The 288,358-nt window shown below is 36.5% G+C and overlaps 9 protein-coding genes and 1 long non-coding RNA gene across 12 annotated transcripts; 3 read left to right on the top strand and 7 right to left on the bottom strand.

Annotated features, from left to right (window-relative positions):
• Positions 1-2,495: 2,495 nt before the first annotated feature.
• agmat (agmatinase (putative)) lies at positions 2,496-16,623 on the bottom strand. Its single transcript, NM_001077551.1, is given in 7 exon segments — positions 2,496-2,774; positions 3,171-3,255; positions 11,140-11,319; positions 13,255-13,450; positions 13,527-13,575; positions 13,663-13,865; positions 16,179-16,623. Coding segments are annotated over 7 exon segments (1,101 nt in total). The 5' UTR covers positions 16,493-16,623; the 3' UTR covers positions 2,496-2,700.
• A 3,482-nt stretch (positions 16,624-20,105) lies between these two features.
• pink1 (PTEN induced kinase 1) lies at positions 20,106-32,547 on the bottom strand. The gene is given in 8 exon segments (NM_001008628.1): positions 20,106-20,616; positions 22,116-22,337; positions 27,136-27,260; positions 27,338-27,501; positions 29,417-29,599; positions 29,676-29,779; positions 30,905-31,183; positions 32,079-32,547. Coding segments are annotated over 8 exon segments (1,725 nt in total). The 5' UTR covers positions 32,436-32,547; the 3' UTR covers positions 20,106-20,325.
• Positions 32,548-32,959: 412 nt separating this feature from the next.
• cdaa (cytidine deaminase a) lies at positions 32,960-41,282 on the bottom strand. The gene is given in 4 exon segments (NM_001351715.1): positions 32,960-34,887; positions 37,865-37,922; positions 38,005-38,116; positions 41,086-41,282. Coding segments are annotated over 4 exon segments (420 nt in total). The 5' UTR covers positions 41,213-41,282; the 3' UTR covers positions 32,960-34,764.
• A 4,213-nt stretch (positions 41,283-45,495) lies between these two features.
• Positions 45,496-59,606, bottom strand: LOC560023 (trypsin I-P1-like). Of its 2 annotated transcripts, none has more exons than XM_021470027.3 (6): positions 58,037-58,247; positions 56,910-56,968; positions 56,307-56,457; positions 53,910-54,051; positions 52,508-52,765; positions 45,496-46,992 (listed from the first exon to the last, which is right to left on the bottom strand). In XM_021470027.3, the coding sequence occupies exons 1-6, from the start codon at positions 58,087-58,089 to the stop codon at positions 46,840-46,842; spliced, it is 816 nt and encodes a 271-aa protein (XP_021325702.2). In that variant the 5' UTR covers positions 58,090-58,247; the 3' UTR covers positions 45,496-46,839.
• A 6,498-nt stretch (positions 59,607-66,104) lies between these two features.
• Positions 66,105-243,727, bottom strand: LOC101884801 (uncharacterized). Its single transcript, XR_223757.5, has 7 exons — positions 243,641-243,727; positions 242,438-242,500; positions 105,713-105,898; positions 90,897-91,203; positions 80,584-80,815; positions 67,306-68,159; positions 66,105-66,764 (listed from the first exon to the last, which is right to left on the bottom strand). It is a non-coding gene; the product is annotated as an uncharacterized lncRNA (long non-coding RNA).
• Positions 68,083-84,089, top strand: zmp:0000001088. 2 transcript variants are annotated; one of them, XM_683481.7, is made up of 5 exons: positions 68,083-68,161; positions 75,259-75,418; positions 77,320-77,461; positions 80,592-80,855; positions 83,797-84,089. In XM_683481.7, exons 1-5 carry the CDS (start codon positions 68,107-68,109, stop codon positions 83,965-83,967), a joined length of 792 nt encoding a protein of 263 aa, XP_688573.1. In that variant the 5' UTR covers positions 68,083-68,106; the 3' UTR covers positions 83,968-84,089. The 2 variants fall into 2 exon arrangements, with proteins under 2 accessions (XP_688573.1, XP_073795406.1); XM_073939305.1 differs by lacking the exon at positions 83,797-84,089 and adding an exon at positions 82,078-82,807 and having other exon boundaries at positions 80,592-80,880.
• LOC137489104 (uncharacterized) lies at positions 119,793-127,651 on the bottom strand. Its single transcript, XM_068216881.2, has one exon. The coding sequence runs from the start codon at positions 126,239-126,241 to the stop codon at positions 120,275-120,277; it is 5,967 nt and encodes a 1,988-aa protein (XP_068072982.2). The 5' UTR covers positions 126,242-127,651; the 3' UTR covers positions 119,793-120,274.
• On the bottom strand, positions 181,396-183,389 carry fam43b (family with sequence similarity 43 member B). The gene has a single exon (NM_001004547.1). The coding sequence runs from the start codon at positions 183,294-183,296 to the stop codon at positions 182,385-182,387; it is 912 nt and encodes a 303-aa protein (NP_001004547.1). The 5' UTR covers positions 183,297-183,389; the 3' UTR covers positions 181,396-182,384.
• A 1,669-nt stretch (positions 243,728-245,396) lies between the features above and the next one.
• On the top strand, positions 245,397-249,679 carry mul1 (mitochondrial E3 ubiquitin protein ligase 1). Its single transcript, NM_001098760.1, is given in 5 exon segments — positions 245,397-245,424; positions 245,879-246,017; positions 246,089-246,176; positions 246,297-246,417; positions 248,498-249,679. Coding segments are annotated over 4 exon segments (1,059 nt in total). The 5' UTR covers positions 245,397-245,424; positions 245,879-245,897; the 3' UTR covers positions 249,228-249,679.
• Positions 249,680-256,286: 6,607 nt separating this feature from the next.
• On the top strand, positions 256,287-260,380 carry camk2n1b (calcium/calmodulin-dependent protein kinase II inhibitor 1b). Its single transcript, NM_001302502.1, is given in 2 exon segments — positions 256,287-256,700; positions 259,999-260,380. Coding segments are annotated over 2 exon segments (240 nt in total). The 5' UTR covers positions 256,287-256,531; the 3' UTR covers positions 260,070-260,380.
• The last annotated feature ends 27,978 nt before the right edge of the window (positions 260,381-288,358 follow it).

Below are 288,358 nucleotides of genomic sequence, written 5' to 3'. Positions count from 1 at the left end.
TAAAACATTTAACAAGGCTCAATTTATAACTAATATCATAATAGCAATTTTTTTTAGCTTTTTAACCAATATACCATACAGTTTGAGTTCACTAGTTTGTGTTATGTATGTGTATATATATATATATATATATATATATATATATATATATATATATATATATATATATATATATATATATATATATATATATATACATATATATATATACATACACAAAGTTGAAGTCAGAATTATTAGCCCCCCTGAATTATTAGCCCCTTGTTTGTTTGTTTTTCCCCCAATTTCTGTTTAACGGAGAGAAGATTTTTCACAACACATTTCTAAACATAATAGTTTTAATAACTCATTTCTAATGACTGATTTATTTTATCTTTGCCATGATGACAGTAAATAATATTTGACTACATATTTTTCAAGACACTTCTATACAGCTTAAAGTGACATTTAAAGGCTTAACTAGGTTGGTTAGGGTAATTTGGCAAGTTACTGTATAACAATGGTTTGTTCTGTAGACTATCAGAAAAAAATATAGCTTAAAGATGCTAATTATTTTGTCCCTGAAAATGGGATTCAAAAATTGAATCCCAACAAAACAATTAAGACTTTCCCCAGAAACAAAAATATTATCAGACATACTAAGACAATGTCCTTGCTCTGTTAAGCATTGTTTGGGAAATATTTTAAAAAGAAAAGAAAATTCAAAGGGTGGGGGCAAATAATTATGACTTTAACTGTATTCTGTATATGTTGAAAAAATGACTATGTATACAACTAGGGGTTGTTTGCTTTGACACATTATTTAAAATATGTGGCTAAGTAATAACTAATTTGATTGTTTTTTTGACGGGCAAGTAAAAAATTTTTCCTCTAGACCAGGGGTGTCAAACTCAATTCCTGGAGGGCTGAAGCCCTGCATAGTTTAGTTCCGACCCTGCTCCAACACACTTACCTGTAGGGTTTAAACAAGCCTGAAGGACTCAATTAGTTTGATCAGGTGTGTTTAATTAGGGTTGGAACTAAACTGTACAGAGCTTTTGGAACTGAGTTTGACACCTGTGCTCTAGACCAACCAGGCCATTTGAAATCAAAGAATCCTTAGCGTTTAGCCCTCTGATACTGTGTTCATAATGGTCTTAAAAGGATCTTGAAATGTCTTAAATTTGACTTGGTCAAACCTGCAGAAGCCCTGGTAATCCGTGTCGTTTGCACTGCGGGACAGAGTGGACAGTAATCCACCTCTGTTCTCATGTTTGCATTGACTTGTATGCAATTTACTTGTGAAAATACTTTTTTTCCCCAGCAGTGGACCCAGCATAAAAGTGTCATTATTATACCGCCTTTTGGTTTAGTGTGCCCTTAACTGTGCACTTTGCCATTTTCATGTGGACAGAAATTTATTTATTTATTCTTAAACAAAGAGGGGAAAACTTTTATTAACAAGAATACCCATGTACATGTGCACAGCCTTAGCATTGCTAATTCTTGTGGTGGAAACACTAGCACAACATTACAGCAATACCTGTACAATATGAGCCAAATGCTTCAGTCACAAGCTGTAAATAGTTACATGATTATATTAAATGTATATGTGACAACATCACATTGGTCTGATAAATGTGTAAGTGAAGATCTTCATCAGTCACAGTCACGTTCAGCTTTATAGTGCAGCTACTTTATAAAAGAGCAGGACAAGCCTTAAAGAATGACAAATAGTGCCAGAATTATACATCGTTTGCCGTTGGAGTTTTCATTCAAGATGTGCTGTGTGACATGCAAAACTTAATCGTAAAAAAACAAACAATTGATTGGACGCATTTTCTACTATGCATTTGATTTGTTTACCTTGTTCTGTTTTATTTAGTGCATTTATTACATGTGCACGGTGTGGGTGAGTTTAATCCACTCTAGTATCAAGTCTTCCATTATCAATAATACTTATTTATTCCAATGGTGTTCAATGAACATTCATTACACTTGATGCAGTATTGATATTGTACTATATTAGCATATTTATTTGTTTGTTGATCATTGAAGATAGTCAGCATTAATAACTCATGCCAGATTTTCATGGCTTGATTATGAACAGTCATTACCTTAATGAACATTCATTACGCTTGATGCAGTGTTGATATTGTACTATATTAGCATTTTTAGTTTGTTTTAGCAATGGAGAATATCTTAAATTTAAGATAGTCAGCACAAATAACTCATGCCAGATTTTCATGGCTTATTTATGAAAAGTCATTACACTTGATGCAGTATTGATATTGTACTATATTAGCTTTCCATCATTTGTTTCATTTAGCAATGCACTGGAGAATATCTTAAATATAAGATAGTCAGCATTAATAAATCATGCCAGATTTTCATGGCTTATTTATGATTAAATGTATTTCATGCGTATGTAACATTAACACTGTACCCATGTGTCAATGTAACCGATTTATGAAAATTGTTCTAAAACTAAATGATTGAATAAATGTGATACTTTATTTCCATAATATTGTGCGGTACGTTTTATTTCATTTCCAACCCTATTTTTTGCAACCCTATTTAAAAAGAAACCTTTTATTTAAAGGTACTGGTTTTTAAAAAAACGTTAATAGTGATTTGTGACCATGAATCATGTACAGATTATAAATTCCACTGTGTATTTACCTGGAATATTTCATGATCATCTTAGAAAAAATAAAGCAATCAATAGTATTTGACTTTGGGAAGGACGCACATCATCTCAAAGAGGAGGTTGGCACCGAGCAAAGCAGTGTTTCCTATGAAGAAACAAAATAAGGCTCAAATTTAGACTAAAAATTAAAGGTATAATCAAATATTCTGCTTGCATGTATTATTTTAAGTGAAGTTTATTTATAAACTAATTTCGAGAGGATCACATGCTTATGATTGCTTGCAGCCGGCCCCGCATTATTCAATTTATGATTCAGCAATCAGACGATTCCTATGCCACTATAAATACTCTACGTTCCATATAACAGTCATCTTCGTTTTCAAGAATCCCCTCTTCCACCTCTACACCTCCTCCTTTTCTATATAGATGGCACGGTAGCCCAGTGGTAAGCACTGTTGTCATAAACTTTTTTTATCAGAGTGTTTATACTGAGGTCTGAATAACCCTTTAACTGGATTATTTACCGAAGAGAATGCATTACCTGTGGTGTCGTAAGGTGGAGAAACTTCAACTAAATCGCAGCCCACAAGATTAAGACCTCGACAGCCTCGGATGATTTCCAGACCCTGGACGCAGATTTCAAAAGACATTATTCTTTAAACAAAACTTGCAAAAGAGCTGAGATGGCGCAAATCAGACACATCTCTAGTTTAAGCATTTTTAAACCAAAGTCAATATTAAACTTTCATTTGCAAAGTCTAAGGGCTGCTCAAACATGAGCCTGAAATCTTGGCTGTTTCCCAATTTTTAAACTTCCTATAGCAGGTGTTTTAACAACAAGCAAGAGAGTGCTTGGGGGCCTGTGAACGTTCGAGGTTACAGAAGTAACCCTTCGTTCCCCGAGGAGGGGAACGGAAGTGCCATGAATGGGAGGATTCGGATCAGAAGCCGCTTATCTGGAGAGTATTGAACGGGCCAATGAATGAAATTAATTGGCAGCGTAAGCTTGCGCAGGTGTGCGACATCTGCAATTATCTCAGCATATAAGCACACCTGAAGCCAGCAGACGCCATCCTTTTAAGCTGAAGAGACTTTCAAACAGCTAAGGGACAGTCATTATGGCGACGGAATATGGCACTTCCGTTCCCCTCCTCGGGGAACGAAGGGTTACTTCTGTAACCTCGAACGTTCCCCTTCGGTTGGGGAACTTCAGTGCCATGAATGGGAGAATATGGAAAGCGCCATAATGACTGCACCTTACCAACACCCCCGATGAGGAGATAGTCAAGCAAGCGTGACGCACCCACATCATGGGGGGCGCGGTCCTCCAACGTGTCCCTGGCCCTAATTTATCCTACTTCAACAGAAGTTTTACGGATTTAGATATATTTTTTGGGAAGTCGTGAGCATCTAGATAATTCTAGGAATACGACAGTACGTTGGGAAGCGTGCAATCCCGATAGGGAGGACGCTGCGGAGGCCATCCGTTACCCAAGGGGGGGATAGATGGCAGAATTTACCTATGGACTAGCCCTAAAAAGGGGGAGTACGCATAGCAAAGAGTGGTTAGCGGAGAGGGAAGACACGGGTCCGCCCAGGGGGGGGACTTAACCGTGGCGGAATAAGCATATGGGATCGCCTAGTGGGGATCACGCATAGCAGGCACCTATACCCAAAACGCGGGCTGACCAGCGGGCAGACCTACAACGTAGTGGGCCAGCAAGTGACTCCTCCGCTGAGTCAGTGCTGGGGGCCACGGAGGAATCTGCAGGGCTCACCTGACGGGGAACTTTACTGACAGATAAAAAAGGCGCACGTACCTCCGTGTTAGGGAGAATGGCGCAGCAAGCGTGTTTCAACACCCTACCGAGTTGTCTCCTCAATCACCAAAGGGTTACCTAATACCCTTGAGGAAACCGGCTCCACTCGCAGATTGTAAAACCTTGCAAATGTGTTGGGTGTCGCCCAGCCCGCAGCTCTACAGATGTCTGTTAGAGAGGCGCCGCGTGCACGCGCCCAAGAGGATGCAACGCTCCGAGTGGAGTGTGCACGTACTCCCGGGGGACACGGCTGACCTCGACTCGAATAAGCGAGTGAAATGGCATCCACAATCCAGTGGGATAATCTTTGTTTCGATACGGCACTTCCCTGCTGCCGACCGCCATAACAGACAAAGAGCTGCTCAGATGATCTAAAATTCTGAGTACGGTCCACATAAATGCGCAGAGCGCGAACTGGACAAAGTAAAGAAAGGGCTGGGTCTGCCTCCTCCGGGGGCAGCGCTTGCAGGTTCACTACCTGAACTCTAAAGGGGGTGGTAGGAACCTTGGGCACATAACCGGGGCGGGGTCTCAGGATAACGTGAGAGTAATCCGGCCCGAATTCCAGGCACGAGTCACTGACCGAAAATGCCTCCAGGTCCCCGACCCTCTTGATGGAGGCCAACGCAACCAGCAGAGCTGTCTTCAGGGACAGAAATCTTAGAGATACTGATTCGAGTGGCTCAAAGGGATCGGATCGCAGACTCGTGAGAACGAGGGCGAGATCCCAAGAGGGCATGAGAGGGGGGCGAGATGGATTAATTCGCCTAGCACCCCTAAGGAACTGGATGACCAGGTTATGCTTTCCCACGGTGCCGCCAGCTACCGCGCTATGATAAGCGGAGATGGCGGCCACGTAAACCTTGAGAGTGGAGGGCGACAGCCTGCTGTCCAACTTCTCTTGAAGGAATGAGAGCACAACACTAATCTGGCAATTTCGGGGGTCTTCTCTGCGAGAGACGCACCATTCAGTGAATAGACTCCACTTCAGGGCGTAGGCGCGCCTCGTGGAGGGGGCTCTAGCCTGAGTGATGGTATTAACCACCGCAGTCGGTAGGTTACCTAAGTCTTCCTCGCGTCTAGGGACCACACGTGGAGGTTCCAAAGATCGGGGCGAGGGTGCCAGATGGTGCCCTGTCCCTGAGAGAGTAGGTCCTCTCTCAAAGGGATCCGCCAGGGGAGGGCCGTCGCGAGGAGTGAGAGCTCTGATATCCAGGTCCGGTTGGGCCAAAGGGGCGCAACTAGCAGAACCTGTTCCTCGTCCTCCCTGACCTTGCACAGAAACTGCGCGAGCAGGCTCACTGGGGGAAACGCATACTTGCGCATGCCCCGAGGCCAGCTGTGGGCCAGTGCATCCGTGCCGAGAGAGCCCTCGGTCAGGGAAAAAAACAACTGGCAGTGAGCGTTCTCGGGGGAAGCAAACAGATCGATCTGGGCCTCCCCGAATCGCGCCCATATCAGCTGAACAGACTCGGGGTGGAGTCTCCATTCTCCAGGGCGTAACAGCTGTCGTGAGAGCGCATCGGCTGCACGATTGAACGTGCCTGGGACGTGAATGGCGCGCAGCGATTTCAGCCGTGGGTGACTCCAGAGGAGCAGACGGCGGGCGAGCTGAGACATGCGGCGAGAGCGCATACCCCCCATGCGGTTGATATACGCCGCCGCCGCCGTACTGTCCGTCCTGACCAGCACGTGTTGCCGCTCCAGCACCGGTAAAAAGCGGTGGAGAGCGAGGAACACTGCCAACAGCTCTAGGCGATTGATATGCCAATGCAGCTGGGCACCCTTCCAGAGGCCCGCAGCCGCATGCCCGCGACACACGGCCCCCCAACCCGTGTTGGAAGCGTCTGTTGAAACAACAACATGGCTGGACGCCTGTCCTAGAGGCACACCGGCCTGTAGGAACGAGGGGTCGTTCCAAGGGCTGAGGGCGCGGCGACACAGCGCAGTAACCGAGACCCGGTGTGTGCCCGCGTGCCATGCGCGTCTGGGGACCCGATCGTGAAGCCAGTGCTGAAGTGGTCTCATATGGAGCAACCCTAGCGGCGTGACGGCGGCTGCGGATGCCATATGCCCCAGGAGCCTCTGAAAGAACTTCAGTGGGACCACTAGTTTGCTGTCGAGCTCCCTCAGACAGTTCAGCAACAGGCGAGCGCGTTCCTCGGAGAGGTGCGCTACCATGGTGATCGAGTCCAGCTCCATCCCGAGAAAAGAAATCCTCTGCACGGGGGCGAGTTTGCTCTTTTCTCGGTTGACCTGAAGCCCCAGTAGGCGGAGATGCCGAAGCACCTCGTCCCTGTGCATAATCAATTGCTCCCGCGAGTGGGCTAAAATCAGCCAGTCGTCGAGATAATTGAGTATGCGAATGCCCGCGAGCCGAAGGGGCGCTAGGGCACCCTCCGCGAGTTTGGTGAAGACCCGCGGAGACAGAGAGAGCCCGAAGGGGAGGACCTTGTACTGCCACGCTCGACCCTCGAACGCAAACCGCAGAAATTGGCGGTGGCGTGGAAGAATGGAGACATGGAAATACGCGTCCTTCAGGTCTATGGCTGCAAACCAATCCCGAGGACGAACGCATTGGAGAATGCGCCTCTGCGTGAGCATTCTGAACGGCAGCTTGTGCAGACAGCGGTTCAAAACGCGCAGATCTAGGATTGGCCGTGACCCACCGCTCTTTTTGGGTACGATGAAGTATGGGCTGTAAAACCCACTCTCCATCTCGGCTGGAGGAACCGGCTCGATTGCACCCTTCACCAGGAGGGCAGCAATCTCCTCTCGCAAGACAGGGGCGGACAGGGGGTTGACCCTGGAGAAATACACGCCCGTAAACTTGGGGGGCCGTTTCGCGAACTGAATCGCGTAACCGAGTCTGATTGTGCGTATGAGCCACCGCGAGGGGCTGGCCCGCGCTAACCAGGCAGGCAGAGCCCTCGCTAATGGAGTCATCGCTACAATCGCTGACGTACCAGCGGTGGGGCAGCGCGGAGTGGGTGTGCTGATCCGGGAAGCACGAGGGTCCCGCGGAAAAGCTGGAGGAGAGCGATTCGCTCTGGCTCCGCACCCTGACTCCGGAGAGGGGGCTGGAGGGCTGAGGGAAGGGAGACCGTCCCCCCAGCGCTCGTGAGCCACTGGCGAAGCACGTAGAGTCTGCGAGCCGGAAGGCAGCGCGTCCCGGACTGGCAGAACTCGTGCAGTCACATCCGGGGAAGGGAAAAAGTGCTCTTTTACTGATGTTTTGGTGGCACTGAAAAGTACCGTTGTTATCGGGGCCCCGCCCTCCAGCGGGGAAAGAGCAAGTTTCCTCTTCTCCGGATGGCCTGTCTCAGGGACGCTTCGCGGTCCGTTTACCGGACTTAACGGCGCCCTGGGCAGGAGGGGCTGCCTGCTTTCGAGGTGAACGCCGCGCCCGCTTGGCCGGAGGCGCAGGCGGGGGCGGGGCAGCACTCGTTGGCGGGCGCCCTCGGCGAGGAACAGCGGAGGTGGATGGCTCGGCGGGCGGAGCGGGCTTACGGCCACGCCGATAGATGACATTGCCCATCGCATCCGACTGCTCTTTCACCGCCTTGAATTCCTGGGTGAATTCACCGACGGTGTCGCCGAACAGGCCAGCCTGGGATATGGGCGAGTCAAGAAAGCGAACTGTCAACGTCGCGCATATCGGCCAGGTTTAGCCAGAGGTGGCGTTCCTGAACCACAAGTGTGGACATCGTCCTCCCCAGCGCACACGCGGCGGACTTAGTAGTCCGAAGAGCATAGTCGGTCGCGGTGCGCAGCTCATGTAATAAGCTTGGGTTGGACCCGCCCTCGTGCAGCTCGGCCAGCGCCTGCGCTTGGTAGCGCTGGTAGGTGGCCATCGCGTGCAAAGCAGAAGCAGCCTGGCCCGCAGCCTTATAAGCTCTGGCTCCGAGGGAGGCAGACAACCTACAGGCTTTGGACGGGAGGCGGGGCAAACCCCGCCACGTAGAGGCGCCGCGCGGACAAAGATTGACCGCGATAGCGCGCTCCACTGACGGGATCGCCTCATACCCCCTGGCAGCTCCGCCGTCAAGGGCGGTGAGGGCGGAGGCACTCGCAGCACGGGCAGAGAAAGGTGCCCTCCAGGACTGCGTGAGCCTACTGTGCACTTCCGGGAAGAAGGGGACGAGAGGCTTCGAAGGCTTCGCCTTCTGGTCCTCTACGTAGCACCCATCTAGTCGGTCCGGCCGCGGAGCTGGGGGATAAACCATCTCCAACCCCACGGCCGAAGCAGCCCGGGAAAGCACGGCTAACATGTCCGCTTCAGGATCCGATTTGACAGCGCTCACCTGCCCGGAGGGGGCGAGCGGGTCCGGATCTTCGTCGGACAGTGAAAGCCCACCCTCCGATGCCGCGGAGGACATCTGATCTCCGGTGTCAGCGAGTGTGAGAGCTACCATCTGGTTAGACGGATCACTCTCACCACCCGAAGCTTGGATGGAGCGCCGTGAGGAGCGAGAGGTCCGCGAGCCCGTGGGCGGCGGATTAGCTCCCGCTGAAACCCTCAGATCTGCCCGAGCGCCCGCTGCTTTTTTAGAACAGGAGGCAACTGGGGTGGCTCGCTCTCTTGCGAAAGTTAGCCGCGATCTTAGCTGTGCAACGGTCATGGCATCGCAATGACGACATGAACCGCCCGCGAGCACCGCATTAACATGCTGGACCCCCAAACATGCAATGCAGTGATCGTGTCCATCATCCGGAGACAGGAAACCCCCGCATCCAGAAACGCACAGTCGGAGCGCCATCCTGAAAAGGACGTGCTGCACGACTGTGTTGCTCTTTTAGGAAAGTTGCAACTATACGCACCGCTCTGGAGGACCGGACCCAAAGAACCGCAGGCAAGGGAGTAACCCAGCTCGACCGTCTGCCACCGCGAAGACCCACTCTGGACCGGGAGACACGCTCGTTCGCTCTGAAGTGCTGATCAGCAAGAGGAACCCTCATCGACTCACTCAGAAAGGATCTGAAGCGAAAAGGATGGCGTCTGCTGGCTTCAGGTGTGCTTATATGCTGAGATAATTGCAGATGTCGCACACCTGCGCAAGCTTACGCTGCCAATTAATTTCATTCATTGGCCCGTTCAATACTCTCCAGATAAGCGGCTTCTGATCCGAATCCTCCCATTCATGGCACTGAAGTTCCCCAACCGAAGGGGAACTAAAAATATATTGTGTATTATTATTATTATTATTTATTTATTAATAAAAAAAGAAATATATTAAAATTATATATTACAATTATACAATTACATTAGTATAAAAATGTACATTAGTAAAAATTATCATACAAATAACTGTATTAATGTAATAGAATAATTATATACAACTGGTACAAAATAGTTAAAGAATTAAATACAAAAATTATTACATAAAATTCTAATGAATATCCAAATTGTGACTACAAAAAATCAACTTTATTCAAAAACTTAATAAATAAATGGAAAATGGATTAAAATGAAAAATAAAAGGTTAATATAATAATACATTTTTAAAAAATAAGTTGATGTGTGAATGAATAATGAACAAACAAACAAAATAGTAAATAATAAATAACAGAAATATAGACCTTTTTCTTGGAACGCAAAATTACCCATTATGCTTTGCGTGTATGCGCAAGGAGAATGCGAAGAACTTCCGGTCGGCAGCTGATGCGTGTAAACAGTCACATTTGGACAGCTTTGAAACGATAGTTTTAATCTATTTTACCAGCTTTTATCCTCTTTGAACTAATACTGTTGTCCATCAGCACCATCTCCTGGACTGATCATTTAAAGAAATGCGATCTAATAGGAAGGAAAACAGCTGCTGTGAGGCATTTTCCCCTCGTTGTCAGACGGCATCTTCTGCAGTTAAAATGAAGCCTTGTCATCGCTAAAGTCAACATTTTCTCTTTATTTCAAATATATAACCAGCCCAAACAAATGTAGTTCACCAAAATGTTTGACACACACACGTAGCCTGTACTGTGCCACTGACACACTGATTTAATAACTGTGACAGTGAAAATATAGGCTAGTGTCATTTTGGAATGACAGAATAACACAAACCGTGGTGAATACAACACACGAAATAAAACACAAACGGCTCGCGATTAGAATGAACAGCAAATCAGCCAGCAGAGGATCAATAACAGACTTTTATTGGTAATTTTTGTAAATTGCACGACTTTCATACCTGTTAAGTTTCATGCCAGTACTCTGGTTTGCTCTCTCTCTCTCTCTCTCTCTCTCTCTTTCTCTGTGTGTGTGTGTGTGCGTGTGTGTCTTAAAGAGCCACTGAGCTAACAGCTGACAGGCCGGGAACGCACACACACACTGTATTCTGTATTTCTGATGGCAGACATGTGAACTAGGAGAACGTTTTTCTCGTATTTCTGACGCGCTTGAACCACATGTGACAGATTATAACGGCTTTAACAGACACACTTCTAAGTTGTGTGTCACAAAAACACTCTGTTATCCATTAAAAACGTCATAGAAACCCATTTTCGGAGCGCAAATTATTAGTTGTACACGCTGTAAACGGAAGTTTTTAGCATTCTACCGGAAGACGCTGGTCGCTATGGCGCCCTCCATGCAGCAGCCATGAAAAAGGTCTATAATTTGAAAATAAAGTAAATAATGCAAATTAATTGATCCTGCATTATAATCCTAAATTATAACTTGGTTAATCCTACCTGAATGGGTGTGAGACCAGCAATCTCAGGTGTTCCTGTGCCCGGAGCAAACGCAGGGTCCAGACTGTCAATGTCAAAGCTCAGATAGACTGGACCGCTTCCCATCTGAGAGCGAACCTCCTCCATCAGCGGGACCAGAGATTTGTGCCAACACTCCACAGCTTCCACCACACGGAAACCCTGAAAACATCAACAATTATTTAAGAGGTGTGGTGAAAAATCTTTCTTAAAATGCATCGCTATCTTGAAGAGTTTCTAAACTTAGTTTTTAAGCTGACATTTAGCTTTTAGCTGTTAAAACTAGCCTAGAGTACCATATGCTGTTAAAAACTAACCTAGAGCATTGTCTGCTCTTAAAAACTAGCCTAGAGCGTCATCTGCTATTAAAAACTAGCCTAGATAGAAAACAAACTTTATTGTTTCTTGTGCCTGAATGCAATAAACTCACCTTACACAGTAACAAATGTTTAAAATGTTTTTCACCTGATAAACTGTAAAAATAATGGGAAAAATATGCGGTAAAATACCGGCAGCTGTGGTTGCAAGAACTTCACCGTAAAATGTAAGGTTACAATGTGCAGCACAGAATACTTTTTGATAAACTGTAAATTTTATAATTGAAAACTTTGTTTGTTTACAGCAAAGTTCTGTTAAATAAAACAGATGTATTGTGATTTCCTTTAAAAATAGCAGCTGTGAATGTAAATTCCTTTACAGTAAACTACTATTCATAAAAAATATACCGTAAACCTATCTACATTCTATTTCTGTAATAAACATAATACAACTGTATGAAATATAACAGTATTTTATTGTAATGTTCAGTTTTACGAAAAATCACCGACAGCTGTAGTTGCCAGAACTTTATAGTAAAAAATATGGTAAAAAAAACAAAAGACATTACAGCGGTTTGCCACAGATTTTACAACAGTTAAGTTACGAAAATTGCTAAACTAATAAATACAATCTACAGTAAATCAAGCAAAAACTATCAATATTAATAAAGCACATTGAATTGCCACGGTGTATGAAATGTGCTATATAAATAAACTTGCCTTGCCTAAAAAAAATTCACCACTAAATACACACCATGACTGACTAGACTCAGAATGTTAAAGGGCACCTAGGGTGAAAAATCTACTTTTCAAGCTGTTTGGACATACATGTGTGTAAGTATAGTGTATATACTGTCATATTGGGGTGAAATAAACACACCCAGTCCTTTTTTTTTTAATTTAACAACAAAAAAACGGTGGACCAATTGGAGCGGTTTTCAGATCGACCGCAACTTTACGTAGGAGTGCGGTCCCCCCGCCCACCAATATTGATTGACAGCTGCACGCATTAACATGTCTCCGTACTATTGCATATACTCATATCGACAAGACAGGACGAGCGCAAAGCAACCAGGAATAAAAGGTTTGTTTCAGTTTGCTAGAATCATCAATCATCATCAGACGTGATCAAGAGTGAGTTTTACAAGTTTAACATGTTTTAAAACGTGTGCACGTGTGTAATGAAGTACAGCCATTCACTTCAGATTCACTTTATCAGCACAGCAGCTTGTCTCTCTCACTGTCTCTGTGTGTGTGTCTGCGCTATGTATGTGTGTGTCTGTTTGTCTACGCTATGTATGTGTGTGTGTGTGTGTGTCGCGCTACGTGTCTGTGCTATGTGTTTGTGTGAGTGTGTCTCTGTGTCTACGCTATGTATTTGCGTGTGTGTGTGCGTGAACTCATTGTTGTTGGTAAAGTTCTTACTGTAGTATTTCTCAAAAACGTTAAAATCTGCTTCCTGAGGCAGACAAGGGCGTGTTGAGGCTTGTTGCTGACAGGCACGTGGGATTGGTGGGCGGGGATGACTCGCCTTAAAGGCCCAGTGCAAAAAAAACAGCAACAACCTTTTCCCAGCTATAATACAGACATTTCAAACAGCTATAATACTCTGATGGGTGTTTTGAGCTGAAACTTTACAGACACATTCTGGGGACACAAAAGACTTATAATAAATATGAAAGAAGGGGTAACCTATGTGCCCTTTAAGACTGACCAATCAAAGTCAAGTATGTCAGAAAGATGCGTATGAGTGTGTTTATTGGTGAAAGCATGATGATACCTGTCCTCGGCTCCACTCATAATTATCTGGAGAATAACCGGATCCTCTGAGCCCGATCTGGGCAACCCTCTTGCAGTCCAGAAGACCCTCATCCACACAGCGTCTGAAAGGCGTCCCGTGACCAATCTTCTCCCCCAGAATCATGTCACTAGTGTCCGCATGGGCATCCACATGAATCAGGCCTACCGGACCATGTCTGAACAGCAGAAACAACAGCATTTCAGACTGAATACAAGTTAATAAAGCAAACAAAAGGCCTTTCGTGAAAAAACCTCTCAGCAACAGCTTGAAGGATCGGGTATGCAATGGTATGATCTCCTCCTAGAAATCCAAGATGAGTGGAAAAGGAGATTCAGCGTATGCATATTAAGAAAAGACGGAAACCTTTAATATCTGTGCAGTTCTCACCCAGGGTTAGTGGGATGCAGCCGGTGGCCACGATTTTACGGTAAGCCTCCTGTATTTTTTTGCAGGTGTCCTTCAGGTCAAAGAGGTTGACGTTAATGTCACCGATATCTGCCACTTTGATTGATTCATATGGAGCTGCTCTCGTCCAGCCACAGTATGCCCTGATCATAGCAGATTCTGCCCTGATGTGTCTCGGTCCAAACCTAATAAAGGTATTAGAATTCATTAATGCTCCATACAGAATATTTATTTATTCATTTATTTATGAATGAGAGAGAGAGAGAGAGAGAGAGAGAGAGAGAGAGGTCATGAACATTTAATCACAAACGATTTATATGATTAATAACATTCTGTGGTGAACATTTTAAACATTTCTGGAAGAAAATAGCCGACTAATTTTATAACCAGCATTTTATGAATTCTTCTTAGTCAGTTTTATTTTACACTTCTATAATGCACAAATGTTCAGGTTTATTGGAAAATCTAAATAAAATACATGAAATAAAACTAATGGCTTTTCTTTCATTGATAAATATAATAAATGTATTTAAATTAACTATATTTAGTAAATACAGCATATTACACAACATCAACATACGCACACACATATATACACATCCATTAAATATGACATTGTGTAACAACAACCATATAGAAAAACATTATTATTATTATATATTATTATAAAATATAATTAATCATATATGTATATGTAATATACATATTGCAATGTTATTCATTCATTAATTTTCTTTTCGGCTTAGTCCCTTTATTAATCTGGGGTCGCCACAGCGGAATGAACCGCCAACTTATCCAGCATATGTTTTACACAGCGGATGCCCTTCCAGCTGCAACCCATCACTGGGACAATTGCAATATTATATTACTCATATATTCATTATTTTGAATATATTTTTTCATTATAATTTGTGGTTTAAAAAGACTTTATTGCACTTGAAGGCAAGAGCGGATTTAACCAATAAGCAAGGTAAGCTGTCGCTGTCACACTGCAAATAATGCTTTTCTTACTTAGAATTTTTGTCTTGTTTATAGTCCAAATATCTAAAAATTCTTATATCAAGAAACATTTTCTAGGCAAACAAAACATAATGACTTGCCTTGCCCTGCCAAAATACAAGCAAAATAATCTGCCAATGGGGTAAGCAAAATAATCTTGTTTTTCTTTTTGACGTAAGATTAGATTTCTTACCCCATTGGCAGATTATTTTCTTGTTTTAAGAAAAAAAAACTCACTTCAATTTGGCATATTATTTCTTAAAACAAGACAATATGTTTTGCTTGTCTAGAAAATTCTTCTGGATTTAAGAATTTTTAGATATTTTTTACTAGAAACAAGACAAACAAATCTAAGTAAGAAAAGTCTTTTTTTGCAGTGCAGGACATCTGGGGGCCCCCAATAAATATTAATTATACATATAAACTATTTATAACACAAGTTTCTATCATATTTTGTATAGTGAGAGTCAAATAAATATTTTTTTAAACAATTAAATGTTATTTAATATACAATAAAATATATTATTATAATAATAACATAATATTATGTAATAATAATATTCGGAAAAAACACCACCCTCAATCATGAAGCAGTCGTGCAGTTAAACAAAAAAAAATTTTTTTTAATTATTTTTAGTTATACATTAATTTTAAGACATCTAATTATTTAAAATGTGAAGTTTACATTGAGATAAAATGACGCAGAAAAGATTAAGTGATTTAAAACAGCAAAATAACTAAAAATTTTTAAAAAGTAAGGGTGCATTTCAGGACTTGGGGCCCCATGCTGGAGTTGCTTATATCACTAAATCCCCCCCTGTTTGAAGGACATTCTCATTTCAGAACTTATTCAAATTAATCTAGTTTATGGGCCTCAAACTGGATTCCTGGAGGACCGGAGCTTGACTCAGTTTTGCTCCAACCCTAATCAAGCACAGCTGATGCAACTAAATCAAGGTGTTCAAGACTCTTGAACACTCATTATTGAAATCAGCTGTTTGATTGGAGAAAAACGATGCAGAGCAGCGGCCCTCCAGGAATCTAATTAAAGTCCAATAGTTGAATCATTTTATAACTAACATTTTGTAATCTACATAGTTTAAAATAATGTTTCAAGAGTTCAGATGCAAAAAAAATTACATAAGTAAAAAATGTGAAAAAAATTAACAAAGAAATGCTAAAAAAAGAAGCTAATTTTAGAAGAAAATTTCAGATGGCACTTGGTTTTTGCATCTGAACTCTTCTGCATAATTATAGGCTATTGGTTTATCACAAAATTATACATAACTCATAATTGTAATAATTCTATTAAAACTACAGTAGTCAACACTTTAAGTAAATCAAAAAGTAGTTTCTTGTCTTGGGACTAGAGTAGGTGTTGTTTAATAGATTTAGGATAACTTTGATGAAAAGTGAGTATCTACTATTTCCAATGTTGACTATTGTAGTCTAATTTCGTCTAATTGTAGTCAGCATTCTTTTGCTCTGTGCGGTGTTACCGTGCACCGGGCCGGTTGGACGTTCCGGTGTCAATAGGAACCCCGACAAACGCCGCGTCCAGTCCGTCCGCGGTTTCCTGAAATGGCAGTTTGCACATAGTCGCGATTCCGCTGACCCGAGCCACAAACTCCGCGCTCGGCGGAACATTGAAGCCTTTCCCGGACATCGGCCGTCTGAAAGACACATTTACACTGCTCTGATCTCCGTCAAGCTTTGCACATTTTCCCAGTCTCTGCGAAGCGCATGCTTTCAAACCCTGAGATCCAGCAAACAGCGCACGACTTTTATTAGCGATTCTGATCGAGGAAAACATGTTAAAGCAAACTCTTGCAGCAACTGGAGAAAACAAGAACGCAGAAAACAAGTTTGACAAACGTGTTAAACGCAAAGTTTTATCTGCAAGTGCCAGTCTTGGAAGTGAACTTTAGCCACAGGCGTGAAGAGAGGCTGGACTTTATGTGCTGTTTGCAGTCACTCTGCATTAGTAGCCTACAGAAGAGCAAGTATGTACTCTGCATCTCTTGTAGCCTAATAGTATAGTGTTTGGGGTGATTAGTTAAAGGGACAGTTCACCACAAAAAAATAAATAAATAAAAATTAATTAAATAAATAAATAATAATAATAATAATATTTTAATTTACTCTCTTTTTCAGACATCCAAGATATAGGCACCTTTTTTCCTCAGCAGTTTAAAGAAATATTTTGCTGACACCATGGTCTTTCCATTTTTGCAAGTCAATATTTATACAGTGGGGAAAATAAACATTGAACACGTCATGCTTTTCCGATAATATTTCTAAAGGAGCTTTTGACATGGAATTGAACCAGATTTTGATATTGCTCAGGTGTGAGTTTTTTACAGACTTCAACAGTGTAAAAATCTTGATGGTTCTTTGGGTCTCGTCTATCAAATCTGATCTTTATATTGTGTTTTCTATTGGGTTCAAGTCAGGTGATTGGCTGAGCCTTTCTACAGCTTGACTTTCTTTCTCTGAAAGCATTTGAGTGTTATTGGCTGTGTTTTGGATCATTGTCTTGCTGAAATGTCCACCCTGGTTTATTTTTCTTCATCCTAATAATGTAGATGTTGGATTGAAGCAGATAATGTTAATTTACAATGGCGAAGGGCAGAGGGTTGCTGAAGAACTACTGAGATTTCAGCTGCTGTCTGGTCTTTCACTGAATTTCTACACCTTCCTTTCTTCATGTGTTCAATACTTTTTCCCTGTGTCATTTGATTTAATTACACATAACTCCATTTGTAAACGAATTAGATTAGTTTTCTTTGCATATATGGATTTCTTTGGCTGTTACCAACATTTTGGGAAAATTTCATCAATGGCACCTTCAGAAATATGCTTTCTGAGAAAAATTATGACGTGATCAATAATTATTTTCCCTGCTGCAGTGCTCAGCATAAATCCATTTTGAAAATGTATAATTTTTTTTCCATTTCACAGTACATAGGTAATATATTTTGCAGCATTTCAACAAAAGATTTTTTAACAGATATATTTATTTAAATAATATTTTAGTCACCAAACATCTTTAGAAATAGAATATATATTGCAATAAAAAAAACTACATGGTAATAATAATAAATAGCTAAAAATACCAAATTTCAACACCATTTTACACATTTTATTTTTTGTATCTCTTGATTTTTCCTCTTTTCCAAATTATTATTTAATTTAATTTTTATTTTTTATTTGAGGTGGAGTTAATATTCGATCAATTAGCTCCAGATTTGGCTTCAGTACTGACTAAACTAATGTATATGCCCAAATATAATATTGCATAGCTTCCTGTAGAAAAAACTAATTTAAATGAGAGATTTGAGGGGTGTACCCATGTTTAAAAGCAAAACAAGACTCCAGACCATCAAGAATGCACTACGGACCATTTTCCTGACTGTATGTAGATTAGAGGTAATAAGTAAATAATGATCAAATTCTTGCACAGAACAATTTTGCATCATAAGACCTCAATACATTATCAGAAGCCACGTGTTCAGCGCAATTTTCCTTTTTTAAAAAATCTAACCACATAGAAAATTACCTGCTTGAAATAATATTAACTTAACCAAAATAGAAAGGAATATAAACTATGAAGGCAAATTTAAAATGCATTTATTAAAATGAACCATTATTAAAAACTAAAATATACTACCCTGCTGGGGCAACATCAAATATAGCCAATCAATAACAAACTTATTTTAACACAATATGCAATATGACAAGAAAACATTAGTTCTTTACAATATCAATTCTTTATTGTTTTTAGCATCATCTGCTTTCCATATTATACACAATAAAATCAACATGCATTCAAAACTCACTTTACATTAACTACACATTGCCTGTTTGCACTGTACAATTCATCTAAACATTTTTTTCCAAAGATTGTCAGTAGGGATCTTATCAAAACACACCTATAATATCATTCCCTTCAAATTTTTTATCAAACTAATTCCTTTTCAATCACCCAAATTATCACAAATCTGGTAAACGACGCCTGCATTTCTTGCCGCAATCAAAAATGCATTGAATATACCAACAGAAACGTAACTTGCCTATTTGAATCCCCTTTTCAAAAGCAATATTGTGCTTACTGTTATATAATGTGTGTCTAATGCATTACATTATGCTTCAGCTTGTACTGCTTTGTTTTGAAATAAATATCACCTCTTAATATAAATATGCTGGTATTGTTATGTTAAAGAGTTTAAAGTGATCTTAGATAACATGAAAAGTGCAAATGCGTAAATTTTCACACAATTAATTCAGCGATAAAGAGATAGTTCACCCCCCAAAAATGAACATTTGCCACTAATATACTCAGCTTCACACCATGCAAGATTGTAGGTGACTTTTTTATCTTCAGCAGAACATTAAAGATGCTTTTAAGCTAAAAACATGGAATCATTAATGATTAGCATCATTTTAAAAGTCAAAACAACACATACAGGCAACATCAAATGAACACTGGAGGAATCTGAGATAAACTGAGCCAAGAAACTGAACATTATTACGCCACATGCTAATCCCCAGCCTGGTCCAGAGTGCATTCAGAATAATCCGGAGCATGAACTTCCGGAGTGTTCATTTTGTTTTGCCTGTATCTGTATGCATTTTGGCCTCTCAAAGTGCAAAATGTTGATACAAGACATTGATTTGCACTTCCTGAATTGCCAGGGACTACATTATGATAGAAAAAATCTTCTTTAATGTTCTACTGAAAATGATTGAATGAATTATAAGGACGCACTGAAATCAAAAAACGTTGGACACACTGAAACAAATCATTGTAATAATTCAATATAATATACATGCATGTGTGTATTTATACATACACAAAATATACACAGCACACACATATATGATATCAAAAAAAACTTAGTTTTTGCATGCGATTAATTTATGCCCGGCACTAATTATTTCATTAAACAATATAATAAGTTATTTTAGGCAAAGCAGTGGAGCAGTAGGTAATGCTGTCGCCTCACAGCAAAAAAGACGCTGGTTCGAGCCTCAGCTCAGTTGGCGTTTCTGTGTGGAGTTTGCATGTTAACCCGTTCGCGTGGGTTTCCTCCGGGTGCTCCGGTTTCCCCCACAGTCCAAAGACATGCGGTACAGGTGAATTGGGTAGGCTAAACTGTCCTTAGTGTATGAGTGTATGTGTGTGTGGATGTTTCCCAGAGTTGGGTTTTGGCTGGAAGGACATCTGCTGCGTGAAAACTTGCTGGATAAGTTGGCGGTTCATTCCGCTGTGGCGACCCCAGATTAATAAAAGGACTAAGCCGAAAATAAAATAAATGAATAATTAATTTTATAGGACTTTTTTTTTAATATAACACAACTTAAATGATACCTATAAAAATTTCAGCATAGCCTTTTTGTTTAGTTTATATTTTTGACCATTTTTCTTTTTTTTATCCAAAAACTGAAAATGCCATTTTAAGCAGATAATTTAAGGAGACCCAAAATTCAGTGCATCCCAATAAAATTAACAGTGGAATCTCACTTTTAGTGGTCTTTAAAAACTAAAGTGCTTAGTCTGTCTAAGAAAAGAACTGAAAAAAAAAAACATTTAAAAAACAGACTCTTGGCAATTACAGGTGCTTGTTTCTACAGTAAACACACACACTATGGCTGAGAGTTAGACATCAGCAGGTATCTCCACTGCTTGCGCTTGTAGGTCAAGAAGCTGACAGCGGTCCTCAGGTCCTCCAGCTCGATGTTGGCGAGGAAAGATCTCTGGAGTTCAGCCTCCACTGAGCTTTGGTCTCGCCCACGGCCCTTCAGGAGGACAACAGCAGACTGACACTGCAGCCAAGCCATCATTTCTGCCATCTGGACCTTGTCCAGACCCGCCAGCACCCGCCGGCCCCACAGACTGATGTGCAGGATATTAGCAGCCACTCGTGCACTGGGCCGCTGCAGTCATTGAATAAATGAGTCACATGAAATCAGTTAATAGGCAGGTTTATTTTCTCAGTCGGGGTTGACAGGTCTTAGTACTAAGTACTATTTATATGACTGATTATTATGACTTATTTATTTTCTCTATTTTTTAATCTATTTATTTATTTATTTTTTGGTCTCAAATAAGTCATCAATGCAATTATTTTAATGTTGACGTAATTTCTTATTAAATTAAAAACTTCATAAACTACAACAAATATTATTATGAAATATGACGGGTCTTATTTTAAAAACAATTTAAAACAAATTAACATTGGAATGCGAGCAAAGCTTTCCAAATATTCATAGAAATAAGAATTCATCGCCTTATAATACACTTAAAATATTTCAATTATATTGATTATATTTAATTAAAATGATATTAGTTGACGTAATTCAAACACATGGTTGTGAAATTCTCCTGAGCTTTGTAAATGCAAAAACTATATAAAAAAATATAAAAAAATGTAAATAATTAAATGATTATATAAATAATTAAATAAACTATATATAAAAAATAAAGATAATTAATTTCATACAAATGTTTAAAATAAATTCATAAAAAATAAAACAAAAAATGTATAGATTTATACCGCAAATAATATTGTAAGCTTATTTATATAATACTCACCAATGTTTTGAATAAAAATAGTTAAAGAACTACAAGTAATCCCCAATTAAATCAAACGAAGATAAAACTATTTCTAGCCCATTTGGTTTTTTGCCACCATAATTTCACGTAAATTTCAAGTAAAACAGCTGCATTTATTATTAAATTAAAAACTTCATAAACTACAACAAATATTTTATTTTTTTATCATTTAATGTATTCCAATTCTTTGAATGAAAATATGACAGGTCTTATTTTAGGCCCTGGTCTTACAGATCTTATTTTAAAAACATTTTAAAAAACTAATTAACATTAGAAAGTGAGCAAGCCTTTCCAAATATTCATAGAAATCAGAATTCACTGCCTTAAAATAAACTTGAAATATTTCAATTATATTGATTTTATTTATTTACAATGATATTAGTTAATGTTAAACAAATGGTTGTGAAATTCAGCTTTGTAAATGCAAAAACTATATAAAAATATTAAAAAATGTAAATAATTAAATGATTATATAAATAATTAAATAAACTATATAAAAAATTAAAGGATAAATAATTTAATAAAAAATTATGTTTAAAATAAATTAATAAAAATACATAAATGAATTATACCGCAATTATAATAAATTTATACCGCAAATATTGTCGAGAGCCTATTTATATAACACCTATGTTTTGAATAAAAATAGTTAAAGAACTACAAGTAATCCCCAATTAAATAAAACGAAAATAAAACTATTTCTAGGCCAATTAGCTATTTTCCCAGCAAAACATTATCACCTTAATATCACAAAGTAAAACAGCTGCTATAAACACATTGGCTAAATGAACATGGTGGTGTTTGCAGGTGAATGCTGTACCTTATGAGGGTTTTTGCGCAGCAGCAGCTTCACCACCAGCTGAACGTCATCAGGCGCAGCAGCAGGAAGTGCAGGCAGTTGTTTTTCCTGGTAACTCCGACTCTCCAGTGTGTAGAAGGGGTTTGGCTGACCGAAGAGCTCATAAGCGATCGCTCCCACAGCCCACACATCTGCTTTACTGTAATCAATCACCACCCCTGGACCAGGCACTGCCGTGGACACCTATAGGAGATCATCAGTCATCAATGCACTTCATCTCTGAATAAATTACATTTTCAAATTTGCATAAAGGATGTTTCATCAGAGCAAGACTATTATATTTTTCTTATGGATATATATAAGGTTGCTAAATGCTAAGGTTGTTAACTGCTAAGGTCGATATTATTCATTTTTATCCACTTTTCAAGGGCCGGGTTGTGGGGAGGTAGTCTCAGGAGAGAACCCCAGACTTCCCTCTTCCCTTTTTTTAACCTAACTTGCCTAGTTAACATGATTAACCAAGTTAAGCCTTTTAATTGCACTTAAGCTTAAGTATCTTGTAAAATAACTAAATATTATGTATGTAAATATTAGTTATTAGAAATTAGTTAAACTACTACTGTGTGTTTAAAGTGTGTTTTGAGAAATATTTTTTAAAAATACAATTTTTACAGGAGACCAAATAATAGTCTTAAACAAAATTATCATAAATACAGCTTTCAAGAGTTCACAATTAGCTCATGATTGATAATGAAGCTTGTTTGGATGCTGTCCCGGGATAGAGCCCTGAGCTCATAAGATCCTCGAGCCGGGGCTCCCTCCCGTTTGTAAGGTGAGAGGGGAGTTTGAGCTAAGGTAGATCTCGAGAGCCATCCCTGTCATGATGGCTGAAGAGCAGATAGTAGCTGTTTTTAAAGAGATAGGTACTAGGTAGGGGCAAGACTATGGTGTTGATTTGGATTAGTCAATAAACTTAGGTTGCATGTTTTTGATCGGTGGGAGGAAATCGGGAAACCCACGTGAGCACGGGGAATTGTGCATACTCCACACAGAAACGTCTGCTGGTTTGGTACAGCCTGGAACCACAGACGTTCTTGCTGTGAGGCTACAGTGCTAAGCACTGGGTCACCGTGTCACCCATCTAGGAAGGAGAAGGAGTAGGGGTGGAAGGGGGATTCTTCAAAGCGAAGATGGTGGTGATACGTCACCCAGGGTATTTGTAGTGGCTTAGGAGTCATCTGATTGGTGCATTGAGAATTGGGTAATGCGGGTCCAGCCACTAGCAATAATAGATCCTCTGGAAATTAGTTTATAAATAAACTTCACTTAGTGAGCATTAGAGACTCTTAAAAACACAAAAAAGTGTAATGCATGAACATTTATTGCACAATTGATATTTTTAAATATAAAAAGTTTAATAATTTTAAACTGATGAATACAAAATCTAAGAATATCTCTATCCATGCATCCATCCATTTATTTACATTTACATTTACATTTAGTCATTTAGCAGACGCTTTTATCCAAAGCGACTTACAAATGAGGACAAGGAAGCAATTTACACAACTAAGAGCAACAATGAATAAGTACTAAAGGCAAGTTTCAGGTCTGTAAAGTCTAAGGGAAGTATTAGTAGTTTTTTTTTTTTTTTGTACAGTTAGTGTGATATTCAAAGAGGCAATTGCAGATTAGGAAGTGAAGTGGAGACTAAATAGTTGAGTTTTTAGTCGTTTCTTGAAAATAGCGAGTGACTCCGCTGTTCTGATGCAGTTAGGGAGTTCATTCCACCAACTGGGCAGATTGAGCGTGAGCGTTCGCGAAAGTGATTTTTTCCCTCTTTGGGATGGAACCACGAGGCGACGTTGATTCACAGAACGCAAGTTTCTGGAGGGCACATAGATCTGCAGAAGTGAGTGCAGATAAGAAGGTGCTAGGCCAGAAGTCACTTTGTAGGCAAACATCAGAGTTTTGAATTTGATGCGAGCAGCAACTGGCAGCCAGTGCAAACGGACTAGCAGCGGAGTGACATGTGCTCGTTTAGGTTCATTGAAGACAACTCGTGCTGCTGCATTCTGGAGCAGCTGAAGAGGTTTGATAGAGTTAGCTGGAAGCCCAGCTAGTAGAGAGTTGCAGTAATCCAGTTTGGAGAGAACAAGAGCTTGAACAAGGAGTTGAGCTGCATGTTCAGATAAGAAGGGTCGGATCTTTCTGATGTTATAGAGTGCAAATCTGCACGATCGAGCAGTTCTAGAAATGTGGTCAGAGAAGTTTAGTTGGTCATCAATCGTTACTCCAAGTCACTCCATTTATTTTAAATGTACAGATTTGGAAAAATTGTAAATTTTGCAAATTCAAAATCCATTTTAATTAAGAAAAACAGAATAAACTAAACTAAACTCTTAGAACAACACTAAAGTTGAAAAGTTCCAACATAAAACTTTTCTGCTTATTAAGACCCCGCTCTGATCCACTTTAGTTGATCTACAATAAAATCATTAATATTGTGAAATATCATAATAATCTAATGTCTAATTTAGTAATAATAAAATATAGTAAATGCTGATATATTTTAAATTCACAATGCTCCTTAAAGCAGAAAAAACAATTTGGTTATGACGCATTAAATGGTCATCAACAACTTAGATCCTTGAAAATGTAATATTTAGATAAAAAATATATACACATTTATATGCATTATATTATCTTTGCATCAAATTACAAAAAAAAAAAAAATTACCTCTTATGCAAGGTGTTAGTAAAGTTGTGTTTATGGGAGCATGACAGTAAATTTGACGTTATTCTCTCTTCTGGCTGCCGTTATCAGTCTCACACTTTTTTTCTGAAAGTCTTGATAACACCATTGTGGAGTTTTTCTTTCTTTATTTTAGTAAATTTTATTGTAAAAAAGTCATTGTTAATTTTTTTGTTCTCTCCCATTCACTGCACTCTAAGGCCCAATCCCAATTCTATTTTTGTACCCCTTCCCCTTGGCCCTTAAAAATGAGTGTTAAGGGGAAGGGCTTCAAAATTTACCCCTAAGAATTGGGAAAGCACTACAGCACCTGCACACGTCATCATATGTCATCGCGATCTCTTGCTTCATATGAGATCAGATGATCCCGACTGCTGTAGTTATTCCAGTTGTGCTATTTTTAGGTATTTATCTTCAGGAAATCACTGAAGGCATACATCATGTTATCATAATGTTATAATGTGGCAATAAGATCATAACTGTACTGTGCATTTAGATAGTGGCCATATTCATTTATGTACTGTAAACACAACAAAACAACATTAACATTATAACAGACACTGTAAAAAGCTCATTCCCAGCCACTAGACTTTTCTGACAGGGCATTGGAGTGTCATCGAGTGTCAGAATTTTGTGGTACTGCTGTACAAGAGTTATGATTAGGGATTATAGATCGCGAAATTTAGTGTTTTTATTTTTAAGTATGATGGTAAAACACAAACGCGGTTATGAATATATTAAAACATGTGCTTGTTTGTAGTAAAAATTCGTAATAATGATAAAAATACTTATTTGTGGATCTCCTTACTTTTGGGTGCAGGTGTGGCTGGTGTATTTTGAGAAATTTTCTTACCTCTTGGTTTCAAGTGTGGTCCTGAAAAATCTTTGATCTTCCCCTTGCCCTTAGCCATACGCCTTAAAGTTAAAGGGTCATGAAACCCCCTCGTTTCAGCAGGGTGTTTTCACACCTCTACTTTGGAAAAAGTCAGAAAAGTGGGCGTGTCCAGCTCTGCTTAGGGGGGAGTGTCGGAGGAAGAAAAGAGGCATAATGTGGGAGTGTCTATTTGGGCGCGCTGAGTTTCAGAGTCAAAACACACACACAGAGGAGAAAGTGACTGTTTACATGGACATCTGTAGTCAAATTATTTGCCAAATTATTAAATGTTGGACTTTAACTGCAGTTTGGCTCTTTGATTCAGGGAATTCATTCATGCCCCTTGCGACAAACAAGATATTTGATTCGAGGAACTGCTCTAAGTGTGTATTTTTCATGCAATGTTTGATACCGCACGGCGAATGAGAGAAAAAAACCCTCCGCATTTCCCGGAAACTTAGATGCACACGGCAGGTAGCGTCAGAAAGCCGCGTGTGTTATTCCGGTCACAAAATGCGGTAAAAACCCTACACGAGGTTAAAGTTTGGTTGTGGTGCTAACATGTTTACACTCGGTGCAATAGTTAACTTAGTTCGATACGAACAAACTGAATAAACAAAGAGCACTGGTCGCTCACTTACCAAATCTGTAGAGACAGGACAATCACCAGCAACTAGAGCCGCGTCTTTATGAAGAGAAGACTACAAGCGAATCCGGATCTCAGCGTTTGCAGATGAGAACAGCTCTCAGGTAAACAATAATCCGCCTTAGACACGTAAGTTATTGTTGTCGAGCGTCGCGTACACTGTTAATCCACGCGTGACTCCAGCTGCGCTCTCACAAAGAGAAAATGAAAACAAAACTTAACGGCAGCAAACTATAAAAGCAACACTTCACGCTTGTTTTGCCAACGCAACGTGGCGTCTCTGTCGTCTAAACACTGTGACAGTAATGAATATTAATGAAGTTGCACAATGGAGCGTGCTGATTGGTTTGAACCAAGCCTTACTCATGCATTAATGCATCACACTGTAAGACGTAATAAGACACACTCTGGCACAGACGTCCAGTCTGCACGCTGGAATACACGCTATTATGTCATCACCGTGACGCAGCTTCAAAAATTCGTTTCAAACCGGAAGTACAAATTTGCTTGAAATAATGCAAAAACAACCAATTTACACTTTTTAGTGAAATATAGGTGTCCTAATAGTGTTTTTAGCAGTGTGGGACACATATACGACTGTCAACAGCTCAAAAAATGTGTTTTGGTGTTTCATGACCCTTTAAAGAGAATTGGAACACTCCTAACCCCTTCACGGGAACGCACAAAACGAGGGGTAGAACTGGGATTGGGCCTATGCTGCTGAAAAGAAACACGGAAAGGTGAAGCGTCCATCCCAGCAATTTCTCACCTCAGGTGCCATCAGACAGGAGTTTCCCCCTCTGTTCACCCACCAGCTGCTGAAAGGCAGTTTGAGGCCTGAATCCTCTGCTAGACAGCAGCCAAAGTCAGTGATCACCAGCCTAGGACACCCAGCTTTAAAACAAAAACACAGTGTTTACATCTAGCTGTGTGAAAAGTGCATGGCAAACACAGAGTCTCTGAGCTCTTACTGTTGTCGAACTCCAGGAGGATGTTGTCTGATTTGAGGTCTCTGTGAGCGATGTTTTGTCTGCACAGATGATCCACTCCCTCCAGCAGCTGCAGGAACATGAGCGAGGCCTGCGTGCGCTTTGGCACACACACCTCCAGGTACTGCCGCAGGGTGCAGGGGTAACTGCAACATCAATCAGGGTTTATAGGATAAAAAGTGTTTATAAATATACCACAAGCATTATCCATCAAAAAATGAGTGCAATGGCTTAATCGCATTCAATATGACAGAACTACTAAAGTTTTCTTTGGGGTCAAGTAAACAATTTATATTCTGTTTAGGAGAAATGTATATAAATAAATAACATGACAATAATTAGTAGTAGTACTAATTAATGATCTTTTTGTTTGTTTAAATGCACTATAAGTAGCATTTAAATTACTTATTATGACTTATTACATTTTAAAGGTAAATCAATCATAAAAATTATCATTCATTATTAAGCATTATTGTTTTTATTAATTTATTAGTAAATAGCAATAATTCTCATCATCTTTTATTGATATTATTTGTTATCATTTTACAATAAAATGCTTTAAATAAATAAATACATACATAGAAATACACATATATACAAATACACAAACACGTATATATACATGTCTGTGTGTTAAATAAAAAAGCAGTTGATTTGATGTCATTTCTAGCAATCACAAAAAAATACAAACAAATTATTACTTATTTTAATTAATAATCATGTACTTACTTTACGTATTTAAATTTTATTTAGTTTTTATAATAATTTATTAAGTAAACAAATAATTATAATAATTTAATAATTTATTTATATTATTCAATTTATTTATTAAATATTTGTTAACTAAATTACTATTGTTAATAATAATAATAATAATAATAATTAAATAATAGAAAATATAGTAATAAATAATTTACTGTTAAACTAAGGCCCAATCACAATTCTACCCGTTAGTCCTGTACCTTACCCCTCGTTTTGCGTATTCATATGAAGGGGTGTCCCAATTCTCTTTAGCTTGAGGACATAGAGCTAAGCGGAAGGACTAGATACCCCTTCAAACTGAGATTTTTCAGGACCACACTCGAAACCAAGGGGTACGAAAATTTCAGAAAAGTCAGGAGAAGCACAAATTAGTATTTTTTGTCATTATTTCAAATTTTTACAACAAAGAAGCAAATGTTTTATTATATTCATAACCGCGTTAGTGTTTCCTAATAACTCCTGTACAGCAGTCCCACAACATTCTGACACTCAATGACACTGGAATACCCTGTCAGAAAAGTCTAGTGGTTAGGAATGACCTTTTTACAGTGTCTGCCATAATGTTAGTGTTGTCTTCGTGTGTTTACATAGATGAATGTGGCCAATGTGTAAATGAACAGTACAGTTACGAGCTTATTGCCACATTGTATGGTTATGATAACATGATATATGTCTTCAGCGATTTTCCTGTAGATAAATACCAAAAAATTATGAAACAGGAATAGCTACAGCAATCGTGATTGTCTGATCTCATATGAAGCAAAAGATCGCGATGGCATATGATGACGTGTGCAGGTGCTGTAGTGCTGTCCCATTTCTTAGGGGTAAATTTTCTAATTCTGTTTCAAGGACCAAGGGAAAGGGGAAGGGGTAGGGTTATGAAAACAGAACTGGGATTAGGCCTAAATGTATATTTATCATACATTGTTATTTTAGTAATCTTTCAACTAATTAATTTTTTTATTCTAAATATATAATATCATAGTGTTTTCATGTTTTCTCACTTTTTTATTACCAGGAACAGTGAAAAAAAGCTCATCAGGCTCCGCAGTGCATTTGAAGCTCATCAGGTTGTGTACTGCATTTGAAACTCATTTTAATTATAAATTTAAACAATTAATTTTATAATTTTATTATAATTATTTTTTTAAGTTTTAAATTGTATAAATTGTGCAACGTTAAAATAGTTTCCTAAAAAATCCAAAATAAGTAAAAGATGTTCATTATGTGCTTGGCCCCGTAATCGCTGCTTGCAGCTAGATTTACTATTATCATCAGTGTGTTTTCATGTTTCCTCACTTCTTCATGACCAGGAACAGTGTACGGTTACTGCCTAAACCATGTGGATTGAGTCGGGTCGGCAGGACATCAGGATACTCCTCGCGAGCTCCAGGCAGCAGCGGCACCTCCGCAGTGAAGGCCCGGTACACTGTGATCACGTTGGGATGAGCGCTCAGTCGTTTGGGCACCGCTCCAAAGTGCCTGCAAAAATAGCAAAGCCACTGCAATCATTCAGTCTATTTCAGGACCGTGTGGCTCCACTAAAGTCACAACCTACCCGTTCAAAGTCAGCTCTCCTTGCTCTTTTCTTAAAGCTTGTGGGCATGAAGGAACTAACTCCATGGACATCGAGCGGAGGATGGCATCACTTGATGAACCAGCCTACGGGACGGTATCACATTATGAAAATCAGAGTTCCCGCTCTTTCATGGACACCAAATTTAGGACTTGTTAAATTCAAGGTTACAAAATCAGATAGATTTAAGATGATTTTAAGACCATTTTAAGACCATCATGAATATGAATTTTCAAACTTATATGGGGTTAAAAATTAAGCATTTTTTTCTAACAGCCAGTAGAAAAGATTTTTATGGTCCCCTCCAAAAAAAATCTAATGTTGTTATTTCTTAGCCACAATTTTTAAATAATGTGTCAAAATAAGTAAACTCTAGTTGTATAAAAAGAGTAAAAAAAAATTGAGTTAATAAATTTGACTTGTTAAAGGTTTTATTGTTGCTGATTGGATGACTGGAAAAATAAGACCTGATTAAAATGATTTAAGACCTACAAGACAATATTTCAGTGATTTTAAGACTTTTTAGGACCTTGCAGGCACCCTGGATATCAGTAATAATTTGAAATAGAGCAAATTTGTGATTCACACACCAGCATATATAGCGTGATAAAAGTCCTTTCTGTACTTGACATTTCACTTACACTTAATATTTACATTAAAATGTCATCATAATCTTTTTAACATCATAAACATTATCACAAATATTGAAAAAGTATTAATAAAATATATTGTTTGTCATAATTCTTGTATAAGATTTAAATTTAGATTTTTTAAAAGACAAATTTCTTTTTTTTTTCTTTTTTTTGTTCAGTTTTTGAAAGCAGCACAGTACAATTGTCAACTATAAATTCAAGCACTTTCAAGCACCTATGTTTGTTTTTAAGAACTTTCCAGGCCTTGACTTCATGTCTCTGAAATTTAAGTAACCTGATTTGGAAGAAGTTTAATTATGATTATATTTATTTATTATTATTTTTTTCTTTGACACACAAAGGTGCTCTTGGAGCTTTGTATGAGTTTCTCAGGATCATTGCTGTCTATGGAGGATGAGGGAGGTGTCAAATTTAATCTAAAATATCTTAATTTGTGTTCAGAAGATGAATGAAGGTCTTGGGTCATTGGAACAAAATGAGGATGAGTAATTAATAACAATATTTTCATTTTTAGCTGAACTAACTCTTTAATAATGCTAAAATGTTCTAAATTCTTACCCCAATGTTCCACATCATCTTCATTGCCAAAGGAAAGCTTGGTGAAGCAGAAAGTCGAAGCGGTTCTTCTTTCTTATTATCATCTTCAGCTTCTTTCGGGTTCAGTTCCACCAATGAACACTTCTTACTCTCTACAGGAGGAGCAAATGGAGCCGCAGCCTCATAAACAGCTGCGTTACAACCTTTCCCGATCTGTTTCCCAATCACATAATCTTCCAGCCTGTAGCCGGATGTAAAGGGCTTCGGAAGGCTCTGAAACTTCTTCTTTCTGAATACAGCCTACAATGAAAAACAGTGTGAAAAGGTTTTTTTCACAGCAGGGGAATTTTTCATTAGTTTACTGAAATATTTATAAGAATGGAGAAATTGTATTCTGCATACAGTTGCTTGCACTCACTTTATAAATGCACTATAAATGTAATTTGCAAAATATTTTTAAACCATCACCATTCTATTTGCATTGGTACTTGTGGTAAAGATGATTTCCACTGCAAACCTGATCGTGTTTATTGACATTCAGAAGTACATTTGCATGTATTTGCATGCGTGCACTTAGAACATGGTTTTATCTAAAGCAAAAAAAAAAAAAGAAGTCTATTTAACAGGTAATATTATAACAAAATGTGAATGTAATAAATTTAATAAATTTGTCAATCATTATTATTATTATTATCTATTTACAATTGTACAAATATTTTCATAGATTTTATCAAAAATATCACTATTTTTATGCATTTATAAATTTTATAATTAATAAAGAAGATAATTAGAATTATTGTTATTATTATTACTAATGATATTTATTATTGCAATATTTCTATTGATAATAAATGTACGTTAAAAATAACAATTATTATTTTTAATACCAATATCAATAGTAATGCACTATAATTATAATGCATAATAAAGTAATTATTCATTAAAATATAATTAAGAATTTTATCATTAGTTGTTTTTACGTAACGTTGATGTTATACCCAAATAACTTTTTTTTTTTTATTTACCATTAGTTTAAAATGAATGCTTTTGACAATTTTTTTTATAATTCTAAGAACACGTTTTTATTTACACTAATATATTTATTTATTTACAGCTCGTACATTCCTTAGGAATTAACTGCATAATTAATGTACAGTTCATCATCATCATTATTTCATATACAGCAGTTTGTCACCTGTATCTCCTGACACAGAGCAGCACTGGTTCTGTCCTCCTCCTGCTCCTGTTCAATCAGACCCAAACCCACCCCAAACGCCAGGAAAACCGCCCTGTTTCTGGCAGACCCTCCTCCAATCACTCTCCTGAAAGCTCCGGACTGGAGCTGCGCGGCCAGCCCGCTGACAGACAACCTGAAGAAGCGGTACCGGCCGGGCAGAAAAGTCTGCGGCTGGGCGGTGTGGGTCGGCCGGGACACACGCAGCCTCTCACCGCGGAACTTCGCTGCGATCCGACCGGCAGGTTTGAGAAGTCCCAGCTGGAAAACCGACCTGCCCAGCTCCAGCCCTCGGCTGAGAACATGCTTTACTGACATTTTGAGCCAAATAGAGAATTAATATTGACTATGAGAGGAAATCTGAAGGCTTTTACGGACCTAACTTCTCCTTACATTCTTCAAGGGTAGTGTTGTTTATGTAACGCTGATTGGTCGTTGAAATGCTTTTCGGAGGTTTCAAAATAAAAGCTGAAAGGAAATTATTTCACAATAAAAGTCAATAAGGTTTACAAAAATATATTTTGTAAAAATATTACAAAATCAGTTTTATGATGCACTGTGACATTTAGTAAATTTCATACTGTAAATATATAAAAACTTTATTTTGATTAGTTATATGCATAGCTAAAACAAAACACATTACGTTATACATGTAAAACTAAGTGTATTTGTTCAACTTTCAGATTATGTACAAATCCATAATACTGGTTTTCTGGTCCAGGTTCACAACATGAGTTACTCAAAAACTTCAAATTTATTTATTTATTTATTTATTTATTTATTTATTTATTTATTTATTTATTTATTTATTGTGTGAAATAATGCAACCATACTTATATTTCGTGCATTACATTTTTTTTAATTCTACAAACTTCATTCATTACGTGGCCATCTTTTATGAGACACAATACATGTTGATTATTAATACATTAAAAAAGACATAACGAAATGTATTTCACAATAAAAGTCAAGACAGGTGACGTTTAAAATACATTTTCGATTTAAAAAGAAAATGACACTAAGTCTAACTAACCTCACAACAGTTCAGTATAAAATTACTGTTTTTAGATGACCCATTTCCCTTTTTAAATAGTAAAATATATGCAAAAATATCAAATATTTAAATCATTTCAAATCTAACTTTCCTACACATTTGCTTCATATGCTTATGTACTCATATTTAATGGGTTTCTTTTGTTTGTCCTGATTGGTAATCCAGAAATTTCAAGAGAAAGCCTTCAAAATAAAAGCTGAAAGAAACCTATTTCACATTAAAGTCGAGATTGTTTATATTCCATATAAGCTCAATAAATAATGGCATTATTTATTGAGTCAGCTAAGTCAATTGTTAATCCCCAATTCTTCAGATTAAAATTATTCTTATTAGACAACACATATTTTAATTGTGGAATAATGGTATACAATTCAAAGGTTCAATACAATAAAAATATCTATTTTGCACATTCGCTTTAAAACATTAAATAGTTTCCTTTTTTTTTTGTTTAAGGTCTTTAAGAGCCTGAATTTTTATGGTGATTGTTAATTGAGCGATTTACAGAGATAATTTACCTGATATTTTAATATAAATATTCAATAAAAAAAACTATTACATTAAAGGTGCAGCTTTCAAGTTTGACACCCAGTGGTTGAACTAAGCATTTTAGTCCCTGTTTTAAACACACGCAAGCCCATGTTGCCAGATTTCACGACACCAACAGAAGTGTGCCTAACTGTTGAGCCTGAAGGCTGATTTAAACCATGCTCTAAATAAAAGCTTCTATTTCTTGCAGCTGAACAACAGGATAAACTGACAATAGTTATATCAGCTTTATTCGGTGTTAAATGCTAACAATGTGATTTTAAATGCCTTTATACTAGATATTTATTGCTATACTACTAAAAGCAGCAGCGGCAGTTCACCTCAGATCCTGAAAATAAAATTAACTGTTTGAAATTGAACTTTATAACTATGACTCAGTGCAAACCAACACATATAAGTGATTTAGCATGTACATTTAATTATTATTTAATTAGATTTTAACCTTATCATTTCGCTGGAGTGCAGTAAGTGCACTATTTTGTGCTTCTGAATGGCTGCATTTAAATTTCTGTCGTATCTGTGTTACTGCTTATCTCATCACACAGCGTGTTGTTGGGAAGCGATCACAATGTAACCTGCTACACCTAATGTTTACGTCTGTAAAATTTATATTATTTGCTATATAATAAACTCATGTGGAACTCTGAATCTGCATCCCATTTTGGAGTCTGCTATTGTCCACCGGAGGTCGCAATTCCTTCATGGATGTACACTTTGAGAATCTTCCTGACTGAATGACTGAGATGCATCATTGACTAAGATACGTCATACATCAGTGGGCGGGATAAAAGAACCAAAACAATGACAGCGTTCTGGCATGTAATGCACATTTTCAAGCAGAATATCTGACTTCAGCATTGTTTTTCAGATAAACAAGAATGTTCACTTAGCATATTTCTTAAATATATACAAACATGGTATTTTTATGCTTCAGAAGAGTCAAAAACCTACATACAGCACCTTTAAGTCAATTATTAACCTGACTACACTTCAGAAGATGGTAATTATTTATTAGTTTATGCATTCATTAAATATTATTGTAACATTTTAAGGGTTTTCTCTTGCTCTCAGGTCATCTGGGCCAAATGAACATGGCAGAAGCTCCTCCACTGTCATCTGTTTGAACGATCCATCAGTTTTTGACAAGTAAACATCCCACTGTGAGCCAAACTGGAAAAGACAGATGCAGAGAGATCAACGTAAGGTGAACAATAATTTGCGCATGAATTACTCTTTAGTAATTCTGTGCTTTTTGTTCAGTCACACCCACATTTCACAAACACATATTACCTAACGCAAGTTGACTCATCATTTGGCTCTGACTGATGAGCGACTGCAGATTTGAAAAGGATAGCAAATACTGTATGACCACAAAACAGTCTTATGTTGCACATGTATATTTGTAAGAATAGACAACAATACATTGCCAAAAACCACAGTAAAGATCATGTTCCATGAAATACATTTTTACATTTACATTTTACATTTAGTCATTTAGTCATTTAGCAGACGCTTTTATCCAAAGTGACTTACAAATGAGGACAAGGAAGCAATTTTCACAACTAAGAGCAACAAAGAATAAGTGCTATAGGCAAGTTTCAGGTCTGTAAAGTCTAAGAAGGGAGTATTAGTAGTATTAGTATTTTTTTTTTCTTTTTTTTCTTTTTTTTTTGGTACAGTTAGTGTGATATTCAAATATTTCATAATGTTTCTTGTGTAAATATATCAAAGCTTTTTATGCAATGCTAAGAGCGTAATCTGACAACTTTGTGTATTTAAAATAATGATTTTTAGATGCAAGCATCAGTATGTTAGTCTTAAAGGTCCCGTGAAGTGCTGAAATGTGCACTGTTTTTTGATGTTTGATATAATCTTAACCGAAAACCAACGAAGAACGGGTGGGACATAGTGTAGCTCCTCCCCTTTTTATAAAGCAGCCAATAGCGTTTTGTTTTATGACCGCTCTGCCAGTGAGAGTGGTTGAGCTAAAGCAGGTCAAATGCGATACTTCTTGAAGGGGGCGGGGCACTTCAGATACTAGAGAGCATTTGATTGGTCACGACTTGATGAGAAACTGAAAAATTTAATTGACATGTTAAATTAAAATTTAATTAAATGTTGATTCATTTAGGCGGAGGTGACAAACTACAAGCTTTACATGCTTATATCCCTTTTATATCTTCTAAACACAAATGTTCTCACCATTTTGGTCTGTACTATAGATATCCTAAAAACAAACAATACTGATTTTAACGTCTAAAAAACTGTACTTTAATTGTAACGGGACCTTTATGGATATCTTTAAGCTAGTGTGCTCCAAAACAGTGACAAAATTCTCATTAGGAAGAATATTCTCATTAGATGTAAACATTTAAAGCTTGTAGATTGTCACTTCCGCCTAAATGGATCAACAATGTTTTTTGACATCACACTTCAGTTTCTAATCAAATTTTCAGTCGAAAAACGAAACGCTACTGGCTGTTTACAAGGGGGGAGGAGCTACTCTATGCTCCGTTCTGTCTATATATTTCAGTTAGTGTTGCCAACTTAGCGACTATATTTAGTGACATTTCAGACCTCTGTAGTGACAGATTTTCAAAAATGCGACTAGCAAAAAAATCTAGCTACAAATGTAACTTTTTTTGCTGTTACTAAAGACTTTATTGTGTCCGTATGATACTGTTTCTGCTCTTCTTAATATGTTGCTAGTGATGCATATGATTTAGCAGCAAGTGTGAGGTATTTCCCTGGTAAAGTCAAACCTTTGCTTCTCCTTTCACTCAAAAAAAGGTAAAGATTTTTGCTGCTTGTACAAACTACTTATTTTAAATAATCTGAAACAACCGAATTCTTGAGTTTTTTTTTGTGACAATTTAATTGTTGTTTTTTGGAACTTAATCGATTTGTGTTGAGACAAAACAAAGGAAAGAGTGGAACCCAGCTATTTTTACAGTGTTGTTTTTAATTTAACAATACAATTTTATCATTTACTCTTCTCTTACGCTTATATTGTTCACAAATCACAGACTTTATTAGCACCAGTTTCTGCCCTTATCTGAGTTTATTAGATTTGAGAGATTACTGTAAATACACTACACTAATATACAATATTAAAACAATAATAAATTTGATTAAATTTACATACATACCCAATCAATTTGTGTTGGGACAACAAGAAGGAATTAAGTTAACATTCGTTTTTACAAAGCAAAGTGGATTGAACATAAAACAATAGAGTATTGTGTTGTTTTAACTCAATTTTATGTAGTAGTTTGCTCAAAAGTAGTTCTTGAGTCATTTTTTGAATATATATATATATATATATATATATATATATATATATATATATATATATATATATATATATATATATATATATATATATATATATAAAGCGTATCAAACATAAATAACAAATAAATTAATAATAAAAGAGAAATAGTTGAATGTGATGACATCAGGAATATGCAAAATAATGCATGATGTCATCTAGTGACATTTAATGACTTCGAGCAGAGCTTAGCGAATTTCTACATATGGTTTTAGTTCAAGTTGTGTCACACATCACACGTCATCACATGCACTGTTAATGATTTTTGTATGTGCAGTATGTTGCTGTATTTTAAAGTTACATTGTGAAAGTTAGTGTATATTTTACAGTAGTGTAAATACATAAACAGCAAGATAAATGGTGCTGTAAAAGTAAAGACAGTATTTTTGCTGTAACTGACTTACAGTAAGTTACTGGCAAACTGCTGCGAGTTAGCAGATTCTGCAGAAAAAAGGTTAACCTTGCATATTAATTAGCTTGCCAGGGGACCTTACAAAGTCATTTTCTTAATATTTTGATTTTTTTGAACCCTCAGATTCCAGATTTATATTATGCTAATATATCAATAATGCTAAAGGGACTAAGCGGAAGGAAAATGAATGAATTTATAATATTAATAAGATACTAATATCTCTCAGTCAAACATGATCCTATCCAGACAAATCAAATAAATCAAGGGAAAACCTATTTATTCAGCTGCTAGGTGATGCATAAACCTCAATTTCCCAAAAATGACCCTTATGATTGGTTTTGTGGGCCATGGTCACATATTTCTAAATGTCATAAATGCATAATTGTATTTTCAGAAGAACCGACCTCTCTCATGAATTGCCTGCAGGCTCCGCATGGAGAAATAAAGCGATCTTCAAGGTCACTATACACAGAAGAGCAGACAGGAATAATATTAAAGACTGAATGAACAGATTGTATTTATACCACATGTGCTCTTGAAATACCTGGCGATTGCGATGGCTTTGAAGGTGGTGTGTCCCTCTGACACAGCTTTTGAGATGGCAGTCCTTTCAGCACACAATCCAGCGGTGTAACATGCATTCTCTACATTACAACCTGTTAAGAGCAAATCAGATCTTTATACCAATTGATATGGCTTGTATTATCTGTTTGCCTTCCTGCTTGTAAACTTTTATTGGATAGTGGGGGGTCAAAAATGATGGAATTTTAAAGCATCAAAAGAATTAATATAATTATTATTTTAAAAAAATGATTTTATACTTAACTCTGTTTTTTCTCTTCTGGAACTAAAATAAGGAGCATCATACAACCTTGATTTAAATGTCTAATCAATAAAATGTCAACAATAATAATGTAACAAAAATGATTTGATGACATACAAAATACTGATTTATTGTCAATACTTTTCACTTAGCTATTATCCTTTAAAGGAGGGATGTCAAACCCAATTCCTGGAGGGCCTCAGCCCTGCACAGTTTAGTTTCAACCCTAATTAAACACACCGGATCAAACTAATTGAGTCCTTCAGGCTTTTTAGAAACCTACAGGTAAGTGCGTTGAAGCAGGGTTGGAACTAAACTGTTCAGAGTTGCGGCCCTCCAGGAATTGAGTTTGACTCCCTGCTTTAAACCATAAAGGTTTTTACCCATTTTTCTTCAAAATGTTTTTCAATACACTGTAAAAATGAATCTTGAGGCTTGTAATTTTCATAAAAAACTGATGTGGTCATTAAAAATTATGTGCATATTTTCTTTAAAAAAATATATTCTGGATTTGTTATAAAATATTGAGTACATTTTGCTAATAAAATCAAGATATAACTTTCACCTATTTTTTAAGCAAACCAGTGCAATTATTAGGCTTAATTTGTGGAATGAATTGTATTTCTATATTTATTTATATAATTTTATATTTACATAATTATTAGCTAATACAATCGAGGAAAGATGGCTTCATGTTTATTTTAAGAGAATTGACTCTAAGCATCTCAACAAAGCCATTGATTAAATTATATTTTGATGGAGCAGACCAACAGTGAGCATGTTAAGAGGTAAGCAATAACTAATAAATAAATAATAAACCAAATTATTTTTGATTTTATTGTTGTTCTTTCTTGAAAGATGTACTATGTAGCTTGGTAGCTCAATAGCTAGCTCATGTAACTCGATAGCTTGTTAAGGAGCACATCAGCCAGATCACTGATACTTGTATATAAATATTACGTATGTTGTTTTATTTTTACATTAATACATGTTGTGTTGTGTGGATGATGATGAAAAATGTTTTACCTATATTTTGACATTTTATTTTCACACAGGAGTTTCTGAAATATAAAATTCAACACTTTGCTGACACTGGTAAAATGTAAATATATGCTTTCTATATACATAAAGTCACTTCAGTAAGTATCAGTTCATGAATAGTTTTCACACTATATTTATAGTTTTTATAATGTTTCACTATATTTATTTAATTTAGCAAATAACTGCAATTTTTTTACTCTTCTAAACACAAATTCACCATATTGGACTGGTTTCTTGAGGATCATGAATACTCTATCTATCCATCCATCCATCCGTCTGTCCGTCCGTCCGTCCGTCCATCCATCCATCCATCCATCCATCCATCCATCCATCCATCCATCCATCCATATATCTTTTCATCCATTCATCTCTTTCCATCCATCCATCCATCCATCCATATATCTTTTCATCCATTCATCTCTTTCCATCCATCCATCCATCCATCCATCTATCTATCTATCTATCTATCTATCTATCTATCTATCTATCTATCTATCTATCTATCTATCTATCTATCTATCTATCTATCTATCTATCTATCTATCTATCTATCTATCTATCTATCTCCGTCCGTCCGTCTGTCTATTTTTCCACTCATCCATCCATCCATCAATCCATCCATCCATCCATCCATCCATCCATCCATCCATCCATCCATCCATCCATCCATCCATTTTTCCATCCATCCATCCATCCATCCGTTTGTCTATTTTTTCCATCCATCCATCCATCCGTCTGTCTATTTTTTCCATCCATTCATCCGTCTGTCTATTTTTTCCATCCATCCATCCATCCAATTATCCTTTTTTCATAAATAAACAATTATTTGTAATGAAATAACTCCGGCCTTGGTGAGCATGAGTCTTCTTTTAACCCTCCTGTTGACTTACAGGATAAAAAATGACCCAGGCACCATTTTAACTACAGAAATAAACCCTTGACATTGTTTTTTCAACATGAAATTTGGTGACTTTTTCTAAAATGTCGCCAACATTAGCAAAATTTAATTAGCATTAACAAAATCACTTTCTAATTACGTTCTTTCGTGAAGGCTGTGCTCAATAGGGTACAACTGTTGTCCTTAGGATCAATTTGACCTGCCAGCTGTAAAACTATTTATGCATCACAAAAACTATTGGCACGCACACTCCAACACACACACTTGTACAGCTATCTTTATCGTGACTTCCTATAGATGTAATGTAACGATGTTTGTACTGTACAGACTGTATATTATGTCCCCCTAACCCAACCCTCATAGGAAACATCTGCTTTTTTTACATTTTCAAATGACTTATTTCTGTGTGATTCATGATCCGTTTTTTCCGAAAATGGTCTTCATGGGGTCAAAATTTACTGGTATAGCTACACTGGGACATTTGGTCTCCACACTGTAACGAATACAAAGGTAAAGAATACGCACACACACGCGCACATACACACACACACACACACACACACACACACACACACACACACACACACACACACACACACACACACACCTAAACATTCACAGGGTTAATGAGGTTGTTTCTTCATGATAAATAGCTAAATAAGTAAATAGTTTTAAGGATTTAAATTTAATGTTGACGCTTTATTTTAGAGGTTTAGTGAAAGCGGGTCATTTATGTACGAATTTCAAAGTCAACAGGCTCCTTTTAAAAACATTTCCTAACGGTTAAACATGCACAGTATTTGTAGATTGTGACATTTATGCAGTAAGAACACTTAATTGTATAATAAAAAGAGTTTCCTCACCTGTGAATACAGTTCCATCGCTTGTTAAAACAGCTGCTCCCACCCTGAACTTGCTGTAAGGACAATACGCCAGCTTTCTGGCTTCCTGAGATCTCTGAACAAGCACTTGTGGGTTACAGCTACTCATAATGCCGCTGACTGGAGACTCTGTTCCTGCTGCCAGGCACTACACGGCTTCAAGTCACAAGTTAATGTGTGTGTGTGCGTGTGTGCGTGTGTGTGTGTGCGTGTGTGTGTAAGAGAGAGACTATTGAAGGAGGAAATTAGTGATGCATTGAGTCTTTGTTGCAATGTCAACAACACTCAATGTCAACGATAGAATTTCACAATTACTTAAAAGGAAATTACACCCAAAAGTGAAAAGTTTTAAGAGTTATTTAAGAGTTATTTGACTTTTTTTTTGTCTCCAGCAGATAATAATAAATTTTTTTTAGCTGAAATTGTGGATTTATGAAATACAACTCAACATCTACTGGCTTTTTAAGAGTTAACAAAAATATGAAGGTGAAATCAAAATTATTTGCCCTCCTGTGAATTTAATTTAATTTTTTCCAAATGTGGCCTAACAGAGCAAGGAATTTTTCACAGTAATTCCTATTGTATTTTTCTCTTATTTCGGCTAGAATAAAAGCAGTTTTAAATTATTTTAAAACCATTTAAGGTTTTAAAGTCAAGGGTAAATATTATTAGCCTCCTTAACCCTCTACCGCACGCATTATGATAAATCTATTATATATTTGACTGTTTTTCTTTTCTTAAAATGGCTTAACTTGAAGTGCTGTAAAAAATCTTTTTGAAAAATTTATTTTGTTAACGTGCTTTATGAAATGTTGCCATACGGCAACTATGTCCAACAGTGGATCTAACTTAGATATTTCAAATGGAGAACTTTCCTTATAAATAATAATTTTGTTGTTTGAAATGATTTAATTGGTGTTGCAGTATTATATGCTTGAACACAGAACTCATAAATGACATCTTACACATACTTTTCAACAACTCATATTCCAACAGCTTTCATTTATTCATTCTTTTTTTGCTGAATATTATTAAAAACAAACAATATTGTAAGAATTTGATAAACATTTTTTTTTTGTTGTGAATGTCATCATAACTTACTGGAGGTGATGTTTCAGATTTTTTTGTGGATCTGACAAAATTTGATCCTTTGTTTTTATTGACGTTTACATCTGCATTTGGCAATTACTTACAATAAACGCCAGTCTGTCAGAAATCATGCTACAGAAAAACACAGCATGTCATGTGACTTAACCAAAGCACATCATTGGGTACACTAAGGTCTTCTCTTTCCAACAACAAAAAAATGATGTTGGTCTTTAAGAAACAGTGGCAGGGAAATGAACATGAGTATCATGTTGTCATATGGTTACACCGTGCAGTAGAGGGTTAGGAAATATTGTTTTCAATTGTCTACAGAACAAACCTATTTGCCTAATTACCATAACTTGCTAATTAACCTAGTTAAGCCTTTAAATGTCACTTTAAGCTGAATATAAGTGTCTTGAAAAATATTATTAAAATATTATTTACTGTCATCATGTCAAAGATAAAAGAAATCAGCTATTAGAGATTAGCTATTAAACTATTATGTTTAAAATGTGTTGAAAAAAAATCTTTCTGTTAAACAGAAATTGGGAACAGAATACACAGGAGGGCTAATAATTCAGCAGGGCTAATGACTCTGACTTCATCTGTATAAGCTGTAGGCACTTCAGATTGTCATGAATGCCATGATTGTGGATTAAAGGTTATACATTGTAAGTAATATTCAGTTTCTTGCACAAATTGCACGCTTCGCTTCATAAGACCAGTATATGTTGGCATTTTTTAAATCACTGAATTTTCACAGAATTTTCTGCAAAAAAAAAAATCATCTTTAATGTTCTACTGAACGTAAAAGTCACCTATGTTTTAGATAGCCCGAGGCTGAAATTAACAGCAAACTTTCACCTTTTTTTCTATGAACAGGATTGTACATTACATCGTTCTGACAATCATTGATGAAAACATTTTACTTACCTAAATGTGGTTTAAAGATTTATTCTCACTACTACTAGAAAATGTTTAGGTGCAGTAATGCACAGATGGATGATTATCCCGTTTGCTCAGTCCAGAGTTCAAAGGACTGCAATAAAGACACGTAAGAGCTGGTTGTAAACTTGATGTATTTATAACAAACAAAACTGTGACAATTGCATCAATTGCAGTGACAGCTATTGACATTCCCTTAAACGACTTCATGAGTTTGAAATCGTACTAGTTTTGTAAGAAACATCATATATAATAACTGTCTACATAACTGGCTTCAAGCATTCCAATATTCATGCAAAAACCTATCCCACATAGCAAAATTTCTCTGGCCCAGCTCTGGCCCACAAAATCAGCTTTGCTTGACCTAGATGCCGCCGTGAATTACGGTACATGACTGGAGTCTGGCTTCCAGACAATGGCTAAACATGGACCAAATCTGGGTCAAGTCTCAGCCAAGTTGATTCTCGAAGTGACCAGGGGTGCGTTTCTGAAAATCATCAGCCATATAAGGTCGCGGGTTAAGTTGTTACAATTATAGCTTATTGATTTGGCGTTCCCCAAATCCATCTTTCCAATGAACATTCGCAAACTGCATTACAAATTGTATGCTTGCAACTACACCTCTGGAGCTGTAGTTAGAAACATAGTTCCTGGCTGTGTTCTATTCCCAGTTATCCCTCCTATGCCCTATTCATTTCGAACATTCTAACATTTACACTTGAAATTATTAAAAAAAGCATTAAAGTCATCTCTCTTAGGTGTAATTTGCTTTCAAAGCATTTTTACAGTTCAGTTTTAGCAATTTTCATTCGTTCCTTAATTTTCTTTTCGGCTTAGTCCCTTTATTAATCCGGGGTCGCCACAGCGGAATAAACCGCCAACTTATCCAGCACATGTTTCACGCAGCAGATGCCCTTCCAGCTGCAACCCATCTCTGGGAAACATCCATAAACACTCATTCAAACTCATACACTAAGGACAATTTAGCGTACCCAATTCACCACATTTATGGATTGTGAGGGAGCACCCAGGGGAAACCCACGCGAACACGGAGAGAACATGCAAACTCCACACAGAAATGCCAACTGACCCAGCCGAGGCTCGAACCAGCGACCTTGCTGTGAGGCGACAGCACTACCCACTGCGCCACTGTGTCGCCACAGTGCACTTTGAAAACTTTAATGTCATTTTAAACACAGCCGTGTCTCATGATAAAACCTGTAGATGACCTATTATTTAAAAGTGAAAATTATGTTACGTCTCCAAAGCTTGTTGAAACAAAAAACACAGCTTACGTTAATGCTTTTAATTTACAGTAGGTTAATTATTAAGTATCTGTACTGTAAACGACATGGGCCTGTTGGTTAGAACATCTCTGCAGTGGTTTACATGTGCCAAATTGTAAAAGTAGACTTCAAAAATAAATAAATAAATATCCTACTTAATAATAATAATCATCAACATCATTAATATTATTGTTATTATTAAAGTGGAATTTTTTTTATTTCCAAATAAATAATAAATATTAAATTTTATTTCTTAATAAATCACCTCAATATTTATTTATTTAAATGATTTATACATGACATTAATGTTAGCTTTTGTAAGTGATTTTATGTCTTAGAATAGAATGTGTAATGTTCATAATGATATTGGTAAAGGAAACTCTATGAGCCGTTTACATATATTTCAATTAATATGGAAAAGAAGTGCATGTTTTTACCAAGCGGCAACCTCCCGCTCTCTCTCAGGAAGCCAATACTCAGGAATATTTTTTTTTAGAACTCATCCGTTTCCTTTATATTAAGTTTGCATAATTAAGGGCGTGGCCACTTGATTGACAGCTAGGTCTCGTTGGTCGCCGTCACGTCACCTCAGCTGAATCCTGCAGATTAGCCACTGAACTCGGCATATTTATCGTATTTCTGTGTTGTTTTATGTGGCTTTACACAGTTTGTTGTCTTTTGGACTTGTTTCCTACAATTATTAAATGGCATGGGATGCTGAGTGCATTTAATTGTGCTCACAAACCATTCACGTGGCCTCCGTTTCCCATGTGAGTAAAGTTATATACTTATATACCATCTCTATACATGTATTTGTTTTATTTAAGATCATTTATCGTTTATATTTATATTTAGAGCTGTAAGGCACTCCAGAATCTGACGAATTGATTAGCTGTAGGCTCTCGAACAGTCATCTGAAGAGTTGTCATGCAGTGTTATGCTGGATTTCATCAATAGTCTTACATTAACTAACACAGACTATATCTGAAGTGTTTGGAAGTAATTCACGTTTTCCTCCTGTTGAAAAACGTCATAAGAACAATGTTTAGTGGCTCAGTGTATTACAGCAGTGTTTTTAAAAGTCTAAACACTTTATTGATATAGTGTACAACCAAGCACAAGTGGTCAGAATACAAACGAGTCACAGGTGATAAAGTATTAAGCGTTCTCCCAAAGTAAAGTGTGTCTGAACCAGGTCCAAGCAAAATGCCAGCAGGTGTCTGTAGCTCCGCTCACTCTCCGCCTTTTTGCCCTTGTTTGGTATCCCGCCGTGGGTGTGATGACGCTCGAACAAAATGGCGACAGTTGGCCACGCCTACTTGTGGCTTCTTTTGCGTTCTTTAGAAACCTATGGGTGACGTCACGGATACTACGTCCATGTATTTTACAGTCTATGGTTTTTACCAAAACTAATATTGGACTTTTTTTTTTCTACATCATTCTATTCCTAAATGATGCATTGTACTATGATCTTTTTGGATCACCGTCTTTCGAACGAGACATTAAACCGAGGTCACGACTCTCTGTGGTCGTTAAAATCCCAGGATGTCCTTCAAAATAGTTGGGGTTTAACCTCTACATCCTCGCCAAATTTTCCCACTGGCCTCTGTCCATCATGGCCTCCTAACCCTCCCCATATCATAATTGGCTTCATCACTGTCTCCTCTCCACCAATCAGCTGGTGTGCGGTCTGGTGCAAAATAACTGCCGTCGCATCATCCAGGTGGATGCTGCGCACTGGTGGTGGATGAGGAGATTCCCTCTTATGTGTAAAGCGCTTTGAGTGCCCAGAAAAGCGCTATATAAGATTTAAAGAATAATTGTTAGTATTATTTTGATAGTTCAGCTGGGAGTTATGTTGTTGTTGTTTGGGAAACGCACCCCGGATTGGTGGAATTTACTCAAAAATAATTAAAATGTATTTGAAATGTGGGTCCAGATAGGCCAAACTTACGTGGCCCACATATCAGTTTTTTAACATCCGTGCCAAAAACTACATTTGAATTGAGTCCCATGTCTTGTAGTTCGCCTTAAAGACCATGTCATCTCTGCCAAACCCACATGCTGTATGCCAGTGCCAAATGAATGCCTGCTGTGCCAGCTTTATGCCAAATCTGGGCCAGAATTCTTTGCTAAATGGGTGATTCAGATCGAATGAGAAATAAGAAAGAAATCCGGTCATCTGTTTTTAAATCAGCAACAACAACAGCAAAACTCATCTTGATCATTACATATTAAACACAAATAAAAATTTATTCCATTTTTAAAAGTTTGGACTTTGAAAAGCAATCGTGTGAATGGATCAGTTCTTGAAGTAGGATCTATTTTTAAAGACAAACATGGTTTGAAAGATGGATTCAGCAAAAAAAAAAAAAAAAAAAGGGGAATCTTTCCTTCATTCAGTTGAACCTGTTTTTCAGCTTTCAGTGCTGATGATCCAGTCGATCCAGCGGTTGTAGTTTCTCACTTTTGTGTAGACGCCAGGATAGTACGGAAGAGCGCAGCCAATTCCCCACGACACAATGCCTTCAAGATAGCCATCACAAATGAGTGGGCCACCTGAATCTCCCTGAGAAAACAGAGTGCCACAAGATTAGATAATTAAAAATGACAATTTAGTTGAATGACTCACAATGGCTGCGTCCAAAATCGCCTACAACTCAAGTATGTACTACATTTGAATTCGATCTTACGTCCATTAGATGCACACTTTAGAATCTCATTGGAATTAGTAGGTCATCCGGGTACTTTTCGCCTATAGTTTTTCGAATACTATGAATTTGGACATACTAATCTGCTCACATAATGTTTTTCCTATACTGTACACTAGGGAAGTATGCGATTTCAGACATTGCCAATGCTAAAGTCAGTTCTTCTTCTTCGGAAAATAGTCATTTCGTGTTAGAATGTCTGTTTTTGGTCTGTGTAACTCCACCCACTCCCAGTTTACCCAATTATATTTTAGTACCCCAGATTGCCTTGGCTGAAAACAGCATATTTATTTTCAGTCTTGAAATGTAAATATTTGAGGACGGTAGCAGACTCCAAAATGAGAGACACATTCATAAGGTGTGTTTTTTATTTGCAAACAATTCAAATAATTTAAACGTAAATGTACAGCGTAAAGCTTGATCATCAGACACATTTGCTGCAGTTGATGTCATCAATCTGGCAACCTGCGTGTGCATCAAATCAGTCAAGGAGGTGCTGGGTAAAAAAAAAAAAAAACTCTCTTCAATATTTTGAATTTGGACTGAAATACTTAGTCCTACCACTAGGTTGTCAATCCTATCCTGCACTTTATAGTGTCTGCGCTAATACTGCATTCATTCAATCATTTTCCTTTAGCTTTTTCACTTTATTTATCAGGGTTCGCCACAACGGAATGAACAACTTATCCAGCATATGTTTTACACAGCGGTTGCCCTTCCAGCTACAATCCAGTACTGGGAAACACCCATATACTCTCAAATGCACACATAGACTACCGCCAGTTTAGATTATTCAATTCATCTACAGCGCATGTGGGGGAAACTGGAGCACCTGGAGGGAAGCCCATGGCAGCATGAGAACATGCAAACTCAACACAGAAATGCCAACTGACCCAGCCTGGGACTCAAACCAGCGTCCTTCTTGCTATGAGGCGACACCTCTAACCAATGAGCCACCATGTTGCTTGTTAATACAACATACTTAATTTAAAATGATAGTTTTTTTCTGTGCTTTCCATTCTTTACAGTAAAAATTCTTTAAAGTGTCCTCAAGAGAAGTTACAATTCGTTTAAACTAATGTTCGAACAAAATATTAAAGACTGTGTGGTCGTACACTGTTGAATGCCAGTTTTTAACGGTTTAGTTTTACATTAGAATTTTTCCAAAGTTAAATTGTTTAAAACACTTTCATAACACTCCAAAATACAGTAATATATTTATATTATATATATATTTGTTATTCTAAAGTTTGACCCATCTTTTATTTTTGGAATGAAAGCCGAATATTTTTAATTTATTGTATACAATGTAACTTTACTTATTTTTCAAAGTTACCTTATAATAATTTAACTGAAACTGAATTTAACTTTTTATCCTTTTTTTATACATTTATATTGGCGCTCTCTATTCTTCAGACTACAATTGTTTAAAACAATTTAAACCAATCTTATATAGTGTTAGATAAAGTTTAAATAATTTATCAAATAAATATATTAAAGAGCGGCTCAGTGGTTAGCACAGTCACCTCACAGCAAGAAGGTCACTGGTTTGAGTCCCAGCTGGGTCAGTTGGCATGGGTTTGCATATTCTCCCAGTGTTGGTGTGGGTTTCCTCCAGGTGCTCTGGTTTCACCCCCAGTCCAAACACATGAAGTATAGCTAAACTGGATAGACTAAATTGGCCGTAGTGTGTGAGTGTGTGTGAGAATGAGAGTATATGGATGTTTCCGAGTGTTGGGTTGCAGCTGACAGGGTATCCACTGTGTAAAACATATGTTGGATAAGTTGGCAGTTCATTCCGCTGTGGCGATAAAGGTTAAAATATTTTTGGATTTTTCATTAGTTTTAGTTTCCATTTCGTTTTGACCTTTTGTTTTTAAATTCAGTTAGTTTTAATTAGTTTCAGAGGTAGATTTCTTAGTTTTTATTAGTTTCTATATTTTAAAAATGTCTTAGTTTTAGTTTAGTTTTTATTAGTTTCAGTATTAGTTTTAGTTTTTTTCTAAATGAGGATATTTGTTAGGTGCAAGATTCAAAATTAACAGGATAAATATTGTATTACAAAAACTCAGTCATGAAACATGCATTCTGAGGACACATGAACACTATCATCTACCACAACCATCTACCCATCCTCAAATTCAAATACAACAGCCCACAAGATTGCAGTCTTAAGTACAATATGTGTGCAAGGCTGCTCCTGAGGTTAGACACACAGTAGTGATGGGCAGGGCCAGATTAACCAATGGGCATTATGGGCACAGCCCCAGGGGCCAGTCCGCACTTAGATTTTGCCTACTCTTCATCACGAGAAAGACAAGTGGGAAAGATTAAGGTAATAGTTTTAAGTCTTTGTATTTAATGCTGTCACCGTGCTGCTGTCATGTCCACTCGTTGTTTTTGTCGCGGGAGCAACAGCGAGGATGACTGGAGGAGAGCCGGCTCGATCTGGCCAGTGACAGCAGGAGAGGTGCGAAAGGGTCAAACACAAACACCTGCAGCGCGGATTATATTTACTTCTCAAAGGATTATTTATTAAATACATTTACAAATACGAAAACAAAGCAGGTTTTTGCTACAATTTTAGTTAGTTTTGGTTAGTTTTGTATGTACACAATAGTTTCAGTTAGTTCTAGTTTTTTAAAAAAACTCTTGTTTTTATTTTTATTTCAGTAAACGACAATTATTTTACATTTTAGTTTTCGTTTTTTCGTTAGTTTTCGCTAACTGTAATAACCTTGGTGGCGACCCCTGATAAATAAGGGTCTAAGCCGAAAGAAAAAGACAGTTCAGCCAAAAATGATAATTGTCATTATAAACTGTCAAGTCCTAAAATTTGTAGCCACCATTTTAAATAGTATTTTATTTCTAATATTATTATTATTATTATTATTTTTTACTATGGATGTCAATAGGTTCCAGTTTCAAACCCTCTTAAAAAAGTATTATTTTGTGTTAGAAAACCAATTAAAAAAAAACTTAACAAAGATTTGGTGCCACTTGAGGATCAGGTTTTTGTTGTGAGCTGTCCCTTTAAAAGGTTCAGATGTAACAAAAGTGTCCAGATAACAAAACTTTAGTATCTATTATGTGCCTAAATGACACCTAAATTTGAACCAAACCCACAGGCTGAAGACTGAAGTCCTGAAAAGCTGTGCCATATCAGAGCTCATCTAACATTTGTCTGAATTGTCTGACCACACCTGTGTTCCCTCTGGTGGGACCTCTGGGAGGGTTTATACGGCATCATAAACAAAGGAAATTGCCCATTGTTTTGACAAAGCAAGTGTTTTTGAGGGGTCAAACGAAGTACTCAGTCAGAGCTCATACAGAAAAGGTCTAAGGGGTCAGTAAATAAGATGAATAGTGTTTATTCCAAATATAACTGACAAAAAAAAAAGAATAGTATATTATCAATGTTTAATAGCCTCTTTATAAAGTCTTTCCAAAGATTGATTCTGATAAAGTTATTGAGAAAACAAATGATGTTTTTTTTCAGTGTATAATAGTCCATAGCTGATATTATTTTTACAACAGGAGTTTTTGCCATTCATCGAATCATTATAAGCCATGAACCACACAAATAAAAGGAGAAACAAAACATAACAGATTTTGTAGACAAATAGACAAATGTTCTAATATTTAAGTATTTTGAAAATGCACGAAGACCAACTTAAAGTGTCACGAAACACCAAAACACATTTTTTGAGCTGTTGACAGTTGTGTATGTGTCCCACAATGCTAAAAACATAATCAGGACACATGTTTCATTAAAAGGTAAAATTGGCTGTTTTTGCGTTATTTCAAGCAAATTTGTACCTCTGGTTTGGAACTAATTTTTGAAGCTGCGTAACGACCATGAGATCTTAACGTGTATTCCAGCATATGGACTGGCTGTCTCTACCTGGGAGTACCTTGTGACGTATCTGAGTGTGCTGTATTCATTCATAAGAAAGACTTGGTTCAAACCAATCAGAGTGCTTTATTGTGTATGTATGAGCGCTTCGAAGACAGTTTTTACCTGTTACAGTGTTCTGACGCTGTATTGTGTTGCCAAGCGGGAGAACAAGAATAGTTTGGCGAAACGAGTCATCAGTGTCGCTTTTATAATTTGCTGCAGTGAAGGTTTTGTTTTCATTTTCCCTCTATGAGAGCGCAGCTGGACTCACGTGTGGATTACAGTGCACGCAACGCGCCATAGAAAAAATTGTCTAAGGAACATTGTTTACCCGAGAGCTTTTCTCATCTGGAAATGGTGAAATTCGGATTTGCTGCTCGTCTGCTTTTAATAAAGACGCGGCTCCAGTTGGTGTTGATTGTCCTGTCTCTACAGATTTGGTAAGTGATGGATCAGTGGTCTTTGTTTGTTTATTCAGAGGCAAGGTTAGTTCGTATGGTCAGCAGTACTCTTTCAGTGTTTAAAGACGGACCTTAGTCAGATGATTTCTAAGTTAATAAAGTTTACCGTACGTTAATATCACTACAATATTATGGACTGGAAAATCTGCTGTAAATGCTGCTCTCCGAGTATAAAGTACCACAATCAAACTTATCGTCGTGTAGGATTTTTGCCGCATTTTATGACAGGAATAACACACACGGCTCTCTGACGCTACCTACACGCTTTCATCAATTCCTCAAATCAAATATCTCTTTTGTCACGAGGGGCATGAATGAAATTCCTGAATGAAAGAGCCAAACTACCCGAAAAGTTCACCATTTAATAATTTAGCAAATAATTGGCTTATTGATGTCCGTGTAAACACAGTCACTGTCTTTCTCCCCTGCGTCTGTGTGTTTGTTTTGCTTCTGTGAAAATCAGCATGTGCCCAAACCGACACTCCCATTTTTATGCAAATTTTTACAGACCTTCCCTCTTTCCCTCCTCCAACACTTGCCCCTAAACAGAGCTGGACACACCCACTTTCCTGACTTTTTCCAAAGTAGAAGTGCGAAAAAACCCTGCTGAAACTAGGGGGTTTCATGGCCCTTTAACTATATCATCTGTGGCACTTTATAGAAGTGGGTGGAGCTAAAAACTCAGTTTTGATGTGCTTTCCTTGCTGTACCTCTCTTATTGGTGGAATTTCTGAGCAACCGGAGGGAACCCATGCCAACACGAGGAGAACATGCAAACTCCACACAGAAATGCCAACTGGTCCAGCTGGGACTCAAACCAGCAACCTTCTTGCTGTGAGGCGATAGCGCCATCCACTGTGCCACCGTGCTGCCACTTTAATATTTTAATATAATTTTTTTTTTTTTTTAGAAAATGCTTCTTTATTTAAGAATGTTCAGATATTTGGACTAAAAACAAGATAAAAAGAATAGCTTTTTTTCCCTCTCTGTTGCATTTAAACCCCATCTGATTACCTGGCATGAATCTTTTCCACCGAAACGTGAGCCAGCACAGATCATGTTGTCGTTGACTCTGTAGTAGTAGTATAACTGGCAGCTGCTGAAGATTTCCACATCCACCGCGCGCAGAATAGGTGACAGATAGAAGTTGTAAAGCCGCGTCACTCCCCATCCGCTCACAGTGCAGCTGCTTCCTCCAGCCAACTCTGGTGTGTCTGCGGTGGGCAACAGCGCTGGCTGAACATACGCATTTATCTGTGCTGGAGCAGTGAGCTGAGGAAAAATAAATATTCAGTCTTCATTAGGCATGGGACGATAATCAGTTTCAAGGTTTACTGTGGTTTAATTTTGTGTTTTTTTTTATCTATTTGTCATTGATTTGTTTTATTTTTTACTATTTTATTTAGTTTTTTAGAAGAACAGTATATCCAGCAGATAAGGACACTTTATATCAAAAGCTAGTCAGCACACAATTCTGCAAACATTAAATAAACAACTCGCTTATAAGCCAACATCAAAACATGCTCTGGACCTGACCAGTGTTGTGCCTTACTTAATTTCCAAAGAAAATAAAGATATCCAAAGAACAAGGTGGTAAAGAAATCTGTGTTTTTGAAAGTAACGTAGAAAGCTGAAGTCTGTGATTTGTTTTATGTGGAATTTTTACAGACATAAGCAGTGCTTAAAAGCTAAAATAAAAAGTATTTTTTGAATATAAAACCAAATATATCTGTACTACTGATTCAAATTTTGAGATCTTTTTGTTTTTTTATCCTAAATAAATTGAATATAAAAGAAATGTTATGTAAATAGCATAAAACAAATAAAAAAGCAAGATGAATAATAATTATACATTTTCATAAAAATGCATTTTCCATGTGAACATATATTAAATTGTCATTGAATTTGTCATTGAATTTTAAGGTTTATATATACAGTCAAGCCCAAAATGATTCATAACACTGGAAAATTCTGACTTAAAGTTTTTGTTCGAGTGTAAATAAAAGCTGAAAAAATATTTATTTTTTCCACAATGATGCCTCTTATTATTATTGTTATTATTATTATTATTAATAATATTAATTAATAACAACAACAACAAAAATAATGATGATGATGATAATAATAATAATAATAATAATAATAATAATAATAATAATAATAATAAACAAATTGCTGGTTGAATAAAAGTAACTAAGTCTTTAAGTAACTTCACTTTAAGTAACCTTGAGCAACCTGAAGTAACTTCAAATAATTTCAGCCTTTACTCTGTATAGGTGTGTGCATGTGCTTCAATCCATATGCATTACAGTACAAATTGTTTTAATATCAAACAGATATCAAATAGAAAGTTTCATCAGGCATCAAATAGAAGGATTCATCTGTAGTTTTGAGCATTTGTTAGTGGATTTCTTACCTTAATAATCATGATGTCATTGTTAAAAGTTTTCGGATTGTAGGCAACATGACTGAACACTTTGGCCACAGTACACACTTGCTCAAATCCCTCTTCTACAGCGAGATTGTGCTCACTCAGCACCACCTGAATCACACTGGCCCTGTTCTCCCGAATACAACACAACATTCAGATTTATTTTGTGTGAGTGAAAGAAATACATTCAATTAAAGTAAAATGCCTATGTTGTTTTACTGAGCAAATCTACAGTGGTGGTCAGCATAAATGAGTACGACTAAATACTGTAGACCTATCTGAAAATAATTACTGTATTTATTATTTAAATTTACTTATTTTATTGTATTCTTTATTATTACTTAATACTGTCTAGATCACAGGTGTCCAACTCAGTTCCTGGAGAGTCACGGCTTTGCACAGTTTAGTTCCAACCCTAATTAAACACACTTGATCTAATTAACCAAACTAATTAAGTTCTTCAGGTTTGTTTGAAACCTACAGGAACCTACTGGTCATACAGCAATTTTCGCCCCATAGACTTTCATTCATAAGCATGTGATTGTGACAGACTGGAATTGCAAGCTTGTGCGACAAATTTCGAAGTTAGTTGTGTTGTAAAGTTGTGTTCAAAAATAAAAATAGCATCACATGATTGAGTGAAACCGAAGATCAAAACACGACCTCTCTGTACAGAATAGTGTGTTGGAGCAGGGTTGGAACTAAACTGTGCAGGCCTGCGGCTCTCCAGGAAATGAGTTTGACACCCCTGGTCTATGGGATCTTATGCAAGTTATTGTGCACATCCTGCTTATTTGCTTTTCATTAGATTAGGCAGTACCAAAAACAAAAGCTTTTCTAACAAAATAATTGTAAAAGATCATATTGCATAAATATGTCCATTTACCTGAATAAAATATTATGAAATTATGAACAGGAAAAAAAGGAAACTATATTAAATAACTCTTTTAAAGATATTTTTCCTAGGTTGTAATTTCTTTTAAATGCATTGTTTGAATTTAAATGTATTATTTATGTTTATCCTAAAATTCTACACAATGCTAAGTTAATAAATCAGTTATTAAAATGCAGTGATATATACAGTTGGAGTCAGAAGTATTATAATACCCCTGGAGATGAACCCTTGCAGCCTTCCACTTATCATTTCTCCATTGCAAAACTAGGTAAGTACATATATTTTGTTATTATTTTAAATTTCTTTTAGTGTCTGGAATTTAAAATGTAATGGAAACAAAAAAAAAAATCAATATTATTTAAAACTGTATGTTATTTATTATTAATAGTGATTAATAGTAGAGCTATAATAGTAGCAATAGTATACTACCAGAATGGAAACATTAAAATGACATTTAGTCAAAATAACCCAATGCATTGGGTTAAAATAACCCATAGTTGGCAAGGTGCTATAATAACCTATAGCTGGGTTATATGTTGGGGTATTTTTAATCCAACTATTTTACCTGCGTAGAATGTCAAATTTATATTAGAAAGTCGGAAAAAAATGACCGTAAAATAGTTTATTTATTTATTTATTTATTTATTTATTTATTTATTTATTTATTTTTATTAAAACAGCTTTAATTTCAGCCCAAATAAAATAAATTTGACATTCTACGCAGTTAAAATAGTTGGGTTATATGTTGGGGCATTTTTAACACAACTATTTTAACTGCCTAGAATGTCAATTTTATAATAGACAATCAGGAAAAAAATTAACATATATATACAAATATTTTATTTATTCATTATTATTAATTTTAATTAAAACAGCTTTTATTTCAACCAAAAATACATTTGACATTATACACAGTGAAAATACTTGGGTTATATGCATTTTTAACCCATATTTTAACTGTGCTGAATGTCCATTTTATATTAGTTTGGCTGGAATAAAAGCTGTTTTAATTAAAAAACAAAACTATTTAATGGTCAAGATTCTTAGGCCCTTTACGATTTGCTTTCAGATTGTCTACAGGAACAAATCACTGTTATCCAATGACATGTTATATTATCCTAAGCTACAGTTAACCTAGTTAGGGCTTTAAATTGCACTTTAATCTGAATACTGGAATCTTGCAAAATAACTGGTAAAACATTATGTACTGTCATCAAGGCAAAGACCAAATATAATAGTTTTAATAACTAATTTCTAATAACTAATTTGTTTAAAAATGCTTTGAAAACTGTCTCCATTAAACAACACATGTGAAATATATTTTTAATGAATTAACAATTTCACTGGGGGCTAATAATTTAGACTTTATCTTTATAAATCGTACAAATTCACAAAAAAATGAAAGCAATATTTATTTAAAGGCAGTGTATTCATTTACGATGGCCACTGTAGACTGATGAAGTGTGTATTCAGGCTGCAGTACATACGGTCTCCAGCAGTGGGCAGCAGTCAACACCCACTGCGGCTGAATCAGTGTTCCTCCACAAAAATGCTTTCTGTCCACCTGAAGAGACACCTGGTACTTGATGGAGTAAGGCACGACCTCCTGACCCCCGATAATCCTTTGTGAGAATGCATCTAGTCAAAAAAAAAATAAAACAAAAAAACAAAAGTACAGCAATAAATTTAGTGTTGTTAAATGCATTTAAAACGTGATTAAAACTTGACTTTTTAAAATCCTGATATATAACTTATTGATGAATCAGGAACTTTTTACATGCAAATTCTTCCTTAATAATATGCATATTAAACACACACACACACACACACACACACACACACACACACACACACACACATACGAAAAGATTCATTGAATTTACTCAATTTATTAAGGTAATTGGTTGCAAACAATTTATATAGGCTAAATTTAATCAAACAAATTAAGTTGAACATTACTAAATTTAATTTGTTTGTTTAAATTCAGCCCATATACATTTGCAAGCAATTATTTTTTAAAAATGAAGTAAATCCAATGAATCATTTTATCTTTTTATTTTACATATCTAATATAAAAATCCATCGCTTACCTCTGACCATTACAGCAAGCACAAGAAATACCCACAATAACTGAGCCATTCCAGCAGCGCTGAAATAAAATAAAATAAGTACAAATTATTGCAAAAAAAAGTTTTTATATCTGCTTGAATCCTTTAATAGAATCCCATTACAGTTTTTACAAGAGTGTATAAATATCTGGCAATCATAAAAATCTCACTGGTGGATTTATTAATGCTTTTTAACTGATTTGTTTCATTTGTTTTCGGGTGATATGTCCAGATTTGCATACAAACTGCACTGAAACAACGTTATACTACAGAGTCTACAAATGAAATAGAGATCAGATCATTTGAGATGAGCTCAAATGGCTGAAAACACATGAAAAAACTAAACAAAATGCAGTTTTTCATCAACAAACTGTCTAACTTTACCCTTCCTTCATTTTATACTTCCGCAATCTCCTTATATTTTCAACATTAAAGGGATAGTTCACCAAAAACTGAAAAATCTGTCATCATTTACTTGCTTTAAACCATTTTTAGTTTCTTTTTTTCTGTTGAACACGAGGATATTGTGAAAAATGTTAAAAATCTGCAACCATTGACTCCCAGAGTATTTAGTCTGATGGAAGTCAATGGTCACATACAGTGCTTAGCATAATTGAGTACACCCCATTTTGAAAATGAATATTTTTATCCATTTCTCAGTGAACAATGTATTGTGGTGCATTTACAGTGCATCCGGAAAGTATTCATATTCACTATTTCCACATTTATTTTATGTTACAGCCTTGTTTCAAAATGGATTAAATTAATTTATTTCCTCAAAATTCTACACTCAATACCCCATAATGACAATGTGAAAAAAGAGTTTTTTTTAATTGTTGCAAATTTATTAACAATTAAAAACCTGAAAAATCACATGTACATAAAGATTCACAGTCTTTGCCTTGAAGCTCTAAATTGAGCTCAGGTACATTCTGTTTCCACTAATCATCTTGAGATGTTTCAGCAGCTTAATTGGAGTTCACCTGCAGTAAATTCAGTTGATTGAACATGATTTGAAAAGGCATACACCTGTCTATATAAGGGCCCAGGGCTGACAGTGCATGTCAAAGCACAAACCAAGCATGAAGACAAAGGAATTGTCTGTAGACCTCCGAGACAGGATTGTTGCTCTGAAAGTGCCAATGAGCACAGCCTCCATCATCCGTAAGTGGAAGATGTTTGGAACCACCAGGACTCTTCCTAGAGCTGGCCGGCCATCTAAGCTGAGTGATCGGGGGAGAAGGGCCTTAGTCAGGGAGGTGATCAATAACCTGATGGTCACTCTGTCTGAGCTCCAGCGTTCTTCTGTGGAGAGAGGAGAACCTTACAGAAGGACAACCATCTGTGCAGCAATCCACCAATCAGGCCTGTATGGTAGAGTGGCCAGACTGAAGCCACTCCCGCCTGGAATTTGCCAAAAGGCATCTGAAGGACTCTCAGACCATAAGAAACTAAATTCTCTGGTCTGATGAGACTCAAATTGAACTCTCTGGAGTGAATGCCAGGCGTTACGTTTGGAGAAAACCAGGCACCGCTCATCACCAAGCTCATACCATCCCTACAGTAAAGCATGGTGGTGGCAGCATCATGCTGTGGGGATGTTTTTCAGCAGCAGGAACTGGAAGACTAGTCAGGATAGAGGGAAAGATGAATGCAGCAGAGTATGTACAGAGACATCCTGAATGAAAACCTGCTTCAGAGTGCTCTCGATCTCAGACTGGGGCGACGGTACCTCTTCCAGCAAGACAATGACCAAAAGCACACCGCCAAAATATCAATGGAGTGGCTTCACAACACTGTGAATGTACTTGAGTGGCCCAGCCAGAGCCCAGACCTAAATCCTATTGAACATTGAGAAATCTGAAAATGGGTGTACACCGTCGCTTCCCATCCAACCTGAAAGAGCTTGAGAGGTATACTGCAAAGAGGAATGGGCAAAAATTCCCAAAGACAAGTGTGCCAAACTTGAGGCATCATATTCAAAAAGACTTGAGGCTGTAATTGCTGCCAAAGGAGCGTCAACGAAGCATTGAGCAAAGGCTGTGAACACTTATGTACATGTGATTTTTCAGGTTGTTCAGGTTCAGGTTGTCACTCCTAACCTTATTTAAAAAAAAATTTAAATGTATTTTCCAATTTTATTATTGTTTTTGTGTGTGTGATAGTAATTTCACTTTGTTTATGGAAGAAGAGATAGAAAAAATTATTTGTTTACATTTTTCTATAAAAATATCTTGCTATTTCTGTAAAAGTGTAATAAACAGATCAACAACAACAACAACATCACTGAAAATTCAGCATGTGAAGAAGCAAATGCACATTTTCTTAACATGCTCATTTTTTCCCTGGATTTTAGTCAATTGAAATAGGAAATCAGTATCCAATCGACCAATTTTGCAGATAAAAATATCCGAATCAGCCTTTAAAAAATCAAACCGGTGCATCACTACTCTCAGTTGTATATTTCACAATTCACTTTCTCTTTCTCTCTCTTTTCTTTTTGCCAAATGGGATCTTAAGCTTTGCTGTATATAATTCTAAATCCACAATGTTCAATCAATTAAGAATAATAAAAGATATGTGCTAATGCATTTGTACTGCGCATACAGTAAGATGAGAAGGAAAAGGGAAATAAAACTTACCAGTAATGATTCCTCGCCTCCCGAGCCTTGAATGACCTCCAACTGTTGATGTCTGTTCTTCCTGAAGAGCTTTTATATTGACACAATATCCATGTCAGATTGCTTTTGTGGGCTTGCTGTATAATAATCCCACAGTATAACAAGCGGTGACCTAGTCTTTAACCAAGGCGAAGCCCAACAGTGTCATGTTTATCTGATTTTCGGCTCTTTATTTTGGCTTTATTGTGTGCTGGTGTTTTCGAACAACACCCTGTTCAGTTATTTCAATGGTAGCATTAAATTCAAGAACTCTGGGTATTGTTGATTAAAAAGCGGAGTAAAATAGTTACGTGGTTGGAACAGGTAGTGTTCACCCAAAACTGAAATTTCTGTTCTCATTTACACACCCTTTACTTGTCGCATGCCTGCTTGAGTTTCTTTCTTCTGTTTAACACAAAAGAAGAGATTTTGAAAAAACCCAGGCTCCATCTAATAATGTACCCCATATACATTTCTGGAGATGTTTTTTTTTTTTTTTTTTTTTTTGCAGTTTTTGCAGTTTTTGCTTTGCAAGTCCAACAGAGACCGCTGTGTACGCTTGAGATCTCAAATTTAATACATTTATGCCGTTCCCGGCTGCTCTTCTCTTGTAAATCCACCAGAGTCCGCTGTCAACTGACTGACCAGACATGTGCACAGATAGGGCTCAACCTTTCTCTTGGATGAAAAGTGCCTGTCAACCCCCCCACACCCTCCCCCTCCAAAAGTTCTCGATCTTCATTCCCCTCTCCTGATTTTCACCACATTTTCACCCTGATATTTAATTGTTTATTTATTTATTGTTGATTTAGATTTTAGTTTTTGTCTTATCTGTTTTCTGGAACCGTTCTTCACCAGACTCATCAACTACTATCTGTAGCTCAAGTCCACCAACATATGCGGCGAGCCACGGGACTAACTGGTATCAGTGGGAAAGCCGTCTATATGGAGATAAACAGTCAGCTGCTGGCACCATGCCTCGTATCTCAACTGCCTCGTATCATTCGCTTTAAAGACGAAATGCAGCCATAAGTAGCTCTGGCTACATAATTTGCGATCACCAGAAATGTATATAGGGCTACGTTTTACGAATAAGCCTATGTTGTATTTTGAAGGAAGCTGGAAACCTGTAACTAGAGGTCTGCATTTCTGCCACTGTTCCGCGGGAGCCGCGGGACCCAACCAGATTTCTTGCGGTGCATGAATAAATTTCCGAGTGAAGTGCGGAAGCGGTCGGTAACTGGTGTACTTTAAACAGGAGCAGGCGGTCTAACCATATAGCTCCCGACTCCCGAGTGAGCGAGCATGCGTATGTATGTGTGTGAATGAGAGAGCTTGATGCTGTGTGTCGCTCGTTTGTTGCTGTCTATGTGTGTGTGTGTGGATGTGTATGAATGAGAGCGTGATGCTGTGTGTCGCTCGCTTGGTGCTGTGTGTCTTTGTGTGTGTGTGTGTGTTTTATACAGACAGCTTGTTATAGGCTGTCTGGACCCTGTATCATGTAGCTGGGTGGTTCTTGTAGCTGGGTGGTTTTTGTTTGGTGGTTGGTATCAACAACACCCCCCCCCCCCACCCCCCGGCTCTTGCGGGGCAAGAGCGGGATCGAAAATTTTGTGTCGCACAGATCTCTACCTGTAACCATTGACTTTCACAGTATTTGTTTTTCCTTATGTAATGTGTGTATTCATGTAGGGCATTTATCGTGTGTGGCCATACACACAAAGTGCTTCGCAGTCTTGGGAGGGGGGTCTCTACACACCACCACCAAAGTGTGCAGCATCCACTTAAAGGATGCAGTGGCAGCCACAGGACAACATCGCCAGTGCGCTTACCACACACCAGCCATTGGTGGAGTGGAGAGACAGTGATAGATCCAATTCAGTGGATGAGGATGATTTGGAGGCCATGATGGGTAAAGGCCAATAGAGAGAATTTGGCCAGGATGCCTGGGTTACTCCCCTACACATTACGAGAAGTGCCGTGGGGTTGTTAATGACTACAGAGAGTCAGGATTTATCGTCTCACCCAAGACACGGTGTTTACTGACACTATAGAGCCCCCTTCACTATACTAGGGCTTTGGGACGCAGGTTGAGCGCATCCTGCTAGCCTCACTAACACCCCTTTGAACAGCAACCTAGTTTTCTCATGTGGTCTCCTGGTGGTCTCGTGGACAGCAGAGTGATATGGAAGTGGCATTTCTACTATGAAAGTCAGTGGTAACAGGTTTCTAACATTTCTCAAAATATCTTCTTTTGTGTTCAACAGAAAAACAAACATATAAATGTTTTAAACCACTTTAAGGAGAGTAAATAGTAAATAAATTGTAATTGTTGAGTGAACTATCCCTTTATGAAGTCAATTAAATTGTTATTGCCAGCTATCTGAAGTTCTTGATTCTGATTGGTCAGTCACAACCATTGATCATTTTAAGGTATGTTATTCCAAAATAACGACAACTAAATAACATGCATGTTTGGCACCATCTTGTGGGTGATGAATGCACAGGTTAGTGTATACGGCATCAGTTTTTGTCAACTTTGCGTTTAATTAAATAATTAACAAACTATAACGTCCCAGAACAATGTTTTGAGCGTGATTTTTACATTTTAAGGCAAGTAGCCATGTAAAAAGCGTGATAATGTACATTCAATAAGTTGTTTTTGCAGAATAAAACCCTTTAGTCTCATACAACATAAGATGTTGGGCTGCCGACAAGCATGTTGGGCTTTATTCTGCAAAAACAACCTCCCGTATTTATCCCTATCTTATTACACTCTCTCTATCTCTATTAAACTCTCTTACGTACATAAAATAATGTTCCGAGCATAACAGTTTATTAATTGTGTAACTAAACACAAAACTGACAAAAAAAAACAAAAAACAAAACAGCAGAACGGAGAGTGTGCTGACCTACTTATTATTCAACCACAAGATGGCACCAAAACAATTCAAAACAGTAATCTGCAATTATTACAGTCCACGACTCTCTGGAATACTTGATTCTAATTGGTCAATGTTGACATTTCAATGTATGCTATAAGAAAAAACGACAACCTTTCTGAATAAAGCCTGACATTCTTATCGGCAGCCAGACACAAAACAGAGGGTGAACTTTGTTTTTTTTTTTTCTGACAACACTTTTTTTTTTTCTGCATGCACATCCCACTTCACACATCTTCTTGTGTTCAGTGTTTGTCCTCCAGCTCTTTCTCTCCCACTCAGACTGTGGGAGTTTCAACAAAAAAACACATCAACGCTTACAAAACTGCTTAAAAGGCATCTCCTGGGGAACGTCTGACATTACAGGAGCTTTACTGATCATGCAGATAAAATCAGGCCATTTTGGGAGTGACCTGAAAATGTCTGACTTGGTTCAATTGTTTCAGCTGAAACTTTGTTTACACATAAGAAGCAGTTTTAGTTTTTTTTTTCAAATATTGTTAGTAGGTACGTTTTACTGCTTTTATTTTTCTTAAAGTTGTTTTAATGTTTTGTATTGTAAATTAGCAGTAGCACACACCTAATGTTTTGCAGAACAACATAAAAAGTACAATTAATGTATTATTTATTAAACTAATTATTTAAATTACTTCAGTTTAACTCATATTTTAAAAAGGTGAAAAGATTAGTCTAGAACAGGGGTGCCCAAACTTTTTCTAATAAAGGGCCAACAACGAAACTTGATTGAGGGCTGTGGGCCGAAGTTAAATATACCAAGCGGTATTACATTAAATGTGCCATAGATAATTTCCTACTTTTTTTGCTAATATTTAAAAATAACTAAAAATGTGGCTTTAAAACATATTAATTAATGATGCAGTATCATTTTTACCCTTTTATAATTGAGTTATTATAGTAAAAATATTTACAATCCCATTTATACACAATGTAGTTCAATGCTGAACACACTAGTTGAACTGCTCTTGCCTTTGCCTTGATATGTTCTATGTTGTGTGCATTGTCGTCTATCAGTATTTACACTTTAATTAGGAAAAAGTCAAGAACCGAAGCTGATAATTATTGTAAAGCTAATTTAAAACGTTCTGCATTATTTAAATAATAAATATAAATAATTTAAGTATATATATATATATATATATATATATATATATATATATATATATATATATATATACATAAACATAACATAAATAATGAAAATAAATAAATACACTTAAAAATAAAATAAAATAAATGTATTTACATACAAGTATTATAATTAATAATATAATATACATAATATAAATAAATAACAATTAATAATATTAAATTATTAAGTAAACACAATTAAAAACAAAATAAAACAAATTTTATATAAATACAATTAAAAATAAACTAAAAATAAAATAAATGTATATACATATAAATAAATAAATAAATAAACAAAAAAAATAATAAAAATAAATAAAACACTTAAAATGAAATAAAATAAAATTAACATACAAAATATATATATATAGCAAATAATATAAAATAATATAAAATTAAATTAAAAAATAAATACATTTTAACACACACACACACACACACACACACACACACACACACACACACACACACACACACACACACATATATATATATATATATATATATATATATATATATATATATATATATAAATTGCAAACAATGAAAATAAACAATAATGAAACAATAAAATAAAACAAAATAAATATACATAAATAAATAACTAAACTAAACTAATTCATAAATAAATAAATAAATACAATTAAAATAAAGGCTGCAGTGGGTAGCATGATCGCCTCACAGCAATCGAGCCTCGGCTGTGCCAGTTGGCATTTCTGTGCAGAGTTTGCATGTTCTCCCTGTGTTTGTGCGGGATTCCTCCGGGTGCTCTGGTTTCCTCCACAATCCAAAGACATGGGGTATAGGTAAATTGGGTAAGATAAAATTGTCCGTAGTGTATGTGTGTGATTGAGTGTGTATGCGTGTTTTCCAGTGATGGGTTGTAGCTGGAAGGGAATCCTATGCACAAAACATATGCTAGGTATAAGTTGGCTCATTGGTTCATTCCGCTGTGGCGACCCCAGACTTATTAAATTAAATTGGCAAACTAAACAAAAAACCTGAATCTTTATTATCCGGTGACATTTTTGAAATCTCTTTTAAATAAAAGCTACATAATTTATCAATTCATGCTAAAACCTCAACCATGTGGAAACATCACTGACACCCTAATGACCATGACAACTACACAGATGGATGCTCTCAATTAAAGAGGTCAGATATTAATGGAGGCCAAATGGATGATTAATAGTCCTTTGACACACAACAGTCCCGAACTCTCCATTAAATACGTCAGAAGCTTATGAGGACGAGGACAGGGTTAATCACAGAACAACAGATGAGGCAGAAAAACAGCAGCGTTCAGCACACACACATCCAGCCATGAGGAAAATAATGCTGCGTCAGATTCACAGGAGATCATTAGAAGACATGCGACAGCATCTTCATTTTTAATGATCCGTCTGAGAGATCTGGGCCAATCCCACAATTGCCTGCGGCCACCGCTAATAGGGTTTGATCTGAATATGTGAATATTTTTACTAGCTCCCAACATTGCATGTAAAAAAATATATAGTATATTAAAATATAAACACATACAGTTGAAGTCAGAATTATTAGCCCCCCCTGGATTATTAACCACCCTGTTTATTTTTTCCTCAATTTCTGTTTAACGGAGAGAAGATTTTTTTAAACACATTTCTAAACATAATAACTCATTTCTAAGAAATGATTTCTTTTATCTTTGCCATGACGACAGTAAATATTATTTTACTAGATATTTTTCAAGACACCTCTATACAGCTTAAAGTGACATTTGAAGGCTTAACTAGGTTTTAGGCAGGTTAGGGTAATTAGTCAAGTTATTGTATAACGATGGTTTGTTCTGTAGACTATCGAAAAAATATATAGCTTAAAAGGGGCTAATAATTTTATTATTTATAAAAATAATAAAAAAATACTTAATTCTAGGCAAAATAAAACAAATAAGACTTTCTCCAGAAGAAAAAATATTATCAGACATACTGTGAAAATTTCACGGTATGTTTCTTTTCACCTGATTTCTTTTGCTTACAGTAAATTTTTGTTAATATAGTTTAAATATATTTTTTTACAATAACATTGCTTTAATATGAGATCAACTTATATAATATGTGATAATAATAATTTTTAAATGTAATTTTTTAAGATCAGCTGTTAAATTAAAAAAAGTGCATGTATACAGCTACATTTTGCTTGTTTTGACACATTTAAAATTTGTGGCTAAGAAAAAATGAATTATTTATTTTTGGTGTGGTCAGAGATCAATTTGGCAAGTCCTTTTGATCCCTGAAAAGTCATGTGAAATAAAAACTAATTGCAATGTGACACAACCTATTTGCTTATGCACATTGAGCAGCTCATACACAACATACAAAAAAGTGAAATGAATAAGGGGCACATGGACAACACAACATCTAAATCAAGTAATTTTAGCATGTCAAAATCAAATTCATGCATATAAATTTTATTTTCCCAACAACAAAAGTGTGACTAGTGAAAATGTTGAGTGGCTAGTAATGTTGGAAATCGACTAGCCACAGTGGTTGGTGATCAGAAAAGTTAATATCAAGCCCTGGCGATAATGAATACAGAATGTATTTGTATTCACATATGAATACAACAGAAACACATGCAATTTTACTAATTATGTGTCCACTTTTGAGGGCTCAACACAATTTTAAAAATATAAACAAAATAGCCTGAGCTATAATCATTTAAAAATATAAAAAAATCTCGGATATAATCAAAACATTAAATAAACCAATATAAAACAAATAAAAGCTATAACGATTTAGGAATAAACAGTGTAATATACAGTAAATGAATCAACCGCTTTAAGCCATTTTGAACTTTATTTTTACAAAGGCCTATCTGAAAAAAAAAGATTTTAGATATTTTCTAAAAAACAATAAACAACCGAGTTTATTATAATTTTATTATTTTATAATAGTATTTGGATGCGAGAATATTATCATCAAATTAATATCAAATTGTGTGAACAGCTTTTTTTTTTTTTCAAACGAATTGGGAAAAACTGCAGGTAAAAATGTGATTATGACATCAAATGTTTTTATATACAGTTGAAGTCAGAATTATTAGCCCCCCTGAATTATTAGACCTCTTATTTATTTTTTCCCCAATTTCTGTTTAATGGAGAGAAGATTTCTTTCAGCACATTTCTAAACATAATATTTTTAGTAACTCATTTCTAATAACTGATTTATTTTATCTTTGCCATGATGACAGTAAATAATATTTTACTAGATATTTTTCAAGACACTTCTATACAGCTTAAAGTGACATTTAAAGGCTTAACTGGGTTAATTTGGTTAACAGGTTAGGGTAATTAGGCAAGTTATTGTATAACTTATTATTGTATAATTTTGTCCCTAAAATAGTGTTTAAAAAAATCAAAAACTGCTTTTATTCTAGCCGAAATGAAACAAGTAAGATTTTCTCCAGAAAAAAAAAATATAATCAGACACGCTGTGAAAATTTCCTTGCTCTGTTAAACATAATTTGGAAAATATTTTAAAAAGAAGAAAAAAATTCGAAGGGGGCTAATAATTCTGACTTCAACTGTAACGTGGTAAAATTAAAAAATGAAATTAATCATCGCGAGAAAGTAATCACATTATTTGCTACAAAACATATTCCTGCAAAGGTGAAACAAATGATGTCTTAGAAGTCAAAAAGAGTGAATTTGCGGAGTGGAAGTCATGGAAAATGGAGTGGATGTTCTTGGCTGGTGGAAGATGAGCAAACAATCCCACCCAAAATATGTTAAAGCGCTAAAGCTACAGTGGATTCAAATAAATGTTCCTCCACAAAAACACGTTAACAAAGCCTAATTTCATTCGCTGCTTTCATCATTCATTCATCAAGTTTAAATGTGACTAACAAAAAGCATCACTGCAGAAGGACCAACCCAAACCAAAAGACACGTAATATCCAAGAGTATTTTAACTTTTAGAATTAAACTTGAAAAACGACACCAATGCCATGCCGTACTCGGTTCTATTTGATGTTCGTTCAAACTACTTATATAAAATGAGCCGAAACAACATGACTCTTCAGTTTTTATTCACAGAAACTTGTTTTATGTGCAATCCACTTAAATTTGTAAAAACTTATCAAATCAATTGTGTGGACCCCAGCTTTTTTTTTTAAAGTGTACTGATACTACTGATCCAGTGATTTTACATTGTACTCATCCTCCCAAAATCAGACCCAAGACAAAAGATCACAGGGTTTTCGGTTAAGCGAGTCTCAATTATATATTGTCCGTGTTCTCAGACGACATTGGGGACTTGGAGACTGAAATAGAAACTAGGAAACCTGATAATGCGGAGGTGAAGCTTTCTTCCGCAGGTGAGGAATCCGAGCAGCAGAAGCAGAGCCGTCGTCAGTGTGTTTCTGTTCGTCTGTGAGTCTCCATCATCAGTCATGAATCTGCTGCTGCTGCTGCTCTGTGTCCTGCTGGAGATCCTGGCCGTCAGCTGTGAGTAAAGAGCAAACATTACTATGCACACATATATATAAACGCACATTTAAAAATTCCCATTGGCATCTTAATATTTTAATCAATATATTTCACATCAAAATGTAGAAGACGATGTTGTTAAAGTTAATGCAAAAAAAAAAAAAAAGTAAAAATGTAGTTTGTTAAATGGTGTATTGTAATTTTAGAACAAAATATAGAAAGAGAAAACATTTTGATTCAATGTGTAAAAAAAAGTCACACGGTTGAAATTTTTATTTATACCATAGCAACAATACTAATATACAAAGCTAATAATGTGTAATGTGAAATATAATATATGTTTTAACAGAAAAATATGAGCCTTTTCTGTGCCTAAAATTAAGTTCTGCTTTGATAGGATGTCAACAGATTGTGTCTTAGAAATTCCTTGAAATATATTTAGCAATATTTAGTAAAATTGTAAGAATAAACATGTATTAATTAAAATAAATCTATTACATTTTTCATTTAAATAGTTTGTTACATTATTTAAAAAAATCGATTGAAAAGAGCTAGTTGAATCTTTTGCTTGAGAAAAAAAGTTAGCAAAAATAAATAAAAATAAACATGAATAAATGAACGAAAGAAAGAAAGAAAGCAAGAAAGAAAGAAAGAAAGAAAGAAAGAACAACTGAATAAATAAATAAATAAATTATTTTATTTATTAATTTTCCTTCAGCTTAGTCATTCATTCATTCATTCATTTTTTTGTCAGCTTAGTCCCTTTATTAATCTGGGGTCGCCACAGCGGAATGAACTGCCAACTTATCCAGCACGTTTTTACGCAGCGGATGCCCTTCCAGCCACAACCCATCTCTGGGAAACATCCACACTAACATTCACACACACACACACACACACACACACACACACACACACACACACACACACACACACACACACACACTACGGACAATTTAGCCAACCCAATTCATCTGTACCTCATGTCTTTGAACTGTGGGGGAAACTGGAGAACCTAGAGAAAACCCACGTGAACACAGGGAGAACATGCAAACTCCACACAGAAACGCCAACTGAGCCGAGGATCGAACCAGCGACCAAGCGACCTTCTTGCTGTGAGGCAACAGCACTGCCTACTGCTCCACTGGTTCCTGATTTAAAATAAATAAATAAATAAACAAATGAATGAATAAATGAAGAAAAATAATAAGGTAAATAAATGAATTAACTTTCCTTCAGCTAAGCCCTAATAATAAATAAATAAATAAATAAATAAATAAATAAATAAATAAATAAATAAATAAATAAATACTTGTATTTATTTATTAAATTTCCTTTGGCTTAGCCCCAGACTTTAAACATACAAACAAACGAACGAACGATCGATTGAACGAACAAACAAACGAACGAACGAACAAATGAATAAATAAATACTTTCATTCATTCATTTTCCTTAGTACTTAATTTTAAATAAATAAATAAACAAATAAAAGAATGAACAAATAATGAAGTAATTTAATTTATTAATTCATTAATTCATTCATTTACCTTTGGCTGATCCCTGATTTTAAATAAATGAATAAATGAATGAACAAATAAAATAAATAAATAAACAAATAAAAAAACTAACTAAATAAATATTTTTATATATTCCTTATATTTTCCTTCAGCTTAGTCCCTGATTTTAAACAAAAAAAAATAAACATAATAATAATAATAATAAATTAATTAATGCTCCAGGGACAGACGAGTTTTCGCTGAGGCCAGCTTTTAGCCTCCACTGCTGAGACTGCAGCTCTGCACAAGACTTTTAGCCAGCGGAGAAATTAAAATGGTCTTGCCCAACTGAGTCTGGTTCTCTCAAGGTTTTTTTTCTTCACTCCCATCAGGTGAAGTTTTTTTCCCTCTCCTCTGTTGCCACTGGCTTGCATGGTTCAGGATCGGTAGAGCTACGCATCGATGAATTTGCTCTTCAGTGTTTGGACTCTAAGTAATGATTTTAAATCACACTGAACTGAGCTAAACTGAACTGAACTTAAACACTAAAAACTGAACCCTGATCCAGTCACTATGACCATTGTGAAGCTGCTTTGACACAATCTACACTGTAAAAGCGCTATACAAATAAAGCTGGATTGAATTGAATTAATAAAGTAAATGAATAAAGCAAATAAATAAACAAAAAAAATAAAGATTTCCTTTGGCTAAATTTATTAATTTATTAATTAATGAATTCATTCCTGATTTTAAATAAATAAATAAATACTTTTTTTAATAAAAAAATTAGTTAAGTTATGTAAATAAAGTAAATTAATAGGATTAATAAATAAAGTAACTAACTAAATAAATAAATACATTTATTTTCATTCGGCTGATCCCTGATTTAAACAAATAAATAAATAATTTAATTACTTAGGTAAATAAAGTTAATAATAAATTAATAAATTGATAAAGTAAATTAAATAAGTAAAATTTATTTTCCTTCAGGTAATCCCTGATTTTAAATAAATAAATAAACAAATAAATACATTTTATTTATTCATTCATCTTCAGCTCTGTCCCTGATTTTAAATTAATAAATAATTAAATAAATATTTTTTTTATTTAAAAAAATTATAAATTTGTTAATTAAAAAAAGTAAATTAATAAATAAAGTAACTAACTAAATAAATAAATACATTTATTTTCATTCAGCTGATGCATGATTTAAACAAATAAATAAATAATTTAATTAATTAAGTAAATAAAGTTAATAATAAATTAATAAATTGATGAAATAAATAAATAAATAAAATTTATTTTCCTTCAGGTGATCCCTGATTTTAAATAAATAAATAAATAAATAAATAAATAAATAAATAAATACATTTTATTTATTCATTCATTTTCAGCTCTGTCCCTGATTTTAAATAAATATATAAATAAATATTTTTTTATTTTAAAAAAATTGTTAATTTGTTAAGTAAATAAAGTAAATTAATAAATAAAGTAACTAACTAACTAAATAAATACATTCATTTTCATTCAGCTGATCCCTGATTTAAACAAACAAATAAATAAATAATTTAATTAAGTAAATAAAGTTAATAATAAATTAATAAATTGATAAAGTAAATAAATAAATAAATAAAATTTGTTTTCCTTCAGGTGATCCCTGATTTAAAAATAAATAAATAAATAAATGTAATTTATTCATTCATCTTCAGCTCTGTCCCTGATTTTAAATAAATAAGTAAATTAAATTAATTAAAAAAAAGACTTACTTCAAGATTTGCTTGTCAGATTTGTATCTTGAGAATAAGACCCAAAACTCCACATTTTATTACATTTACTCAGTGTTACACAATTAACACTAAAACCTAATACAAACACAAATAAACTCCAGATCTCAATAATTAAAATGAAAATGCTTGACCAATTTTTTTCTACGTGTGGCTGAAGTTTTGTCAGTGGTATGATTTATTGCATAATACAAATACGTGAACAAACCACCGTTTTGTTTCACTGATGGATGAGTCCTTCATCCTGACAGCCCTGATCTGAATGCATCTTCACTGAAGGAAATCAGGATCGTTTTTCATTTTCAACAAAACCCCCGCCGAAACGCTTGAACATGCGTGCGAGATCAATTAATCCATCTGACACTAAAGTTCAACACTGTTTACTCTTTTTTTCCGCTAAAGTCAATGACTCAGCAGCAAACAAAAGATGAACATAACCTGTTCATTTATGGGAATTCAAAATATAATATTTCCTCATGTTGAAAACTTTAGCTCGCTGCTAATCCTCGTGAGGTGCTCATTCAATCAAGGTTATATAATCTGCTCAATGCAGCGCGTATACATTTCACAACGTTTCACACGGGCTATTATTGTATAGGATTACTTGAACGGTAGTATGTACAACTGGCTAATTGTTAGACGACAATCAATATACCCAAGGGCCGCTTGTATGCCGGAGTTAACACTAACATCATCGTTTAAGCCAAGACACAGCAGGAGAAAAAGGTAAAGATTTACTGTAACTAATACTTATTATATTAACATAATTCCTTAGCTGATTGATTACACTAAAGATAGCAAAAAAGAAATATTATTATGATTAAATGTTTTGTGCTTTGTTGTATTACAAATGGTACACAGCAAAATCCTCTGAGTAAAATTTACAGTTTAGAGAGTATTTGGTCCCTCTTTGAATAAGTGCAAACAGGTCGGTAATAAGTAAAGCTGCTGTTTGCTGAGCTGCTTATTGTTTGATTTGATCCTTTGCTGAGATTTTGAGAGATTTAATGTATTATATTTTAGCCGATTTCATCCAAGGCTGTGACTAAAGTCAGTTGTAGTTTCTCTTCTGTTTCTGCTTATTAACAGCAGGTGTTCATCATCCGTGCTCAATCATTACCTAATTAATCCTTTCATTATCTGATTAACTTGAGTAACTTTAACTCAATTTAGAGAGGGACCAAATACCATCTAAACAGGGGTGTCCAAACTTGGTCCTGGAGAGTTTATCTCAAACTTGCTTCAACACACCTGCCAGGAAGTTTCTAGTAGATCTAGTAAGAGCTTGATTTGCTGGTTCAGGTGTGTTTGATGACAGTTAGAGCTAAACTCTCCAGGACACCGGCCCTCCAGGACCAAGTTTGGACACCCCTGGTCTAAACTGAGTAACGTTTACTCAGAGGATTTTGCAGTGTATATGCAAATCAATTGCAGCACAGTGGCTTAGTGTTTTTTTTCCTGGTGCTCTGGGTTCCCTCACAGTCCAAAGACATGCCATAGGTGAATCAAATGAACAAAATTGTTCGTAGGAATAGTTGGCAGTTTATTCCGCTATGACGACCACTGATAAATAAGGGACTAAGCTAGGACTAAGAAAAATGAATGAATGAATAAATGAATTAATATAAAAATTGGGCATTAACTCTGTAATTAGCATATCTAAACATAATATTTAATACACAAGTCAATTGTTCAAAATGATTTTTTATGAAAGATTTTTTTTGTTTTATGTATTTCTTTTGTTTAATGTTACAATAATTTTTGGGGGGGGATTTAGTGAATCTACTTTTATCGAATATTGGAAACAGTAATAAAAAGCTTTTTTAAAGTGTAGAAAATATAAATTCATTCATTCATTTTATTTTCAACTTAGTCCCTTTGATTTAGTAAATATTTAAAATGAAAACTGCAAACATTTTATGACTTGATAGAAATTTATTTGAATGATTGTTATGATCTTTTATGAAGAATTGTTTTATGTGATGACAAAAAATTCACACAGATTCATCCAGAATAAAAAAGATTTTGGAATTTAGGAAATCCTTTTATCAAGTATTGTAAACAGCAAGAAAAAAGTGTTTTCAAATATTGTGACCAGTGAGAGAAATTTTTTTTTTTTGATTTAGGGAATCTATTTTCATCGAATTTTGTGAACAGTAAGGGAAAAAATGTTTCAGGATTTAGGAAATATTTGAAATGAATATTGGAAACATTTTATGACTTGTTAGAACTTTTTTTTAATGATTTTTATGATCTTTTATAAAAGTTTTTAAGACTTTTGTTGAAATTGCAAGAAATACATTATTAGCAACAACAACAACAACAACAACAACAACAACAACAACAAGAACAACAACAACAACAACAACAAAGGAACACAGAAGTCAGGGTCATGGGCAAAAACAAAACAAAATAAACATTTAGGGGATTTAGGGAATCTCTTTATCAAGGATTTTGTACAGCAAGAAAAAATGTTTTGGGATTTAGAGAAAAAAAGTTTTTTTTTTTTTTTAATTTAGGGAATCTTGAATCTTGAATATTGTGAACACTAGGTAAAACAAAGTTTTTTTGAAAGTTAAGGAATATTTTATTTGAATATTGCAAACATTTTATGACTTGACAGAAAGTTTTTTTTAAACAATTTTTGTGATCGTTTATAAAAGATTTAATCCTTTTTTATATGATAGAAATATGCCATTAGCAACAACAAAAAATGTAAGGATCATCTAGAAAAAAAAAGATTTTGGGATTTAGGGAACCTCATTATCAAGTATTGTGAACAGCAAGAAAACATGGTTTTGCGATTTAGAGAATCAGATATTGCAAACATTTATGACTTGTTCAAAAGTTTTTTTTTTTTTTAATGATTTTTATGATCTTTTATGAAAGATTTTGCAGCTTTTGTTGAATTTACTGGATGGTGCTTCATTCCACTGTGGCGACCCCTGATAAACAGAGAATAAGCCGAAGGAAAAGGAATGAATGATGAATGAATTTTCTGGAAACTGGAAATCCTTGCATAATGGATATTGAGAACAGCGAGGAAAAAATTGATTTAGGGATTATTTGTTTTATCGAAATTGCATGGAACATTTTTTCTTCTTTGAACGTTTTTAAAATGATTTTATTATCTTTTTAAAAAGATTTTATGAGTTTTTGAGTTTATGAGTAGAATTTGGAAATCAGAAAAGGTATTTTTATTGTGATCAACAAGAAAAAAAAATGTTTTTTTGTGATCTAGGGAATTCCTTTTAACCAAAGGTTGCATACAACGATTTTTGGGATTTAGGGAATTTCTTATTATTGAACACTGCAAAAACCAAAATGAAATAATTTTTTACATTTATTTATAAAGTAAAAAGATGAAGTAAATTTTCTGAGAAAAAAAAAGTTGTTCACTGTTGTTAAAGTGATGATTTTAATCCCAGTACATATGAACAGAAACTTATTTTGTGGAAATAGCCTTTATAAATATGCTTTGTAATTAAAATCTAGGCACAAACTGATAAACATGAGCTAAAAAGAAACACTTAAATGTGTATTTTGGGATATTTCTTGACATTAGATAAAAACATTAGGAAAACTGTTTTTGACTTTCATGTGTCATCTTAAATCAAATGTCACATCCATTTGTGACGTGCATTGGAAATTCTAGGAGTGCGTTCACAATTTTAGACATGCAAAAAACCCATTTACTATGCATTGTTTAGGATTGACTTACAGTTAAACATATTTAGTTACGCTCAACCCTTTCAAGACAAAGGCATGCATTGAGAGTGTCCTCCACGTGTGCTGTGACTAACTTTGCTGTTTTTTTTTTTTTTTTTTTGGCAGGTCAGGATGTGATACAGGCCCGTATCGTGGGTGGATACGTTCCTGCACCATACTCCATCAAGTACATCGTGTCAATTCAGAGTGCCACGGGCCAGCACTTCTGTGGCGGGACTTTAATTAACAAATACTGGGTGCTGACCGCAGCACACTGCAACATAGGGTAAGAGGAGCTCTCATGTAGAGGTTCATACAAATACCCAAATTGCTTTCTCTAGCTTAAATAGCAAAGCATGGGGCTCGCAAATTCAAGGTTGTGGGTTTGAGTCCCAAAGAAAGCAAGAACTAACAACTCCAAGGTTGTGGGTTTGACTCCCAGGGAAAGCAGGAACTAACAACACCAAGGTTAAGGGTTTGATTCCCAGGGAAAGCAAGAATTAACAACACCAAGGTTGCGGGTTTAATTCCTAATGAAAGCAGGAACTAACAACACCAAGGTTGAGGGTTTGATTCCCAGGGAAGGCAGGAACTAACAACACCAAGGTTGAGGGTTTGATTCCCAGGGAAAGCAGGAACTAACAACACCAAAGTTGAGGATTTGATTCCCAGGGAAAGCAGGAACTAACAACACCAAGGTTGTGGGTTTGATTCCCAGGGAAGGCAGGAACTAACAACACCAAGGTTGAGGGTTTGATTCCCAGGGAAAGCAGGAACTAACAACACCAAGGTTGAGGGTTTGACTCCCAGGGAAAGCAAGAACTAGCAATAAAAAGTGTGTCTTTGTTAAATTGCGCTAAATGAAAAATTGCTAAAATGCTCTAAATGGAAAATGCTATTTTGCTTCCTGTAACTCTAATGCAATGCTAAACAGTAGCTTAAACAATAAAGCATTGTGCCAGTAACAAAAGGGTTATGGGTTTGATTCCCAGGAAAGCAAGAATTAACAACAAAAAGTGTACTTTTGCTAAATTGCACTAAATGAAAATCGCTAAATTGTTTCTTGCACTAAATGGAAGTTGCTATTTTGCTTCCTGTAACTCAAATCCAATGCCAATGTTGTAGGTTCAATTCCCAGGCAAACCAAAATCTACCAAAAAAGTACCTTCCCTAAATTGAGCTAAATGGACGTCCCATAACTCAAAAAAAAATATGGTGCTAGTAGGGTTATGGGTTCTATTCCCAATGAAACTAATAGAAAAAAACTAACAAGGACTAATAGAAAAGGGTGCCTTTATTGCAATGTGTGTCGCCAAATTGGTTCATTTAGCTCAAATTGTAGAGCATTGTACTAGCAACAAAAAGGTTGTGGGCTCGATTCCCAGAAAAAGCAAGAACTAACAAAAAAATAAATAAATAAATAGTACCTTTACTAAATTACATTAAAGTTAATCTCTAAATTGCTTCCTCTAATGCAAATGCAGTAATGGTGCTAGCAATGCTAATATTGTGGGTTCTGTTCCCAACAAAAGCAAGATCTGATAAAAAAAGTGTATCTTTAATGCAATGCAATATGGATGATTGGAACAGCATATTTGCGCTTGTATGTTTTATATATATCATTTAATTATTAAAAGTAGAGAGCAGCATGGTGCTTCAGTGGTTAGCACTATTGCCTCACAGCAAGAGGGTCGCTGGTTCGAGTCCCGGCTGGGCCAGTTGGCATTTCTGTGTGGAGTTTGCATGTTCTGTCTGTGTTTCCTCTGGGTGCACAGTCCAAAGACAAGTGCTATAAGTGAATTGGGTACAGTTAATCAATTTGAAAGCCACTTAATGAATAGGAGTTTATAACAATAAGCGGCCTGTCCAAAACAATGGTCAATACTTGTAATACAGATTAAAAAAACTAAGAAAAATGTTTATCATAATCATGTTATGTGCCATACAGACACTTCAGAGAATACATCCTTACCTTTTATTAATGACAATAATATTATATAGTATAGTACATCCTACAATACCCATAATAGAATTATTTTACCTTTACATTTTTTGCACATTCAGGACTCAACAGTGTACTCTAAAGATGAATAATGGTGAAACATAACAAAAGCACATTTACACAGTTACAGTAGGTGCATCTGGAGTCATTCATTGGGACAATAATCACTGTTTATGTGTCTCCAGGGAAGCCAACATGAGGATCGTGGCTGGAGATTATTCAGTGGGATTATATGAGGGGATGGAGCAGTTTCGCAGGCCTCATATGTTGATACCTCACCCACAATACGACAGAAGCACCAATAACGCAGACATCATGCTCATTAAGGTGAGACGTTTCAATCAATGCTCCTATGTTACACCAACTGACCGTCAGAGCCGTGAATCATTAATTCCTTTCATGCATACCAAATGAACACAATGATCCAGCATCAAGTCACATTACAGGAAGTGACAAACACTTGTCTTGGTGCATGAATTTTTTATTTAGTTTGCTTTTTATACTATAGCATTTTGGCCATTTTTATTAGCTAATTATATATCATTAATATGCATGAGTTGAAATCAACGAACAATTAAAATAATTAATCAACTTCTGACTAAATTATATTGTAACATGTATTTTGCTACCTTTTTAAGATAACTGTAGTGCAAAATGCTTCAATTTTATTACACATGTAAAAAAAACTGATTTACACATCAAAAATTTGATATAAAACATTATTTGCTACGCTAAATAGGATCAATATGGCATTAGAACGTGTGTTAATTTACAATTTAAAATAAAATAAGTTAAAATAACTTAAAATAAGACTATTGATGTTAAGCGAGTTTAATGTAAGTTGAAATTACTTTTAAAGTTAAGTTTGATGAAATAATAAAATAAGAAACAACTCATTCTTAGATAAGCAAAGCCAAACAAAAATATGTGTAATGGCATTTATATTGTATGTATTTAATATACAATGCAATAAATAAATAAATCAAACTATTAATCAAATCTACAGTGGTTACTTATTGGCACTGAAATAAAATTGGCAAGATGAAGGTCTCAAATGTATCAAAATATTATTTTATTCAAAGAATGCTATTAAACAATATGTTGCAAATGATACTGGTGTATTACTTGACTCAAAATGAAAATTCTGTTAATTAATTACTCTCTCTCAAGCCAATCGAGAACACAAATGAAGATTTTTTAGATGAAATCTGAGATCTCTCTAATCCTCCGTAGACAAAAACAAAAAGATTGTGACTACAGTGCTAACTGTAATCATGCAAAGCTCCAAGAACAATTTTGTGCACCCAAAACCCCATAAAACAACTTTGTTTTCCTATGTTTTGTGTATCAGATCAGGATGTGCGTTTACTTTGGGAAATATGAGGCATGCATGTTGCGTTGCTGATTCTAATGACATTTTGTCATACTGCCCATAGTAAATGAACAAATGTGTTCTTAGAGCTTCATATCATTACAACTGATCCATGGAATGTTTTAACAATTATTCTGGCTTCTTTTGTGGTTGTTTTAAAACCTTTAGGGCTCTATTTTGACGGTGCGTTCGCAAAACGGAAAGCGCAGGGCGCAAACGCTTTCAGGGCGTGTCAGAATCCATATTTGCTAATTTAAGGATGGGAAAATCCGCTTTGCGCCGTGGCGCATTGTCTAAAAGGGTTGAGTTTATTTTCTTAATGAGTTATAGGTGTGTTTTGAGACCAAACTAATCAGAGTCTCATCTCCCATTCCCTTTAAGAGCCGCAGCTGCGTCGCGCCATAAGCATTTGCTATTTACAGGATGTAAAGTAAGTGTAGGTGGAAAAACTGAGCATTTCACAAGCAAACAGTTAACAGCTTATTATTATTATTTTTTTTACAGAAAACATTTAAACAGAGCATCCGCTCAAGAATGAGAGATCAAAGATCTACTTTCACTTTTGCTCTCGTGGATAGGGAAGTCTTTGCACAGACATTAATTAGTCTATAAATAATTAATTTTGTTTGTTAAGCACAAATATTTGTTTGAAAACTATTTCTAAATTCAGTTCTAATTTCCAGCAAACGAATAAATGAACAACAATAACAAAGTGTGCTCAAAAACCTGAGTTATATCCTAAAACACATGCTGTGCCCCATATGGTCTAAAACCTGCAGGTGGGCAAATCTAAGCTTGTTTTTAATAAAACAAATATAAATATGGATATAATAAATAATACTGCTAATAATAATAACATTATACAAAAGCGAATTGTTATGAATGAACTGAAAAAGCCTTTCGAGATAAAGAAGACATAAAAGCAGTGATTTTTCATATATATGTAGGCTAGAAAATAATTTGTTTTGTAATATTTTAATCCTTTATATTTATATCCTATATCTATTCTTATTATATCCTATAATATTAAGCAGTGTGTAAGCCAGGCGCAACTCTGCGCCGGAGTTTAGACCGGGTTCGTTTTGGTCTAATGAAAAATCTATTATAGTTTCTCAAATTAGTTTCTTTTTAGACCAGAACGCCTATGGGCGCACAAATGAGCGCAAATGCATTTGCTATTTAAAGAGCTTGGCGCAATGCCTTAAAATGACTCTTGCGCCAAGCTGAAAGTAGCAAACAGGTATTGCGCCGCGCCTTGCGCCAGTTGTATGATAGGGCCCTTAGTGTCTATGGAGTATGAGAGGGGTCTGAGATTTCATCTAAAAAGTCTTCATTTGTGTTCTGAAGATGAAACAAAGACATTGTCAAAACATTCCATGTGACTGCAGTGGTTCGACTGTTATCATCTGAAGCTCCAAGAACAATTTTGTGCACCCAAAAAAACATAAAACTTTGTTCCCCTATGTTTTATGTATAAGATCAGGATGTGTATTTACTTCGGGAAATATGACGCATACATGTTGCGTTACTGATTCTAATGACATTTTGTGGTACTGTCTATAGTAAATGTGCACCTTGAACTGTCCCAATAGAGAAGATTTAGCCGAAGTTGTTTTTACTGTTTGGTTGTTTGGTGCACAAATGTGTTGTTGGGCTTCATGTCATTACAATTGATCCATGGAATGTTTTGACAATGTTTTTGGTTCCTTTTGTGGTTATTTTGAGGCCGTTACTGTCTATGGAGGATGAGAGAGCTCTGGGATTTCATATAAAATATCTTCATTTGTGTTCTCAAGATAAAAAAAAATCATTGTCAAACCATTCCATCTGACTGCAGTGGTTTGTGCTTGTGGTTTGACTGCAAGGTGCTTTATAAATAAATATTGTATTGCATTGTATTGTTTTGAGGCCAGTGCGGTGTATGGAGGATGAGAGAGCTCTAGGATTTCATCTTAAAGCATCTTAAGTTGTGTTCTGAAGATGGAAAAAGGTCTTAGGGATTTGTAACAACATGAGTATTTAATAACAGATTTTTTTATTTCTGGTTGAACAAGCCCTTAAATTGTTTCTTGCTCACCTGCGCAGCTGCAGTCTCCAGTCTATCTGAACAGCTACGTGTCTCTGGTGCCGCTGCCACGTCAGGACGCAATGGTGGCCGTGGGTCGCCTATGCAGCGTCTCCGGCTGGGGCTTTACCACTTCAACCGGAGGCATCTCTTCAATCCTGCGCACAGTAAAGCTGCCCATCGTGTCCACCGCTGTGTGTAACGGCACAGACTCATTCAATGGAAACATCACCGAGAACATGATCTGTGCAGGATACAGTACAGGAGGAAAAGACGCATGCAAGGTGAGACAACTGATACACTTATAATGTGCTGTAATACTATTAAAAAGCATGATTGTAACGTGTAAACCTGAATCCTGATATCAGATGGTCACAGTCTACATCATGATTTGATAAAGATTTGGTATACTGTGGGATATTGTGGTCATTAATTGCATTTTTCTAATGAACAGAGGCTTGAACTAAGAAACAGTGACCCATACAATACAACTTCACCTGAATAAGGAATAAATTAATAAAAAGCGAAACATTTACACAGAATAAACCACTGGGGACTATTACCACTACAGAATTAAAGGGATTTACTTGACTGTGACCTTTTTCAGCCATTATGTGGGTGTCACATTGGTTTAGCAAGCTGTTTAATTCCTTGTGCTATTTGCTGTTGTAAATGACTGGTTTTGATTAAAATAAAAAATGTATTGCCCTATATTTGCAAAATATATTTCCAAATATATCCAGTTAAGGGAACAACTCTTGTTTAATAGTAGAGAGCATCTTTTTAATAAGCTAGCACTTGTAGTCTTTTGCAGTTTAGTTAAATGATAAAGAAATTAAAAAGGCTTGACATTTTATCTGATAAGGTTTTTTTCATTTTTTACTTAATCAGGTCAGAAATAACTTGCAGAAATTAAGGAGTTGTCTAAATGAATGAATAAATAAGATACAAATACCTATATATATATATATATATATATATTGATATATATGGTTGGCTATTGCATGTTGACCCCTGTTTGTAGTCAAATTACAATTGGACTAGTGAAATAAAGAACTACAACACCATGAAAACCTAGCACCAACAACAAAAATTAATGTAAATGAGTAGTAGATGCAGCGTTACATGGACATCGGAAAAATAAGACCCGTGAAAAAATATTTAAGACCTAGAACAGCGAATTTAAGATTTTTTAAGGCCTTAAATTTCGATTTTCAAATTTTAGGCTTTTTAAGACCCTGTGGAAACCCTGTGTGTGTATATATATATATATATATATATATATATATATATATATATATATATATATATATATATATGGCTGTATATCGGCACTGATGAGAGGCGTGTGTTGACTCAAGGCTGCAGGCTGAGTGCCTTAGTGCCCCACCTGTGACGATGTATACGGCCATATCTCTCAGCTATGAGTGTGATATTGTGTTTATACAACTGTTTCTTTAATTGTGTATATAAAAATGAAAATCACAACAATTAACCCCAAAAAAGTCAAATTAAAGCAAACACTACCAGATTACTATGATAAAAATACAGCACTACAACATACAAAAGAGAGAGATCGATTTAGAATGTCACTTACCTGTTTTATAATGTTTTAATCAGCTGTGATTTGAAATTACACTGATTTTTTCTCCACTAAGCACTTATTATGTAGTCTCTGTCGCCATCTTGTGGCGGAACGCCAACCATCTTTGTTCTGCTCAAAGACAGGCAAATGGCCACTGATGCACTGAATCTCCGAAATGATAACTATTTTAATAGGCACTATCCTTACAAATGAACTGCATAATTCCAATCTAAACAACGAAATTCTCACCTGAAAAGTACATTATGTTGTCCAACAGCTGCAATATTTGTCAGACTGTAATGAATTAATTGATCTGCTGTTACTCTATGTGGGCAGAGTAATGGACAAGGGTGAAAAGGCTGCAAGAGTGCTGATATTGCAGAATATCCAACAGCTATCAGCCAATCAGATTCGAGAACCACACAGAACCGTTGTATAAATATATAGAGATTTTTTAGAAAGCTATTAGCTATTTAGACAGCAAAACAGTACTATTATAAAATGATCCATGAGAAATTATTTAAATATTCTAATTTGTTTGATAATTTCCTTTACTGATGAATAGAATGTAAAAAAAACATAATTTCTTACGTAAAGTCACAAAGTCTTTTGTAATATTTTAAATGTCCTTGATGATAAACATGTAATTTTATTAAAAAAATAAAGAAATGATAAAAATCAACAACTTTTGAATCATAATTTAAATAAATAACCTTTCTTTTATTTGATGTCATAACCCCAATGTTTTTAGTGTATTTACAGTGTCTGCCTGGTTCCCATTTGCTATGCAATGATCAAATATGTGTTGAAAGCCAAATCATTTTCTTAGTTTCTTTGCACATTCCCACTGATTTGGTGACATTTTAATATGTCAAGTTCATCTCAATTTATACTAAATGCAATATCCTCTGCAATATCCTCGATTAAACGATTCCATTGTTAAGACAGTGAGTAAGTGTAAATACCCGGGCACCATCCCGGATGACAAACTAAAATTTGAGGCAAACACAAATTTTATTTGTAAAAAGACGAATCAACGTTTGTTCTATCAGAACTTGAAAGGATTTAATGTGGATAGGCCTCTTCTTAGGCCTTCTAATTAGAGGCCTCTCAAGGAGAAATAGCCCTCTTCTCCTCTTCTGTTATTCTTTTTTAATTGAGTCTCTTTTAACTTTTGCAGTAATATGCTGGTGTGGTAATTTAAGGGTGACAAGTAAAAACAGACTTACAAAAATTGTTCACTGTCTCAAAACATTATGGGCACAAATCTTAACAGCACTGGGCATGTGTATGAGGTAAGAGCCATACAGAGGGCTATGTCCATTTTAGCAAATGAGAACCACCCACTTTGTTCCAAGTTTTGCCTCCTGCAATCAGGCAGGGGCCATGCTTATTTCAGACGAACTAGGTTCAAAAGATATTTAAATTCCTTTGGTCCAACTGCAGTTGGGTTACCTAACAAGCTTTAAGCTTTATTTGCTCATGCATATTATTTTTATTGCTTACGGTTATTTCTATGTTGTTTATGTGTTGATCTGTGTCAGCTATGCCCTTCAAGGACAATAAATAAATTCTAATCCAATTTAGCTCCAGTTTAACCTCCTGTCCAAAATCATCTCAATATTCTTCTGTTTCTGCAGGGGGATTCTGGAGGGCCTCTGGTGTGCGAGGGCCGCGTCTATGGCATTGTGTCCTGGGGCAATGGCTGCGCTGATGCCCAGTATCCCGGCGTCTACACTGCAGTCTCACAGTTTCGCCAATGGATTGATGCCACTATATTTGGCTTCTATGGAAGATGCCTTACGGACTAAACCTCAGTGTTACCTCAGCACTCCCCCTAAACAAACTTGAAACATGCCAACTTTTACAAGATTACATCTATTTGGAAAAGTTAGGACCTCTGATGAAGTTCAGACAAGTAACACTGCTGTTCGGAAACGGCACATCTGTTCCTCAATGGCTGGTAGAGATTTTTTTTAAACACAGTAGTTTGTATGTTCGGTAAATGTGCCATATTGCTGCTTCTCTGTAAAGTTGCTAAAAACTAACCTTAGGAGGCTGAAGGAATGTTTTCTGAAAAACACAACAACCACAAATTATTTTAAGTGGAATGGTACATGTAACCAGGGGCAGACTTGACATATAAGCGAGGTAAGCAGCCGCTTAGGCGAATTAGGGGGCCCCAATGTCAAGAAGCCTACTGTATATTAATCATATATCTCTTATATATATATATATATATATATATATATATATATATATATATATATATATATATATATATATATATATTTATATGAGCTATATGATTAATATAGTATCATAATATAGTATCATAAAGTATACTGTTGAATCTGGTTGTAATTATTAAGATTTTAATGTTATTACTGAATTTATTGTACTTAATTTTAAATTAAGAAGATAAAGGTTGTTTATTTACTAAAACAACAACAACAACAACAACAACAACACTAATCAACAGAAAAATAAATATCTATATAGTTTTGAGTTTCAATGCTTCGGCTCCATAATAGGAATAGGAATTGCCCCCAAATCAAGTCCACCCCTGCATGTGAGTGACTTTTTAACTTTAAAATTAATGCAATCAAATAGATTTTGATTTGAACCCTAAAAATCCAATTATATACTTTCAAAGATTTTATATATATATATATATATATATATATATATATATATATATATATATATATATATATATATATATATATATATATATATATATATATATATATATATATATATAAAGAGAAAAGTGTGTTGTCACACCTGTATAATTTTACAAAATGTTTACAAAATTTAACAAAATATTAACAAAAGTATATATTATAAAGATATATATTTGATAATAAGAAACCTTGGTAACACTTTACATTAAGGTTGTATTAGTTAAAGCATGTACTAACATGAACAAACAATGAACAATACTACAGTGGTTGTTCAATTTTGATAAATGAAAATACAGTTGTTCATTCAGTTAACCCAAGGTGTATTAACTAACGTTAACATCAATGCATTTTATTACTAAATATTGAACTATGATCAATAAATGCTGTACAAACATTGTTCATAAATAGTTCATGTAAGTAAATACATTAACTAATGAAACCTTACTGTAAATTGTGATTGACACCTTTCCTAAAAACATATAAGAACATACATAAACGTATAAGATTTTTGAAGGATCATTCTTATGACTTTATTGCATGAATAAATTAGATTTTAAATTTTACATTAAAATATGTATTTAAATGCTAAACTATGTATTACATATACTACAATGAAAAAGAGATGTTTTGTAATATTTTAATTTTTTATATTTTTTAAAAGTGTATTATCATACTTTTACTGTTTGTAATGTATTTTGGTTAAATAAATGCAGACTTGGTGAGCACAGAATCATTTGTACACTGTTTTACCAGGTTATGGACAACATATTTTACCATTTCACCATAAAAGTCATTATGGTCTAATATAATAATAAGAGTATACCAATAATTTGATATGTTATGATATGAAAATATTTGTCCAAGCTACAACATACATCCTAAAAATCTGGAATTTGAGGGTTAAAAAAAGTATAACTCTTAGCCATACCGGCATAGAAAATAGTAACTTTTCATTTTTGGTCTTAGTTCACAGTGTAACTACGTACAAAAGAGTCAAGCTTTCAAATAGACAAATAATTGAAACTCTTTGGTCATTTTTGAGTGAGATGCTAATGGCCTAATCTGATTCAATGCATTCAATGCTAAGCTAAGCTAAACGTGCTTCTGCCAGACCTGGAAATAGGCTGAATGGATTAAAAAAAAATGTAATCTCATCTTATTTAACTTTATGTTAATGGTAAAATGAGCCTATATAAAAACTCACTTTGGTTATGAAGCGTTTGGAAACACTCAGGGCTTAAGTTGTGCCAGAGCACGCCGGATCCAGCACCTCGGAAATCTGATCCAGCACCTCATTTTACCATTCCCCTTCCTCAATCTGCATCTCTAGTCTAGCGAAGTGCTATGCAGGTAAACCTCACTCCTCTGACCTTACAAGATGATCCAGCGACACGCCATGGTCTTTAGTCTCCTTGTTAGAGCAACCGACTCCCATAAAAAGAATCGCTGGTTCGATTCCAGCTCAGACCAGATTGGGTGCAGTAGGACCGGTGGATTACATTTGGGGTCTTGTCCAAATGGGAGTGAAGTATAAGGGACTGTGTAACAGAGGCCAGCTAGCAAAGTGCAATGTGAATAAATCTCACTCCTCCGACCTCAAAAGGTGCTCTAGCGACAGACAATTTAGAAGCCATGGTCTTTAGCCTCCTTGCTAGAACAACCGACTCCCATACAAAAAATTGCCAGTTCGATCCCAGCTGAGATCAGGTTGGGTGCAGTAGGACTAATGGGTTACAATGGTAACAGCGGTAAAGCCGTCCACATGGAGGTAGGTGGTCAGCGTGAACAGAAACAGAAGCTGTTGGCGGCATCATACCACCCTGCAGCATTAATTTTAAAGACGAAATGCAGCCTTATGCACCTATGGCTACATAATTTGCGCTCTCCAGAAATGTGTACAGGGGTAGGTTTTCACAATGAGCCTGTGTTGGCCATTGTTGTGTATATTTGTTTGTCCTTGCCTTTAATCTACACACTCCCCTAAACGATGTACCGTATGTGAATGACATTATCATTTTCAAAGACTTTTGTTTTCGAATGTTTACATGGAAAGTGATGGCGGTATTTTCAAAATCTTGCACTTAGAAGTTTTCACATTTTAGTGTTTTCAGCTTTCTAAAATAACGATTCCCGTTTCCATTGTCACCTAAATGCACTCAAAAAATTATTTTTGCTGCTTGCTTAAACTACTTATTTAAAACGAGATGAATCAACACAATTCTTGAGCTTTTTTGGGGAGACAACTTATGTTCAATCCATTTAAATATGTTTAAAAAATTATGATTAAGTTAATCGATTAATGTCGGGACAAACTAAGGATTTGTGTGGAACCCAGCATTTTTTTTACAGTGTGGCTCCTATAAAATGGACAATGAGACCAGATTCAGACTTCGATCGAATGTCATGCGCTGCTTTTAGAGGGAAATAAAGACTTTATCTTGTCACTTAAAAGATCTTAGAATAACTAGATAAGGGAAATTGGATACTGCAACAACTTTCCACAACAATCACTAGCAAAGCTTTTCGTTTTTGTTGCATTCACGGGATCATCTTGCGCTAATCTGCTCTGGTAAGTAAATCTGGCACATAGTGTTCAATCTAGTGTTCAAATCTGTCCTATTGTGCTGATGTTTAACTCATGATTGGATGCATTAAGTTCGGCCATCCACTCATCCACACTAACATGATTCCTGGAAGAAGTGGTTGAAATCCTGACAGATTAAACTTTTAAAGGCCATATCAGCTGATAATAAATACTGCATGCCCTACTTCAACAACTCTCAAATTACTCAATTAGAGAGATGTGCTTCGGTTTAAGGGAGTGTCCTTCATGCAGTGACGGAGATGAGGATTACATAAAGAGACGTCTCTATTGTGAGATTCATAACTTGAACTCATCACAGCAGATTTTGAAAGCCCATATCGCATGACACTTTCAGCTATTGTGTGTTATAAGGAGCATCTCAAAGGGAAATCTGGCTTTGTTGTTGTTGTTGTTGTGCAGATTTTCACACTGAAGGATTCAGTTCGGACTAACAATAGTCTCAAGATTGCAACTTTCAGGGGAATCTGGCTTTGTTGTGAAATAGAAGGAACATGTCGTGTGAAGTTGACATGCGTCCGAAAATAAAACAGCTTTTTTTTAAATAATCAAAAATAAATAGTTATATATTAGTGCAATATGGCTGTATATATCACTGGTGGGAGCCATGTGCTTCCCACCAGTGATGATATTCAGCCATATCATACTGCTACGAGTGTGATATTGTGTTTATACAACAGTTTGGCCGCATAATGGTGTGTATAAAAAAGAAAATCAAACATGAAGAGTCTAAAATCCTTTTTATATGAGGAACTACTTTCTTCCGCCATTCATTCATATCTGCAGCTGATGTCAGAAGAGCAGAAATTGCTGCTACTTTACAAACGTCACTGTAGAGCTAGTTTTTGAATGATTTTCTACCATAATATCTAAATTAATGACAAAACGGGTGATTTTGCTCATATTTTAAGATTATAAGGCTGAACGGCATGAAATGCCATCAGTCTACAGAGATTTCTCTGTTGCAATCGCAAAAATGAACCCTGAAAAAGCTAAAGCAATGGAAACACTACCAGATTACTGTTGTGTTTGTGATAAGAAAAAATGGTACCACATGGAGGCATTCCTTCTTTCTTTTACTGACATAGTCTGCAGTAATGAAAACAGGAGACTCATTAAAAACAAAAATATAGCCAAACGAAAATTAACTCAGGGTTGTACAAAGAGTGGCCAACACAAAATACACACATTTCTGATATGCGAGTTCCATCTCACACGCAATACACTACAATTACTATGGTATAAATACAGCAATACAACAAAAAAATACAAAAGATTGACTTAGAAAGTCATTTACCTGTTTAATAATGATTGAATCAGCTGTAGTATGAAATTACGCTGAGTTTTTTTCCCCTAAGGGCTTATTATGCTGTATCTCCGAAATTATATACTTAGAAAATAAGCACTATCTTTATAAATAAACTGCATAGTTGCAATCTAAATAACTACAATCGTGCCTAAAAAGCCTCAAAAGTACATTATGTTGTCCAACAACAGCAATATTTCGTCAGCTTAGAATCATAAGGTACTATCTGAAATTGTCAAAATTGAGTTATTGACATTCTTATTAAATGACAACTAATTTACAATATATGAGTTGTTTACTTTTTATTTAAAAACAAATGTTACACATACTGTTTGCTATAAGGAATGCAAAAACTTTAAAGCTTTTTAAATACACAAAGGTGAAAAGGCTATACAAGTTCTGATATTGCAGAATATCGCATGGCTATCGGCCAATCAGATTCGAGAACCAGACAGAACTTTTGAGTATGTATGTATGTGTGTATGTATAGCAGGGGTGTCCAAAGTCAGTCCTGAAGAGCCGGTGTCCTGCTGATCTTAGCTCCAACTTGCTTCAACACACCTGCCTGGAAGTTTCTAGTATACCTAATAAAAGCTTGATTAGCTTGTTCAGGTGTCTTTAATTAGGGTTGGAGCTAAACTCTCTAGGACACCAGCCCTACAGGACCGAGTGTGTACACCCCTGATGTATATACATATACGGTGGGCTCATTTGCAATTTCAAAAGGCATGGCTTTGAAACACAGTCCCTCCCCTGCCGTCCAAAGCTAATATGCTAACCGATTATCATTTTGGCAGATCACAGTGTACACAGTGTTTAAAACTATTGATTCATTAATAAAAGTGTCAGCTCATAGTGCTATAAATAAATCGTCTTAATAACGAGCCTTTAGTTGTTTCAGCGTCACGTCGATACGAAACTTAAGCCCCGACCAATTGTTGCACATGCAAACCCGGGAAAATTGAAACCTGTGGTCCCGCCCACAAACAGTAGCAAAGAAAAAGAGGAGGACAAACGCTGTAGCAGACGCCGGTTGAATTAAGTCATGAAGATGCTGTGCTCTGCTGGATATTATTGAAAGTGTGAGGAAAAATATGTGTTATTTTCTCTACCCAAAAATGAAACTGTGAAGAGTCAGTGGTTGAGTTTTTTTTGTTTTTTTTTGCAAAAATACCTTAGCATTATAGCCCAGCCTTGTGCAGTTCGAGGATAAGTTCCGAAATAAATAACAAAATGGGTGGGTGGCTGGAGATGGGTCTGAAATACTGGAGACTCCAGGAAAAACAGGAGTGTTGGCAGGTATGCTCACACATACAGTCTGACTACTTGAATATTGTTGATAAACCATGGTGGGCATTTCACTCTGTCTCACGCTGATTGCTTTCGACCAATCGCAACAGGCTGTCATCGGTCCAATCAGTGCAGATTAGCTTCGCGCTAAGGAGGGGTTTGGGAACAAATGAATCGCTGAATGAATCATATGGGAGTCGCTGGGATAATTAGGTAAAGTAAATGCAGATTATAAGACCATGAAAGTGTTTTTTGACCTTGCATGGATATTAGACTATTGTTGGAGACCCTTACAACCAAAATATGACCCTTTTAGTGTATAATAGGGGCTCTTTAATATGTTTAGTCAGTTTGACTGATGTAAGTTGAGGTGAACAGAAAACACAATTTGATTCAACAAAAAAATTATAGTAGTAAGATTTGTTTTTTTTCAGTGTAACAAAGCGGATCCATAAGGTACAAATGTGTAAAGGTAAATCCACAGTAACAGCATACCTTTATTTCTGAGAGTGTAAACAGAAGGAGATAGAATGAACAAACAATCAAGCAACTATAATTTTAAATGATTTAGTTTAACACTAAATTGTGTATATATGAGAATGTATGAAGCAAGTGCGAATAAGTCTGCACACTCTAAAAAAAATCCAAACCTAAATCAAAAGGCACAAGCGTGATAAAGTGACAAGCTATTTACTGGAAAAAAGATTGTTGCATTGACTGGTCAAAAAGGAAATTATGTAAATGTTTGCCTTTTATCCAATGACACTTCCCTATATCACTTCATCTTGATATTTGAGAGTGTTCAGACTTTCTTTCTCAGCTGCTTCATTCTTTGGGATGTTTTGGTCTACGCACCTGTTGGATTGTTTTGAAGGTGTGGTGAGTCTTTGGTTGCTTTTATGAGGATTTATGCCACCAAACCACAAGAGGGCATTTAAACCACATCCATTAGAATAAAGTCATCGGGGAGCTTAAAAGCCAGACAGAATGTGCTGCTGCTTTGGCAGGAATACATATGAACCTTTTGTCTGTCTGTCTTCTCTGGCCAGTTGCCTGCGCTGTCCTCAGGCTGATGGGATGCCGCTCGACTGCTGGACGGGACAAAATATTCTGCCTCCAGCTCAGCGTGACATTGCGAGCTGCCTCGTGTTGTTGGAAGCAGCTTTAATAAAAAATAATAAATCAGACACAATTCTGAAGTGAGGATGCATGCAAAAATGAACAGACAAGGCATGGATTTAAAAATAGGATTATATATGGGATAATGTATCCTTTGTGTGTGCTGACCAATAGTATTTTTTTTAACCCGATCAAATGGATAAAGAAGAAAAATTGCCTAAATGACAAAGAAAAGCAAATTATTTTTGAATGTGCATTTAAAAGTATTTACTAAATTTTTTTTATTGTTTGATAAGATTTTAAAACATGAATTAAAGTTTTAAATTTGTATATTTATTTGTACATTTAGTTTTTTTTAATCTATTGTTTAATTAAATTACATTTAAAAAGATGAATTAAACCACTAATTTATTTAAAAGGTGATTTATTATTTAATGTATATTTTCATTATTTGATTAAATCGATGTATTTAATCATGAATTTAATAAGTTATAAAAGTGTCTATTTATTTATACATTTAAAAAAATCCAATGCACTGTTTTATTGCTTTAATAAATGGCATTAAAAACATGAAATAAATAGACAAATTTATAAAACACATCCTGTTGAAATATGATTTATATACATATATATGCTGCAATTACTAAATTCATCATTTGACAATTCATTTTTTGTAAGCGTCACTCTTTTTTAAGTGTTTTAAGTGTTTGTTTAAGTGTTCTCCAAAGACTATAGATCAGGAGTTGGGAACCTTTTTTCAGCAAAGAGCTATTTCAGATTTTTTTTTGCAAATGCATTTTTTAAAGCCATTGGGGTACAGTTGAAGTCAGAATTATTAGCCCCCCTGACGTATAAGCCCCCGTTTATGCATACATTCATTTTCTTGTCGGCTTAGTCCCTTTATTAATCCGGGGTCGTCACAGCGGAATGAACCGCCAACTTATCCAGCAAGTTTTTACGCAGCGGACGCCCTTCCAGCCACAACCCATCTCTGGGAAACACCATACACACATTCACACACACACTCATACACCAAGGACAATTCACCTGTACCGCATGTCTTTGGACTGTGGGGGAAACCGGAGCACCCGGAGGAAACCCACGCGAACGCAGGGAGAACATGCAAACTCCACACAGAAATGCCAACTTAGCTGAGGCTCGAACCAGCGACCCAGCGACCTTCTTGCTGTGAGGCAACAGCACTACCTACTGCGCCACTGCTACGCCTTGGGCAAATAATTTTGACCTTAAAATGGTTTCTAAAAATTAAAAACTGCTTTTATTCTAGCCAAAATAAAACAAATAAGACTTTCTCCAGAAGAAAAGTATTATAAGACATTCTATGAAAAATGCTTCCTTGCTTTGTTAAACATAATTTTGAAAATATGTAAAAAAGAAAAATTTCAACTGTGACTGTATATACACAATATATAATTGTTTAAAACTGTAAAGTTTGTTATAATTGTTTTAAAATCTAAAATATTATTGAAGTGAGACAGCTGGAAAGTCAAATATTTTTGTTCAAAGAGCCATCAATTAGAATTTCTAAAGGATAGCTTTGGGCAAAGTTATTTTATTTTTAAATAAATACTTTCTTAACCTGAGCAGTTCAACTAGCTTCTATTTCTACTGTAAGTTCAGTTCTAAGTTTACCATCCGACATACGCACACACGCACACGCACACGCACGCACGCACGCACGCACGCACACACACACACACACACACACACTCAATTAAACAAGGTTGAAGGAAAAAAAAAAAACTTTTTAACATTTCCCTTTGCCCAAAAATGGACACTTATAAGAAATGAATGGGAAATACTAAAATCAAAGCTTTTCAAACTTTTTTGTTCAATAATAGACAATACATATAGCACATTGCCAATCAATCATACTGTAAACCTAAATGAAGATCTGAGTTTACCCAACATGCTCAATGTGTCAAACACTCTGACCCAAACACACGCACAAACAACCAACCACCAGTCTTGCCCCTGCAGTCAAATAGTGGCATTGAAAGTTTGGATATTTTGATAGATTTTGCCAAGATGAGCCAACAGATGTCCCCAAAGTCGCCACATTTATAGGTTTCAGTTGCTCTGGAATGACTGCAGTAATATTTTGGACCTGAAGTAAAAGAAATATTATCTATAACATAAAAAAGCATATTTTTACATTATCACCCAACTAAAAATTGGGCTAAATCATTTTTTAAAGTTTATTTTATTTAAATTTTGTTTTTTTAAATGATTTGTACGTTTACAGGTAGATAAATACATTCTAAAATACCCAAACAATACATGAATTGCTAGATTTGCATTTTTTCAAAGCCAGTGATATGACACTTGTCGTAAAAAATATTTAAATTGGGTTCACACTTGAGAACTTGCCAAAAAATGCCAAAAAATGTCCGCTAGGCAAATTTTACCACTGCAATAAAAGGTTTACTTAAAGGTTCAAATGTAACAACATTGGAATAAAGCATTGCATTCGTTTAGGAACGTGACTGTGGCTCCAGGAGACACTTAGGAGCCTTAATGTAGCTTCATTCTGCTTCACTCATCCGTACAACGTCATGTTACACTCTTTTAAACACTTGCTTCGATTAAGTACTCTTGCCACTAGGCTGAATATGACCTGAATTTTTTGCATATACAGACAACATAGCTTACTGCTTATCGTGCACACAAGTGGATTCATAGTCCTCTAGGAAATGGAAAAAGCACTCGACTCCCTTTGAAAGCCTTATGGCATTTGTGAAGCTATTGTGATTTATAGTGCATGCTCTCACAGAAAGAATGGGTCAAGATGAGTGGCCTAAATAGCTTTTTTTTTTTTTTTTTGGACATTGCTAAAAAGTCATATCTGTAAAAAGAAATGTGATTAATTGTATTAATTGTGAGTTTATAGCATGCTTAAAATACATTTAGCAATGTATTTGTTAAAACTGTACTGGAACATAACTAATATTTGTGAATTAAAATGTCACTTTAAGTCTGCATGAAGCAGAAGTTGTTGACTATTATTTCAGTGTGTTAATTTACTTCCAACTGAACTAGACTATTGAGTAAGGGGCAGGGCTTTCTTTTATTTCCTCATAGCAAAGTAAAGCTGCGGTCACACTTGACTTTTCTCCCAATAGACTTCCATTTATACGCATGCGGATGCGTCAGACCGGAAACGTAGGGTCATGCGTCAAATTTCGTAGGTTGCTGCAGTGCAAAGTTCAAGCTTGGTGAACTCTGACCTGCGAAATCGCATCACTTGACTGTGTGAGACTAATCGAGGATCAAAACATGACCTCTCTGAACAGAAATTTAGACATGGAGCAATTGCTCATTTTTTAAATCCCTAATAAGCTTGTTTAATCCCGTTCCTTTTTGCAGCGCCGCATGACAGCATAGCGCATGCTCAAACTCTAATGTGACCGCAGCTTAATAGTAAGCAAAATTAAACTTACTTTTGTAGAGAGGTAAGCATGATCAAACACCCAATGAGGGGGGGAGCATGTTCAGAGCCCAGCGGCTAGTCAGCAGGCCAATCAGAAATAATAAATAACACCTGTTTATTCTAGTGATTGGGCCGGAGAGACACTCTTCTTAAAAATGCGGTCACACTTGACTTTTCTTCCAACAGACTTCCATTCATAAGCACGCGAATGCGTCAGACCGGAAACGCAGGGTCATGCGTTTGGTTTCGCAGTTTGCTGCAGTGCAAAGTTCAAGCTTGGTAAACTCTGACCTTTTTTTATATATATATATTTTAGCAATCATCCTAAATTAAATGTCATTTAAAAGCTTGAATATAAAATTATTGAACAAAAATGAATGGTTTGGTATGAATGTCTTAGTTATGGAAGCATACGAGTAGCAAAGTTCATTTTGAAATGCAAAATGGCAACGCAATATGCAAACAGGCATTGTACTACTTATTTAAATGTGCATTTTACAAGACGTGTAAAGTTTGGTGCAAAATGAAAATGAAATTTAAATTTTCATTTGCAATTTCACAGTTTTAATATATAAATTACATACAGTAAAGCGCGAAATTATCCACTGTAAAAAATGCGGGGTTCCACACAATTCCTTCATGTTGCTTCAACACAAACCGATTAAAATAACTCAATTGTTTTTACACACTTAAGTGAATTAAGCATAAAACAATTAAGTTGTCTCAACAGAAACCTTTAGAATCGTGTTGATTTAGTTCATTTTAAATATGTAGTTCAAGAGTTAGCTGATGATTTATAAAAGCTTGTTTGGCATGCTGTCCCGCGAGAGATCGGTGGATCTCAGAACTCCCCTGCTGCGGTACCTAAGGGAACACAAGGGGTTAGACAAATGCTTGATTGTTAAGTATGTTGAATGTCTTTGGATGTTGGGAGGAAACCGGAGAACTCGGGGAAAATCCAAACGGACACTGGGAGAACATACAAACTCCCCACAGAAACACCCACTGGTCCTGTGGAACCAGGGCCGGCAGTGTTCTTGCTCTGGGGCTCACAGTGCAAACCACTGGGCCCAATCAGAGGTAAAGGAGAAGAATAGGGGAGGAGGGGGTTTCTTCCAAACAAAGGTAAAGTGAACTTAAAACTGTGGTTATTTATGGTAGCTTAGGGCTCATATGATTGGAAGATAGTGATTAGCAAATGCGAGACCGGCCGTGATAAATCATAAGCACTTGATCCTCCCGAAATTAGTTTATGAATAAACTTCACTTTGAACAAGCAGCAGTTTTTTTTTGAGTGTACCTCTGGTGTATAATATAATTTGGGGCTTGATTGTACCTATTGCTTTAAAAGTTTCAAAGTTAAACTGAAAATGCAATACCCAAATTTGCATTTATAAATAAATACATTGGCATTTTACATATTGTATTGCAGTTTTGCATATAACATTTCAAAAGGAATTTTGCTACTGATATGCTTCCATAGTATATAAGTTTTTGAGTCTTCAGCATTTCTGTCTCTTTGTACAGCCATGAAAAGGGAAAATGTATTTTTATTTTGAATGAACTATCCTATTAAAGCTGTTCTTTCAAAACAAAATAGATTAAAAGGATGCAACCCAGGCTCATTCTGAAAATGTACCCCTATATACATTTCGGGAGAGTGCCAAATACATACCAGGAGGTAGGTTTTGTGCAGTTTTTGTTTTCGCAGATTCCACCAGAGGCCGCTGTGTATGCTTTTTAATACCTCCAAATTTCTCTCGCAAGTGCCATTAGCGCCTGCTCTTCTCATGTAAATCCACCAGAGGCTGCTGTCGACTGACTGACTGATCGATTGTCCCGCCCACCCACTTCCCTAAACCCAACCAACAGTTTTCAAAAGCAATCCAGATAAAAAGAAAAAGTCCTTGCAGCAGCCTGATTTTTACCACGTTTTCAGATCTCACCACATTCTCAACCTGTTATTTATTTGCTTTTTATTTAATTTAATTTTTTGACTTTTGTTTTTGTCTTTCCTGAATTTTAAAACCGTTCTTCTCCGGACTCGAACCCCATCATCAGGGTCAACTCCGCTCCACGTAACGAATCCGCTGACATTCCGCAGCAAGCTACTGAACAAAGGGGTAACAGTGGAAAAGCCGTCAATATGGAGCTGAGCGGTCAGCTGATAATCGCAAAAAGAAACGTCAAACCGCTCAATATCGTTCATTTAACAGACAAAATGCAACCATACATAGCTCTGGCTACATAATTCACGATCTTCAAAGATGTATATAGGGCTACGTTTTCAGAATGAGTCTGGGTTGAAGGGACATGAGCTGGTACACTAAAATAAATGATTAATTGGATTTAATAAATTCTTTTAAGGTAAGTGCTTGTAAAAAAATTATATTGGCTGAATTTTAACAAACAAATACTATTGAGTAATGCCCAAGTGGTTTGCAACCACTTACCTTAAAAAAAACTACATTACTAATCCAATGAATAATTTTTTTCAGCGTACTCTTGTGAAATTACCTAGCAGGTAAATTCAACACAAACCAAGCCTGCTGCGGCTAATGAGTCCCATCAGTCAACGCTCTGTAAAACAAAGTCTTTGCTCCCGATGAATGATGCAATGATTGCTCTAACAGCTTCAGATGTACCCGGCCACTTAGTGTTAGAAGCACGCGTTTGAAAATGACGGCATCTATTTTTCACTTTCGGAAAGCCGAGGAGCTCGATTGAGATGAATAACGTTACAGGACAAGCCTGACATACTTTAACAGCTTTACCTGAGAGTCTTTGGACATGAGTTAAAACCTTTCGACTTGGGCTGAACTGCGAAACACTGGGTGAAACGGAAGAGAAAAGAGGAATTAAGTGTCCCTGTCACAATCATGCAGCCATTTGAGACACTATCACTCAACGCGATTGCTTTCAGCCACTGCACTTCAACTGTGATGAACGCCTAGCATGCCGGTTTTCAGCTTCTGCAGCTTTGAAAGGAGAACGCAAAAGAGAAATACGAATTTAACTCCACAAAGAGATGTGGGAAGGGTTTAAGTGTTCAATTTTGAGCCCTCAAAAATACGCTTTACAGATTTGGGGGAATCTCCTCAACCATAACCAGTGTGCAGCTCCATCTGGAGGATGTGATGCCAGCCATTTTGCGCTATATGTTGGATGAATACATCTGCCAAAGTGAATCTAGAATAATCATCCTATGCCATAATGTTTTTGCTTCAAAATAAGCAAAATTTACTTCATTAAGTTGTGTTAAGACATACACTGAGTGAGGCAGTGGCGCAGTAGGTAGTGCTGACGCCTCACAGTAAGAAGGTTGCTGGGTCGCTGATTTGAACCTCGGCTCAGTTGGCGTTTCTGTGTGGAGTTTGCATGTTCTCCCTGCCTTCGCGTGGGTTTCCTCCGGGTGCTCCGCTTTCCCCCACAGTCCAAAGACATGCGGTACAGGTGATTTGGGTAGGCTAAATTGTCCGTGGTGTATGAGTGTGTGTGTGGATGTTTCCCAGAGATGGGTTACGGCTGGAAGGGCATCCGCTGCGTAAAAACTTGCTGGATAAGTTGGCGGTTCATTCTGCTGTGGCGACCCCGGTATAATAAAGGGACTAAGACGACAAGAAAATGAATGAATGAAAGACATACACTCAGCGCCCACTTTATTACTGTAGGTACACTTGTCCAACTGCTCATTAATGCAAATTTCTGATCAGTCAATCACATGGCAGCAATGCATTTCGGCATGTAGACATGGTCAAGAGGATCTGCTGCAGTTACAGTATAAAATAAAAGTCTGATGAAAAGCCCTTCTCAGCTGTTTACAAAGGGAAAAAAACGGTTCAGCTCAGCAAACACTGAACTGACCAGACGCACCACATGCACTCCAAAGCTGAAGAGATGTGTCAGCTGGAACCTACGGTGAGATTTGAGCGAGTGGGCGAAAAACATCAACGGTGACCTGCTTTTCAGCATCTCTCTTTAAAGACGTCTAAGTGCACTTATGCATTAGTCCTCAAGACTTAAACGCAGACGATGAACAATGTGGAATTCGTCGTCATCTCGACATTTTTGTTATGAAACCCTGAGAATACAGTGCAATGTGAGGCAGGGGGCAGGATGGAGAATGTTAATTACGAGCCATTAAGTCTTCCACCAGGCCATTTCGGCAGTGTATTGCCATGAAACATTACGGATTTCCAACTGATGTCCTATTTTTTCCGTTCACCCACTCAGTTCCTGTCTTGACATTGTGGGGAGAGGGCTGAGCTGATTTATCTGCGCACGTCTCAGAGGAACTGGAGAAACTAGAGCACTTTAATCAAAACTCCTAACATAGTAGTTTTGTCAGAAGAGACAAGGCTCTTTTTTTTCTGTGACAGGAGTTGCCTTCATCAAACCATGCTGCCCACTTCCATATTGAACAACATTGTTCTGACATTCATCAAAATGTATTTACTCTGTCAGGCAGGTTTATTTATAAAGCACATTTCATACACAATGGTAATTCAGTGTAAAAAAAACCTTTATGTCAAAAATGTCTTGCACAAACAAGAATAAAAGAAAGAAATCTATCTATCCATCTATCTGTCTGTCTATTTATCCATTTATCTGTCCATCCATCTATCCGACCATCCGTTCGTCTGTCCATATATCCATCCATTAAGGTTTCCATCTATCTATCTATCTATCTATCTGTCCGTCCGTCCGTCCGTCCGTCCGTCCGTCCGTCCGTCCGTCCGTCCGTCCGTCCGTCCGTCCGTCCGTCCGTCCGTCCGTCCGTCCGTCCGTCCGTCCGTCCGTCCGTCCGTCCGTCCGTCCGTCCGTCCGTCCGTCCGTCCATCTATCTATCTATCTATCTATCTATCTATCTATCTATCTATCTATCTGTCTGTCTGTCTGTCTGTTTATCTGTCTGCCTGTCTGTTTGTCTGTCTGTTTATCATTACGTCTATCTATCACTCTATACAGCTATGGAACAAATGAAGAGTCAAATTAATTCTCTAAATTTACTAGATACAAAATGTTGTAAATAAAAATAATTGTCTTATTTTTTTGTTGTTGTTTCCTAAAGTAACAGTTGGTCAAAATAGCAAATTATTTCACATGTTGTTATTGAAAATCTGGATTATTCGACCAAATTTTGATTTTTTTAATCTTTTAAAGTTGAAGACATTGATGATGTGTTGTCTAGAAATAAATATACACCTGGCTTCTTTTTAAAAACTGTATTTTCAAAAATGAAATAAATAAATGAAAAAAAAAAAAAAATATATATATATATATATATATATATATATATATATATATATATATATATATATATATATATATATACACATATATACATACATACATTTTTGATTGTAAATCGAAAGAGTCTCTTAATGTTTTTATCAAATTTTTTTGTAACTATATCTACAGAATATCTTAAATATGCAACCATATAAAATATATAATTACTCAGAGGTTTGTAATAATTTAAGTAATTCCACATAACATAAAAATGTATAAATATATTTTTATACTGCCATTTTTACATTTGATGTCCGTAAAAGCTTCATAAAGATTATAAGTTATAAGAGTAACTAGACTTATTCTAAGTACAGTACTATGAAGGAAGCGTACATTGATGTTACAGTTTTTCTCCGTGGCTTTGATGTATTTCTCACAGCACTATTTATATTTGCACAACAGTTAATGCATTTCTCAAAACAATTAGTACAAACTGCGAAACCTAGTTGATGAAAAGATGAAAAGTCCTAACACAATTGTTTATGAACAGTTAAGTCAAATGGCTTTGTCATGTTTTCATTATAACAGTTTACTCTGTTTTTTTTTTCCAATGCAGATTTTGGTGACACTTGAATATGTATTTTCACATTTTTACTGCATTTGCTCTTTGCAATTCTAATTTATTCCCAGCATTGTGCAAAAGAATAAACACACCCTTATTTACAGAGCTGTGCACAGCTGTAAACAATATTGCAGAACTTAGTGGAACTGAACCTATAACATAGGTATATAAATCATTCATGAAATTGTTCATTTTAGAAGACTTTTTCAGGAAAGAAAGATTTTTTAAAAATGTATAAGATTACTAGTTTAACATTTTTGCATGTATTGACTCAATTAATGAAATAAGGACTATTAGTTTTACATGTAGTGACTATTCAGCATTTACAAGTTTGGTTAATTTTGACTGACATGACATAAGCAAACGATGATGTTATAAAACAGCTGAGGGTTGTATGAAAGCAGTTGATGCATGTCTAAAAGCATTTGCAATGTGTTGGAAGAAATGAGAAACTGCTACTATGATGTGCACAAATGACTAATTGTTTTGAGAAATGCATTTACTGTTATGCAAATGTAAATAGTGTTGTGAGAAATGCACCAAAGCGACTGAGAAAACTGTAGCATACTGCATCTTTTGCATTTATTAAATTAATAGTAAATGTCTTTGCATGAAAGGTGCAATACAGTATAACTAAAAGCCACAAAAGTCTTTTTAAACATTTATTAATAGACTTTAAAAATATGAATGTTTTAAATCTCATAGAAAAAGGAATATTGAAATCCAGAGCTGCAGTTTAGTTGCTGTGCAAAATTGCAGGAGATATTTATTTGCAATTTTATAGCTTCATTACAGCACAGAGCTGAAATAACCATGTATCCTGTATTTCACCAGAATCCATAAAGGTGCTGTGGCAACCGGTATTTTCTGTTTGCTGCCGTCAACGCTCATTTTTCATTGCAGTTATTGCTGAGACAATCTGCTTTGGCCAATTATATGATTAGACAGGTCCATACACTTGGCAAAAAGGGGGAAATTGTTTCCCAGTCAGGAAAAAAGATCCCAGTCAGCAATTTCTGGCAATCTGCAGACAAAGATGAAACAATATGCATCCGATACATCTTCAATAGAAAGAGGCTGAATGTAAAGGATGTCATACATCTGCTGAGTTTCACTCTCAAATTCTAGGCTTGACAAAAAAAAAAAAAAAAGTGTCATTTTAGAAATGTAAATAAAGCAAACATTAAGGCTCAGAAGCTTAAATTGGAAGATTAGCAGATGATGGATCCCACATAGCAAAATTTCTCTGGCCCAGCCCTGGCCCACACAATCAGGTTTTGCTTGGCCCACATGCTGCAGTGAATTACGGTACATGACTGGACCAAATCTGGCTTCCAGACAAGGGCCAAACACAGACCATATCTAGGCCAAGTCTTAGCCAAGTTAATAACTCATAACTGGGCCTGAACTGGGCCAGATAGGTTGGTGTGTCACGATGGCAATGAAATTGATAAACGCATGGAGTGATGCGCTTTAGGCACACTATGAACACGTTTTTTCTCAAAGTGACCTGATTGGTAGAATTTTTTTTCTTTACTCAAAAATGATTTTAGTGTATTTTAAATGTGGGTCAAGACTGGCCAAACTCACATGGCCCACTTATCAAATTTTTAAATCTGGGCCAAATACTAAGTTTTTCATCTGGCCCAAATCTTGTATGCCGCCTTAAAGACGGTGCCACCTCTGCCAAACCGGGCCATGTTTGGCCCACATGCTGTATGCCAGTGCCGGATGAATGCCTGCTGTGCCAGCTTTATGCCAAATCTGGGCCAGAATTCTTTGCTACTAGGGATAACTGATGAATGCTATTGTTTAGCATTAACCTCTTAATGCCCAAGGTTTTTTGTTCTCTTTGTTATTTGGGCTTCTTGAAACCTAATTAGAATAAAACCCAAGTATCATTATTTGATATTATGTACTTTTGACAAAAATCATGTCCATATATGTGGACTCGTTGTCTGAGTTTACAAAAAACACCTTTTCCTGACTTTTTTAATGCATATAATATATTAAAACATTTTTTTACTTTGACTATCAGAGAGTAAAAACAAAATTTGTCCCCATTTTGGACAGTTAAAATATGTGTGGGACATTTCATATGCTGTAAAACAGTTGCAGGATGACACTGTATGTCTGTAACAATTTATAAAACACTCAAAGTATTTTAAACCACCACTTAAGAGCTAAACTGTGCTGTCCATGTACTGTATGTGGACACTCAAGCCCTAGGAGGTTAAATATATCCTTTTATTTCTTTTTTTTTTTGAAACTTTTTATTTAAGATTTTTTATATATTTATTTTACAGAACAACCCCTTCCCCAAAAATTTTTTACCCCTTACACACGAGGGGGTACCTAAAAAAATAAATAAATAAAAATAAATAATGAAATTATAATAATAATAAAAAACAAAGAAGAAAATAAAAAAAAAATTAAAATAAAAATTAAAATAAAAGGTGTTGCCATCATAATTACTTTCCAGGGGATACATCTGTACATCAAGTTACATTGTATTGCATAGTTACATCAAATAACCGTCATGTTAAGGTGAGGTTAAGCAATCTCTAAATATACATATCCAAATATGTCGTAATACTTTTCCACCTCCTTAGAAAAATATCAGTTTTCATCTGTAGACATGCAGTCATTTTTTCCATTATATAGACCTGTTTAAGTCTCTGAATCCACTGAGACACTTTTGGAGAACTTTCTTCCATCCAATGTACTGTTATCATTTTTTTTGCAACCAGTAATAATATCCTTAGGACAAATCTTGCTTCCTTATCAAACATCCCTTTGGGCAGTGCTCCCAGTAAACACACAACTGGATCGAGGGGTATCTCCCTATCTAATATATTATCTATTTCTTTTTTAACATTTTTCCAAAACTCTTGAATCGTAGGACAGTCCCAAAAAATGTGGGTATGGTCTCCAATTTTACCACATTTTCTCCAACACAAAGCTACCGATGGTCCTTTTACGTATGTAGAAATTACAAAAGGAGTATTAAAGTACCTCATTTTTACTTTCCAATCAAATTCTTTCCACAATTGACTATTAATTCCTTTATGACATCCTTCACATAACTCAGTCCAGACCTTATCCTCGATTATGGTATTTAGTTCTAGTTCCCATTTTCCTTTAACGTGATCGGTATTTTGTACAGTATTATTTAGTAATCTTTTGTATAAATGGGAGACGTGATTTTTAGCTGGAGTGTTTTTTTCTGTAATATTTATGAAGTATTCCTCTATTTTGTTTGGTTCTTGCATGATTAGAGCTTTTTCTTTATGGTTTGTAATGTAATGTCTTATTTGGAAGAACCTATACATATCTTTTGGTGAAATATTAAATTGTTCTTGGAGTTGTGAGAATGATTTAATTTCTTTTCCAACGAATAACTGATTTATTGTTATAAGACCTTTATCTGCCCATATTCGAAATCCACCATCCCACACAGATGGGAGAAACTCAATGTTTCCTACTATAGGCATGGCCCTGGATATAGATTCCGGACCCCCAAACATTTTTTTTATTTTATTCCAAATTTTTAGAGTATGTTTTTATCCTTTTATTTCAATGTTGTTTTAATGTAAATTAATGTTGCACACAACAGTACACACACCATAGGCCTATATAAACACAGGCATATTAACACAAAAAATCTGTTAAAAAGCAGTTTATTCATTTGTTTAATTTGATATTAACCTCACCTATAATGAGACTGATTGACAATGTTTACTGCACAAGTCTATTTTTGGTTTTATTTTGGAGACTGCCACTTGGAAATCATCCTCCATGTTCTGTCATGGCCTTTATTTTTATTGAATGTGATAAGGTGTCAAATTTTACTATTGTGCCGTAAAATCCATCTGCTGCCACTGATGCTATTGCTGTGACGTTAATTATAATGTAATCACCCCAAGGGTCACAATCCAATAGAAAATAAATAAATAAAAAATTTCAATTATCAATGCATGCATGTTTTTTAAACTAGTAAATACTTTATCATCTGTAGGTTGTGGAAGTAACTCTATTAGCTCAATCAAATTTATTTGATTTTTGAAAATCACCAAGCAAACCCTCTCAGTGGGTCCCAACCATCACTTTGGGAACCACTAATGTAATGTAATGTAATGTGTATTTATATAGCGCATTTATTGTGTATGGCCATACACCCAAAGTGCTTCACAATCATGAGGGGGGGTCTCTCCACACCACCACCAGTGTGCAGCATCCACTTGGATGATGCGACGGCAGCCACAGGACAACAGCGTCAGTGCGCTCACCACACACCAGCTATTGGTGGAGTGGAGAGTCAGTGATAGAGCCGATACTGTGGAAGGGGATGATTGGGAGGCCATGATCTTAAGGGCCGATAGGGGGACTTTGGCCAGGACACCGGGGTTACACCCCTGCTCTTTCACGAGAAGTGCCATGGGATTTTTAATGACCACAGAGAGTCAGGACCTCGGTTTAACGTCTCATCCGAAAGACGGCGCCCACTGACAGTATAGTGTCCCCTTCTCTTTTACTGGGGCATTAAGACCCACACAAACCACAGGTTGAGTGCCCCCTGCTGGCCTCACCTTACACCACTTCCAACAGCAACCTAGTGTTCCCTAGTGGTCTCCCATCCAGGTACTGACCAGGCTCAGCCCTGCTTCACTTCAGTGAGTAACCGTTCTTGGGCTGCAGGGTGATATGGTTGTGGTTAATATAGAACACAGATCCTAAATAACATAAGCACAGTTTCAGAAAAGTTGTAAACTGTCTTCTTAATAAAAACACAAATATAAGAATAACAATCTTCCAGCATAACAATATATTTCTTCTTGAACACTGTAGGCTTTCTCTTTTTCCCCCCATGTGACTAAAATTGGTCAGTAATTTTTCAGATTTTCCAGGTTAAGTGGGAACCCTGACTGCTATTGGTCTGGTTGGTCGCTAGGCTGTTGCAAGGGTGGTCTGAATGGTTTGTGCAAGCAAAACAACAACAACAACAACCAATATTTAAGATATTCAGTGAAGAAGAAGTATTGCATTGAAATGTTCTTCTTAAAATGTTCTGCCTCAACAAGACCATTTTTTCCCCTTAGCAAATAGTTTAAATGCCTAAAGAACTCCACAAACTTTTATACTCCAGACTAATTTCAAGGTCGGGAATGACAGTTCACTAGGTGAGCATTTCTGAGCCTCACAATATAATGAAAGAGAGCAGAGCTATTCCCCTCAGTGGCCACTTACCGGACAGAAAAGCCAAGTGGTCTGGAATCAGAGGTGAAATGGGTTTCAGCCGTACTATATGCTGCAAACACACGTGTGCAGGGATGAGGCCGAAGAGAGACGGATGGATCGATAGTGTTCAAGAGTGATGGAAAAACTGTCGGACGCCAGGCTGATGGAAAACAGAAGGTTGTGTCAGAGTCTTTCCTAAAACAAGGAAGAAATGATCTGTAAGCCTGAGGGAGTCTGTGGGGCAGAAATGACTGACTCTCTGTCTGACAGCTAAGAATCTGTTTACACAGTGAGTAATGCAGTAATGCAGTGAGTTTTGCTATTTCTGTGCAGAGTTTTGTAAAAAAATCTGCAGATTTTATGTAAAAGAATTTATCATAACTAAAAACACAATATATGAAACAAAAATTAATACATTTTTAACTTTTATTTAATGTTTACAATGCAAATTCAATTAGATTCACATAACTGGTTAGCAAAGCAAATCTCTCATATAATATATCTACTAAAAGACAGAAAGTGATGTATTGTAAATAAATCATATGAACATTTTCAAATTTGGCAAAAATATTTTTGAATATTTACATTTACACAAGTAAATAATCATGGGCGATAAATCTGCAGATTTCTGTGCACGCAGATTCAGTGTGGGCCTAAATAATCCATGATAAGGAAAAAGGTCTTTGCACACCGAAATTTTCTTATGCGTTTTTTACAGATGCATATCTGAAAAATTTGTCATGTACACAAACCTTTTACATTGAATCCAATGCGTGTTAATTAATCCATTGTGATAAAATGCTTAACATATCGGAGTCAATTCAAGCAGTAATGCTATGTTCTCTTCTCTCTTCTTCGAAGTAGAAAAAGTAAGCTGGGCTATGTTGCGTGTTTTTGTTATTTAGAATGGGATGTAACATTAAGGGCCCTATCATACACCCGGTGCAATGTGGCGCGAGGCGCGACACAATTGTTGTTTGCTAGTTTCAAGAGTAAATTTGACATTTTGCACCATACTGTTTAAATAGCAAATACATTTCCGCTCATATGTACGCCCATAGGTGTTCTGGTCTAAAAAAGGAGGCGTATTAAGACATTGCTAGCACGTTGCTAATTTGAGGAACTAAAATATACTGTTCAATAGACCAGCAGAATCTAAAGTCCAGCGCAGAGCATGTTAGTTGCGCGCCTCACTTAAATATTACTTAATACACACAGGGTGTACAGCAATATGCAAATATCTTTACATATGAAAAAGAATTAAAGGTTTGAAATATTACAAAAGATTATTATTTTCTAGATCAATATAAAAACCATACTTTCATGCCTTCTTCAGCTAGGGGATTTTTCAATTTATGACAATTTGCTTTTGTATAATGTTATTATTAGTCATAGTATTATTTATTAAATGCATATTTAAATTTGTTTTATCAAAAACAAGCTTAGATTTATCCATAAATAATTAATATCTATAACTCGCATAACGGATATAATCGTTATTACTGTTCATTTATTTGTTTGCTGGAAATTAGAACTGAATTTAGAAATATTTTTAAACAAATATTTGTGCTTAACAAACTAAATTAATTATGTATAGGCTAATGATATCTGTGCGTGCATCATGTTTCCTTATCACCGAAAGAGAGTGAAAGTGAAAGTAAAGAATGAGGAGGCTCATTCTCGTGCTACAGATGCTCTGTTTAACTGTTTTCTCGCTAGTAAAGTGTTCAGTTTTTCCAGTTACAAAATTCGCTATGTAAATAGCAAATGCGCTATGGCGCAACGCCTTAAAGGGAATGGGAGTCGAGACTCTGATTGGTTTATTCTCAAAACACACCTATAACTTAAGAGAATACGCTTAACCCTGTTAGACCATGCGCCAAAGCGGATTTTTTTTGTCCTTAAAATAGCAAAAGTGGATTCAGACTTCCCCTAATGCTTGTGCGCCCTGCGCTTTGGACTTTGCACCTGAATCGTCAAACTAGAGCCCTAAGTGAGTTTCTAATGGTGCTCTGTGAAAATAAGAGAAATCACAGCCAACGGATATCACAACCAGCAGATAAAACCAAAATAACCATTTATTAAACAATGAATATAGAAATTTAGAATTTAATTTAAATGACCAAATCAAACAAAAAACAGGAGTTTTGCCAAAAACAATGCTATGTTTTGTTATACGTTTTAGATACACTTCCATCTTCAGAGATTTTCATACAGATCACCTGAAAAGTTAACCACAGACCTACACCCTTCCATAAATGCAACCAATAATGTTTTTAAAATCAGATGTAAGAAAAATAAAAGAGCACCTTGACTGCATAGTGTTTTACATTCCGTTTCCCTATTTTGTGGAACTTGTGCAAATCTATGCTGTTGAAAATGCAAGCAAAATAACTGCTGTACAAATGGTAATACATTTTTATGTATCTCCAAAGTCGCAATACCATTTAAAATTGTGTCCCTCCATGTACTGTACATAAACCAAAACTCTTTGCTTCATTAGTCTCAAAGGTATCCCAGGACAAACAAAGTTAATACTCAAATGAGCCATAACTAAGAACTCCAATTAGTCTCCTGAGCTAAACAAATGTTCAGATAAGCTCTGGAAAGCATGCAAGAGAGTTTTGACAATGTGGTGTCGTATAATGATTAAGTGAGAGGTTCAACAAACACTGATGAATAAAAGATTAAATGGCTCTTTTGGCCAGTGATCCATTCATAATCCTGAAAGCAGTCCATTGAATTGATTAGAGCAGTTGTGTGCCAATTGCGCTCAATGGGTTTAGATTTTTAGTTATGTATATATGGTCACAGATTTTATTTTTAATGAGATGAAAGTGACATTTTATCAAACTAGAGCAAACTATTTAACTAATTGCCACTGTATTATTTTAAATGTATTATTACATATTTATATTCATAATTGATTTGTTTTTTTTGCTTCAAAGTTTGAAAATATGAACAAATATATTTTTTATGAAAATCCTACAATTATAATGATTTAATATAATGATTTGATATTTTTAAAATTATACAATATTTTAAAATGAACTAAATAAACTTCAAATAATATTTTGGAGTTTTAATATTTTTTCATTTGTGAAAAACTGTTTATTCTATCTATCTGAAACAGATGATTAGTAAAGTTTTTATAAAGTGGTGTTGTCGTTTATAAAGTGGCGTTGTCTAGCAGTTGCAGATCGCTGGAGTACCACAATTCTGCCACTGAAATGAACTACAACTCCCATCATGCAACACACACACCAGTTCCAGTGTCATGAGAAATAGAGTTCTATCATAAGAATTGGGTCCACCAATAGGACCCTGACTGATCCTATTGTTTCACTAAAGTTGTAATAGGTATAGTCTATCGTACCTGATTATAGTCCAGTATTACAACTACACTGAAAAAAATAATTTAAAGATGATTCCTTGGATTTACTTAATTTTTTTACGTTAAGTGGTTGTAAACAATTTATTTGTGTTGAATTTAAACAAACAAATTAAGTTGAACACTATTAAACTTAATTTGTTTGTTTAAATTCAACACAAATAATCTGTTTGCAACAGTTCTGCATGCAACACTTTTTTCAGTGTATTAATTCTGTGAAATCAAGTTATAATTTATATAACGTAAAAGCATTTAATTTTACCATTATTACGACATTTATCCGAGTAATATAGACCCTTTCATATACTGATGTATAATTAAGGCAGGGATTATGAAATTTATATTGCATATTGTTTATTTGGCCCATGTTGGCACAATTATACATCTACCGTTAGCCTCCTAGCTACAACAAGCTAACGCAGCTCTGATTAGCCACACAACAAGGTATCACGATAATTGCTTTTGATCAGGCATTCACCTTAGATGATTCCTTAGGGTCCTAAGCGGCTCGATTCCAGGGGGAACTCGATTTTTCACCAGTTTACCCAATGATTGCACACACAACTGAAGCTCATGTAAACTGATTAGTTGGACTACAGTATATACAGTATACTGTTCTCATTCTCAGACACATTGCTGAGTCTTGTTTTCCCAGTAAAGCATTTCAAAGCATTTTTCCCCAGAGAACGAGGGTTGCGTAGCAACCATTTTGTTTTACAAATTCCTCTATATTGCTATCATGGACATTTAAGAGTTAGGAAAGCCTAAAGTCAATATTTAATAGATTGAAATCATCGGCTTCAGCAGGTAAAAGACTCCCTTTCAGCTCTAAATGAATAATCAGATACTTCAGCTTGATAAATATGAAGAGTTTGTCGTGCTTCAGCATGTAAATCCTCAACAACATTACAGAACAACAGAAGTGGATGTGTCTGCAGGGACAAAAACTTGTGTGGCTGGCACTTCACAGTGTGAGATATTGTCCGTGACAGACTATAATTAACAGGAAGTTTCCTCTGCTCTGCACCTCATACACTCTGTCCTCCATTCTTGACAAAAAGATAAAACCTGTGTGTGGATATAGGGCTGATTTCCATAAACTGAGGTTGTTAAAATGACTGTGTTGCAATTTAGTCGAAGCAATTTACATCCCTCCTGTAACACTCACTGCCAGAGTCTATTTTGATTCCTGCTGTCTTCACATCAGTATAAAACTCACCACAGCTGGGGAGTCATTTTCATGCACTGCCATGAGATATAAAAATAATTTGATTGCTTTATCGTGGCGTGTAAAACAAGACAGGTTCTCTTAGGAAAAAGTCACATGAATTAAAGGAACGGTTTTAACAAAAACATTTTCACTATTGCTAACTCACCAAAAACACAAATTGAAAGTGAACACTGCTATGAAAAAAGTCAGAAATGCATCATTAAAAACACTACAAAAAATGTCTATGCATCAAATTTGACAAGTTCCCCAAAGCTGTGCAACAACTTTGTTGGTTTTAAATTGTTATTTCTTTATTCAAACAACTTCTTTGCTGTAGCTCTAGTATCATTAACTTAACACACAAGGTGGTTTTTAATTAGCAAATAACATAAATATTGCAAATGTAAATATTAGCTGAGCAGCTTACTGTAAAGTCCAGGACATGTCAAGTCGGCACCAAACAACCAGCCCCACAAAAACCCAATTGTGTTGTCCCCTTGCATTTGGTTCCGTCTTAACAAAAAAGCTGCCCATGATCTATAGTATCAATTTCCCGCCTAAAGTATCATGGTCGCAGATAGAAAAATAATGTCCATAAATCAAAATGTTGACATCGCGTATAAAATTATACCATGAAAAACCGAGAACTAAACGCAGAATAAAAAACAATGAGGTCGTGTACCAAAAGATAATGAATGTAAATCAAAAATGAAAACGCATTTAGACAAAATCAGTTTTACTGCTCATATTTGAATATTTTGGGTTTACGGCCTCTAATCTTGCTCCTACATTCTGCACTTGTGTTTCTAAAACATGCAATGCAAGTTTAATTTAAATCATGAGCAGAATTCTGTGTCCTCATTGCTCCACTAGTCGAGATTGACAGTTGCTCCTCTAGCCAATCAAACGAAGGGGAAGTTGGCATCACTCCAATGCAACTTGTGGCTGCTCAGGCAGGGATTTGTTCGCAGGGGATTCATATGCTATATGTACTGTAACTTCATACACCAGTTCATGATTATGGGAAATTCATATTAATATAAACATTTATACTTTAATATCAGACACTTGTCCGTGATCGCAGGGGTTTCATATAAATATTATATACTGTATATCAGACACCGTGATCGCATGGGTTTAATGTAAATACAATACTGTAACTTCAGACACTGTCCGTGGTCTCAGGGGTTTCATATAAATACTACTGTAATTTCTGACACCTGTCTGTCGATCTGGCTGTGCCATAAATGTATTATTTCAAAGGTTCTCAAAATAAAAGCAAAAGAGGGCTGCGTGTGATGAAATCATGCGTTACAACATCATCTTATCTGATGTTTTGTTTTGGAAATATATGCCATATATATTATGACACAGCCAGTTGATTAACCCTGTGATCATGGAAAGACTGATGCCGTATTAATGTTGATATTGTTAGGAATTCTCCGGAATTACAAACGTGTATGAAGTATATCTAATATCTATTTGAAACTCCAGTAAACAAACAGATCCCTGCCTGTCACACTGAGCAGCTATGAGTTGCATTGGAGAGATGTCAACTCCCCCTTTTATTGATTGGCTAGAGGAGCAACTGTCAATTTTGATTACTGAACCAATGATGATGCCTAAGTCAATCCGTGACTTAAATGAAGCTCGCATTGCATGTTTGAGAAACGCAATCGCAGAACGTCGGAGCAAAAGCGCAAAGAAAAGACTGTAAACACACAAAACATTTAAATATGAGAAGTAAAATTGATTTTGTCTACATGCGTTTTCATTTATGATTTACGCTCATGTTTTGGTACACAACCTTGTTGTTTCTTATTCTGCGTTTAGTTCTTGCTTTTGCATATTATCATTTTACACGCGATGTCAATATTTTGATTTATGCACATTATTTTTTCTATCCACAACCACTATACTTTAGGTGGGAATTTGATCACATATTGAACACACTAAACAGATGAAAATGAAATAAGAGATCATCCCTATCGTTTGCAAATATTTGAAAAATCTATCAAAATTAAAACTAGCCCCATTGTGTTACAACCATCTAGCCAGACCCAAACCCAATGGCCGACTGTCAGCTTGGTGTGTACCAGACCTGAGGCTCGACACCAGACATGCTCGCTCTTGTTGGAGTTGTCAATACGGCAACCAATCTGGTAACCTCCAGTAAGTAGAGAGGAGTTGGGTGAAAAAAAAAAACCCTCCCCAATGTTTTTAATTTGGACTGCAATAACTAGTAACTAGTTCCACATCTTTGGTACCCTAGTGTAGGCTACATACTGCATCTTTAAAATACTGTTTCACACCAGTGCTGCATCCAAACAGGATAAATCCACCTCCATTGGGCACTTTGAACAGAAAACAATCATAACTGTCATGAGTTGTTCCAAATCAAAGTGCTCAAAGCCACTCCAAAGGCTCAAGGTTTCCAATTGTACAAGTGATAGAATTTTTGTACTTTGTGAAACATGATGGAAGATGTTTTTTTTTTTTTTTTTTTGATCCCCTACAGCCTTCCTTCCTTTGAAGCTTTCATTCTGGAGGGTAAACCGGTTGAAGCGATTGGGCCGTAGGAACGAGCCCTCCAGAAAGGAACCCAATCTACTTTGATGTCAATGCCACTGGTTCTCAACTATCGCGTGACCAAGTGCGAGGTGACAACTTAGAACAAATCTGGGGTCAGTTGGATAGAAATACTGTAGCAAGTTTGACTAAAAAGCAGTCAGAAAACGAAATTAGGCCAAGTATACACAACATCGATGTAGACAAATACTAAAAAGTTTTTCCATTGCATTTTGAAAAAGTTTCACATCGACAAGACATTTTCGAAATGATTCGTGTTTACACTCTCACTCACTCACTCTCCTTTGGCTTATTCCCTGCTTTAGTAATGAACATGTTTTGTTTTACCGTCAACTGCCTTTCTTGCCACAACCCAGCATTAAAAGTATGCCAACTTGTGAACTCCCAGTGCTGTAAAACACCCACACACTCTCCTATTCACACTATAGCTAATTCGGTTCATCCAAATCATTATTTTTAGACTGTGGGGAAAACAGAAGTACCCAGTAGAAACCCATGAGAACACAGGGAGAACATGCAAACTCCACACAGAAATGCCTGATCTAGCTGGGACTCGAACCATTAAACTTCTTTCTGTGAGGCGACTATGATGACACCTTAGTCACTGTGCTGCCACAAAAACAACCAAAACACTGTATTATGTACTGCGTGCCAGGCTAGTATATGGTTTGGTCACCTTGTTATAAAACAGTACCTGTGGGAAAGTGATGATGTGATGTCTGTGACTCGGTGCTCATGTCTATGTATAATTTGCTGTTTGTAGGTTTCCGCTTTTGGTTGTAAAGTAAATCAACACTTAATGCTTATAAAGCATTAACTACCATGTTCTCCGCCATTGCTGTGTAGGTTTGTTTGTGCTTGCTTTCAAACTACAGTACCCTAAACACGTACTATGCACCTGCGTGACATCATTTAATTTCAGAGACATAAGATTTCAGGTATGTACAGTGGTCAGCATATATGAGGACACTCCTCAAAAATCGTTTATTAAAATAAAATAATTGTAATGTAAAGTCCTTTACCTTTCATATAAGCCACTTCTGATACCAAATGATCAACTAAATGTCAAGTTGTTATTTGTTGTTCCTAAAACTTGGATAGGCAACAAGACTTTTGTCAGCTAGTGTACTAGTTGTGACAAATAAAACCATATCCTTCATGAAAATATGTGATTTTTGCATGGAAATGCTCATCAATAAATGCCTCTTGTGATTCTTTAAGCCTTTACACATCTCCTTTTGAGACTTTTCAAAAATCTTCAAATGTGATATAAAGGTAGTAAGGTACAAGGTATTGTGCTCAGTTGTTTAAATTACAGTAAACAAAATGCTTGATGCATAAAGCTTTAGTTGGACTCACAACTTATTTTCTAATGGAAAAAACCCTTGTCAAGATGTTCCAAGACTTTTGGTGCCCTACAAAAATATGCCAACACAGCAGGATATTAGAAGAACGAATGAATAAAGTTCTCCAATACATCTGTTTGCCATTTTTAAAACTCAACTCGACCTAATTTAGTCTGTGTGTTTAGAGTTTGAACGAAAGTAGATCTCCAGGTGCAGCGCTCAGCACCCCTGACCCAGAAAGTCCAGTATGTATTCCTAATACAGGTTGCAGTTGGCAATCCTTTTAATTAGAGGCTCTATAAGCTGTTAGGTCGATTTGTGGTTATTCTGAATTAGACCCTGAAAACCGAACATTCAGCATCAATGTCAAGCAGAAAAATATGAGCACAGCCTTCCCCCGCTGAACAACAAGTGGTCAGCAAACCTTTGAATCATCTCTGCCCAGCCAATGACAAGTTGATTTACGCAGTTCCCTGGCAACAGATTTGGCTTACAGTCTTTCATTTTCTAATCTGGAAGCTGTCGGAGGGTCTCAGCATGGTCGGTTTAATGCCAGACAAAAAACACTCTAGTACAAGGAAAACACTCTAGTACAGAATCTGCAGCAGAAATGAGAAAGGAAACTGAACTCAAAAATACTGGGTTGTGTGCTTGACTCATAAAAGATTTAAATGGTTCTTGTAGCCTAAGGACGGTGTTAAATATAGATGAAAAGCATGGATACAGTGTGGACAACAATGTCAGATAGTTGAGACTGGGGTAAGATGCGCAGTAAAATCAGCAGGAGATGTCAAAAACTATAACCAAGCAAATTTACTTGAGTAGAGACAGTTTTCGGAAAGTTTTAGCAGAGAATCTGAAATGTTTGTAATGAATAAAGGTTAAAGGAGTTGCATTTAGATTAATACGTCATTATGTACAAGCTCTGCAATTCTCTAGACAGATGAGGTCATTAAAATTACACTGTGATGTGTAAATGTCACATCCTTTTAGGTTTGCCACAGCATAAATGTTCTATGCCGGGGTGTCCAAACTCAGTGCTGGAGGTCTGATGTCCTGCAGATTTTAGCTACAACTTGCCTCAACACACCTGCAAGGATGTTTCTAGGAGGTCTAGTAAAAGCTTGATTAGCTAGCCCAGATGTGTTTAATTGGGATTGGAACTAAACTTTGCAGAACACCGGCCCTCAGGGACCAAGTTTGAACACTTTTATGTTCCAAGTATATTTGATAAATTAGTTGATTAGGTTTAGGTCTAAAACAACATTTAGGGTGGCACAGTAGCTCAGTGGTTAGCTCTATCGCCTCACAGCAAGAAGGTCGCTGGTTCGAGTCCCTGCTGGGTCAGTTGGCATTTCTGTGTGGGGCTTGCATGTTTTTCCCATGTTAGCGTGGATTTCCTCCGGGTAGAGCTTAGATCGGCCCCAAAAAATTAAACTCGACCCTATACCCAAGCCCGTGCACCTTTAAAGGGTCACGAAACACCAAAACACATTTTTTGAGCTGTTGACAGTCGTATATGTGTCCCACACTGCTAAAAACACTATTAGGACACCTATATTTTACTAAAAGATGTAAATTGGTTGTTTTTGCGTTATTTCAAGCAAATTCGTACTTCCTGTTTGAAACAAATTTTTGAAGCTGCGTCACGGCCATGACATAATAGCGTTGTATTCCAGCGTGCAGACTGGGCGTCTGTGCCTGAGTGAGTCTTATTACGTCTTACAGTGTGATACATTAATGCATGAGTAAGGCTTGGTTCAAACCAATCAGCGCGCTCTATTGTGGAACTTCATTAATATTCATTAGTGTCACCGTGTTTACGCCACAAAGACGCCACGTTGTGTTGGCAAAACAAGCGTGAAGTGTTGCTTTTATAGTTTGCTGCAGTTAAGTTTCGTTTTCATTTTCTCTCTGTGAGAGCTCAGTCTCACGTGTGGATTAACAGTGTACGCGACGCTCGACAACAATAACTTACGTGTCTGAGGATTATTGTTTACCTGAGAGCTGTTCTCATCTGCAAACGCTGAAATCTGAATTCGCTTGTAGTATTCTCTCCATATAGACGCGGCTCTAGTTGCTGGTGATTGTCCTGTCTCTACAGATTTGGTAAGTGAGCGACCAGTGCTCTTTGTTTATTCAGTTTGTTCGTATCGAATTAAGTTAACTATTGCACTGAGTGCAGAAATGTTAGCACCGCATTTTGTGACCGGAATAACACACGCGGCTTTCTGATGCTACCTGCCGTGTGCATCTAAGTTTCCGGGAAATGCAGAGTTTTTTTCTCTCTCATTCGCCGTGCGGTATCAAACATTGCATGAAAAATACACGCTTGCAGCAGTTCCTTGAATCAAATATCTCGTTTGTCGCGAGAGGCATGAATGAATTCCCTGAATCAAAGAGCCAAACTGCAGTTAAAGTCCAACTTTTAATAATTTGGCAAATAATTCGACTACAGATGTCCATGTAAACACAGTCACATTGTCCGCTGTGGGTGTGTATTTTGACTCTGAAACTCGCGCGTGCACAAATAGACACTCCCACACCATCACACTTTAGTTCCTCCGACACTCCCCCCTAAACAGAGCTGGACACGCCCACTTTTCTGACTTTTTCCAAAGTAGAGGTGTGAAAACACCCTGCTGAAACGAGGGGGTTTCATGGCCCTTTAACTGTAAATATCCAGCCAGTTTTTTAATTAACTTCAATTCTGAGTTGTTTGAACTACAGAAATTAGTTTGGATTTACCTTACCTTGCTGTCAGGACATTGAAAGCCAGCCTGATCTCACGAGAAAACGTAAGTATTTTACGTTTTGCCAGTTTAGTGGCTAATTCGTACGAATTCGTAAGAGTTCAGTCGTCCGAAATTGTACGATTTTAAAAAGGAGGCGTGGCTCCTAACCCCACCCCTAAACCCAACCGTCATTGGGGGATGAGCAAGTCGTACTAAATTGTACTAATTAGATCGTACAAATTCATACGGATTAGCCACTAAATCAAAAAGTTACGAATTGTCGTTAGATTGTGTTGTGAAAGCTGACTGTCATTCTTTCTGCAAACCTGTCAACCTTCTCGTTTTTGCCGGGATTCTCCCATCTTTTCATCGTTCTATCCCACTATTGTCCCGTTTAGGCATTTTTCTGTATCTTTCTATGAAAAGTAAAAGTAGCATCAAAGAGCAGATATTAAATATGATATAGTCTAATGGCAAGAGCTGTTCAAGAGATTTATGCTTTCGCTTTATTTTGGCTTGAAACCACAGTGAAATTGATATAAAAACAGCTGCATTTACTTTGCAGCCTCTGAATTAGTCAATTCATGTAACGTCTGGTTTCACACCGCATGTGCAGGAAGTTGCTGCGGGCCTTAATGCAGATGAAAAGTAAAAAAAATGTATTTATTTATAAAGTTAGATAGGTAACTAAAAATAATAGAGATAGATCGACTTGTGCAGCAGCCACCAATCAGCTGCGGGCTGCAGGCAGAGACGGTGTGAAAGGCAAACGCCTGCATGCTGCTTCTGCACTCCATACGTGCTGTGCACAGGTGACTGATGGATGCGCTCCGTATAAACACACTGTTCTCAGATCAGCTTCTGCACAAGCGATTTGAAGATGAGCGAAATTGAACGCTTTAAGATTAAAGTGTGTTTTTAAACAGACAAATACACTTAATGATGTGTCGCTGGTCAGTTGGCATTTTAGTGTGGAGTTTGCATGGGTTTCCTCCAGGTGCTCCGGTTTACCCCACAGTCCAAAGACATGTGGTACAGGTGAATTGAATAAGCTAACGGGCCATAGTGTATGAGTGTGTATGTGCGTGAATGAGTGTGTATGGGTGTTTCCCAATACTGGGCTGCGGCTGGAATGGTATCCACTGCGTTAAACATATGCTGGAATAGTTGTCAGTTCATTCCACTGTGGTGACCTTTGAAATAGAGACTAAGTCGAAGGAAAATTAATGTATGAATCAACATTTATGTACAAAGGATTTTTTATTTATTTATATGTATTGGCTAATTCGGCTACTAACTTGTCTTGTACTAATCTTGTTATCCTTTATAACACTGAAGGCCTTAAATAAATTTTCAAACAGCGCAAAATTATTAGGGGAAAAAACTCACTGTTCGATGACTAAATGGCAACTCGATCATCAAATGGCAACAAATATTTTTCAATAAACTGAAATATTTTTCCATTTAAAATTTTCAGTTACGGGGGAAAACAAATGTGCAATTCTGAATCTGCTTCATGCAGGTTAGTGGGCTTGATAAACCACCTGACAGAAACACACTCTTTCCTCTCCATATGCACCAGACACCTTCTTATACACACACTGTTTGCTACTACAATTACAGTTGAAGTCAGAATTATTAGCCCCCTTTTGATTTTTATTTTCTTTTTTTAAATATTTCCCAAATGATGTTTAACAGAGCAATGAAATTTTTACAGTATGTCTGAAAATATTTCTTTTGGAAAAAGTCTTATTTGTTTTATTTTGGCTAGAATAAAAGCAGTTATTAATGTAGCGCCCCCTGCCCTCTTAGGCTTTGTCCTGACCTAAGCTCTATAGGGTGGAGCACCGGATTCCTACAGTTTAGCCTCTCGACTATTATTTCACTCCCCCTAATCAGATACCACTTTTAGAGAACTTCAATGAATAAGTAAGCAAAACAAATTAAGTTATAAACAAATAGAAATTTATTTATAAACAAAATAAAATAAAGATGAGTATAGATGTATTTGTTATTTATATAGGTGATATTATAGGTATAAATATAATTATAATACTATTTATAATAAGATATGAATTATTAATACAACCTTATATCAATACACAATAGATAAAACACTAATTGCAAAGAGAAACAGTTATTAACCTTCAATAAACACACAGTATGAGTATCCAACAACTGGACCCCAATCACTTAAGCAATAAGCATTTTACACTTTTGTGACTTGATGCACTTTTTAGACGCTCCCTTACTAAAACTGTAAATTCACCCTTGAATGATTTAGATTACTCACAATTATTTAGTGCATTCGTATCTTAGATTATAGAATATCAAAGCAAATATTCTCTAAAAAAAATATAGAAATAACACCTTTTTCACTCTTTTGTAAGCGTTAACAGCAAATAAACACTTTTGCAACACTGAAATATTATTGAAAGTGGGCCCACTCTCACACACACACACACACACACAGTCTCACCCACCCTCGATGCAGGCCTGTTATGTTGCTCGGGTGCGTAGTGGCCTTTGAAACTGCAAAATGGCCTCTTCACTCTTAAAAGAGCAAAAAGAAAACACTGTAAATGTACCTGAACGAGCTTCACTCTCTTAACAGTTCACTCGCTAAAACACTGCGTCAGTCTAGTGTAGCAGACAGCTAAAACACGAGGATATGGTCTCACACGAGCGTCAATGTCTTCAGCTCGCAAACGGTCTCCATATACTCGCAATTATAACACTTAATGCATACACTAAGGTTCTTAAACAGCTTTAGAACACTTTAAATCAATATAGACTGTATATAACTCACGATTTGCAGTTATAACACTTAAGTTTCTCTCAGAGACAAGCCTCTGCGGTCTCGTTCTCTCGATCTTCTCCTCAGCTCTCACGATAAACCAATAATAGCTTATTCACCTATAAGAGAGGCGGGGACTAATTGGTATAGACCCAATCAGGTATTAACACACAAACTTGATAGCAAAAAGCACATTTTCACCCAAGTGCAAATCAACCAAACACTGAAATGTAGCGAACGAGTTACTTAAAGGGAAACATACCATATAACTCCTATAATAGTATGCATACTAAAATGCATTTTCTTAACAGAATAGTGGTCTGTTAATATTATCTATCTATTAGATTACCATAATATGAAAAATATAATTATAATCTCTGTATATTTCTATGTATAAAAATATATTATGCTCTGCTTTTAGGTGCAAGTGGGTTTAAGTAAGCTCTTTTTTAATAAGGGCTACATCCTCCCCCTTCTAAACTTCTCATGCCCTCATGAGACATTTAAAATTGAATTACTGTTCTGACAATAGGGCCAGGGGCTGTAGGGACACACTGGGAACACTGAGCCATGGGGTGACACCAAACTGTGTTGCAGCTCTTTCGGGTCTTTGACAAATCTTCAATGTGTACTACCATCCCTCGGTGAACCATGGTTAATGGTTTATCAGTGGGTCGGCCCAAATCATCATAACTCAGTTTTATCACTGGTTTCACTTCTCTCGTAGACTTACGACACACAGCAGGTTCAGACCCCGGTTTGGGAACATTTCTGTGGTCATTGTCTCCTACACCTTGATCATCCACAGCTTCAGCAGGCTGATTGAGAACCTCTCTCGCCTCCTCCTCCACTGTATCATTTCTCACTTCACACTCTGAATTCAGTTCTGGACCATATTCAGCAGGTATTTCAGGTTCCACAGCAATTTGAGGTGTTGGCAGAGTTCTCAGAGCAGGAATTAACTTTGGGTAGTAATAACAAAGGTTGTCATCCTCACTCTCAGATGTCTCATGGGTTTCACCTCTTACTTGCTCAACATTTTCAACTTTCTTTTCCTTTTGTACTCTTTTTCCTGATTGTGCTCTTGTTACAGGTAACTGTGTTGAGGGATTGGAGGCATTCGGCTTACTGAATCTCACATTCTCTCCAACAGGTAACAAGTGGTCTCGATGCATTGTCCTTATTGCTCCCATTCCACGCTCAGGCCTCAGTTTATAGACCGGTAAGTCTTTAAACTTCTCCACAACCACATATGGTAAGGAATTCCATCTGTCCTGGAGTTTGTTCTTTCCTTTTACAGCAAGATTTCGAATAAGCACTCTGTCTCCAACAGTCAACAGTTGAGGTTTCACTCTTGTGTCATAGAGCTTCTTGTTTCTTTGATGAGCCTTCAACGAAGTCTCAGCCGCCAGCTGATATGCTTGTTGCAGTTCAGCTTTCATTTTCTCAACATATTGCAGATGAGTCACTCCTTTCTCACCAGCAGGGGAAATGCCAAAACATATGTCTATGGGCAGACGAGCCTCTCTTCCAAAAAGCAACTGATAAGGGGAGTAGCCTGTTGCCTCGTTTTTTGTACAATTATAAGCGTGTACAAGCTGAGTGATGTGTTGACTCCACTTACTTTTTTGGGCTGGCTCCAGAGTACCTAGCATTGACAGAAGGGTACGGTTAAAGCGTTCTGGCTGTGGGTCACCTTGTGGGTGGTAAGGTGTGGTCCGTGATTTGCGGATCCCCAACATTCCCAGAAGTTCTTGTATCAATCGGCTTTCAAAGTCTCTTCCTTGATCGGAATGAATGCGTGAGGGCAATCCGTAATGAACAAAAAACTTTTCTACCAACACTTTGGCAACTGTCACAGCTCGCTGGTCTTTAGTAGGAAATGCTTGTGCATAGCGGGTGAAGTGGTCAGTTATTACTAGCACATTAGCAATACCCTTACTATCAGGCTCAAGGGACAAGAAGTCGATACAAACCAAGTCTAGTGGACCACTGCTGGTAATGTGGCTTAATGGGGCAGACTTTTGAGGTAAGGTCTTGCGTGTAATACAACGACCACAATTTTTTATGTATTGCTCAATGTCACTGGTCATACGTGGCCAGTAAAAACGATCTCTCAGTAACTCTGTGGTCTTCTCTACTCCTAGGTGACCAGAATCATCATGCAGAGACCGCAGCACTGTTAAATGGTATTTCTCTGGCAACACTAGTTGAACTTTCTCTTTTCCACTTTGGTTTTTGGTGACTCTGTACAACAGATTATTTCGAATGACAAGTTTGGGACCTTGGCGTTGCAGGAGAGTGAGGGTAGGATCAGAACCTTTTATAGGGGTGAGTGGCTTGTTTCGTGCAATGTCTTGTTTTACTTTGCCAATAACAGGATCCTGTTCTTGTGACAATTTTAGGTCAGCATGAGTCAACTGCTCTAGATGACAAACATCAAGCAACGCAGGACAAGAGTAAACAGCGGGGATGCTACCAGGTGAAACGCCTAACTGGTCTATCAGTCTGGACTTTTCATCACTCCAAGACAAGTTGGACAACTGACAAATAGCTTTTACTCCAGACTGTGGAATTTCAGTCCAAGAGAAGGAAGTGGCAGGTTCCGCAGGATAACGGGAAAGCACGTCAGCATCAATGTTGTGTTTGCCTGGCTTATACTGCAGGCTGAAGTTATATGTTGCCAAGGCTGCTAGCCATCTATGACCAGTTGCATTCAACTTTGCACTTGTCAGTACGTAAGTTAGAGGATTGTTATCAGTTCTCACGACAAATGGAACTCCGTACAGGTAATCGTGAAACTTGTCTACAACAGCCCACTTTAATGCAAGGAACTCTAGCTGGTGTATGTGATATCTCTGTTCTGAAGCACTCAACTTTCTGCTAGCAAAAGCAACTGGTCGAAGTCCATCAGAGTGTTCTTGATTCAGCACAGCACCAATCCCGCTCAGACTTGCATCAATGTGGAGTACGTATGGTAGGGATGGATCAGCAAAGGCAAGTACAGGTGCCTGAGTTAAACACTTGATTATCTCTTGAAAAGCTTGTTTACAGGCGTTGTCCCAACGCTCACCAAATTGATCAGTCTCCTTGAAGTACTTCTTTCCTTCCACCTTACTCTTTCCTTTTGCAGGTGGGTAACCTTTCGTTAACTCTGTCAGAGGTCTTACAATGGAGGAGTAATTCTTAACGAAACGGCGGTAAAATCCACAAAATCCCAGGAAAGATCTTAAAGATTTCAGGTCAGTAGGCTCTTTCCACTGAGTCACCGCAGCAACTTTCTCGGGGTCTGGAGCTATTCCTGCAGCAGAAACAATGTGTCCCACATACTTGACTTTTGGCTGACAGAACTGGCACTTGTCGATAGACACTTTCAGCCCCCATTCCTCCAGTCGGTCGAGGACTTTCATCAATCGCTCCTCATGCTCTTCCAGTGTGCTTCCAAAGACAATGAGGTCATCGAGATAGACAATCACTTGTAATAGATGCATATCTCCTACTACTTTCTCCATTAATCTTTGAAACGTCGCTGGGGCCCCAGTGATTCCTTGTGGCATACGTTGAAACTGGTAGAACCCCAGTGGGCAAATAAATGCAGTTTTTTCTTTGTCTTCCTCAGCCATCGCAATTTGGTAATAGCCGCTTCGCAAATCCAAAACTGAAAACCATTTGCTTCCCGCTAGGCAGTCTAATGCATCATCAATGCGAGGGGTGACATATTGATCGGGTGTAGTGCGACTGTTTAGAGTCCGGTAATCAATGCACATTCTCACAGCACCACTCTTTTTGCGCACTATTACTATAGGCGATGCATATGGGCTTCTGGACTCCTCAATGATATCAGCAGCTAGAAGATCTTTCAGATGCCTTCTGACATCATCGATATCGGCTGGGGCAATGCGCCTTGAACGCTCTCTGAATGGGTGAGGATCATGCAGTCTAATTTGATGGGTGACTCCTTTAGCCAAGCCTACATCCCATTCCTGTGTCGAAAACACATTCTTTCGCTCAGCCAGCTTCAAGCGTAATCTTTTCTCCCAAGCTGTAGGTATGTTCGAATCACCAAAGTTAAACACGTCAGGATTAATCTGATCGTTAGACTCTGTAACTCCATGAGCAACAGTGACTGTATCTGTAGGGAATATTTGAGCAACTACAGTCCCTGGAGGAACTGAGAGTTCTTTGCTGGTCTCATTTTGAATCAAGATCCTGAAATTGTTTACATCCACTGCTGATGAAGAAAAAACGACAGGGGAAACAAGCAGTCCAGCAGGAAGGGAATCAACAGGAGAGGTTTCAATGAGAAAGATGTCTTTTCTCAAAGGTTTGTCAGACTCAATTTTGCATGAAGCATATCGCTCACCTTGTGATGGGACATTAAGCATACCTGGGCCTTTCCATCTCACTTGGCCCTCAGGTTGGTCGACAGCAAAAGATGTGGTGTCCAGGTGTGTTTGAATTCTGAGTGAGTGGGCACTGCGTGTGATATTAGTACCTTCACCATTTGTCATTCGCTGGATGAAGCTAGCATTGGTTCCGATGATTAATGGAAACTGCTGAGGTCCTTTAGGGTCTGGGCAGACTAAAGCAAGGATAGTGACTGTTTCTTCTGCACCAGTAAGAGCAACAGGGAATGTGACATCAACTACAATGTATCCTTTATAGGGATAATTGGATGAACTTAGGCCCCAGATGGATAGGCCAGAAAGAGGAAGTATGGGCACATTTGACAGGTGTTCAGAATACCAGGAGTCGAAAACAATAGTGACTTGAGACCCGCTGTCCCAAAGAGCATAGCATGGATGTCCTCCTACTTTCACTGCAATGGTAGACGCTGGTCCAACTAAACCCTTGGGAAGACCCTTTGACTCACAGCTGTGTATCTGGCTCTTTTTTGAAAAACAAGCTCTATCTTCAGCATGGCTGTTCGGATCACTCTTTGTTCCTTTAGCCCTTTTTAAGGAACGTACTAGCTTGTTGATAACAAGAGTGGCATTTTCAGGGGCGTTACATTTAGTTGCGATGTGTCCCTCTTCACCACATCGGTAACAAAAGTAGTCAGCTTTGGGTTTTGAAAGCTGGTGTCGCGATGAACTTGAAACAGGGGTTTGTGGTAACTGGGCATGGCTTGTTGAATTACTTTGACCAACACTCATTATGGCTAGCTGTTGTTGTAACTGCTGTACTTGTTTTTTCAACACCTGAACCTCAGTCTCTTTGACTACTTCCTTTGAGTCTGTGGGGCTTAATTGGCGTGATTTCACTCTGTTCTCGATCATCATGGATGAAGCAATATTTGAACGATCACTTTTTATCTGAGCCCTCAATTCTTGAATTTCTGCTTTAAGTTCATGTACAACAGTGGGACAAATGCTTTCTTCCTGCAAGTGTATGGGCTTTGCAGTAGCAGTTATCTTGCGTCGAGTGGCTTCTATCTCCTCAGCCTCACGAACCTCATTTAACAGACTCAGGAAAGTTGGTGGATTTTCTTTCCGCTCCCTTAATCGCAACTGCAATAGCATCATGTCAGATTCAACAGCTCCTCGAATCAATTGCTCTACTCTAGCCTTATCAGCATTAGCAGAAGTCAGTCCCCCTTTTTGGATGACTTTAGTCAGTGATTTCTCCATTCTTCTCAGAAAAGCAGAAAGTGACTCACCAGGAAACTGTCTAAGAAGCCGAAAAGCAAAGTATAAGTCTTCTCCAGACTCAGAAGATCCAAAAGTACTTTCCAGAGCTTCCACATATTTCACCGCTTCAGCATCCGGACATGACATACGGACAGCTTTAATGATTTCCAGGGCTGGTCCCTTTAAACTTTCCACAATTCTTCTCCGTTTCTCCTTTTCAGAGCACTCACATTCAGATATCATCAACTTAGCTTGTTCAATCCAGTGATCCATAGTTTCTTCTCCTACAGGGGTTGGAACAATACCAGAGAAGGTACGTAAACGACGGTAGGCACTTCCATCACTCGATGGTCTTACTGTTTTTTCAAGAATTTCACCCACTGCACGAATTATTGACTCAGGTGAACTGGGATTTGCACTCTGTGGAGAAAATAGAGCATGTACATCAGTCATAGACTTGCCTTCATCCTTCAGAAACTTGGAGAGCTTGTCAGCAAACTCTGCTGGAGCAACATGAGCTGATTCTCTTTCCGTAGCTAAGATAATCATCCAGGCTTCCTCACCATCTGTAGGATGCAATTCCTCAGGGCAATTAGTGGGATCTACAACTTCTCTGCATTCACACAGCACTAACAGAGTTGTCGGAGTGGCTCCACACTTTGAGTCTCGAACCCGTACTCGTCCAAAAAGCTTCACACTCTCGGCCACTTTTTCAATGCAAGCAGTCTCAGTGTTTTGTGGTACTCCTGTCAGCAACAACGCATGAGCTGGGTCGATTACTGCTTCTCTGCACCACTCAAGAAGTTCACTCTGCAGTTGTGGGTCACTTCTGAAAGACATTTCTCAATAATAATCAGTTAGTTACAGGATGGTGTCAGTTTTTCCCCTTCAGTGTTCTTAACGTGTATTAAGATGTTTAATTTACTCTTCTTAGTGTATCAGGAAAAGGTGAGAGTGTATCCCGGACGAGCCCCCAATTTGTGTAGCGCCCCCTGCCCTCTTAGGCTTTGTCCTGACCTAAGCTCTATAGGGTGGAGCACCGGATTCCTACAGTTTAGCCTCTCGACTATTATTTCACTCCCCCTAATCAGATACCACTTTTAGAGAACTTCAATGAATAAGTAAGCAAAATAAATTAAGTTATAAACAAATAGAAATTTATTTATAAACAAAATAAAATAAAGATGAGTATAGATGTATTTGTTATTTATATAGGTGATATTATAGGTATAAATATAATTATAATACTATTTATAATAAGATATGAATTATTAATACAACCTTATATCAATACACAATAGATAAAACACTAATTGCAAAGAGAAACAGTTATTAACCTTCAATAAACACACAGTATGAGTATCCAACAACTGGACCCCAATCACTTAAGCAATAAGCATTTTACACTTTTGTGACTTGATGCACTTTTTAGACGCTCCCTTACTAAAACTGTAAATTCACCCTTGAATGATTTAGATTACTCACAATTATTTAGTGCATTCGTATCTTAGATTATAGAATATCAAAGCAAATATTCTCTAAAAAAAATATAGAAATAACACCTTTTTCACTCTTTTGTAAGCGTTAACCGCAAATAAACACTTTTGCAACACTGAAATATTATTGAAAGTGGGCCCACTCTCACACACACACACACACACACAGTCTCACCCACCCTCGATGCAGGCCTGTTATATTGCTCGGGTGCGTAGTGGCCTTTGAAACTGCAAAATGGCCTCTTCACTCTTAAAAGAGCAAAAAGAAAACACTGTAAATGTACCTGGCGTTCCGGCAACCGTCACGATCGTCGTCCGTCCCGCGATCGATGTCCGTCCGTTCCGCGCGATGCCGTCTGTCCCGCGATCGATGTTCCCCACCGCGAACCGTCAGTCCGATGCAGCGTCAGCACACAGCATGAACACTCCCGCCGATGCAATGAATCTGTCCTCCTGAACGAGCTTCACTCTCTTAACAGTTCACTCGCTAAAACACTGCGTCAGTCTAGTGTAGCAGACAGCTAAAACACGAGGATATGGTCTCACACGAGCGTCAATGTCTTCAGCTCGCAAACGGTCTCCATATACTCGCAATTATAACACTTAATGCATACACTAAGGTTCTTAAACAGCTTTAGAACACTTTAAATCAATATAGACTGTATATAACTCACGATTTGCAGTTATAACACTTAAGTTTCTCTCAGAGACAAGCCTCTGCGGTCTCGTTCTCTCGATCTTCTCCTCAGCTCTCACGATAAACCAATAATAGCTTATTCACCTATAAGAGAGGCGGGGACTAATTGGTATAGACCCAATCAGGTATTAACACACAAACTTGATAGCAAAAAGCACATTTTCACCCAAGTGCAAATCAACCAAACACTGAAATGTAGCGAACGAGTTACTTAAAGGGAAACATACCATATAACTCCTATAATAGTATGCATACTAAAATGCATTTTCTTAACAGAATAGTGGTCTGTTAATATTATCTATCTATTAGATTACCATAATATGAAAAATATAATTATAATCTCTGTATATTTCTATGTATAAAAATATATTATGCTCTGCTTTTAGGTGCAAGTGGGTTTAAGTAAGCTCTTTTTTAATAAGGGCTACATTAATTTTTTAAAAACTATTTTTGGGACAAAATTATTAGCCCCTTAAGCTAATTTTTTACAGAACAAAGTCTACAGAACAAACCATCGTTATACAATATCTTGACTAATTACCCCAACCTGCCTAGTTCACCTTATTAACCTAGTTAAGCCTTTAAATGTTACTTTAAGCTGTATAGAAGTGTCTTGAAAAATATCAAGTAAAATATTATTTACTGTCATCATGGCAAAGATAAAATAAATCAGTTATTAGAAATAAGTTAATACAACTATTATGCTTAGAAAAATGTGCTGAAACAATCTTCCCTCCATTAAACAGAAATTGGGGAAAAAATAAACAGGGACGCTAATAATTCAGTGGAGCTAATAATTCTGACTTCAACTGTACTTCAAATATAAAAGTACACAAACTTTTCTCTCCCCAAGTGGCCCGTCGCTCCTGAAAGGCACTTTGCATTCTCAATATAGCACAGCAAACACCTCCTGCACATAAACAGAGATGCTTATTCATATGCGGGACTCTTCAATCCTAAAGGCGATTGCTCTGATTGTGTCAAGCTGAGAGATAAAATGGGATGTTCTCCACAGCTGAATCAATGCACTTCAAGGAATAACACATCATTTACTTTACCTCACGTCATTCCAGACCTGAGTAACTTACTTCTGTGGACGTTTTGAAGGAAAACTGATGTCTTTTTTGAAAGCAAAGACAATAGCTTTCAAGCTTAAAAAAAATGATACCAAGGGATCATAAAAGATGTTTATACAACTTTCACCCTATATACAAACACATGATCTAAATCCAGAAGATAGCTTTGTGTCAACTGCAAGAATGTCTTTTAACTTAAGTTTTTGTCTACAAATGTTATAAAAATCTCAAACTAAAAAGTTTTTTCTAGACGAATCAAAATACTGTTTTTTTTTTCAGAATAAGAAGTCAATATTAAATAAATTTTTTCCTTAAAACCAAGCTAAAAAATCTGCCAGTGACGAAATAACTTATTTTATTTTATTCATTCATAGTCCCTTATTTATTAGGGGTTGTCACAGCGGAATGAACCAAACTATTCAGGCATTTGTTTTACACAGCGAATGTCCTTCCTGCCACAACCCAGAAAACACCCACACACTCTCACATACACACGGCCAATTTAGTTAATACAATTCACCTATAGCGCAGGTTTTTGGGCTGTGGGGGAAACTGGAGCACCCGGAGGAAACATGCAAATTCCACAAAGAAATGCCAACTGGCCCAGCTGGGACTCAAACTAGAGACCTTCTTGATGTGAAGCGACAGTGCCAACCACTAAGCCACCATGCTGCTCGGAAGTAAATGTAAACACATTTCAAACTGCAATCAAGATTACATTGCACACCTCACTGGATTATTGTTTTGAGAAAAAAAAGACATCATTTATATTCTTATTTACAGCATGAAAACAAAACTTTTTTTTCTATATATATATTTGGCCTAGGAACAAGACACAATCAAATAATCCTTTGTTCCTATTACTGTAGGTTGAGCTGCAGGAAAATGTGGCTTATTTTATTTTCCATCAATCTGTTGATCCATCTCACCATTCATATTGTGGGCTAAGCAACTCATGTGGAATGTATAACAGGTATGCACAAACAGAAAACTGTCTGTGCAGATAATGTAAAAAATTCTCCCTAGTAATTGCAGCTTAGAAGTGCATAAATGCTTTCGATCCAGAAAGTCAATTGCAAAGGCATTTAAAAAAAAGAAATTGTTTATTTTGGTCCTGCCAATAATCTTAGTAATAATAATTAATAATCCACTCAAGAAAGATTTTTTTATTGGCACACACATTTTGTTGATTTTCTAATTTATTAATGTGAAGCACCTGAGAAACTCAGTTTAAAAAAAATATATTGTATAAAATGCTATTTAAATAAATTGCTTTAACTAACTTGACTAATGGAAAATAGAAAAAAAACAATAAGATAAAATGGAACTGCATTTTTCTGTGCATAAAGTACACTATATATTAGTGAAGCTTAAAATCTTTCGTACTCCAAATATGAAATATTTGTGTGTATGTGTGTGTGTGTGTGTGTGTGTGTGTGTGTGTGTGTGTGTGTGTGTGTGTGTGTGTATATATATATATATATATATATATATATATATATATATATATATATATATATATATATATATATGAAACAAAAATAAATAATTAAATAAAAACTAAATAAATAAAAAATAAATAAATTATATATGTGATGTTTTTTTTCTTTTTTAAATTTTCCCAAATGATTCTTCCAAAAAAAAATTTGACAGTATGTCTGATCATTTTTTTTCTTCTGGAGAAAGTCTTACTTGTTTCATTTTGGCTAGAATAAAAGCAGTTTTTTTAATCCATTTTAATGTTAATATTATTAGACCCTTTAAGCTATATATTTTTCGATTGTCTTCAGAACAAACCATCGTTATACAATAACTTGTCTAATAATTACCCTAACTCGCTTAGTTAACCTACTGTAATTAACCTAGTTAAACCTTTAAATTTAGCTGAATACTATCTTGAAAAAATGTTTACACAAATATTATGTTCTGTCATCATGGCACAGATAAAATAAATCAGTTATTAAAAATAAGTTATAAAAACTATAATGTTTAGAAATGTGTTTAAAAATCTTCTTTCCGTTAAACATAAATTGGGGGAAATATACAGAGGGATTATAATTCTGACTTAACAGAGTATTACTTGTTTTCCACTGTCTTAAAATTCTATATTAAATTAAACTAACCCAACTGGCATATCATTTTGTTTCACACTTTAACAACAGTCCTGTTTTAATCTCTGAGCTACATCATTTCTGGCATTTGCTGCTCCCTTGTTATGCGTTAAGGTGATGTCCAATCGGCCATGACCTTATTTCTAGATTACCTTTTTGGTAGCGTAAAAGCTTGGATGTTTTATTTTATTTTTATTTTTTTTCTCAGAGAGAGAGAGAGGAAGCATTGAATCCATCTATAATTATCTTGAACCCTGCAGGAAGAGAGAGAGAGATTGCAAAAACTTTCTGTGTCCCGCTGCCAAATTGAAATGTAAATGCAGTCTCTGTTTGCTCCTATTTAAGCAGAGCTTGCATACACATTTTCCGCGCTGTGCCAGACAGGGAGATGTGGGCGACACTGTTCATCCGAGTACGAATGGAAATTATATGCATGGATAGGTGCACCTACAGCAGTCATGCTTTAAATGAGATTTACACTATTTATGAGTGTAATGAGCATGCTGCAGGGCACTAAGAAATTAATGGAAACTCTATGAATTTCCAGATCAGTTGCTATCTATATTATTGTACACTTTTAAATGAGGATGGACTACAGTCTATTTGAAGCCGTGTAAGCCGTGCTTAACAGGGAATACGCTTTATCTGCGAATTGCTAAGTAATTGGAAATTGCTTCCTTCTTGCGGCCTCTCTCACTTCTCTAAGGCGTGTATTTAACTTTCAGTCACAGACAATTTGCTTTTGTTTCGCTTCCATGTGAAATCAAGCTGCTAAGATGATGTAGGACCAACATTTTTGCTTAAAAGTCTTGATCATACACTGTAAAAAAATATCCATAAGTTAGCAGTTTTATATATTTTGTGATTCATGTATTCCTTTTCACTCATGTATTTATGCTTTTGAATTGCATTATGGGATTGTGATCTATCTCCCAACTATGTTTACCATTGAAAAGTTTGAAAAAGTGATTTATTTAAATTTTTATTAGTTTAAAATAGGGCTGGGTGGTATTTATTAGGTATTTATTGATCGAACATCATTGTCAATAATGATTAAACAATTGTTTGGTATGTAGTTTCTGTATGAAGCGATATAGTTTTATTAAAATGTGTCTGCAGATTGCGCGCCTTGAAAGGAATGCCAAAAAGCTTAGGGTGTAAGTTTGTTATTTCAAATCGAGGTGTGCAATTTAGGGCAAATAAAGAACGATGCGCACATGGTGTGCAAGCCGCAAACACGTGATGCACTCGCATTTTCCAGGCAATTTACACCTAGTTAAAAACATCTTTCCAAAATGCTCACGTGCGCACCGCAATTCAAGTAGAACTAGAACAAATCTTCATGCTTTGTATGAAATATTCACACTTCATTAATAATGATAAAATAGTTACCTTGAGAGTTTACAACAGATGCAGAGATCAGGGTCTCAAATTGCAATTATACAAACCAATAAATGTAAAACACTTGTACACGTTCACTGCATGCTGTTTAAAGGTTCAGGACACCCTGGAGAACTTTTTTTTTATATTAACAGATGTGTGTGTGTTGAGCATCAGTTAAGACAATGTTAGCACCTGTCAGCTTTAATTGTGGGGAAAACTGGATAATTTTGAGCTTTTGTCAGCTAATTTCAGCTTCCGGGTTTAAAATGATTTTTGGGGCGGAATCAAAATCGGCGACGTAGCGCAGTACTGCAAGAGCAATGATGACGCGTCGGTTTCTCATTATTATTCAAAGCGGAGTTTTCTTATCCCATGAGAAGAGCCGGCTGCTTAATTATTCATCACACCTGCCAGAGTCAAGCCCGAGCTGTGAGACACAGACCGACAGTTCATGAAGGCTCATATGTGTTTGTTTCCATGATCCACGGGGTTTGTTGCATGTGTTCCCCCGCGATCTTGTCAGGGCCGATCATACAGCAAAGCTGTGTGTGTGTTGCAAGCATTTTTGTCGGGAGAGCAGCACGAGAATTAGAGAATGGCGGACGCTGTCTTTTATCAGGAGTTCGTTCACATTCAGACACATCCCTGTGCTGCTGTGTTCGCCTAAATCCTCCAGATTACCAGCAGGGCTAATGGTTAAAATAGACAGGTCAGGAGACCTGCTGCACTGAGTCTGCTGGATACGGGGATTGAGGGAGAAGTCTTTGGTAAGGGTTTACATAAACACATTTATCTTTATAATGATATAAATTGTGGTTATGTGTATATGAAATAACGAATAACAAATGTTGCAGGGCATTAAATCACTGTTCATTTCTTTGCATTTTAACTTTGTGAACTATAAACTCAAGCGTCTCCTCACGGTTTGTCTCATTTTGTGAGCTAACTGACAACAACAGTTGTTCGCTTAAGTTCTCCCCTTGTGGCTACGCCCACTCCTGCCCGATGCTCGCGGAGCTCCACGCCCATTAATCATGCATCTTTTGAAAAAATTCTGAAGTAGACTTCAACCGAAAGTGGGGGGTGTCATGGCCCTTTAAAGCTACTGGATGTCTATTAGCATTAAAAAAAGACTGACTGTAATATATCGAAACATTTGCATATTAAGGGCAAAATATGGATGAATATATATATATATATATGAAAACCAGTAGAACTGTGTTATATATTTTGTGTACTTACATTACCCCAAATGTTTCAATGAATGTTCAAATCAGGAGAGATAAGCAATTGCATCTAATTTATTTAATTCTATGCTAATGGTGTCACAAACCTTTATTTTTTGCTTTGATTTTATAATTATATAGTGTTCAACAGAAAATTAGAAAATAATAACATGGAACCACATGAGATTGAACAAATGCCAAGTATTTTTTAACATTTTAGCTAAACTATCCCTTTAATAAATTGACAGTAAGCAACTATAGAGAGCCAGCCAGAACACTACATACAGAAGAAACTTGCCAAAAACATTCCACTCTGCCAAGATCCGCTCTATTAAATGTAATAATCATCATCCAGCAATACTACCAAATGAAAAACTGAACATACTATATTATTTTTACTGATAGATAAAGATTATTTCAGCAGCAAATGAATGGAGTTCTAGAGGTCGTAAGATCGGGTGCAACAGTTGCTGCCGTGGGTCTGGATTCAGTCTGTGTCTTCATTCTCAAGCTGCCAAGCCATTTGGGATGGACATGTTTTTTCATGGAATATAAAGTATCCTTTTGAATAACGAAGTGCAAATGTTAGCAACTGGGTCTATTTTGGAATAACAATGTGGGATCACAGAGAGCGTATGGCACATTATTATCACACCGGAGCAAAGCAGGTGACGAATTATATATTGTAACTTTATTGACATTAGCTATAATGCATTTTTTAAGTCATGAAAGTTTTTTAATGACTTCCAGTGACACATCAGAGTTTTTCCAATGAGCATTTTGATGAGTGCCCTATAAAGGGTTTCTCAACTGGTGGGGTTGTGACCCAAAAGAAGTTTGACTGGTTCTGAGTTAAAGGTCTGCATTCCCAATCAGATTTCTTGGGGCGTGGGATTAAATTTTAGAATAAAACGTGGTAGCAGTCAGTAACTCTGTGTAGTGTAATTAAACAGGAGCGGGCGGGCTAACAATACAGCATTCCCAAGTCCCAACGTTATTTCAAAACAGCGTATCTGTGATTTCCTAATTGTTGAGCACAGGTACAGAGCATTTACCAACATGGAAGATCAAGATGAAGCAAGGTGAAGATGAGTTACTGTTAGGAAACCTACAGCCGGCCCTCCCTATAAGCGAACTAAGTGGCTGCTTAGGGCCCTGCCGCTACTAGGGGCCCCCACCACGCGCTAGTGGTCTGAGCCATTTGCTTGCTGAAATCGTTTTTATTTGCATTGTTAAAATGATCTTTACTGACAGTGCTTTAGCACATAAATATATATATATATATATATATATATATACAGCCTGATCTCACGAGAAAACGTAAGTATTTTACGTTTTGCCAGTTTAGTGGCTAATTCGTACGAATTCGTACGAGTTCAGTCGTACGAAATGGTACGATTTTAAAAAGGAGGCGTGGCACCTGACCCCACCCCTAACCCCAACCGTCATTGGGGGATAAGCAAATCGTACTAAATTGTACGAATTAGATCGTACGAATTCATACGAATTAGCCACTAAATGAAAAAGTTACGAATTGCCGTGAGATTGTGTTGATATATATATATATATATATATATATATATATATATTCACAATAAAGAAACAAAGATGTATATAAAATAATTAAATCGTCATTGAATTTACGTCATTTATGCGTTCTGTTCTCACGGTTTCGAGTTTATTCTTTGAAGGTAACTTGCAAGACAGATGGTCACCAAATGAAAATGAATCTGCGCACAGACACAGCCAGCCATGGCCTTTGCTGTATTTCCTGTCCCTCACCTGATTTTTAGTTTAGAAAATTGGCCCGTAAAAATAAAACGAATCTATTCTTCGGGAGGAGAAGCAGAAAATGATGATGGGAAGAGACAAATTTTTAGCATTTTTAAGTAGCAATAAACATGACGTTAAAGACATACTCTAGTGGCACATTTATTGAAAATATGCAATTGCAAATTAATAAACTTTGTCTAAAATCTTTGATCTTTGCTTGGTTTAACAGACAAAGCTTTTTTTTTTTTTTACTTTTTAAAATTTAAGCTTGAATTTCAATGAAATGCAATTTTACTGAAATGTCTTTCACTGGCATATATTGCACATTGATATATATATATATATATATATATATATATATATATATATATATATATATATATATATATATCTATATATATATCTATATATATAGATATATATATATATATATATATATATATATATATATATATATATATATATATCTATATATATATATATATATATATATATATATATATATATATATATATATAGATATATATATATATATATATATATATATATATATATATATATATATATATAGATATATATATATATATATATATATATATATATATATATATATATATATATATATATATATATATATATATTATGCTTATAAAAGCTGTCCTAATTGAATGAATCCTAGTTTAATCTCTGAAACTTGCATCTCAAAAATCTGGACACCAGTTAGGAAATAAATCAAGGGATAAACAATAAATACTTGCTTATTTACTTTATTTATGGATCAATCCTTGCATTGTATGATGTTAATTGTTTTTTTTATTTTTTTATTGTAAGTAAAAGAAATGTGGCAAATTATTAAGCTTAACATTTCTGTTTTATTGACTGTATATATATATATATATATATATATATATATATATATATCTATATCTATATATATATATATATATATATATATATATATATATAGATATATATATATATATATATATATATATATATATATATATATATCTATATATATATATATAGATATATATATATATATATATATATATATATATATATATATTATGCTTATAAAAGCTGTCCTAATTGAATGAATCCTAGTTTAATCTCTGAAACTTGCATCTCAAAAATCTGGACACCAGTTAGGAAATAAATCAAGGGATAAACAATAAATACTTGCTTATTTACTTTATTTATGGATCAATCCTTGCATTGTATGATGTTAATTGTTTTTTTTATTTTTTTATTGTAAGTAAAAGAAATGTGGCAAATTATTAAGCTTAACATTTCTGTTTTATTGACTGTATACAATAAGCAATAAAACCATTGTGGGCTGATATGCCATGGTATTACTACACTAATAAGAGCAAGGTAGGGCCCCAAAATTATTCTGCTTAAAGCCCCCAAATGTTCAGGGCCGGCTCTGTCTACATCAGGCAAGTCTGATATATGAGAGTCTTTTTCAAGTGATAATACTTAAAAAGTTTTACTCTTTAGCAGTGACAAAACCACTCATGTCTCATCACAAACGGCAAACAAAACATACATTTAGCCTACAATTGTAGCACAACCTACAGTTTTATCTGTTCTCTCTTTTTTCTAGTAGCAATTTAAAAGTGAGATTTTGCAAACCAGATCTAATTTTAGCAAAAAAGGTTGGGTCGGGGGTAGTAAATTATTCTAAGCGGGCAATTGATCAACAAAGGCTGAATATACAGAGGGATCGGTCAGATGTGGAAAAAAACCTCACGTGATTTGTCCCGCTCAGACTTCTAGTCTGAGTGTCAACCATTTTTACAAAGCAAGTTTTCTTGGGATTAATTTTCAATGCTGATGCAGAAAAAATATGTTAGACTGCATATGTATACACTGTAATAATTATTTACCAAAACTCAGACAACATTTTTTATTTTAATAAGTTAATCAGTTTTCAAATAAACTAAGCTATTTAAAGTTTAACTTAATGCTTTAGTCAGTTTGAACGATGTGGGTTGAGATGATAAGAAAACTTAATTTGAATCCACTTAATTTAGGCAGCAAGAATTGTTTTACAGTGTGTGAACATAAAAATTCTTCCACAAAACCTCACACAATTTAATATATTACATGCATTAAATTTTTTTGTAACGACAGTTTTATTATTACTTATTACACGATTTGAAGAAAAAAATGAAAGAAAAAAATATTTTTTTTGTCTGTTTTTGTTTATTGTTTGGCTCTGTCAGAGAGGTTTCTTCACATTGTGAGCAGACTTGTCAGTGGCTTATGAGGATGATATTATTTGAAGAGCTCAGAGATTAGCCAGTGTATGTGTGTGTGTGTGTGTGTGTGTGTGTGTTTGCATGATGAAGTGGCCAGACCGAGACGCACTCAAAGCCCAAAGGCCGACGTGACTGGCAGGAGGATTTGGAAGGAGGCACAACACTTGTCAGCCCTGGAAATGAAGAGCGTTTAAGACCTGACAGAATTTTAATTTCCAGAGTTTATGAGATGTGAATTTAATTAGGGCTATGAGCCCTGGTACAAGGATAGCACTGCAGTAAATGTCATGAAGATATTAACTAATTTACATTCAATTTAGAGTAAACATCTTGTATGAAAGATAATAAGTAATCTTTTAAAGATAAATAATAATACATGTATTATTAATATTAAATGTTAAGGGTAAGTAGAAAAATGTGTGTTGGGGGGGTGATGAGATATACAATAAAATAATAATGTTTATTTTTTTATAGGTCTGAATTTTTTGTCATTTATAGCTTTTTTTGTGCAAAAAATAACTAATAGTTTTAATAAATATTTTCAAATAACTAAGTTATTTCTAAAATAAGTTCATTTTCTCCATGACATAGTACATAATATTTTATTAGTTGTTTTGCAAAATACTATAGCAGTAAAGTCCATATGAACAGGATGTTGCTTATTTCAGTATGTGTAATGATTCAGTGGCAACAGAGGTGAGGATCCACATGGAGGATCCAATTTATTAAAAAGTGTAGCATGCAGATAATCTAAAAAGTGTTGTTGGTGTAGCAGCTAAAAGGTCATGGTAGGCAGCAGCAAAACACACATAAACAAGGGGTTAAAACAACGGTTATACTAAAGTAATGCTTTGAAATGCTCACTACTACAGGCAAACAAGACTTCACACTAGAGTTTGAGCTTGCAAAATTTTGTTATAAGGTGCTGCGAAAAGGGACAGGATTAAACGAGATGATTAGACATTAAAAAAGCAAGTGATTGCTCCATATTTTAAATTTCTCTACAGAGAGGTCATGTTTTGATCTTCGATTGGTCTCCCGCAGCCATGTGATGTGATTTTGCAGGTCAGTGTTCATGAAGCTTGAACTTTCCAACGCATCGAACTGTAAAACCTGTCGCAAGAGCTTGCGTTTCTGGTCTACAACATGCATACGAATGGAAGTATGTCGGGCAAAAAGTGCAGTGTGTCCACGACTTTAGCATGGATGTGGGTTTGAGTGGTATGTACATAGTAACAAGTAATCAGTCCTGATCAGCTTTAGCTGTGTGTAATCAGGAGGTGAACTGAAACAGGTGTGTGACTGAAGGGCATGGTGGGAGATGTAGTTCAGTATGAATGACAGTGTTCTTCAGCAGCCTGCAAGGGAAACACTGATAATATTCATAAGAGTATGTTAATGTACTTCCAACTGAAACAGAATATTGAGTAGGGGGCGGGGTTTTCTTTTGTGCATCATTCACTCATATCAAACGAATGGTAAGACTAAGAGGGATATGTTTAAGTTTATTGATGTAAAGTTGCAATAAAGCCCTCAAGTTGACATCAGTAGATTAACTTGCATGCATTAATAATTCACCTCAAAAATAACAATTAAGCAAAATAAACATTGTCATTTAATCTTATTTTACTTTAAGACTTTCTTCATAAGAAAAAAAAAATCAAATTTCAGAGGAGAGCTAATCTTTTTGTATTTGGGCAGATGAACAGATAGATGGATGGATGGATAATATATATTAGTAAAAAAATATATATACTACAATATTGTTGGTAAAACAAAGACACAAAATCAGAAGGTTTGTTTTAGTAGCCTTTAGTAAACAAAGTACAAAAGAGCCTGTCTTCAGCATCTCAGGGTTTTACAAGATTGCTGATCAGCCAGACTGAAGCCGCAATCATTCCAGTGTCTGTCTTCTGTTAGTGAGTGAGTGGGAGTAATAAAGAACTGTGAACACTATATAGTGCTGTCTTGTTAGCAGAATTTGTCTGTTCCTGTTCCGTCTCACTGAGTCACACTTTATTCCTTGAATAATTCAGATTTATAAAAGACCTAGAACATTAGAGGGTGGAACCAGGCACAGATATCACTAAATGAATCAGGCTAATGCAAGTCTCTTTCTCAATCAAACTGATAATTACAATGATTAAGTGAACAGAAATAGATTAGCAAACAGCTGAAAATATAACAACTTATGCATTCTTTGTCCTCAATCAGAGCTTAAGTGAAATAAAAAATACTATATATAATATTAATTTTAAATGTAAACATAAAAAACACATATAATAATAATAACAACAACAACAACAATAATATTAATAATAATAATAATAATAATGAGACAGCCTAAAAATCTCATGAAGTAAACATGAAGTTTTTCATGTTTATTGGTGTAACATAAGGCTAAACATGCAAACAGTGTTCCTTCCAAATGCAGCTTTATTTGAGAATGGTCAGACAGGCAAGGGTCAAAAACCAGCATATGTAGTATAAAATAGGAATGGGTGACGTGAAACTGATGTTTTGACAGTGTCGAGATCCTAAAGTGTAAGTGTTTCGAAACACTGCACCGAAGCATTATCCAAAACACCCGGGTCATGTGTCTAAAGTGTTTTAAAAGTAACAAAGACTTGCGTTAAATTACTAAAACATTGCGTACAGTCAAAGCTGTGAATATGCGTACCCAGTAAAAAATTCAGATGTATGAAACACTGCATACGCAGAATCCCACACATATGCAGTGTAAAAGACAACCCAGAAGTGTAATTCAAAAACAGGCAAATGCTCGGGACAGGCGGCATGAAATAAAAAATAAAAAAAAGTGAAAAAGCATTCCAAACGTCACTGGACACTGAAAACAAGGGACAAGAATTTATGAAATGAATGCAACACGAACTGGAACTATTGTGTGTGAGAGGTGCATGATAGGATCTGTAGTTCTTTTCAGTGGCAAAATTGTAGTTCTAGTAACTGCTAGATCGCTGGTGATCATAACAATTGGAATTACTAAGAATGAATGCGAGTAAACTGCTTATTCATTCATTCATTTTCCTTCAGCTTAGTCCTTTTATTCAACAGGGGTCGCCGCAGCGGAATGAACCGCCAACTTATCCAGCACATGTTTTACACAGTAGATGCCCTTCCAGCTGCAACCCAGTACCGGGAAACACCCAAACACTCTCACATGCACACACATACACTATGGACAATTTACCCGGGACTCAAACCAGCAACCTTCTAGCCACTGAGCCACCATGTAAACTGCTGAATAACGTTGAGAATAACGTCTTGCATATTCCAAATAAAATAAAAGTCTAATTTAGGGCTCAACTTTGCTAAAAAAAAAAAAAAAAAAAGACTTTTTAGATATTTTTTGCAAAAAAAGGCCCTAAAAACATTTTTATATTAGAAAAAAAATGTCATTAGTAGCTTACAGAATAAAAGAAATATATTTTTACTCAAACTTTACTTAGTTTTTTTCCTAGCTGCATACAGTACTATTAGTAGTAGTTGTATTAATAATGATAATAATAATAATATAATAATAATAATAAACATGTATCATTTTATGTATTTATATAACCAAAATACTAAATATAATGTAACAGAAAATAGCAGTGTTTGTTCATTACACACAGTAAAACCCAAAAAGTTAATGTAGTTTTGAGGAAACCGATTGCAACAAACCGTTAAAAACTAATTCTAATGAGTAGTGAACTTAATCCATTTGAGTAAATGAAGCAATTTGAGCACAGTAAAACCCAATAAATGAAGAGAACTCAAACCAACTGAGAACAGTAAAACCCAAGTTAAGACAACTCAAACTGTTTGAGGAAATTGATTGCCATGAAGGAAAACCATTTGAGTTAAAAAAACTAATCTACATGAGTACTGTGAACTAACTCCATTTAAGTTGACGTGATGAGGTATGTAATTATCTCATTACCTTCAACACTGAGTTCAAAACTCTTTTCAAATGAGTAAATTAATTTTCAGTCTTTGAGTTAACTACACTTATTTCATTTGATAAAGTTGACTGTTGGATTTTACAGTGCAGAAAAACTGTTTTAGTTTTGCGGAATTTTGTGGACAAGGTCATGGCAAAATACCTGTCTTTTGTTTTTATGATTTGGAAAGTAGTTAGCTCCTGATCTCAGGTCTGGTGTGCGGCGGCTGCCTGTCGTCTCTCTGTGGAAAGAGTCGTGGATCAGAACCAATTCTGGCTTTCAGCAAACACAAGAGCACTTGACCGTTATCTGAACCAAGCAGGTATTGCCTAGTGCAAAGCACCTAAACTGATCCGCCCTGTATTTCAGCACTCCAATTCTGCAGCTCTAACAACCCTGCCAAAATGCTCCATTATATACAGGGGAAATAAACATCCAGGCTGTGAGTGCCATCTTATGTAAATCCCACAATGTGCTGAGTAGAAATTATAATTGCGCCATAAAACCCACTGCCTGACACCTGGGTGTATGGTTGGAGGTCGTACAAAAATTATACCAGAGAAATGAACCACAAGCCTGTAGTGCACAAACCTTGAGTCGCACCATTCACTTTAACAGATTCAGAAACCTCAAAATGTCAAGTGTCAGACCCAAATAACACATTAGCGCTTTTCCTTGGGTTAGCATGCAATGACGCAAGCAGCATTAGACCATGACCTTTTAAAATAATACATACAGATTATTTTTTCCCCTCAGAACTCACAATTTTGTAAGTAAATATGAACACAGAACTAGCTTAAAAAGGCACAAAAGGTAAGCTTTTTTTTATTAAATGTCCAAAATCCATTATAATGGTGTTACATATTTTGCTGACTTATCTATTTACATTATCTCAAATGTTGGGAAGAATGTTCAAATCCAGAGAAATAAGCAGTTTTAATTAGTGACAGTGTGTGTGCTGTGTGTTGACATCCCTCGATCTCGAGTTTGGTTTTATGGAAAACCGAGAAACAGCAAAACCACTTGTGTGTTTTGTTAGATGGCACAGAGCAGCAAACAAATATGAATTATGGAATCGTCTTGTGCCTTGTGTTGTCACAATAGAAATCAGTCTTGTGCTCTTGATTCATTAAAGACTATGACAATCATCTACTCTGAATACGGTCTGCATCCAAGATTATGTGAACCTCAAGATAGGGAGAGACAGACAGCCTTTGCAGGGCTCATTCACACCAAATGCATATTTGCTTCTAAAAATGTGAGATGCAATGTTTAGACAAGGTTCGAAAAAGCACAGCATAAATACAATGGTATCCAGACACAGCCGCTGAGTGCCAGTAAATAGAAAACTTCCAATGCTTGTCCCACCTCCGGGTTCTTTGTATTGGTCCACTGCCTTGGAACTGACAGTAATGAGCATCACTGCATGTAAAAGTTGAAGTTCTTGTAAAGTTGAACTTGACAAGGCGTCTAAAAAATACAGTGCTTTAAAAGACGAAAGACATAAATATAATAGTCCCACCAAGCAGCAACCTCCCGCTCTCTCTTAGGAAGCCAATACGGAAGTAACTAAAATTGCAATTCATCCGAAATTTCGCTAGTCCTGGCCACTCCTGGCTCCAAAATAGAGCAACTTTCAATTGAGCCCACTGTTAGAATGGGCAACTTTACAGTAGAAAAAAAGTTGTTTACAGCCTGGTACAAAAAAAGGTTTTGGTCAATACAGCTAATATTACCCTTCATGACAACAGTGAGGGGGGTGAATTTTTTTATAACTCATCCGTTTCCTTTATATTAAGTTATATTAAGTTTGCATAATTAAGGGCGTGGCCACTTGATTGACAGCTAGGTCTCGTTGGTCGCCGTCACGTCACCCCAGCTGAATCCTGCAGATCAGCCACTGAACTCGGCATAGTCATCGTATTTCTGTGTTGTTTTATGTGGCTTTACACAGTCAACTGCCTTTTGGACTTGTTTCCTACAATTATTAGATGGCATGGGATGCTGAGTGCACTTAATTGTGCTTACAAACCACTCACGTGGCCTCTGTTTCCCATGTGAGTAAAGTTATATACTTATATACCATCTCTATACATGTATTTGTTTTATTTAAGATCATTTATCATTTATATTTATATTTAGAGCTGTAATGCACTCCAGAATCTACGAATTGATTAGCTGTAGACTCTAGAACAGTCATCTGAAGCGTTGTCATACAATGTTATGCTGGATTGCATCAATAGTCTTACATTAACTAACACAGACTATATCTGAAGTGTTTGGAAGTAATTTGCGTTTCCTCCTGTTGAAAAACGTCATAAGAACAATGTTTAGTGGCTCAATGTATTACAGCAGTGTTTTTAAAAGTCTAAACACTTTATTGATATAGTGTACAACCAAGCACAAGTGGTCAGAATACAAACGAGTCACAGGTGATAAAGTATTAGGCGTTCTCCCAAAGTAAAGTGTGTCTGAACCAGGTCCAAGCAAAATGCCAGCAGGTGTCTGTAGCTCCGCCCACTCTCCGCCTCTTTGCCCTTGTTTGGTATCCCGCCTTGGGTGTGATGAAGCGCAAACAAAATGGCGACGGTTTGCCACGCCTACTTGTTGTCACGTTAGGCGTGATCAAAACAATATCAAAACAGAAACAAAAGATTGCGGATTCAAGTGCAGATTTATTTACAGTGCAAAAAACATAAAACAAGGCGTTCAAAGTACAAATAAACCACAAAATCAGAAACTAAAACAGAGACAAGGCTCAGAAAACAAAACTCAAAAAACTAGACTAAGCAGAAATACAAAAAACACGATCAGGAACGAACAACTAAGATTATCAAACTTACTGCAGGACTGGGAACAAGACAGGCAAGGTAGACAAACGACGCGATGACAAACATGGGTGGAATGGTAGAATATATAGTCCAGATAATCAACGGTAACACAAAACAGATGTGATGACAGGTCAGTGTAGGTGTTCCGGTGTGTGCGCGGGGCATGTATGAAAATGTAGTTTTTCCTGGGGCACTGTAGCGCCTACAAAGTCCTAGAGCACTACAGCGCCCTCAGGTGGTCACAGACGGATGTGACATTACCCCCCCTCTAAAGAGCGGCTTCCAGACGCTCCCAGACTGGTTCCAAGAGGGGGGGCGGAGCGGAGCAGGAACAAAGGGAGGGATGGGAGGGTCATATCAGGGTCAGTCTGTGGGTCAGGCACCCCAGCAGGAAGCCAGTGTGCGGCCGGTGAATCCGTCCCAAGTAGTGGGAAGGACCACCAGGGAGGGTCGGGAGGGATGACCCATGGATGATCCCTTAGGGGACACAAGGCAGGGGTCTTTAGGAGGGCCGGCGGAACAGGAGGCAGCTGGGCTGGAGCCGGCGGGACAGGAGGCAGCTGGGCTGGAGCCGGCGGGACAGGAGGCAGCTGGGCTGGAGCCGGCGGGACAGGAGGCAGCTGGGCTGGAGCCGGCGGGACAGGAGGCAGCTGGGCTGGAGCCGGCGGGACAGGAGGCAGCTGGACTGGAGCCGGCGGGACTGGAGGCAGCTGGACTGGAGCCGGCGGGACTGGAGGCAGCTGGACTGGAGCCGGCGGGACTGGAGGCAGCTGGACTGGAGCCGGCGGGACTGGAGGCAGCTGGACTGGAGCCGGCGGGACTGGAGGCAGCTGGACTGGAGCCGGCGGGACTGGAGGCAGCTGGACTGGAGCTGGCAGAACAAGGAGCCCGAGCGAGGTCGGCAGGGCAAAGAGCTGGACTGAAACCGGCAGGGCAAAGAGCCGGACTGGGTCCAGCAGGGCAAGATGTCTGGGTGGTGCCGGCTGGGCGAGGAGCCGGGCTGGCGCCGGCAGGGCGAGGAGCCTGGGTGGCGCCGGCAGGGCGAGGAGCCTGGGTGGCGCCGGCAGGGCGAGTAGCCTGGGTGGCGCCGGCAGGGCGAGGAGCCTGGGTGGCGCCGGCAGGGCGAGGAGCCTGGGTGGCGCCGGCAGGGCGAGGAGCCTGGGTGGCGCCGGCAGGGCGAGGAGCCTGGGTGGCGCCGGCAGGGCGAGGAGCCTGGGTGGCGCCGGCAGGGCGAGGAGCCTGGGTGGCGCCGGCAGGGCGAGGAGCCTGGGTGGCGCCGGCAGGGCGAGGAGCCTGGGTGGCGCCGGCAGGGCGAGGAGCCTGGGTGGGGCCGGCAGGGCGAGGAGCCTGGGTGGGGCCGGCAGGGCGAGGAGCCTGGGTGGGGCCGGCAGGGCGAGGAGCCTGGGTGGGGCCGGCAGGGCGAGGAGCCTGGGTGGGGCCGGCAGGGCGAGGAGCCTGGGTGAGGCCGGTAAAGCCAGGGGCCGGACTGGAACTGGCATTGTACGGCGCTCTGGGGCTGGAGCCGACACTGGCGGGCGCTCTGGGGCTGGAGCCGACACTGGCGGGCGCTCTGGGGCTGGAGCCGACACTGGCGGGCGCTCTGGGGCTGGAGCCGACACTGGCGGGCGCTCTGGGGCTGGAGCCGACACTGGCGGGCGCTCTGGGGCTGGAGCCGACACTGGCGGGCGCTCTGGGGCTGGAGCCGACACTGGCGGGCGCTCTGGGGCTGGAGCCGACACTGGCGGGCGCTCTGGGGCTGGAGCCGACACTGGCGGGCGCTCTGGGGCTGGAGCAGTCCTGTTCCTACGCCTCCTCCGTCTGGTGGTTTGAGAAGGAAGAGCATAGTTAACAGCTTGCTCTGGAGCTGGAGCCGACACTGGCGGACATTGTGGGACTGGAGCAGACACTGGGGTTCCACACAGTTCAAGCAGGCTCTCCAGAGGCTCAGAAAAAGGTGATCTTCGGACAGCCCGACGCGGATAAGGCCGCAACTCCAGTCCTGCCTCTCTCCTCTTTCCCTTGGTTAAATCAGCTGGCCCCGAAAATATCCCTCTCTGTTGCCCTCCACTCAGGCCTCCCTCCTGAGGGTTCTCCTCTTTCAGGGCAACAGAGAGAGGGGAGCCAGAGATCAATAAGGCTGCCTCAATGAACCGATAAAGGTTCCAGTATTCCTCATACGGTGGCATTTGGGAACGGACTGGATCCAAAAGTCCTCCCCGAAAAAACATCATTAGTAATAGGTCACTATGAGAGCTCTTCGGGGCTAGCTCCAAAAACTCCTTGATATATCGCTCAATTGAGCGATTACCTTGTTTTATACGCACGATAATACTATCTGCTGAATCCATTGGTGATCGCGTCGTTCTGTCACGTTAGGCGTGATCAAAACAATATCAAAACAGAAACAAAAGATTGTGGATTCAAGTGCAGATTTATTTACAGTGCAAAAAACATAAAACAAGGCGTTCAAAGTACAAATAAACCACAAAATCAGAAACTAAAACAGAGACAAGGCTCAGAAAACAAAACTCAAAAAACTAGACTAAGCAGAAATACAAAAAACACGATCAGGAACGAACAACTAAGATTATCAAACTTACTGCAGGACTGGGAACAAGACAGGCAAGGTAGACAAACGACGCGATGACAAACATGGGTGGAATGGTAGAATATATAGTCCAGATAATCAACGGTAACACAAAACAGATGTGATGACAGGTCAGTGTAGGTGTTCCGGTGTGTGCGCGGGGCATGTATGAAAATGTAGTTTTTCCTGGGGCACTGTAGCGCCTACAAAGTCCTAGAGCACTACAGCGCCCTCAGGTGGTCACAGACGGATGTGACACTTGTGGCTTCTTTTGCGCTCTTTAGAAACCTATGGGTGACGTCACGGATACTATGTCCATATACTTTACAGTTTATGAGTCCTACACATCTGCCAAGAGCATGTTTACATTGGAAAAAAAAAAACTAAATTAAAAAAGTGCTTTGTAAAGGAAAAACATGCAATGTAGACCACCCCTAACAGTGTTTTCAGCTCCAGTTGCCCTGATTAATGAAGCCTAACAATCCTTGAAAAGATTTGGATTTCAAAAGTTATTCATTTGGATTTAATGTGCATACTAGTTCAAAGAGATGTGTTTTTAGTTTTAAACTGACAGAGTATGTCAGACCAAACTAATATTTTATAAATACTGTACCATAAACCATACACAACGGTGTCAAACTCAGTTCCTGGAGGGCTGCAGCTCTGCACAGTTTAGCTTTTACCCTAATTAAACACACCTGATCAAACTAATAAAGTCCTTCAGGGTTGTTTGAACTTGAAGCAGCACTGGAACTAAACCAGGACCTGAGTTTGACACCCATACCATACAACATTACAACTAGGCACAGCCAAAATGTTGGTCTCAGTCTGCTTTCAAACCTTCCTAACATTTGGTAAGGTTTATTTATGACGTGAATATAATCCAACCTCGATCCGATACATTTGCAGAAAGCCCTGCACCTTCTGAGATATCAGGATCCTATATTTTGAGTTGTGCACAGGTGGCAGCGGTTGCTAAGCAACCATAAACCACACAGTCTAGTGAAGGTAAATTCTAGATGGAATAGAGCTGCAGATACTCACGTCAATATAGCATAATTTTCTGTATAATAATTAATAATTAATTAACAATAATTAACATTTTTACATTACTGTGAGGATTGAATTTAGGAAAGATTTTAATAAAATACAGTTTAAGAGGTAATTTAATAAATAATATAAATAATACTCTATAATATAAATCAGGGGTGCTCAATCCTGTTCCTGGAGATCTACCTTCCTGTACAGTTTAGCTCCTACCCTGATCAAACCCACCTGAACCAATTAATTAGGACCGGAAATCCACTTGATAATTTCAGACAGGTGTGTTTGATAAGGGTTGCAACTGAAATCTGCAGGAAGGTAGATCTCCAGGAACAGGATTGGCCACCCCTGATATAAATAATATAAATAATAATGTATAGTAACTGTTTTTAAGTTACTGTGACAGTAAGGTTTAGAGTTTGGGTAGGGGTAGACATTAATAAAATACAGTTAATGGGTAATTTATTTTTCATTCATTAATTTTCCTTCAGCTTAGTCTCTGATTTATCAGAGGTCGCCACAGCAGAATGAACCACCAACTAATCCAGCATATGTTTTATGGTGCAAAACCCAGTCCTAGGAAACGCCCATACACACTCGTTCACACACAAACACTACGGTCAATTTAGTGTAATTAATTTACCTACAGCTGGGGGCAGACTTAATGATTCGGGGGTCCTAAGCTATTCCAGGTATGGGGCCCTAGCATTATTGAAAATTAAACTATGTTAAAAAAAAAAATTATATATATATATATATATATATATATATATATATATATATATATATATATATATATATATATATATATATATATATATATATATTAGCGCTGTCAAAATTAGTGCGTTAACGCATGCGATTAATTTTAACTAATTAACGCGTTAAAAAAAATTAACGCAATTAACGCAGTTGCAGGTTTTTTTTTTACTTGTTTTTTTTTTACCACCTGTTGTGGTGGACGTGTGTTTAACATGCAAGAAATGTGGATAAGACCAAGGAAGCACTTTTTGAAGGCAAGTTCCAGTATAAAACAATTAGTTCCATCACCAGGCTCTCCAAAGCTTCATGCAATTTTGGGTGTTTCATTTTTAATTTTCGACTTCTGTTGTAAGTTGATACCGCATGGCGAACAGAAAGAAAATCCTCCGCATTTCATGACTCGGTGTTTTAAGGTAATAAAATCACTGCTTAGGCTACACGGTAGAATTTTAATAAGAGTATAATCTTAATCATATTAAAATCAGAGTATTGGTGTCTTATGTGAATGTACTCAAAGTCTCTGGTGAAGTTGCGAGCTGTCAAAGACAGGGCATTACTCTGCCTTTCAGCATGAGCCCTCCAAGTTTAGCGTGTTTCCTCATTAAACGCAACGAAAGCGTATGCTTCGCGTTGTTGTGTCAGAATCCTTGTGAAATACAGTAATACTTTAGGACGCTTAGTTTAAGCAAATTTGATGAACGTGATCATGCGTGTTGAATCTGAGGGGAGTCGCTCCACTATGGAAGGCCGTTGGGGCCAAAACATCTGCAGCGCGTTGTGTGTGTGTGTCTGTGTGTGTGTCTGTGTCAGGCTGTTGAGGGGTGTCAGGGCTGGAGTGAGCGACGTATCCGAGTAGGGGCATGTGCGCGCGAGACGTAACTGAAGGATGGTGGGGGTGAGTTGTGCGCGACATAGGCTACCTGAAGAGCTTGGAGGGATGCGGGGGAGAGGGGTGTGCAATGTATTTAACGACCGGTTTGCGAGAAATTATCATTCATTTGAGGGGCATTTGGGAGTCTCTGTGCACTTGCGGGATACTCCTAGTCTTTGGATGAATGTAAAGGAGGATTAAGCTAAATTGTTTCTACTCTATAACTAATGTTCTCAACTCGCAGCAATAAAACTTCACAATGAGTGCAACAGTTTGTATTCTATGGTTTATTATTATAATTTTTCATTTTCCATATCTGCAATTCCTGTATTTTGGCATTTTTTTGCAGTAAACTTAGAATCCAACATGGAAATCAACGTTTTCTTTATTGGCATTGATTGTTTTGAAATTTAAATGTCATTAACATGCCTGTGTTTTAATTTCTGTAATAAATATGGCTGTCAAGCCAGAATCTAGATGGTTTATTGTGGGTATGTTGTTTACATGAAGAAATCTGGGTTACAAGTTAAACAAAAATTCTATTAAACAATTATATTTTGAATTTTAATTCTTATAAACAATTATATTTTGAATTTAAATAGTTTTTGTCTTGTGTTTACATAATTTTACATTTGAATAGCCAAAATTACAAGTTTCAGTATTTTAAATGCGATCAATCACGATTAATTGTGAATAATTTTTTTAAAAAGGTGCGATTAATTAGTTAATTTTTTTTAATCGATTGACAGCACTAATATATATGTGTGTCTATATATATATATATATATATATATATATATATATATATATATATATATATATATATATATATATAAATGAACCTTTATATTACTCATGTAAATTTAAAAGCAATAAATTCACAAAAAAAAAAACAAGTTCACAAACTACTGTATGTCATATTTCTACTTTTTCCCCCAATGTTCTCAAAATTCTCAATCTTGCACACTTTACCCACCTCTCCTCTGGTCGCTGACAGACTGGTTTCACTAAAATCTCTGATTGTGAACAACAGTAAGAAAAGAATAAACGGTCCATTTAAATCATTACATTTAAAACAAAGGAGAGGAGGATCGGTTTGACTCATGCTCACGATGCTAAAATTTGCCATTGATAAACAGAGGAATGATCCACTCTCAATGCTGCAGGTGTGAGAGATGGCTGTTTGGCACTGTGCCGCCTTTGAGTGCTCTGAGGTGGGGAAGAAACCGTCAGCATCAGTCACAGCTCATTACGATGCTAGGAACGTTACAGCATGGACACTTGAGGGTCTCTAAAAATCTCCAGTAACACCTAAAAACATTTGCTAGTCGTTTTTTTTTTTTAAACTTGGCACTAGGGGAGTCTGAAAAGTTACTAAGTTTGCAACACTGGCTGGCAGTTTCTTTGATCGAATCGCTCACACCTCGCGCATGTGCAGTACGGAAGGAACGTTCCATTATTCATGAGGGCCACGTTTTGACAAGTAATAACATTAAAATCTTAACAGTTATAGACAAAATTTATAGCATATGACAGTAAATGTATAAACGAGCTATACGATTAATATAGGCTTCTTGGCATTGGCCGGGGCCCCTAATTCCCCGGGGGCCCTAAACGGCTGCTTACCTCACTAATTGGTTAATACCACCCCTGCCTATATCACATGTCTTTGTACTGTGGGGGAAACTGGGGCACCCGGAAGAAACCAACAACATGGGGATAACATGCAAACGCCACATAGAAACAACCCGGGCTCATTGAGGAAACGTAGCCCCGCGGACGTTTCTGCGGACCGCGATTTACGTCCCGGGAGGTATGTATTCGAGCGTTTTTTTGTTTTCGCGAATCCGCGAGAGGCCGCTGTGCGCGTGTCGCGCCCGCGCCGTTCTCGCGCGAATATCCGCCGGATCGAAAAAAATAAAATAAAAATAAAAAGCAAAAGCCCTCGTCTTCGATTTCAACCGCGTTTTCGGATCCCGCCGCGTTCTCGCCCTTATTTTCCGGATTCCGTTTTTCGTCTTACCTGATTTCCGGAACCCGCTGTTCCCCGGACTCGATCCCGGTCGTCGTCCACTGCGGCCGGCTCCGGCTCGTCCTCCTCCTCCGGGGCCTCCGGGAAAGCCCTCCACTCAGAGGCGAGCCGTCGGCCGGCGAGCGCGAAGAGAAGGGGCGGAGCGGCGCCACACCGCCCCGCGGCGTTCGCTCGAAAAAAACCAAACGCGGCCTTTTCGTACCTCCGGCCACGTAAATCGCGGTCTCCAGAAACGTCAGCGGGGCTACGTTTCCAGAATGAGCTTGGGTTGCATAGAAATGCCAACTAACCAGCTGGGACTCAAACCAGTGACCTTCTTGTTGTGAGGCAATGGTGCTAAACGCTGAGCCACCATGCCACCCCAGTAATTTATTAAATATTAGAAATAATTCTTGTTATCTTTTGGCCGCAGATGTGTCCCTTCTAGCAACAACCCTTAGTGAATCACCGATAACAAACCCCAGGCTATGCCCCAGCACTGGCTCTGATACAAGTTTTATTTATGGACAAAAGAAGTTGTTTCTATGTTTGGCTGCGAGATGCAAACTTGCAACTTTAAGAAAATAATGCAAAACTGTGAGATAAGTTCACAACTTTTATCTTTTTTGTGTAAGGAAAAAACAAGCTAGACCAAACACTGCAAGAAATATGTATACACACACACACACACACACACATTTATCTTACAGTATTCTGTATTGAAGGTATAAACAAGTTTCTCTCTACTGCCAAACACAATACCCAGCATGGGACTCTGAGGATTCACAACCATAATTACACCTCCCCAAAGCGCAGTGTGCGTTTCTGAAGCTGTGTTTCATCATATGAGTGAATTCGCAGCTAGCCGGCATCCTCCGCTGTCAAATTAGTCTAAAAAATCTTTCCTTGGTGAGTTGGTTTGATGTCTGTGTCTGACAGCATCTGGGAACGGATTGCAGAATTTTGCACCGACAGAATGTTCCTGAATGTTGCGTAACACAATGCGATCAAAGCTGTAAACCTCATAACTCAAACCCTGCTTTTCAGACGCCTGTTCTTCCGTGCTCTGGCATGGTTTTATAAGCAGATGGGCCAACGCTGATTATTCAGAGAGAGATAGACAGACATATAACCACCCGCACAAAGCATTACCAAACAGGATAAATGCACAACATAAAAATATTTGGATGCTCTGACTGCTTCAAACCACCATCAAACCAAGTTTAATGAAAACAGCAATAATATGTATGCAAGAAAAAAACAGCAAACAACCTTGAACATCTGGCCTTGAACATCACGCATAAATAATGCAATGCTTTAAGTGCTGCCTCTATCTATTCCATCATAAATGACAGCATGTTCTGTGCTGAAAATGATCAAGTCATCCATTTATATGTAGAAGCCAAGTGGGCGAGAGAGCACGGCACCATTTCAATAACGTCTGTGCATCAGCCACCTGCGCTTGAGGATAAGAGGACCAGCCGAAAGATATTTTGCACCTCCTATTTTGGAAGGGCTTCAAAAAAAAAAGGTCTGTTTGCTGACATTCATATGAAAGGGATTTATAGGAGCTTCAGCCATTGGCAGTCCAAGCACGGAAGCTCAGCCCAGTCCACCACTCTCAATTACGGGCAGTGGCTCTGTTCTCCCCAAGGACTCAAAGTCAGAAAGTTAGAAAAGAAATTCCAGTTACACGCCAATTAAAAAGTGAACATTTGCTGTCGGAAGCCAATATCTATGGAGGCTCACACCAAGCAGAATTTAGTTGTGCGAGATAAATACTGCACTCGACTACAGAATTTAATCAAAATAATTTAACTCAGAATTTAGCTAACTAATGTAACCCTGCCAGTCCTACTCCACCCAACCCACTTCAAGCTAGGATCGAACTGGCGACCTTCTGCATGGGAGTTGGTTGCTCTAACAAGGAGCCTAAAGACCATGGCCTCTAGCGACTGTCACTAGAGCACATTTGGAGGTAAGAGGAGGAACGTTTGCCTGCACAACACTTCACTAGCTGGCCTATGCTACCCTCACCCCCTAAAACTCACTCCCATTCGGCACATGGAACCAATGTAACCCTGCCAATCCTACTTCACCCAACCGGCAACCGTTCGCAGGAGAGTCGGTTTCTCTATCAAGGAGGCTAAAGGCCATGGCTTCTAGGGTCTGTCACAAGACAGCTAGACTAGACTAGCTGGCCTTTTTAAAATGTGGTGTCAAATTGAAATGCCATGAGCCAAGGATGAAAAGAAAACTTTAATTTTGATTCTGTGGTCTACAGTTCAAAAGTTATTAGCATTTCAAAATTGCAACTTTGGACAGAGAGTTTGAGTTAGACAGTCCAAATTTGCTGTAGTTAATAAGCAGGTTGTCTTCTACCAGTGTAACAAATTTCATAACTTTTGAGCGAACTCCTACATAGGCTGCCATTCAAATCACAGAGGAAGAATAAAAATGATAGGAACCAGAACAAACACAATAGGTTCCTTCGCAGCTTCGCCCCTAATAATAACTCTTTACATTTAGGGTGCTTTCACACCTAGACTTTTGTTTTGGAACCTGTCTCATTAGCCCAGTTAGCGCGGTTAATTTGGCATATGTGAATACAGCAATCGCGCTGGGATCCGCGCCAAAACAATCGGTCCGAGATCGCCTGAATGAGGTGTTCTCGGCTTGATTGAAACGAACTCTGGAGCGGATCAATTGTAGTGAGAAAGCGTTACGATCCGAGCCTGGCTATATCACAGTGTTTTATGGATATGTAATATATAACATAGCATACGGCTATATGAAGAGAGAATTATGAATAGGGTGGGAGGTCATTCCAGACACCCCAAGTCTCTCTGAAGTTCCTGGAGTCTCCAGCAAATGCACAGAGATCTGTCTATCTAACTAAAAGTATACACAAAAGTAATAAAATGAAAAAGGCAAATGCGGCCAAAATGCACTTTCCTTTCACGTTTGCTTTTGATAAACACATTAATTGGATTTAGTTAAGTTATTTGCTTGGTGATCCATACAACAAGGCCCACCTTCTGAATATCTTAAACGTACAACCAATGGGGGATGGGGAGGATTGGAAGGCCATGATTGGTAAGAGCCGATAGAGGGAATTTGGCCAGGACAACGGGGTTACACCCCTACTCTTTACGAGAAGTGCCATGGGATTTTTAATGACCACAGAAAGGCAGGACCTCGGTTTAATGTCTAATCCGAAAGATAAATTAACTGAGAGTGCAACAACACACACCCTAAATAACATATTTCTGTTTGGAAAAAATGTAGACAGCGCCCTCTAGTGAATTTAATAACTGAAAGTGAAACAAAACATACCCAGAGGCACATATTTACCATAAACCTGGGCTGTTATTATTATGAAGCACTGTAGATTCTGTGTTTGGATATGCAGCAGTTGTCTTGCTGTCTTCCAAGCCATTTGTATTCTCTTCGCTAAATAACTGAAGTTAATACAAATCAAGGGAGATTTTCCCACATAATAACACTTTTTCAATCTCGAATCATTTGCTTGAATTGATTCGTACTAGTCTTGCTGCACAAATAGTACTAGATGTTCAAGCCATGATATAACACTGGGTATACATAAGGATTCCTATTTATTAAGTTTGCTGTTTATATTTGAACAACTTGTAAAAAATAAGATCTTGACTGACTTTCTAGGTTGTTCATGACCCCACAGGGCAATTTTCTGTTTTAAAGATGTCAAACAGACACTCAAACATAGACGTCTTGGCTTAAACAAAGCTAAATTTGGGCTGTCAGTGAAAATTTTATAGACAAAAATCCAAAAAAATAGACTGATCATCTAATAGACAGGCTTCACATGTGTTGTCATTCATTTCTGATGGGTTGTGACAAAAGGTTCCAAGAGTGCAGTGTAGCATTTCAATTTTTTATTGAGAAAATGAGCTAAATGGCAAAAATCCATGTCTGAGTGTTCCTCTTTCTGACTCCAAAGACCAGACATGTCAGTTTGTATGAGACATCGGACTAAAGTGACACTTTAAAGGTCAACAGATTTATTCAGAGGAAACTGAAGCCATGCAAGTTTGGCAACAGGAAAGAGATGTGACGACTCGATAACCTGGTTTATGAAGGATGAATGTAGCTCTGAGCTTTCCAACGAGAGTATTATGTATTGCGCTGCCTTTTAAATTTGGTTACATTATGAAATGCCTTTCTGAGAAAAGCTGAAGGACAGAATATTATCAAATAATGTTTTCTATCACATCATTAACTCAGTCAGCATGTCTGTATGAGAGACGGCTCACTGGGCTGTCGAATCTGATTAGGATTAATATTATGCAGCAATAAAAACCTACTGTGTATGATGAAGTTTGTTATGTGATATTATGGTTTCCGTTAAAGCAATATGACAACAGTGTTAATTCAAACTTGGGTAACACTTTAGAATAACTATCTGTTATAACTAGTTAAACTGTAAATGAGTTATAAATAACTTGTTAAATAATAGTTAATAGTTTGTTAATTATTTATAATTGTGCCTTGTAGATAGCCAATAGATAACTTACAAGCTGTTAGTTAACAAGTTAGAAATGACTTGTTAACTGTATTTTAATGATTTATAACTGTTACGGCCCAAACTCAAAACTGGCTTGAACAACAACAACATTCAAGGTTTGAGCCGAACATTTGAAAGACACAGACGTTTGATTTGTTAACTTGATGTTCCGCCAATAAGTTTAATTTTCCATAAATCATAAGTTTTCAAAAGAGACAAAACATTAGCAAAAATCAAGTAGACAGGTAGGGCAGCTAAGGTAAACAGGTCTCTGACTATAGCCTACTGTTTTAAATGGACAAATCTTACCTAAACTCCCGTGAAAGGAATAAAAATAGGTGAGTCTTCCGGGCCACTGCTTACCTTCGCTAAACTAAATAAATAACAAAACGTGACTATGAAAAATAAACCCCTACCTGCTACAAAACAAAGTATCAAAATAAACAAACTAGTTAACACATTGCAAACTAAGAATCAAAAGATTAACAGGAACAAAACATTAAATGGAGCGGCATCTAGATGATCGCCTGGCTTCCTGAGAGCAAGCCACCACCGAACTGTGGGAGAGCGAGAGACTGCAAGATAAAGAGAGAGACAGAGACGCCATTGCTGTCAGCCTTATATACTGCGAATCCCCAGTGACGTCACGGGCGTTATCCAATCCTGGATGAGCCGGGTAGAAATACTCCTCCTAGAACTCGATCGCAACAAGCACAAACCGGCAATAAATAAATAGATTAATTAAATAACACAGACCTACGTAACAATAACTATACCTATTAAATTAGTAATACATCATCAACAAGCTGTTAGTAAAATACTAAAGGCTAATTAAAGATCAGTGTCACGATAACCAGCGATCGTACTCCATTCATCACGGGTTCTCACTCACACAACCATGGACTACACGGTTGTTGCTAGAGCGGATACGTTTGCGGCCGGAATTAACGAGAATTATTTCTATTATTTATTAAATTTCTCATTTGTTGTATTTTATTAACGTCTACCCCCACACCAACCCTGAACCCAACCGTCACGGTAATGTAAAAACAGTTGTTGTACCGATTATTAGTTATGTTATCTATTAAATTACCCAATAAAATGTATTTTTTAATGCCTACCCCCAACCCAACCCTAAACCCAACCATCAAATACTGTAAAAATATTAATTATTGTAATACAGTGTCATTAAAAAATGCTTCTTTATTAATGTGCATATCGCACTTCCGGCTGGCCGCACATCCGATCTAGACTTTACCGGTCTACACTTCCGCCTTTGATGGACTACATATTCATACATGCACTTCGCCCAGACACACATGCTTACTCATCTAGACTGATTACACCTGAGGATTGTCAGAGACTGATTACAGATTCTACTTAAGCCACACATTCACCCTTTCACTCTGCCGAGTCTTGTTTATCAGTTGTTGACACGACAGCGCGTTTTCCCTGTGTTGTCTCTCCGTGTTTAGACCCTAGCCTAGATTATCCTTGTTCTCCTGTTTAGCCGCCTGCCTTCTGACCTCTTGCCTGTGTTTGACTACGATTCTGGATTGCCTGTACATACCCGTTTGCCCCTGTATTGACCACTGCTTGCCTGACAACGAATAAACCTGCAAATTGGATCTTACCTCAGTTGTTTGTGTCACTCCGGGTTCCCCTTCGTTACAATCAGTTAATATTTTATATATGTTATTAGGATGTTATTCTAAAGTTGCAACTATTCTTCATTCATTAACTTATTAAATGAGGAATAGTTGCAACTTTAGAAAAACGTACCAATAACATACATAAGCGAATTACACTTAACTTTTATATTAACTCACACTTTACAGATCAGTTGTTCCTAGTTTGTTAACCATCTACTAATACCAGTGAAACTTTGTAGAGCAGCAAATGGATGGAAATTTGATGTGATATTTAAAATATAAAATGTTTATAGATTAACCTTGTTCCACTCACAGGCTTTTCATTGTGCTGTATTTTACTAAAGAAACTTCACAGATTAAATGTTGAACATTGTGTTAAAATGTTAAACATTCAGCAAGCAGAAGGCATTCAGTACAGCACAGGAGACACGGAGGAGATTGACTGACAATGGTCTACAGCCAATCAGGATGCAGAACACAATGTGCTGTAAAAAAACAAACAAACAAAAAAAAAAAAAAGCATATCAACTTACACTAAAAAAAATCTGCGAAACTGCGATGCTGCGAAAGGTGAACCGCGTTGTAGCGAGGGACCTAATGAAAATGGTTTTTCGATTTTTTACATTTTACAATTAATAGGCCTTGACCAGACACGCACACACAAAAAACAAATAAACGCACAAACTAATACATAATATATACATATTACATAACATATAATTATCAATTCCTATAGAATATGTGTACAAATTTTACTCAAAAATGATGTTTGTTTTTTTGTTTGTTTTATTTTGTTGTTGTTTTTAATTGTATTATGTTCAATCCAGTTCAATTTGTAAAAACAAATAAGTTAACTTAATTCCTTCAAATGGTCCAAACACATATCGACTGTGTGGAACCCAGCATTTACAGTGCTGATAAAAATGAATTGTGGTTAGAGGAAAGCCTTGTTTTGCCCTTAAAACCACCATTCTCAACAGGATTTAAAATCACAAGAAAACTATGAATAGTTTATAGCCACCATAAAGAGCAATAAAATACACTTGTGTGGAACCCAGATTTTTTTTTTATGGATTGTGGTTAATGAAGGAGAGCCTTGTTTTTGTCCTCTAAACCAATTTTCCCAACCTTATTTTGAAATCCTAAGAAATAGTTTATAGCAATCATAAAGAGTGATAAAATAAATGCATCCCTTCGGAGTTTGAAATTAGAGTCCACTTTACTCAATTAAGATAATATGAAGAGGAATTATGGATTGTTCAGGATACGAACAACACATTACTCAATAAATACGGAGTATCTAGTTTTATGTACTGCATTATTACCATATTATGCAATGAGCAGAAACTAAATTAACTGGTGGAGAAAAAATAAATGCATCACATAAGATCTAAAAGATCTGCAGATACTTTACTACGCTGTAAAAGATGTTAGGTTCCACACAACCAATTTGTGTTGGGACAACATGAAGGAATTAAGTTAACTTACTAGTTTTGACAAATTCAAGTGAATTGAACATAATTAAGTTGTCCCCACCAAAAAATAAATAAATAAATAAATAAATAAATAAATCAAGAATTGTGTTGTTTATGTTCGTTTTAAATCGAAGACACTTGTGTGGAACTGGAAGCCAGACTTTTAATTAATTGTGGTTAACGGAGGAAAGCCTTGTTTATGCCCTTCAAACCAGCCTTTCTATGTTTAAAAAAAAAAATCACAAGAAGACTATGAATATTTTATAGTCACCATAAAGAGTAATAAAACAAATGCATCCCTTCAGAGTTTGAAATTAGAGTTCTTTTTACTCAATTAATATGAAGTTAAATTATGGATTGGTCAGGATATTAACAACACATTAGTCAATAAATACCGAGCATCTAGTTTAATTTACTGCATCATGCAGTGAGCAGAAACTAAATGAATTGGTGGAAAAAACAATAAATGCATTACAAGATGTGATTTATCAAGATCTGCAGATACTTTACTACACTGTCAAAATGTTAGACGTTGATTAATTTCTGAAGATTTATAAGTTGTTGTTTTTTCCTTTACATCCATTGCAGTGTCTTTTTTTAATCATATTAGTTAGTTACTGTATTTAGTGAGTTAGTTAGATAGTTAGTTAGTTAGTTAGTTAGTTAGTTAGTTAGTTAGTTAGTTAGTTAGTTAGTTAACTTTACTTTCCCCCATAGGGAAATGTAATTTGCGGCATACACTCAGACACATCTGACAATTTCACATTTAGCATTTATATAAATAAATCGTTATAAAAACTAAAGTACCATGGTACCCCTACCCTAAGTAAATATCAAGTCTACTGGCCATCGACTCCTACTGAGTGAGGAAGAATTTAAAAACCTATTGCTTGAGGTATAAATGATAATTTTGTCCTATTTCTTACACATCTGAAAACACAGTATCGATGACCTGATGGTAACATATATATATATATATATATATATATATATATATATATATATATATATATATATATATATATATATATATATATATATATATATATGTCTTGTATGGCACCATTTTCCCTGGTTTCATGCTTTATTTTATATTTTACATGCTTTATTTTACATTTTGCACACATTTTTGGTATAGGATGAGTTTGTCTATCTGCAAAAACTATAATAAAAAACAAATACTATCATATACTTACAAATTTAAGAGGGTTAAACAAACAATCAAGTTGCCCCCCCCCAAAAAAAAAAAATCAAGAAATCAAGAATTGTGTTGTTTCAGCTCTTTTTAAAGAAATAGTTTGAACAAACAGCAGCCTTAAGTTTTTGAGTAGTATTTGCAAATACACCAGCTCAGACAGTAGCCATTGCTGACTAATTTTATTGGCTGATGCTGCTATGACGATCTTGTCTGCCCCAACTTCAGACACACCCTTTGTCAAGTGTTGAACCTGAAGCCCATGTGAATGGGGCGTTACAGCAAAACAGTCGCTGGTTCGAGTCCCGGCTAGGTCAGTTGGCATTTCTGTGAGGAGTTTGCATGTTCTCCTAGTGTTGGCGTGGGTTTCCTCTGGGTGCTCTGGTTTCCCCAACAGTCCAAAGACAGCACTTAATTTTTAATCAAATAATTCCCGGAGCAAAATAAGAAAATAAAAGTTATTTTCACTGATGTCCACCATGCAATTACAGTTTTCCTGGAACATGACCGTGGAGAGGTAAGCAAGATCAAGCACACAATGAGGGGGGAGAGCATGTTCAAAGCCCAGCGGCTACTCAGCAGGACAATCTTTAAAAATACATAACACCCGTTTATCCTAGTGATTGGGCCAGGGAGACATCCTTTTTAGAATTATTCATAGATTTACACGTAGTTATAAATATGCTTGACGCCACTATGCAGTTATTTATTTTCGGTGCTCTCTGCGCGCAAAACAATAATCACCAACCAATGAGAGTGACTGTACGTAAATGTAAGAAAGCTGATTGGCTGATAATATTGTTGATGGTCAATAGCTTAACGTGACTTTTGGTTTAACTTGAGCATGGTGACTATAGAATGCAAAACAGGAATATCCGACATTTTCCGGAACATGATCCAGCAAGATCTATCTCAAATTAAGCACTCGCTATGAATTGGATAAACTAAAATTGGCTTTAGTGGACGAGTGTGTGTGTGTGTGTGAATGAGTGTTTCCTAGTGCTGGATTGTGACTGGAAAGGAATCCGCAATGTAAAACATATGCTGGAATAGTTGGTGGTTCATTCCGCTGTGGCGACCCCTGATAAGTAAGGGACAAAGCCAAAGAAAAATGAATGTATGAATTGATAGCTGCTGTAGGAAAAAAAAAAAAAGGGGGGGGGGGAGACAGATGGCACATGTAGAAGATCATATCCACTTATTAACAGAGCTTCTGTTCTGTTAATTACTGTAATACTCATATGAAATGAATATCCATGACATTTCTTCTCATCTGAGGAAGATTTCAAAACATTGGCTCCAGGTTTCATTGCTGCTTTGCTGCCAGCAAGATCAACCAGAGGCGGTTGGAGCTTTTTGATAAAGGTTGTTTGCTTGCATTTCAAAGCCATCCTGATCTTTCTCTCAGAAACGCATAAAGGGTTTAAGAGCAGCATGTCTAAAAAGCTGCAATCAGAGAAGTGTCTGAAAGCAAAGCTGTTTAGCCAGAGGAAGCAAAATGTTCAGTGAAGATCTTATTGGAAAGAGCCTGTGTGTTATTGCATCAGCCGGATTTCACCCAGAGGAGGAGCATGTCATAAAGCCTAATCAAATATGCTTTGTTTCATATAGGAAGGTAATAAAACAAGCCCAGCGATGAGATTAGGGAGGATTGTGTAATGATAAACACATACAATTTACTAATTAGGGTCTTTTTTTCCCAATGTTTATTGATGGATGCGTCTGTCTGGTGCACAATGATCCTGTTATTGAAGCCAGTTTGATGCCTCGGCAAAGATAATAGTGAATGTTTATCTGACAATTGGACTTTACAAACAATATCAGCTTTATTTATCTTAATCGCAACTATTTTAGTTTTAAATGTGAACTTTAAATATTCTTAATTTAATACATCCATAATGGAGTTTCTGTTATTTATTATTTTCTATTTCTCTGAGAAGAAAACTGAATATCTGCAGTATAGGAATAAATTTTTTTATAAAAATCTGTAATTTGAAAATACAATTAACAACCTGGTGGCTCAGTGGTTAGCACTGTCGCCTCATAGCAAGAAGGTCCATGGTTCGAGTCTCGGCTGGGTCAGTTGAACATTCTCCCCATGTTGGTTTCCTTCACAGTCCAAAGACATGCGGTACAGATAAATTGAATAAACTAAATTGGCTTTAGTGTGTGAATGTGAAAGTTTATTGGTGTTTCCCAGTATTTGGGTTGCAGTCGAAAGGGCATCCACTGTGTAAAACATATGCTGGATAAATTGGCGGTTTATTCTACTGTGACAACCCGATGAATAAAGGGACTAAGCCGAAGGAAAATGAATGAATGAATTAACAAATGAAGTTTGCTAAAATGGGTTGAAACAACACAATTTTTGAATTGTTTTTGGGACAACCAAATCCTTTGATGTTCAATCCACTTAAGTTTGTAAAAACAATTAAGTTAGCTCAATCGATTTGGGTTGGGACAACATCAAGGAGTGTGGAAACCAGCATTTTTTTTTTACAATGTATACATTTCGCAAAAAATTTTACTTTAAAAAAATAGTTGTCTTAAAATTCAATTGTTTAAATGTTCAAGTAAAGGAAAAAATAAATAAATAAAATCACACAAAAATCATTTTAAATGGCATATAATATTCAGTTGTATTATATAACATGCATTCATTCATTTTCTTTTCTGTTTAGTCCCTTTATTAATCCGGGGCTGCCACAGCGGAATGAACTGCCAACTTATCCAGCACGTTTGCCCTTCCAACCGCAAACCCATCTCTGGGAATCCACACACACACACTTACACATACTCATACACTACGGACAATTTAGCCAACCCAATTCACCTGTATTGCATGTCTTTTGGACTGTGGGGGAAACCGGAGCACCCAGATGAAACCCACGCAAACGTAGGGAGAACATGCAAACTACTCACAGAAATGCCAACTGAGCCAAGATTCGAACCAGCAATCCAGCAACCTTCTTGCTGTGAGGCGACAGCACTTTCTTAAATAACAATATTTACTTAATTAATAATTGCTTATTTTAAATAAGCTGAAACACAATTCTTGAGTTTTTGTGGGAAACCTTAATTGTTTTATGTTTGTTCGTCTTAAATTTGTACAAACTAATCAGTTAACTTGATTCCTTCAAGTTGTTTCAACAAACCCATTGTGTGGAACCCAACAACAGTAAAAAATAATTAATAAATAAATTAAAAAAAAATGCTGGGTTTCACACAATTGCTTCATGTTGCCCCAACACAAATCGATTTAGTTAACTTAATTGTTTTTGCAAATCTAAGTGAATTGAACAAATCAATTAAGTTGACCCGAAAAAAAAGTCAAGAATTGTGTTGATTCGGCTTATTTTATATAAGTAGCAAAACAAGCAGCAAAAATATTTATTTTTGAGTGTACAGTAAACCATATTTCATCAGCATATAAGCAAGTATATTTGCATTAGAACAATACACTCTCAGAAATAAAGGTACAAAATCTGTCACATAATCCCTACTTTTGTACAGGTGGACATTAGTACCATTAGGGTTCAGTTTTGTACCTTTTAAGGTTTGATTTTGAATCGTTAATGAACTATAGGCCCACAAGGAATCTTAAGAATACCGCAGATTTTCAGCCCATCATTAATTCTGTTTATTTACTTGAGTAAATGTGTTTACATCTATATTAATTCAGTTTTTAAATTAACTTCAGTAATATCATTGACTAATATAAAAATGTTCATCTGATTTACAATGCAGTTTGTACCTTCATATTTTCTGTCTTTTAGCTATTTTATATGAGATACTTGCTTTGTTTGCCAAATAATGTGAATCTAATTGAATTTGCATTTTAAACATTAAATAAAAGTTAAAAGGCTATTATTTTTTTATTTCACATATTAAGGTTTTAGTAGTAATACTCCCAAAATAATTTCGCATAAATCTGCAGATTTTTACCAAAATTCTGGACGGAAATAGCAAAAAACGTCTGCAGATTCCGTCTGGCCCTGACTATGAGGTACACATTTGTACTTTTTAGCTATTATTATGTACATTTGAAGTCAGAATTATTAGCCCTCTTGAATTATTTTCTCCATTTATTTTTTACCCCAATTTCTATTTTGACAGAGAGATTTTTTCAACACATTTTTATACATAATAGTTTAAGAACTCATTTCTAATAACTGATTTATTTTATCTTTGCCATGATCGCAGCAAATAATATATTACTAGATATTTTTCAAGACACTTCTATACAGCTTAAAGTGACATTTAAAGGCTTAAATAGGTTAACTAGGTTAACTAGGCTGGTTAGGGTAATTAGGCAAGTTATTGTATAACGATGGTTTGCTAAATAAATGCTGCATTTAGAACTGCAAGTACGGTGTTCAGCATCGTCAATCCATAGTCTGGGGGATAGGGGGGTCTGGGATATATGGGGGGCAAATAATTTAGGAGGGCTGATAATTCTGACATTAACTTTACCTGAATGAATTGTGTGGGAACCTGCATTTTTTCAGTGTAAGGTACAAAACTGTATTTTTCTGCCAGTTATACTCTCTAACTGATACAAATTTTCCTAGCACATATTTCATCATCAAATTGCATGTAAAAAATAAACATTGCACAAAAAAAAAAAGCCTGTGCATTAACAATGAACACAATTCTCTGGATTAGAGATTTCCCCAAACTCCACACCCGAGGTTTGAGCAACAGTATCAGCGATCTTTGCCCTAGCAAGTATCACCAATTAGAAATCAATGTGGCATAGGATTGTTTGATTGGTCGGATGACTGTTGGCAGGGTCTGTGAGGTCATTATGACTCAGGGCTGAATAATTGTTTGGCTCCGTCCTAGAGTGCTGACATTTAAAAAGGCGACATCAGTGTCACTAATGTTAGCAGGATAATTGAGGATATTAGCGCAACAGGGGCCAGCTCGGAGCAGACCCTCTGTTTCACACTACCGAGCTCATAATTAGCTTGCTAATGCTGGAATTTACGTCAGCAGATTCGCAGGACAGCTGGCGATCGTAGACTGTGTCAGGAATGAATCTGAAAACTACCGCATTGACAGAAAGTCTTGTCCAAAGATAGAGTGTGTTGGCTTAAGCATTTGGACAACACACCCTCGATGTTATGAAAGCCTTCTTTAATGCTTTAACTTTTAATCTCTCTGCTTTTTGGTGTGTCTAAATTATTACTATTCTTGCATGCTTGCAGCCTCTTTAAGATGAATTGCTTGTTGTTTACATTTGTAAGGATAGATGTGCTTTGCAAAATAGAGTCTGCTAAATGAATAGTTGTAAATATAGTTATTGGTACTACAATGAGCAGAGGAATACACTTAAAATCCCTTGATTCAGTAAAAGAAAGTCTTAAAGATTCTGGACCACTTTATAATTCATTTTAGTCAAATATAGTTCCCACTCCGAAGGATTGATCTGAATGAAATCAACCATGATGTGATTGCTCGAACTGCTCAAAATAATTTTTAAAATAATGTTAACGAGACAGTCCTGGGCCCGGTTTTTCAAAAGTAATCCACTAGGATTTTGGATAAGGGATTGGATCAAATCTTGAAAATGGGTTTTTCAAAAGAAAAAACGGATTACATAATCGGATTAGATCACGTAATCCAATCTTGGTTTTGATCCGGATCAAACCTTTAGTTTGGGTTTTTCAGACCTTTTTTGTAATATCTGGATCACTTTGATCCAAAAAACCTGGATTAAACTGATCACATCAGAAGGGTGGATTTAGCGTGGATTTCATGCCCAAAATGTAATGAAAACTTTAAAAAATTATTAAACAATACTATATTTGGATCATGCAGTATCTTACGAGACATACTATTTCTTTATAAGGTTTTAATTTCATTAGTTGTTAATCCGTCAGGCTATAGTAAGTATAGGCTTTAACATATTCAGCCTTTCAGTATAGGCCTACAGCAAAGTAGAGAGTTTGGCCTTATAAAATAATCCCCCAAACAGCTGTCAAACTTGACCAAAAACAATACATTTTATTCTGTCACTAATTAATATATATATTCTTCAAAATGGATTTTTTTTTGTTTTTAGAATATTTATTAGGGATGCATGCAATGATAACAGAATAACAACAAAAAAAATGCAAAGAATGGCAATCACTGATTTTTGAAATCTCTTCCAACAATTGCAAAAGGAGACTGGGCAGAAGCACAGCTTCATCTGGCAGAGGAACAACTGACTCTAACCAAACTGCTACAAACCAAGGCCAATGACTTAAGATCTGCGTCCTAAAGGTTACACTCAGACAAGCTGGTCTCTCCACATCAGATGAGGAAGTCTGAAATTAGTCTGAGTTTTTGACATTAAGTCTTTTTTTTATTTACATCTATATTTGAAACTTATCATAAATATCCTCAATGTACACTGTTGTAGGTCTCAGATGAGCGGACTGCTTAAAGGGGATGGGGTGTTATTTTTCTTGTTTTTATTATCTATTATTATTATTATTTTAACAATTATTAAATTTTCTTAGTTTTCATTTTAAATAAAAAATAAAGTTATATTGACCCCACGCTGGCTATTCTACTTGTCGCTCTTTACATATCTATAGTTCTACACTGTGATTTCCTATCCTGTTTGAGCACTGGTTATCCAGATTTAGTGATCCTGAAAAGTTCCTATCCGGTTTAGATTGATCCAATATAATGTTGCTTTGAAAAACTGGCTCAAAAAGTAAGCTGGATTACGTGATCAAGGATGGCAAAAACAGGATTACTAAATCCGGATAATTATTATCCGGATTAAACGTTTTGGAAAACCGGGCCCTGGTGTATTTCAGCGGATGAATTAAATGATCTCTTGCCTTTTCTTAGAAAAGATGACCTAATTTTTGAAAAACATTACTAAATGCTTAATGACTGTACTTTGGTCCAATTAGATTCAAGACAAAAGAGTCCTGAACACTTTGATTAGTTGGATCAGCTGTGTTTGCTTACAGTTGGAACAAAACTGTGCAGAGTTGTGGCCCTTCAGGAATCCAGGTTGAGACCTAAGGTCTATATCAGTGGTTACCAAAGTGAGGTTGGAGACACCTCTGGGGGTTGCTTGGTGATTTCCAAAAAAAAATCTAATTCATTTTATGAAACTATTAGAATAAGAAAATTTGGTAACACTCTATAATAACTACACACTATGAATCATTTATTAACCATTAGCACATAGTGAATTCATTATCAGTTAAGCATTAACTCTATATTAATAAACGGTAGTAAGCAGTTTATAACTTAAGCTACAAATGCTGTATTCCTGATTTGATTATTAAACCACACTGAACTGAGCTAAACTAAACTGAATTTAAACACTGAAAACTGGACTACACTGTTTTAATTTACTATGATCTTCTATGTGAAGCTGCTTTGACACAATCTACAACCCATTCTGACCCTGAAGGCGTCAAAAACTGAAGTATGGTCAAGCATTTGAACGTCACTATAAGGATGCCGAAGGTGCCCCCTGGCATCACTATAACAACGCAAAAAGAATTCCATTGCTTTTAATGAGTTGCCTCAGGCGTCATATGGAGACGCTTAAAGCCTAGTATAGTTGCCAATAGATGTCAACACATATTTTGAACCTGGTTTACGCCTATTATCGCAGTTTTTTAATTAAATATGTGATTTCTGTTTTGTTCATGAAAAGCATCTGTAAACAGGGTCGAGACAACTGTAAATAGGACTATACCTCACTTCCATTCAACGGTGAGTTTAACATCGCTCAGCTATTGGTCAAAATGCAAAACCGGCGAGTTCACTGATGAGATCAACTCTTTCCCAAATGAGGTCTGCAACAATACGTGGTAGGTTAATGCGGCATTATGTATTTTTAAAATTTTTATTGGAGATTAGTTTGTATTGATAAATATGTTATCATTTACTTAACATTTAATGAGTGAAATTATATTCGATTGCTCAGTTTAGGGTAATTATGTCTGACGTGCAAGGTGCTTGACCATACTTCAGTTTTTGACACCTTCGGAGTGAGAATGGGTTGCAATCTACATTGTAAAAGCACTATAGAAATAAAGGTGAATTGAATTGAATTGACCTGTAACCACATTTTCAATGTGCTTAATAATTGTACTTTCATTCTTTGTTAATGATATATTTTTCATTACTAAATTCAGTATTGCATTATTTACAAACCATTTATTTAAGCATAGTTGTTATATTATATCATTCAGAATAATTAAGTAAATGATTAATAAACTATTGAAATCAACATTTATCATTCTTATTATTCAGGCATATATTATTAGTTAATTTGTATGTTAATAAATGTTTCTTAAAGGAGCTAATAATTTTGACCTTAAAGCGGTTGGTTAAAAAAATAAAACTGCTTTTATTCTAGCCGAAATAAAGCAAATAAGACTTTCTCCATATCAAAAAATATTATAGGAAATACTGTGAAAATTTCCTTGCTCTGTTAAACACCATTTTGGAAATATTTGAAAAAGAAAAAAAGAAAAGAAGCAAAGGAGGGCTAATAATTTTGACTTCAACTTTATATATAAACATGGCAATCAGTCACTCTTAGATCACTTGAACAAGCTGGTCTCCGAAAATAAATTTTGGAGTGGTTCAGTTGAGGTGAGAAAGCAATCTGACCCAACGGGCCAACAAAACAAGCAGTATCATAATTCATAAGGGGAAATGTTACATAAAGAGCAGCAGTGTCTGACTCTGAGAGCAAGCACATCAGTTATCACAGTTAAAATCCAAAAAGCCGTTCTTCCACTAAAAAAAGTTGCACAATTGCCCTTCTCCGTGCAAACCAAGAATGCTGTCCTGACACATCCTCACTCCTGTTCGGAATGATACCTGAATATACTGTGTGTTTGTGTTGCAAGATCTACAGATTAATTCACAACAAGTTCAAACCTTTTAGTCATTTTTGATAGATTATGCAAAGAAGCAGGAACCAAGAGAGATCTGACCAATGAGAGGACAGTTTGATTCCTATTTTTTCCCATTACATAGAAATGCAGGGTCTGAACTCTGAAAACACCATTAAAGAGATTATAAAAAATTGCAAAACTTCTGTTATCATTTACTCATCCTTTACTTGTTCCCAACCCGAGTTTCTTTATTTTGTTGAACACAAAAGAAGAAAGAAATACTATGTAACCATTGACTTCCATAGTGTTTGTTTTTCCTACTATGGTTAAAGGTTTTCAGCTTTCTTCAAAATATCTTCTTTTGTGTTCAACAGAATAAAGAAATTCCTCAAGGTTTGAAACCATTGTAAATAGTGATTTGCGTTTCATTTGTGTGAACAACCCTTTTAAGCTGAGTGTACATCACACAGCCATTTTTTTCTGTCAAATATAAACTAATACATCATTTTTTTTCCATTGGGAAAAGTCATTGATGCTAATGTGGTCATAGCTTAAAGGGGCTCGCAATTATTTTCAAACATGTCAAATAAGTTTAAGAGCTGTCAGGTTGAATTTGAGAGGTGTGTATGTGGTTGATCGAGCCGATCTGAAGTTTGTTTAATTGTGAGTATTGAATGATGCAAGATGCATGACAGAGTCTTCACAGATGTCGTTCATGATTTTTTTTTTACCCAGCTTAAAGGGGTAGTTCACCAAAAAGTAAAAATATACTCACTATTTACATTGGCTTCAAAACTTTAGGAATTTCTTTCTTCTGTTGAACGCAAAAGAAGATACTATGAAGAAAGCTGAAAAACTCTAACCATTGACTTCCATAGTAGGAAAAACAAATACTATGGAAGTCAATGGTCACAGGTTTACCGCTTGCCTCACAATATGTGTGGCAATGTGAACATTCATGGCTCGTATCATTATGTAGCTCTTATGAGGAAGAAAGAGAGTGGCTCTGAAACTAAAGTATGTTTTTCATCTGTTCCATGTATTTAATGCAGGGCTTCATGAGATGGCTTCGGAATTTCTTCAAGTCAACAGTGATTAACATATGGGCAACACGGTGGCGCAGTGGGTAGCACGTTCGCCTCACAGCAAGAAGGACACTGGTTCGAGTACCAGCTGGGTCAGTTGGCATTTCTGTGTGGAGTTTGCATGTTCTCCCCGTGTTCCTGTGTGTTTCCTCTGGGTGCTCGGGTTTCCCCCACAGTCCACAGACATGTGGTATAGATGAATTGGGTATGCTAAAATTTGTGTGGATGTTTCCAAGTGATGGGTTGCGGCTGCAAGGGCATCTGCTGTGTAAAACAAATGTTTCATAAGTTCATTTCGCTGTGGCGAGCCCAGATTAATAAAGGGAAAAGAAAATTAACTAAGTGGAAATGAAAATGAATGAATGAATTTTACATGAACTTACTCATGATGGGTGCATGGATCTGTCAAAAATCTGAATTTGTACCATTTACACATGCTTTTAGACAGCAAGAAACCATGAATTGTTCAATATTTTCGCATTGTAAAAAATTGCTGTAAAATTTACAGTAATATTGTACAGTAATAATAAATACAATTTATACAACTGTTTGCCAGTAATACAATAAAATTTACAAGTGCACTGTAAATTAATAATTACAATTGTGCTGTAAAACTACAGCATAGTTGCAACTGTTAATTTATAGTGTGCTTGTAGAATCTGCCAGTAATACTGTAAATTGCTAGTAACACTGTAAAATTTCTGAGCGCACTATAAATTACAATTGCAGCTATAATTTACAGTGCACCCGTAAAGTTTACAGTTATACCAGCAATCAAATTTGCCAGTAATACTGCAAATATTACAGCAATTTTTTACAGTGTGGTTTCATCATAAATAAGGCATAAAGTACATCCAGGCAGTTATTAATGCCAAATGTAGCCAGACAGGCTTTTTGCCACTTGAATAAAGGTTGGTTTATACTTCTGCATTGAGTGATCGTCATGACCCATGCCATGGCACATGCGTTGCACCTAGCCGTGCATTTATACTTCTGCATGCTGTTTATGTTGCTCTGCAATAACACTTCCCAGACTCTAGCTGGCAGTAGGTTGGTGGTATGTTCCTCTGTGTTGAGTTTCTTCACAGGTGTTTTGTTTTTTCTGAATGCTACCTGAATCTACAAGTAGCTAAAACTCGCTCAGAGTCAGGAACCGGTGGACGTGCAACAACTTTAATCATAAGACGAACACAAAACAACACTTAGTCGGGCTCATGGCTCTCAACACCGCCCACACTCGGCACAGCTACCAAGCGATTAAATTGCAGACCTTGCGATATGCCTTGTTGCGACAAGTAGTCACTGAACATCAGCGTCAGCCACGGACAAGGGCTATGTGATCACGCGATGGCTGTTCTGGACCATATGCGTGCACTTGACAACGTATAAATGATGAAGTATAAATTAGCCTTGTTGGAGTTTATTCTATAAAAACAGTAGCAAATATTACACAGCTACTCGCCACAAAACATAAAAACTAGACAAAAAAATTCTGAAGCCTAATAATTTATTAATTATTTAATTAAAGCCGAAGCTGACAGAAATGAAAACGGCTGAATGGAGCATACACTAACCTGCCTATTTTTCAGTCACAAGATAGCGCCAAACAATCACAAACAACACCATGACAGCCAAGCATTTTCAGCAGTTGTTGTCTGGGAATAGCATACCTTGGAATGTCGTGACTGACCAATCAGAATCAAGTATTCCAGACAGCATGTTACAATAATGAATATTATGCAATAATGGATTATAACAAGACCATTAAAACACCATTTAAAAATAGGGTACATAGGGTCAGGCAGTGTCTGCCTTATTCTCTTTACTTTTCTGTGGGTTAAATTTTAAAAAATACCGATGTATACACATGAAAGATCCTGCTTTGATCTTCATAAAAAAATCCTCCATCCATTAATGATTCCACTCATCTTGTTCTCTGCAAAAAAAAAAAACTGCAGCAAAACTTGAGAAAACACAAGAGCAAAGAGAATATCTCGGATGAAAACACTAAAATATTCAAGTCAGACAGTCTCCACTAGCTTAGATAACAGTACAGATGTAGGCCAGTTTTTCTGGGAAGACATGTCGGGAAACAATATCTTTCTTTCAACATGAAATATACCTGGTCATAACAGGACGCAAGTGTTTTTTGAGAGGTCATGCAAAATTCAGAGGCTCTTTATTTGCGAGTGTCAGAGACCGATTCTCTTGTGGGTGGCTTGTGTTTGGAGTATATTGCTCTGTAGCGCTTATAACAGTTAAGCTGTTTTAGCTCGGACTCTATGGATCCGCGTGGACAAGTTATTTGGCCTGATTTATGATACCGTTGCATAACAATTGCACTGCAGGCAATCTAATTTCCTGCAGCAGTTTGTGGTAGGATTGCATTTAGCTCCTTTTGAATCTATTATTATTATTATTTAAATGAGGATCTATAGTTAACATGGCAGCTTTATATCTTTAAATTTGACTTCTTTTTCAATAAAAATATCCTTTGGAGACTGATTTGCCTCCTCCTCCTTTGAAGACCAGTAAACACGACATTTTGTTTAAGATTGTAAATTTGACAGTAATCTTAAGACTTTCTTAATCTAAACTAGATGTTTTAATCATTTATGCTTTTGTTTGAAACAAGACAATACATTGTTTAAGCTGCATTATATTATATTTCAAAGTTTGAGTCAAAGTAAAAAAAAAAAAAAAAAAAAAAAAAAAAAAAAATATATATATATATATATATATATATATATATATATATATATATATATATATATATATATATGAATGCAAAATTTTAATGAGCACATCTGCCAGGTTTTAGACTTTCATACATTAGTATGTCCAGGACTTGATTTGTGCAGAAACACCTCTGAAATTTGATCCGGCACCTCATTTTACAGATCCCCCTCCTTACATGCAAACCTGAACGGCCACCGCTCTTTCTTCAGCGACTCCCCAAGTCTATTCACTTTCATCCGCGAAACCACCAAATCAAAACCACCACGAAACCCCCTATCCCACCACCCCCACCCTTCACTTTCATTCATCATCTCACCCTCCGCTGGTAATTTCGAGCTTGTCATTTACAAAATAAGCACTGACTATGTCCTAAATTGTTTATATTATGTGGGCGGACAGACATTGAAATTAAAGAACATACAAAATCTTGGCTTCAAACCAGCTTACTGATTGGTAGACAAATCTTTTTCAAGAGCTCCTTTCTTTCAAAAAAAAAAAAAAAAGTCATATAAGCAGATGGACAAAGTATAGTGTAAAAAATGCTCCAAGTTAAACTATTTGGAAATGGGTCAAAGATTACAATGAGTAAGAAATGTAAATGTAAATGTTATGAGTGCAATTTTAATTGGTTTATAAGGATGGATATTATTTATTCGCCTCATTTTTTTATTCATTCATTTTCCTTCAGCTTAATCTCTATTTCAGGAGGTCACCACAGAGGAATGAACCGCCAACTATTCCAGCAAACAGTATGTTTTACACAGAGGATGCACCTTTCAGTCACAACCCAGTACTGGGAAACACCCATACACTCTCATTCCCCATACACTAATTAACCTACAGCACGTCTTTGGACTATGGGGGAAACCAGAGCACTGTTAGGAAATCCACAACGACAGCATGCAAACACCAAACAAAAAATGCCAATTGGCCCAGTGAGGACTCAAACCAGCAACCTTCTTGCTGTAAAGCGACAGGGCTAACCACTAAGCCATTGTGCCAGCTCCATTTTTTTCCCATCTCACCTTCTGACTTTATGTTGAAGGATTTAATCAGATTTTTTATAGCTAAGTTCTGACCGCAAGGCATTAGTTGGGGACTAGTTTGGTTGGGTTTGTTAACAGAGTAAAAGTTTAATTCTGTACAGAGATACTGTATTTTATTCTGTATTTTGCTTAAAAATAAATGAAACTCAACCACTATGAAACAAGAGTGCTTTTAAGTTTACTGACCCATAAGTGACAGTAAAGACATTCATACAAATTAGATTTTATTAAATGTTGCTCTTGATATTTTTTTTCTATTTATCCAAGGGTCTTTAGAAACATATCCTAGTTTTTACAAAATATGAAAATACACAATTGTTTTTAACATTTACAGCACAAAGAAATGTTTCTTGAATATCACAAAAATGTGTTTAAAGTGATTTTAGGATTATTATTTTTGTATTATTATCATCATTATTATTTAATTGAGTGTTTTTGTTATTTTAAAACTTATTTCATTCATTTACTCATTTTCCTTCTGCTTAGTCCCTTTATTAATCTGGGATCACCACAGTGGAATCAACCACCAATTTATCCAGCATAAGTTTTACACAGCAGATGCCCTTCCAGCTGCAACCTATCACTGGGAAACACCCATACACATTCTTTCACACAAATGCACTAAAGACAATTTAGCTTACCCAATTCACTTATATCGCATGTCTTTGGACTGTGGGCGAAACCGGAGCACCCGGAGGAAACCCACACCAAAACAGGGAGAAAATGCAGACTCCACACAAAAATGCCAAATGACCCAGCCAAGGCTTGTACAAGTGTCTTTTTGCGATCGTGCCCAATGTGTCACCGCGATGCCTGCTTTTTGTTTTAGTTGGAACAATAACCACTCTAAAAACATACCTTTTGATTAAACCCTGACAATATAAAATCAATATTATTTTAGCATCTCACACAAACTGTAATAATATTATGAACTGCTTTTCTAACATAAAAATGCATTAGAATTATTGTAATTTGAAAGCTTTCCTTTAAAGGTATTAAAATGTAATCAGTTTTAAATGATCGAAAGCCCTAATCTACACTGTAAAAATATCTGTAAATAGGGAATATGCCGAATCATGCAAACAGGACTTTTAATTTGCCAGTAACCTGGGTTAATCGATTCCGGCGAACTGTATGCCAATGCAAAAATTGGCACGTTTAAGGGTTGTTTTCTTTAAAAAATCCGCAATCTCCACTGGCTGAGTGATATCCGATATAAAGTGGGTCTCAGATTGTACAAGAAGCACTGCCTTAAATGAAATTTTCCTCGCCATGTCTTTATAATGTGAGCATTCATTTTACCCCAGTATATTCAATAGAGCTTCTGCCCTAGCCTGACGATTCTGGCAGGTGGATGCATGCAAACGGCTGTTTGTCTCGATTTACGCTTGAGCAACTAAATGAATGCCAAAGTTTATTTAACTGAATGTATTTTAATGACCTTACAACATCGATGCTGTAAAAGGAACCATATAAAATGGAAAAAATTTCACAATAACAGGTCACCGGAAGTTTATACCCTATTAACAGTTTTCCGATTCATGTTTTTATTTTTCATTGTTTATTTATGATAAAATGATGAGACTTTGATCTTTCTTATGAAAACTTTTAACAATAAAAGTTGAAAAAATTGACTTTTATTAACATTTATAATAGTTTGTTGGAATATTTAATCAACATGCGTGTTCAATAAAAAAGGGGGGGTGTTTTTCTTAAATGTCAAAAATATTAGTAATTTACTGGTTACAAATTAATAATTCAATTCACAGAATTCTGGTATCCTCAATGCAATGCAAGAATTACATTCAGGAGGTGCAGAACAACTTTCATTTCCTGATTCACGCTTTTATACATAGCTATTATTAACAGGTGGAGTTTAGTGAAATTCGCCACTTGTCAACCATTCTCCAGTCCTTCATTGGCCGCACCCATACATACCTCCTCTTACTAATTCTCTGCACAATGTCAAAAGCACGAGACTTCGTAACTGCAAATTCTGTGCCCACAGGAAGTTTAATATATTAGAAGTTCAGTTAATATATCACCTTTAAGCAATACAAATCCAATTGTATATTAAAAAAGAAAAACAGACAAAAATAATAAAAATATACATTCCTTTTTCCCAACAAGTTATTGTCTGGTTGGTGTGGTATATTACGCTACAAAAACCTTGTACTAAACTGCCAGCACATTTTCTGTTATGTTTCAGAATTACTTCTCTCTTTATAATTTTTTATACATCCTATTATTTTAAACTACTAAATTGTCAATTAAATTACTTTGTCAACTATTGATGTTGATGACTCTACAGCAGTGATCATCAAACTTGTTCCTGGAGGGCCGGTGTCCTGCAGATTTTAGCTCCAACCCTAATCAAACCCACCTGATCAAGCTAATCAAGGTCTTACTTGGTATACTTGAAACATTAAGGCAGGTGTGTTGAGGCAAGTTGGAGCTAAACCCAGCAGAGACACCGGCCCTCCAGGACCGAGATTGGTGACCCCTGCTCTACAGTTTAACAGAGCAGACATCAACATCCCATAATGCAATTATGTAAACACTGTAAACAACTAAATAATGCAAACAACTGTAAACACAAAATACTAAAAAAAAACTGTTAAGATATTTTTTGACAGTTTCACAGTCTCTTTAGGTATATATAAATATATATTTTTAGACTGTAGATTTATTCATTAGCACACGTAAATAAAGTAAGAATCACCTTCAGTTTGAAACTCTCTTGCCAGATCTCTTCAGGAACTCAATAAGGTCTTACTTGGTCTTTAATTTGACAATTTGCTTTTAAAGAGATTTTAAATAAATCTGTTTTTAAATGCTAACAAAGCTCTGCCTAACTAAACAAGAACGAAGCAAACATCTTTTGCACTGTAACTATATTTGTGCAAATATTTCTTAGGGAATTAACTATTTATGACTGAAGCTTCAGGGAATTTCACCCGGCACAGTGTGTGTGTTTAGAAGGAATAATGCAGAATCCAGTGCTGCTGTTCAAGGGAAGAGAGCAGTGCTGCTGAGGAATACCAATGCAAGTCTTTTTCCTTATCTCTTCGCTTTTTAAACACACCAGAAACAGGTCTGTCATCCTTTTTTATCGCTCCCTCTCCCTGTACGCCTGAAAGATGTCTCATTGATCCTGTATGTCCCGGTCCGGCACACCTTGTTCCCCTCTGTGACTCCAGAAGAGACTATTAACACTTTCATTGAAGCTTTTGGGTGAGAAGTAACACCCCTCACACTACTATTATTCTGTCGCTCTCACACTCAAACCCACACTCACATTTTATAACAGATAGAGGTGAGATTACACTTACAGAATCCCATGTCGGGGACAAAATGGTGTCCATCACAGCTACTAGTGCACAAATATGTCTGGACACACACTGTCCCAACACAAATTAAAGCTAATTTAATCGTTTTTGTACATATTTACGTGGTGTGAACGTTAAACTATTCAGTTGTCACAAGCTTTAAAAGTCATTTTTGAGTGCATGAATACAGCACAGAAGATTTAGGTCAGGACTTTTTCAGTGTTTTTGAAGTAAGTTTGCTTTGAATAAAGCATTTTAAGAGTTCATACTTAGATATTGCTTGACACTATTTGCAGGTTTGGCATGCCGTCCCAGGAGAGAACCCCGAGCTCGAAGATAATTGAGTCAAGGGCTTCCGCCAGTTAATTTAGCATTAAGGAGGTAGGAATCAAGAGCTCCCGTTGGTAAAGAAAAAGTAGGAGATGGGGTGGAACAAAAACAAAGATACTTAACACCCTTTGTAATATTAAAAGTGACAACCTTGACTCACTAAAGTGTAAATGGGAAGCTGATCTGTGTAGTGCAAGTCATAATGATTCATATATGACAGACATCTTTTTACTCGATGTAATTTATTGACATGTTTTTGCGCTAAAAATGTTTAATAAAAATATATTTGAAAAACAAAAATAAGCGACGTAAGGTGAAATGGGCTATTTATTGTTGGCTTGGATCAATCTGATTGGATTATCATGGACTGCGGACAGCTGCGATCGATCATATCACACGCTCATCTCGAAATTATAAAAAATGTATCACTTATTTAATAACAAAAAAGAGCAAAATAGTAATTTTGTAATGTAATTATTATAATATTACTTTTTAAACATAATAAATCATATAATCAGCTTAATACTGTAATAAATGAACACATTTTATGTACTTCTGTCATGATAATCTTCATAAAACTTTCTAATATGCTGCTTTGGCGATCAAGCTTTGGAAACAATATCAATAAATGAGAATGCATTTTGGAAAGTAACAGGCAGATTTTCTGAACTACCCATTTGGACAGAAGGCCAAAGCAAACTGATTTTGTTTCCAGATGTACAGCAGTATACATCATGAAAACCTCCCCAAGGACAAGTACAGGTATCAGTATAATGCCTGTGAAACACATGCTGCACAGTACTGCAAAATGTGGACCTGTTATGTACCTTTACACTGCCATCTGGATGTATATTATATAACATTATTCATTTATTTATTTTATTTTCAGCTTAGTCCCTTTATTAATCTGGGGTTGCCACAGCGGAGTGAACCGCCAACTTACCCAGCACATGTTTTACGCAGCGAATGCCTTTCCAGCTGCAACCCATCACTGGGAAATCTCGGCCCTGGAGGGCCGGTGTCCTGCACAGTTTAGCTCCAACCCTATTCAAACAGACCTCCCCTATAGAGTTCAAGTGATCTTGAAGACACTAATTAGTTTGTTCAGGTGTGTTTGACTAGTGTTGGAACAAAACTCTGCAGGGACACCGGCCCTCGAGGATCAAGTTTGCCTATCCCTGATCTAGATTCAAAAATCCATCTTTAAATCTTTATATATGCAATAAAGTTTATATCCTAACTTTAAGTTTATTTATTTCACAAAAAGGGAAAGTGTACATTAATCAACGATCCACATGAAGCTAAATATAAAGACATTAGCCCAAAGATTTCATTGGTGGTCCCTTGGCCAGATGTTAAAGGCCATAACAAAAAAAATACAAATTCAAACTAAAAACAAAACTCAAACACAAAAAACAGCCACAACGATAGCTATATAAAAAGTTTAGTGTTCACAATGTTGATTATTAAGAAGCCATTTCGTGAAGTTTCACAAACTAATTTCGAGAGGGCCATGTGATATGATTGACCGCAGCTAGTCTCTTATCTACCATCATTAGTTAGCCAATCAGATTATTCCAAACTCACTATAAGTAGCCTAGCAAAAATTTACTCCCTTATCTTCATTTTCTGAAGAACTAGACGTTTTTCTAAGTGGAATATGGTAATCAGTCCAAGTCACTCTGTTTTCAGAGTAAAATAGAAGAGGAGGAGCTAAACCATGCATGATCTTGTAAGCAACTCAACCGTTTTTAAACTTAGGCCCTGTTTACACTAACATGTTTTAGTTTTAAAATGTATACGTTATGCTACGGTTACGCCATTCGCTCCCACTATGACGGAGTTTGAGCATCGAAAACAGAGATTTTTGAAAATGCTGAAGAGACTGTTTTCATTTTAAAACGCTGCTGCTCCATTTCAGTGTGAATGGGGGAAAACAGAGATATCTGAAAACTGATCTGATTGGGGCTTATTCCTCAATATTAAGTAGCCTACACACAGTTCAGTCTTGCATCCTCTCCTTGTAAGTTCAGACTTCGCAAGTTTGATATGGAAAACAAACTCCCGAGGACACGTCGAGTAAATCTTTTAAGAGGAAAAGTATACTTTATAACCTCATTCACGTCATCCTGTCTACATCGTTTCACTTTCTTAACAATAAATCGAAAACATGATATAAGGAACTGCCAATTTTGATATTAACAACTTAACAGACACAAAAAATGTTGAGGCGTCATGTAGCTACAAATTTATATAACCACCATTTTCAATGCATATAACAACATAAAGCCTATAACATTACTGCCTCCTTTTATTTTCATTGAAAATATGAAACTTACCCTCTCTTTTGCTGAATATCAGTTTTAATAATCAATAATGGCCATTATAAAAGTATAACGTACAATAAGTACAATGAATTATAGAAAATAAAAGAAAGCAATCAGTCAAATATGCAGAATCAGTGTATGCGGTTACATTAATTAATATATTAACTTATCTTTGCACTCAGGCTAAACACGTTACCCGAGAACAAGTTATAGATTCAAACCACCAAAGTCAGGGAATATGTTGTTAGATTTAGACAACAAGATGAATTAAAAATAACGTTTAACAAATATAGTTCAAGATTAAATCCAGTGCATGCCAGAGTGTGTGTGTGTGCTTATGTGATCCAGCATTATAATGTGGACAGAGAGTTGTCCAGAAACGCTGGGTGAAACACCAGTGTGGACGTGAATCATTTTCATTCTAAAACGCCTTTTTAAAACTAAACTATATTAGTGTAAACAGGCCCTTAATGATGTTTTCCCAAATCAGCAGGCTATGGGTTTTTAAAATAGTACAAAAATGAAAACCAAACAGTTCATTTAAAGTTGTCATTGCTTGTTTGTGTTAGACCAACTTATTAGACAATAACTTATAAGAGAGAAGATCATAGAATTTTAATACATTTATGCAGCCTTATTTGATAAAGAAATTCTAATAAAGCTAAAATGAACTATATAAAATTGTACCTCGTTACATGCCTTCTTTGTAGCTCAATAGAAATGTATCAAATCCAATGTACTCATTATTCACATACGCCATTTGATGTAGAGTATATAGCCAAATGGCTGAGGATGTTAATCAGTTGCCTAACTCTTAAGAACTGCATGAGCAATAGCAAATGTGTGCCTTCGCAAACACCACCAATGAAATCATGTTCAACTAAACAAACAGCAAGTCTAGTTGTGATTAATTTGATGCAGGTCTTAAGGACTATTGCATATTTATGCACTTGTCCCTTTGTCCACTGTAATCAGCTCTATGCTGAGAGGCTGTTGAAGGCTCTTTTGGCTGATTTCATGTCAAGCTGAAAGCTCTGCGCTGCCTGCCCAGGTGTTTTATGCTCACTTCCTGTACAATTCAATCGGCTTATTAATTGCCTCACTTGGAGGGAAAAATCTAAGTGTCCTTCAGCAACAGACGAAACGAGTTCCTTCCTCAGCCCACTCACAGGCTGTCAATGGACATTTTTTCCCTTTTCTTAGAGCTACATACGTATATATTTTTTAAATCTTTTGAAATACAGCCTAAAAATCCTTCAAATGACCTTAATCTAATCATCATGAGACAAAATAAAAACCTAGAGCTCAAAGAATGCACAAGTAGCATAAGCAAACATTTTATTATACAACATATGGCAATTTTTCACACTGACTGTGTCTTATTGTGCAGAAAAAAAATGAAAGTAGTAGAAAAATGTTTCCCAATCATTTTCCAGAAGATTAATACGATGCGCTGAAATTACAAAAACCCATGCCAGAGTTGACAGATGGAAGCTACGACCTTCACGTAAACGGCATAAAAATGAGTTGTCATGACTAACGCAATACACCGACACAAATTCAGCATAAATTACAACTGCTTGTCAGTATAAACACAATATACTTTGCTCTCGTTGGTCCCAGACAAAAATCACAGTGTAAAATTGATACGGTTTAAAAACGCTATTAAAAAGGCCCGTTTCAAACGTCACAGGTGATGCCTCCACTTGCTATGCATTACTGATTAGCAGAGCTATGACGAATGGTAGCAGTAAACATGTCAAGTCAATGGCTCGATTCCTAAGTTATGGTTTAATTCATTAGTGCTGCTCCCAGTGCCAATAAACCAGCTTTAGCCGCATCCCATTGAAGCAGAGCTGCTGAGAGAGGTCACCGGGGGACAGACTCATGAACATCAAAAGACAGACTTGCTGTACAAAAAGTAGTTCCTTCACATAGTCCATCAGTCTAAAGCACTTGGCATGTACTCACAATATCACTAGGTGCTGTGAGTATGAGATGAATGCTTTACAGTCTTTTGGTGTGCCGTTTAAGCTTTGCTTGATGTCGGGGATAGATAAAGGCTTTTCGGTGTAAGCTCTCCACCAATTCCGAATGATTGGCGTACCTGTGGACCTCCTTGTATTGTGCTTCTACTGGCTTTCCCTCTAGAACGCTTCCTCTGTAGGCAACACTGCCCAACTGTCATTCTCCCGAATTTTTGGAGGGCTGTTTCATGGTGCATCAATGGACGTACCAGAGAGAGTGGGTTGGCGGGATAGGCGACAGGACGGAGGCTCAGTGGTGTGGACACTAAACTGTATCCATGTGATGTCACACCAGAGTGCTGATAGTCATCTGTGCTTCATCCCAGCTGGTAACTGAAACCTCATCCAGTCTATTTACAATCTTCCCCACATCTTTCTCTGGACTGGTGTTTGTGGATTGGGCACCCCCCAGTTCATCCTCATCCTCCTCTTCCTCTGTAATCGAAGAAAGTCGTGTGGCGCTCCCGGGCTTTTCTGCAGGTGGCTGGTAGTGGCATTGGCCATTCAGGAGTCTCCGAAGAGGCATAAGAGGCACGATGTCTTCACCCAGCAGCTGCTGCTGGCAATGACGGAAGTCAGATTGGCGCTTTAGCCTCTTGAACTCTGTGAACGCAGATGTTGTGTTTTGGTAGAGGCTGAGCGCTAGCGCTCTGGCCTTTTCCGCCTTGGCCAATAGGACAGCATGGCAGCGCAGCACCACCGCTTTATTCTTCACCTGATGCCTGTAAATCCACGCTAATATCTTGGGCCGGAATGGATCAGCAGTGCAGTACGTGATCCGGTTGAGAGAAAAGAGGTGACTAGGCTTCTTTTTGCCACTTTTATCAACTCCCATGCGTATCCCATGAGGCCCTACAGTTATCTTCATCTTAGCGCTCTGTTCGCCATAGTTGCTGCGGGTCCAAATCTTAGCCACCGCCTCCTGCGTACAGTCCTCGCCTTTAGCCACAATAGTGACCGCGCTGCCCAGGTAACGCACATTATAGGTGGGTTCCTCCTTATTAAGCTCCACTTTTTGCCGTTTGCTGTGGAAGACGCTCCCCAACCAGTGGAACGGGCAGTCGGGAAGGAGATCCGGACAAGAGTGGAGCAAAGTCGACAGCAGCGAATGGTAAGTTAGCCCAGCTCCAAGACTTTTCGGCTTGCTTTTGGACTCATTCTCCACTAGCACAAACTTACTCCTTTTCCAGGGCAGCATGATCCTGAAAGAGTGGAACGGATTCAGCACTCTCCCTTAAGCAGCAACGAAGAGCGTTCTGGTGTGTGTGTTTCTCAGAGAAGCACAGCAAAGGAAACTGCTCTGGCACCCGCTGATGAGAGACTGAAAGCAGAAAGGCTCAGCTGCTGTGCTCGCTCCTCCTTCCTCTTCCTCCTCCTCCTCCTGCATCACTGAGTGCTGATCAGCGCTGGGCTCCAAGCCTCGTCGCTCTTCATTTAACTCCTTCAAAACCCTCACCTGACAGTTTCCATGCAGACTCTGACCAGCGACCCCGAGGCAAAACAAAAGGGTTCATCCTCATGTCAGAGTGTCCTATTAGAATGTTGCTGAGAGTCACTTCTGCCATTGATATACCATCACATTGCCCAGCTCTAATTTAATTCATTCAGCTTCTGGAAAAACTCCAGGAAATTACTTTACGTAACAGCTGCAAAAGAAAGAAGGTGCTAGAACAAAACGTTAACATGGTTATTATATGTCTAGTTGTGCAAGTGCGTGGGCGGCAGAGCCCAAATCGATTGGAGACATTTCGTTCTTGACATTTGAACATGTTTACAGATTTGCTTGAAAGGATGAATCACTGTCTCATCTATACATCTTTCATTACAAAAAGTCAAAGTCAAAGAATATTGGCTTTAAATTATGCAACTATTCTGCTCTTTACTGTCGAAGTCAGTTGACTAAAGAAAAAGGCTTTTAATAATACTTTTTTAAATTAATAAATAATTCACAAATTAAAATTATTTGACATCCTTGTGTTTTCCCAGATCTATGAGATGTGGTTTGTTTCATGGAACACAATGTGCTACTATTCATTGCAATTTAAATTAAAAGAGGTGTTGAAGCTTCAAAACGGACCATATAAAACTATTATACACTTAAAGATAAAAAATTAATAGAAATGTTACATTGTTGGTTGTTGAAAATCTGTCTTTATTCTTTTTGCTGTGCGGACGAGTTGATGAAAAATATCATTGAGCAAGAGAGGACACCATACGACTTTGGGCACAAACCTAGGACAAACTTAAAGGTTTACTAATTTGAATCAACGAGACATCCAAAAGCAGAAACTTCTGGTTCCAGGTCCCATTTTTATTTTTATTATTGTTGTTATTTTTTTATTTATATATATATTTTTTAACATTTATTTTCCTTTTTTAATAAGTTTATCTTTTTTTCCTTTTTATAGTAATTTAAGGTTCCCTGTTTGGGCTTCTAACAACTTTTCTTCATTGTTGTAGACGGTTTTGAATACCTATTTCATACTTCTATTTATTTATTTTTAACTGGCTTAATTTTACCATTACTTAACCCTAAATACAGATTTGGCTTATTGCCTTTTTTGGTTTGGAAATTTGTTTAATGTGTATGTATTTAAATGTATATATAAAAATGTATTTTATTTTATTATTTTTATTTGTTTTAGTATGTCCTTGTCATTACTCTTCAATTTTTCCTTTTTATTGACACTACTGTTGTTATCGCTGGCACTGTTATTAATACTTTTATTTAACAACCTGTATATTGGTTATTACATGTATATCTATGCACTTTGCTATATGCTGATTGCATGTTTTTCTGTGTTCGAAAAATACAAAATAAAAGAAAAATTTTATGGAAAAAAGAAAAATATCATTGAGGTTCAGTTTATTCTTCTGATCCAGTTATCTAATCCTCTATTACGAAGTAACTTTCAGCAGTTGTGATGGCTGTGACGCACGACTAATGCCTTGTACGTAGCTGTGTAATAATATTTCAGCGTGCTGTTTGTGTTGCTCTGCAATAACATTTCTGAAACGCTAGCTGGCAGTAGGTGTTTATGTTTCTCTGTGTCAAGTTTCTTCGCAGGTGTATAATTTTTTCTGAAAGCTACCTTAAATGTACAAGTAGCTAAAACTTGCTCATTTAGAGAAACGTGCAACAAATTTAATCAAAAGACAAACAAAAAACAAAAGTTTCCATCTGGAGCTCCTTCACAGGACTCAACACTTGTAAACACTCGCTCTATCTGGCTGATGACACTCACAGCTACCAAACGACCAATCACAGAGCTTGTGCTATGCGTTGTTGTAATGCGCAGTTACATTTTTTGAGAAGTGCAAGTCGACGTCAGCCATGATGAGGGCTATGTGACCGCACGAAGGCTGCGCCAGAGCAGACACATGCACTTAACAAAGAACTGTCTGACCTGTCCCTCAACATTCAAATCTGGCAGCTAGCTCTCTACAACTCACATGGTCACCAACTGATGCCAAGCAGGGCTGTTCCCGGTCAGTACCTGAATCGGAGACCACATAGGAAAGCTAGGTTGCTGCCGGAAGTGGTGTTAGTGGCCAGCAGAGGGGCGCTCAACCTGCGGTCTGTGTGGGTCCTAATGCCCCAGTATAGTGAAGGTGGACTCTATACTGCTCAGTGAGATAATAAAACGAGGACCTAACTTTCTGTGGTCATTAAAAACCCACAATGTCCTTCAAAAAAAGAGTAGGGGTTTAACCCTGGCATCCTGCCCACTGGTCTTTGTCCATCATGGCCTTATAACCATCCAAATATGATAGTTGGCTTCATGACTCTCCACCAATCAGCTGATGCGTGGTCTGGCGCAATATGGTTGCAGTTGCATCATCCAGGTAGATGCTGCACACTGGTGGTGGATGAGAAGTTCCCCCCACTGTCCAGAAAAGTGTTATATAAATGTAAGGAACTATTATTATTATTATTATTATTATTATTATTATATCTATTTTAGGTGTGAAGATTTGGTACTGAATGACAATAAAATTTTCAATATTTTGTGGTGTCAAGGCAATTTGGTCGATACCTAAAAATAATCTAACTCAATATCCAGCCCTCTTCATAAAGTTTCATTTAAATCCTTCTGAAACTTTAAAGCAGTTTTTCTTTATTTTAACAATTGCTAGGAAAAAAAAACAGCACATTTATTAATTCCTCCTGTTTTGTTCAAAAAACAAATACTGGATTGCAATAACTTGCAGTTGATGATCCTTTTTAATGTTCCCTACAGTCTCTGAGTCTCAGGATCTCATTGGGCTGGAGTGTATTGGTTGAGCCATTCTGCCAGGGCAGGTCAGCAGTTATGCATTACATCGAAAAGCATTTCCATCAATCCGATAGACTGCGCAGAGGAGTGGAACTGCTCCTGTCACTCTGAGATTACTTCTCCGTTTGATGGATTGGTTCCTATTCCAAATCAGTCATTACAGAATGGTTATAGCACGCTGGGGAATTTCAGTGTTGACTTTTGTGTTAGTCGTTCGCAGAACAAAAAAAATGGAGCATAGAAAGGAAATGCTGTAGAAAAGAAATGCTGAAGTGGTTAACTGCTTGTTTGCTGATCATTTTAAGTACTTAACTGCTCATGCGTCACTACATTGCATTTAATTCTGAGTTGAAGCATTTTGGCGCTGTCAGTTGAAGAGAAGGCTCATGCAAAATAATAAATAAATAAATAAATACATAAATAAATAAATCTTGTCATTTACTGTATGGCTGTAATGAAGGTGCATAGACAAAGATAAAGTTCCAAATGCAGCTTTATTAAAAGTGGGCACTCAGCTTGGTGGCTGTGACAATGGCATTGTGCTTTAGTGCAGTACAGACCTTTTTCTTCACTTCTTTATTGAGACCATCATAGCGGATACTTTGAAACTCCGTCTAATAATTGCAGTGTTTCTTAACTTGGATTTGTAAGTCAGAGTCCCAATCGGCTCCTTGTGAAGCAAATAGTGTACTCAAAATTACATTGATGAATGAAGACTCCAGCAACTGTCACTGAGTAACTATGCTTACTACTTATGTTCAAGGAAATCACATTCATTTTGAGCTGTGGTCAAAACTGACTGGGAACACTTCAAATTAGAAAGAAAATGATTCAAGTATTTTAAAAGATTTAACTTTTTTTTTTGAAGTTTTGGACCAAGATGCTAATTGTCCAATTTATTTTAATGACCCATGCCAACCCAAGCCAAGCTAAAAGTGCACCCGTCAGACCCAGAGATCAGCCAAACACATAAAAAAATACCTACAGTAAATCATTTTATTGCACACCTTCCAGCCAATCAGAATTTCATCAGACCATGGAATAATCCACAGTAACAGCAGTAAAAAAAACTTCATTCCTAAATTCCTGCTTTTCTGGGATCAGGTCACGAGGGCAGCAGTCTCAGGAAAGACCCCTTGACTTCCCTCTCCTCAGACACTTCCTCCAAATTCTCCAGGGGGATACGTAGGCGTTCCCAGGCCTGTCGATAGACATAGTGCCTACTCACACTATGCGATCCGAACCGTGCCCAGGCACTTTTCCTGAATCGTTTGAGAAGTGTGAGTGCTCTGAATCGGGCTCAGGCACAGTTCATTTGGCCGGCCCTGGCCTGATTGAAAGAGGCATGCCAGAGCACAGTTCACTTGGGCTTTGGCGCGGTACGCTTGTGTGTGAGTTCAAAGCGCACCAGAGCTCGAAACTGAAGATGAGACATGACTTTTAAGGGACTGCTTCATATGGTTTTATTAATCGTTCTTACTTTTCAAGGAACGCAAACTGTCTTAGATTATTAAAGTCACAATATCCTCACTGCACGACAGGTGCACCTTAAGCAAACCTCCTAATTCCTGCAGCATGAGGACTTTGATTTTCTACGAGAGTCAAAAGTGACTGATCTGTTCGGCGAAATAGTTGACTGCATGTCACTGCATATCAAACGACTAAACTGATATAACTAAAAAATTGTCCACTGTGCTGAGTGAAAGCGCTTCATAAACAGTGCATCATCAATGATATAAGTGAGCCCTAACCGAATGTAATGTGAGTGCTGCCCGTCGGGAGAGACGGCAGGGGGGACAAGTGTGCTTTGGCTCAGTTCAAGGCAACTGTACATAGTGGGAGTATGCCCATAGTCCCTCTATCGCAGGGGTCACCAACATGGTAGCCCACGAGGATCACGTGTTGCCCACAGGCCTGTTCTAAAAATAGCTCACCATAGCGCCACTTAACAGTAAGCTCCATCTAATATAAAAGTAATCATTTAAAAATGTTAATATTTGCAGAGATATATAAAAATAAAGTGTTGCACATTGATACATTAAATACAGGGTATTTCCTACCCTGTTAAATCATTGTTGAAATTTGTTATTTGAGAAATGTTTATCAAACTGGTAGCCCTCCACATTGATCGGTACCCAAGAAGTAGCTCTCAGTTTCATAAAGGTTGGTGACCCCTGCTCTATCGAGTCCTGGTTCATCTCCGAGGCCTCCCCCCGGTTGGACACCTGGGGTAAGGACTTTCCTCCAACTTGGAGATGGCAAGCCACCTTTTTCCAATGGAGCACCATGGCCTCAGACTTCTCATCCCAGCCGCATTAAACTCGACAGCAAACTACCCCAGTGCATGCTAAAGGTCCATGTCCGATGAAGCCAACAGAACATTAACACCTGCGAATAACAGAAATGAAATCCTGCGCTCCCCAAACAGGACAGCCTCCGGCCCAAAGCTGCAAATAGAATTTCTGAAATGTTTTAATTGGTGATATTAAAGCATAACAAAAATATATTTAAAAAACTGCTAATAAAAGTACAGACAAAACTGAATTCAGACATATCCTAGTTTAACCTTGAGTAAAAAATTACACTTAATAAACAAATATTTCAAGCCGATTAAAGCCAGAGTGCTCACGTGCACTTGCCACAAATAGCAAAGTCTCCTCTCCTCACGTTTTTCTCTCAAAGCCTGACCCTGAAATCAAAAAGCTGCCAATGACAACAGTGAAATGCACTGCCACGAGCAACAACCAACTTTTATATCTATTTTTAACCTTAGAAGGGAGCTGCCGCCTGTATCTCCAGAGAAGGCCTGAAGGGTAGGACACTTGTTTCAGCCCATTATGTGAGATGGCTCTTTTTTTTTTAAGAGCATAAAAAAAGCAAAAGCTATTGGTTCTCCAGTGATGTGGCCATGCGAGCGAAGGGTTACATGCGGCTGCCTTTATGATTTTTGACTGAAAGCGACAGTGGGATGAATCTTCCTGTGACGTTGTGTGCCTCAACCTAATGTGGACGATATAAAATAGGACTGTAATTTAGAGAATCTGTCCGTGACAACTTGAAGATGAACTGTGAGTGGACAGGGCTGGAGCGAGCCGCCCCGCTCTGGCCTTTACGAGGATTGATGCGAAGGGCTCACATTGACATCTCTGCCATGGGCTCAGCGCTGAAACTGATGAATGAATCTGGGTAATCTCTATTGCAGGACTGACTCCAGGGCATGTTTTGATTAAATTCCATATCAGTCACAATTTAAAATATTGGCCTTTTTTCTACATCCCATGATGCTTTTGTATGGGAGTAAGGTAATGGACCCTTTTCACAAGATTGATCATCATCCTAAATTCCTGAACATTTTTAATATTAAGATTTTTTTAAATGTATGAACATATATACAGTTGAAGAAAACATTATTAGCCCTCATGTGATTGTTTTTCTTCTATTTTCAAATATTTACCAAATTATGTTTAACAACTCAAACAGTATTTCCTATAATATTTTTTTTTTCTGAATAAAGTCTTTTTTGTTATATTTAGGCTAGAATAAAAGCAGTTTTTTTTTTTTTTTTACATTTTAAAGTCAATATTATTAGCCCCCTCAAGCTATAATTTTTTTCTGATTGTCTACAGAACAAACCGACAACAGATATATATATAAATATATATATCTATATCTCAACTTTGCATCAAGGTACAATATTTGAATTACAGATTGTGTGAGGTATTTGTAAAGCACCGTTTAGGGCAGGACAGTAAGTTTGACGTTGTTCTCTCTTCTGGCTGCCGTTAGTTTCAAATTATAATTTTTTTTTTACTTTTTCTGAAAGTCTTGATAACACCATAGTGGAAATTTTATTTTATTATTTCAGCAAATAGGATTGTAAAAAAAAATATTTGTTGTACTCTCCCACTTTCTACATTTGATAGACAATGTACAATTATGATGATTTCCAATACTGAAGAAACCCAGAAATTTGAAAAGGGTCCATTAAGAGTAAATACGTACACTAAACATCTGAATTTTTTTTTGTTCGACTGAATAAAACAGGGTGTAATTCTGCTCACAATTTATCCATTGATTGTTGAAAGAAAACTTGTTAGAATTGTCAGACTTGTTCAGAAGACTATTAAAATAATAGTTTACTCAAACAATTTAAATTACCCCATAATTTACTTACCCTCAAGCCATCTACGGTGTACAGTTAAAGTCAAAATTATTACCCCTCCTGTGATTTTTTTTTCTTTTTCAAATATTTTCCAAATTAAAGTCTTATTTGTTTTCTTTCGGCTAGAATTAAAAGCAGTTTTGAATTGTTTTAAAACCATTTTAAGGTCAATATTATTAACCCCCTTAAGCAATATTGTTTCCATTGTCTACAGAACAAAACATTGTGATACAATCATTGGTCCAATTACCCTATCCTGCCTAGTTAACCTAGTTAAGCCTTTAAATAGCACTTTAACCTGAATATTAGTGTCTTAAAATATCTAGTTAAACATTATCATCATGGCAAAGATAAAAGAAATCAGTTATTGGAAATTTGTTAATAAAACTATTGCGTTTACAAATGTGTTGAAAAAATGTTTTCGTTACACAGAAGTTGGGGGAAAATATAAATGGGACTAATAATTTAGGAGGGCTAATAATTCTGACTTTAACCATATATGACTTTTTCTGCCATACAAACACAGTAGTTTTGAATTTTATACTGGCTCTTGTATGCTCTTGGTGCATAAATCTAAGGTAAAACTAACCCATACAGTGCCAAGGGGTGAACTCATGTCATATGAAGCAGATTAATTTGTTTTTGTAACAGAAATATTTGTCATTTTTAAGTAATAAACTCCAATCTCTGATTTAATAGCAGTGTTATTAAAACTCGAATGGAGTCAAATCAACTCCAAATAAGTGAACATTGTCCTTATATTTTCAGAGTTAAAATAACACTCTTCAGAGAGTAACTTGTACAACATTATAAATGAAAAAGGTTTACACTGTATCGAGTAAAAAAATAACTCTGGTCTACACTACTGGGAGTTGATTGTTCCCTGGCTCTAGTGTAAAGAGTGAAAATTCAACACTTTAACAGAGAATTTAACTTATGATGAATTCTGATGAATTAACTAACAAGTTAACATTACAATACCCATAATAAATAGTTAAAATAACTTGCATGAGGCAATTCTACAAAAATGATAGAAAAGATATCGTAATTACATTACATTCATTTTTTTTCAGCTTAGTCCCTTGTTTGTCAGGGGTTGCCACAATGGAATGAACCGCCAACTTTTCTGGCATATGTTTTACGCAGTGGATGTCCTTCCATCCAAAACCCTGTACTGGGGAACACCCATACACTCATTCACACACACACTTATACACTATGGACAATTTTAGTTACTTCACCTATAGCACGTCTTTGTACTGTGGGGGAAAATCCAAGTTCTCAGAGTTAAACCCACGTGAACACGTGGAGAACATGCAAACTCCACACAGAAATACCAACTGGCCCAGCCAGGACTTGAACTAGCAACCTCTGGTCACTGATCCACCATGCCACCCCGAGTTAAGTTCAGTAGACTATTAAAGTAATATTTAATGCCACCCACAATTGAAAATTACCCCATAATTTACTCACCCTCAAGCCATCCTTAGTATACATCTGACCTTTTTTTGTCAGATGAACACAGTGCAGTGTTTAATTTTATTCTGGCTCTTCCATGCTGTAAATTGGTGCTGGCTTTTATCTTGAAGCTTCGAAAGGTGCATAAATCTAAAGTAAAACTAACCCATACAGTGCCAGGAGGTTAACTTATGTCATACAAAGCAGATTGATATATTTTTGTAACAGAAATATTTGCTATCTTTAACTTATAAAATCCAATCTCTGACTAAATAGCACTGTTATTAAAACTCTAACGGAGGTAAAATTCAACTCTAATTGAGTGAACGTTGTCCTTACATTTTCAGAGTTAAAATAACACTCTTAAGAGAGTTACATGTACAACATTATATATGAGTTATATTTACACTATAGAGATAAAAAAATAACTCTGGTCTACATCACTGGGACTTGATTGTTTCTGGCTCTAATGTAAAGAGTGAAAATTCAACACTTTGACAGAGAATTAAACTTTGAATTATTTTTTTAAAGGTTCACGAAACCCTTGAGTACTTTTTTGGAGATTTTAACAGATGTGTGTGTGTTGAGCATCAGTTAAGACAATGTTAGCACCTGTCAGCTTTGATTGTGGGGAAAACTGGATTTTTTTTAACTTTTGTCAGCTAATTTCAACTTCAGAGTTTAAAATGATTTTTGGGGCGGGATCAAAATCGGCGACTTAGCGCAAAACTGCAAGTGCAAAGATGACGTGTCGGTTTCTCATTATTATTTATAGCGGAGTTTTCTTATCCTATGAGAAGAGCCTGCTGCTTAATTATTCATGACTGCACGTGCTTTCTGGAGGCAAGGCAGACCTGCCAGTGCCAAGCTGTGAGACACGGACCCACGAAACACAGTATTTAGTCGTTGATGAAGGGTCGTATGTGTTTGTTTCAATGATCCACATGGTTTGTTGCATGTTTTTCCCAGTGATGCTGTCAGGGCCAATACAGCAAAGCTGTTTGTGTCCAGAAAGCATTTTTGTCGAGAGCAGTATGAGAATTGGAGAATGGCGGACATTGTCTTTTATCAGGAGGTCGTTCACATTTAGACACATCGCCGTGCTGCTGTGTTTGCCTAAATCCTCCAGATTACCATCAGGGTTACTGGTTAAAATAGACAGGGCAAGAGACCTGCTGCACTGAGTCTGCATTCAGACCTATGATTCAGACCCGGGGATTGAGGGAAAAGTCCTCATTTATAGTGTTTATATGAACATGATTATCTTTATAATGATATAAATTGTGGTTATCTGTATATGAAATTACGAATAAAAAATGTAGCAGGGCATTAAATTACTGTTTATTTCTTTGCATTTTAACTGTGTAAACTATAAAATTATACGTCTCCTCATGGTTTGTCTCTCATTTTGTGAGCCGACTGACAACAGTTGCTCGCTCCCCTCCTTCTCCCCTGCTGGCCACGCCCACTCCTGCCCTTTGCTCGTGGAGCTCCACGCCCATTATGATGCATCTTTTGAAAAAATTCTGAGGTAGACCTGAATCGAAAGTGGGGGGTGTCAGGACCCTTTAACTCTAGTATACCAAGTAAACATTACAATACTCATGACTTAATAGTTAAAAAAAAACGTACATAAGGCAACTCTGCAAGAATGATAGAAAAAGATATCACAATTATAATTCTGTTATTAATCATTTTAATAATAAAATATGTTAACACATGACAGCCAGCTCTACAAGGATACACTTTTAACAAATGAACACTTTTTAAGGGTTTAAAAGATTTTAGAAATGTCATGACTTTTAAGTTCCATTAAGATTTTTGGTATGTTGGAAATAACACTATCAAGTGTTGGTTACCTGTAATTCCTTGATGTTACACTGGATCAAATCAACTCTATGTTTATTTATCAAAATCGAACTCTTAATGTCAATGCTTCGCTCTGAAATGCTTTAACACTGATGAATTTGATGTGTGCCGCCCAGTGTCATGTTAAAATAGCAAGCGTAACGTTTTTTTCACAATAGATAAAAATCCTAGCATCCCACTCACTTCATTTTCACAATGAGTATTGATTATTTGTTGCACAATTTAAAACGATTTGTTCCCCAAACCGGAAATGCAATCCATACACAGTAATCGCATGCAGAGAATGTTGAATTCTAATCCACATTTCTGATCAGACTCGAGGAGAAAGAGCATTTGTCCAAGCTGTCAGGGATTGCACATTTTGTCCAGTAACAGAAAATGGGACACCAGCGCCTCGATCCAACTGAATGCATTATTAAAGCCTTCTGTGTGGCAGAATAGCAGCTCATCTGCATATGAAAGAGGAGGGTGTGAGGGAATTCATTAACTGTGTGACTTTTACTAATGAAGAAAGAGGAGAGATCTGGGTGAAATGAAGACTTTGGCTGTGATTTACAACAGTGGGTTGTGATTTAACACGTTTATGTAACTGTAAGGCGTCTGTACAGACAGACTTCTGTCTGAGCTGAAGCAAAGGGATGAAATTTTGAACTTTGTATCAGTAAAGACTTTGTAAAAGTAAAAAAATATATATATTACATTATGACTAAACTAGAAAAAGATCTGTAAAAAACACAATTTGAAAAAAAAATCCCAAGTGTTTCTACAAGTGTTTAACTGTATTTTAAAGTTTGCAGTGTAGTAATTATAATTTAAAGGAACAAAAAAATTTAAAGTAAAGAAAACCTACCTTTTATTATGACCATTTGGATCTTTATTTTTATTTTTTGCATAAAACAATACCAGTAATTTAATTCATAATTATTTTCCCTTTCCAATTATCATGACTATAATGCCGTAAAATAAGAATAAATATTTATCATGCTATAAACACTAACTAACAAAATTTTTATTTATTTATTTATTTATTTATTTATTTATATACGGTGCCTATAGAAAATAATCCTACCCTGTGAAAATATATACCTTTAAATCACATAACATCCTGCTTTTGAAAGACCTTTGGGATAAAAGTTGTAGAAGGGCACAGCTTAGGAGAAGGCTACAAAAATATTTAAAAGGCTGGAAAAGTGATTTGGGATGTGATTTAATTTCAGGCTGTGTGACAGTTTATTTTTTTTTATGTGAAAATAAAAAATTATTTTGATGTATTAGATAGCATAGAATTAGGGATATGCTTTATCAATAATAATATTTGGAGAATGAAATACTATTTAATAATCATTTATATTTTACTTTATTTTTATTTCATATATTTATAAGATTTAACAAATGAATGAATAAATTAGGGCTGAACAATAAATCGTTTAAGCATCAATATTGCATTCACAATAGCCACTTCACAGTATACACCATTTCAATATGGTCATGTCATTGGCCCATTAACATTTCCTGCTAATTTTCAAACTATTCCATAACTGCAACAAGAGGCAATTCATTCATAACTTAATGCTAGAACAGCCATCATAACATCATTTATCAATATGTGGCTCTTTTTGTATTCTTGGAAGCTTTAGGAATTAAACGTGTAAAACAGGAAACGTGTTGGGATCATTGTTTTTGTTTACATCCCTTAAAATGGTCTATAAGATTATTTTCTTAAATTATTTATACAATAATGGCCATTTTGTTTCACATTTGATTGTTCGATTTCTGTACTTAAATATGATTTGACTCCCCAGAAAATCACAGAGCACCTTTCATTTAACCGTTTGTTTTTGCTCCGTCATATTTATATATGCTTGTAATTTATGATATTTTATGCAAAAGACTTGATCATCTCAGTCGATCTACATGCAAACAGAGCTATTCAAATCATCAAGTGAAATTATATTCATATCGCAATAGATATCGTAGCAAAACAAAATATCACAAGGTCAGATGTTCCCAGTACCGTGCAGCTCTAAATGAATGAATGAGCCAGTTCCTCAATTTCAGTCATTTGATTTATTATTTTAAACCAGCCGGAAACATAACTGCATATCATTTACATTAGTAGCAAAGGAGTTGTTTATTTCATATATAGGAAAAATTATCATTATAAATATTCAATATCATAGTATTTACCTATATAACCAAATTAATTCAAAATTTAGTCAAAAATCAGATAGAATCAAATTAACTAAGACCAGTTAGCAATGGTTTGTAATGGCAAAAAAATGTCACAAAAAATGTCACAAGTCATATATATATATATATATATATATATATATATATATATATATATATATATATATATATATATATATATATATATATATATATATATATATATATATATATATATATATATATATATTTATTTATTTATTTATTTATTTATTTATTTATTTATGTATTTATGTATTTATTTATTTATATATATATATATATATACATACATAAATGTATAAATTATTTAAAATAAAAAAAAACTTTAACGGACTATTTTCTTTAGGCTTAACAATTTCTAAAATATACTAAAATCAGTGTATAAATCACTACTAAATCAATGTATAAAGTGTATATTGTATACATGACATACACACTTCGTAGTTTACTGATGCATGATTATTCTATAAGAGCAATTAGATGTTCATCAGAGCAATGAACCACATCAGGTTTGCTTCAAAGTATACAGCAGGGTTAAATGCAACTCAGTGTTTTATCTCGTTTAATTTCTTTGGAGAGTTGGGACTGTTTGTGCTGTGCCTGACAATTAACAGCACCCCTCTGGAGTGATCCCGGCATCCATTTCACAGAGAAACCGGGAGGAACATTTGTCTCCTTTGCTCATTAGACTTCTTCATTGGAGCCAACAGTGGACAAAAAAAATCCGCACACAGGCATTATTGCGCCGTCGCCCTCGTGATTGGTGCTGAGAGAAATGCTGCTCAGTGCTGAATGCACTACTGTTTCATTCTCTGAACACTGAAACTTCTTTTTTTTCCTGCTGTTTTGCAGGCCACTGTTTATCATGAGCCATTTCCTCACATGTCCTCAGCACATGGTGGTACTAAAAAGCTTAAGAGTGGGGGGGATCAATCAATGCTTACTAGAACATTTTGTGCTGTGTCTTGATAGTGCTTTCTAAGGTGAACTATCGCTTCTGCTTATATTAAATGCATAACTCATCCCACAACAATCATGGTGCTCATTGAATGATACCTCAAATCATTTGTAAATGTGTACTGCTTTAAAGGAACAATCCACCTTGAGCCTTTTCAAGAAAATGTGGATCCTTCCTTTAAAAGGGCACCTGTCAGGGTAGATGAGGGGAAATGGGTAAAAAGGAGCGAGGACTCAAGTGCAGGAAAATGGGGAATTTATTAAATTATAAACATAAAATAAAATGCAAAATAAATTACCCTGAGGGGGAAAACATTAACAAAACAAATACATTCACATACAAACAGGACTGGGCAGACTGGCAAGAATGAGGACTGGAAACACGACAAGACTTCAAACAACAACATGTGATGACGAACTGGCACAGGACAGCAAATGTGAGGGGTTTATAAACTGTAGAAAATTAACACACAAACAGGTGAACACAATTAACTAATAATGGGTTAACAAGGAGGGTGGGACAAGACAATAGACGGGAGAGCTCATGACAGAGAGACAACACAAGCATGCGCTCACATAACAGGACAAGAACATGCAGCCAATAAGAGAACTCATTTACTGCATGTTCATGACAACAAACACAACACTGAAGCACACGACAAAAGCACGTGACCACAATGTAAACACCGAGCCACGTGCTTTGACAAGAGACGCAAGACACGAGCACACGATAGATAAACACCTTACCGTGCGCTCACAAATAAGCAACGCGCATGCTTCATCTTAGCGCCAACCAACTGAAACCAACTAGACGGAGGCGCCAAGAATAAAGCAGCGCGATGCTGACAGAACAAACACAAACACTAGTACAAGAGCGCGCGCGCGCACACACAGAGACAGAAACAGGACCAGACATGGGTAGTGTCAGAGCTGTGCCACCAAAACAAGAATTTACAAGACCAGAGTGGCAGAACCCTGACAGGCACCTATTTGACCCCTTTTCAAGATTTAATACGTCTTTTTTGTCTCCAGAATAAAGTTTGGTCCCACTTTCTATTAAATGGCCTTAACTAATATGTGCTTACACAGGAATTAATAGTTTGTTACAATGTATTTGTGTAAATACATGTATTTACTGTGTACTTATGCTTAATTAAATACATGTATGTAATTACATCTGTAACTAACTTTTGTAGTTACATTTGTAAATACACTATTGACCATCCCTTACACCTTAACCCAACCTCTATCCCAACTCAAAAGCACCACAAGTGTTCTCAAATACATTATAAACACAGTAAGTACATTGTATTTATTTTCTGATGTAAGTACATAGTAGTTAAGGACACTTAATATAAAGTTGGACCTAAAGTTTTAGCTCAGAACACCTGTCAGTTTATTTATTATACCTGTCAGAATATCAGAATTTTCAGCTCTGAACACATTCTAGCTGTTTTTGTTGCCTGTGCCTTTACTGCAAATGAGCTATTTCTCCCCGCCCGACGTTCCCACGTGCCTGTCAGTGTCCTCATCTCTTGCTGCAACAGATAAACAGCACAGTGACAGACATAAAGGAAGCAGATTTCACATAACTGTAACACAGGGAGCAGAGCCGGAGTGGGACTCCTTTTCGGCCATGGAGTTTCAAGCAGACCAGCCCACCTCAGTTCACGACTGACTATATTAAAATAAGGTCATTTCCAATTCAGTTTCTAATTACACGATCACGTTTTTTTTTTTTTTTTTTTCAAGAAAACAGCTGCTTTAGAACTTCAAATGTTCAACAACCTTACAGTTTTATAAGTCTTAATAAAAAAGAAAAAAAAAAGAAAAAGAATTACTCGGGTGAGGATTGAACACACATAGTTGACGTCGTTACATGACGTGTTGACCACTGGACGACAATGGCGCTGTTACGGTTGTGTGGCCGGAATGATAGTTACATCATCATTACCCTGCAGGCTGCATTTTGCTCATGGGGCTGTGAGACAATAAATAAGAAGAGCGGAGTTGTGGCAAAATAATTAATAAAAAGAGTGAGGCTATGGTCAAATAAATAAATAAATGAAAAAAAAATGCAACTGCTGAGAGTGCAAGCAGCTAGAAACACCAGCCCTCGCAGCCAAAAAAACGGACCGGCCCACTGGGAACTCTCCCGGTCCTCCCAATTGGCCAATCCGGGCATGAAAGGGAGTGACACAGACAACTAAAGTAGGATCCAAGTGCAGGTTTATTCAGTGGTTAGGCAAGCAATGGTCAACACAGGTGCAAACAGATGTATAAAGGCAGTCCAGAATCGTAGTCAAAGTATCAGGCGAGAGGTCAGAAGGCAGGCGGCAGACAGGGAGAACTGGATAAACAAGGTGAGGTAAATACACAGGCAAACAAGACTAGGAAAACGCATTGTAGTGCTATTTTACAGATAACAAGACTCGGCAATGTGAATCAGTGTGTGCTGCTTAAATAGTGTGTGTAATCAATCTTTGACAATCCTCAGGTGCTGCGAGTTTAATCAGTCAGAATGAGGAAGCATGCGTGTCTGTCAGCGGAGTGCATGTATGAAAATGTAGTCCAGAAATGGCGGATTTGTAGTGCATAAGTTATTGTGAGTGCGATCCAGCGATCTATGAAGTTACGATCGCTGGTGATTGTGACAGTAACGTTTGTGAGAAATACCACAGAAAGAACTTTCCCAATGATTAGTTGATGTATTCGTTTTAGAGTTAACTCTTAATTCAAAAGACTTAATTCAATTAAAAGCCGTTAATTCAAAGCCTTTTCTGTCACACACAATGTTGGTACAAGTTCATGCACACACAAACACAGGCACACCTGCAAGGCGCATGCGTTTAGCTTTGCACTGTTTTTGCATAGCAAATGTGACTGGATACACGTTAATATCCACTGCTGAATATCCGTTATATTAATGTACAAAATAAACCTGATTTAACATCCACAAACTTCTTTTGAAGAGTCTTTATCTTATAACATACATTTTTTTTGAAAGATTTAAACTTGTAAAACTAATTTTTGATCATATTTGATGATGATTGATGATCACAGCAAGCTGAACAGATCTTTTAATCCTGGTTGCTTTGTGCACGTCCTGTCTTGTAGATATGATTATATAAATTACGGATAAATTTGGATACTATTTTAATGTCAAGAAAAAAAAAAAAAGTGACTTATTGTCTTTATAATCACCCTAATATGAATATGGACACACTAACTGCACACAGTTCTGTCCAAACAGCTTACAAATGATTTTTATCATAGGTTCCCTTTAAGATGTTCACCAGACATACAAATGCACCAGGCAGAGGTACATAGAAAGACAAAACGCAAACTAATTTATTAAAATGAAAATCATGAAAATACATATCCATTTATTTCATAATTCAAGTTATATTTTGATTAAACCGATTAAATGTACATAAAGCAACAACATTTAATCATTTTAATGGGGAAAAGGGCATTAGCAGTATACATTACGAATTAAGTTATATTTTATGACCCTAATAAACATTCAATAAATATTAATGAAACTAATATGATTAATTTAAAAATTAAAAAATCTGAAAAATATTTCAGCATCAGAGCCATGCGATGACTGATAACTAAAATGAATCATTTTAAATGTTAAAAAACAACATTCCAGTCAAAATCAAATAGATAAATAAATTTCATGCTATCATTAATAACTAACAAAAAGTAAATCATTTCAGTTCCATAGAATTAGCGATATATTGTATCAGTATGATGTTATACTAGCTAATATGATCATTAATTTTGAAAACTAATGAATAAATACAGAAAAATAAATGTTACTAGCAAGAAGTAAAATTATAATTAAACTGATAATGTAAAAGAGATGACTGTCAGGTGAAAAAAGGATTTAACAATATAAATTGTTCAAATTTGGGCCAATGTGATCATTAAAATACTTTTTATTAGGGCTGTCAAATGATTTTAAGAATTAACGTAATTAAAATCACACTTTTTTGTAATTAATCATGATTAATCATGATTTATTACAGAAATAAAAGCACAGGCATGTAAGTTCCACTTGAATTTCAAAACAATCAATGCCAATAACAAACAAAAATGCTTTCCATGTTGGATTCCAAGAGGACTGCACACACGTGCGCATGGACCCACACACACAGACAACGCGCACAGTGCAGCGAACGTGGTGAGCGAGGGATCCCTTCAGATTCATCAACAAGCACGATCATCAAATTTGCTTAAACTAAGCATTCTAAAGTATGGCTGTATTTTACAAGCAAGGCTTCTGACACAGCAACGTGAAGCAGACGCTTTACATGGGGAAACACGTCAAACTTATGAAATGTGAGGGCTCTTGGAAGCAGCTTAAAGGCAGAGAATAGGGCTGTCTTTTGACAGCTTGCGACTTCATCTGCCACTTTCACTGAATACATTTACATGGACACCAATACTCTGCTTTATGATTAAGATAATACTGATTAAGAGTCGACCATGTAAGCAGCGATTTGATTACCTTAAAGGATCACGGGAGTCCTGAACTGCAGAGGTTATTCCCTTCCGTTCGCCATGAGGTATCAAATTCTATTAAAACATCCTGAATGAAAATATGCTGAATGAGAGTGAACTGCTGAACTGCAGTTAAAGCCTAAAATTAAACACTCGAAATTGCATAAAACTCTGGAGGAAACGCAGGATAGCCTGGTGATGCGACAATAATTGTTTTTTACTGAAACCTTCCTTCTAAAAGCACGTCTTATCCAAATTTCTTTGCAAGGTAAACACATGCAGGGCCGGAGGAAGCTGAACTGGCGCTCTAGGCAAACGTCAATCACGCCGCCCTCAACTCGAAAGTGACCGGTTCACGGATGAAAGTAAGGACTGTGAGGTAGGGGGTGGGTGTAGCGGATTAGACTAAGGACCCGGGGGTGGGTGGGGGGGGGGGGGGGGGGGGGGCTGTAGGGGAATCGCTCACTATTCTGCTCCCCAAGGCGGCCGCCTAGGTCGCCCAAGCGTCGTCCCTGAACACACGTCGCGGCCACAACAGGAAATAAAAAAACTGCAACTGCGTTATTTACGTTATTTTTTATAGCGTTAAATATTTCAAATTAATCACGAGCGTTAATGCGCTAATTTTGACAGCCCTACTTTTTATGCTATGATCTTACTTTTATGCTATGCTTTTACTTACAGTAGTTTACGTTAACTTTTCGAAGAGATGATTCACTTGTTCTTTTCTCCTCAAGGTATTGCCGACGCATTGTGAAAAGGATAACCGTTGTCATGTAAGAGATTCAGTTGAAGTCAGAATTACTAGCCCCGCTAAATTATTAGTCCCCCAGTTAATTTTTTTCCCAATTTCTGTTTAACTTACAGTAGCAACACCCAAGTCACCACTCTCCTTAGCAACAGCATAGCAACATCCTGGCAACCCTAACATCATGGCAGCACAAACAAACTCAAGTTTCCTCATTTTGTTTCTGCAGAACACTAAAAAGACAAGTCGTTTTTGTTATACGGCTCCCTACAGACAGCAGGCATCTAATCAAATCAGCTTCTGCCGTCCTTAATAAGCAAATACAGTGACATGAAGCAAGCAGTTTAGGCAGAACGTGGGGGAAAAAAGGGGTCGATCTCATAGATGTGTGATTTATGGCCGAACACAAGGTCTGTGGACTGCTCACTGTAAAGAATGAGCTGGCCTGATAATACTCTAAAAGCTAAATCCAGTGCCAAGAGCCACACACTAAAACTAACAAACACACACTCATGCATGCAGCCCGAATATAAAGCAGGATCGTTTACTTTTCGAAGAGATGATTCACTTGTTCTTTTCTCCTCAAGGTATTGCCGACGCATTGTGAAAAGGATAACCGTTGTCATAAAAGAGATTCAGTTGAAGTCAAAATTATTATCTCCGCTGAAATATTAGTCCTTTTTATTTTTTTCCCAATTTCTGTTTAACAGAGAAGATCTCTCAACACATTTCTAAACATAATAGTTTTAATAACTGATTTCTAATAACACATTTCTATACAGCTTAAAGTGACATTTAAAGGCTTAAATAGCTTTATTAGGTTAACTAGGCAGGTTAGGGTAATTAGTCAAGTTATTGTATAAGGATGGTTTGTTCTGTAGACAATCGAAAAAATATAGCTTAAAGGGGCTAAAAATTGACCTTAAAATGGTTTTTAAAAAATTTAAAAAAAATTTATTCTAGCCGAAATAACAAATGAGACTTTCTGCAGAAAAAATAAATAAAATCAGACATACTGTGAAAATTCCCTTGCTCTGTTAAACATCATTTGGGAAATATTTTAAAAAGAAAAAAAATACAAAGGGGGGCTAAAAATTTTGACTTCAACTGTATCTCGTTATTCATTATCTGCGTATTGCATTGGTGATTTATAAATATGCATACAAGCTGTTTGTTAATTGAAAGTATCATTAGAATTGTTTAAACTTTTCCTATAAGATAAACGTGCTGTTAAAACAAAGAAAACCAAAACAAGCAGAAAGGGAAGATGAGTGCCAATTTATAATACTGGCAAATAAAATACACACAATTGTTGATATTATTAATTATCATACATTTTAAAGTCAACAAAATAGGTATGAATGAAAAAGTATGAAAGTAATCTGCCACCCTAAAAGGGCAACTATTATGAAAATCAACTTTTGTAAGCTGTTTGGACAGAAGTGTGTGTAGGTATAGTGTGTCCTCACTTGTACAGCAGTTACTTTATTACAATCACAGTTAATCTTAATTTCAACATTTACTAATGTCTTATTAAAAGCCAAAGTTGTGCTTGCTAACATTAATGCACTGTGAGTTAAACTATTAATGAATGGACTATCGAATTTCATAAACTAAATTTAATAAAGACGAATAAACACTGTAATAAATATATTTTTATGTTATTTACATTGATGAAACATTGTGATAAATTACTGCAGGTTTGAGAGAACCATTATTTCAGCCATCTTAATGTAATTCTCCTCTAACTTTAGCTGTTTTGACTTTGTAAATAAATAAACAAACTTTTTTTTTTCATGTTAGCTGTCCGATTTTTATTGTATTGTTGTACACCTGATTAATGATAATAGTTGATGCACTTTATCTCTGTAGAGCACAGGTGTCAATCTCAGTTCCAAAAGGGCCGCAGCTCTGCACAGTTTAGTTCCAACCCTAATTAAACACACCTGATCAAACTAATTGAGTCCTTCAGGCTTGTTTGAAACCTACAGGTAAGTGTGTTGAAGCAGGGTTGGAACTAAACTGTGCAGGGCTTCGGCCCTCCAGGAATTGAGTTTGACACCTCTGCTGTAGAGTGAGGTTGGAAATGTGAAGATTGTTTATCGTTATTGCTGTAAAAGATTATAAGTTATTTTGTGATTAATAGTTAATGAAATGAGAGTGACGGTCTAACTAATTGCATATTGTGATTGACTATGGGATAAAAGGGTGGAGTTAAAGAATTGTGTCACACACTGAGGAAGGCTTTGTGCCGAAACGTCTGTCTTTTAATCACCCATAAAATGTAAGAAAAATAAAAAATAAAAACAGTACGAAGCAATTGAGTGAGAATCATTACCTTTTTTTAATAAATAAATAAACAAACATAATTATATTATGTTTATATATTATTATATTTGTCTTGTTTCTCTTGATTTTTCTCTTTTGAAATTATCTAATATTTTTCCCTAACATACGCATTTGGCTGTCCTAATTTCTGGACTGCTATCTTAAGTTATACATTTAAGATTAGCCTCATGTTTGGATTCAGTACAGACTAAAATATTGTCAATGCACAAATACAATATTGCACAGCATCTTATAGAAAATATTAATAATAATAAAAATAAAAGATACATGCGAACCATCGAGGACAACACAGTATGAAGAGATCATACTCATCCATCAAGGAATTCCAGGACAACACATACACTTACTACACTTCTTTAAACATGATCACATAGACATCATCTATATGCAATAGAATTGCAGGTTAAGTCTGTATATATACGCAATATCACACCCATAGATCAGATCAATCAGATTCAATAACCAGACAGAACTGTTGTATAAAATAACATACAGTATATTTGATTGTAACTTTAACTTAATTTGATTGTAATACAATAATGTGCACCGTTTGTAAAGCTGCTTTGAAACAATGATTATTGTAAAAAACACTATACAAATAAACTTGAATTGAATAAATGTTGACCACTGTATATTGTCTTGAACATAAAATAAATGAGACTTGAGTGTTCTCTAAACTAAGTGACTTTAGTTTTTGTTTATATCTAGAATGCTGCTGGAGAGTCACAACTTCTGCATCTTAATATAACGCATCACTGGATGCAGCTCGGTTTTGATGATGCATAATGCAGCATAATTACTAGCCTCAAACTTCCTCTCCATCAGCAGCACATTGGAAATTAAATGGGAAACCACCATTAAGCAGTGTTGCGTATTATGACACAAAATGTCCAAGTGGTTGGCCTGATTCAGCCTTTTTTGCATAATCATTATGTAAGGCTACGAATGCAAATAAGGCGCTCGGCGAAGTTTGTAGAAAGCATTACTGTGATGCAGGCCAGAGCCAAAACCAATCATTATTCACCTGATGCCTTTATCTGAGTCTGTCTGGTAGCTTTATATTCCAATGCTGGATAATAGTCAGTTCCTTTAGATTCTGGGTGAAATAAATGCAAATTCTGGATCAATAAATGCATCAGTATTACTAATTAGTCTTAAAATAATCTTACGGTTTACTTTTTACAGAATAATTATGTGTTTACCTGAGTTTGATTTTCCAGCAAAACATTCATGACGCATTGCTCTGTTGAATTATTTATATTCTTTAGTGCGACTCCCACACTCATCATTAGACATTTACACATTAAAATATTAGTGGCAAATGCATTTAAATAAGCATAATTACATAAATTCAAACCAAATTCCCGAAATTATACTGAAATTTTGGGAACCATAGCAACTGTCAGATATCTTGCATGTTTGCCATCCATGTGTTGTATATTATTTTTATACAAATTAATATTATAGCACCAAATCAGTGTTACAATCAGCAGTTTGATTACACCACGTTGACATTTTAAGTATTTGTGGTGTTCATAGATGTCAAACATAGATGCCTTAGCGACTGTGCATAAAATAGTCAAAAAATATACAGTTATACGGGTTATCAAATAGACAGGAATGATCGACTACGCATGTGAAGTCTGTCTGTAATGTTAATGTCTGTAAAGTTTTGGGCAATCTTAGATGTCTATTAGATTTTCATCCCAAATTTAGCCTTGTTTTATCCATGTCTCATCTAAAAAATTCAGCTTAGGAGTGTTATGAAGGCTGCTAACCACACACCCTTGCAGTGTTGCCATGTCCATTTACAATCATCCTTTTGTTGTTAATGATTGGCAGGTTTGTAGTGTTATTAGTTGGAGGTAGCAATATTTATATTCTTTTTTTCTTTACAAAGTATTTGGATTTATTTTTGTTTATTATGGGCTTGTTTTAAGTGATATTTTAGATGATCTGGCAACATTTATAAGGCAAGGTTTGTACTCATTTTCTTGTTATTTCTGTACAATAATAAGTACTGAATGCATACAAAAGAGAGACATCAATGATGTGTGTCAAAATCTATCATTAACACAAATAGCTATTTGGTTCTGTACATACGGAGTAAAATATTTGCAAAAGCACTACCAGCATTTTTTATTATTTATTTGGTTGTAAAATGCAGTGTTGTTCCAAGAAAATGGCTGGATTGGGTCTGTAAAAGATGAATTGACAAAAAAATGTATTGTATAGTGTGTATACTGCAGATGGCACAAGCAGGTGCAGCATTTAAGGAAATAACTGTTTACTACCAGCACTAGAGTTGCCAGGTTTTTGCCACAAAACTTGCTCGAAACTAACTGTATAACCAATCAAAACTATCCCAAGAATATAAACACACAAAATATGTACGCTTTACATCACTATATATGCATTATGCACAGCTTCTTCTTTGAAAATAACTGCATATTAGTACTTACAAAGACTCTGATATTAGAATGTCTGTTGATTTTAAGGTAAAATAATTGCTTTTGTCAATTGCATATACTTTTGCTGTTATTATTATCCAGCAATCTTGGAGTGTCCTGCCAATTGGTTACCATAGAAATGAAAACAGCTGCCAAGACTCGAACCGGCGACCTTCTTGCTGTGAGGTGACAGTGCTAACCACTTAGCCACTGTGCAGTCCTTTTATTCAATAATGTTCCCTAACATATATATTTGGCTGTAAGCTGAGAAAGTATTATATACTATTCCTTCTATGCTAATGAAGGACTACTGAGACATTCCAAGCATGGGATGGGTCTTCCTGGTGAGGCAGAGTTCCTCACAGCTTTAATATACATCTCTGCCATTTGCTTACAGTAACCATGTGCTCTTCACCATACACAATTCATCTGCTCGTGATCTTCCTTCGGATCACTTTGTCATGTTTGGTGTCATTTGACAGTTTATGACTTCAGTGTTGTAGTGATGAATCAACAGAGACATTGATTAATTGTATTTTAAGTCATGACCTGAGGAGAGTATGTTAATGTTCTTCTCACCCACTTTATCTCCTCAACTTTGCTCTCATGTTCAGCTGGTTTAGGGGGTTGGTTTTCACTCATGTTTGACAATGCTTTGCTCAGGGTATAATAAGGAAAGGTAACTGTTGATCTGGGAGAATGGCTTTTACTCTGCATCTCCCGCACACCAGTGCGTAGCCTCATATGCTAACAAAAGGCAGTTTCACTGTCTTTGTTGCTCAGCAGTGCATATGTTACAGCTAATTTCTTTATACAGCATGTTAGTTTGTTTCAGTCTAATGTCTGTATATTTAAACTTGGAACTTAATAAACAACTTTGCCTGCTTTAAGACGAGATTCTTTCTCTTTATCAATGATGATAACAACTTTAATGGAGTCAGATTAATTACAATGGAGTCAGATAAATAATGGATTTAAACACGCCATCCTTCAACTGCTTTCTGTTTCCGATTATTGGTTCAGAATAGCAGCGTAAGCTTCAAGCCTTACAGGCTGTAACCCTTTTTGGACTGCTGTTGTAAGTTATTTTGTAAGATTAGCCACAGATTTGGATTCAGTACAGACTAAAATATTGTCAATGCACAAACTTAATATTTAATAGTGTTGAGAGTTGTGTACTTTCATGTAGTGAGCACTGTGTTCTGTTTTTAACAAAATAAATGAGACTTGAGTGTTCTCTAAACTAAGTGACTTTATATTTTGTTTATATCTAGTTTGCTGCTGGAGAATCACAACTTCTGCATCTTAAATGTAACGCATCACTGGATTCAGTTTTTGATGATGCATAATGCAGCATAATTACCAGCCTCAAACTTCCTCTCCATCAGCAGCACATTGGAAATTAAATGGGAAAACATACAGTACTGCATATTCTCTCCTCTTTGAACCTCACAAAAGTGTGCTTAAGGGTTCATCATCTTAGCACAGTTTCATCATTGGTAGAATAAAAATTTTGTAGGGTCAAATATTGCATTCATAATGACCAAAAAACACATTGAATGACAGTAAAAAGTAGCAATTTTACCCATTAAATGCACCGATAATATCCACTGATTTTAATACAGTATCTCAGATGAACTTAAACGATTAAAAGCAACAAACAAATGGACCTGAACTACAAAACCAAATTTAAAACAATTTTAGTATTAGTTTTGCTTAGTAAGTTCCACACTATTTTCAACATGTATAAATATCATTATGACTGTACAATCCTGACAATCAAAAACAAAATTACAAGATATCGCATGCGATTGTCTTCTGACCAAGTGCACCTTAAAATACATGAATGACACTCCTCAGAGCGTGGGACACAAACTGTTCTTTAATATCTGTATATTGTAAAATAAACACTTGCGGGTTAAGAAAACGGCATAGAGGAAGTTGCTGCAAGCCTTTGTGCAGATAAAAAGTTTTTAATAAGTGTATTTATAAATAAATAAATAGATGGGTAACTAGATACAACATACAGAGATAGATTGATCTGTGTAAAAGCTGTCGAAGGCAAACGCCTGCGAGCTGTTTCTGCTCTCCACAAGCAATGTGGATGCGCTGTGCACGCTCTGTTGCGCTTGCGATGCGAAACAGGTGTAATCCTTTTAAAAGTGGAAACATCTCTCCACCCTCTTGATGCATGGATAAAATAAGTGTTTACTTGCATTAAATTGAAAAATATATATAAACTATTACTTACTGGTTCTTTAAAGACCTTTTTTTTTATAATTTTTTTTTGGGGTTTTCACCTTTAATTTGACAGGACAGTAGAGAGAATTGAAAGGAAAGCATTGGGAGCAGAGAGAGGGGAAGGATTGGCATAGGACTGCGAGGCGGAATCGAACCCGGGTCGCCGCGAGCACCGGAGTGCATATGTCGACGCACTAACCACTACACCACTGGCGCCAACTCTTTCAAGAGTTCACACTTAGCTGATGATTGATTATAAGCAAGTTTGGCATGCTGTCCCGGGAGAGAGCCCTGAGCTCGAAGGTTCTTGAGCCCTGGGCTCCCTCCCGTTTGGAGGAAGAGAGGGGAGCCTCGAGCTCAGGTAGATCTCGACAACTCCCCTTTTTATAATAGCTAAAGATTAAGATTGAAGGCTATTAAAAGATATGCTGCATTATTAGATTACCTGTATTGAAATTTAGATTTAACGATTAACTTGTTGTACATGTTTTTGGAATGTGGGAGGAAACCGGAGAACCCGGGGAAAACCCACGCAAGCACGGGAAGAACATGCAAACTACACACAGAAACGACCACCGGCCTGTTAAGGAACTAGAACCGGTGACGTTCTTGCTGTGAGGCGACAGTGCTAGTCACTGAGCCACCGTGCTGCCCTATGGAGGGAAAGGTGAAAAGGTAGGGGTGGAAGGGGGGATTCTTCAAATCGAAGATGACTGTAGTGAGAAAACCCTGGCTCTTTATAGTGGTTAGGAATGGCCTGATTGGTGGATCAAGCATGCTAATGCAGGACCAGCCGTGTTCAATCATAATCACGTGCTCCTCTCGAAATTAGTTTATGAATAAACTTCACTTCAAGAGTTCACACTTAGCTGATGATTGATTATAAGCAAGTTTGGCATGCTGTCCCGGGAGAGAGCCCTGAGCTCGAAGGTTCTTGAGCCCTGGGCTCCCTCCCGTTTGGAGGAAGAGAGGGGAGCCTCGAGCTCAGGTAGATCTCGACAACTCCCCAAAATGCTCCGCTCGGGACAGCAGCCGCGTATTTGAAGAACCCCCCAAAAGGCACAGGAGATTAATGCCATATCCGGCTGCTGAAAAGTGATACAGAAATAGCTTGGAGGAGCAACAGAGACTGGTGTGGGTGTAAAAATTAACTGAAAGTGCTTATGTATGACTATGTGTGCTCCCGGGTTCTGTTAATTGTAAGGACCAGCGGGAGAGTGAGTGGGGTAAGTGTAAAGGTTTAAAACATATGTGGTGAGTTTCGTAAAGGTTTAGTATAGTAGTGATGGAAAATAAAGCTGTAAGGTTCTGCGGAGCTGTAGCTGCAGATGAGAAGCGGTTAACTGATTAACCGCTTTGGCAGTCCAATGGGGAGTGTGTCAGTAGTGGTATGGATAAATGGTAGTGTGCGTGAGCTCCGGTGGAGCGACACTGCTGCAGCAGTGGTGCAGGGGGGATGAAGCTCGGCTGAGCGTCTCTGCGACTGCAGAGGTGCGATGGTAGTCAGTACTAAGGGGAAGAATACGCTTCTGCAGCAGCGTTTTAACTGCTTTAGCAGTGCTGGGAGTGACAGAAGTGGTATAAGTGTAATGGAAGTGTGCATGAGCTCCAGCAGAGCGTCACTGCTGCAGCAGTGGTGCAGGGGATGTAAATGATGCTCGGCTGAGCGTCTCTGCTGCTGCAGAGGTGCAATGGAAGTCAGTATTTGTAAGGGAAATACGCCTCCGCAGGGACGTTTAACTGCTTTAGCAGTGCTGGAGAGTGTATCAGTATTGGGTTGCTAAATGAAAGTGTATATGCGCTCGCTGAGCGTCACTGCTGCGGCAGTGATGTGGAGGGGAGTGATGCTCGGCTGAGCGTCTCTGCGACTGCAGAGGTGCGGTGGTAGTCAGTCCTAAGGGGAAGAATACGCTTCTGCAGCAGCGTTTTAACTGCTTTAGCAGTGCTGGGAGTGACAGAAGTGGTATAAGTGTAATGGAAGTGTGCATGAGCTCCAGCAGAGCGTCACTGCTGCAGCAGTGGTGCAGGGGATGTAAATGATGCTCGGCTGAGCGTCTCTGCTGCTGCAGAGGTGCAATGGAAGTCAGTATCTGGAAGGTAAATACGCCTTCGCAGAGACGTTTAACTGCTTTGGCAGTGCTGGAGAGTGTATCAGTAGTGGATTGCTAAGTGGAAGTGTATATGCGCTTGCTAAGCGTCACTGCTGCGGCAGTGATGTAGAGGGGAGTGATGCTCGGCTGAGCGTCTCTGCGGCTGCAGAGGTGCGGTGAAAGTCAGTTTCTAAAGGGAAGTGCGCTTTGGAGAGCTGATTAACAGCTGTGTAGCAGATAGGAATCAGACACAGTAGAGCGACTCTGTGGCTGCAGGGGTGCATAGGTATTCAGAGTCTGGTGCATTATATGTGTGAAAGCAATACATGTTCCCGCTAAGCCTTTACAGCTGTATTATAGCGGGGAGTGTGGTGATGGAAAATAAATTGATACTACAATGCAATGTAATTAAGTGGAGCTGCTGTAAAGGTGTGATGGTGGTCAGTATGTAAGCAATACGAGTTCCCGCTAAGCCTTTATGGCTGTATTGTTGCGGGGAGTGTGGTGATGGAGAATAAATTGATGCTACAATGCAATGTAATTAAGTGGAGCTGCTGTAGAGGTGTAATTGTAGTCAGTATGGAAGCAATACGAGTTCCCGCTACGCCTTTACGGCTGTATTATTGCGGCGGAGTGTGATAATGGTAAAATTTTTTGAAAAGTGTACATGTGAGCTTTTAAAGAGCTTCACTGCTGTGGCAGTGGGAGCTTGGGGCTACCCCTGTGGGAGTCCGAGCTGCGGAGAATGAGTGCAAGTGAAATTAAAAAATTATGAAGAGAAAGAGAAGGGAAGTTTAATAAAATAAAAAGGAAAGTTTAGTAAAAATGAGTCCTATGCAACTAAGACAGAAAGTAGGAAGAACAGACAGAGTCGTGCTGCTTGGAAACTAGGTTGAAGTCTGCAACCGAGAATCAGCTGGGCTTCTCTGAGGAAAAATTGGCTGAGGCAAATTGAGGATTTAGAGGTGTTAGAGGACCAATGACAGAGTTTATATCTGTTGTTGGAAGACTGTTCAGGCAGGGTGTCACTGCTGCAGCATTGGTGCAGGGGAAAAAATAATCTCAGCAGAGCTTCTCTGCAGTTACAGAAGTGCAATAAAATCAGTGGTGCAGAGAATTAAGGCTAAACAGCCGTCTCTGCAGTTGCAGCTCAGGCAAAGCTTAACTGTTGCAGCAGTGGTGCAGAGGGAGAATAAGGCTCGGCAAAGCGTCTCTGCAAGAGCAGAGGTGCAGTGGTACTCAGTATTCGAGTCTCACATGGAAATACTAAGTACTATTAGCAGTGATATTTAGAGATGAAAGTGAAAAAGGGGCTCAGCTAGAGCGTCACTGCAGTTGCAGTGATGTTAATGGGGTGTATAGTTAAGTGGAGCACCTAAACAGTCGATATTAGTAAGTTTTGAGTGCTCCCGCAGGGACGTTAAATACTGCCTTTAGTGATATGTAAAGATGAAGGTGAATAAGGCATATGCTAGAGGGTCACTGCGGTAGCAGTGGTGCTTTGGGTGTGCAACTCTGCGGAGCATTTCTGCGGCTGCAGTGGTGTAGTGGGCCAGTATGGAGGCAACTTGTGCTCCCGCAGAAGCATTTACTGCTGTATTAGTGCGGGGAGTGCAACGATAGTGGTATTTAGAAAATTTGTAAGTGTATGCAAGCTCATTTAGAACGTTCCTGTTGCAGCAACTGAAACTCAAGACAACCCCTGAATTGGTCGGAGCTGTGGTGAATGAAAGTGAATAGAAGTATAGGATAGTTTAAATTTGGAGAGAAAAAGTTAAAGCTAGAAAAACAGGGAAGGGTAGTGAAGGAGCTCCTATGTTAAATAGGAAGGGAAATCGGAAGGAAATGACAGAGTCATACTTCATACCCAATAATGCATGATGGTGGAAGTTGGCTGGAGAGGATCGGCTGGGCTTCCCCGAGGTGGTATTGCTCTTCTGTGGTGTAAAAATGCTAAGAGGTTTAGAACCAGGGCCGGAGTGGGACACCTTTTCAGCTCTGGAGTTTCAAGCCTCAGACCGGCCCACCTCAGTTCACGACTGACTATATTAAAATAAGTAAATAAATATTTCCAAATCAGTTTCTAATGGCACTATCATGTCTTTTTTTTTTTTTTTTTTTTTTTTTTTTTTTTTTTTTTTTTTATTTTTTTTTAGAAAACAGCTGCTTTAGAACTTCAAATGTTCTACAACCCTAACAGTATTATATGTCTTATCAAAAAATGAAAACACTAAATTACTCTAGCAAGGATCGAACCCAGGTCCGCAGCGTCTTAACCTAACGTGCCAACCACTCGACCACAACAAAAGAGAAAAGTTGTGGTAAAATAATGAATAAAAAGCTGTGGTCAAGTAAATGAATTAAAAAAGTGTCACTGCTGAGAGCAACAGATTCTGGAGCTAGGGACACCGGCCCTCGCGGCCAAAATAAAACAGACCGGCCCACCGGGAATTCTCCCGGTCCTCCCGATTAGCCAATCCGGGCCTGTTTAGAACAGGTGTGTGGGGGAACGGATATCATCCTGCATCCCTTCATCCTGCGAAGATAGATCAGATATGGTTAGGTGTATCGTTGGATTGAAATGTCATACTTAGTTCAGAAGACTTAAATTATAAAGGCTAGTGTGAATATGGCATCGAGGGTGTGGGCTATGTGAGTGGAAAAGTGTCATTTGCAAAGAGTGTAAATGTATTTAGAAATGGATGTGGAGTGTAATAGGTTGGATGAGGGTCAGCTTCTGCAACCAGCTGACATGATCTCTGAAATGAGAAAAACAAGAGAGAATCAGAAATGACATTACAACATGGTACATGTATGGCAAACACAATGAATTATTTTAGCTGATAACCATGCGGGGCGTCTTAATAAGAGCATGGGCAACTAAGTGTGGAAGTGCCTTTGTTAATGCATGGTACGAAGCCTCATTGTCGCAACGAGCAAAGATAGTAGAGGTAGGCATTTGTCCCTCCTAAGGATGGCATATTAAATGGGAAATCTGCTCGACTAGTGATCCTGATGTACCTCTTGAAGACAGGGTAGGTGGAATTATAGTGGAGTTTAAACCCCTTGGTTTGTATCTAACGCAGAGTCAATTGATGAAACATCAGACATGTCAGAAATGTCCTCCTCTTATTCGTGGAAGTCAAAGCGGGAAGTTTGTTTCTTTGCTGTTTTCACATCTAACCAACTTGCCATTATAAGCTTATGGCTTATAAGTGTATGGACATGAGTCACTGGGGCATATTACGATTGGACTTCTATGCCTAATGCATTGAATGTTTTTCAGTAGCAGAGTAAACTTTTTAGAAGTTAAACTGCTATCAGATGTGGCAGTTTTTTTTTTTTTTTTTTTTTTTTTTTTTTTTTTTTTTTTTACATTTTATAATTATTTATTTTCTTTATTATTTATTTATTAATTTATGTATTTATTTATTTATCATCTGCCAACATCAAACCCTGAACTTAAAATTAATGTCACCATTTAGTAGTAATTGTGTAAATGTAATGATAATCATTCATGAGCTTGTCATGAGAGAGGGTGGGACCATCTCAAATTTTTGAGAGTTCATTGGATGGTGGCGCTTCTCCTTTCAGCTATTGGCTCGAAGGAGTGTCAATCAAAGTTGCAGAAAAAGGCTGGCGGCCATTTTGTTTGCCAGAGAACTAGTGTTATGATTGGAGACGCTACTCTATTGAATGCACCACAGCGACTAGTTTGGAGGATTAACATGGATGTTTATCAATGTATGCATAAGTTGTGGACTGATGTTTTAAGGATTGGATTGTCTACAACCTTGATTGAGAGGTGAGTCATTCTATTCACGCTAGAATCATCCTTTAAAGATGGATGTTTAATCTTAGTTGTAGTTTGTGAGGCTTCCCCTTAAAAAGTGTCATGTATGTTACCGCTGGTGCACCCCTAGAAGAGAGTTCAGCTTGAATCGCAGGCATTGAGAGTTTAGGCAAAGTTCATGGATGGTGATCGAGTGTTTACTGTGATCTTGTTGGAGAATTGGGTTGAAGACACAGAGATTGCATTGTGTGAGGCAATTGAAGTAGAAGGTTGAGAAGTTGTAGTTGGATAAGTTGGTGTAGCTGGAGAAGTTGATGTAGCTGGAGAAGTTGTTGGATAAGTTGATGTAGCTGGAGAAGTTGATGTAGCTGGAGAAGTTGTTGTTGTTGGAGAAGTTGATGTAGCTGGAGAAGTTGTTGTTGTTGGAGAAGTTGATGTAGCTGGAGAAGTTGTTGTTGTTGGAGAAGTTGATGTAGCTGGAGAAGTTGTTGTTGTTGGAGAAGTTGATGTAGCTGGAGAAGTTGATGTAGCTGGAGAAGTTGTTGTTGTTGGAGAAGTTGATGTAGCTGGAGAAGTTGTTGTTGTTGGAGAAGTTGATGTAGCTGGAGAAGTTGATGTTGTTGCTGGAGAAGTTGTAGCTGGAGAAGTTGATGTAGCTGCAGTAGCAGTAGCAGTAGCAGTAGCAGTAGCAGTAGCAGTAGCAGTAGCAGTAGCAGTAGCAGTAGCAGTAGCAGTAGCAGTAGCAGTAGCAGTAGCAGTAGCAGTAGCAGTAGCAGTAGCAGCTGATGCAGAGCAGTGTATTCTTCAAATCGAAGATGACTGTAGTGAGAAAACCCTGGCTCTTTATAGTGGTTAGGAATGGCCTGATTGGTGGATCAAGCATGCTAATGCAGGACCAGCCGTGTTCAATCATAATCACGTGCTCCTCTCGAAATTAGTTTATGAATAAACTTCACTTAAAGACCTTTGACTGGGTGTGGTGCCCCTTTTTAGATTATCTCCTGGATAACTCTCTTGACTCTTAAGCTGAGCAATAATTTATGAATACATATTTATTATTCATTTTCATTTTATTTTACTTATTATGTTTATTTAGTTTTTTCAATGGAAAGTTTTAGGCTGTTAAGGGAGGGAAGTGTTTATTTAGAGTAATGGAAGATAACAACAAGATGGAAGGATAATTATAAAATAAAATGTTGTAATTGTGTTCCATGTAGAAAACCTAATAAAAGGAATTTGAAAAAATAAAAACGTCTGAATTAGCTACAAAATAAAATTAAGAGACATTTCCCTGATTCAATGAATCAACAAGACCATTAAACTAAGGATATTACTTATTGAAGTTCCCTAAAAACAACTAATAAACACAAGAACCCACCTACACGTCCTGTTTAATTGCTTCATGTAAACACAATCCATCTGGAAACTTTCTGTAATTTTGGTTTAAAAGCACAAGTGTGTGTGCGTATGCGTATAGTACATCTGTATCCCCATACACCTTCATGGACGCGCTCTACGGCACTAATGCAGACACATCTGGTATCCAGCTATATCCTCCTGTTTGTTGCCCGCCCGTCCATCTGTCTACACTTTTTCCAGTACGTGCTTGAGTGGGCACAGTGTTTTCTTGCCTGAGTGTCTTTGGGGGGTAAGGAACAGCAGGCTGTACACAACACAAACAGTTTACTCGTTCCCTCAACAAGGTGAGTAATGTTAAAGCCGAGGCCCGAGGCTCATGCCGTCCTCTGGTGAGTCAGCTGTTGATGTGGAAAGGGCATTTTCTCACATGTTTCTGCTTCTGCTTGATGTTCGCATTAGTCAGCCATCACTGAACTGCACATCACTTGGTGAACAACAAATCTATATAAACTGAAGATGTTACTCCTGTTTCGGAAACTTTCTCTGAATGACCTGAAAAATCAGCACTTGTGAGGCTAGGTAAAACTGTTTGCCAAGCTTACGATTACATTACATATTTGGAATTACCAATAAAATTAAGCAACAACTGTCTCAGAAGTTTTGTTTCTAAATGTCGGAATCAAACAACAGCGGCCTATTTTTAGATTGCCCAAGTTAATTCACATGTGCACTTGAAAGGAATGAGATCACGACACCAACCTCATTTATGGCTGTGTTACACAATCATCCTCCGAATAATGCTTCGTCAGATCGCACTGTTCTTTAGAAGTAATCCACAACTTGGTGATGATGGCGAATCTCCTCCAGAAATGACAGTGACTCTTTGTTGACAAGTTTGTGTGCATTTAAGTAGTTCAGGGTTTCTGCAGGTTTCACAGAGTTAAATTAAGACTTTTTAAGACCATTATGAATGGAATTTTAGGCCCATTAAGGGCTAAAGGCTAAGGCATTTTTCAAATGGCCCAAATGGAAAATATTTTTATTTGCCCTATTAAAAATATATATAATTTAATACATTTAATAATACAATAATAATAAACAATTTAAATATTTTACATGTTATTTTTTAGCAAAATATTTTGTATATATTGTGTAAAAACAAGCAAGCTTCGGTTGTATCCATACATCTATTTTACAACATAAACTTTCTTTAAAATAAAATAAAAATGAACAAATGTTTTAAAAGTTTTAAAATAAACTAAATATATGCACAGCAATCTGTTCAGGTCCGTGTCCTCAGCAGTAAATACATGGAGAACTTTTAAACAAATGTTATTGTAAAGAAAATAATTAAACCATGATGATAAATAAAGTTAAATATTACCTTTTTAAATAAAAGGTTTCAAGTTTTATTGAGATGATTGTTGGTGATTGTATGGGTTTTGGCCAGATTTGGTAGCAATACATGAAAAAATGAAAATTAAGACCCGTTTAAAGAAGATTTAAGACGTACAACAGACTACTTCATTAAATTTAAGACTTTTTAAGGCCTAAAATTTATATTTTGAGATTTAAGATGTTTTAGGACGTTTTAAGACCTTGCAGAAACCCTGTAGTTGCTGTGGTTACATTCCTTACCCTTTTTGTTTAGGTTTTGGGAAGGAAAATAACAAGTTAAAACAAGTAAATAACAAGTAAACTAAAATTTTGAATTTAAAAGAAAAAGACCAAATTAATGATTTATTAAATAAACAATTGAGAGAACACTTCAATCCTCTGCATCAGAAATGTGAAACAATCACAAGAGTAAACTTAAATCTTTTATTCTTTTGTTCTCATTAAATCAACAATAAAGGAAGCAGAAGTCTTCAGGAGAAGGATTAACCAAAACAACAAACAAAACAGAAGTAGCTTAGGAGGAGCACTAAATAATCGAGTTCAGGTAAAAGAAATAAAACAAAGGCTTTCCTCAACTCCCTTACTATGAATAAACAGTCAAACAAGTGCAAAAATAAAAATGGCACCCTCTCCCTTGCTTCATTTTGTAAATCAAAAAGTCAGACAGAGAGACAATACAATTACCTTTTAAATAACAATCAGAGTATATTTTAATCATACAACTAAGAAAGCAGACACACTGCCTGTAAAGTTTCACAACACAAGAAAACATCAAGTTCCTTCAAACAAACAGAAGTTAAATTGTACCCAATAGCTCAATAACTACTCTCAGTACACAACAGGTCACCCAGAGAATCATCAGTCTATAGTGATGGACGATTGGCTCCTGTACTAGTAGGCAGAGCTTCATTCTCCATATTGACAGTTACACTTTTCCTAATTTAAAACTATACGAGTGACATGTCTTGTGTATTCTATAGTCTTTGGCAAGTAATTTCACTCGGTGACCATGTTTGAAATGCCTCTCGTATGCTCGAGCATTCTGTTTGAATTCAATTCAGTTAGATTCATCAATTTCTATAACGCTTTTACAATGTAGATTATGTCAAAGCCGCTTAACATAGAAGTTCTAGTAGTCCAAATCTCAGAGTTGAAGTTCAGTTTAGTTCAGTGTGCTATTTACTGCTAAATAGGGGGGGGGGGGGACTTTAACTGAAAAAGGGGGGACATAAAAAATAAAAAACTTAAGAGAAACCAGGCTTTGTTGGGTATGACCATTTGGGGAAACATCCAATTCTCCAAAATTGCTTGCCAGGCTTACAATTAGATTTCCTATTAGGAATCACCAATAAAATCTTTAAGATCAGTCTCGTGGGTCTAATATTCAGTAATACAGAGTTCAGACTTTATCATTTTAGCCCTGATTTTGACTCGCCGACAGAGAAATCGTCGACAAATGCCTGAAATCACAGGCAAATCGGTGCTCGTGTCTGCGATTGACAATAACTATGAACTATTAAAGATGCGATCTGAGAGAATTGCAGATGAATTGCAGATGCCTGCGAGATGTTTGGCGCACTAAATATGTGGAGCTGTCGGCAATACAAATCATCCCGTGTGAAATGAGTTTTGACTGATAATAGAGCTGCACAATTAATCGAAAAAAGATCGCAATCTCGATTCGACCCCCTAGAGCTTGGGGTGTCAAACTCAATTCCTGGAGGGACGAAGCCCTGCACAGTTTAGTTCCAACCCTGCTCCAACAAACTTACCTGTAGGTTTCAAACAAGCCAGAAGGACTCAATTAGTTTGATCAGGTGTGTTTAATTAGGGTTGGAACTAAACTGCAGAGCTGCGGCCCTTTTGGAACCGAGCTTGACACTTGTGCCCTAGAGTCTAGTGAAAGCGATCTGCTGTGCATTGGATCATTTGCTGTCGCGATGGCATGCAGCTGCTTTGTTTTTTATTTATTTATTTTAAAAAGCGCATTAAAGCTGAGATGCAACCTGAAAGACGACAATACAGCACTTACTCTCACAACCATCAGCACTTTTAATAGTTTTTTACAGACTTATAATATGCTGTTGTTCTTTTGAAATTTCATTCCAAAATGGCCACCGCACCATCTGCGGCTGTTTCCCAACTAGAAACAGAGTGTCGCCCCTTGGTGATTCTATGCTCTTTGGTGCCGCCACCAATTAGCATTGCCATTTCCGTTTTATATGAGGAAATGGTAATCCCCAAAAAGTAAAATAGCATCACGTTACATTTAGCAGCTTAGCTCATAAAAATGCTGCAGCATGAGGTGAGTGAATATATTTATGTACTCATCCACACAACCATTGAGAAAGAAGCTCTCAATTTCAGCATGTTTGTTCACAAACCTGACATATCTTAATTTAAACTAGTTTAAAATGAGAGGAAATGTCGCTGACATTCTTAACACTGTTAACATAAAAACACAACAACAAAAAAAACAAGGAATTTGATCCCTTTCTTTTTTTAATTTACCAACATTTATAGGGCTTCACGGTGGTGCAGTGGGTAGCACAATAGCCTCACAGCAAGAAGGTCGCTGGTTCGAGCTCCGAATGGGTCAGTTGGCATTTCTGTGAGGAGTATGCATGTTCTCTCCCTGCTGGCGTGGGTTTCCTCCAGGTGCTCCAGTTTCCCCCACAAGTTCAAAGACAGTGATTGGTTGCAGCTGGAAGGACATCCGCTGTGTAAAACAGTAGGTAGCGCTGTCGCCTCACAGCAAGAAGGTCGCTGGGTCGCTGGTTCGAACCTCGGCTCAGTTGGCGTTTGTGTGGAGTTTGCATGTTCTCCCTGCGTTCGCATGGGTTTCCTCCGGGTGCTCCGGTTTCCCCCACAGTCCAAAGACATGCGGTACAGGTGAATTGTGTAGGCTAAATTGTCCTTAGTGTATGAGTGTGTGTGTGTGTGTGAATGCGTGTGTGAATGTTTCCCAGAGATGGGTTGCGGCTGGAAGGGTATCCGCTGCGTAAAAACTTGCTGGATAAGTTGGCGGGTTATTCCGCTGTGGCGACCATGAATTAATAAAGGGACTAAGCCGACAAGAAAATGAATGAATGAAGTTGGCGGTTCATTCCACTGTGGCGAGCCCAGATTAATAAATGGCACTAAGCCGAAAAGAAAATGAATAAATGAATTAACATTTAAAAATGAGTTTAATAACATTAATTGTAGCCATGGCATTTTGACAAAAAATATGGTTAAATCCATATATTTTTTCAGAATATTAAATGTAGACGTCCTAAAACAGTACAGTATATATCATGCCACACGTTTGTTCACAAAAATAATTTTCCTGTTTAAGAATGAGTTTAACTACAGTGGTTTGAACTTTAGTTCTGCCAAATGACTAAAAAGTCATCAGTATGGTGAAAAACTGTACATTCCTAGTCAAACCATCCTTCTGCAATCCTTCACCAAAAACACAAATAAGGGCAGTTATAATAGCTAGAAATGTGGGAGAGCATTTGTATTATGTGATTGTATTATATTGCAATATGAAGCAATTACGTGAAGTTAAATCAAAAGCAATTCACAAATACTTAATGTATATTAATATGTACCCTAAATGTAAAATAAAGTTACTTGAGAGAGAAAGGGATAGAGACAGGGGGAGGGAGGGAGGGAGGGAGAGGGAGAGGGAGAGGGAGAGGGAGAGAGAGAGAGAGAGAGAGACAAAGAACAGAGTAGGCCCCAAAGACAGCCTAATAGCAGCAGTCAGAAGACTCCAGAGCAGGAAAGGAGCAGAGCAGAAAAAGAGCAGACCAGGGGAAAAAAAAAATTAACACCTATTTTGGATCTTTCTTGATCATGTGACCAAAGCCCAAATACTGAGACATACAAACTGACCAAAGAACCTCTCTGTTTTATTAACAAATGCATTTGATAATTTGCATTCCTACACCTTTTTGACAAAAAGTTATTTTCCTTTTGCCAAAACTGTATACTGTTTACAGTACTCTTTAATAGATGCATTTATTTGGCTTTTTCTTTTAATATACATATTTTTTAATACCTAATTTGTTTTGTTTTTGTTCATTTTAATAATTTTTGTAATCAGACTGCAGACAAATTACATAAACATTTTTTCAATCAGACATTTTAAACAGACTTTCAACTATTTGCAAGTGTTCAAATCAGATTTGTACAGTGTGACATTTCTGCACCACAACTGATATATATTGTGATATCTGTGCTGTAGTCAAGATCAAATCCTCCGTTTGGGTCCATGAATACTTTCAGCTTTTTCTATCACCAGTTTCTTATTACTGTATGTCACATAATAAGTGTGACGGTGAAATGATTTTCTTTCAAGCTCTTATGGTTAAAATATTATTAGCATAATAATATAAGTGCACCTTTGAAATCAATCTCTCTAGTGCCACCAACAGTCCAAATACTCCACTTGCACAGTTAATATTCATACAAAGCTGTTCTATGGGCTGCTTGACTCATGAGCAGAAGATGAAGAAGATGATGAAGATACTTTATGTACTGTTCATTCACACCTTTGTGATTCCTACTGATGTTTTGTTGCAGTATAAAGCAGAATGCACGCTGTGTGATTTATGATGGTCCTATATGATTGTTGCTTGTCAGACTGTATAAAATGTTCCCAGCAATAAACAATATTAGATAAGATATCAGTGGTCATTAATGCCAGACTATAATGCGATCAATACTTTTTAAATGTATACAGTACATAAGAAAAAGCTAATTTCAAGTTTATACAATTCATATTGCGTTTGGATTTATATTCAGAATTTAAATGCCAGATAGCTAACAAAAAAAAAACAAACAAACAAAAAAAACTCTACTATTCATTTTGATCATGGCCAGGCACGTGCACACATCCCAGCTAACAAATTTAGGTTATAAGAACGTTCTCATAACGTTATCTGTAACGTTCCAAGAATGTTGAAATGTCCAGTTTGCTTAATGTTGCTAGAACGTTTTTTTATGGTTGGGATAACGTCGCTACAACGTCTTCAAAATCTATATTTCCACCAAAATATAACGTTCTAAGAACGTTTATTTGGAATGTTCCAAGAACGTTGAAATGTCCAGTTTGCTTAATGTTGCTAGAACGTTTTTTTTATGGTTGGGATAACGTTGTTACAACGTTCTTAAAACCTAAATTTCCACCAATATATAACGTTCCAAGAACGTTTATTTGGAAGGTTCCAAGAACGTTGAAATGTCCAGTTTGCTTAATGTTGCTAGAACGTTTTTTTATGGTTGGGATAACGTTGTTACAACGTTCTTAAAACCTAAATTTCCACCAATATATAACGTTCCAAGAACGTTTACTTATAATGTTCCAAGAACGTTGAAATGTCCAGTTTGCTTAATGTTGCTAGAACGTTTTTTTATGGTTGGGATAACGTTGTTACAACGTTCTTAAAACCTAAATTTTCACCAAAATATAACGTTCTAAAAACGTTTATTCGGAATGTTCCAAGAACGTTGAAATGTCCAGTTTGCTTAATGTTGCTAGAACGTTTTTTATGGTTGGGATAACGTTGTTACAACGTTCTTAAAACCTAAATTTTCACCAAAATATAACGTTCTAAAAACGTTTATTCGGAATGTTCCAAGAACGTTGAAATGTCCAGTTTGCTTAATGTTGCTAGAACGTTTTTTATGGTTGGGATAATGTTGTTATAACGTTCTTAAAACCTAATTTTCCACCAAAATATAACGTTCTAAAAACGTTTATTCGGAATGTTCCAAGAACGTTGAAATGTCCAGTTTGCTTGATGTTGCTAGAACGTTTTTTTATGGTTGGGATAACGTTGTTACAACGTTCTTAAAACCTAAATTTCTACCAATATATAACGTTTCAAGAACGTTTACTTATAATGTTCCAAGAACGTTGAAATGTCCAGTTTGCTTGATGTTGCTAGAACGTTTTTTATGGTTGGGATAACGTTGTTACAACGTTCTTAAAACCTAAATTTTCACCAAAATATAACGTTTCAAGAACGTTTACTTGGAATGTTCCAAGAACGTTGAAATGTCCAGTTTGCTTAATGTTGCTAGAACGTTTTTTTTATGGTTGGGATAACGTTGTTACAACGTTCTTTGCTAGAACGTTTTTTATGGTTGAGATAATGTTGTTACAACGTTCTTAAAAACCTAAATTTACACCAAAATATAACGTTCTAAGAACATATATTTAATGTTTCTAGAACGTTGAAATGTCCAGTTTTCTTAATGTTGCTAGAACGTTTTTGGATGGTTAGGATAACAATGTTACAACGTTCTTAAAACTTAAATTTCCACCAAAATATAACGTTCTCAGAACGTTTACTTGGAATGTTACAAGAACGTTGAAATGTCCAGTTTACTTAATGTTGCTAGAACGTTTTTTTTTATGGTTAGGATAACGTTGTTGCAACATTTTCCAAACTAAAATTCCACCAAAAAATAATGTTCTAAGAACGTTTATTTGGAACGTTCCAAGAACGTTAAAATGTCCTGTTTGCCTAACGTTGCTAAAAAGTTTTTTATGAATAGCATAATGTTCTTACGTTTTCAAAACCTAAATTTCCACCAATTATTGGAACGTTCCAAGAATGTTTAAATGTCTAGTTTGCTTGACATTGCTAAAACGTTTTTCTATGGTTAGAATAACGTTCTCAAAACCTAAATTTCCGCCAAATTACAACGTTCTAAATTTAGTTTTTTAATGTTACAATAACTTTGAAATATCCAGTTTACTTGACATTGTAAGAATGTTTTTTATGGTTTGAATAACATTCTTACAGGGCTCTAAATAATCTAAATTTCAACCAAAATGTAACTTTCTAAGAATGTTTTTTTAAATGTTCAGAGAACGTTGAAATGTCAAGTTTGCTTAACGTTGCTAGAACGTTTTTATGGTTAACATAACATTCTTACAACGTTGTAAAAACCTACAATTCAGTTAAAATATATCATTCTAAGAACGTTAAAATGGCCACATTCTTTAAAAGTTAATTTAAGGTCAGAACATTTTTTTCTGAGATTCTCTGAACTCTTCAACCATTCTAATGACAGGTAACAATAATATAAATTACAAAAATGATGTAAACTCTAACTTAACCCATAAGAATTAATAATGTTGGTTCTTACTGTTGTTATTTTGTGGCATTTTGGTTGATCAAATCTTGTACCAAATCTTTGAACCATTATTTTTAAATCTGGCATTTAAATTAAGCATTAAGGTCACATTTTTGTAGAAATTGATAGTTCTGTATTTAAGGCCAATTATATTCACTTTATTTAAATATTTTAAAATACTTGATACATTTATGATTTACAGTACATTTGCACTTTAATTTTCATTACAATTAATGTTAATTACAATAGAACATTAAGCAATTCTATTTACATCAAATAAGTGGAAATAGAATTTTACAATGAAATTACAGAAAACTATACACAACAACAAAAAAATTAAAACAAAAGACAATAAACCAGAAAATATAAAAACAATTGACTTCAAAGTTAACTTCACTGACCAACCCATCTAATTTGATTAAATATGTCACCTGAATCACCCTGAAAAAGCTGAGATAATAATCCCTCATCAACAATCAGTTGATACAGTACAATCATTTTTTATTATGATTATGGACTCGTGTCAACTGGGCTCACGTTAACTTATGCCTTATACCCATCGGCTGATTGATGCATCTGTTGTGCTTAGCATTACTGGAGCAAAACTGAGCACCTGTGACAGTGAAACGTAGACAATATTTCAGTAGATCATAAAGAAAATATTAAGAGCAGAATGTATGATTTGATTCTCTCTCACAAACACATGTTATACCTTGACATGTTTAGGCCTATTTGACTATTATTATAGCATTTAACCTAAATCATGTTACAACAGTAATAGCAGTTTGTTATTAAGTATTATTAGTATAATTAAAATTGCATGTTTATGTTGATGCTGTTATTGCCAGGGGTCCTACCATGATGGTCCATAATAGTGGATGCAAGACTATTATCACCTAGTCGTTAAATTTTGCAATTACACTGTGGTCTTAAAATATTTTTCACATTAAGTGTCAATTCACCCAGAAACATGAATCTTGTTGTTACTCTTTTGTATCATTACAATTCCCGGAGAACTGTTCATCTTCAGAACACAAACTAGGATGAAATATGAGAGCTCCTCATCCTCCAGAGACAGCTATGGTCCTGAGACAGTCAAAGTAGGGCTGTGACAGTAACAGATTTTTTGTTACAGTGGTGATAAAGCAAGAAATTAAGCAGTATGTCGGTTAACATTACATATAGAGCTGCACAATTAATCAAAAAAAGATTGCGATCTCGATTCGACTCCCTAGATCAGGGGTCACCAATCCTGGTCCTGGAGGGCCGGTTTCCCTGCAGGGTTTAGCTCCAACTTGCCTCAACACACCTGCCTGGATGTTTCAAGTATACCTAGCAAGAACTTGATTAGCTTGTTCAGGTGTGTTTGATTAGGGTTGGAGCTAAAATCTGCAGGACACCGGCCCTCCAGGAACAAGTTTGGTGACCACTGCCCTAGATGATCATAATTCAACATTTCTACAATTCTACAGTTTCTACAATTAGAGAAGCAAAGGCGGCCGCACAAGTCTTCAACATCAGAATTATGAATAGTTGTATTCTGATGTCATCACTTTACTGTGCATTAATGACCAGGACAAATGTAAAGTCTATTCAAGTCCACCTTTCAAAGTCTATTTAAAATTTATTCAAAACCAACAGTAGACCTACACATATTATTATTGTCTTTATACCATATGTTTGAGGAAAAACAATAATAATAGCCCACTCATACTAATCTTTATTTTACATCTATAGAATCATGAGAAAATCTTGATCTTTATTTTAAGCAAAAAATCATGATTCTCATTTTAGCTAGAATCATGCAGCTCTACCTACATAGGCCTATATATAGGTGTTAAAATTTGTCCGCAACCCTTTTAATCGATAGACCTTATAAATGACCAATTAAGCATGGACATTTAAAGGGAAAATGAAGCACTCAGTCAAGTTTACATTTTGTAATTTGATTTCCACTTTAAAGAAAATATATTAAACAAACTCTATTAATGTAACCATTCAGCAGAAAATGGCATGTTTTACTATAGAATTTAGACCTAGGGCGCCGCCATCTTGGAATATCGCTGTGTCTGACGTCATGAGGTTGGTTCTGTTAACTCAGCTGAACAGATACAGTGGAAGTAAAGGACTGAACACGGAGACTGGACACCCTAATTTATCCCAACGCATAATGTTGTAGATGTGGAGCTGGTGCAAATACAGAAGCAACCCTGTGACGTCAGACACAGCGACATTCCAAAATGGCGGCTTCCTAGGTCTAAAATCTATAGTAAAACATGCTGTTTTCTGCTAAATAGTTACATTTATTGAGTTTGTTAGTTATATTTCCAATAAAGTGGAATCCAACGTACAGAATAATTTTAACTTGACTGAGTGCTTTATTTCCCCTTTAAAGGATATGTTATGCTTTGTGCTGTAAGACACGCATCCACGACTTTGTACATTAAAGTAATAATCAAGTGTGCATTTACTTTACCTTATAGAGTCACTTTCTTGATATTGAAAATTGGGGATGCATAAAACCGCTATAAATCCTGATATATCCACTGGTGCTGCCATTAACACGTGGGTTAGGTAATCAAAAAGTAGACTACATAATGTTTATGAGTGGATCACGGATGGCGAAGATCAATAATTAGTTATGCAATCTTTTAACTACTTTGTCTAAAATATTGAATGCGATTTGATTAAACGAAAGCGAAACTGACCGGATCAATGGACGATTTTGTCATAAACAGTGAAATTTTAGACAATTAACTAATTTTTTTTAAAAAGTTAACAAAAATGTATTATTCAAAACGGAATATTTCACTTTATTTTATTTTTTATTTTATTATATTGTAATTGTACTTAGCAAACCAGTTTGTTTTGTGCTGCGGAAAAATAGCAGACCCGGCACACTTCACTTTACTTCAAATGTTATTCGTTCATATTGTTTATTTTGTAGATAACTGACCAACAAAAAAATTCATTAAAATTACATAAAAATTAAATAGTACCAAACGAAAATTGTTCCAAAAATGTTTTTCCCGACAAAAATACACAACTGTGCAGTGTTTGTTTCGCTCCTAGGAAAATAAGGATTTAATTAATGCTCCACTGTAACTGTTGCATCACAAACCTCTGTGATATATAATGGCTACATTTTGTATAAACTTATTTATACAAAATTATCATATGCTATAGCCTACATTAAATAAGTCAACATATATGCAATTTGTTGTCTCTCATCACCGCAGGTACCGCATGAGCGTCTGTTTATAGCTTCTGTAAAAATTTTTTTTTAAAAAGACCTACAATTGACCAGCCTTTTAACAGAGCCTATATTGATATGGTGATATTTCTGTGCCAGTTTGACACCAGACTAAACTAAGGAAAATTTATCTAATTCAAAACACTGAACTCACGTCACCTGTACTCACAACGAGTGAGACGGAGAAAATAAAAGTGCAGCACTGAGGTAAAATCAGATTCTTTAGTCATAACCTTTAAAATAACTTGTATTAAAAATGTTGATAGAGGTCGGTGATATAAGCATTATGACGGAGCATTACAAACGCTTATTTTCCGTGGAGCAATTGATTTGAGTTAGGCCTGCTATATTTATTTTACGAGGAAAAAAACTAAGTACAAAAAAAATTGCCTATGTCGGTTATTAAAAAAGGTTTCAGTCAGTTTTTGTTTTGTAATCTAAATTTTTAATTTAAGTAAAAAATATTTAGGGCAGGCCTTTTATTCTATTTATTTAATGTATTCTGTTTTTCTATACACTCCTGAAAGTTTCATCACATCACATCATCACAGGGCTGTGATGATGGTAATAATCACATTATAGTGGTTGACTTCTCATTATAGCGGTTATGCGGTTACCTTCACACCCAAGTCAATGTCCAGATAAGGCACAAAAAAATTTTGTGACTTTAGTGGTTCAACTGTGAGCATACCAAGCTCTAACAACACTTTAGTGAGGGAAAACAAAACGGTAAATACTAATTTGTTTGCCTATATCTCTCTTGCATCAGATCAGGGTTTGTGTTTACTACGAGTAGCAAGCGCACACCCTAACCTGTTGTGGCAGAGACAAATAAGTTGCTTTTACAGTATTTTTGATGCACAAATGTGTTCTTTGAGCTTTGTATGATTACAGTTGAACTACTGAAGATAAATGCAATGTTTTGACAAAGTTTTTAGTTAGACTTTGAAGATCTTGGGACCATTGCTGTATATGGAGAAAGAGGGAGCTATACCTTCATGGCAAATGAGACAAATATCCCATCAAAACAACTAAAACGAACACAAACCAATATTTGGTTTGGAGAGAGAAGGGAAAACAAAAACACTTTTGCAAATCCTAAAAATAACTTTTTTTCTTTTTTGACTTAAACTTTATGACAAATGTACTGGACCTGTAACACATATATCACAATGCTTTATAACCACAAATTTCACTGCTGTTGTTTTGCTCCAGTAATACCTTCAAGGAACAGCATAGTAGTCAGGCAGCCATACAAAAGTAGAGATTGGTGTGGTGTAGAAGAACTGCAATGGATGTCTGTCCAGGCTGACACTGATTTGGACCATCGGTATGTTCTTGATGCCCTCAACTCAAGCTTCCAGAAAACCTGCAATAAATGAAATTACCAATTATACCTGGTATCTGCTATATGCAAAGTTAAATTCAAACATTTATTTTTAACTCAAGCCATATTTTTCTGATAATATTGTCACATTTAATCTATTTGAATAATTTTGAAATCTGAATATTCCCAATTCATTGATCTTGTTAGGGTTTCATTTACATTTCATTTTAACAAGATTAATGAAGCAAAAAAATATCTATTTTTAATTGCACGCACATACAAACCACACCCAATTAGGTACTGCTATGAGTAAACTGCTGTAATCCGAGAGGAATGAAGACATGGAGGAAAACAAAGAACATACCAGAACATAGTATAATTGTCAATAAACAAACAAGGACAAAAACTGGTTTGTGAACACAGGCAATTATAAACAGAACATTACCAACCAAAGCAAAAAGAATCTTGACAAAAAAAGTAACTTAGCAAACTTACACATGGGCAAAGCTTTTTCCATTCAATGCTGCGTAGTGCACCTCTGGTTAGGAGTACATCTTTAAAAGTAAAAGTTAACAACAACAACAAATATAATGTTTATAACAAAGATAATGGTTATAACATTGCTCAGCCAAATATAACATTATTTTTTTGTTTTGCAATGTGTAGCCAGATTTTTTTAGGCTAATTCCTAGTTATACATGAAATTTATTAAGATGATTTTGCAACAAGCAAACAAAAAAAGGTTAAGAAGAAAATATATTAACTGTAAGAGACTAAGTGAAAAAATAGGTGTAACATCGTCAGAAAGTCTTTAGCAACCACGTAGAAGAGTAAATAGTGAGTAAATTTTCATTTTTGGGTGAACTATCCCTTTAAGTTTTAAAAAACACGAGTAACTTTAACAGTCTTGCAGATATCAATTATATAGACCAGTGGTTCTCAAACTGTGGTACGTGTACTACTAGTGGTACACAGGCTTCCTTCTAGTGGTACGCGGAGGATTGAAATATGTCATGTACATGCTACACACATTTCAAAATTTATGAAAAATGATGTATATAATATGCCATATATGACATATAGCCTATATTTCTGAGGTAATCTACCACGTTTTTTAACTGTGCAGAGTTGTAGCTGCTTTACTGGGCCTACTGTGCTACTGTAGTTCAATACTGCTCATTTTGGTGGTACTTGGAGAGACAATTTTTTCTGAGGTGGTACTTGATGAAAAAAAGTTTGAGAACCACTGATATAGACCTTTTCACAAGATGGAGATGACACATTTCAATTGTCACCAGCATCTTAAATCCTCCAAAAGATTTTAATATTTAGATTTTTAACATAGCATGTTAAATTATTTGTTTGTTTTAATTCCATATTTGCTTTAGATAGAGAAGGGAAGACCTAAAAAAATAATATTAAAAAATTAATTTAAAAGTTTAACATCATATGTACTGGACCCGGTACAGTATATCACTATTCTTTATGAACACAAATTTCCTTGTAACAAGTGCTGTTTTGCTCCATACCTTTAGAGAACACAGTAGTAGTCAGGCATCTACAACAGCATTCTTGTCTGTCCAATCGGACACTGGTTTGGGCCATCGGTATGTTCTTGATGCCCTCAACTCGAGCTACCAAATAATACAGAAATTTAAAAGCCATTACACCTGGTATCTGCTATTATACAGTGTATTTCAAACATTCATTTTTAACTTAACGTTAATCCATACATGTAACGTTACTATAATATTGTTACATACAGTGTAGCATAACATCAAAACAAATTATCAATAATAATATAATATCACACAACATAGCATATCAATTACTAAACAAAGATGGTTTTTGCACACAGGCTATTAGAAAGAGAGTATTACCAACTAACGTTAACGTTAAAACATTGAGAATTTTTTAACAGATAATTAAAGGTAACAAACGTTATGTTAACTTGGCAAACTTACATATGGGCATAGCCATTTCACCTGTACATTAGCACGTCTCTGGAGTACATCTCTAAAAGTAAAAAAAAGACACACAAATAACAGTGAAACGACCGCAGTTCACTTTATTTATTGGCTATAAAAAAGATTGTTTATAACATTTCTCAGTAACGTAAACTTTCAAACGTGTTTCTTAGTTAGCCGCGATGTGAAGCCAGGTTTTTAGGCTACTTCCAAGCCATAAATGTAGATGCCAATTAAAACAGTTAAAAACACTAAATTAGACTAACGTTAACGTTAAACATGTAAGTTACATCGTGTCCTTAAACATGTATCTCGAGCTGATGTGCGTCACAGGAGCGCGCGCAAACAAGACGGAAAAAAAAACAAGCTGGAAAGTATTAAATGCTTCAAGATTCGAAACACACCTCAGAATTCACGTTTCACATTATTTGTGGGTAAAACTAAATAATGAGAATAAATAAAACATATAAAGCATCGAAAAATGTTCTTACCTCTGAATTCCGTTGCACTGGTGTCCGTTACGATTCAAACTTCAAATGAGGCAGGTTGCGCGGCTGCGAGCGCGACTGCGCGCGCCCAGTCCTCCAACGGTACTATGGTAACCAACAAAACTAAACCAGAACCAAAGAGCTTAGAATGACATTCTAAGCTCTTTGCCAAAACTAAACACTAGTTTAACGGGGGAATTCGATTGGTGACTGACAGATATGTAGTTACAGTCAAAAATAAACATTAAACTTAATTTATTTTTTCTAAAAAAAAAAAAAATTACAAATTTTCATTCCATTTAAAATCTGTATTGAATTTCTTTCAAATTATTTTGAAAATGTTGGTAGGACTTGTTGTAAGAACATTATTTATTCACATTATAAGAACTTTCAAGTACAAACAGAGATGAGCAAAAGTACATTGAAATATATTTTAAAATAAATAAAGTATCAAATACATACATTTTATTTGTTTCAAAATAAAATACTTTATGGGACATTCTAGCTGAAATTTACATTGTATGTTACTGAAATAAAAACATAAATACAGTCAATTCATTCATTCATTTTCTTTTCGGCTTAGTCCCTTTATTAATCTGGAGTCGCCACAGCGGAATGAACCGCCACATTATCCAGAACACACCAACACAGGGAGAACATGCAAACTCCACATAGAAATGCCAAATGACCCAGTCGAGGCTTGAACCATCGACCTTCTTGCTGTGAGGCGACAGCATACTGCCCCACCCCGACGCCTCTAAATAAAGTGAATAATAAGTATTTCATCAGAAAAATTTTAAAATGGCCTGATGGTTGAATTCTGTGAGTTGTTCTGTAAAGGAATATGTCAGTCATTTGGTTCTCAGATTTTTTTTCTTTATTAAAACACTTTACAAATGTACAAACCCTGTAGTCTTTGTCCTCAGCCCAATTGAATCTACAGCTTTAATAATTATGTTTTGCTTAAAACATATTTAAAGCAAATAGCCAGTTTAAGTTGCTCTCATTCACATCAATTGATTAAAAAAACGTGAAACTATAAATAAATTCTACAAATAAATACTACAAATATATTATACAAATAATTTATTGTTCCCATGTTTCTGTCAGTCCTGTCACATTTGCATTAAATTTATCATAAAATGCATGCAATACACCTTTGACTTTGAAGTGACATAATTTGACGGAAGAGAAGCTGACAGTGATCAAGGATGCATTCTATCATTGAATTGTATGATTTTATGCTTGCTTTTGTGTGATTTTTTGAAGACAACAAGCTTAAAGGTCAGGCCCTGTCACATTTTTTATTAGTGAAAATGTTTCTGGTAGATTGTCTCATATTTATTTATTTTTTTTTAAATACAACAAAATACTTTTTTTAAAGGTAGCAGGAACTTTCTTTGCAAACCTTTTATTAATAAGCCTATTGGATCAATCCCTTCACCATTAAACTGTTTGATAACAACAAATTTTCTCTGGCACTTCATCCACCTATAGGGGAAGTTGTGGCCTTATGGTTAGTAAGCAGGACTTGTAACCTAAAAGTAACTGTGTTTCTCTTTGAGTTCAGTATACATTTTGCACAACTTTTCATACAGAAAGTCCTGTTTTGAAGATGATCATTCATTCATTTTCTTTTTTTAACTTAGTCCCTTCATTAATCAGGGATCGCCACGTACAGCGGAATGTATATGTTTTATGCAGAGGATGCCCTTCCAGCCACAACCTTACACTGGGAAACGCTCAAACACACTTGCATTTACACACATACACTACGGCCAATGATTTTATCTTCATTAACCAGACAGTGCACCTGTAGGTGTAATGTCATTTGAAACAATGTATCGTCAGTGTAGGACTTATTTTAATGTTGTTTGTCTTATTTATTTGCCATCTGCTGTACATCAGCAATCTATCTATCATGTGTACAGTATACTCATTCTCCCAAGATTTTTTATTCAGATCTTCTTTAACTAGACCTGTCTCAGGCTCAGGTTCACACAGCAAGGAGTGCTGAATGCAGATTTTTTTCAGATCTGATTTTTTGCATAACTGTTCACATTGTTTTTTTATAAATGTGGCCAGTATCAGATTTCCAGTGTGAACAGATCATGGTGCTAAACTGACCTGTATGCACAGCACATAAAATGTGTATAGCGTATAAATATAAAGCACAATGTCAGATATTGACTGATTGATGTTTAGAAGCTCCAAATCCTGTTTTTAAGATATTTATTATTCCATCTAATTTCTTAAGCAAAGATGCTGAATTGTACACTATACAGCCATTATCTCTGGTCTTAGCATTGCTCACCTGCTATTTTCAATGTGTGCTGACTTGCTCCTGAATATACCCTTGCCATTTGTCTGTTACTTTCTTTAAGCATAATTTCCATTCATACTTGAATCATTGACCACCATCTAAAAATAGAAGGTGATTTAGAAGGTGATTCTTCTGATTACAAGCTTATAGGCAAGTGATCAGAGGCCTCCTTTTTAAGATGTAATCATGTACTGTAAACATCTTGCAAAGTATTTTACGGTATTTTGAAATGACAAAAATACAAGACACTGAAGTATTTCGATACAAAATTTTATGCCCATCCCTGAGAACAAATAACTTCATGAAGACGTTCCAAGAACTTTGTTCTAAAAACATCTTCCATCAACATTATGACAAAGTTCATTCATTCATTTTCTTTTCAGCTTAGTCCCTTTATTGATGCGGGGTCTCAACAGCGGAATGAACTGCCAACTTATCCAGCACATGTTTTACGCAGCGGATGCCCTTCCAGCTGCAACCCATCTCTGGGAAACATCCATACACACTCATTTACACTCATACTATGGTCAATTTAGTGCATCAATTCCCCTATAGCGCATGTGTTTGAACTGTGGGGGAAACTGGAGCACCTGGAGGAAACCCACACGAATGCTGGGAGAACAAGCAAACTGCACACAGAAACACCAACTGACCTAGCCGAGGCTCGAACCAGCAACCTTCTTGCTGTGAGGCGACAGCACTTCCTACTGCACCACCACATCGCACCCCATGATTAAGTTCAAGCACAAATAACGCCCTGAAGACATCCTCCATGAACTTTGTTCTAAAAAAGTTTATGAACATTCTGACAACTTTCAAGTACGAATAACGTCCTGAGGAAATTTCAAGAACTTTGTGCCAAGAACGTTTTTTATCAACATTGTGACAACATTCATCAAGACCAAATAACATTCTGAAGACGTTTCAAGAACTTTGTTCTAAGAACGTTTTCCATCAACCTTATGAGAACGTTCATCAAGTACAAATAACGTTCTAAAGACGTTCCGAAAACTTTTTTCTGTGAACGTTTTTCACCAACATTATGACAATGTTCATCAAGTACAAATAATGTTCTGAAGACGTTTCAAGAACTTTATTCTAAAAACGTTTTCTGTCAACATTATGACAACGTTTATGAATTACAAATAATGTTCTGAAGATGTTCCAAGTTCTTAGAACGTTTTTTTTATCAACATTGAGGGAACGATCATGAAGTACAAATAACGTTCTGAAGATTTTAAAGAACTTTGTGCCAAGAACGTTTTTTATCAACATTGTGACAACGTTCATCAAGTACAAATAACGTTTTGATGACGTTCCAAAAACTTTGTTCTGAGAACGTTTTTTTTTCAACATTGTGACAATGTTCATCAAGCACTAATAACATTCTGGAGTCGTTTCAAGAACTTTGTTCTAAGAACGTTTTCCATCAACATTATGAGAACGTTCATTAAGTACAAATAACGTCCTGAAGACGTTTCAAGAACCTTGTTCTTAGAACTTTTTTTATCAACATTGTGACAAAATTCATCAAGTACAAATAACGTTCTGAAGACGTTCCAAGAACTTTGTTCTAAGATTGTTTTCCATCAACAATATGACAATGTTTATCAAGTACAAATAACGTTCTGAAGACATTTCAAGAACTTTGTTCTAAGAACTTTTTTATCAACATTGTGACAACATTCATCAAGTACAAATAACGTTCTGAAGATGTTCCTAGAACTTAGTTCTTAGAACGTTTTTATCAACATTGAGGGAACGATAATGAAGTACAAATAACATTCTGAAAACTTTGTTCAGAGAACGTTTTTTATCAACATTATGACAACGTTAATGAAGTACAAATAACGTTCTGAAGACGTTTCAAGAACTTTGTTATTAAAACGTTTTTCATCAACATTATGACAACGTTCATCAAGTACAAATAACAATCTGAAGACGTTTCGAGAACTTTGTTCTAATAACGTTTTTTAACAACATTGTGACAACATTCATCAAGAACAAATAACGTTCCGAAGACGTTTCAAGAACTTTGTTCTAAAAAGGTTTTTTTTCAACATAATTACAATGTTTATGAAGTACAAATAACGTTCTGAAGATGTTCCAAATACTTTGTTCTTAGAACGTTTTTTTATCAACATTGTGACAACATTCATCAAGTACAAATCATGTTCTGAAGACATTTCAAGAACTTTGTTCTAAAACTTTTTTTATCAACATTGTGGCAACATTCATCAAGTACAAATAACATTCTGAAGATGTTCCAAGAACTTTGTTCTTAGAATGTTTTTATCAACATTGAGGGAACGATAATGAAGTAAAAATAACGTTCTGAAGACGCTCCAAAAACTTTGTTCTAAGAACGTTATTTTATCAACAATATGACAACCTTCATGAAGTGCAAATAACATTCTGAAGACGTTGCGAGAACTTTGTTTTAAGAACGTTTTTCATCAACCTTATAAGAGTGTTCATCAAGTACAAATAACGTTCTGAAGACAATAGGTAAACTTTGTCCTGAGAACGTTTTTCATCAACATTATGACAATGTTCATCAAGTACAAAAAACGTTCTAAAGACGTTCCAAGAACTTTGTTTATCAACATTGAGGGAACGATCATGAAGTAAAAATAACGTTCTGAAGACGCTCCAAAAACTTTGTTTTAAGAACGTTTTTCACTAACATTATGACAACGTTTATGAAGTACAAATAACGTTCTGAAGACGTTGCGAGAACTTTGTTTTAAGAACGTTTTTCATCAACCTTATGAGAGTGTTCATCAAGTACAAATAACGTTGTGAAGATGTTTCAAGAACTTTGTTCTAAAAACGTTTTCTGTCAACATTATGACAACGTTTATGAAATACAAATAACGTTCTGAAGTTGTTCCAAGAACTTTGTTTTAAGAACGTTTTTTATCAACATTATGACAACGTTTATGAAATACAAATAACGTTCTGAAGATGTTTCAAGAACTTTGTTCTAAAAACGTTTTCTGTCAACATTATGACAATGTTTATAAAGTACAAATAACGTTCTGAAGTTGTTCCAAGAACTTTGTTTTAAGAACGTTTTTCATCAACATTATGACAACGTTTATGAAATACAGATAACGTTCTGAAGATGTTTCAAGAACTTTGTTCTTAAAACGTTTTCTGTCAACATTATGACAATGTTTATAAAGTACAAATAACGTTCTGAAGTTGTTCCAAGAACTTTGTTTTAAGAACGTTTTTCATCAACATTATGACAACGTTTATGAAATACAGATAACGTTCTGAAGATGTTTCAAGAACTTTGTTCTAAAAACGTTTTCTGTCAACATTATGACAATGTTTATAAAGTACAAATAACGTTCTGAAGTTGTTCCAAGAACTTTGTTTTAAGAACGTTTTTCATCAACATTATGACAACGTTTATGAAATACAAATAACGTTCTGAAGTTGTTCCAAGAACTTTGTTTTAAGAACGTTTTTCATCAACATTATGACAACGTTTATGAAATACAGATAACGTTCTGAAGATGTTTCAAGAACTTTGTTCTTAAAACGTTTTCTGTCAACATTATGACAATGTTTATAAAGTACAAATAACGTTCTGAAGTTGTTCCAAGAACTTTGTTTTAAGAACGTTTTTCATCAACATTATGACAACGTTTATGAAATTTAGATAACGTTCTGAAGATGTTTCAAGAACTTTGTTCTAAAAACGTTTTCTGTCAACATTATGACAATGTTTATAAAGTACAAATAACGTTCTGAAGTTGTTCCAAGAACTTTGTTTTAAGAACGTTTTTCATCAACATTATGACAACGTTTATGAAATACAAATAACGTTCTGAAGATGTTTCAAGAACTTTGTTCTAAAAACGTTTTCTGTCAACATTATGACAATGTTTATAAAGTACAAATAACGTTCTGAAGTTGTTCCAAGAACTTTGTTTTAAGAACGTTTTTCATCAACATTATGACAACGTTTATGAAATACAGATAACGTTCTGAAGATGTTTCAAGAACTTTGTTCTTAAAACGTTTTCTGTCAACATTATGACAATGTTTATAAAGTACAAATAACGTTCTGAAGTTGTTCCAAGAACTTTGTTTTAAGAACGTTTTTCATCAACATTATGACAACGTTTATGAAATACAGATAACGTTCTGAAGATGTTTCAAGAACTTTGTTCTAAAAACGTTTTCTGTCAACATTATGACAATGTTTATAAAGTACAAATAACGTTCTGAAGTTGTTCCAAGAACTTTGTTTTAAGAACGTTTTTCATCAACATTATGACAACGTTTATGAAATACAAATAACGTTCTGAAGTTGTTCCAAGAACTTTGTTTTAAGAACGTTTTTCATCAACATTATGACAACGTTTATGAAATACAGATAACGTTCTGAAGATGTTTCAAGAACTTTGTTCTTAAAACGTTTTCTGTCAACATTATGACAATGTTTATAAAGTACAAATAACGTTCTGAAGTTGTTCCAAGAACTTTGTTTTAAGAACGTTTTTCATCAACATTATGACAACGTTTATGAAATACAGATAACGTTCTGAAGATGTTTCAAGAACTTTGTTCTAAAAACGTTTTCTGTCAACATTATGACAATGTTTATAAAGTACAAATAACGTTCTGAAGTTGTTCCAAGAACTTTGTTTTAAGAACGTTTTTCATCAACATTATGACAACGTTTATGAAATACAAATAACGTTCTGAAGATGTTCCAAAAACTTTGTTCTAAAAACGTTTTCTGTTAACATCATGACAACGTTTATAAAGTACAAATAACGTTCTGAAGACGTTGCAAGAACTTTGTTCTAAAAATATTTTTTAACAACGTCACAAGAACGTTAACAACGTTAAGAGACTCTTCTAAAAACGTTCTATTGATAACGTTTTGTGCTAACATTTCCGCAACTTTTAAAGAACGTTAGTGAATGTTCTGGGAACGTTCCCTGTTAGCTGGGATAGGGCTCAACCTGTGCAGTGCACATGCCCTTTTTAGTCTTGGATAGAAAGTGCCCTTCCAAAATGATCAAAAGTGCCCCCGCGACGCGGCACACCCTCGGTCCCGCCCTTCAGTAGGCGCGCGACAACACCGCTCTTCAGAACGCGCGCAATAACAACCAGGACCGTGCAGAGACCGTCTGAAGGGAATGTGCAGGATAAATTTTTTGAAGGGGGGGGGGGGGGGGGGGGGGGGGGGGCTACTGAAGAGCGGTGTTGTCGCGCGCGTTCTGATAAGCTGTGTAGTCGCGCGCGTACTCAGACCGGTGTTGTCACGCGCCTACTGAAGAGCGGGACCGAGAGTGTGCCGCGTCGCGGGGGCACTTTTGATCATTTTGGAAGGGCACTTTCTATCCAAGACTAAAAAGGGCACAGGTTGAGCCCTATGTGTGCACGTGCCTGATAACAACCAACCCCCCCCCCCCCCCCCCCCCCCCGCTCTTCAGAACGCGCGCAACAACAACCCCCCCCCCCCCCCGTCTTCAGAACGCGCGCAACAACAACAACCGCCCCCCCCCCCCCCCCCTCTTCAAAAAATTTCTCCTGCACATGCCCTTTGGATGGTCTCTGCACGGCCCTGATCATGGCTCGTCTTGAAAAGAAAAATAGCAAGTGTTGGCGTTTTGTTGTCAAACTAAACTGTGTGTTGTCCAGTGATGGGAATAACGGCGCTATAAATAAACACTGTAACTAACGGAGATATTTTTTTCAGTAACAAGTAATCGAATGAGTTACTTTTTCCCCTGTTACAATGCCGTTACTGTCACTGACAATAAAATGTGTGTTACTATAATTGAGGACACTGAAGCGGTTTTCATGCAAGCATCTTTCCATAAGACCTCTCTTTTCCTGGGGTGGGTGGGTGTCCCTGGGATGTGTGTGTGTGTGTGTGTGTGTGTGTGTGTGTGTGTGTGTGTGTGTGTGTGTGTGTGTGTGTGTGTGTGTTCGGGGATGTGACGAGACATGATGATTATCGTGTCTGTGAACGTGGTGTAACGGAGAACATAATTGGCTTAGATTGAGTAAACTTCCATCATTGGCCAATCAGAGGCAGAGGACAGGTGTTAACACAAGCACATGCAAAGTCAATGGCACACACCAATGACCAGAAGTCAGAACAATGGCAAATCCAACAAATACAAAGGTAGACTTTACAAACTGGAAATAAAAACACTACTTTCCCCTCATTGAGGTGAAAGGCAAGAATGTTTATGTATCGTGCAACTTATGCTCAGGAAAAAAAACTCTCTCTGCTGCGTCGCTGACAAGTAATTCTAATCGAATGAAGCACATCACATCGTCACAAGCCGCCACAAAATTAGTGGCTACACAGGTGATAACGTGAGCTGCTCTGCTACCAGAAGAGGAGATGAAGCCATGACTTCAAAGCAAATAAATCTTAATTTTTTTCCCATTACAAACACTTATTACTTAGACAGAATTAAACTAAACAATTTTGAGAAACATAGTTGAGGACATAATGCCGATGGCTCTTACATTGTCCTACAACAACATTAAAATAGTGTAGATTAGTGATTTAGATTTATTTTATAGTCATTTGACAAATCAGATTTTTAAAAACACAAAAGTTATTTTCCCTGGTAATTAGTTACTTTTATAATGATGTAACTATGTATACTATTTGTAAAAAGTAACTATAACTAATTACTCTTTTTAAAGAAATGTGCCCAACACTGTTGTCAAGTTCTTGATTTTCTGCTTTTTTTTTTTTTTAATGGAAAGCTACACTGCAGATCTGTGCTTAAAAGCATCCAACATTGGATGACTTTCATCCCAAGTGAACATTACAAGAACAGAATACAGATTTTGGCTTGTACGATCAGATAAGTCTGGGATGGTCCAACTGTGTTCATCCAACTCAAAAGATCAAAAACGTACTTTCATCTGTGTTTGGGGCTGTTAAGTACTACTTTTATCAGTTCAAAACAAAAGGATGTTCAAGAGTTCACACATACATATTGCATGATAATAATAGCAAGTTTGGCATGCTGTCCCGGGAGAGAACCCTGAGCTCGGAGATAATTGAGCCTAAGGATCCCGCCGGTCATTTAGCATGTAAGGGGGTACAAGATCAGGTAGCTCTCAAGAACTCCCCCTTGTAAAGAGAAGTGGGGTGAACGGGGATTCTTCAAAAAACAAAGATAAGGGAGTGAAGTTGCAGTCACGCTGCACTTTTCTCCGTAAAGACTTCCATTCATACACAAACGAATGCGTCAGGCTGGAAATGAAAGTTTGTGCGACAAGTTTCACAGTTTGCAGTGTTGGAAAGTTCAAGCTTGATGAACTCTGACCTGAAAATCGCATTGACTGCGTGAGACCAATCGAGGATCAAAACATGACCTCTCTGTACAGTAGTTTAAAACATAGACCAATCACTCCCTCTTTTGAATGTCTAATCATCTTGTTTAATTCACACCGCACTTTTCTTGCCATCATAACTTCCGATAACTTTTCTTGCCATCAGACTTCCAATCATAAACACGTGACTGCGTCAGACCAGAAACGCAAGCTTGTGCGTCAAATTTTGCACACGCTGCTATGCAAAGTTCAAGCTTGATGAACTCTGACCTGCGAAATCGCATCACTTGACTGCGTGAGACCAATCGAGGATCAAAACATGACCTCTCTGTACAGAAGTTTAAAATATGGACCAATCATTCGCTTTTTTTAAACATCTAATCATCTTGCTTAGTCCCGCCACTCTTAGCAGTGCCGTACGACAGGATTTCACAAGCTCAAAGTCTAGTGTGACCGCAGCTTTAAGCTGGCTTTTTATAGTGAGTTTGGAATAATCTGATTGGTTTACTAATGATTACAGATGAGAGACCAGCTGCGATCAATCATATCATGTGCTCCTCTCGATATCAGTTTGTGAAACTAAACATATTTGAAAAGTTGTAACAATCCAGACAAAATATTTAAATTGAGATTACCTGTGAACATCAAGGTTGCTTTTCTCTAAAGCCGCTCCAAACTGTTTCCTTGAACATGATGATCTTTGAGAGAAGATAAATACATATTAATTGTTGTTTTATATATATATATATATATATATATATATATATATATATATATGTGTGTGTGTGTGTGTGTGTGTGTGTGTGTATCAGAACTTAAGTATTTTCTTACACAATTACGAGTACATGTCAATCTATGCACATACATTACACAAACACATAACAAAAATCACGAGGTCTCGACTTGCTTTGTTTTGGTATATTAATATATACCATGACTTAGCATGATAATGCGTTTTCGTATCTTCAATAGCACAAAAAAACATGCCATCAGCATGCTATATTTTTCCATTGTAAGCTGTTGCTATTATGGATCAAAACATTTAATTCACATTTCTATCATCTGTGCTGTGTGCATCCCATCAGTCATCAAGCAGCACTTAAACTGTCTGCATTTAATCATAGTCATATAAATAAGTTAAGCGATCTGCATAGAGCATGTGGGACATCAATATCTTCCTTGGTTAAAAAAAAAAAAAAGTTTAATAATGCACAAATATGTTCTGATGGGGATTTATCTCATAAATCAGTATGAATAGGAGCAAGCTGTGGTACTGAAAAGTATGATAAATGAATGACTGTCAGTTTTATCATGCAAATTCTAACACAGCTTCATGCATTGACACACACCTTGTAGTCATGCTGCTTCTTTTACAGCATTAAATTACAGTACTCTACATGTTGAAAATAACTCCATAACCCATTGTTCATTGGAAAAAAGTTGTTTAACTTTTAATTTTAGCTCTATTTGACTGTCTCAGCATGACTCGACACTGCCATCTACAGTACACAGTGTATTAAGAAAAACAGCATCCATACATTAATCAACAAATATTTTTGACTGAAACAAAAACACTCATAAGAAATATTAACCACTTTAATCAAAGACAGAAACAATGAAATGTCATATTTTGGCCAGAAAAATAAACACAAACTTTTATTAAACTAATCACCTTTCCAGGCAGCCTAGGTTACTCACTGACTGTTGGTCACGGTGTGTTAATTTTTTTTAAAAAAGTGTGTATTATCAAAGTATCATCAAGACTAAAATGCCTCTTAACACAACAGCTTAAAAAAACAATGGAGCTATTTTAATACTGAATTATTAATTTCATTTACCTTTATTTGTACGGTTTGTGTAGACATTCAGAGTTCAGTCGGTTCATTCAGGGGTCTCTCATTATCGGAATTGATTCCCTGATTACCACCTGAGAGTTCGCTTTTAGGACTTTTATTATGAAGCGGCTCGAGCTGCCAGTGAAGGCCAGCACAACTTTAGTGAAGGTAACTCAAGTAATATATATTTTTAACTAAATTTCTCATATTTAAATTATTCTAATACTTTAAATATTTATTTTCAAAGGTTAAAAAATTGTACTTAAATGTGTTTAATGAAAGTAGAATTATATTTGTTTTAGCAGTCATGTTTCTTTTTATTATTATTCTTTCTATTTTTTTATTTTCATTAATTAAAAAAATTAAATATCTATCCATCCATCCATCCATTCATCCATACACACACACAAACACACACACACACACACACACACACACACACACACACACTTATTTATTTATTTTTTCATTGTATATCATACAATGAAAAAGTCACTGTATATCATTGTATATCGTACACCCTTATTAGAACCAATATTTAGTTAAAACTGTGGAAAACAGTAATATAATCATTTTTTTATCATTTCAAACATTTAGACTGACTTTAACCAAAATCCTCACAGAATACAAAATCCTATAATTGTGCTCACATTGCCAGTTTTGAGGTGACAATGTTTTGCTCCAGCTGAGAGTCCCTTCCAAGAAAAATTGCCTTGAAACATAACTTAGTTAATATAACGAATATTTAAAAAAAGATTGGTTTGACAAGGGATTTGTTTTTGTTTCACTACTATTTAATAAACAGTAGTGAGATTTATACCTAACATAATTTTTTTTCTTCTTCAGGGATTTTTGTGTGTGTGTGTGTGTGTGTGATTATAATTTGATTATAATATTTATAATTTGATTGTGAAAAACATCTCTTATAAACTGCTTTACTTAATGAAAATTCATCTTTTTTATAACTCAGTCTTAAAGAAAATTGCAAAAAATGTACTTGGTGGTATCAATATCTTAGATATAAAAAACTATTACTTCTATATCAGAAAAATGTCTAATTCAAGATGGTTGTTTGCGAAAGCCATTTTAAAATAAAAACAAAATTTTTCTTTACCTTTTATAGAATATATTTGGTCAACAATAAGTTTTTACTCCCAAATAAGGTCAAAGAATTTCATTTAAAAATCCCTGTAATATATTTATTAATAAGTTTTTTTAAAGACATTTCACCACAATGTTTTTAATTTATTTTTTAAATTTTTTAATTTTTATTTTAATTTATATTTATTTTTTATTTTTTATTTTTTTGTAACACTGATCCTCAAAGTTTTTTACATCTGTTTTGTACTTATAAATCTTCTGATGATTTTTGGAAACAGGTTTCAGGATTGATTCATTTTACAAAATGAAAAAAAGCGCTACTTTTATTTTTTTTGTAAAGATTTAAAAAATATTTTATAATTCTTTGACCTCAATTACAAGTAACAAAAAGTGTTGAAAAAGTCTAATAATGAAAAATAAACTATACAATCTAATAATTTAAATATGATGGATTCCCCATATATGTAATTTAGTATGTTTTATGTAATGCATGTTATGCATCACTGAGTAAGTTTTGTATGACTGTTACATATCCTATATGTTTGACAGTTATATTAAAGACCATTCAATGCATTATGTATTCTAGAGTCTTTGGTTATTTGCAAAAAAAAAAGAGAGTCGCTTCCAGGACTTTTATTATGAAGCGACTCGAGTTGACAGTGAACGCCAGCACAACTTTAGTGAAGGTAACTCAAATAACATTTTCTTTTGGTGTATGTTTATTCTATTGAATAACCGTTTACAAACTTGAACAATGCTCATTCTGTATAGGCTCAATAAAATATTTATGAATATGTTTACAACAATTTGCGTGAGAGCTCAAATTTAGGCTGTTGTTATCGGAGGCATTGCTAGCAACTCATGCTAGTTTGTATTAGCCGTTTCGTTTTCACATTTCATTTCCTACAATATATGACACAAAGTTACCCTGGATTACATTATTATCTCATAAAAAATATAAATAATTTAAAATATGACCCTTGAAGAATTCGTTGGTCAAACTAGAGACGTTGTTGACCTCAAACATGTATAAAGTGTTGCTCTCGTCAACCAGATCACACAGTAATCGCTTATGTTTTGTATTGTGTACTATAGTATGTTTCATTGTAAAATAATGTTGCCTGTACTCTTTATACCCAGCTGGTGTGTAGATTGAAGGATGGAGGCCAGCGGCAAACCCTCCACAGCACAGATTGTGTTGCTGGCCACTAGTTCAGCACTGACAGCTGTTCTATACACCATATACAAGAGGAAATCCAGCCATGTTGCGAGATTAAGGGTGAGAAAGCAAGCCTGATGTGTTCATCGTATTGCCAATATCAGTAAAGTGATTAATATTCTGTTTGACAGGAAGCCAAGAAGATGTCATTAAACCCAGAGCTGAAAACTATTCTCAGTGAAGCACCAGGAAAATGTGTTCCCTATGCAGTTATTGAAGGTAGGGCTTTAATTGTGGATATTGTTGTTCCTATTAATATTAAGTAATTATTTGCTCACTAAAGTAGTATTTATTGGGTGTTAATGTTCTAGTAGTTTGATTAATACTGTCTCTGTTTAGGAGTTGTGCGCTCAGTGAAAGAAACCCTGAACAGCCAGTTTGTTGACAACTGTAAAGGGGTCATCCAGAGGTTGACCCTAAACGAGAAGAAGATGGTGTGGAATCGCACAACGAATTTATGGTATATATTCAGAATTTGTGTTTGTGTGATTTTGCTGTATATTTGTATTTGTCTGAAATACTTCACATTAAGTTAATATAATCACATTGAAATATTTGCAAAAGTATGTAAATTAAATATAATTTATCTTCTTTTACACTATCAACTTGTTTAATTAGGTTAACTAGGCAGGTTAGGGTAATTAGGCACGTTATTGTAGAACCATGGTTTGTTGTGTAGATTATTAAAAATATATATATATAGCTTAAAGGGGCTAATAATTTCGATCTTAGTGTTTTTTTTTATAATTAAATAATGCTTTTATTCTAGCTTAAATAAAACAAATAAGACTTATTTAAAAAATATATTATCAGACATATTGTGGAAATTCCCTTGCTCTGATAAAAAATCATTTGGCAAATATTTAAAAGAGGAAATTCAAAAGGGGGGTGATAATTCTGACTGCAACTGTGTGTGTGTGTGTGTGTGTGTGTGTGTGTGTGTATATATATATATATATATATATATATATATATATATATATGTAAATATACAAATAAATAAATTGAGATTCATGTATTGTATTATATAATTGTACTTTATTCAGATCTTTTATTCTCTAATAAAAATTTTAATATTTGTTTTATTAGTTTCTACTTTTTAGAAACATTAACCATTCTTGAGTTAGTTCAATTAGATACTACTTAATAATAATAATATACTAAGTATACTTTTTTATCATTATTTACAGGGTGCCCGTGGTGTCTTAAAATCTTACATTTCAAAAACAAAATTCGGGTCTTCATTTTTATCTGTCTAAGTAAAGCTACCCGATCGGGCTGACATACATCCAAATCACCAACAATATATCCTTAATAAACCTTTTTTTTAAGTTTATGTTTAAGTTTTTTTATTGCAAAGAGATACAATTCACAATAGCTGTTAGACTTGTTTTTACAGCAATTTCTCCAAATTAAATTCCCTAACCAGGTAAAGAAATCTAAAATTACACCGTTCCTAATGATAATAACTGAGCAGTATATCCCTTTACATTATCTTCCATTCATACAAAAACTAATTTACAGTAGTATAGGGGAGTAGACATAATATTTTTAAACAGGCATGAAACCTAAGGTTTTATAACAGAAATGCATTAGGTTGACTAGTTTTACTAATTATTTGTTGGTTTTTGGTCCAAATTTATTATTTTTGCTTATTTATGTAATTGCCTCCACAGTGAATATACTTTTAATAATGTTAAACTTGTAATTTTATTAGAAAAATAAATATTATGCTCAAAACTGTATACAACTTGTTTTCTTGTTTTGACACATTAAAGTATGTCGCTAAGATAGAATTATATTTGATGGCAAGAAAAAAGTAATGATAATTCCACTGACCCAACCGAGCCATTAGAAATAATCATTAATGTTTAGTTCTGCACAGGCATAGGCTGGTATAAGTTTTTGACGGTATGATAACCTTGGATAAAAGTATCACGGTTTCACGATATTGTGATTACTGCTGTAAAATATGTTCTTTTTTTTTTTAAATGTCTGGGTAAAAAAACTATCTTTTTTTCCCCCATTGAAGACCGTTTTATTTTAGGAAACATTTATAATACACTGCTCAAAAAATAAAAGTAACTCCTAGGTTCTCTTATTTATTTGAGCAGTATATTTTGGAACAGTAAACATGTCAGGCTAAATAATTAAAATAAATCATTGACCTCTGCCATTTTCATTAGTTTCAAAAACACATATTTCTTTACCACACATCAAAAAACACACACACAAACACATACAAAGAAAACTTACATATACTCTAGGAACAGTAGTATAATAGATTATTTTAGCGGTTTTAAAACCTTGACTTTCCAAATCGTGTAAACCTTGAAACGAGTTATCGCCCCATGTCTAGTCCTGCATAAATCTAAAATTTCCTTCATAATGGTCTTAAATATGGTCCCTAAATTTGACGTAATGAAACCTGTAGAAACCCTGGATTTAATAGTTAATTATTCTTCATAACCTTATGCACCACCAATATCCTAACATCATAATTTAATACTAAAAGCAATAATTTCTTAACTTATTCTTAGGAATGACTGTGAAAAGGTCATCCACCAGCGCACCAACACCGTTCCCTTTGACCTCGCCCCCCACGACGACACTGTACCCACAACAGTCCGAGTGCTCCGTCCCCTTGATGCGGCTGAACTGGATCTAGAGACCACATATGAAAACTTCCACCCTTCCCAGCAGTCTCTGACCAACGTCATTGGCCACTTCATCAGTGGCGAGCGTCCACAGGGCATCCAGGAGACCGAAGAAATGCTACGTTTGGGTGCCAGCATGACCGGTGTAGGGGAACTAGTGCTGGACAACAATCTGGTGCGTCTTCAACCGCCAAAACAGGGCCTGCGGTACTTCCTCAGCCGCCTGGATTATGACACGCTCCTTAGCAAACAAGAGGGTCACTTGAGGATCTGGAGGGTCTTGACGGTGCTTTTTGGATTAACTGCCTGCGCTACATTTTTCTACCTGCTTTGGAGACAGTATGTGCTGCGAAAGGAGCGGAGGAAAGAGCAAAGTGTGCTAGATGAATACCGGAAGTGGCAGAGTAAACGTTTTCAGGAGCTCCACTTGGCGAAGGAGGATGTTTCTCCCACAGCATGCACAATTTGCTTGAATCACGAGCGTTCTTGTGTGTTTTTGGAGTGTGGTCATGTGTGTGCCTGTGAGGGGTGTTATAGGGCCCTGCCTGAACCTAAGAAGTGCCCCATATGCCGGGCAACAATTGATAGAATCGTCTCGCTGTATAACAGTTAAAGGCCTTCTTGTGAATATATAGTACTTGAAATGAGGCATAGCATTTCATGCCTTTATCTAGAGCTGTGATGAAAAAAATGGTTCGAGATATCAATTCTGATTCTCCAAATGCATCGCTAAACTCTCTTGAATTGTTCTGAGCTTAGTTTTTTAACAGCAGAGTGTGTTTTAGGCTATTTATTAAGGCACTGTATCCTTTACAAAGACCCATACTCTTCTGCTTGCATCCAATTCCTAACAAATACCGCCTCAAACTAAAATCATCGTTAATAAAGTAGGAAATGTTTAAGCAACTTACAAAGGTTTTCATAGTAAGCTGTGTTTACATTAATTTTGTGACATGCAGTAAGTCAACTTACACAGTTCACCCCAATGCACACTCTTCCTCATGAGAATTGTAAAAGTGTACAATTAAATAATAAACATAGAGCACCATCTGCTGTAATAAACTATCCTAGAGTGTGGTCTGCTGTTAAAAACTGACCCAGAGCACTGTTTGTTGTTAAAAACTAGCCCAAAGAGGTGTCTGATTGAAAAAACTAGCCTGGAGTCTGCTGTTAAAAAGTAACCTAGAATGCTTTATGTTTGAAAATACTAGCATACAGCACAGTCTAAAAAAACTAGCCTAGAGCGCCATCTGCTGTTAAAAACTAGCCTAGAACAGTGTCTTGTAAAATATAGCCTAGAGTGCACAATCTGCTGTTAAAAACTAGCCTAGGGAACCATCTACTTTTAAAAGCTAGCCTATAGCACAGTTAGCTGTTAAAAACTAGCCTAGAACATTATATGGTTAAAATACTACTAGCGTACAGCAGTCTGTTTAAAATAAAATAGCCTTTGAAAAACTAGCTTACAGCAATGTCTGCTGTTAACTAATGTCGACTGCCATCTGTTAAAAAACAGTCTACATTGCCATCTGCTGTTAAATACTTGTCTAGAGCGCCCTCTGTTAATATAAACAAGCCTAGAGCAACGTTCTGAAAATACTACCCTAGAGTGCAGTCTGCTTTTAAAAACTATTCTAGCCTAGAGTGTTAGCTCAGTTAACAGTTTAACAGTTAGCTGTTAAATACTAGCCTAAAGCACAAAATTTTCCCTAAAATAATTAGTTTACAGCACAGTCTGCTGTTAAATACTACCCTAGAGCACCATCTGCTGGTAAAAACTAGCCCAGAGCACCATTAGTTGTTAAAAATTAGCTTAGAACGCCATCTGCGCCATTTGCTGTTAAAATCTAGCGTAAAGCGTCATCTGCTGTAAAAAACTAGCCTAGAGGGCCATTTGTTAAAAACTAGCCTGTTAAAAAAACTAGCTTGGAGCTTTGTTTGCAGTCAATAAACTTGCCTAGAGTGCTGTTTTTGGATAAAAGCTAGCCTAGAACATTGTCTGTGGTTAAAAGCTAGCCTAGAGCGTCATCTGCTGTTATAAACTAGCCATGAGCAGCGTCTTGAAAATAATAGCCCAGCACAATCTGCTTTTAAAACTAGCCAAGTCTGGATCTCTGTTAGCTGTTAAAAACTAGTATAGAGTGGCATCTGCTTGGAAAAAAAACTAGCCTAGAGCGTCACCTGCTATTAAAAACTAGCCTAGAGCACCAAAGGTTGTTAAAAAATAGCCTAGAGCGCCGTCTACTGTTAAAAACTAGTGTAAAGCATCATCTGCTGCTAAATACTAGCCTAGAGCACCATCTGCTGTTAAAAACTAGCCTAGAGCACCATCTGCTGTTCAAAACTAGCCTAGAGCACCATCTGCTGTTCAAAACTAGCCTAGAGCACCATCTGCTGTTAAAAACTAGCGCAAAGCGTCATCTGCTGTTAAAAAGTAGCCTAGAGCACCATCTGTTGTTTAAAACTAGCATAGAGCGCCATCTGCTGTCAAATACTAGCCTAGAGCACCATCTGTTGTTAAACTAGCCTAGTTGTTAAAAACTAGCCTAGGGCATTTCTTGCTGTTAAAAACTAGCCTAATGCGCCATCTCTTAAAAACTACCCTAGAGCGATATCTGTTTTTAAAGACTAATCTAGAGTGCTGTCTGTGGTTTAAAAACTAGCATACAGTGCATTTTCTGTTAAAAGCTAGCCTAGAGCACAGACTGCGGTTAAAAACTAGCCTAGAACACCATCTGCTGTTATAAACTAGCCTAGTGAGGCATCTAGAAAAAACAAGCCTATAGTACCATTTGCTTTTAAAAACTAGCCTAGAGCATCGTTAGCAGTTAAAAACTAGCTTAAAGTGCCATCTGCTTTGAAAAACTGGCCTAGCCTAAAGTGCAGTCTGCTGTTAAAAACTAAGATCAGAATCGATTCAAGAGAATACCGTTTGCATTAAGTAAATCTCAGAATTTTTTTTTACGAATTTTTTTTTCTTTTTTTTTGGCCACAGCTCTAGTAATGTCAACAGATGTATGAATCTGCTATAATCCAAATAATATTAAGCAGGACAAAATATATATATATATATATATATATATATATATATATATATATATATATATATATATATATATATTCTTCCAGATTGAGTTGGTTCTTGTGTTGCAATGATTGATTTGGGAACGGTTGGGAATAGAAATCACTCGTGCCTGCGTGAGCTGAAATTTAATGCTGTTTGCTATTTTCAAATAAAATTAAAAAGAATTCAGAAGATGGCTTCTTATCATTTAATAAAATACTTAAATATTATTTGTCATTTTAAAGCTTTATACTTTCTCACCATGCTTCAAATCACTAGGTTTTTTCCTTTTGCCAGCAATAATCTGAAGTCAAAATAGCAGCAACTCAATGCATTTAGGCATGTAGACATGGTCAAGACAATGTGCTGCAGCTCAGACTGAGCATCAGAATGGGGAAGAAAGGTAATTTAAATGGCTTTGAATGTGGCATGTTTGTTGGTGCCAGACGGGCTGGTCTGAGTGTTTCAGGAACTGTCGATCTACTGGGATCTAAATAAACTGCATAGTTGCAATCTAAACAACTACAATTCTCGCCTCAAAAGTACATTATGTTGTCCGACAGCAGCAGTATTTGTCTAACTGTAGTTAGTCTATGGTCTCTATATAAATATATATATATATATATATATTGTTTCATGACACTTTATATTATATGCCATTATATTTCTTAAATTTTATTTGTGTTTACTCACAATATAAACTAAACATATTTGCCTTTTTTTGTAGATTATTTTTGTCTTTCCTATTTGTTATTGCCATTTGGTTTTATTTAATATTGATATAATATTTTAAATGTTTCTTGTAAAGAATTTTCTTTTTTATTTTTGTAATCCCAATTATTCAATATCAAAAGTCTATATTGCAATTAAAAATGTTATATATTCATTTTATGCATATTTAAAGAATATTGTAGATGTGTATTAATCTAGTTTTTCTAGTTTAACTGTAAACAGTATTACTGTGCCTGACCAGTAGATGGAGATAAATACCAGTCTATCTTCATTACAGTCTGAGAATCTCTATAGATTGGTTAGGTATTCTTATAAAAATTAAATAATTTATCACTTATAGAGCCAGAAACCCTACAGATACACTAACATAACATCTTCGACCATTAAAGACATTTTTTCTAGTTTGACTGACTAATGCACATAGAAAATCACTAACATAAACAGATCAGTAACAATATTACTTGGAACAACAACCTGTGAAATTTAGAATGGCACAATAGCGGTGAAGATTCCATATTTTTATTGTAAAATATTGTTTAGAAAAATGTTTAAACATCTAAACATATTGTAAATTTACATTATGGTACAGCAAAGTATAGTGTTTAGTATGGTTTTGGATGGAAGCTGTTCATGAATTGTGATTTGATAGATCTGTAAAGCAGTACAGGACAGTATTTGAGCTACTTAATTCTTCATTTATTCATTCATTCATTTTCCTTCGGCTTAGTCCCTTATTTATCAGGGGTCGCCACAGCGGAATGAACTACCAACTATTCCAGCATATGTTTTACGCAGCGAATGCAACCTAGAAGAGGTAAATGCAATCTAATCAGAAAAGAACAACAGTGATGGCGAATTTCTCCTTGTGGGATCTGGGATTAGAACCACTGATAATTATAAAATTGTTATTGATTAGTGATTAGAACCAACAAACTAACCCGCATCACATATTTTGCTAATTGAACTGGTCAGGTAAAAGTAATACTTGAATAACCTGTAACATTAAGAAAGACACTACAGTGAATGAATTTTCCCCTGTAAGATTTAAACCTAAAACCTAATCCACTTCTTTGCAAACTGTTGCTTTCAAGGCAACTGGTTTACTCACTTTAAGTAAAATATCACTTATAAAAGTTTACTTAAGAATATGCATTTAGAAATTTAAAAGTTTGAGTTTTGAAATTTGATTTAAAAGTACAGTATGATGTGAATTTACAGCATAGTGTTTAGTGGTTACAGCTTTCCAATCAAAAGTGTTCATGAAATGTGCTTTGACAGACCGGTGTAACGCACTACAGCACAGTAACTACTTGAGCAACTTATGAAAATCAGAAAGGCACAATAGTGATAATGAATTTCCTCTTGTGGGATTAGAACCGCTGATCTATATTTCAATTATTATTATAGATCAGTGATTAGAAGCTACAACCTAACCCACGTCACCTATTTTGTGAAGGGAGGTGCTCGGGTAACTATTACTTGAACAACATGTAAAATTTAGAATGGCTCAACAGTGATAATGAATTCCCTCTGTGGGATTAGATCCTAAAACCTTATCCACTCACCTATTTGCAAACGGTCGCTTTCAAGGCAAGAGGTTTACTCACTTTAAGGATCACTTATAACAGTTTACTTAAAAATATGCAGAAAAATCTTTTGTAAAATATTGTTTCGAAAAGGTCTTAGAAAGAAAAAGCATTGATTTAATGTACAGTATGTAAATTTACAGCATCATGTTCAGAATTAACCTCTGTGAAGTTGGCACCCCATTAAAAAAAAAAAAAATTCCCAAACCTTTGGCATTCGTTTGTGCCGCAAAAACAAATGTTCATACTGGTTTGGGGTCTGAGATATTAAGCATTATTTTTTTAACCGTGTGACGTCAATTTCCACCCCAGTGATGGCGAATTTACTTTGACCAAAGAGAGTGATGGGGTGCTGCGCCAGATGACCTGGACTCCAGTCACCAAACCTAAACCCAATGGAAATGGTTTGGGGAGAACTGAGCTGCAGAGTGAATGCAAAAGGGCCAACAAGTGCTAAGCATCTCTGGGAACTCCTTCAAGACTGTTGAAAGACCATTTAAGGTGACTACCTCTTAAAGCTCATCAAGAGAATGCCAAGAGTGAGCAAAGCAGTAATCAACAAAGCAAAAGGTGGCTACTTTGAAGAACCTAAAATATGACATAGTTTCAGTTGTTTTACCCTTTTTTTATGTTCATAATTCCACATGTGTTAATTCATAGTTTTGATGCCTTCAGTGTGAATCTACAATTTTTTATAGTCATGAAAATAAAGAAAAAACTGAGTGAGAAGATGTGTCCAAACTTAAACATAAAATGGGAATGGTTGGTGATATTAACGTCCTGTTCGTGGCACATTGGTATATGTGAGGGGGCAAACTTTTCAAGATGGGTGGTGGCCATTTTGAAGTCGGCCATCTTGGATCCAACTTTTGTTTTTTCAATAGGAGGAGGGTCATTTGACGCATTAAAGCAGGGGTGTCAAACTCAATTCCTGGATGGCCGAAGCCCTGCACAGTTTAGTTCCAACCCTGCTCCAACACACTTACCTGTAGGTTTCAAACAAGCCTGAAAGACTCAATTAGTTTGATCAGGTGTGTTTAATTAGCGTTGGAACTAAACTGTGCAGAGCTGCGGCCCTTTTGGAACTGAGTTTGACACCTGTGCATTAAAGTCTTTGGGAATTTCACAAGATAAGCCGACAAGAAAATTTATGAATGAAACAATGGTGTGTTTAAACAATGGTTTTAACTTTATTCTTTCATGAGTTATTTACAAGTTTCTGACTACTTATAAAATGTGTTTAATGTGCTGCCCATTGTGTAGGATCGTCAATGCAAGCCTCTTCTCCCACTCTTCAGACACTGATAGCAACACCGCAGGAGAAATGCCAGCACAGGCTTCCAGTATCCGTAGTTTCAGGTGCTGCACATATATACATTTCTGTTTCAGTTTTTGTAAATCATCCATTTTTCAATGTTTTAAATTCATTATTAGTTTTATTGTTATTTTTATTTATTAGTTATGTAATTTGTGTGTGTGTGTGTGTGTGTGTGTGTGTGTGTGTGTGTGTGTGTGTGTGTGTGTGTGTGTGTGTGTGTGTGTGCGCTTGTGTAGATAGTTCATTTCTGTGCTGTTGGCTGCATTGATTGTTTTTGTATAGTTGGGGAGGGGGTCAAATATATTTTGAAAAGAAAAAGTGATGGCGAATTTCCCCTCGGGATTAGGACCACTGATCTACAATTGAACAGTTCAGATGCAAAAACATGTCTAAGTGCCATCTGACGTTTTTCTCTAATAATTTTTTTCTCAGCCTCCCACGTTGGTTTGTTCCATTATTTCACTCTAAAGGCAGTAAAAATAACATTCTTTTCACTAAAAGTAAAATGACTGAAACTACACACAACAGCATGAGAAATATGCTAATTTAAATGAACATTTAAGGTGGAACTTAGAGATTTTTGCATCTAAACTCTTCAATTATAAAATTATTATCAGGCATTAGAACCTACAACCTAACCCAGTCACCTATTTTGTGAACTGAATTGGTCAAGTAAGCTGCAGGTAGACTAATAAAAATAAAATAAAAATGTTAAAATAAAATATAATACACCTATTGAGACAGCTGGCTAGATCAACTCTAAACTCATTTAAGCCCATCTCTTCCACCTCTAAACCACAAATCCCATAGAATGTGACCAGATTCTAGGTGCCACCGCCGGTGGAAAGTCACGAATCAACCCAAGTGGGACTCAAACCCACATCCTCCCGGAGCTGTTGAGCTCCTCCAGCAGAGCAGGCAGAGGCTGAAGCTGAGGGCGGGGGATGGAGCTCCTGCAGGCGGCACGAGCACAGCCTGAGTGACGTCTCTCTGCTCTCTCAGGATCCGCGCGTGTCTCTGTGTGTGTATGTGTTTTTGCATCGCGCTCCTGTTTTGCATCTACATCAGTTTTTCCGAGTGCTCGTAACAACGAAAAGTGACGGAGACTAAAACACGGCTGCTGATCTGATCGTGACCGCGCTCGCTTTTAGACTCTCAAGCTCGTTAATTATCGCTTGTTTTCTCGGTCGTGAGCGATTATTACTGCCAACGGGATCATGTCAGAAGTGCTGCCGTACGAGGAGAGCATCTCTCATTACGGTGCAGATGGAGATGAGGAGCAGATTTCCCTCACCTGTCGCCTGCAGAACAACAGCAGCAACTTCTACAGTTCTGCGCAGAACAAACGAGCTCCGAAACTCGGACAGATCGGGCGCAGCAAGAGAGGTGAGGGGGAAAACACACACTTATTACAGATGACTCAAGAACAAAAGTAGGTTTTCCAGTCATTATTAATAATGTGATGTGAGCGGCCTAAAATTTAGCTAATTAGTGTGTGTGGTTCGGTGCATTATAAATATGCAAATTTATCGCATCACGTGATGATGTCAGCGTCACGCGTTTGCATTTAATTTACTTGCTCTCTTGTGAGTTTATAATGAGGTAATGAAAGTTTGTTTTGGTTTGTTTTTTCCAAGATATGTTTAATTGAGAATTTTATTATTATTATTATTATTGGTATTATTATTATTATTATTATTATTATTAATATATTTACATAGACTATAAAAGTGTACACACGCATTAACTTGCCAATAATAGCCTACTTTTTTTTATTATTTATTTTTTTTAGCTATTTCTGTGCGGAATTGGTGGTACAGTCAAAAATAATTCAGCAACTATCCATATACTGTATACACAGAAAATTTGCTGAATGATTTGACAAAGGCATTTTGAAAGTGATTTACAATGCAAATCCAATTTGAACCTTTTGTTTGGTAAGACAGTAGTACATAGTAGTACAGTACAAATTGTACCGCACACAAATCATCTGAACATCTAAACATTTGCATATTTTTCAATAATATAACTGAAATTAATGAAAACAAATTGAAAAATATATTTAAACACACAAGTAAATAAATTGTTTAACAGACACTCAACATTATAAGATGTTAATATTAGGTTAGTTTTAGGTTTAGCATCTAAAGACAACATTATTTTGACGTCTAATAATGACATGAAATGATAACGATATTGGGTTGATTTTAGTTTGTGTTGGAAAGTGACCAAAATCCAGCGTCGAGCCAACATCTTAAACCAACATCATTTCAAAGTCATATTCTGTCATTTATTCGTGAGGTATGGCAGCAAAAATCTAACATTTAATAGACGTCATATTGGTAATGTCCACACAAAGTCAAGCTTTAACATATTAGATGTTGATATTTGGTTGATTTTAGGTTGAGTTGCAAAGTAACCAAAATGCAACATGTCCGATGTTGGACATTGATGTCGGCTTGACGTTGAGTTCTGACGTCAACCCCATTTTAATTTCCAAGCAAAATGCAACGTCCCATGACGTTGAGGTACAACATCAATTTGACGTCATGTTGACAGCCTGTGCTTTCTGGGGGACTTGTCAATGGGTTCAACAAAAAAATAAAAATAAATAAATAAATAAAAATTAATGGAAGCTTGCGAGTTTTCTGCTTATTTTTGTGTTTGCATTTTTCATGTAGGCCTACTTAAAGTCTAAACCTTTTCAACTCAGTCCCTTTATTAATATGGGGTCACCACAGTGGAATGAACCACCAACTTATCCAGCATATGTTTTACGCAGCGGTTGCCCTTTTAGCTGCAACCCATCAATGGGAAATACCCATACACTCATTCACACACATACACTACGGACAATACCCAATTCCCCTTTATCACGTCTTTGGATATGTGGGGGAAACCAGAGCACACCGAGAAAACCCACACCAACACGGGGAGAACATGCAAATTCCACATAGAAATGCAACTGACCCAGCCGAGGCTCGAACCAGCAACCTTCTTGCTGTGAGGCAAAAACGCCACCGTGCTGCCCTACACATGCATTCATTATCTGATAAATTACAAGCAGGCAGATAAATGCAAATGCTCTGCCGTATAAATACACACAGCACACATACAGTACACACTAGCGACACACAAATAAGGTTTAACAAAAATTGGGTCAAATATGAATAAAGTTGGGTTTAAAAAAAGTCTAATGGGTTAGTCTTATGGATGGGCGATTTGGCCTAAACTCAAAATCTCGGGTAATTAAATATTTTAACTTGATTATGATTAATAAACAATTATTTTATTTATTGTTTCTAATTTTTTTGCCCTCATACATATTAGTTGATTGACAAGTGTTGTACAGTAAATATGCTCTCATATAACAAGTGAGAGATTTCTGAATGAAGGGTGCATTACTTGATCTTAAAATAATTGAAGTAAACACACACAGTCTAGTATCTGCAGTATGATTGTGTATTAAACATCAACATTGATCCACTGAAATTAAATCACACATTGCCTAAAACCAAGTCTAGTTTTTTCTTATAAAAAAGTGAAAATAACTTGCTCTTTTGGAAACAAAATAAATTATTTTCAATGTTTTTAAAAGTAGAAAGTAAGCAGTATCTCTTCTAAATAAAATAACTCTTGCAAATCCTGGAAAAAAATATTTCAAACAGTGCATTTCTTGAATTTTCTGTAAAAAAAAAAATATTTTAATGGAATTAATAATTTTGGTGTAATAGAAAATATGCCGTCTTAAGGCATCTCTGGCGCAGCATCCAATCATCGTCAATGTAGTGCAAACTTGCGACATATAGTTACATTTTTCAAGAAGTGCGCAACCATTTTAAGGCTGCGCTGGTCCCTTACCCGTATTTTCGACTTAGAAGTATAAATCAGCCTTAACAGTGCCGGGTCACATGACTCCACATGCGGTAGGGAAAGCAATTGAAAAAATTGATCTTGAAAAATTAGTTCGATTATATAAATGTCAATCTCGATTACTTTGATTAATCGCCCGGCCCTAATTTGTCTTCCATATTTGCCCCCAACACTAGGTAAAATATTCTGCCTTTGTTTTACAATGCAGCATTACAGAATTCTTAACAGTATCCTATTTAGCCCACATTTAAAGTATATTAATTTCTATGCCAAAAAAAAAATCTATTTAATATTTAATCCATTAATAATAATAATAAACGGAAATGTTTCTAGGGGACCCAAAAACATGACGGACCCTGTTGAGATTTGTGTTATTATCATAGATATGTGCTATTATGGATTATGTAATATCCTGATAACATGAAAGTAAAGGAAAAACAACTCACCTTTCAAAGACCACCAATTACTTCACTGAGCAACAGTCACCGCATAACACATCATATATCAGCAGGGTCCGTCATGTTTTTGGGTCCCCTAGAAACATTTCCATTGTGTTACGTGGATATTTGCAGGTTTTGTGACCGATTTGCAGCTCATTTCTTCAGTCGTTTGTGTTGTGACCAATTTGCAACACGTGTGCTGTCAAATTAATGAAGATCGTTTCTTTATTGGCTGGTGTTTTTTGTAATTGCATGTGCTTTCTTTAATTGCATTGCGTTAAGCTCTCTCGGCCGCCGTATTATTTACCTCATATCCCACAAACCATACTGGATGTTTGACCTAACTGGCTCTTTTGCGATTTCTCTTTCAGTTGTCATAGAGGACGACAGAATTGACGAAGTCCTGAACAACACAGCGGAGAAGTCATCGGCGGGAGTGTAACGCTCAAGGACACTGTTAAGGCTTCAGGAAATCGTGGGTTCTGTGCATTCTGCATTGAAAGCACTTTGCAGTCCCGCTTAGCATGGGTTGAATTTCACGATGCGGCAGCAGGCGAGGACCAGCCCAAAACAAAGAGGGAGTCCGTGCTGCTTTACATCTTTCTTTAAGGGCATGATTCATATCCCTACCTATAAAGCGACATCTTAACGCTGGACAAAGAGTCCTATGTTGTTTACTACATGTGGAGTTGGTCTGTAGTGGTTCAGATTCAGTTTATATTGTGCCAGGAATGCTTTGATATCACAAGCACACAAATGTTTTTTTAATGTCTTTAGTTTGCACTTGGTTCCTAGGAATCAAATTGTGTGCTCAATTTAAGTGTTTTTTTTTCTACTTTAAATATACTTTTATTTTGTAAAAACGATAGACAGATCTTTTTTAATCAGGATGAGAAAGGAAAGACTACTTTTTTTAAATACTTATGGTTTTCCATGTTACACATTGTGTTTTTTTTTTCGATGTGGCCTGCAAACTGCCTGCTTAGCTTGAATTTGAAAGCTTATTTTTACATCAAGCAGCGATTCCCGAAAAGGAAAACAAAAGCTGCTAATTTGTGTAATAGTCGTAGCACTGTCAGCTAAATGGATTTTGATCACTCGTGTGCCAAAATATGCCTGTCAACGTTTGTTTCTGTTCCCAAGTAATGTGAAGTTTTCCAGACCTGCTTCTTCTATGTGTTTCAGGGCTTTTTCGGTAACACCTTATAATATCTACACACTATTAATCATTTATTGTGCATTAGCAAATAGTTAATTCATCATTTGTTAAGTATTAGCTCTACATTATCAGATGTTAGTAAGCAGTTTAAAACTACAGATACAAATGCTGTATTCTTGATTTATAAGCACATGTATAGTGTGCTTAATGATTGTGTTTTCATACTTAGTGAATTATTAATTTTCATTACTAAATTAAGCATCACATTATTTACAAACTAGTTATTTAGAAATAGTTGGTGTGTTTTTTTAAATCATTCAGAATTATATATTTAATAACAGATTAATAAATTATTATGATTAATACATCTTATTATTCAGGCATGTACTAATAGTTAATTTGTATATTAACTAATGCTTTATTAAATCAACTTCATCCAGTTTTGTGACCTAAAGTGACCAATAGTATCTGGATGCAGCCTTTATAATGCAAGCTGAGACTGCATCAGTGAGTGAGTGAGTGATGTCACTGTGAAGGGTAGGGTTAGGGGTGGGGTTAGGTGAGCGCATTAAAAAGCATTGGATGCAGCTCAGATTGCACTGCACCAGTGCAGCCAGACCCCTGTCAAAGTGATGACTATTTATGCTTTGTAAATCCCTTATAAACTACAATTAAAGGCTCCAGTTATATTCTAAACAGGAAAAAAGTAAATAATTGACTTTATTCATTTCTATTCATTTATATATGTATAATGTTGGAATATTTAATCAATTCTATGTGATGTCAATAAAAAAGGTCAGGAGAGTAAATATTAGTCATTTATTGGACACAAGTGAATAATTCGACTCACAGTAGCCTCTATGAAATGCAAGAATTACATTCAGGAGGTGCGCAACAACTTTCATTTCCTGATTCGAGCTTTTATACATGCTGATATTATAGGTGGAGTTTAGTAAAATTAGTCACTTGTCAATTATTCCCCAGTCCTCTATTGGCCGCACCCATACATACATCCTCTTTTTCTATGAATTCTCTGCACAACATTAAAAGCATAAGACTTTCTGAACTACATATATTCTGTGTTCAGTTTCAACAATCAGGACAAACAGGCCTTGGCATTTCTAACAGCTTCATCTACTTCTGCAAAAATGCTTCATTAGTATGCAAGGCATATCACACAGTAGAAGTTCAGTTAATATATCACCTTTAAGCAATACAAATACAATTGTTTAATGAAAGAAAAAGAGACCCAAAAAAAATAATTTTCACAACAGTTACACGGGCCACGCAGTGGCACAGTAGGTATTGCTGTCGCCTCACAGCAAGAAGGTTGGAGTTTGCATGTGTGGAGTTTGCATGTTCTCCCTGCGTTCGCGTGGGTTTCCCCCACAGTCCAAAGACATGCGGTACAGGTGAATTGGGTAGGCTAACTAGTCCATAGTGTATGAGTGTGTGTGTGTGGATGTTTCCCAGAAATGGGTTGCAGCTGGAAGGGCATCCGCTGCGTAAAAACGTGCTGGATAAGTTGGCAGTTCATTCCGCTGTGGTAAGCCGACGAGAAAATGAATGAATAAATGACAACAGTTACACAAATAAAACGGTTTCAAATCGAAATCTTTGCAATCTTATCTAAAATAAAATTACAGTATGTTTAAACATTGCTAAATAACATTGAAATGTTGTATGATAATATATTGTTGAATTATTATATTGTTTTTGTTGTTTTATCCAATTTTATTTAATTGCACTTATTTCTAATTGTATGTTGACACTCCTGTTATCCAGCAATGTTTAAAGTTTACAGTAATTTTATTTTTTAAATAAGATTGCAACATTTGTTCACTTGATACTGAGCCTTTAATTGTCATTTATAAGGGATTTATAAAGCATAAACAGTCCTCAGATTAGATCACAAAACTGCACAGAGTTAATTAAGCATTTATTAACATACATTGTAACCATTACTATATGCCTGAATAATGCAATTTTTGAATGTTATTAAATAGTTTATTAATTATTTACTAACTCAATCTAAATGATTTAAAAGCCACCAGCTACTCTTAAATACTAATGGTTTGTAAATAATACAATACTGTATTTAGTAATGAACAATTAATAAGTAATAAAGTATGAAAACAATTATTAAGAACATTATAAATGTTTTTATTGGTCAAGAATAGAGTATTTGTAGCTGTATTTATAAGTGGTTTACTCACGTCTATTAAATGTACAGTTAATACTTAACAGGCAATGAATTCAATATTTGCTAATGCTTAACAGATGATTTATAGTGTGTAGTTACCACTGCTTCTTTTTGCATGAGATGAGCACAAACACATTTTCCTGTGGTGGTGAATTACAAAAAAATATATGTACAGTAATGCTACCTTGAATGACAAACCTCAGACTCTTTACTATTGTATATGTTGCACTTGTTACTGCTGTTTAACAGGGCTATATTTGCTAAGAAATGTATGATTAATAAAATGTAATGATTTAACAATATAAAAAGGTGCCACATTTATGAAACAATTTTTTATATATATAAAAACAGGCCTGTCAGCATATAATAATCACCTGCACTTTGGATAATAAATAATGGATATTTAACCTAAAGATTGCATTTTGCTTAAAATGGTGAAGTTTATTCATAAACTTATTTCAAGAGGATCATGTGATTATGATTGAACACAGCTGGTTCTGCATCAACTATGTATGATCCACCAATCCGACGATTCCTAACCCACTATAAAGAGCCAGGGTTTCTCACTACAGTCATCTTCGATTTAAAGAATCCCCCCTTCCACCCCTACTCCCCCACCTTCCCTTCATGGGGTGGCACGGTGGCCCAGTGATTAACAGTCGCCTCACAGCAAGAACGTCACCGGTTTTAGTCCTTTAACAGGCCGGCTGTCGTTTCTGTGCGAAGATAGCATGTTCTTCCCATTCTCGCGTAGGTTTTCCCCGAGTTCTCCGGTTTCCTTCTACATTCCAAAAACATGCACTACAAGTGAATTGATCAATCTAAATTTAGCACTACAGTCAAACTCTCATCCAGCAGCATATCTCTTCATAGCAGTTATTTTCTGTAATCAGCTCTTATCAAAAAAGGGGGAGATCTTGAGACCTACCTGAGCTCAAAGCTCCCCTCTTGCCCTGCAAACGGGAAGGAGCCCAGGGCTCAAGAACCTTTTGAGCTCAGGGCTCTCTCCCGGGATGGCATGCCAAACTTGCTCATAATCAATCATCAGCTAAGTGTGAACTACTGTAAAGGTCGATTTTCCTTCACTCTAAACAAATGCTGATTATTTCAACCCAATTCTGAGTGTAATCGGGTATATCCCAACTTCTGTGTTATTTTTTATTAATAGGATCAACCCAGTGTTTGGGTTAGTCCATTTTTTATTCAATATTTGTTTTCAATTCAATTCATCTTTATTTCTATAGCGCTTTTACAATGTAGATTGTGTCAAAGCAGCTTAACGTAGAAGTTCTAGTAGATGTGATGTTCTAGTAACTGTGTCAGTCCAGTTTACAGAGTTGAAGTTCAGTTTAGTTCAGTTCAGTTCAGTGTAGTTTAAAGTTCACTGCTGAAAGTCCAAACACTGAAGAGCAAAAGTATATAAATAACCCAATCTGGAATTAAATAACACAGCATCCTTTATGAGTGTTCAAGCTAGAAAGTTGTTGGTAGCAATGGGAAATAGTTTGTCAGAAAATGTGTTAACATTCACTACTCACAAAATTGTGTGTAATAAAAGCATATTTCCCTAAAAGTGTAAAGTAACATGGTCATTTGCAATAAAAGTGAAAACTTTGCACTGAAATGGATGCTATAATGCATTAATTGCATCCAAAAACACTTGCGGTAGGTGTCACATTTATTGTAAAATGCATTTCATTCATTCATTTTCCTTCGGCTTAGTCCCTTTATTCATCAGGCATCACCACAGCAGAACGAATCATCAACTTATCCAGCATACAGTACGTTTTACACAGTGGATGGCCTTCCAGCTGCAACTCAAAACTGAGAAACACCCATACACACTTATTTACACACATACACCACGGCCAATTTAGCTTATTCAATTCACCTATAGCACATTTCTTTGGACTGTAGGGAAAACCGGAGCACCCAGAGGAAACCCATGCCAACACAGGGAGAGCATGCAAACTCCAGAAACCCCAACTGACCCAGCCGGGACTAAAACCAGTGACCTTCTTGCTGTGAGGTGACAGTGATAACCATTGAGCCACCGTCCAGCCCTCTAAAATGAATTTCATACCAGTAAAATACCTTCTACATTGTATGAATGTGTGCAGTTTGAATGAAATCTGGATGTCTTGTTTTTGGCATGCGTCCTGCATGTAGAGTTTCAAAAGCAAGAACTCCATACGTTTCACTATAGAGCTTTATTTATTAACAATAATAGTTGTAATATAATAATAATAATAATAGACTATATTTGCTTATGCTAAATCCATTTGTTCACCTATACTGACTCCCAGGGCCATTTATATCGAAATTGATATTTAGCTGCGTTGGTGTTAAGTAACATCTAGGTTTCATAGTGTCGTATAACAGGTCATTTTTATTTCGCATGACCTTTCAGAGCTCAAAATTCAGGATTTACCAACTTTATCTTTCCAAACACAAATAAAAAAATTTTTCTTATCCCCAAAATTTAAATGTGTCAAAACGAGCAAAATATAGCTGTACACTATACGTTTTATTTAACAAAACATTTCTTTAAAAAAAATAATAAAAAATTGACAATTAAAAAAAATCATTGTTATGTATCTAAAATATGCACAGTAGTCAGTCCTGTCTAAGGATTCCATATCACCAGTTAACACATAAATGGGGAAATAATCTTCCATTAAAGCAAATTTATTGTAAAAAATGATAAACAATACTTAAAAAATAACTAAGCAAAAGAAAGCATGTGAAAAGCATACCATGTATGACAATGAAAGGATGATCACACAGTTAATTTTAGGCCCATTAATAATCTGTTTAAATAATAGTTAAAGTGAAAGCAACCAGTGCTGCTTACAAAAGGCAAATCTGGAGCTTTTGAAAGCAGCAAGACTGTGGGTGCATGAGCATAACTTTGTCAATTCTATTTGAAAAAGAACCAATCACACCAGTTGCATTTCTAGGCACGGTTGCTTCACGAAAGGAAATGGGAGTGCGCACGCTTTTCAAAGAGTCGCGCGCATGACATCAGCAGTTATTAGAATTGATTACCCGCTGCAACCAGTTTGTCCGCTTAGCTCGCAGCGTTACGTTGGCGGAGCGGAGGCCTGGAGGAGGAGGGGCCGGCAACGGGGACGACCGGGATCGAGTCCGGGGAAGAGCGGTTCCAGAAATCAGGTAAGATGAAAAACAGAATGCAAAAAATAAGGGCGAGAACGCGGCGAGATCCAAAAACGTGGTCAAAATTAAAGACAAGGGCTTTTGGGGTTTTTTTTCTGGACGGCTTTTGCAAACCGTCGCTTGGGTTAAGAGAAGGAGGAGAAAGAGGAGGGCGGCTGGGTCGGCCGATTCACCAGCTGTCCGGTCAATCGTTCAGGCAGTCAGTCGGACGGACGGTCGCTCCACAGCGGCCTCCAGCAGCTTTTCACGCGAGAACAGAGCGGGCACGAACGGTGAGCGTTCCCGAGAGGCGTTCGAGACGCAAAAAAGCGTGCACAGCAGCCTCTCGCGGATCCACGAAAACAAAAACTGCTCGAATACGTATCTCCGGGGCGTATTTCGCGGTCTACAGAAACGTCCGCGGGGCTACGTTTCCACAATGAGCCCGTGTTGTTTTTTTTTGCTTGCACTAACACAAAATAATTTTGTCAGTCACGCTGCTTCTCAATTTTAAGACTGCATTTGCACACATATTGAGCCATCCTTATTGTTGAACCCTGTTTACAATTTAAAAATAATTTTTAATCAGCCAAAGTGGCTTGTGGCGATGTCTGTCTAACCTGCCAGAGCTGAAATCTACCCGCATTTGGCGGGTTGGCAGGTGAAAATGTCAAGCTCTGCAACACACATACACTATAGACAATTTAGTTTACCCAATTCACCTACATGTGTTTGAACTGTGGGGGAAACTGGAGCACCTGTAAGATAACCCATTGAAATGTATTTTAAAATAAAATACCAAATACCTCCATTTTAAGTGTATCAAAATTAACTACAAAAAAGCAGCGACAAAATGTATCGAAATAAAACACTGTATTTTAAAAATACAACAAAATACTTTTACAAAGGAGCATGACATTTCTTCACAAACCTTCCATCAACAGGCACATTCGATTGATCACTTCACCAGTAAACTAATTTAGTGAAGTAAACAATGATTAATAATAACAGCAAGTCAGATTCTGTGCACCTCATTCACCTCTACTTGCGGAGCATGTGTAAGGCTGGCCCCAGAAACCACGGAGATAGCAGCAAAGAAAAAAACTGCATTGAAAACATGTAACGGGTGTAAGGCTGAATATGAATATAATTCAATGTTGATGATTAACAGAACAATTTAGCAATTGTAAGTTTGTCAATTAAATTTAAAGTCCCCCTCCACACAAAAATGGATCTGTCCAACTCCGCACTTTGCAATGATGAGCGCTGTTTTTCGAAGCAGCTCTGAAAACAAAAACAAAAGTGCTGGCCAGCGAACTATTCTGATTTGCTGGTCATGGACATAAATAATAAAATGACAAATAAGTATAATGAGAGAGGTATAATAATATAATTTTCTGGCTTAACTTGTTTTCAGCATTAAATGAAATCTTATTTAAAAGACAATGGCTGTTTTTTTACCCATCAGTATATATTCCTTAGTGGTCAAATACACTCAAACTCAAAACTGAACTAAACCTTTAATTAGTTTACTTATTTATAACATTAGTCAAAGATAATGAAGCAGCTGCTAAAATGAGCAGTATATATTAAAAACAAGCTGCAGACAAGATAGTGAATAAATCGGCGAAGTAAGTAAAGCGCTAAAGTGTCTGTGCTGCTTTTGAAAGGCTGGATGCAGATCTGATCTTTCTCCCACATTTCTGAACTCCTCTACACTCAATGACTCTGCAAACCCAGTTCTCAATTTATTTGCTTTCATTCTTATTTTAAAACTGCAGAGGAGCAGGAATACGCTGTTCTTTCTCTGAACGCATCCCCACACCACTTATACCACATCCTGCTGAACTGATTTACTTCACCACTGAACAACACTCAAGATTCCAGTCACATATCTGAGGCATAATATCAGACTTGGGTGTTTTAATACTGTACATTAAATTGTTTGTAATGTCGGTAAAAGTAAAATCAGTGGTGTGTAGATGTATCATTTGTCATTTGTAAATGCCAAATACATTAGTTTCAGTATAAAAAAAAAAAAGTCAAATCAATTTTCAGTGACAGACAGGATTTAAAGTATGCAGTTTTGTGAAAAAATACAAAAAACATAAATAAATAAATATTTAAAAATACAAATTAGTTAATTAAAAAAAGAATGAAAAACAAAATAAATAAATAAATACATAAATAATTAAATAATAATAATAAATATTATAAATAAATAAAAAATACAAATAAATAATTTAAAAAATAATAATAGATTTTTTTAAGAATAAATAAATAAATAAATAAAAAATAATAAATCATTCATTCATTTATTTTTTCAGCTTAGCCCACTATTAATCAGGGGTTGCCACAGCAGAATGAACCACCAACTTATCCAGCACATGCTCTTCCAGCTGCAAACCAACACTGGGAAACACCCATCCACACTATTTCACACACATACACTACGGCCAATTTAGTTTATTCAGTTCAACTATAGGTGATTGGACTGTGGGGGAAACCGGAGCACCCGGAGGAAACCCACACCAACGCGGAGAGAACATGCAAACTGCACACAGAAATGCCAAATGGCCCAGCCGAGGTTTGAACCAGCGACCTTCTTATATATCTTCATCATAAATTCTTTATAATTTAATGTGAAATATTTTTTCTGTGGCGGCACTGTGGCTCAGTGGTTAGCACTGTCGCCTCAGCAAAAATCGTACTTGTTCGAGCCTCGGCAGGGTCAATTGGCATGGGGATTTTGCATATTTTTCCTGTGTTGGCATGGGTGGGTGCTCCGGTTTCCTCCACAGTCCAAATCTGCACTATAGTTTAAATGAATAAACTACATTGGCTGTAGTGTGTGTGCGCATGTGAGAGTGTATGAGTGTTTCCCAGTACTGGGTTGCAGCCGGAATGGCATCCGCTGTGTAAAACATACAGTATGCTGGCTAAGTTGGCGGTTCAGTCTGTTGTGGTGACCCTGATGAGTAAAGGGACTCAGCCAAAAGAAAATGACAGAAGGATGAATGAATGAATAATAAAATATTCTGTACTGCCATCATGACAACGACTAAATAAATTAGCAAGAGAAATATACTTAAGAATAAACAGTTTATATGCATGTATATATATTCCTATTAAATTCAGAGTCAAAAGTCACATTGAAGTAAAAATTTAAAGTATTATTAAATGCAAAAAAAAAATTAAAATTATTTGGTTGATTTTAGGTTGGACATTGACGTCAGCCCGACATTGAATTCTGATGTCAACCCGATTTTCATTTCCAAACAACATGCAACGTTGAGGTACAACATCAATCTGACATCATGTTGGCGTCCTGTGACTGCTGGGTGTTTAAGCCCATTTTGGTCATCATACAGTAAACATCCGTCATCTTCTCATCAGTGAAAAGAATCTAAACAGTCTCTGGATTAAAAGCGTGTAAAGATTTTTAATGCTTCCAAACAGTTTGCAGCAATTATAAATCGCCCATGTCTTGAGGTAGTTCATTATAATGCAATTTATCTTCTATGTTCGATTTGATTGGACAGGAATCACAGGACTGATTTTTCTAATCCCCATAGACAAGAAAGAATATAGTAATGACTGCAGGATGAAGAAAAGCAGTAGAGTAAAAGTACAGATACTGCACTAAAAATGCACTCAAGGGAAAGTAAAAGTACACATTGATAAAACTACTTAGAAAATTACAATTCCTGATAAAAACTACTCAATTACAGTAATTAGAGTATTTGTAACTTGTTACTTTACACCACTGAATATAATGTAACCATAAAGTGCATCTCACAGGCGCACTGAAAAGCTACTGAAAATAAAAACATTGAGGCGCAAAACCAAGAAGAAAAAAAGAGTGTAATTTGTGTGTTGGCATCTCATTAGAGCAGAAGCAGATCATGCACATCTGCTTGAATGTGTGCATCAGCGTGTGTGTGTGTGAGACATCCACTTCTGCTTTATTCTGTCCACTCCGAACACACACCGTGCTGATGGTACACTTCGCTGCCATGGCAACAGATGCGCTCGCTCGCTGTTGTCTTGGAGCAGCGATGTGAGCAAAAGACCCAATTGGCGCCTTTTCTCTCCACAAATAATACAGTTTGCATCAAAGCTTTGTGTTTTATTATTCTCCACTTAAGCTGACAGTCGCCTCGCCAGCCTTAGCTCTCAGTGACACTGCTAAAAATCCAACACAATCTCACGGCAATTCGTAACTTTTTCATTTAGTGGCTAATTCGTATGAATTCGTACGATCTAATTCGTACAATTTAGTACGATTTGCTTATCCCCCAATGACGGTTGGGGTTAGAGGTGGGGTCAGGTGCCACGCCCCCTTTTTAAAATCGTACCATTTCGTACGACTGAACTCGTACGAATTCGTACGAATTAGCCACTAAACTGGCAAAACGTAAAATACTTACGTTTTCTCGTGACATCAGGCTAAAAAATCTGTCATTGTTGTGTTTTAATACCGGTGTGTTACTATTCAATAAACAAACACAAGAACGCAAGAATGGAAAACTATTTAATTACTGTTATACAGTTGAAACCAGAAGTTTATATACACTGTATAAAAAGGCATATAACCATTAAAAAAAAGGTCAGATGTTAATGTGACTAATCGTTTTCTCTTTTAGGTAAGTTGGGATTATCAAATTTGTTTCTGTTATGCCTATTGGCAGAATAATGAGAGAAATCTTGTTTGAGAAATTGTTATAACCTTTCTTGAAAGTCAAGTTTACATACAATAAGATTATTATGCCTCTGAAAAAGCTCAGACGATGGTGTCAAGGTTTTGGAAGTTTCTGATTGGCTAATTGACAACATTTGAGTTAATTGGAGGCACAACTGTAGAATAGTATTTAAGGAAAACCTCAAACACACAGCTTCCTTGTGTGACAACATGGGAAAATCAACAAGTTAGAATCAACAAACAAGCCAGGTTACAATTTGTTAAATTACACTGGGGAAAAGACCTCCAAATTTTTGGAGACATGTCCTGTGGTCTGATGGAACTAAGATTGAACTGTTTGGCCATAATGACCAGTGTTACATTTGGAGGACAAAGAGGAAAGCTTACAAGCCTAGGAACACCATCCCAATTGTGAAGTATGGGGGCGGCAGCATTATATTTTGGGGTTGTTTTGCTGCAGGAGGGACTGGTCCACTTCACAGCATAGATGGCATCATGAAGAAAGAACAGTATGTAGAAATACTGAAGCAACATCTCAAGACCTCAGCCAGAAACTTAAAACTTGGCCACAAATGGGTCTTCCAAACAGACCATGACCCTAAGCATACTGCCAAACTAGTTAAAATGCGCTTTAAGGACAACAGAGTGAATGTTTTGGAGTGGCCATCACAAAGCCCTGATCTCAATCCTACAGAAAAGTTGTGGGCAGATTTGAAAAAGCTTGTGCGAGCAAGACAGCCTACAAATCTGACTAAGTTACACCAATTCTGTCAGGAGTAATGGGCCAAAATCCCTGCAAACTATTGTGAGAACTTTGTAAAGTTTTGACTGTCTAGAAATTAATAAAAAAAAATCTCAAAGACAAATTCTCTCATTATTATGGCATTTAGCAAATGTAAATCATTTAGGTAATCCTAACGGATCTAAAACAGTAAATGTTTACTATGATTTACCATCAAACATTTAAATAAAACTTTTTTGTAAGTGTGTGTAAACTTCTGGTTTCAACTATATGGTGAATTGTATTAGGGTATTCTTGTCCAAACAAACACTCAAAAAATGATGTTTGTTGTTAGTTCAAACTACTTATTTAAAATGAGCTGAAACAACACAATTCTTGAGGGCTATTTTAGGACAACTTGATTGTTTTATGCTCAATCCACTTACAATTTTAAACTAAAAGCTAACTTAATTCCTCTATGCTGTCCCAACACAAATCGATTGTGGAACCCATCAGTTGTTACAGTGAATAATGAATTGGACTACAAAGTACTTATAAGTGTGTAATGTGCTTTTTTCCTACTCTTCTGAAGCCTTATGATATTTTATATAAAAATATTGTGTAATTTACATGTTCATTATTCAAAACAATTGTGCATTAAAACCATTGTACATTATTTATAAACAAACTGTAAAAAGGTTAGCTAAAAAGCCAAGGAGCTACCATTACTGTATCTGTATTGATCAAATGTAAATTACAAACATTTGGTAATTTTTATTTAATGCTGATGTGTTTTTAATGTATAAACTATTTAATGATCTTGCACCACCACCTTGTGTGACTGTCTGCAAGGAGAGTATAAGACAGACTAGGTCATCGGTAGGGCTAGACAGAATCTGCGAACATGTTTTGCTATTACTGCGCAGAATTTTGTTTAAAAATCTGCGGATTTATGTGGAATTATTTTAGGTGTATCATAACTAAAACCTTAATATATGAAGTAAAAAGTAATACCTTTTTACTTTGTGTCTTTAATGTTTACAATGCAAATCCAATTAGACCAACTTTATTTGGTAAACAAAGCAAGTCTCTTGTATAATATATCTACTCAAAGACATTGCAATATTACTTTACAGACTACATTGAGAATAAACTATATAAATATTTTCATATTAGTCAATAATATTAAAAAAATTAATTTAAAAACTGAATAAATATGAATGTACACACATTTACTCAAATAAATAAACCGAATCAATGATGGGCTAAAAATCTGCAAATTTCTGCGCACGCAGACTCCGTGTGGCCCTAGTGATCGGTTAGCCAAGAGAACTGCTTTTGAACAATCATTATTTTCAGTTAGAGCAGCAGAGAGATGCAATAAAATACCAGCACATATTAGAAAGAGTACGACTTTTAATATTTTTTGAATCTGGCTTTAATATCAAATAAAAAATCAAATAGAAAAAATAGAAAATCAAATATGCAACCACTGATTTTATTTTATTTTATTGACTATGATGTATTGTACAGTGCTCAGCATAATTGAGAAGACTCCATTTGAAAATTAGAAAATATTTTGATCCATTTCTCAGTGAATATAGGCAATGTATTTTGGTGCATTTATACAAAACAGATTTATTAAGCATACATTTATTAAAATTATAATTTAGTCACCAAACATATTACAATTTAATTCAAGCAAAATGTTGCAAGAAAAAAATTAAACCTACAAAATTAACAATTTTTCAATTTTTCTTTTTTTTTTTTTGCTTCTCTTGATTTTTCCTTGTTTTTAAAAATTTGTATTTAATTGTTTTCTATAACATAAATTTGGCTGTACTAGTTTTTGGACCGTTATCATAAGTTATTTTGTTAGATAAGCTCCATATTTGGCTTCAGTACTGACTAATCTAATGTATATGCACAAATATAATAATAAAGTGTATAAATAATTATATATTTTAAAGCTTCCTATTTAAAATATGAATTTAAAAGACATATTTGTGAGGGGTGTACTTATATATGCTGAGCACTGTATGTATTGTACTGCAAGTGTATATTGTACTTTTCCTTATTTTTTAATATTGTTAAACTTGTTACAACTTCCTGCTCAGGGACTACAGATGTAAATTAGCTCCATAGCTAAAGCTGCTGTTTCACTTGACTTGTCTTCTCATGGACTTCCATTCATACGCACGCGAATGCGTCTGACCAGAAACGCAGAGTCATGCGTTAAGTTTCGCTGCAGGTCGCTGCAGTGCAAAGTTCAAGCTTGGTAAACTCTGACCTGCGAAATCGCATCACTTGACTGCGTGAGACCATTTGAGGATCAAAACATGACCAGAAATTTAAAACATGGAGCAATTTTTTGATGTCTAATAATCTTGTTTAATCCGGCCCTTTCCGCAGTGCCGTACGACAGAATTTTACACACACAAACTCTAGTGTGACCGCAGCTTAACTCTGGTACAACATGTTGTACTTTGTCCCAATGAAGCAAACAAGCAAACAAACAAAATGCACTGCAAAAGTTATTTACTTAAAGTGAGTAAACTCTTCACCTTAAGTAGACTTTACTTAAGCCTTGTATGCTGTTTGGGTCTGTGAGACCCGTTTTTAGTTTTTTCAAAAGAAAAATTAAACAACAAACTACTTTTTCAACCTGAAATTCATTGGCTTCAGCTTATTTTCTGTGAAGAACATAAATCTGAACAAATATTCAACGACCGCATAAATGTACCTCCCCCACACATTTACATTACATACAAGGTGTTCGGGTCCACTAGACCCAGGTCTAATAAAAGTGTTGAAAGTGTAGGTTCAGTGTTCCTACACTCTGTCCTCTTCCTTTCTGGTGCTGCTGTTTTCTTCCCCTCCTGCACAAAGTTGCAACATTGTTGCTAATTCAACTACCAACACTGTCTGCTCTTACATTCCCGCACATTTTACCCTCTCTCTTGCGGGAACCAAACTTTATTTTCTCATACCCTGTCCCATCTGCGAATTAGGGGCTATAGTACTATACATAAGAGTTTGCCAGTGTGGTTCCTCATCACAACTGATCAAGATGTCCAAAAGATTATCTGCTGCGAGGGCCTTGCAATTGACTATGGAAGAGAGAGGGGCTTCCGATGATGATGTCCATGACCATGGTGGGAACAATACGAAAAAACAAATCTGTGGGTTTTATTTTTTTCATAACATTAATAAAAATAAAAAACAGAAAAACAGAGAGGGACATTAATTCATCAATATGATCTAACAAAGGTAAAGGGGGGAAATTAACCATGTTTGCTGTGCAAATGTCTTGTAATTGGGATTAAGTAAACATTTGTTGAGTAATTTAACACAAAATTGTTTGATAATGTTAATTTGGAAGGCCAAAACTCTAGCGGGTCTACCAGAACCATGAACACTGGCTGAGTAACCAAAATACAAACACCACACAAGGGTTAAAAAAAAAGTGTAACCTGGAGCTGTTAAACTAGACATTTAAAAAAGAACTTATTTTAGACAGTAATCACAGTACCGTGATATTTTTATCCAAGGTTATCATACCATCAGAATCTTATACCGGCCCATGAGTATATTGCTTTACAGAAATAAACAGCTGTGGTTGAGCTGCTTCAATTAAAGAGGAGGAGCTGTTCAATGTATCCTGTTCAGGTTCTTTGTATCAGTGGAAATGATGTCAACACATTGCATTATGCTGAGTTTCAAGGCTCCTTAGGGGACCTTTAAAATAAATAATGAACTGAATCAGAGAGTGACAGAGCCTCGTATGATATCAAGTTCAAAAGGCACATTCATGCCATGTTGTTATGACTAATTATGACATTCCAACTAGTAAAAAGCTTTCACGTCCTCAAAGGAATTATAATAAACATCTTTTGGAAAAGGGGAAAAATAAAAACAGCTTAGAGTAGAACGTCATGTCTTGTCATCTTGTCAACAAGTATTTGACATCCGTCTATGAGGTGACACGGTGGCTCAGTGGTTATCACTGTTGCCTTACAGCAAGAAGGTCGCTGGTTTGAGCCCCGGCTGGGTCAGTTGGCATTTCTGTGTGGAGTTTGCATGTTCTATCTGTGTTAGAGGGGGTTTCCTTCGGGTGCTGCGGTTTCCCCCACGGTCCAAAGACATGTGTGGGTGAATCGAATAAGCTAAATTAGCCTACTAATAAACTAAATCGTAGTGTATGTGTGTGCATGAGTGTGTATGGGTGTTTCCCAGTACTGGGTTGCAGCTGAAAGGGCATCCGAGGTGTAAAACATATGCTGGATAAGTTGGCAGTTCATTCCACTGTGGCAACCCCCGATGAATAAAGGTACTAAGCTGAAGTAGCAGTGTTTAATTCAAAAGCAGCAAGCAAAGCCTTATTTTATGGTAATATACACACTGTGAAAGTGCTGGGTTCCCCCATACAAAATCATTGATGCTGTTGTCCCAGCACAAATTGATTGAAGTGGAAGATCGAAGTGGATTTAACATAAAACAATTAAGTTGTCCCCAAAAACACCTTAAAATTGTTGATTCAGCTCATTTGAAATAAGCAGCAAGAATAATTGAGTGTCTTGATGGATTTATTTATTTAAGAAATATTTTTATTTATTAATTCATTACTTGTATCTATTTTTAATTTATATTTGAAACCTACATTGCTTGTGGAAGCAAAAAGACCTCAAATAATCAAATTTATGTTACAAATATTTATTAATTTATTTTGATATTGTACATTTTAGTGTAAATATCCTTTATGATTTTTTTCCAATATAGAAAAAAAAAAGTAAATTTCCATTTTGCCTTTATTTATTTATTTATTTATTTATTTATTACCACATCAGCAACTTATGGCTATTTTATGGCAAAAGGGACATACATTAAATATTACATGATAAAAACACTTGTATGAATGTGTGTTTGTGTTAGGTGTTCGTTTTTGTTAGACAATAGTTTAATTTTGTATAAAGAAAGGAATCTTTGCATATTTATGAATCTGATGACTTCGATCTTGTTACCCTGCTTGAACATAAATGGGTTTTTATTTTTATAGCAATAGCCATAATAAACTCAACTGTCTCGAATCTTCGAATGATCGCTGGACGATTCGTTTGTTCGGATTTAAAAAGTCGATTCGTTTGAAGCCCCGTTCAAATGAATCTTCCTCCGTTAAGCTAATGTAATGTAATGGTTAATATAATGGTAATATAATGGTGCAAAAGATACGCAAGCACTGAAATCTAGATTATAACTGGCTACATTATAATGGTGGAAAATGCGCGAGAAGAATAACCTTGAGCTAATTTGCTACACACGTTTTGAAGAATTCACAAATCATTAGTCATCATGTAAGGTCTGAAAGTAAACATTTATACAATTTGAGTATTTCAAGAAATTATCAATTCTTACCACCGAGATTCTTATCAATTCCCACAATTCTAAAATGTTATATTCATTTTGAATGCATTATAAGAGTTAACGAAAAAAGACTTAGAATAAAGTGATGAAAGTCATGTGTAAACATTGTGTTTTTTTACTCTCAGCCTCTCAGTTCTCATCTACTTTCATTATATAAACAGAGCGACCAGAAATCACTAAAAATCATAGAAAAATCACAGAGGTTTAGTACTACACTTGTTCCTTAAACCTACATTTTTGCTTCCAGGAGATAGGCTATTTACCTAATAGACATATGTCAGTCTCCATCATACACTGATATAAAGGTTAACTTGTGCTTTGCTGCAAGGCATCATGCCACTAATTACAGAAAAAGACAGATTTGGTTTCGGGACCATGTTTACCAGAAAGTTGCACAATGGTTGCTATGGAAATGTGCACTAAAGTTGTCCGTTAGCACACTGCTGGTGTTGGCAGTGATCCGTAGGAGGCATGAAAACGATACTCCTGTCTTATCATTAACTCTCCTTAATGCATTTCCAACAACAGCACAGGTCAGCGCACAACTGAAGCACAATTGTAAAAATCATAATTTTCCCATTTTGCTTCTGGGAATTAAATGCTCTCCATTCACACTTCACAGATGAGTTGCTCACCTCTGAGTGTTTTTTCTTAATCGGTAAAAATGTCAGAATTAATTGTCAGGTTTTTGCAAATGAGCCTTTTTAATCTGACTAGATTGGAAAGTGTGTGCCTGGTTACAGCATCTTGACAGGGCAAAACCGAGTGGCTGAAATGAAGAGGAAAAGTCGTGTCAGAGTTGGCATCTACACCAAACTCTGGTTTTGAGATGAGCTGAAAAGCAGGTTGCTGTGGAGAACTAAAGCAATGATGATCATGCCTTATTCTTGACTATTACATTTCATGCGTCATTGGCCTAGAGCAGTAAAACCAAATGCATGACGACTCAGAATTATTTCAGCCTTAGTAGTTTTACATTTACAGTTTTACTTAATTGGTTGGGTACGTTTTCAATGTATGATCATCAAAAGTGCACTTTTTCAAACGTTTTAGCATATTTTTAATTGTGCTCGTACAATACACAATCACAAAATAACTTCACAAAATAATTGTGAAATACAAACTGCTGCAAGAGCTTTCAGACAAGAAATAGCAAATACTAATTATTCTCAGCTGTTAATCACAAGAAACCATTTAAGTAAAACTTGTAAAGTAAAATTAAAGTATAGTAAGTACTTGTTTTGATTGGGTATGTACGATGTGCAAGTTTTTAAATTACATTTACACATCAAAGAAAGTCCAAATGTAGCCTATTTTCTGAAAGACGTCTGCTGAGAGAAGTCTGCTGAGAGAAGTCTGTTTGGTCAGATCTGTTGTAATTGGTCTACATATCACAGAGTATAGAAAAACATTAAATTATTATACAAGGTTAATGGTTACAGGTTTTCAGCATCCTTTAAAATATTTTCTTTTGTGTTACACAAGAAACTCAAAGGTTTGGAACCACTTGAAAGGGAGTAAATAGTGAGTAAATCATCCATTTTCAACTATTTCTTTAACAAGTAGGATTTTAACATTTGGGTGGATTTTTTAAAAAAAAGTAAATAATTTGAACCCCCTGATTTACCTTTGGTCAAATTTGATGCCACAAAAAAAAAATAAAAAGAAGTAAAATATAATTTAGGGTGTATATATATATATATATATATATATATATATATATATATATATATATATATATATATATATATATATATATATATATATATATATATATACACACACACACACGCACACATATATATATATATATATATATATATATATATATATATATATATATATATATATATATATATATATATATATATATATATATATATATATATATATATATATATAGTCTGCAGTAGCGAAAACAGGAGACTCATTAGAAACAGACGCCCATCTCCTGTTTTAAGACTTTAAGATGAGTCCCATCTTAAACTCAACATACAATTACTGTGGTATACATACAGCACTACAACATACAAAAGAGAGAGATCGACTTAGGGCGTACTCACACTATGCTATTCGAACCGTGCCCAGGCCCGTTCCCCGGATCGTTTGAGAAGTGTGAGTGCTCTGAATCGGGCTCAGGCATAGTTCACTTGGCCGGCCCTGGCACGCTTGGAGAGGTGTGCCAGGGCACGGTTTACTTGCTTTGGCGCGGTATGCTTGTAGTGCGAGTGCAAAGCATGCCTGAGCGCGAAACTGAAGATGAGTCATGACTTTTATGGGACTTTTTCATATAGATTTATTAATCATTCTTACTGTTCAATACTTACTGAATGTCAACCGTCTTTTCTCTGCTCAATGACAGGCTAATGGCAGTCGACACGCTGTCTCTCGGAAATTATAAATATTTTAAAATAGGCACTATCCTTATAAATAAACTGCATAGTTGCAATCTAAAGAATTACATTCCCAACTAAAATAGCCTCAAACGTACATTATGATGTCCAACAGCAGCAATATTTGTCAAACTGGAGAATGTCCTCTGCTTGTTGCCGTATGTGGGCTGATTAATACACAAGGGTGAAAGGTGAAGAGGTTGAACGAGTGCTGTTACTGGCAGAATATCACACGGCTATTAGCCAATCAGATTAAAGAACCAGACAGAACTGTTGTGTGTGTGTGTGTGTATATCTGTGTGTGTATCTATCTATCTATCTATCTATCTATCTATCTATCTATCTATCTATTAAATATATATAAATAAATAAATATATTAAAGCACATTGTTAAACTGCATAGTTAAATTAATAAAAAAAATTTATTAATGGATTTTTTTAAACTGTAAAAAATATTAGTTGTATTAGTTGACTGCAACCAAATTGTTTTGTTTCTTGACTTTTTCAAATGCAGAAACACTTCATAACTATAAGTTAAAAGAAAAATGTATAAATTAGTAACAGAAGTGAGATTTATGATTGATTTCTCCCCTTAGAAAGACCCTGTGCTCATCATCAGGAAGGGTTTGTAGGGAGTGCAGCATGTGGCTGTAATTGGCTCTGGGATAGGCTACACATGTTTTAGCAACAGCGCAGGCAGAGCATGAAGGTGGAATGTAATTCATTATGTGCAAAGGCTTCACGGACCCTAGATTCAATTCAAAAGGTACTTTTTAAAGAGGCAGCAAAGGGGTGATTCACCCCCTTCAGCATGTATGTGATGTCATAATCAGATCAGTTTCGTCAGCAATCATTAGTACAGTCTGAGTCAAGCTTTCCTTTCAGTAAATATGATGACACGGGGTACGTTTACACGGACACCAACTCAGTGACTATGTTTACATCAACATCAGTAATCAAATTATTTGCCTTAATCTGAATAAAACAATTATTCAAGGCATTTACTTGAGTTGCTTTTTGAATGTTCTTTTCATGATCCCGTTTTACATGTTATAGCACATAGATCGATTAACATCGTGTCACCACACTATTCACATTTCCTCCAGAGTTTCATGTAATTTAGTTTTTTTAATTTTTCATTTTTCGACTTTAAAGAGGTGGTCTACTACGATATGCTATTTTAAACTTTAGTTGATGTGTAATGTAGCTGTGTGCATAACAACATCTCTGAATGTAAGATGCTCAAAGTTCAATGCAAAGGGAGACATTGGCTTTTACAGAGTTGGCTTAGCAAAGCCTACAGCAAACAAATTTGGAGACTACAAAAATACATCCGGGCTAGTGAGATCACAAGCCCTTCAGGTTCATGCATTCCACACATGCACACACCCTGCGCAGCGAAGGGTCGTGGCCAGAGGCGCAGTAATATAGCAGAGAAAGCTAAAATGCCGTCCAAACACTTCCACAGAGTTTTATTCATTTCTGTATTTGGGCTTCCAAAGGAAACAAAATAAAGAGAAAAGTGATTATAATTTAATTTTAATTATGTTGTAGAGCACAGGTCTCAAACTCAGTTCCAAAAGGGCCACAGCTCTGCACAGTTTAGTTCCAACCCAAATTAAACACACTTGATCAAACTAATTGAGTCCTTCAGGCTTGTTTGAAACCTACAGGTAAGTGTGTTGGAGCAGGGTTGGAACTAAACTGTGCAGGGCTTCGGCCCTCCAGAAATTGAGTTTGACACCCGTTCTAGAGAATTATATTAAAAAAAGATATGGCTAGCATTTGACAATGGACGGTTTCCAGAATATCTCCCAGTTCAGTGCTGAATTTGGTTAAAAACTCCTCCAACCGATGAAACTGTGGACTGTGAGCCACAACCTGTAAGTATTTTTATTTGTTAAAATTCTAATTACATGCACAGTTTCTAGCATTAATAGTATGTTCTAGCGAGAACATAAACAAGTATGTAAACAACAAGAAAATGCTGTTTGGCACCTGTTACTTATTTCCTTAAATTATTAAATAATAATATAATATTATAATATAATATTATACAGGTTTCATCATCACCACACAGGTGCTGTGAATCAGGTGCCAACACGTGGAGGCCGGCTTGTTTGTGAAGACATTTTAACCGGACAGGAACGTCGTTTGGAGACTCTCCTCTTTCTCGGCTTGTGTTGTTTATTTTGTAAAGTAAAAACTGTTGTATTTACTCAGCAAAATTGCTGAAAGTGAGCGCTAAGTTTTGATTTTGAGATCTATACGGACACCCGTGTGCTGAGGAGGGTGCCCTTTTGTTTTTTTTTTTACGTTTTCTCAGGTTCTGTAGTCAGTAGGGAGGTAAGTGAATTTTATTTTATTTGTTTTATTTCATGTGCTGGTAAGAGGGTCAAAAATTTAGTTAGTTGTTCAGTTTTTGTTTGTTATTTTGGCATTTACCTCCACAAGCTTTTTATTGTCTCCTTTAAAAAGTTAAACGTCAAATAAATTTGACTTTACGTCTTTGTTGTTTTTCCATATGGACGGGAGATGAGACTTCAGGCTCTTCATTCATTTAGAGGAGTTCTAATTATTCATTCATTCATTGATTTTCTTGTCGGCTTAGTCCCTTTATTAATCCGAGGATGCCACAGTGAAATGAACTGCCAACTTATCCAGCACGTTTTTACGCATCGAATGCCCTTCCAGCTGCAACCCATCTCTGGGAAACATCCACATCCACACACACACACACACACACACACAGACACAGACACACACACACGCACGCACACACACACACACACACACACACACACACCAGACAATTTAGCCTACCCAATTCACCTGTACCGCATGTCTTTGGACTGTGGGGGAAACCGGAGCACCCACGCAAATGTAGGGAGAACATGCAAACTCCACACAGAAATGCCAACTGAGCCGAGGTTCAAACCAGCGACCTTGCTGTGAGGCGACAGCACTACCTACTGCGCCACTGCATCGCCCGAGTTCTAATTATTTAAATTTTCATATTATTTATTGTTACGGGTCAGGCTTGCTGTGTGGAGCTGTGCAAAAAGAATTCGTAACAGCACCGCTAACAATTTAGCTACAAATTCATATTTATCCGTCAAATCCCAGTAAACCCCCACAATCTTCAGCAGCACTGCAGTGTCTCGCTATGCAGACGCTTTCTGTGCTTTCAACATCTCAAATAACGAACTCGCAAAAGATATGTGAAAGTTTTATAGTACTTACACATGCTTACTCCAAATATATGTGAAAGAAACTTGATTTTATTTTAGAGAGCAGGCGTGAGACTCAGCTCAGAGGAACTAGGAAATATGTTAGTCATTTTCTGTTAGCTGAGTAGCTGTATGTAATCACTGTAAAGGTCTATAAAACATAATGTGATTTTCTACTACTGAATGAGAGTATGAAGTAAGAACAAGTGCTGTTTAAATGGAATTTAATAGACAAAAACGTCGGAATTTTGTGATACAGCAGTCTGTGGTTCTTTACTGACTCGGTAGGTGCAAAGAATAGTGTCAAACAGCCGTGTGTGTATGGAATATCTTATCGCAAAACACGGCAAAAAGTCCTACACAACGGTAATAGTTTGACTGAAGTGTTTACATATCTGTTCTGCACTTCAATAATGCCACTAAATCATAAATACTCCACATGACTTCATTTGGTTTCTGTTTAGTTCGATTATCACTTTAGATTAAGGTAATCAAAAATTGCTGTTTACATAGTAGACTCTTAATCCTGCTGATCCCTTATATGCATTTCATACACAGGTCGTTTGTCAATCTGTCACCTATGAAGCTCTGATAACACACGCTGACATACTTTTGGCATGACTGCAACAAAACCTGGATTGCCAGCTCTGTTGCCATCGTAACCTGCAGCCCCTCACGCTTCAGCGCAGGGATTGTGAGGCCGTGTTTATTGTATCATCCTGTCTCAGCGCTGCTCCCACACAACCCATGAAGCATGTGGCTCAGACATGTTTTCTGCGAGTGACACTGATTTTTCACACTTCTCGTCTTTATTTTGCGTGACAGATACAGTAATCATATGCATTCCTCTGTTTTCTTTCGCAGTGGTGTATGCATTATGTAAAGATTGTCTTCTGTTATGTAATTTTGTGCTAACAATAAAGTTTACAGCTTTATGGGGAGAGAGTCTGTTACTGCAAAGGTCATGCGAGTCTTCAAAGAGGAAGAGCTATTTACAAGTCTCAGCACTAAAAGGGTATTTGGTTGATATAAACGGTTAAAAAAGCTAGTGCGCTGCCTACTGAGACGGTATTTTGAGAAAGTATTGGTGCACTCGTGACTCAAAGGATGTAGGACTGGAGGTAAATGTCTTTTAGACTTTTTTTAAATAGCACTGCAGTGTTGGATATGATTTATGTAAAGAGACATCATTAAAGTCAGCATGAAATGGAAGTTAAGATTGTCTTTTTTTCATATCGTATGTTAAATTGGAATGGTAATGAAAGTAGAGAACAATAATCTAGGGCAGTGCATGATTTAATCCTTTGGGAACCAATTGGATTGTTGGAACATGGGTGTTGCTAACAAAATAGAAGAAGACTAATGAATAGACAAAAGCAGGGCAGAAATGACAGAGTAATAGCCCGGCCTAAATTACTGATAGCCCAGCCCTAAAGTACTTATAGCCACGCCCTAAATGACTGATGGTCCTGCCCTAAATGACTGATAGCCCCCACCCTAACAGACATATAGCACCGCCCTAAATGACTGACAGCACCGCCCTAAATTACTGACAACCCGTCCTAAAAGACTGATAGCCCCCACCCTAACAGACATATAGCACCGCCCTAAATTACTGACAACCCCGTCCTAAAAGACTGATAGCCCCCTTCCTAAAGGATTGATAGCCCACCCTAAAACTGCGGTCACACCAGAGTTTGCAAAATTCTGTCGTACGGCTAAGCAAAAAGGGGCGGGATTAAACAAGATGATTAGACATTTAAAAAGAGAGCGATTGCTCCATATTTAAAATCTCTGTCCACAAATGTCATGTTTTGATCCTCGATTGGTCTCAATCAGTCAAGTGATGCGATTTCGCAGGTCAGAGTTCACCAAGCTTGAACTTTGTACCGTAGCAACCTGCGAAACTTTACGCATGTGACCCTGCGTTTCCGGTCTGATGCATTCACGTGCGTATAAATGGAAGTCTATGGGAGGAAAAGCCCAGTGTGAACGCAGCTTAAAGGACAGAAAGTCCCTCCCTAAATTACTGATTGTCCGGTCCTAAAGGACTGATGCCCCCCCCCCCCCCCCCCCCCCCCCCCCCCCTAAAGAAGAAATGGCCCCACATTAAATTACTGATAGCCCTATCCTAAAGGACTGAGAGCCTGCCCTAAAGGATGATAGTCCCGCCCTAAATGACTGATAGTCCTGTCCTAAAGGTCTAATAGCCCATCCTAAATTACTGATAGTCCCGTCCTAAAAGCCCATCCTAATCTACTGATAGTCCCACCCTAAATTACTGATAGTCCCATCCTAAAGGACTGATGGCCCCGCCTAAAAGACTGATGGCCCCGCCTTAAATTACTGATAGCCCCATCTTAAGTTACTGATCGCCCGCCCTAAAGGATGATAGTCCCACCCTAAATGACTAACAGTCCCGTCCTAAAGGACTGATGCCCCGCCCTGAATGACTTACAGCCCCAGCCTAAATTACTAATAGCCCCATCCCAAAGAACTGATAGTCCCACCCTAAATTACTGATAGTCCTTTTCTAAAGGACTGATGGCCTCACCCTAAAGAACTGATGTCTCCGCCAGATATATCCTTTATAACATGCACATAGACAAAAATAAAATAAAAGTTTAATTTAAATTTCATGCCAACTTTAAAATTTGAATGAAATCAAATTTACACAGTTTATTTTACTAGACCACATTGCTAGTCTTAAGGTGAACAATTATTCCCTAACCATTTCCACTAACCACTGTGGAATGGAAGTCCTTCACTGGTTGACTGATGAGGGAAAATTAGCTTAGTTATGCATTACATTTCGCTATTCGCTAAGGTGCAAAGTTCAAGCTTGGTGAATTTAAAACAGAGCAATCGCTCGCTTTTTTTATGTCTAATCATCTTGTTTAATCCCGCACCTTTTTGCAGCACCGTACAACTCCAGACTACAAACTCCAGTGTGACCGCAGCTTTAGTTTGCTGCAAGTGATAGAGGAAGAGGAAATCATACTTAGGTAATTATCAAAACTTAAACATGATTTCAGACACAGGCAATGTTTTGTGTATTATTCATCACAAACAACTACATTATATAATGTTATCCATGGTGAAACAGTAAACTGACTGACAGCGAAGACATACTCAAAGTTAGACAAGGACAATGGGAAACCAAAGGGCTGTATTATACTATTCAACAGTGGACACATGACAAGGCACAACTATAATGAGCAACGAGACACATGACTCAACCAATCAATAACAATACAAGGAGCTAGCAGGAAACAGAAAGCACAAGGCTAAAATACAAAAATAAAAGACAGGACAACATACTTAAATCTAGTGATGGGAGATGGAAAAGCTTTTCAAAGCTTCAAAAAAATTAACCAATTTCTTCACAAAATGATTCACTATTTTAAAGAGCTCAAAACACCACTAGGTTCCAAAACAGTGCACTGTAAATGCAAGAAACTGCTATAAAATGGCTATGCTTGGTTTAAGATAGTGTTACCTAACCACATACAGTACATAATACTTTCCATTTTCAGGCCAGAGAACTCAACTATAACATCAGCTTTCTGCAAACTCCAGTCGCCCACACAAAGGTCTGAACACCTTAAACCTGTGTGCCACTTTGGAGCTGAACCAACTTGCAGGACTAAGATGAAACTCACAAGGAGCCAAAGTTTCGTACACGTTATTTCTCTCATTTTAAAAACCAATGCAACTCTCAGTAGGAAGCTTCATCCATCCTGTCTGAAATGTTGTTCCCTTTCTGTCCTCCATCTTTTGGGGTTTAGAAATTAAATCGTGGTCCTCCATAATGTTACACTGTTCTATCTTCTAAATTGTTTCTCCTTCCTAAAGCCCCTAACAGTACCTAGTGGGTTAGTGCGATTTTACCAAGTACATGCTCCTGGGTCAACATCCATGTTGATCCTAGAACAACATTCCAATCAGCCAATCAGAATTAAGGGTTAAGTTTACAGTTTATGTTCAATTTGGGTGTGCAATTCAGGTTACATACTTCTACATGATCGTTATCCAGTTATTATTCGGCTCTGATTTCGGTAATATATTACAGTTAGGGTTGAGTTTAGGTGTAGAGTTGGGTATGAATAATATTTTTAAACATAAATGACAATTCAGTATCAAGATACATGTTAATCCAGGATCACATTATATTTGGCAAAATTACACCCACCTATACAAAGTGATGTTACTTAAGGATGAGTAAACCTGTTGCCTTAAAAGCAACAAATTGACTTGAAGAACTTTAAATTGGAACTGTTAACATAATTTATATAATTACACACGGTTAATTTAATACTTTTAAGGCAACAGGTTTACTTACTTTAAAGTCAACTAATTAATTTAAATGTGGGTTCACTTTTAAGTAACATAAACTAATAACTTTTAACGGTGTGTAAACGTGTGTATACTGCGGACAGCTCTTATTTTTTTGCCTACTTTGACTCGTCACATGGCACCTGATACTAACAACTACAGCCCCACAATGAAGATAACACATAAGAGTGCACAAGAGTGCTTTCATACTTAGTTCAATTGCCTGGATCAAAGTTCGATTGTCTCCTCTTACCATCTTCTCGGCTGGTTTGTGTTTTCACTGGTTGTGTCTTTTTTCCTTCTGAACCCCAAGATGCTTGCATTATCAAGCTGCTGTTTTGTGTACAGATTTGCTAGGTGATGGCCACGAAAGCAAACTGGCAAAATGGAGACATACACATCACAGTCATTCAGCTTTTACTGAATCTTTTGTTTTTGTTACCAAAACCGAAATACAGAGAGCCACTTGCATCTATCTGCCGCAAAAAAAACTAAAAAAGTATTAAAAACATTCAGGCAATTACTGGCAATTTTCCGGAAAGGTCTGCATGTGTGAACAGGCCCTATTTGAAAATACTGGTAAATTCGTTCTGCCAATTTTCCGGAAGAGAAGTTGTACCATTAGTGGAAAGGTTTACTATAAAGGTCTGTATGTGTGAAAGTGGCTTGGTTGGGGGAGGGAAGGGGGGGTTGGCATTTCTGTGTGGAGTTTGCATGTTCTCCAACAAATCAAAATAAAAGTCAAAATAAAAAGTGTGACCAACAACTCTAATAGCCAAAGTATAATTCCCACTCTGATCAGGGCATAAGGATGAGCCCTTTCAAATGGAACGCATTGTGCGACAATATGGGCACATGATCCTCAATCACTTCAGGAGCAGAGCCCAATCCATTTGTTCATGCGTCTAACATGATTAATTCAGCACTGCCACCTGCCTGCTGACCATCTGATCAGTCAGACATTCATCATGTGTGTCGTAGTGAAAACTGCGATGAAGCCCCAAAAGCATGTGTTGCCTGAAAGCTACTGTGAAACTTTGATCAATATGCCCTAGTTTTTATTGTATGCTTCTAGAAATGTAGTTTTACAGTTTGAGGACTTAGCAGACCTGCAGCCAGTCTCAGCCTGAGGCGGCTCACCCACACACACCACCCACTAAACACTCCTCAACCATCTGATCGTGTGGCACACGAAAATGGAAAGAGCTTTCTGAAAACATCAACCTCTTCTTCATGAAGAGAACAATAGAATATTGGTTGCGCCATGCTATTACATATGAAGGTCACACTTTTATTTTGATCGTCCGTTTGTTGAATTTAAGTTACATTGCATCTACATGCCAACTAAATCTTATTAGATTATAAGTAGACTGTTTGGTTGGGGTTTGTGTGTGTTGACATGTACTTGCAA

Source organism: Danio rerio, chromosome 23 (genome assembly GCF_049306965.1).
Source record: "Danio rerio strain Tuebingen ecotype United States chromosome 23, GRCz12tu, whole genome shotgun sequence".
NCBI lineage: Eukaryota > Metazoa > Chordata > Actinopteri > Cypriniformes > Danionidae > Danio > Danio rerio.
This window is presented reverse-complemented; position numbering and strand designations above follow the sequence as displayed.

Excerpts from the sequence above, each read along its gene's own strand:
- LOC137489104 (XM_068216881.2), bottom strand. The coding sequence starts at position 126,241 with ATGTCTTTCAGAAGTGACCCACAACTGCAGAGTGAACTTCTTGAGTGG.
- fam43b (NM_001004547.1), bottom strand. The coding sequence starts at position 183,296 with ATGCTGCCCTGGAAAAGGAGTAAGTTTGTGCTAGTGGAGAATGAGTCC.
- LOC560023 (XM_021470027.3), bottom strand. The coding sequence starts at position 58,089 with ATGATGGAGGCTGTGCTCATTGGCACTTTCAGAGCAACAATCCTGTCT. Across the intron at positions 56,969-58,036 it reads GCAACAATCCTGTCTCGGAG|CGCTGCTGGAATGGCTCAGT; the intron begins GTCTACAGACAA and ends ATTTTATTTCAG. Across the intron at positions 46,993-52,507 it reads GTGGAAAAGATTCATGCCAG|GGAGATTCAGGTGGCCCACT; the intron begins GTAATCAGATGG and ends CTGTTTTCTCAG.
- zmp:0000001088 (XM_683481.7), top strand. The coding sequence starts at position 68,107 with ATGAATCTGCTGCTGCTGCTGCTCTGTGTCCTGCTGGAGATCCTGGCC. Across the intron at positions 77,462-80,591 it reads CAGACATCATGCTCATTAAG|CTGCAGTCTCCAGTCTATCT; the intron begins GTGAGACGTTTC and ends TCACCTGCGCAG. Across the intron at positions 80,856-83,796 it reads GAGGAAAAGACGCATGCAAG|GGGGATTCTGGAGGGCCTCT; the intron begins GTGAGACAACTG and ends CTGTTTCTGCAG.